The 214,608-nt window shown below is 40.3% G+C and overlaps 2 protein-coding genes and 1 pseudogene across 2 annotated transcripts; all 3 read left to right on the plus strand.

The window, feature by feature from the left end:
* Positions 1-1,735: 1,735 nt before the first annotated feature.
* On the plus strand, positions 1,736-23,838 carry LOC134810101 (myosin regulatory light chain 10-like). The gene is made up of 5 exons (XM_063811480.1): positions 1,736-1,956; positions 9,077-9,141; positions 15,826-15,943; positions 22,177-22,235; positions 23,611-23,838. The coding sequence occupies exons 1-5, from the start codon at positions 1,806-1,808 to the stop codon at positions 23,644-23,646; spliced, it is 429 nt and encodes a 142-aa protein (XP_063667550.1). The 5' UTR covers positions 1,736-1,805; the 3' UTR covers positions 23,647-23,838.
* Positions 23,839-29,371: 5,533 nt separating this feature from the next.
* On the plus strand, positions 29,372-134,663 carry PRDM6 (PR/SET domain 6). Its single transcript, XM_003310792.5, has 8 exons — positions 29,372-29,650; positions 30,130-30,733; positions 39,863-40,170; positions 96,219-96,346; positions 99,865-99,989; positions 111,126-111,468; positions 120,541-120,717; positions 127,484-134,663. Exons 2-8 carry the CDS (start codon positions 30,145-30,147, stop codon positions 127,596-127,598), a joined length of 1,785 nt encoding a protein of 594 aa, XP_003310840.1. The 5' UTR covers positions 29,372-29,650; positions 30,130-30,144; the 3' UTR covers positions 127,599-134,663.
* A 41,280-nt stretch (positions 134,664-175,943) lies between these two features.
* LOC112209190 (small ubiquitin-related modifier 1-like) lies at positions 175,944-176,392 on the plus strand (annotated as a pseudogene).
* The last annotated feature ends 38,216 nt before the right edge of the window (positions 176,393-214,608 follow it).

A 214,608-nucleotide genomic window follows, 5' to 3' on the forward strand; every position in this document is an offset into this window, starting at 1 on the left:
CAAAACAAGAGATAAGAACAACATTTTGTAAATTAGAAAGCAGACGGACAGGAGGCAAATGCAAGAAACCAAAATCTAAGCCTGTGGTGGAAAAAGCTGAGAACCAACCTGATTTTGAAGCACAGTCCTCAAAAGCCTTGAGCAGTGGCAGCACCATTTGGTTTGAGCACAAAGGCTTGGTTTGAGGAGGAGGAGGGCTGGACCAGAAGGAAGAAGTTGGGTGGTGAAGAGCAAAACACGGAGGCTCAAATGACAGCTGTTGAGGGAGTGAGCAGGCCCTTCTGCTGGCTGCCCACTCCACCCTGGGAACTGGTCCTTCAGCCTAGGAGCTTTATTTCCTGCAGAGGGTGAACTGATTATATCTGGACTGGGAAATGCCAGGCAGGGCTTTTGGGGGCTACCATATTAAAACAAGGAAGTTAGGCAAATGTTTGTGCGCTAGATGCTGAATCCTTTCTCTTTTTTCTCCCACTTTACTCTCAGAATACAGAAAGTTATTTTTTTCCTTCTATGGAGGAAGAGAGAAAAGTATCCTAGCTGGAAATTGACCAGCCCTAGAAAAAAGACCTAAAGATACTGACTGATGCCAAAAGTTGTCCCAAAATAACCCAGCCAGATAATTCTTCAATTAAGTTCATCATGGATAAACTCAAAGCAAACGTCTCAAAACTTCCAATCAGCTTTCCAGTTCCCCATATTAAACATAAGTAGACAGCCAAAGATTGCCAGGCGTGTAGGGGTGTCACTAACCCAGAAGATAGAGGTGAAAAGGAACCTACAGAAAGAAAAGCAATTTGGAGAAATCAGAAGCAATGCAGAAAGAAGAAAACTAAATGAAACAAAACCCCAAAAAGGTCATTAATGTGTACAGAATGTTAAGAGAAGATACTACATTTAGGTAACAAGTGTTTTTAACCAAAAAACAAAACAAAAACTTAACTTTCAAAGAACAAAAATTAATTTTTAGAAATTGAAAGTATAATAGCAAAAATGTGGTTGGAATGTAAAATAACTGAAAAAGAAAGTTGAATAAATCTTTCAGAAAATAGAGAAAAAAGGCAAATGGAAACTACAAGATAAAAGATAATAAAATTGTATAACTAGTACAGAAGTTCCAATAATAGCAGTTTTTCTTTCTTTTTTTTACAAAGTGAACATAGAAAAAGGAGTGGAAGAAAGTATAAGAAAGTACTTCTTTAAAAAAATCCCAGACGTGAAGAACATGACTTAATTGGCCCATGAGGTGTCAAGCATCATGAATTAAAGTGACCCACACCAAAACATATCAATTTAAAATTTTGAAATAAGAAGATTCTGTAAGTTACAAAAAAGGATAAACAAAACAGGTTACATACAAAGGATCAAGGGTCAGAATGGTTTCAGACTCCTCAACTGCATCACTAGAAGCTAAGAGACAGTGGTGGAATGACTGCAAATTCTGAAGGAATTATTCCCAGCCTACAATTCATTACCAGTCATGATATTTATCTAGCATAGAAAAAAAGAGGCATTTTTCAGACTTAAAAGCTCTAAAAACTATTACCTCCCCTGCACCTTTTCTTAGGAAGCTTCTGGAGGCTGTACCTTGCCAAAGCAAGGGAGTAAATAAACCAAGAAAGACTAAGACACAGTATATGGTACCAGGAAGCTTAAACATGGGAGTATGGTAACAGGAATCCTTGGGATAATTGGGAACAGGATGTCAGGGTAGTTACACAGCAGGAGAGGAGGGAAACCAGTCCTGACTGGAGCAGTGTGACTCAAGAGATAGACTAGTGCTATTGTGCTGCCCTTTCCACCTCATAATGCTGTTAGAGGCTGTGTCCCACCAACACAAGAGAGTGCACCAAGCAAGAAGAAGATGTGAGACCCACGAGACAGAGAATCTAAACCCAGAGATGGGCAAAGGCAGTTCAGGGATGACAGCCAAAGGAGGTCTCAAGATGGCAGCTGCCAGTAAGCCTGGTAGTAATAAGCTTAGACGGAAGGATAGAAGGAGAGTGGAGTCCTCTAGAAGGGCATCTTTTTAAAACAATTATGTATATCTATACATATAAAAATATATCTGATAGATTAGCTGGATGAGATTGGTCTGTGAGTGAAATGTTTTAAAAGGTTTTTGGAAGATATAAGAACAATTGAGAAGAAGCTAGCAAAGAAAGTAAGCAAATGAAAAATCAAGGCAATTATTAACTTCAGGAAAAACAAAGGGTGTACGATGTTGAATATATTTAATCTAAAATTGTACTATATACTGGGAGGATGAAGGAGGTGAAGCAGATGGATGGTGGTGGAAGAAAATGAAATCCTCAGGCCAGGCACTGTGGCTTACGTCTGTAATTCCAGCACTTTGGGAGGCTGAGGCCGGCGGATCACCTGAGGTCAGGAGTTTGAGACCAGCCTGGCCAACATGGTGAAGCTTATGTCTCTAAGCTGTCTCTACTAAAATAAAAAATTAGCTGGGCGTGGTGGCACACACCTGTAATCTCAGCTACTAGAGAGGCTGAAGCAGGACAATCTCTTGAACCCAGGAGGTGGAGGTTGCAGTGAGCCGAGATCATGCCACTGCACTCCAGCCTGGGCAACAGAGCAAAACTGTCTCAAAAAGAAAAAGAAAATGAAATCCTCAACTCCCATAATAGAAAGTCAAGTGATATTGTCTAAAACAGAGGACACAAAGACAGCACAATTTTATATTTAGTATTACTGTATAGTGTTTAGGAGTGAAGTATGATGTTTGCAGCTTACTTTTAAAGGATATACCAAATGCATGGGTGTATATGGTTGTCTATGTATATATATAAGTTAAAAATTTTTTTATAATGAAGGTTATGGATAACAACATATGACTTGGAAAAATTAACATGTGTAAATGCTACAAACAATACCTCAAAAGTGTTACTCGCTGAAGACAGAGACCAGGAGTGTAGTGAAAGGTGAGTCAGGGATTGGTGTTTTTGTGAGAAGCCTTGTAGCTGTTACTATTTTACTTTCTAAACTATGAATGTGCCTCACTTAGATTGAAAACAAAATTTTATTTAAAGATGTAAAGAAAGGGGAAAAAAGGACTCATGGTCCAGTTATATTCTACCGGTAACTAGTTACATGACCCTGGGCAAACCCTTAACCATAGAGGATAACAGGGTTCTGGACTGTTGTATGAAAAAAGTTCAATTATTTCAAGTTAAAAATCATTGATTCTCTGATCAGACACGGGCTTATTTATTTTTTCAAACTTTGTCTTTCTTCATTACTTTAAATTTATGTGTCTAAAAGTCCAAAACTATTTCCAGATTATCAAATTGCACTGACTAGAAAGGTAATTTTCAATGAGGATAACTTTAGCTGTTTATTTCACAAAAATTTGCACGTGTACTCAGATTTATCTTCCTCACCATCCAACAAGAAAACCTGGTCTTCTAGATTCCTAGTCTCTAACATGGAAAAAAATATGGAGCACGTGGAACAAAAATAGCTCGAATGTAGGATCACTTGGGGAATAACTTGGACTTACACAGTTACACGAAAAATCTCCAAAGTCATATTCGCCAGAATTACATCCAAGAACAACGTTTTATTTAGCAACTAACTGAGATGAATAGCAGCTTCAGTAGCTCTAAGCAAAGGCTCTATTCATCAAATTTAAGGACACAGGCAAAGGAAATTGATTCATTTCTGGACCTGATTGAGTTTCCACAGTTAGATGCATTGGAGGGAGACACGACCTGAATGCTCCAATTCTGTGGTTATTGCCTGCATGTAATCTGGTCTGGAGCACCCCACCCTTGTGTCCTCAAGTCCAGCCAGGCTCACCACATGGAAGACACTCTTATCGCCATGCTACTTTTGGGATAACCAATGAAATCTTTAGCAAAACGTGTGATCTTTCAGCGAAAATACAACTTTCCCTAAGAGACGCCTGTATATATGAAATAGGAGATGCATGAAATATTGGAATATCTTATGAAGAGCAGGGCTCAGCTTGGTACCTTGCACTTTGTTGGTGCCCTGTCATGCTTGTTGACTCAAAGGCGTCTTGTTAAATGTATTGTTTGCCACTGTTACAGGATTTATTTTCACCTTCCTCCCCATAATCTTGAAAATCTAGTTGAGAGCCAGAAGTTTCTTCTCCCGTGGCATGTTCTCACCACCACTTCTATAGGTCTTTAGAGCCACTTGATCACTGGTTCAATGTCTTAACCAAACTGTTAGAGTCTAAGCTCTGTGAAGGCAGGGGACAAGTCTGTCTCATTCACACTCCATAATGCAAGGCCAATAGCAGTTGCTTAGAAAATACTTGTTAGAGGAGCATTCATCCACCCTGCAATCCAGGCTTGGTTCTGGTTTTCTATTCTCAACATCCAGGAGACTTGCTTGATGTTGGGATGCTAGGTTCCTTAGTTAAGTCATTAATTCGGGTGTTTAAGCCTTGTCCTTAAATTCAAAGGGCACTGGGTTTGAGCCACAATTTGACCAATTAGCAATGGGACCTCAGACAATTTACTTAAACTCTGTGAGCCTTAGTATCTTCATCTCTAAAAAGGAGGTGATAATAACACCTTCCTCACAAGATTTTGGTGATAATTAAATAAGATTTTTATATTTATATATGTGCCAGAACCATATACATAGTGTCTAGGACAGAATCTAGCATATCATAAGTACTCAATAATGTGAGATCTTTTCTGTTTACTACCCAAGTTACTGATGCATATAATTCCTTGGACATAGTAATAAAGGGCTGAAAACTATTTTTAATAGTCCAAAAAGACTAATAGAATTATTATATTTACTTACAATAATATTAACTAAAATGTTAAGTTATTTTGGGAAATGTATTAACATATCCCATGCTTGCAAGCAGTCTTTCTTGGTGCATACACATCTTAGATTAATTAAAAATAGGAAAATGAACTATTTATATATGTAACTTGGTATATAAAAACCCAGATGTGGAGTTCATGAGGTGTCCTTGGTTACTTAGGATTCCAAGAAGTCCGTTTTTAAATTTTTTATTTAGATTCAGGGGTACATGTGCATGTTTGTTACATGGATGTGTTACATACTGGTGGTGATTGGGCTTCTGGGGTGCCCATTACCCAAATAGTGAACATTCTGCCCAACAGATAATTCAACCCTCACCCTCCTTGGTTATTTCCAACCACCTGTTTTGACCCTGGCTTCCAACTCCAGAATCGTGATGGATTTACAGAATTTTGGGGACTGACGTGTTTGCTACTGGACAATTGTAGTGTGTTTAGTAATAAAACAGAACCAGTATCATAACAATAACATTACATATTCTGAATGGACTGAACTATTATAATTTTGCCTGAAACTCATGACAACTGCATATATTTAGTCTGTGTTCGAGAATTTTATTGCTAATTACCAAATAGTACAAAATGAATAATTGTTACCAAAAAAAAAATTTGCCAGGTGCAGTAAGGCTTTGGTTATTAGATGGCAAGAATGTTACAGTGGCATGAAATGACTGTGACATTATCAAGAAAAATGGATTTATATTTGAATAGTCTAGACTACTTGTAAAATCCTATAAAACCCTCAACTCTCTTGTATTTTACCCTAAAAAATATTTTAAGAAATTATCAGCTAGCATACTTTGGAGAGATAGTATAGAGATATAAAGTCAGAGAAGAGTAACTACTTACCAGTCTCATAAATATGCTATAAAACTGTAATTATTTCATCGGACTTTACTTCTTTATAACCAAATTTCTTTGAGACTGCTTATGTTATTCAAGAAACAAAGAGAGAAAGAGAAACTTGATCTTTTGTTAGTATTTCCTAACTAAACATTAAGCCATTGCAACCATGGAGTAAGTCCTATTTATGTTTTCTTAAACTAAAGATGTTTTAATATCCCCCCATATTTTTATCATTACTTTGTTGAAAATATTGTGAAAACCTGCTGTATTAGTCCATTTTCACACTGCTGATAAAGACATACCTGAGACTGGGCAATTTACAAAAGAAAGAGGTTTATGGGACTTACAGTTTCACATGGCTGGGGAGGCCTCACAATCATGGTGGAAGGCAAGAAGGAGCAAGTCAAATCTTCCATGGATGGCAGCAGGCAAAGAGAGCTTGTGCAGAGGAACTCCTCTTTTTAAAACCATCAGATCTCACGAGACCCACTCACCATCACAAGAACAGCATGAGAAAGACCCACCCCCATAATTCAATCACCTCCCACTGGGTCCCTCCCAGAATACATGGGAATTGTGGGAGTTAAATTCAGGATGAGATTTGGGTGGGGACACAGCCAAACCATATCACCTGCTTCAAGAGAACTTATACACCACAAATACTCATGTGTCACTTGTGCCTGTTGGGCATAGAAAATGACTCACATTTCTGTCACTCGTATGTGAAGAATTTATGATGTATGTTTTAATCTTCCTTGCCTAAGATCACTTCTACAGTGAGACTTGACATTATAGATTAAATTTTTTAAATGCTGCCTTCTTGTCTGAATAAAAGTGATCTATTGCAATCCTTTGATTACAATATATAAATTAAAAATAGAAAGTTGTGGCTGGGTGTTGTGGCTCACGCCTGTAATCCCAGCACTTTGGGAGTCTGAGGCAGGAGGATTGCTTGAGTTTGGAAGTTCAAAACCAGCCTGGGCAACATAGCAAGACCCTGTTTCTACAAATATATATAAAACTAGCCAGGTGTGGTGGTGCTAGTTTTATATATCTGTAGTCCCACCCACTTGGGAGGCTGAGGCAGGAAGATCGCTTGAGCTCAGGAGTTCGAGGCTGCAGTAAGCCATGATTGGGCCACTGCACTCCAGCCTGGGTGACAGAGTGAGATCATGTCTCAAGAGAAAATGAACAAAATAGACAGTTGTGAGTACACTTATCACAACTTGGATTTTGTAAAAGTATGAAAGGGAGCTTTCAGTTTTCTTACTGAGTATACATTTTAATGACTATTAGCTCAATAATGATAATATCTAGCATTTTATATCACTTTTACATAACATAATTATACCAAACAATATCTCATCTTGTTCCTACAATAATCGTATGAAGCAAGTGGTACAAATATTATTAGTCTTGCTTTGCGATGAGGAAATTGAGACTTGGAATTTAAATTGCTTGCCTATAGTGAAGTGGCTAATAAGCACTAAAGTCAGGACTCAATGTCTGGTTCTCTTACTCCTAGTTCTGTAATTTTCCCCTTTTTTAAAAAGACTGAGATGAAATTCACATAACATAAAATTAACCATTGTAAAATGTACAATCCAGTGACATTTAGTATATTCACAATATTGTGCATTCATGACCTCTATCTAGCTCCAAAACATTTTCATCATCCCTAAAGAAAACTCCATACCCATTAAATAGTCATCTCCCCATCCCCTTTCTCTGGCCCCTGGTAATCACAAATCTGCTTTCTGTTTCTATGGTTTTGCCTTTTCTGGATATTTCATAAAAATGGAATTATATAATATGTGACCTTTTGCATCCGGATTCCTTTACTTAGCAGAAGGTTTTCAAGGCTCATCTACATGGTAGCATGTATCAGTACTTCATTTCTTTTTATGAGTGAGTAATATTCTATTTTATACATGTGTACATATCACACTTTCTTTGTCCAGTGATGAACATCTGGATTGTTTCTAGTTTTTGGTTATTGTCAACAGTGCTGCTATATACAAGTATTTGAGTGCCTGTTTTTTGTTCTTCTGGGTAGAGTCCTGGGGTAGAGTTTCTGAGTCATTTGGTAATTCTATCTTTAACTTTTTGAGGGACCACCAGCCTATATTCCATAGTAGCTACACCATTTTACATTCCCACCAGAAATGGATGAGGGTTCCAATTTCTCTAAGGCTCACCAACTTGTTACTTTGCATTTTGTATGTTTAAAAAATTATAGCCATCCTAGTGCTTGTGAAGTTCTATCTCATTGCATTGTAGTTTTGATTTGCATTTCCCTGTTGACTAATGTTGATTATCTTCTCATGTGCTTGTTGACCATGTGTGTATCTTCTTTAGGGAAAATGTCTATTTAAGCCCTTTGCTCATTTTTTATTGGGTTGCTGTATTTCTTTTTTTTTTTTTTTTAAGAAATTATATTTTCTCCTCCTAAAATTCCACAGTGTGCCTTTGGAAAATTTACCTTCTTGCTCCATAACTGTATAGTTATGCAAGAAAAATGTAGTTATCACATTCTTGAGATTCTTTGATATTGTAGAGCTCTGTGTGTGTGTGTGTGTGTGTGTGTGTGTGTGTGTGTGTGTGTGTGGTGTGGTGCGGAGTTATCTTTATCTATGAGTAGATATAGAAATTACCACAGGAGGTGAGTTCCATGGGCGGAATGGATAACCTAAGATGCAAAGGGTGAGATTATCCATTTGTCCATCATGGTGGTGCTGTCCTTAGGCTGGGGAAGTCGCTCAGATGACAAGCCAGGCTGAACGGCAGGGACAATGGCAGGTGTGAGAATGTGGGCTCTATTTAACTTGGGCCAGGAGGAAGAGGAGTTGTCTGATGTGCTGCCCTGTGTCAGAGAATAACGTGGCACCTGCTTTGGAGTAAAAGGTAAGATGCTGGTGTCAGTGGGAGTGAGAGTAAGGGAGAAAGCCAGACACCCTACTAGCTGGAACAGCCTCCTTGGCCAAAGAGTATGATCTTGGGCCAGACAATTCTCTAAGGAAGTCTTAATAATTTTTATGGTGTTTGTATTTTGAGTAACAATTTCCTTTTTGTCTGTCTTGGCACTGAGTACTGCTCTTTGTGAAAACACCAGTCTGTCTCAGGTATGCTAGGGAGAATACAGAAAAGGGTTCTGGGCAATATTTGGTCGTGGGGAGGCAGGATGCTCCCAGAGCCAAGTGAGGGGGTGGCTACAGTGGAAATAAGGATGAGAAGACACCAGAGGAAGGAAGAGATTTCCTCTGGGACCCTCCCTGACATCCTTTATGTTTGGCCCTCAGATGGTTGGATGTTCTTTTGCAAATGTGACTGGACAATACTTTGAGACGGTAATTTACAGACTTTTCTCTTCCCATATTTCCCCTCTTTGCCTCCTTCCTTTCAATCAGATAGTTGGCAGTCATCCATAATCTCAGGAGAAGACAGCAAACTGGCCAAAAAGCAAAAGCAGATGGTAAGTTACTTGTTTTGTGCTCTAAATGCCTAAATCTTTAGGGACACAATAGATTCTGGGTTTGAACAGAATGTTTGGGAGAGGGAGGAGCTTTCCTCTAAACGTGAAAAAGATTTTCCTGGGTCACGGTGGGGTAGAATTAAGGAGGTACATGGGTGTGAATGCAGACAGAAGTGGAGGTCCAAAAGGGGCCTTCACCATGCTTTCCAGTAGATCCTGGATGCAGTGAGGCCCCAGGGAGTAAACGGGTGTGTGGGAGGTGCAAGGACAAATGGTCCTCCCAAAACGTTCACGTTCTAATTCTCAGAACTATGTTACCTTATGTGGCAAAAAGAGACTTTACAGATGTGATTACGTGAAAGATCTTGAGGTGGGGAAGTATCCTGGAATACCCAGATGGACCTGATGTGATTCCAACGCCCCTTATAGGAGGGAGACTGGAGAGCAGAATCAGTGAAGGAGTCGTGATGATGCTGCGCTGCTGGCTTGAGTGGTTCCAGCCAAGGAGTGCAGGTGGCCTCTAGAGGGTGGGAAAAGCAAGTTAAACGGATTCTCCTCTAGAGCTTCCAGAAGGAACCAGCTCTGCTGACACCTTAATTTTAGCCCATAGGACCCATAAAGGAAGTAATCGTTCTTGCACACTGGGCTTGGGGGCTGAAATTCCTACTCTCTACACACCAATGTTTTCACTTCTGCTTCAGGGGAGGGCATCCACTGTGGGCCACATGCTTTATACATGCTTGTTCTAGTTCATCTTCACAACCCAATGAGGTCATATCCCCATTATCAATTTAATTTATTCCTGAAAATGTGCCAGATAGAGCATTATTGGAATGGGCTTATTCAAAAATAAATTGCAATCAATTTGGTCCAATTATCACCAAACGTCTCTTTTTTCTTTTTTTTTTTTTGATGGAGTCTCACTCTGTTGCCCAGGCTGGAGTGCAGTGGCATCATCTTGGCTCACTGCAGCCTCCGCCTCCTGGGTTCAAGTGATTCTCCTGTCTCAGCCTCCCGAGTAGCTGGGATTACAGGTGCTCACCACCATGCCTGGCTAATTTTTTTGTATTTTAGTAGAGACGGGGTTTCACCATGTTCGTCAGGCTGGTCTTAACTCCTGACCTCAAATGATCCGCCCGCCTCAGCCTCCCAAAGTGCTGGGATTACAGGCGTGAGCTATCGTGCCCAGCCACCACCAAACATCTTAAACATCTATGTAACAATCCACCAAGGATTTCCACATCATATTAAAGTATTCAGAACACCCATCATCTAATTATTAAATACATCAGTGAGTATTTTGTGGGTATTGTACTATATAGTATTAATACCAATTAAATTTTTCTTCTACACTGTAGAGAATTGTAATGCAGACTAACAACATGCATGTATGTTAAAGATACACAACAAATGCAAATAACACAAACAAAATGCAGTTCTCTAGGGAGAATGGCTGAGCTACAACTATGATGTTTTCTACTTCCTCTAGCTTAGGCTCCTGTGTGAAACATAAACTTTTTCTCTGTTGTGCCCATGAGAATTCCTTCAAACTTGGGTGACCATATAATTCACGGTCAAGTTGGCACAGTTTTTGTGAGTGAAAGGAGAGCTGTTAGTAATTACATTGCGGCCGAGTACAGTGGCTCACCTCTGTAATCCTAGCACTTGGGAGGCTGAGGTGAGAGGATAGGATAGCTTGAGGCCAGAAGTTTGAGACCAGCCTGAGCAACATAGCAAGACTCTTGTCTCTACAAGAAAGAAACAAAAGAAAACAAAAAAACTCACCGGGTGTGGTAGTGTGTGCCTGTAGTCCCAGCTACTCGGGAGGCTGAGGTGGGAGGATCGCTTGAGTCCAGGAGTTCTGGGCTATAGTGCGCTTTGTTGATCGGGTATCCACACTAAGTTCGGCAACAATATGGTGACCTCCAAGGAGCAGGGGACTCCCAAGTTGTCTAAGGAGGGGAGAAGCAGCCCAGTTGGGAAACAGAACAGGCCAAAACTCCCGCGCTGATCAGTAGTGGGATTGTGCCTGTGAATAACCATTTCACTCCAGCCTGGGCACCATAGCAAGACTGCATCTCTAAAATATAAAAAAAATAAAAATACTTAGCCAGATGTGGTGACATATGCTTGTTGTCCTAGCTACTGGGGAGGCTGAGGTGTGAGGATGGCTTGAGCCCACGTTATGAGGTTATGGTGCGCTATGGTCATGCCACTGTATTCTAGCCTGGGCGACAGAATGAGACCCTGTCTCTAAAAATTAATAATTATTGATTAATTAATAATTACCTTGGTATAATAGCTGAAACTGGAATTGTCTAGGGCAAAGTGGGATGTTAAGGAATTTGGAAGATTAATATGTCTTTATGCATTTTGCTCTCACCTTGTTTTTGCCAGATCCTAAACTGTGAAGTCTTCTCTTTCCTTTTCCCTAACTTTAAAAAATTTTACATTTTCTAAAATGCAATATATTCTTGTCATTTAAAAAAGCCATGTTTTGTTTTCACCACACACAAGAAAGGTTACTTGTGAGACAATGAAAGTGTTAATTAGCTTGATTGTGGTAATCACTTGACGAGGTATACATATATCTGATCATCACATTGTACACCTTAAATATATACAAGTTTTATTTGTCAATTATACCTCAATAAAACTAGGGGGGAAACCCCACATCTAGCATGAGCCAGATACCTTGTACATTACTTAATTTTCCTGACTTGGTGAAGGACCCGTCCAGATACTGTTGTGCAGTCTACCCTTGATAGTCACTAGACTGTGCATACCTTTGAGCAAGTGCTGCTCCTATTCATCTTGGTGCCCCTGTATCTCAGAGTGCCAGGCACAGAGATGGTACTCAACCACATGTTTGTTGAATGAGGGAACACCATATGTGAGAAAGAGACAAATTTCACCTCCTTTACTAATTGGATGTGCTAATCTACTTTAGAATGTTTCCTTTTTCTCTCTAGATTGCCACATGGAATTACATATTTTTTCCTATTATTGCCTTGGTAACCTCTGCTGGTACCTGTTCTAATATGTTAGCATGTGGCTCATCCTTCTATCTAAAGCTGTGGCTACTCTGTGGACCTTATAACAAAGAGAGTGTGAACTTCACATTAAATGTGATTCGAAGCTTCTAGATTCCATGTACATATTCAGCTATAGAAGCACCTCCTAAACATGGATGGAAATGCCTTAACACATGTCAGATGAGATTACAGCTCAGATTCCATGCAGGATCGACACACTGCCCTGCTATCTGGTGAAACTGTGCTAGTTTTTATAGTAAGAAAATAGTCTAATGAAGCTCTTGATCCGTGAAGAGTATAAGTGTGCTCTACGAAGAGAAATTGTGAGTAATTCATGACCCAAGTCTAGGATAAAATATGGATCATTAAAACCAGCATGTCTCAATCTGAGCTTTCAATACTTAGAACTTTGGAATCACAAATATTGGATCGTTATCATTTTTGAGCAAGCAAGCTTTAAGCATTCCTAATCCTAGTTTTTCAGGGGAATTGTTTATAGAAAACTCCCTCTTAACTTTGCTAGGTAATTGGATGTGCTAACCTACTTTAGAATGCTTCCCTCTTCTCTCTAGGCTACCATATGGAATTCTAAAGACACACATTCTCCTTTCTCAAATCTCTCTCATTTTGCCCACCATTAATTTAATTTTGATGGTAGAGGTCTACCCTGAATATTATATAATATGTATTGCATTTCAATTCAGACAAAGAGGTGAGGATGAAGAATTTCAGCTCATTTTTTTAAAATCTGAGGCTAAAATAAAAACAAGAAAATGTCAGAAGGACCATTAAAGACTTTCTTTCTGTCAAGCTCATAGATGCTTGAATAGCCTCTATCCGTCTCAAAGACCCTAGATGGGGAACAGTTATGTAGCATGTTTGTTGGTACTTCAGATGGAAAAGAAGGACACTCATTTAGGATGCCTTAAACAGCCCTGCCCCACCGAGGCTAAAATGTCTTTTAAGAAACAACTCTAGAGAATGGGACACCTTATTGTTTCTTCAAGAGCTGGCATCTTTCTATTCCTCACTTTTCTACTGTGCTACTATGAGGTGCGTCAACTTCTTGCTTTCTTCTTCCAAAGAACCTGCTCTTATGGACCCAGAGACTCTATCCCCAAATCACATTACCCAAGAGAAAAAATCTGATTGGTCAGTCAATCCCCGCCAGCACAGGGTTTGCCTCTAGGCAGAGATCTTAGACAAGGTCACCTAGTCATGTGTAGATAGTTGTGATTGGGTTAACCTCCCATTCTTGGTCAACTTAGCTGTGGCCAGTGTACTGGTTTTAAATGATACACTTATATGTTACACCTGCTGGTAACAAACTCCTCACAAGGGAGGCCATGGGAATGGTAGGCACACTGAAGTTTCCCAGCCCCTGGCATTCTGTTCCTTTGGATAAGTGAGAGGAGTTCTTTGATTTTTGTCACCACCCATTTCTTTCTTCATTAAACTTCCATCTGCCCTGGTCTACCATATTCCCCACTCCACTCCAATCCCATAACATCCAGTGGTGAAGCTTTCCCTTCTGAGTGTGTATATTTGTTCATGTTTGACTCAGAAATCTGGAAATTGAGTGTATTAAATAAATAAAAGTTTCCTCCATTCTTCCAGGAGCTGATGTAGCTTACGTTATTTCCAAACTCTGTATTCCATGTAGAATTCATGAAAGCCATGTAGTTCAAAATTAATTTGATTACTCTCTCAGGTTATCTGGGGCTTTGCTAGGACCAGCCAAGTTCCCATTTCTTTCATTTGTGTCGATCAGATCACATAATGTTTTATACTTTCATTTCTTGGCCCCATGATTACACACCATGGAGCTCATTTAGAATGCCCTGGCGTTGCTCCTGTGTGACATATGAGTGCATTCTGCGAGTCCACAGACGTGTGCTGGCATTTCTTATTAAAGAGAAAATGGACCACACACTTCTGGCTTGTGTTTACAAGGTCTGAATGGAAATTATTAGACCATAGGGAAGACTTGCAAGAGATAATGGTAATGTAGTAATTTTATCAGTTCATTCCATCTGAGAGGAAGAATCTCTTAATTTTCCTTCCTTCATTGGAAGAACTGTTTATGAACGTATAGTTCAACGACTCCAAAGAGCTGTGTGAGGGCTCCATGGGGGTCTCACGGGCAGAAACCCTTAGCTTCAGAAAGGACTTAGGAGTATAAACAGACACTAATGCAGAAATAATTCAATGTGTAGCTATTTATGACTGGCATCATGAAAGACAGTGAGCCCTGTATACATAGGCAGGGTGCAAGAATGCACTCTCTTAAAACACAGAGGGCAGGTGGACTCAAACTCTCTAGGTTGCCAGCTCCACCCTCTAGCCCTGTCATAGTCTCTGAACTACAAGCCTCCTGTTGGCTTTGACTCTCTGGGTTTTGTCTGTGACAAACCTCCATGTGGTAGGAATTTGGGGTAAATGCATTCATTCATTTGTTCATTTATTTATGTGTACCCTTGTTCATTCATTCATTCACTAATGCACTCAATCATTCATTTATTGATGATTTAACAAGTATTTGATGAGAGCCTCCATGTGCTAGTGGCATGTCAGGAACTGAGTGGTGTATGAGGGGTATATGAAAATAAGGGTAAGTCACAATTCCTGTATCCCTGTTCTCCAGAACTTTATGGGTTTTTGTTTTTGTTTTTGAGACAGAGTCTCGCTGTGTTGCCCAGGCTGGAGTGCAGTGGCACCATCTTGGCTCACTGCAACCTCCACCTCCCGTGTAGCCTCAGCCTCCCAAGTAGCTAGTATTACAGGCGTGCACCACCATGCCCAGCTAATTTTTGTATTTTTAGTAGAGACGGGGTTTTGCCATGTTGGCTAGGCTGGTCTCAAACTCCTGACCTCAAGTGATTTGCCCACCTCAGCCTCCCAAAGTGCTGGGATTACAGGTGTGAACCACTGCACCTGGCCCTTTATGGTTTTATTTAAGAGACAAACCTAGCGCATATTTTAGAGTTTAGTATAATACACGACAGTTCAGAATGTCAGTGCCAAAAAAGTGACCCAGATAGTATGAACTATGGGAATTCCCAGGAAGGTGAACATAAGCAGAGGAGGTTACCAGGAGAAAATGGGACTTGAGCAGGATTCTGAAAGATAGGGGCTTTTAGCAGGAATGGAACAGAGAGAAGGGACCTTGAAACAAACAAAAAAAAAACACAGAATAAGCAAAGGCAGAAAGTCATACATGATAATACCGTTTATAGAAGAGAGTGAGGAGATTATTCTGGCAAGAGGAAAGGTACCATATTTGGAGTAATAAGGGATAAATGTCAAATTAGATGAGGGCCAGATAGTGAAGGAATTTGAATGAGAGAAACAACGTGTTTTGACTTTATTTGATATAGGTTTTGAGAACCTTTAGCACATGTCTTGAGTACAAATGTGATGCTGTTGCAAAGAGCTTACAGTAGCTCAGGGGTTCCACCATTACCCAAATAATCAGATGGTGTTCCTGGAAGTACAGTAGGGAGGGGAGCTTTGACACAGGCAACCCCCTAGTAAGTAGTGAGAAGAGGAAGGGGAAATGGATCAAAAGGGAGGATAATGTGATTTTTCTAACCCTATGTGAAATGTTAAAGGGCTTTCTTTTTCTTTTTTCTTTTTTTTTTTGAGACAGAGTCTCATCCTGTTGCCCAGGCTGCAGTGCAGTGGCACCACCTCAGCTCACTGCAACCTCCACCTTCCGGGTTCAAGGGATTCTCGTGCCTCAGTCTCCCAAGTAGCTGGGATTACAGGTGTGTACCACCACATTCGGCTGTTTTTGTTTCTTTCTTTGTTTGTTTGTTTTTAGTAGAGACAGGGTTTTGCCATATTGAGCAGGCTGGTCTTCAGCTTCTGGCCTTAAGTGACCTACCCATCTTGGCCTCCCAGAGTGCTGGGATTAATTACAGGTGTGAGCCACTGTGCCCGGCCAAGTTTCTGACATAGGTTTGCATGTGTAAATTTGAATCAAACAGGAATTGCCAGTGAGAGAGATCCTTTTGTGCAGTGGCTTATTTAAAAAGGGGAATGTATTGGCTCACATAGCTCAGGGCAAGAGGGAGGATTTAATGCACAACTTCAGTAATTTCATATAAAGTTGACGACAATCACTTTTTCTTGTTCTTTGACTAAGGTTCACATAACTCACATATTTAACATATTACATAATCCTTAAATATTTAGCACCACTTACATGTCCAAATTCCCATAGATGATTTTAGAAAAGAACAAACTACAATAGATATAATAATGCAATAATAACATTTACATAGTACTATATGCTGGGCACTCTCATAAGCACATTATGTTATTCATATAATCCTCACAATAACCTTATCAGATAGGTACTAGTATTCACAATTTTTAAAAATGAGAAAAAGGCCCAGAATGTCTTAATACATTTTGTGTTGCAATAAGGGAATACTGAGGCTGGGCAATTTATGAAGAAAATAGGTTTATTTGGCTCTCAGTTCTGCAGGCTGTACAAGAAGCATGGTGGCAACATTTGCTCAGCTATTGGTAGAGGCCTCAAGCTGTTTCCACTCAGGGCAGAAGGTGAAGGGGAGCTGGCTGTGTAGAGATCACATGGCCAGAGAGGAGGCAAAGGGGTGGGAGGGAGATGCCAGGCTCTTTTTAACAACCAGCTCTCTCAGGAACACCTGCCCTCCAGAGAGGGCATTAATCTATCCATGAGCAGTCTACCTCCATGACCCAAACACCTCCTGTTAGGCCCTACCTCCAACATTGGGGATCAGATTTCAACACAAGGTTTTTGAGGACAAACATCCAAACTGTAGGAGGGAGAATTTTATACATCTAATAAGTTGTACAACTTGGATTCAAACCCAGTCATTCAGACTCCAGAGTTCATCCTCTTAACCACTATACTTCTACTGATAGTAAAACTTGACAGATGTCTCAAGAAAATTACAAATTAACATCCCTCAAGAGTATAGATGAAAAAATTTCTCAAAATACTTCAAACCAAATTCAGGATGAATTATTTGATAAATAATTCAGGGCTATTCATCAAGACCAAATGGATTTATCCTGGGAATGCAAGGGTGGCTTAACATTTGAGACTTGAGCAACACAACACAATGTATTACAGAATAAAGGACAAAATCACATGATCATTCCAATAGACCAGAATATACATTTGACAAAATCCAACATCCTTTCATGGTAAACAAAATAAAATAAAATAAAATAAAATAACTGGGAAAAAAACAAAACTGCACCAAACTGATAAAAGCTATGTTTGAAAAATTCACAGCTAACCGTGTAGAAGACTGATTGCGTTTTTCCCTAAGGTTAAGAAGAAGGACAAGAATGTCTCCTCTTGCTACTTCTCTTCAATATTGTACTGGCTCTAGCCAGGGAAATTAGGCAATAAAAAGAAACAAAAGACGTCCAGATCAGCAAACAAAAAGTAAAATTACTTTTATTCACAAATGACATGATCTTTTATGGAAAATGCTAATGAATCCACAAAATAACAAATTTTAAATGATAAAGTTCAGCAAGGTTGCAGGATACAAGATCAACACACAAAAATCAATTGTATTTACATATACAACAGTGAACAATGCAAAAATGAAATTAAGAAAACAACTTCATATATAATAGTATCAAAATAATACAATACTTAGGAATAAATTTAACAAAAAATGCAAGACTCGTAACTGAAAACTACAAAACGTTGTCAAAAGAAATTAAAGAAGACAAATAAATGAAAACACATCTCATGTTAATGCATCAGATGACTTAATATTGCTAAGAATATAATACTCCTTGAATCGATCTACAGATTCAACACATCCCTATAAAAATCTCAGCTAGCTTTTTTTGCAGAATTTGACAAGCTGTTCCTAAAACTCATATGGAAAGTAAAGAAGTTCAGAATAGCAAAGAAAAAAATATTGAAAAAGAAGAGCAAAACTGGAGAACTCCCACTTCATGATTTCAAAACTAACTACACAGTTGCAATAATCAAGGCGGTGTGGTGCTAGTACAAGAAGAGATATATGTCAGTGGAATAAAATTGAGAGTGCAGAAATAAGCCCTTACATTTATAGTTAATTGATTTTTCAAAAGGATACCAAAACTACTTAATGGTGAAATAATAGTCATCTCAAGAAATGGTACCATGACAACTGAATATGCAAAAGGGTGAAGTTGGACCCCCAACCTCATATTATCTACAAAAATTAACTCAAACTGCATCATAGACCTTACTATAAGAGTTAAAGCTATAAAACTCTTAGAATAAAATACAGGAGTAAATCTTAATGACCTTAGTCATAATATGACCCTGAAAGACCAGTGGGGAAAGAAAAAATAGGTAAATTGGACTGCATGAAAATTTAAAACTTTTGTGCTTCAAAGAACACCATCAAGGAAATGAAAAGACAACGCACAGTTTGGGAGAAAATATTTGCACATTATATATCTGAGAGGAAACATATCCAGAATACACAAAGAATTCTTAGAACAACAAAAACACAAATAACCTAATTTAAACATGGGGAAAGGAATTGAATAGACATTTCTCCAAAGAAAATTTACAAGTGCCCATGAGACACAAAAAGGGCCAGGCACGCTGATCCACACCTGTAATCCCAGCATTTTGGGAGGTCAAGGCGGGAGGGTCCCTTTAGCCCAGGTGTTCAAGATCAGCCTAGGCAACACAGGGAGACCCTGTCCCTACTGACAAAAAATTTTAAAAATTAGCCAGATGTGGTGATGTGCACCCGTGGTCCTAGCTACTGGGGAGGCTGAGGCAGGAGGATCACTTGAGCCCAGGAGGTCAAGGCTGCAGTGAGCTGTGTTCATGCCACTGCACTCCAGCCTGGGTGACAGAGCAAAACCCTGTCTCAAAAACAAAAACAAAAAGAAAAGAAAAAGAAAAAAGGACACACAAAAAGATGCTTAACATAATTAGCTATCAGAGAAATACAAATAAAAATCACAATGAGAAACCCGTATCAAAAAGAATGGGTTTCTTTTTGAGGTGATGAAAATCTTCTGTAACTGGATAGTGCTAATTGTTGCATTACTCTGCAAATATACTACAAATCATTGAATTGCACACAGTTAAAAGGAAAATTTTATAATATGTAACTTATATTTCAATAAAGCTGTTATTTTTAAAAAGCATGAGAGAAAATATTGATAAAGGTAGTTATAACAAATTTAAATAGCAAACAAAATTCTGGAGAGAAAAAAAATGGGCTACTCATAACCCAGAACCCAAAGAAGGCTAACTGTCTTAACATAAAAGGAGCTTTTACAAAACAAAAACAAAAAACAAAACCACACACAATCTAAAGGGAAAAATAGGCAAAGGATATAAATTGAGTTTTTTAATAAAAAGAAAACTCAACATATAAAAAGTTGCTAATTTCCAATAATAAGTGACATAAGTATTACAACCTCACAGAGAAACCAATTTCAACCATCAGATTAGCACAAATCAACAATTTTGATAACACTGTGCTGGTGAGGATTCAGGAAAAACTTTATAAAAGTTTTTGCCTATAATTTTTTTTCTCCAGAATTTTGTTTTCTATTTAAATTTGTTATGGCTTTTGCAATGCAGATTATTCAAAGCTTTTTATGTAACTAAATAAAATAAATGAGGGGCAATTTGGAGATATATATATATATATAAACATTGCACATTCACATACCCTTTGACCCAGCAATTCTACTACTGGGAAGGTATTCAGTGGGAACTGTAAATACTTAACAATCAATTCTCCCCACAAAAAAGGGTAATGGAAGCCTTTTATTTGTAGACTTTGCCAATTTTAGTGGTGTAAGTAGTTCTACCGCACCAATTTCAAGCTACTGTCCTAACATCAACTAATATCAGAATTCCTGAACTTTTCACAAATGGCTGTCACAAACCCATCTTAGCACACCATTGAATATTCATCAGGAAATGCAAAAGGATATATGTGCCAAATTGCAAAATTATGTGTAATAGTAAGAGATTTGAAACAATCTAAATGGCTATCAATGAAGAACTGCTTATTAAAATACAGATGGCAGAGAAACAAAGTAGACAACTGCTGAAATTAATTGGAGCATAACATTATAAAAACAAATTGAAAATCATCTTTATTTACAAGTATATAACAATCTCTAAGCTATATTTTTAAATGGAAACAACTAAGATGCAGAGCAGTGTATCATACAACATTTGAGGAAAAGGTATAACTATATATGTACAGAATATCTCTGGAAGGATATTTAAGGTACTAGAATCATTTATTTCCTCAGGAGAGGAGAAACGGGTGACTCATCCACATACCTGATCAGCATGCTGCTGAACACTCTCCAGGACTCTGCGACTATCTGGACTATCCTCTTGAGTCCTCTGTTCTGCACTCTAGCCACCTTGGCCTCCCCAGAATCTTGGCTCCATCTCCTAGACTCAAGAAGTTGCTGGTCTCCACCTGGTTTCCTCCTCCTTGTGCCATGTCCTGAAGGCTGTTTCAATCTGTGTGGCTTGGTTAGGGCTCAGGTCCAGACCTGGCCAGTCAATGTACTCTATTTCCTTGGCTGTAATGGCTAGTTCAGGGATAACAGGGTGACTATATTAGTCTAAGACTCAATTCCAGAATTTCTGTTGGAAGTTTTTCTTCTGGGATTGCTATCTTATTCTAGAAGAATAAGGTGGAGGCAACCACATGAAAGATTCTGCCTGACATTAAATTCAGAACAGAGGAAGGCAGAATGAAGAGACTAAGAGACTGAGACTTCATGATGTTGTTTGAACCTCTGAATGCATCTATACCTGAAACCCATAACCTGTTTTTTTTTTTTAAATATTTGAGCCATCGAATCCTTTTTTTCCCAGTCGAGATCAGTTCAATTTAATTTCTGCCACCTGCAGTTGAACGAGTCCTCAGTAATATAGCTGAACTACATCAGCCCTGCTTCTTTTTAACACCCTTCTCAAACTTTGGGGATAAATCACAGTGGTCCTCTGTCTTCACGCACGTGCGCGCACACACACACACAGTCACTCACAGACTCACACCAACTTGATCCTCTCCTTTTTCATCAAGGAGAAGGGAGCGGAGGACTCATACCACCCATTCTGTATCTGGCAATGAAAAGACAAAGAGTGCCAATAATCATGTCACAAGTAAAATGGCATCTACACAAATGAAATGCAACATTGCTAAATGTGAATATACTTCCAATTCATTTTTACCAAGAAAAAAGTCATTTAAGAAATGCTTGCACTCATCTTAAAAAATCATTTTTTGGGGGACTAGCCCTGTAAAGCAACTCATGGAAATCTGTAAGAGAATGAGACCAACAGAAGATCTTGAAGGTGACAGAATAGTAGTGACAGTCCTAAGCGAGGAGCTTACTGGAATGTTTGACCTTCTCTACTGGCTCCAAGACAAACATTTGTTTTGAGGAAACAATTGTGAAAAATGCTTCTGTTTGAAAACATTAGCTTACGGAGCAAACAGTTGATTTAAAAATCTATACTTAAACTATTAGGTTTCTGCCAAATAAAACACTTGTCCACCCAAACATATGTTTCAATGAAAAATGCTTGCCATTGTAGACAGAGCAGAAGGAAATGCCCAAAATATGGTCAAACTTAGCAATATTTTAAAAATCAAGTTGTTAACCACTGAATTGTCAAGATGGTAATTTTCCAATCAATGTTCCAGTATCACTTGTCAATTATTGTATTATAAAAATAGACTAAGAATGTATTTTATGATTATTCATCTTTTAAAACATTCTATTTAAGAATCTGGCAGTCTTATCAATGCAAAAATAGTTTTTTTTCTTTGAGAGTCAGGAATCCTAAGTTGCTTTTTTGCAATTTCTTCTTCTTCTTCTTCTTTTTTGAAGGGAGGTTAACTATATAACTTGGAGTCTTCCCAAAGATCCTTTCCTTACAGATTAACCTTACAGATTGGCACTCTTTGTCTTTGTTGTTTCATTCCAGAATACAGAGTAGGAGCCCCTCCACTCCCTTCTCCCTTACAGAAAGAAGACCAAGTTGGTGTAAGTCTGTGAGGGACTGTGTATGCATGTGCATCTGTGTGTATGTGAGGTTAGTAGACCGTGGTCATTTGTCCCCAAAGTCTGAGAGAGAGGCATGTTAAAAAGAAGCAGGGCTGATGCAGTCTAGCTATATAACTACGGTTAATCTGTAAGGATCTTTGGGAAGTGTATTTGTTTATTCTAAAACATTTTCCTACATGGTCTTTACCTCAGATGTATCTGGATCACTAGTCTTTTAAACTTCATTTCATTCCTTTTTTTTGTTGTAGTTCTTTATAGTTTAAAAAGAGCAGGTCAGAAAATCATAGTTTTTGTGCCATCCAGAGCTGGGAAATGGCATTGCCAAGCTCACCAAATCACAGTCCAGGAGAATATGTGCTGTACTGATGGCTTTATCCTGGAGCCCTCAACTGTTTTTCAGTTTCCCTAATTGTGAGTTGATTCTCAGACTTAAGCCTGAGCATATTTTAGGTCACAACATTCTCATAAAAGCATCTTTCAGAATCTATGGAATATGACTTCAGGACCCCCAGGGAGATGAGGTCCTGGTTCTTAAGGAGGGCAGCCAGCCATCCAATTTTTCTCGTGAATGGAGGAAGAAAAGTCACCTGGGCCTCTCAGACTGTGTAGGGACCAGTCTTTGGGTTTTTGCTCAGGCAGCCCCCGTCCTGGAACACTTTTCCTCAGTTCCTCCCTACCCACCTGAATGCACACAATCTTTATGGCCCATCTCGTTTGTGAAGCTTTGCTTGATTGTCTCCTAAAGGGATGGCTTTCTCTTCTGAACTCTTATGCCACTTGTCGGCTCTTGAACCCGAGCATTAGAGAGAGAAACTAGGTCTCTGAAAGATTTCCACAGTATAAGATTATGGAAGGCAGGGGTACCACAATTTACACACTTTTGGTTTTCCTCACAGTGACCTGCACAGTGTCTTTATTTTGGTTTAAAGACAAGTTTTCCAGTTTCAAAAGGAAACTGAGAATAGGTTATTTTTTTCTTTGAGAGGCTGTTACATAGAGAACATAGACTCACCGGAAACAATCCAATAAAAACAAGCCTTAGTGTCACCCTCTGACACCCCAGCTCAGAGGAGGGTAAAGGCATGCAGCCAGACAGGAAAGTGTATGATGAGGGAGGCAGACAGGCTTCCTCAGGTTCCTCTAGGTATATGTAAGAGCCGCTGTGAGAATATGCATTCTCTTTCCTCAACCCGCCCTGGGAAGGGGGAAGGCTCAGGAACCCCCTCATTTAGAGGGTAGCTGGAAGCTGCTCCTAGAGACTGTTGCTGGGCACTCAGGGGAACCTACCATGCACTAGGAACTGCCAACCCTCAGAAGGTGAATCAACCATAGCATATGTTTCTAATTCGAACAGATGTACTGTAACATGCTTACCTCATCCTGGTTATGACTGAAGTCCTATAAGCTTCAACTAATTTAAGCAACAATCTGGTGACCAACAGAAGACTGTGTCTGAACCAGGTAGCATTTGCTAGAAGAGCTTCAAAGAAGATTGTCCCAGAGATCCCTACCAATAGTCTCGTGCACACAGTATGTGTTCATTAGATATTCTGTACAGCTGTTAAATTGTAGGTAACTATAATTGGGTTTGTCTATTCTTACAGATACTTGGAAAAATATAAGATTAAATTCCTGGGGAGAGGGTGGGATGGGAAGGAGATAGTGAAGGGAATTTGTGAATTTCTGAAGGGATAGCTATTCTTGTCTAATCATTTCTCTTTTCCTTGACTTGTCAAGACAAAAAAAAAAAAAAAAAAAAAAAAGAGTTGTTTTTCACCCAGTGGCTATTCATTAAATCTTTAAGGGACTGAACTGCCACCAATATGTTTTAAACTCACGAGACCTTTGCAAATTATAATAGCTGATTTCCCTGCAAACGGAAAGGATATATTTAGAGGCTTTCCTGGGAGAATGAACTGGCCCCAGGGATTCATAATGGACTGTAGAGCCTTTCACCTCAAGGTCAGTAGGTCAAATCCAAATCAGGCCTGAGGTGGCTGAGAGGCATCGTTTGACTGGCAGCTGTTGGGTGACCAGGGTGAAAGGAGCTGGAGGCTTCGGCTGCATTTCAAGTAACGTGAATAGGTGCTGTCTGCCAGGGTCCTGGCGGAGGATGAAAGAGAGTGGTCACAAATCTCCTGGGCTTGGTCTCCCGGACCCAGAGGCCATTTTTGACCTGGCAAAGTGAGGAGCTGAACTTCCAAGTACTTTTGTGAGAGGAGGAAAGCTGAGGGAAGGACATGTCTAAATTGCCAAGGCCTCAGAAGAGGAGGGTATGTCAGATGAATGGCGAGGCACCTGCTGCATCACCTGAGGCCAGAGCTGGCTTCGGTGTGCTAAGCATTTCACTGCCGTCTACCTCCTCTGCCTCACTCCTCGCACCCTTTCTTTCCAATGGTGGCTGGCGCTGTCTTCTGTCACTAAGTAAGGATGAACAAGTGAAGATGCAAAGGGATCAACGGGCAGACTGCAGTGATTAAAATTTAATGGTGAGGGTTTTCTAGTTTTTAGTTGGGCAATACATTTTACACCCTGCTCATCTTAGACTCACAGCATGCAGGAGTGGGGTATAAAATATGTAATAGGGTGGGGGGGTCAGAATTCGGTAGCTGCTTCATAAAAGCTTAGGACAGAACACTGCATTTGTCCTGCCTCTTCTTTGGACTGTTGAAGAAATTGAGGTCCAGATAGTTGGAGGTCGGTCACCGTGTCAGGGTCTAAGTTACCAGCAAGTTAGGCGACTCCAATTGATGAGAACAGTCAATGGAGGTACTGAAAGAATATCGAGTAGTACACAGCAGCTTAAGGGAAGCAAGTGTGGCCAGTAGCGAGGAGGCAAATCCTTGACAGTTCTTCAGGAGAGGCCCCTTTTACTGCTTTAGCCACTGGCTATAGGTTAGGGCAGGGAATATCCCGCTCTGGACAGAAAACTGGCATCTTCTTGCTTCAAGTCTCTATTTAAATTTCACTTTCTAACAGAAGCTTTCCCTGGCCACTATATGTAAAACAGTAACTCCTTCCACCTACATGCACTCCCTTTCCCTCTATCCTTAATTGCTTTCCATAGCACTTATTTCCATCTAACCATTACTAATTTATTACTTACTATTTACTTTCAGTCTCCGCCTCCAACCCCCTTCTCCATGATCCCATTTCTGAGGGGTGGAGTGTCCTCCAAAAGTTGCCTGTGCCCTCAGGAGAGGAGGTTCCCTTAGATTCCAAGTCTGGGCAAGTTTCAAAGCTCCTCCCTTGGGAACCTCATAGGGATGGGGGTGGGGTCCTGTTTTTTTCTCAGAGCTTTCCCTTTTGCCTGCAATCCAAGATCCTCAGTGAGAAGGCTCCTCCCTGGTCCCAAACCATGGAGGAAAGGAGCTTTCTAAACAAGCGAATGAACAGGTATGGAAGGAAAAAGGGAAACCGCAGGCCAGAGTCTCTGTGCTGTTTAGATACCACATTTTCAACCAAGTTTTTGCTGGCAGGCTCAAGGGACCTGTCTGCTAATATGGCTCAGCAAAGATTCCTCCTAGCTATAGCCAGCCTTTCTTTCTCCTCCCGCCCCCCTCCTTTCACCTGCAGCCCACCCCCCACCCCCATCCATTTCCTAGGAAAATAAATCTCTGGGAGGAGGCAGGAAGAGTGGATCTCAGCGAACCCTTCTGAATAAATGTCTATATTAATGAATTATTAACTCAGCCACCCGTGACCTTAAACCTAGAAGCAGGAGCACCCAGGGCAGAGCGGAGAGCTGCTGAATCCTTTATTGGAGTCCTGTCAAAGGCAACCGACCATTTGTTCCACTCCCCCATCAAAAAAAAATAATATGAAAGGCAAACTTTTGAATTGTATGTCAAACGGAATCAGATAGAGGGTCTCCTGGACAGAACCCCCTTCTCTCCTCCTACCCCTTCTGCTGCTCCCTCCCTACCCTGGCCTCCAGCTCCATCCTTCCCCTCCCAGCTCAGGGTACAATGGGCTTCCCAAGGATAATTTTCGGGGCGAAAATGCTCGAGAAAATGATGAATTTGGGTAATTTATCGATCCTGGCTCCTCTTCCCACTTGTTTTATTTTAGAGGTCATTAATCAATGAAGAAAAACACCACCGTGTCCCCCCGTTTGCATTTAATACACTCAAGGCTCCTTATTTATTCCTCTGGAACAAATTCCCAGCAAATATTCACCCATCGATTTGGGAGCGATGGATTTTTATAAAGGTTTGATCGCTTTCTAAGTGGTCGAAGTGATTTGTTTCCGTGGTCTTCTCAGTATTGAAGGGGGTGGGGGAAGCGGATTTGAGGGGGTGCATGTCCTTGCCGTCGGTGGGCTCACTTTCTAAAAACTACGGAGATGCGCCAGGGTGGCCGTGACCAAGCGGGCCCAGGGTCAACTGTGTGAGGGGGAAGCGCCCCTCAGAGCGCGCGCAGCGTCGGGGGTCCAGCTTAGGCCGCTGCGCGCCCTTGTGCGCACCGGGTGAGGATGACGCCGACCCCGCCTCAGCCGAGCTCTGCGGGCATCCCGGAAGCCGCGGTGGAGGCAGGGGCCCCGCCCGGCGCAGTGGGCCTGCTGGGGAGGTGCAGGGGAAGTCCTGACTCCTGGTCTATTCCCTTCCAGACTTTTTCGTTCGCTCCCGGACCTTCAGGGCTCTCCCTCAAACTTTCTCCTGCCCCCTTCACGGGAGGTTCCTGTAGCCTCTGGGCCTTAGGGTCCCGTAAGCCTCGGGATCGACTTGTGCCCGGGGTGGGTGTGGCGGAAGCTTGAATCGGATTACCCAGGTACGCCACCTGTAGACTTAGTGGGCGAGGGGGACTTTGCTACCTTCTCAGCTTCTTCCCTGGCCCCCGCAGCGAGGGGAACCAAATCTCTCCCATGATAGCCCCTCTGGCGTCAGTCTGGACCGAGTGGCTACAGGTTGGACTAGGGTAGGCAGAAGATGCACTTGGCACCTTACCGAACGGTATTTGAATCCGTCTCCATTACTCATTAATGGCGTGACCTTAGGCAACCCATCTAAACTTTCCGAACCTCAGCGGTCCCCATCTACAATATGGGGGTTAATGATAATGCCTTCTCCGCATGTAGGTGGATTAAATGGACATAAAGCGCCTACCCCCGCCCGGCACGTCCAAAACTCTCATTAACAGGTCAGCTAATCTTATTACGAGAGGAACCCTCCCTCCTCCGCTTCCCAGAGTGTGGGCGGCATGAGGCCACGGAAGCAGCTGCCGCAACTAGCATTTCAAAATCCAGAGACTTTCTAATGGTGGCAGGGGGTGAAGGGGTAGGGGGGAGGCGGGGTTGGGACAGGTAGAGGTAGGTTATTTGGGACTTCCAGTCTTGGGGACCAAGCGCTTGGAACTAGCTGGGTTTGGGCAGAAACAAGAAGGCAAATGACGGGACCGCCGCCGGAGTCCGGACTTCCATCCCTGGAGTTCACTGTCTCTCCCAGGCAACAGAGGAGTGTCCTGGTTTCTCAGCAATGAACCAGGAGAATGTGAGAAAGAGCATTTGTTTCTTCTCCCGTGGCCCGACAAGCCACTCTTCGGCAGTTCTGCGAGCAGATTAATTGAAACGGGCCTGGAACTTCATCCTCTCCTCCCGATGGAGTTGCTGGAGGTCTGCGGACACTGCCTGGTTAGCCTCCGGGACCACAGCGCCGTGGGCTTTCCCTCGTGGTGTCTGCCTTAAACTTGGGTGCTATCAATCTATCCAACAATGACGGATGACCTTGTCATAACGACGCCAGTCAAAACATTTTCGGTCTAACTCTCTTCCAACCAACATCGAAGCATCCTGAATGAGACCCGGATGAAGTCTGAACAGCACGTTTCCCAGGTTCAGAAAACTTGAGTGGTGGGAAGAGAAAAAGAAACAAGCAGAAATCAGGAAAGAATGGCTATTAATTGCTCAGACTGGCAAGTGCTAAATAAGTTAGGTTGTTTGGAAAAAGATAAATGCCGTTTCTTCTCTTTGCGGTATGGCCAGAACCCCGGCGATGGGAAAGTACCTCCTGAGTCGGTCAATTTCACACACCCTGCCTGTGCCCTCTACCATCTACTACCGAAAATGCCAGGAAGAGCTGGGGGGCAAGTGCCTCATTCGTGGGTGCGAGACTGCATCGAAGGGCTGCCCTGGCACAAAGTCTGGGGAGAGGACATGGTGGAGGTGGGGCTGCACTCCCACCCTGCCCCTCTAACACCAGGTTTTGGGTAGAGAAACCTATGCGTGACCTCCTGGGGCAGCCGCAGGCAGCTGACTGCAAACAGCCTCGCCCGTGTCCCGGAACAGTTGTGCCACCAGACGTAACACTGGATACTTGTCTCCGGGCCCCAAGAAGGAGAGGGAAAGAGCCCTCCAGAAGACAACCCGAGAGGGGGTCAGCAGAGCGCTGGGTGGAGTGCAGACTCCATTGCAGCCGCCTCCCAGCCCCACGGCCAAGCTTGAGTCCCTCCAGGACCAGCTGCTCTCGGTCCCAGGACCCTCGGTCCTACGCCTCCCTGCACCGACAAGCCTCCCTCCTGGGATGCAGACAGAGGGTTTCACTGCAGCGCGCAACCCGTCCCGCTCCGCCCCCAACTTTTCTCCCCGGAGGATTTATGTTAGAGGTTGCGTGGCGGGCGAGTGGACTCTGGCACCCAGAAGCACTTCAGGAAAAACTGAGCCGGGCAAAAGCGCAAACCCGGTCCTGGCGGCGCGGGCTTGCTCCAGCGCGGACACCACAGCGTGTGCGGAGATGCATTCCGGTTGCCGCATTTCCACTGCTTTCAAGATCAGGGCACTGAGCTGGGACCCAGAAAAGACATATCATGGGCAGAAAGAGACAACAGGCTAGCGGCAGACGTCACGCCAAAAAAACAGGGGATGGGAGGGCGGAGGAGTTTGTGCGGGAAAGGCACTCTGGCGGTGTGGGTCGGGCCGAATTAGAACTTCCTTCTTCCCTCTCCCCTCCCCTTCTTCTGGCCTGCCTCCCCTCCCCCCTCCGTTCTCTCTCTCTCTCTCTCTCTCTCTCTCTCTCTCTCTCTCTCTCTCTCCCCCTCTCTCTCTCTCTCTCACACACACACACACACTCACTCACTCTATTTTGTGCTGTCGTAAAACCCACGTGTCCAGCCGGGAGGCTGCCAGAGCGTGGAACCAAGGAGCCAGGACGCGGCAGCGGCCAAGCGCAGCAGCCCACGGCGGTTGAGTCGGGCGCCCAGGTCCGTCCGCACTCTCGCGCCCTCCGCGGGCCTCCCAATTTTCTCGCTTGCAGGTCGGGAGGTTTCCGGGCGGCACAATCTCTAGGACTCTCCTCCCGCGCTGCTTAGGGGCATGTAGCGCACCCAGGGCGCACACTCTCGCGCACCCGCACGCTCACCGAGACACCCGCACGCACCCACCGGCAGCACCGAGTTTTCAGGTAAGGTGAGGCTCGTCTGGGACTTAGAGTCTAGGGCTTGGTAGATAGGAAGGTTGGTGGTCCTAGGTTGGGGGCGGGCGGCGAGACTGTTCTGCCTCCTGGCGCCTGAGGCCAACGCGGCTCGGGCGCTGCGCCACGCCGGCTCGGGTCGGCTCCGGGCGCTGGCTGAGGGCGGGGGCTGCGTCCTGCAGCCGAGTTCTACCGGGCAGCGCCCTCCTGTCGGGCCCCAGCATTGCTGGATGGGAGCTGGACGCTGCGATCGGGGAGGCAGAGCAGGGTGCACACAGCTCCCTCCGTGCGGCGCCGCAGCTTCGGAGTAAACTTTACGCCCAAGCGGAGTTGGGAAGAGGGAGCCGCGGAACCGGGCGGCCGCCGGCTGAACCACCGGCTCGGGCACCTTCTCCAGGGTCCCAGTGGCCCTCTTCCCGGCCCCTTTCGTCCAGCTCACGCGCCCCCTCTTCCCTGCCCTCTGCCCCCAGTTCGAGGCGCCGGACATGCTGAAGCCCGGAGACCCCGGCGGTTCGGCCTTCCTCAAAGTGGACCCAGCCTACCTGCAGCACTGGCAGCAACTCTTCCCTCACGGCGGCGCAGGCCCGCTCAAGGGCAGCGGCGCCGCGGGTCCCCTGAGCGCGCCGCAGCCTCTTCAGCCGCCGCCGCCGCCGCCGCCGCCCCCGGAGCGGGCTGAGCCTCCGCCGGACAGCCTGCGCCCGCGGCCCGCCTCTCTCTCCTCCGCCTCGTCCACCCCGGCTTCCTCTTCCACCTCCGCCTCCTCCGCCTCCTCCTGCGCTGCTGCAGCCGCTGCCGCCGCGCTGGCTGGTCTCTCGGCCCTGCCGGTGTCGCAGCTGCCGGTGTTCGCGCCTCTAGCCGCCGCTGCCGTCGCCGCCGAGCCGCTGCCCCCCAAGGAACTGTGCCTCGGCGCCACCTCCGGCCCCGGGCCCGTCAAGTGCGGTGGCGGCGGCGGCGGGGAGGGTCGCGGCGCCCCGCGCTTCCGCTGCAGCGCAGAGGAGCTGGACTATTACCTGTATGGTCAGCAGCGCATGGAGATCATCCCGCTCAACCAGCACACCAGCGACCCCAACAACCGTACGTAGCCGCAGCCCGCGCGCTCTCTCCCGGGGCGCCGGCGCCGGCGGGCGAGGGTGCCTGTCAGGGAGGCGGGTCGGATAGGAGTGACACGGGGCCGGGTGGGTGGGGAGCAGCTGGTCCTGGCCGCTGGCCCGCGCCTCCCCGATCTCTGTGACAAAAGTTTTCTGGCGTTGGAGAAGGAAAGAGAACGGATGGGACGGCCGGTGGCACTTTGGGGTTCCCTCTCCCTCCCTCTCCTCACCTGCTTCACAGTCCCAAGTGTTTGGGGCCGGAGTCTACCGTGGACCCGGCCTAACAGACCTCTGCCCTCCCGCCGGACAGTGCCCGGGGCCAGGCGGGTACTGGCAGCGTGTGACAGGGGGTGTCTGGGTCAGGCCCTGCCTGGCCTTAGCCGGGACGAGGGAGGGACCCTCAGCGTCTCTGGGGAGCACGCAGACCAGGGCTTGTTTTTGCTACTCTCCACCCCACCTCTGGAGGGGTCATTTTCGGGCCGCGGGGTTGTGGGGGAACCGGCGGGAGCTGTTCGCTGGCCAGGCCTCACTGGAGTAGGAATTTTAGATGAAACTGAGTCCGTTTCTCCTTGAAGGCAGGCAGTATTCTTAGATCTACTATTCATTTAAAAAGAAGGAAAAGAAAAAAAAATGACCGCTACTTACTGAGAAGAAAATTTCTGTTCTCCTCCGATTCCGCTGATCCCGCTTTATCCGCGCACCTTTGACCCCGCAAACATTCATAACCCATGTTGGTTTATGTATTTATTTTTAGAAATTAGGGTGACTGTAATTTAGTAAAAGACGCTTACTCCCCTCTTCCTCCAAGTTAATAGCAAATGCCTAACTAAACATCAGAATTCCTGTAGCTTCGGTTTCTATATTCACAATTTGAAACGCTTATCACAAGTACAGTTCCATTTGGCGGTTTTGAAGCAAAACTCTAAATGAAGATCAAGCAATATGTACTGCTTTATACCTGCTTCTTTTTGATAATTTCAGAAGTTATACTGTGTTTACACCTATACTGTGTTGGGAGTGTTAAACGTACTCCCAGAGACTTCTGGAGATAACATTAAAGTGTGTTAAGAGCATCAGATTGAAAGCAATACAGGATTTGAAAGATCAGCATTCATTCAGCTATTTTCTTCATCTCATTCCTTCGTCTGGCTTCTGTATGAGTAAAGTTAATTTAAAACATTTATTTTTATTCAATTTTGAATAAGTTGCTTCTTGCAAAATGTCTACCACTCTGTGAACTTCTTAATTCGTTGTAAAAGCAAAATAAGTTCAGTTATAGCTCTTTAAAGGATTCCCTAAGTCGTTGATTTGATGAAAAAAAAAACACTGGGCAACTGCCTCGTGGTTGAGGTCTATGAATATTTTCATTATGTTGGACATAGCTGTGATGGAGATAATAATTACCAACAGAAAGAGCAATCATATTTACTTTTTTCTTTATAAAGTTGGAGAGTAAAGCACTGGCTTAAAATAGTGGTTTCAACTCTAATTTTGCTGTGCAGTTGAGAAGACTTGTATTTCAGAGTTTCAGAAAGTTTTACAACATTATACTCTCCCAACAGATTTCAAAAAATATTTATCTCCTACTGAATTTCTTGAATGTGTGTTTTTGAAGCAAGTATTTTAAATTATGAAATAAAAAGATTTTTAAACTGCCTTGGAAAAGGTATGTCTTACTGCTAAGTGAAATATAGCCATTGCAGGCTGAGAATGCTTCATCAATCTTGCAATTTCACTTCTGAATTAAATATATGCTAGAGAAGTCACCAGCAGTACACCCCAAATCCCTGGCTGTGTGCTGAGCTCCTGTACTGTTTACAATGCAGTCTGGAAAATTAATACGTTTTCACCAGAGAAAACAGACTAATTCGAGAAAGAATTAGGATAGATTCCTAATTAATATATGGGTATTGAACCAGTTTATTGCCTGGGTAACTTTTTTCTCTGGTTGGAGAAAATAAATTACAATTTTATTTAAATAATTTATATTGTGTTAATCTTCTGGTATCTCCTTTTGAGCCAACTGGATTGTTTCAGTGTTTGAAGTGCAGGGGAAAAGACAGAAGGGAAAGAAAATTAGATTGTCCTATTAGAGTTACACCCCACGTTGCTCACTAATTAAAGGGCAATTGAGAAAGAAAATAGAAAGCTGAGATAGCGCTGTGTAATGCTGGGAGACGAGATCTCCCATTCTTCCAGGAACTTCTCTGGACAAGCAAGCTTAGGCACTCATTTGAAGCCATGGGATGTACTTTTACAAAGATGAAACGTGATTGAGTTTAATCTAAGTAGGGGCTTAAAACAAGTCAGAAATGCAAATAGTGGGAAACTCGTTTCCTTTGGCAGGGGAAGTTGGCATAATGGTTATTGAAAGGCTGTGAAAAACAGAAGCTTCTCCTCATTCTCGAGTTGTATGTGAGTGGAGGTGGAGTGAAAGGAAGGGTGGAGGCAGAGGGAAGCTCCTATTAATTTATCATGTATAGATTTCCCTAGTTTTTCTTTTAGTTTTTTTACCATCTCCCTCTAAAAGAATTCTGTGAAGTGACCACTTAGCATTGCTTCATTTTGTCACTTCGTACTTAAAAGGATAGGTATTGAGTTGTTTTCTCTTTTTCTCACAAGGCGAAATAAAAAGGGCGGGATGCGGGGGTGCCTCCTTACTTCTCCCTTCCCTTTAGCAAAGTAACTTTTTGCCTAGGATCAGCAATACATATCATTGCTCTGTAAGAAAAGAACTTAGGAACACTAGTTTCACCTTGAAACTTTATTGGCATCTATGGCAAATGTCACAGTGATGGGGCTTGTAGCTCTCTTTCGTTCTAAAAGATTTTAAAACAGCAGAAACTGCAAGCTACCCGGGTGAGCTTTTCCAGTATGTTCCTAACTCCGTATCAGTTTACCCTGTGACTGAAGTACAGTTTCCACCGAAGCTCTGAATGCTCTGCTGTTGCTGCTGCTGCCGCCTTCTCTTAAAAATCAAGTGGTGCCTCCTGCGATATAAATGGGGGATGGGGCCCTTCCTTCCCCGTCTAATATTACTGCCCTCATTTGCTGCTGGGCTGCCTGAAGCCATTGATTTAGTCAGGCTCCATCGGAGTGGCCTCTTCCCGGGTTCTGGGAGCTGGTGCGTTGCCTGCTCTTGAAAAGTGGAGAGAGACAGTCACAGGGCGCGCCTGGCGTTTCTGAGTAGCATCCCGGCTGTACTCTCAGCACAGCCCATTAGTTTTTCAGGCCTTTTTTGTAAAGATGTGCTTCCCTAGGACCTGGGAGGGAGGCGGGAACTGACCCACTTTGGGTGTCTCGGGGGAGAGTTGGACCACTTTGCAAATTCCCTAGTTGGGGGAGGGGTCTCTGTCCCCTCCCGATTTACTGGAACCCTCCTGCGCAGGGAACAGGCTGGAAACAGCGCCGGTGTGTGCATGGGTGTGGGAGCGGGGCTTGAGGCTTCCTTGTTGGGAACACCAGGCTTTCCAAGGGTTTAGGGAGAGGGGCTGGGGAGAGAAAAGGGAGTCTGGGCCTAACACTGGTTTGTCCGGTTGCTTGCTAAGGGGTCAAGGAAAGAGATAAAGGAGGGCAAGTGTTTTCTGACCTTCCCTAATCCCTTCCCACCCAGGTGGAAAACGCAGGTCCTGTTTGGGCAACTTCGAGCCCAGTGGCACACCAGCAGGCTTTTTGTGCAACCGAGGAACATCCACTGCGCCCCTTCTGCCCTGCGCCTCCTCTGTCAAAGACCATCGAGCGCCTTAGATTGCAGACCTGGTCCGGGTGGGAGGGAGCTTTGGCTTCAGTGCGTGGGCTTTTGTGTTTCTCTCTCTCTCTCTCTCGCGTGTGTGCAAGCCCAGCCTCATCCCGTAACACACATGATTTAGCTATTTTACATCTTTCGTTATCTAGCGCCCTGAAACCGAACATACAGCCATATATTAGATTGAGGTTAGAAGAGGTGGCGACTGTTTATTCAAGGTGATAAAATGGTCCATCAGCAGTAATCTCCATCGATATGTGCCACTAGGAGATGAAGGATGAGGGGACAAGCCACAATTAATTGCCCTATAGTTTTGTAGGAGAGAGTGAAGCCAGCCCAGACCCGCTTCGATCTCCTCTCGCGGCTCCTATTCATCATCTCCGCATTGGTATATGGCAGCCTCGCAGGGGCAGGGGCCGGCGAGGTTTATCTCTGCGCAATATTCTCTCACCCTCACAAACTGGCGCTCCCAATTTAATTTATTAATACAGTCATCGGAAGACAAATAAGACCCACATTTTCTCCCTCCCACCTTCTTGCTCTCTTCTTTTTGTCTCTCCCTCTTGGTCCCAGGGTCAAGCCCGCAGCCAGGCAGGGCAGAGAACGCCCAGAGCTTTTGCGATTCGCGGGGAGCTTTAAACTCGCGTAGAGGGAGAGTTCCTGAGAGAATTCCCAGGAGCTGGGCCGCCCCGCAGGGTCGAGACTGAAATCAATTGGCTCCCCTTCCGGCGGCCAGGCAAACCTGCCTCGCCTCTGGATCTGCTTCTAGACCCGCTCCCGGGGCTTGGAAGACCCCTGCCGGGTAGAGGAGGAGGGCCGGGTGGGTGGCGGAGTGCAGTGGGGATGTCGGATCGTGGGTGGTGTCGGCGGCCACGCCTCATGTCAGAAGAGAGCCTTTCGTGGGCAGGAGCGGGGTGGGACCTTCAAAACTCAGGCATCGGCGCTGAGGCCTGGGCGCCCCACCCCGCCCATCGCTCCCTTTCAGCCATCCCATCTAGCCTATAGCTCGAAAAGGCAGTGGGGGGACCGCAGGCTGGAGCCCCGGGGGCGTGAACCCCACGCGAGAAATTCGGGCCCGGATGCTCTGCCTGCCCGCCCTCTGCCCGGCTCCCCAGCCCCCACGCCCCTCCCCGCCTAGGGCGCACGCGGCACTGCCAGCAGGCGGCACTCCCGGGTCCTAGTCGCCGGGCTGGGATCGATGGGCGCCGGCCCCTCAGGTCTCGGCCTGCGAGACTGAGGGCCGCGACCTTGGCGGCGGTAGGGGAGGATTTACAGCCGGGGTGGGTAGTGGCGCCCAGGCGGGGAAGCAGGCTTTTCACTTACTCCTTGCTTTCCTATATACTGGGCGGGTGAGAGCCAACGAAGGCGTCGGGCAGGTACTGGGGAGTGAAGATGTGGTGTAGCTGTCACTCCCCACGCGCCTACACATGACTGTTGGCCTCTCCACACACCAAAAGCCCGGAAGCGTTTTATATTTCACCTTTCCTAGAACGAGAAATGAAATTCCAGAAAAGAAAACCATGGCCTGCTTTGCCGCCTTTACCTTAAAATAGATATATTGTAAAGATCTATTGCACTTTAAAGACATTGAAACAACACAGAAGGATAGGAAATGAAGAGTGAAAGTCTCCTCTTAACTGCACTTGGCCTGGCCTTCTGATGCCAGGAGGCGAACAAGTCTGTAACCTAATGACAGCACCTTCCTTTACTCAGAGACGCTTAGACAGGAGCATTGACAGATTTACTCAAGATAGAAGAGGAACCATGGTCTCTTATATTACCTAATGCTAAAATGGCATTTCAAAGTGTGTTGCTTAGAGCATATGAAAGTATCTCCCACAAACGTAAAAAATTATTTATGAATAACAATTATGAACTTGTACAAAAACTCTTCCCCTGATTTTAAGAGAAAGTATGAACATTTACCTGCTTCCTTGTTAGGAACCTAAGTAGTTGTATTATGTATTGCTTGGCTTGGAATGCTCTGTGTGTGTATATATAATATAATGACATATATTATATACATTTATACATAGTTTGGCCGTCTCATATAGCCTGCTTCTCTTTCAAACCTTTTCATGTAGGTGTTTATACTCTGCTAGAATGTTTGTCTTCTTAAGCATATTTGTCAATCCCAAGAAATGTTACTTGTTTTTAATATCCTCAAGCTACCCTGAGACTCAGACATAAGTTAGAACCCAAATGTTTCAGCCGGGGGATTTTGTGTATTAAAAAATAACATTGGAATATAACATGTATCTTGATGGCAGTTGGTCAACTTTTCTGGCAGAATATTTTGATATAGCATGGAGTGGTTCACAAATTAAGAAGACCCCTGTTGGGTGGACTAATTAAAGTTGATTGACTTTGTCTAGCCTGCTGTGGACCTAACACACAGATAGTCTTCTAGATATTGGGAGAGCCTCAGTTTTTCACTTTTAATAGTAGCATAATGCTACTATTAAGTTTTTCAACTCTTTATGGAGACAAATGAAACAATAAGTTGAAGACGGCTTTAGAGGACTTCTTGGAGAAAGGCCTTAGCCACAGTTTTATTATCATGCATTACAAATATTAGAAGTGTGCTTTTTGTCTATGGAGGTAGTGGCTGGAGTTGGTACCTATGCTGATGTCGTTGATGGGATGACACGTGTGGAGAAGCATGTTGGAAGTTGACTGTCTCTGGCACAGGCTGCTAGGGAATGAAAACTAAACACTCTTCTCACCATTTGCATCATTGAGTCAAGCAGAAAAAAAAAATCAGTTAAGCAACTCCCTGGAGTGACTTATTTCTATTTCCATGGGCATATTGCCTTTGCTTATTGTCATTTGCTTTTAGCTATTTTTGCAAAGGTGCTGAAAGGCTGTCTCTGAAGTCAGACAGTAACATTCAAAATTATAGACATTATCTATATATTTTCCTATCCAATCTCTTACTTTAATGTCCGAAAACACAAGAGTGTGGGAAAGAGAGAAACCTCCATAACTCAATCATGCTACAGCAATTTTCATGGCCCACAAAGTTACTTCAGTGAAATATTTCAGTTCAATTGAGTCATGAGTTTGAATGTTAAATTCCCCCAGCTTTCATTAGTCTTTTAAAAATCTCTGGGTTTAGAGGCCTTGCAGTCAGGCAGCCTTGACTGTGAATCCTTTCTCTGCCACTTTCTAGCTTCTGGTTCTTGGTGGAGTAGTAGTGCTTGGGAATTGCTTTATCTGCAGAATGGGAATCATGATAGTTAGATAATATGCTGGTTGTTGGTTCTAGACAGGTGTCTGACACGTGGTATGCACTGTAATTGTGTTTATTGTCTTTCATGTAATTCCCAAAATGTCTTGAAGTTTTTATTTTCACAATCAATAAGCTTGAGAGGGTGTGTGAAGTGTGTGTGTTTCAGAGGAGTTGACATATGGATAAGTGTGAGAATACTCCCATCCAGGCCCTGGGGTCAAAAGCAGAGTCTGGAAGAATTTTAACAATAGTTTGTGTTGCTGGCAGAGGAGGGACAGAAGAGGGCCTTTGTGCAAGGGAGGCCCAGCGGCATGGACACTTCTCTGCTTTCCGAAACAAGTTGTTGCTTTTCACTTCAGAGGTCTGGGGACATTTCTGAGAAGCTTGCAGCCCTCATTCTTCCAGCTCTCTTGGGAGGAGTAGAGGAGTAGCTGCTGACTGAGGCGAAGGTTTGGCTGGCTAGAGCCCCCTCCAGTGAGACAGGAGGCTTACATAGTCAGCCCTCCTTTGCTGTGAAGCAAATGGCAAATCGAGGGCTCCCTTACCATGCTGGGTTGCGATTAGCTGTTCCTGACACAAACGTTTCATACAGACTCATAAGTTTCTTGGGCATTTCGGTCATTTCAGCGCAGATAGGGCACATCCAGGGTGATCCACCAGGCCTGGCTGCAGCCAAGGCTGGCGGCAGGTACCCGGGTGCCCCGAGGGCCACCCGCCGCCCCGCTCTGGCGCATCCATCGGTGGCCAGCTTTCACCGTGTCTGCCAGGCGGGACTCGCCAGGTGTCAGGCTCAGTGCCATAAGCCTGACACTTGCGCGGGGTCGCCGTGGCTCCTCAGGGAAGCTGGGCCAAGGAGGCTGGGTCGCGCCGGCGGGCGCCGAGGCCACCTTCTCGGGGCAGGCCATCCGCGCTGAGGCGCAGACACGGCGGCTCCTCCAGGCCCATTAATAACCCGGAGGGCGCTGCGATCCGACAGCGCAGTCGCCACAGGCTGTATTTCCCGTGGCCGCCTGCCTCCTTCCAGCCCAGTTCGAGTGGAGGGATACTGGGCGCCCACTACCGCCCGGCCCGGAGGGTGGGGGTCCCTCTCGCGCAGGCTGCTTTGGAGAGTGTCGGAGAGAGACAGCTTTATCTACAGCTTCACCCATTGTATAGCACAACAGAATCGCATTTAGCCTGGAGAACAGCCGTCGGGGCAGGAGTTGGTGCCTTCTCTAACAATTACGCTGATCGTTAAATTTGCTATTCATTTCTTTCCGGCGTCTAGGGAGAGCGTGCACACCAAACCCTCCAGAACAGCACCCCCGTCCCCCACCCCGCCCCACCTGTCCCCGCCCTGCTTCAGTGCCTGGAGGGAGAACTGACTGGTCGCTTGAGGGACCCCATTTCGGGCGCGCCCTTGGAGTCCTGGGGCTGCGGCTCCTGCTCTACCGGGCTGCAGGCTTGCTCTGCCCTGTCCCGTGGCGTTTGGGAGGCAGTCGAGGAAGCCTCCGAGTCTCTGGGTCGAAGGAAGTGCGAATGGCACCCGCGATAGACTGGTCGTCTCCCCCACCCCGCCCCGTCTGGTGATTTTAAATCGTCTCCTGTGTAATTGTAAAATGAGGAAAGCTGAATACCCAGACGACCAGTATAGAATCTCTTCGAGATAGCAGATTGGGCAAGAGACGGGCTTTTTTTTCGCAATACAAGGATAAACACATCCTGAAACTCCAGATAGAAACCTCAGGAATGGGCGAGAGGGTCAGAAGGAACGAGAGACAGTAGGGAAGAGAGAGAGAGAGACAGAGACAGAGGGAGAGATGCAGAGAGACTGAAACGGGAGGAAGAAGCCTGGAACTGTCGCTTCCGTGGAGAGCGGACATGCTATCTGCGCCCAGATCCGAAGGCTTTTTGGGGAGCCTGGAGTCCTGGCCCGGTACCAGGCAGATCTGGGTGCGGCGAATTCCAAGGGAGCGGCGCGGGTTCTCTTCTCCTCCTCCTCTGAGTTGCTTCGGTGCCCCCAAGGCATCACCTTCCTCGAAGGTGGCTTACCCAGGCGGGCGGTGATGCTGTTGTCTCGGGAGTTTACTCAAAGATGGGCCGCTCGGGGCGGCCGGATTAACCCGCTCCCTTCCCTTCCTCCTTCTTGTCTCCCGCAGGTTGCGACATGTGCGCGGACAACCGCAACGGCGAGTGCCCTATGCATGGGCCACTGCACTCGCTGCGCCGGCTTGTGGGCACCAGCAGCGCTGCGGCCGCCGCGCCCCCGCCGGAGCTGCCGGAGTGGCTGCGGGACCTGCCTCGCGAGGTGTGCCTCTGCACCAGTACTGTGCCCGGCCTGGCCTACGGCATCTGCGCGGCGCAGAGGATCCAGCAAGGCACCTGGATTGGACCTTTCCAAGGCGTGCTTCTGCCCCCAGAGAAGGTGCAGGCAGGCGCCGTGAGGAACACGCAGCATCTCTGGGAGGTAAGTGGCCGGCTGCACAGCGCCTCCCCACCGAGCAGGAGCCTTGGCCAGCAGGGAGCCTTGGCCGGCAGGGAGCCTGGCCTTTGGCGGTGGCAACTGCGAAGAGAGCCTCCCTTGGCCCCCAGAGGGTAGTGGAGAATAGATTTCTCTGGTCCTGTAGATGCCTGGTGTCTGAAGCACCTGCAGTAAGGAGGCTGACAGATCTGGGACTGACACAATAGCAACCCAGCCAGGGAAACAGCCTACAGGTGTCTGAAGACAGAGTCACCTTAACCTGCCTCCATTCCAGCTGGAATGGATTTGACCGTTGGTCTCTGTGAATTTTGAGAAAAAGAGAAAACAGCTGAGGAGATGGAGCAGCGGAGGGTGGGCATTAGAATGTTTGAGCTGGGTGACCTTTATGTCCCATTCCAAGCACTTCCAGTGTGTTTCTGTGTAGTGAGCAGAAAGGAACAGAAGCATAGAGGGGAGGAAGGAGAGGCTGGCCCCTTTTCTCAGATAAAAACAATTTTGTCAATGTTGAACGTGAGAGATCACATGTTTCACAACTTTCAAAGGGCCCAAAGTAAGCAAATTATATTGGGAATCAAAGGGCCCAAAATAAGCAAATTATATTGGGAATCAGAAATCGCAAATTCTGCTGCTTCTCTGACGAACGGAAATTATGTAATCTTCATCAATATGGAAAATCAAAACATGGGAACACTGTGAGCACTTTGGTGTAACCCAATTGAGAATAATACTTTAATGGCACAATCTTACCTGAAGCAATTATTTAAAAATAACCTATTTGAAAAATGTCAGCCTGAGGTTTCTCCCAAAACATCATGGTGGATTATTGAGGTTCACTTCTGCAGAGATAGATGCCTATCATTAGGTCATCCCCCTACCAATCTTAGCCACCTCCATCCATGGAAAGTTGCTTATGTAATACAAGATGCCAGAAGTCATACCCTTAAACAATATGTAAATCTGACTAACTGGGCAAGTGGTATAATAAAGTAGGAATAGCTAGAAAATAAAGTTTCTTAAATGCCAGGGGTCAAGTTGACATGAACCCCTGGGCTCCATTAATGCATCGTTTCTGCAAGAGATTGCCTCTCATACTTGGCTTGCTGGCCTGTCAAAATGATCTTTTTCACTGTGAGCTGCCTTATATTCACTAAATAAAGCTCATGGGACTCATTAATCCACTCAAATTTTTGATGAGTGCGCCCTCTGGCCAGCACTATGTTAGGCCATGGAGATACAGTATGAAAAACAGACCTGGTATCCGGAACCCTCCCGTGACTGTTGGGGATGGGGTCCTGAGGCCTGTGTCTGCAAAGCGTCTTTTGATGGAGGAGGAGCTGAGTGTATGAGTCTACAGCCCAGCAGCCCAAAATGAGGACGTGGAAGCCAATGAACTACCTACCCTATAGTTATCTGCTGGAGTGCCCCGGCTCAAAGCATCTGGTTTGGAAACATTTTGGTTTTTGTTTCTGACTAATTGATTGTAACCTCCAATGTGGTTTAAAGTTTATAAAACACTTTTAGGTACTTCTCATGTTCCAGTGGTGTTATTAGGAACTCTAATATCATATAGTTAAAGGTCTGCCAATATTTTTCTAAGAAAATCGTACAGCAATTGTTCAATAGTACAAATTTACTCTACCTGAAGATGTTAAAACTGAACACTATTATATTGCCCTTTGATGCCTATCTATTTTTAGAGTGCCAGGGGACAAAGACATAAACATGAACAAAAATCTCATAGTTCATTGTGGGTTTTTTCCCCCCCAGAAGGCTTTGAATGATTGGGATGTTGGCAGGAGGCCACTACACATATAGACTATAACAATGCATATTAACACTGAAAACTATGAAACCTTTCTTTTCTACCTTTACTTGTACTTGATGAAGTTAAAATTTTGTTGTAGTAAAGAGACTGGGGAATTTAGTCAGTGTTTTTCTTTTTCTTGATACTTCAGTAGATACAAAGTGAATTTTATCTATTGTTCAGGGCATGTGAGTTGAGTGTGCTGGGATGGTTCTTAGAGTTGGTTCTCTGTTAGAAAAAAGACTTGCTGGGTGTATGCTTGGATGATCTACAGGATCCAACTCCTAAATTCAGGACATAATCTATTTTTTTTATTATCTGTAACAACAGTTAGAATAAGGTACATTTGGGAATTGAAGGGATTTTAAAACTTTAGCCATACAAAATGTGTCAGTCTCCTGGGAGATCACGTGAAATGCGACTAACTGGGGCCAGGTAACTTAGTGCCAATATCCATTTGTAAAATAAAATACTTACTTTATAAAATAGGTTTCAGATTTTTATTAGCATAATGATTTTTAAGATACAGAATATGAGTTTAAAATTTTTAAGCATTATGATTTATTTTTATGAAATGACTGTTTGAATTGTTACATTTATAATACAATATTCCAAATGTTAGATTGTTCCTTAAATTTTAGTTCTTTCTTTCAAAGCTAAATTTTCTTCTGAAATTTAAAAAATCACCATATTATTCACATTAGAATCAGTAAGTAGAATACATTGTAGGTCTATCGGAAATGTTTGGCAATAATTGTTTAATGACTCGTGTAATAATTATCCATTTCAAAAACTTATTCTTTTAGGTGTCTTCCAGAATAGCAAGTCAACAAAATGTATTAAAAAAATTAAAAGCAGTTGAATCATGATTATTTTATTTTAAAAGGCAACTGTAATCATTTCTCTTCCTCACATTTTTTCAAGTCATTTGCTGATGAAGAAATGTCTTTTTATTTCAAGTTCAATACTCAGGTCCTGATGGAGCTTACCAGGGTTACTTATCTTTATTTCAGTACAATAAATGGATTGCTAATCTTTTCCCGTCACTATTTCCAAGTAGATGATGGATTTTTGTTTCAGTTTACAGTTCATTGTTTTTAGTATGGTTGTACTTTATTATACACATGAAGGCTTATTACAGAAACAATCAGGTTCACCTTAGTTACTCCTTTTATTTAATCATTAGAAGCTCTATTTTCTTTGTAGAAAAATGACTTTTTGTTATTTAACATACATCAGTCATGGAGAGCTTGTTTGGTTTGTAAGCAGGCAATCATTGTTTTAGTTAATATTTTCTTTGTGTATAATCATAGTTCTTCAAAATACAGCAATTTAAAGGAAGTTAAATATCATTTCATTATATTCAGTACATTTTGACTCTTCTGGGTATTTATGGGAAATTCCAAGAGAGTTGTTTTTTCTTTTTTTGCAATAAGCCAAGGTAATTTTTTATTTTTTATAGTTTAAGAAGATTACAAGCTAAAAGCCAAATAATTAGTCATTTATTTTTGCCAGTTTCTTTTAGAATCAGAATTTTAATGTGTTTTTTAAACAATAATAAATTCAGATACTTTAAAACAAAACATTACAGGGTGCATCAGACAATGACTTGCCTTGGTTATATATATTTATTCCAAGACTTGGATGCATGATACATTTCTAGCTATTTGGACATCATATGAAATAAAATCTTTCTCAATGTTTTCCAAAGAAAACAATCTTTCTCAGCAATTAGGTCTTATTGATGAGAATGAGATAATTTTATCCTAATGTGTTTTCCAATAAAGAAGTGAAAAGGCACATTTGATTCCAACATTTATGAAAACATTATCTCAATTATTAATGTGCCCCCTTTCTCTTGAGATAAATTAATCTAGTTGCACACGGTTTCCTCTTTCTGCTTAACATCAGAATTTAATATGACTGGACCTGAGGAATGTACCCAGTGTATACTTAAAATTCTACTGGAATAAAATACGGAAGTTTAAAATAAGGTTACAGTTTAAGATAGGCTAGAATTACTCAGGCCTTTCAACTCAGTGTCTGACTTGACAAGAAATTTTAGCAAGAATGACAAAATAAATTGCACTTATTTTCACCCTAGAAAAATTATCCTGCTAATTGAAATAATGTAGTGACTTGTTAGTAATACAGTTAAGATACTAGAAAGGGCTTTAATTTTACAGAACCTGTCTTCTCTTTGCCTGAGTAAATTTGAGTGTCTCGTTTTCATTTGCACTATGTGGAAACCTTCATTATTTTTCTTCAGAAAATCAAGGGGGATAACATAATGTGAGCCTTTTTGTGATTTGGTTTTGTGCCATAATATTTTAGATTTAATAAGAGTTTTGCTGTTAAGCAAATGGTCTATTTTTCATCATTACTGCTTAGCTTAAGTCAAACTATATTAATGAAAACCAATATTAAAAATATATTACACATTGCTAAATGTTTATATTTCAAAACCATCATAGGTAATTGGTTCTAGAAGAAAATGAATTGATTTCATATTTTAAATATATTATGTATGTTTCTATAAATGACTCAATTTCATATATACAGTACTATACCCACTTATATGTATTTAGATGTTGAAAAAATTATTTTAAATTAATCATTTTCAATTAAATTAGAATAACTTAAAAGTTGTCGCAGTGATAGTACTGTAATTATATATTCCATGTTCTGCTTTATAGACTTTGGCTCATTTTGGCGTGATTCACCAAGACACTAGGGGATAGAATTATGTAGCTGTCGCAGTTATATTGAAGTAAAAATCATGTTTTTCAGCAATTTATCATTTAATATAATAGTCTGCCTGTCAGTTTGGTTTTGAATATGTCAAATTTGTGAAATTCAAATAATTTCTCCTTAAAAATAAACCATAGTAATGCTACTATTATGTTTTAAATTATGCAGAGTAACAGCTGGTGTATCTCTCTGGCTTTGCCTCATTTGATTTGAAGATGTCTTTTATAGTGGTGCCTATTTGATAGAGTGTGAGCATTTTGTAGTTTTACATAAACTGTAAAACCATCTGCCACCACTTGGAATGGTTTCCAGCATTGTGTTAAAAGTCAAAACTTAGTACTTTAAGTTGCTTTGAAAATGTCCATTTAAAGTTCTGGTCCTTTTGGTTTATGTATCATGCTGCACAGTGCCACCCTTGGTTTTCTAAGTCCGAGAATAATTCTGCTTTAAAAAAAATTATAACAGCCATTTGGACATTCTCACATCAGTGAGGTTTAATCCCAACATGCATGTGACACTACAGTGCTTTAGCTGCAAATACTTTATAAAGACTGATGAGTTCTGTATCCACTGGATTATTTTTCTCATTAGTTCAGTTTATCTATTTTTACAAATTGCTTCTTTTATCAATAGCATTTTCTCAATATGAAGAAAATAATTCACAAATATTTACTGGTCCATAACTGCATATTTTCTTACACCATGTAATTTTTTTTCTTTTCCCACACTGACTTAAAAGTAAGGTATAAAAAGAGAAATCAGTATCTCAGAGGTTAGTGGGTAAATGAAACCTGCCCTCCCCAGTCACTGCCTGGCAGCAAGTGATCTGATGGAAATGTCATACCGTAACACTGGTCCCAAGAAGCCTGCAGGGGAATCTTCTTATTTCACTGTGTAAATTAAAGCAGTTTTAATTTGAGAATATCTATTGTGTTACCCAGAAATCACTTACAGTTGTAGTATAATATGGATTAAAAATTGTTGTGATTGAATATGAAAAACTACACGTTACTCAGCTGGGGAATATGCCTACAATATCAAAGTCCTCTTGTCTCAGAAGATGGATTTAATACACTGGTAGTATGGGAAAAACCATTTGCTATTCTAAAGAACCCTATATGTAGAACAACTATGAGCCTGCCTCCTTCGTTCTTTTTCTTTCATTCTTTTTTAGGATCGTATATACCCCAAGATTTCATTAGTTCAGACATTCCTTGTATATTTACACAAGAAATACAGACTTCGGTATAAGTACTTAGCATAAAAGTCAGAGAAGCCAGAGCAGAATATACTTTTCCTTGTAAGCATTTGCCACCTCACTCAAATAAGTTACAGAATTCCATTATCCAAATTGTTACACATGTGTGACAGAGGTTGACCTTTCGTCATGTCAATCCTTTTTGTGTAGGCCCCAGGCTCCAGCCTAATGGCTCAAACCCTGATTTACTCACTGTAATAAGGGCAGGAGGTCGAGCAATTGTCAGGCTGCCTGTTCGTACTCTTCTTGGAGCCTGGTTGAAGGCTGTTAACACAAAGCTTTTCAAAGTGAATTTACAACCAGCACCACTGACAGAGGCCAATCAGTGCACCATAAATGTCAGGTTAGTGAGATTGAGCAGTAAGTAAAGTACTGACAGCACACTATTGGCTGGAATCAATTGGCCAAGGTTTAACTGAGAAGAGCAATCTATGTGTGGCGGGCTTAGGGAAAGAGCATAGTGTGCAGCCTGGGTTTCCAGGTAGACTCCATAGATTTACTGGTTAGTGGGAGCATAAGGGTTGGGACATCACACACATTTGCTTCAGCGCATCCAGCATCATCCATGTTGATGTGATGCACAATCCGGGAGTTCAGTGTGGCCGGGCCTCCTGACTCTGAGGCTTGGTGGTAAAAAAATGGCGCAGCATTAGACAAAAAAGAGAGAGAGAGGAAAACTATTACAGTACGAGGCTGTCAGAACTGGGGGACACATCCAGTGCATTACAGTTCAATGACAGGTAATTTGTTCAAATTCCAAAACTGTAACAGGGATTTCCACAAAGATACAGACACAAATAAGCTTGCTCTTTTGCTCTTCCAAAGGCTCAGCAGTGTGAAACTTTCATGGAAGTCACTAATGAGTGATTATGGGTTGAGGGTCTGAATATCCATGAGATGTGGTTTCCCCACCAGACGGAATGTTTTTATCATTTTGTGTAATGACAGCCTGGACAACAATTCATTTAGCTTTGAAGGCATCAGCATGAAAACAGAGGAATCCATTAAAATGCTGTATGCAAGGATTTATAAATTAGGCAATTTCCTTGATTATTGCAATCATTTACAAAATTGATCATTCCAGTGTGGTATAGACAGATTTCAGCAATGATCATTGACAACAAGCACATTCCCTGATATCTATAGCTGCTGGTCACTAAACCAGGTTACTCTTCCCCCCACCCTGCTGTTCTTGGTCTCAAGGTCAGGTGGACTTTTCAAGGAATCTTACAATTATGAAATTTCATTTGTCTTCAGAGGAGACCCACCTAGGCTGTGAGAGCAGGTGCAGATTGTTTTAAAGTTTACATCATTGTTTTTGGAGTTGAATTGTACTTTTGGGGGAGGGTTTTGATCATACGTATATGCTTCAAATCAGTAGCACAGATTTTGATATGATGCCAATTTAAAAGGAAATAATTTTTGCAAATTTCACCTGTAAATATTTGTTTGATTGCAGATCTAAAATTCAATAATGTATTTTATTTGTTGGTATTTAGAATTCTAATTATCCAACAGATATATTGTGGAATCACTGGATTTTAGGTCAATTAATTTTAGAAGGCCTAATACATTGTTTCAAGTGTGAAATGCGCAAAATGCTGCAGGTTTTCCTATACAAGAACATACACACATCAAGTTCACTTGGTGCTTTATCACTAGCCACAAACCACAGAGTTGCTTTTATTCCTGAAATATCAGAAATGGGCATGCCACATGAATCTGCAGGGCTCTTTCCAATGAAAGCTAGCCATGTGGTTTATGCTTAGTACAAAATAACTGACTTTGAGACATTTGTTTTTAATCATCCTTTTGTTTTCAGTCATCCTTTTCTCCCTTTAAAACTTTAACACAAACTGGGACTTGTAAAATAATAACACTTTAGAAAATTGTTTAACACAGTGTTGGGAATACAAACAATTTTTGTTCTGATTTTTGTCCTGTTTGTGAATACATAGTAATTTGATCTCAAGGTAGTTCTTTGTTTAAAAGGGGAAATGTTGTGTTTCAGGAAGTCCAGTGGTTTGGTGGCACCTTGCCTTTATTTGCTAATGTTGCCTAAGTCAGAAGTTCATTTTCGTTTTTAGTTAGTTGTAAAACTGACTACTTAGAAATTTAGTAAAAACGTAATGTTTTCAGTCAGTGTCTTGATACTATCTCCTCATTTTTAATTAATTTTTTTTCACAGCATTTCTGGTTTCTGTTAAGACTTAAAAGCTGCGTGGTTAGCTCTGACTTGGGTGAACTGTGATGAGGCACTCAGTATAACACATGCTTTTCCCAGTGCCTCTGTACATTTATTTAATAAACCAAAATCTACAGCATGCAATTGTGAAATAATGATATGGGATTTGGCCCATTTTATTAAAATGAGCAGTGTTTTTCACTCTCTGTGGTCATTTTAAATTAAAGCTGCCTCAGATAATGAAGTGTCTTCTATAGAAACATCCAGTGTAATCTAATTCAGTAGAAACGTCTTAAGTGCTTTTTAATTGGAATCAAATTAAATGTAGTCAAGTCATGTTTTCAATGTCTTGTAAAGCACCAAGAGCTAAATATTGTTAGCACACCTGGAAATATTAATGTTTATCACGAAAGAACAGCATTAAATTATGAGATATCCATGTATACTTCAAAATGGTAGATAGCTCCTAAACAAATTCAAGGTTAGAATACAATGCTTTTGGAACCTGTTGTGTTTGTCCCAAACTAATATTAAAATTTATTTATGATATTAAAATACACAAATAGTTTCTGGGGGTAAGAGTCCTGAAAAATATTGGGCTACTAAGGAAAGCACTTAATTTCAATTTGTTGCAATTAATTGCAGAGTAAAATTTGACCCAGATAATCCACAAAGTGGAAAATCTCAAAATTAAGCTTAAAAAGTGGAAATTAATTTTTATATTACAAATAATGTGCTCATTGGAAATTCGAACTATGTAAGGGTATAAAGCAGTGGTAACCATTGTTGATGGTTTTCATAATGGGTTTTTGAGACATGATTATATAATATAATATAGATTTATTTCATTGAGTCACAGTTTTGGTAAAAGATATTTGCACTATCTCTTTGATACTGCAAAACATCTTGGAAATTGCAACCAATGGCACTGTTTTCACAGGGTTCCAGTAAATGTTTAAATTTGGCTCACCCATGAATAGATTTTCATTTTGTCTAGTCTTATCCTCTCCACTCTGTATTCTCCTGGTGGAAAATTTTATTAACAGCCTGCAGACCCTTCTGATATTATAAAAACACTTCTACCAATATCTTCATATATTTTATAGCACGTGTCTTTAATAAAAACAAAGCATTTCTGGGGTCTATGAGGAGATTATAATGGTCCCCAGGAAAGGAAGGAGAAAATTTCTGTTTCCTTTATGTACATGAAAGTGTTAACAAAAAAAGGATCAAGTATCTTTGAAATGCTTTTTAAAGTAGGGAGACATTAATTTATCCAGTTGTGGTGAGACATTAGTGAAACAACTTAATTTCTTTATACTTCTTTTTTCCCCACATGTGAAGGAGAGTAATATTGATGGCTATGTAAATTACAGAGAAAATATTGATGACTTTTGTGTAGTAATTGAGATTTTCCCCCATTTTCAGTTCAATTTTAATGGTAAATTTTGTCTCTAGTGGACTCTGCACATAGATATAAAGAGTATCATTATTTGATAAAACAAAAGATTGTATGTATTAATGGTAGACCATGATACATCGTTTGGATTTAATTACTTACTAAAAAATCAAGTTTAAGTAATATTTCAATGTAAATTTACTTAGCAATGCTTACAAATAAAAAACAATTATGTACTAAAGGGATACCATGCAACATGGATGTTAAAAAAAACCCCACTGGATGGCTCTCATTTTTAAAACTGTATTTTTATTGGAGGGCAACACGGATGACTACAAATGTTGGCACATTTATATTTCCTAAATGTACCTGATTTCAGTAAGCAAAATGCTAGCTGAAAATCCTCACAACAAAGAACCGACTTGCAAGATGAAAATGCGAGAATTACTTAGTAACATCCAGAAAAATCATAAGGAAGCCCTAACATGTGAAGGCTTTTTGACCACAGACCTCAAATCAGGAGCAATTCATTAGGTAGGTTTGACACTGGATATTGAATTCTGAATAGAAGATCATCTCAGTGTCCAGCGTATTGTGACCTGTCCATAAATATTAAATGACAACAAATCAACATAGTGGCATATTTGGCACTGTCTGTAAAAATGTGTGTGCAGCCATATGTGTACTTGTGAATACAGACATAACAGTATATCATGCAAATTCTGAATATATGTCACTGTTGACCCTGTGAAAAGCAAGAATTCCAAGTGACACTCTGCAGTTAGAAATTTTAGATGAAAAGATAAACATAATTGCCAAAACATGTCATAAAGAACAAAAATTTTGACTAAAATTAATATTTTTCCTGATATATATTTATTTCATATTAATCATTTCCTTTTTTTTTTTTTTTTTTTTTTTGAGATGGAGTCTTGCTGGAGTGCAGTGGCACAATCCCGGCTCACTGCAACGTCCGCCTCCCAGGTTCAAGTGATTCTCCTTCCTCAGCCTCCCGAGTAGCTGGGATTACAGGCATCTGCCACCACGCCTGGTTAATTTTTGTATATTTAGTAGAGATGGGGTTTCACCATGTGGGCCAGGCGGCCTTTAGTGATCCACGAGCCTCCCAAAGTGTGGGATTACAGGCGTGAGCCACTGCACCCGGCCTACTTTTTTTTTTTTTTTTTTTTTTTTTGAGATGGAGTTTCACTCTTGTTGCCCAGGCTAGAGTGTAATGGCACAGTCTTGGCTCACCACAACCTCCGCCTCCCGGGTTCAAGCTATTCTCCTGCCTCAGCTCCTGAGTAGGTGGGATTACAGGCATGCGCTACTAGGCCCAGTTTATTCTGTATTTTTAGTAGAGACGGGGTTTCTCCATGTTGGTCAGGCTGGTCTCGAACTCCCGACCTCAGTGATCTGCCTGCCTCGGCTTCCCAAAGTGCTGGGATTTCAGGCGTGAGCCACCACGTCCGGCAGTTTTTACTTTTATGGCAACCTAAGCAGGGGTGATACTCAAACTATGTCACGACCAATCCAGGTTAGTCCCTGAGCCTCACATAATCCTAGATTCCCACAGTAATATCTGTGCCCCATGATCTGCATATCAGCTCTGAATCTAGGATAGCTGGCTGAACTTCAGCAAAGCTATTCAACAAATTAACAGTAATAATAATAATATATATTATGTGTAGGGTTTCAGATATGCAAGATGAAAACATTCTGGAGATTGGTTGCATAACAATGTGAATAGACTTAACAGTACTAAACTGTACATTTAAAAATAGTTACAATGGTAAGTTTTGTGTTAGGTATATTTATTTTGCCATAATTTAAAAAAATCTATGTTTTCAATGACTTTCCTGCAGCTCAGTAGGTCTCAACCTCTAGCAGGGAGTCAAGCATAGTGCAGTCTGGGGACCTGCCCCTAAATGATTTGGACTCAGTGGTCCTGGATTGGGGGTCAGGAATCTACTTTGTTAACAAATGTCCCAGGCAGTCCTGAAACTATCCTTAAGAAACAAAACGCCGGCCGGGCGCGGTGGCTCACGCCTGTAATCCCAGCACTTTGGGAGGCCGAGGCGGGCGGATCACGAGGTCAGGAGATCGAGACCATCCTAGCTAACACGGTGAAACCCCGTCTTTACTAAAAATACAAAAAATTATCCGGGTGTGGTGGCGGGCGCCTGTAGTCCCAGCTACTCGGGAGCCTGAGGCAGGAGAATGGCGTGAACCCGGGGGGCGGAGCTTGCAGTGAGTCAAGATTGCACCGCTGCGCTCCAGCAGGGGCGACAGAGCGAGACTCCCTCTCAAAAAAAAAAAACAAAAAACAAAAACAAAATGCCAATCTCGTCCTTTCTCTTCCTTGCTCCTTGTGGTTGTTTGCCCCCCTTCCTGCCTCTTCCCTTGTTTTTGTTACTCTTGAGCTCACCTGGCCTCTCTTCTGCTTCAGGTCCACAGTTGGTTTAGTTCTGTTAATAATCCTGTGTTAATTCCAGTCTCTACCTTGCCTTCGCCCCTGCTACATCTTGGCTAATCTGTGGACATTTCCAATCTCCTCCCTTATCACCTCTCCCACCTCCCCAGATATAGATAGATGATAGATGTACATATTAAAGAATTACTAACAGACAGCAAAATGAACTCCCATGACTTCCATCTTTCTGTATTTCAGAACTCCGCCTGGCTAAGCATAAGGAGGCAGCCAAAAGGGCAGAAAACACTGCGTGTAAACTGCTGTGTGTAATTACCTCCTAAGTAATCAGGGTGTACTTCCAGAGGAAGTGGCCCACTGGAAGGTGTTTGGCAGGGTACAAAGGGCGGGGGTTCTAGCTCTCACTGGGAGTGAGCTATGTGACCACCTGCAGCACACCTTAAGTCCCTAAGCTCTTAGCAGTGCTGCATCCAGCGACACTGGCCTTTCCACTTCTCCTGCCAGCCCCTTCAGTGCAGTCCTATATCATATGGAGAACCCATATGTTCCTTGCATGACATTTGTGATTTGCAGTCTGTTAATTTTACATATGCCAGCTTTATCTGCTAATTTGCTGATCTTTTTCCCTCCTCGGCTTCCCATTGCTGCTGTTGATGGAAGTCATCTGAGCATGTAGCCTGTTTTCTGTTCTTTCTCACACCCGGAGAGCTCACCTGTTCTTCTTGTTTCGATTGCTCCCCAAAAGCGATGCTCTCAGATTCAGTATCCCGCACTGATCTGTCTTAAATCTTATATCCTTAGTTGTGAACATCTCCATCTGAAAGTCCTGACATTGTTTCAAACTGAGTTCACTAACTGCTGGCACTCACATCTCCCCTAATCTTTATCCTTATCTTTAATTTATGGTGCTCTCTTAGTCCTTTTTAACCTGTGAACCCAACATTTTAGAGTTACTCTAATGGCTCTTTTTTTTTTTTTTTTTTTTTTTTTTTGCTATGCTGCATTCTTCTTTTATTTCATGTGTGCAAATTTAAATTTATGAAGTCAATCATTAGTGCCACAACTATAGCCTGACAATTTAAAATTTGGTTCACTTTTATAGTAAACAACATCTCAATCTAATGTTTAGACATTTAGCTGATTGTTAAACATTAGCTAAAATGGATCTTTTCCTGAAACAGTGTTGCCAGGTTTTAAAATATTAATAGACATTATGTTGTACACTTTTGAATTAACATAAAAATTGAAGGACGTTAGTGCAGAAAGTTCTCATATCCCTTCCCCACTAGTTTTTTTTCTTTTAATCACATCTTCCATTGGTGTGGTACATTTGTTACAATGACTGAACCAATGCTGATGCATTGCTATGAAGTAAAGTTCAGCGTTTACATTATGGTTCACCCTGGTGTTGTACAGTCTATGGATTTTGACAAACTCATAATGTCATTTATCACCATGTAAAAGCTTTTTTTAAATGTTTATATTCCCAGCAGCTAAGAATGCCTAGCATACATAGAGCATTTAAAAATTCTGTTTATCTGATTGCAATAATGAGAGCTAACATACTTAAGCTGAGACTATCTGCCAGGCACTCTGCTAAGAGCTTTGCAGGGGTTATTTTAATTTATTCTCACAATGACACAATAAGGTAAAGACTACTATACTCATTTTTCAGATGAAGAGCCTTTTTAGATGTAGGCACTGAGAGCCTTTTTTAGATGAAGGCAGGTAAGTAACTTGCCCAAGGCCGTATGTAGTAAAGGCAGGATTTCCATGTAGGTGTTGTGGACTGTAGAGTTCTTGCTCTTCACCGGTCTGCTCTTTGCTTTCTGCCCCTTCTCACTATCTGGCCTGTACTCCCATTAAATTACAGGGCCTCAGTCTCTGCCACAGGCCTCTTTATTCAGCTGACCCTGGCCTCTGGACCTGGAGGTGAGCTTTCTTTTCTAGGTGGACACTGCACTGGTTTTTCAGACAGAGCAGTTATAGCTTCACAGAGACCCCATGGCTCAGGCCCTTGACATGGTTAGCCTACCTTGTGTTCCAGGGCCATGGGCTTCATATTTATTATCCTAGAAAGTTTAAACTCAGCATTCAGAGAAACACATTTATGGAGAACCTACCATGCATGAGGCATTGTACAGGTCACAAGGATGGAAAATACCAACTCTGGCTTTCAAAGATAGTAAAGTAGTAGAGGATCATGAGTAACTCCAGTTGGGAGCAGTGTGCAAAAAGTGCTTTTGAGGTGCACAGAAGAGGCAGAGGTGACTTCCCGCCAGAAAGATTAGGGAAGGAGGGAGAGTTTGACCTGGAGAACATAGATGGCTAATTCATGGAGTCAAGGATCTGAAGGAAAGATGCCCCTGGGAGAGGGTCAGCCTTTCATTGGTGGGGCTCCACTGTCTTTCCAAGCCCAGGTCTGCTTCCTCTGTCAGCTCCTTCATGCAAACTAATAGAAGCACTTCTGTTTCTTTACCAATGTCTCGCTAATTTTCACTCCTGTGATTTTGCCTGTGCTATTTATTTACCCAGAAGACTCTCTTCTTATTCTGGTCAACCCATCTCTTTTACTATTTTAGAGTCACATCTCCCAAGAATTCCTTCCAGGCTAATCCCAGGTCTTCATCACCTTTCCACACTCACTTTCCTTCCAGCATCCCCTTGAGACTTGTTGAGGTTTTGCTTTCTCTCCCGATATTACTTGTAGCCTCAGTCAGTTTGGTAAGCTTATTTGGGAAATAGTTCTGCTAAAAAATTAATTTTTTTAAATGTAGAATTCAACATTGACTGGAGGTCCTTCATTTTTGTATGCTAAATTTGATCATTCAGGTTTAAGATTAAGGTGACAGTTGAGGACAGACACCTGATAGAAAAATGAATGACTCTTGTGACTGGGGAGGCCAGGGTGCTGAAAGCCTGGTGTTTTCAGAGGAGCATGGTGGGAAATAAGGTTATGGTAGTTGGGGTCAGATAAATTAGACTGTGGGAAAGACTTCATTTTATTCCAAGTGAAATAGATTTTGAGTGGCAGTAGTAGCATGAGCTGACTTATGTTTTCAAAGGACCACTCTGGATGCTTGGTGGAGAACAGTCTGTAGTGGAACAGGGGTGGATGTTGTTAGGAGACACTCAGAGGACAGGACGTGGCTGGAGAAATAAATTAGGAGTTGTAAGTGCATAGCTGTTGTTTACATCCAGAAGACTGCTTGAGGTCTGCTTGGGTGAGGGTATGCAGAGCTTTGACTAGAGGAGGTCTAAGACATCTGTAGTTCTGTAAACCTGTGTGAATCAGATCTGCAAGTCAAATGTGGGCTAATTACCATGTAGCAGGTGTAGTTGTGGATGCCTCATCTCATTCCCCTCCCCTGACAATAAAGGGAAGAGCCTTACGTTTGCCTTCATGGTTGCTGTGACTCAGTAGTGTAGTGACGTTGGAATGATGCTGCCACTCCTAAATGTGTTGCATCTGTGAACCGTGGGGCCTTTATACTTCCCAACTGAGGCCATACCAGAATCCTTCTCCAAGGAAAGGGATGCCTAATCTTACATACCTAAATGTTGTACTGAAAATCTCTTTTACCTCCTCTACTCATAGTGAGCCATGCTAGCCACACATGGGTGCAGATACACATGGGCACACGTTCACACGCACACACTGGTATCAAAATTTTTGCAGTATTTTTCCTCACTTTAATTATGTTTTATCATTACAAGGGCTGAAAATATTTATAAAATGGAATTTTGAAAGTGTAGAAAAATATTTTAAAAAGAAAAAAACAAGAAAAACAAATTTGGTGTAATTCTTATTGCAGTTAGTATTTTCTTTAAATTCATAGATGAAAGCATGCTGCTTGTCCTCATCATAAAACCATGATAAGATTTCCCCATATTGAAAATCTTTGTGAACATAATTTCTATTGACTCCATACTCTTAATATGATTGAATCCAATTGCTCAACATTTGTGTTGGTTCTTTCCTCCTCCCTCTTCTCTTCCCTTTCTCCCTTTCTTTCTTCTCTCCTCCTTTCCCTGATCCCTCTCTCCTCATTTTGAAAATATTACTAATCATTTGTTATCCTGAGCATATTGGATCATGCTTGCCAAAATACCTGCAGGAAAAGACACAGAGGAACTCCCTCTATACTAACAACAATAATAGTGGGAATAACAGTGATCATTTTTGTTGATCACTTTTTAATTTACAAGAGATTTCATCACAACTGGCTGACTGTTTTGTTGCTGTGCCCTCTCAAATGCAGGGAGTGCTCCGTGCTGCCTGGTGTGAGTGAGATAGGGAAGCTGTGGATCCCGGAGGCTGCTTGCTCAGTTCCTCTGAAGGTCGGGTGGAGCTGGCTCTTTTGACCCACATGCTCCAGGGGAGCTTTCCATCTGTCCAAATGTTAGCCTGGAACTAAACGCCTCCACACAGTGATGAAACCCCTAACAAATGTAGTGACAACACTGAACATAAGGCCTTAATTTTTTTCAAATTGCTTGCATTTACAGTTAATTCAATTTGAATTATAAGTCACCTCCATGTGAATGACTCATGCACTCATTATTAGGAGCTTTGCATTCTAAAATGTACAAAACAGAGAGGAGCTAGTTTGCAAACTCGGCATCACCAAGGTAATATTAAACTAGTTTCAAACTAAGAAAGTGGTTTCCTGTCATTGCACATCTTGTATTCCAGATCCAGAGTTATCAAAGAAAACCGTCATATCTTTTAAGAACACCTTTGGATCACTGTATACAGTAGTTATTGGAGGGGATATGTATGGAAATCAAACTCAATTATGTAGCATAAGTGAAAAAAAAAATTTTTTTTTCTGTTACAAGACATTTTGCTTTAGGCCAGTTGAAAACCTTTTCCAAGTCCAGACCTGTTGGGACCTAGAGGGATGGTCAGGCTAGGCTTTGTAAGTTGTGATGGAAGTGAAAAAATGACTTCAAAAGCAAATAATTTTAACACTGTATAATAGACTGGGGAGAAATAGTAAGGAAATGCCCAGAAAACAACCATATAAATAGATAATTGCTGAAATATTTGGATAATTTCAAGAAAAAGTGCAGGCTAAATTTTTGGACAGTGAAATCAGCTTTCCATAATAACTCTGCCTCCCAGCCAGTAATTTCCTTGTTCTCCCTAATTTACTTCACTTCTCTGTAGCTGGAAAATTCCTGTGTTTTGTACCCTAATAAGCTGGCTCTGCAGCCACTAAGTTCTATTGTGAGATTTTGTCTTGCCTCCTGCTTTTATGCACATAACTGGTCCCTGCCAGGGAGCTCTGGAGCCCCCAAATAGCTTTAAGCTTTCTGATGACTTTTCCCAGGGGTCCTCCAGGACTGCCCGGCAACCCAACAGTTCATTTAAATTTGGACCCAAGTCCAGAGTAACTCTAGGGTTATGTAATTTTAACAGTTTTAGAGCTCCTAGTAAGGGGGTAGGGGTGGGGCCTGGGGAAAAAGGCAATAAACATACCCATACCCAGGTTATCTCTACTAGGGAGCTTATGGCTAAAGTAGTCACAACTCGGATTGTCCTGCCCTAGAAGGCAGTGGGTCATTTGAGGTACCTTTGGTTTTTGGCACTTTTTTTCCTCTGGCCAAGGCAGTGGCTTCTACTTCTGAAAACTCTGTTTAGTGGCCTGGCATGATGGAAATTTTCATAATCTTGACTCGATCACAGCAAGTTTGTGTCTGAAAAGTTTAAAAATGGGGACACATGAGAAAGGACTAGATAACCAGCAGGAAGGAAGATGGGTTTCTTTTTGGTGTCCCCATCACCTTTCCTGTTTGGTTAGAGTCACTGATGGATTTTCCTCAGATTCGTCCTGCTGGTGTAAGAACTCTAAAGCTAAAGTTCTGTTTAATCTTGCCGAAGTTGCCAGAGCAAAGAGCAACCATGGAGTGTGTCACATTGGGATGAATGTGAAGGCCTGAACAGCATTTGCTCATTTGCTTTGCATGTGCAGTGACTATCATACCAAGAGCTGGACCAGAAATTGTGGATTATGTAAAGTGCTAATGGGCGCAGTTCCGATTTTGGAGGAGCTTACAATGTGATAGGGGTGAGCCATTCATTCAATTATTCAACATATATTTGATAAGCTTCTCAATGTGCCAGGCACTTTAGAGGGTTGTCTGGAGATAGCATTGTCTTAGAAAGACACAGTCCATGACTAGATGGAGCTTACAGTCTATGAGGGAGACATTGGATACCTGAGGAAGACGTTTAAGTGAACCTGGGCACCTGATTTTGAAAATCCAGAGGGATAACTGAGGAGATGAATGAAGAGCCAGTTGGGGAGGTGAGTCAACTCAAGCCTCCTCTGGATGTTAGTTTGCAATCAGGTTTTTCAGGATTAGTGTATGTGGAATAGTAATCATGAAGAGAGATGGAATTCAAGATGGGACAAATGGCAAATGCAAAAGCCCAGAGGAGGAATAAGCAAGTTGTTTTGTTTAGAAGGTTGACTTGGAGTGTGGCTGTCTCTCAATAGGCTGATATTAAGAAATAAGGCTGATAAATTGCAGTCGCATCAGTGAACTTCTTGAAAACTAGGTAGAGAGTTGAGGTTTGAGATGCAAATAGGAAACTACAACATAATCTTTAGGAGGAAAACTTGAGGAGGGCAGGTTGCAGATGAAGAGAACATGGGTTTGACTCAACAAGTAAGGTGAAACTAGGTTTTGCAAGTTTCACCACCATCCAAGCTCTCCCCTTCATTTGGGCTGATAAAGATTACGATAAATCTGGGGACATCCCTGAACCCTTGTGAATTTCAGTGACCAAAGCCCAGACTGTCTTACACATGAGCTGTCAGTCAGGGTGCACAGCACTTTTAGGGCACTTGAGTGTTGTAATGTCTTACATTTGGTAGCATTCTAAGTAGAAGGACAAGAAGTAGAGAGCAAACAAGTATGGGTAGAATGGTGCTGGAATGGGGAAGAGGAGTCTAAGGCAGCAATTTTCTGCCCTAGAATTTTTTTTCTTTTCTTTCCTTTTCTGATGGTGATTGTGGTAACATCACGCACAGGCACAGGTATATGACCTTCTGTTGGAACAAAAGTGGAGTGTCTTAGGTTTTGAGACAAATGAATGCATCTTGCTAGATTCGGGAGCTAAGTGTCTTGGCTCTTATGCATCCTTCCACAAATGGCACTGAGTTGTGCTCAAAAATGGAGGAAACAAACAAAAAACAAAGAAGACCCCACCTGTGTAGGGGCTTGGAGTTCAAAGATAGGGGTGATGGTGCTCATATGATAGTAGCAGAAAAAGTTGAATAATGCACTGGAGTGACTGATGTGTAGTAGGTAGCATTAACTGTTACTATCTCCTACCCACAAATAAACAAACAAGAAAAAAACCAGCCTAAACCGACATCCAAACTAATAAGAAAACTAAGGAATGCAAATGTTTAAATGAGTAGAGATTAGAGTAGGGAAAAAACAAGATGAGAGATTTAAAAAAATGAAACAAGAACAAAATGAGTGATAAGGGTTAGGACTTGAGAAGAGGACGTGGGCAAAATGATGACAGTTTCTGAGAAGGTGAGGAAAGAAGTGAAGGGAGAGACAGGTCCTGAAAGCCGCTGGTGCTCAGGCGCCCATTGCAGGAAGGGCTTACAGTCCTGCCACCTTCAGGGCGGCTCTGTGGCTTCCTCAGCTGCAACATCTACACTCCTGCTACAGTGACCAGAAACTTCTGCCGGTGATGCCTGGCCCTGCCCCCTCTTGGAATTAGAGGAATGCATCTGTTTGTGGGCTGGAGATTACAGCCCAGGGTCGGGGACTATGAGGAAAGCTGTCTTTTTGGGTGGCCTCACAAGACATGCTTCAGACCCTAAGCTGATACATCTAAACTTCCTTCTCTGATAATCTATAATTTTCTGTTTTTAGAACTACATTGTCAGCGGTGTCAGAGAGACCCTTCTCAGATGATTCAGCCATTTAAAACCAGCAGTAATATCTTTTGTTTGGAAATTAAGCAACAGAAAGGAATTCAAACAGTCAAGCTAAGTAGACACATTTTTTAAATGAAAATACATGCGTGGTTATACTACCAAGTTAAGTCAAGTCAGTTTTATTCCAGAGCTTTAAACAAGGTTAAAAAATTATATTTTAATTTATTTGCATTTTTTAACTTAAAATTTTTTCATTCCATTAAAAAAAGTTTAAGGTTTTTCCCTCATCCTCTCTCCTAGAATGCTTAATATACATTAGGTATCTTACAAAGAGTTATTGGTTGATTTTGAATATTTTTTATTCTGTTAAGGGTATTTATTTTTCCTCAGTTAACTTCTTTCCAAAAAGATTTAAAGTGGGTCTTAGAAAGCTGAAGTTTAGAGATGGATAAATGTTTTGAGAAGATGAATATGGAAAATTTTAAAGAGGAACAAATGTGCATAATTTAAAAATATTCTAGATGCTGTTTTGAAGCCGTCCTGTGTTATGTCCAAACAGTGTTGTTTTGATGCAGTTACCTGGTATCATTCTCCTCTAGGAATTCTGCTGTTTGGTTGTTGAGTGGAAATGATGTGATCATGATGTGATGTTTGTCCTATCCTCTGGAGGCAGCGTCACACAGTGGACAGGGTGAGAGGTGTGGAGTTGAGCAGTTCAGTGGGGTGGTGGGGGTAGCTGGGATTTTATTTTTTGATATAAAATTAAGGGCTTTTCCTTTATTAAACAAGTAAATGATGTTCATTACCAAAAATTCAAAAATTACAGGAAAAAATTTTAAATTCTCACAGCTCACCATCCAGAGGCAAACTCTAAAATTTTAAATGTATTTTTCCTTAGAAATTTTTACATATGCCTATGGGCATGTAGTATGCTGAATAGACTTTTAACTTTAAATTATTATCTAAACATGCCCTAGTGTAATTTGTATTCTTTGTTACCATTATATTTAAAATATTGTCCATTAAATGGACAAGTCAGAATTTGCTTAACTGTTTCCTTACTGTTAAACCCTTAGCATCTAGGTTAATAGATTTTCATTATTTTAGTGGGCATATTTGGACATGTTAGTTAATCTTTTGGAGCCGTAGATTTGGCTTCTGTATATTGGGAATTATCTCTCTTACAGAGTTATTGGCAGAAATGAATAAGGTAATAAATGATAAATAGTGGGTACTTATTAAATGTGGGACCTTTTTCCTTATGTTTGGTCTTAATATTGTTGTTTTAAAGATCTGTGAGTTGATGTTTATAAATGTTAACTCACTGATGTTTTTAAAATGAAAATTACAAAAATGTAAAATTTCTTACTTTGTGCAAAAGAGCAGGGTCCTGAAAAGTTGCTTTAGGTCTAGTTTTGCAGACTTAAAACAGAGTATCTTTAAACCACTTGGCTCCCAAGCCACCAAGAAGCTTTTTTTACCTATGTTTTTATAGAAATTTCAAACATGCCCCAAAGTACAGAGAAATAAATAGTGAATAAGTCCTCTTGCACCAGCAACTTATTTTAAATATTTTTTTCTTTCTATTCTTGTTTTCTCTGTTTGCTCCAACTTTTCTTTTTTTGCTTCATTTTTTGTGTTGTTTTTTCTTTTTGTTTTGTTTTGCTTTTTTGAGACAGGGTCTCACTCCGTCACCCAGACAGGAGTGCAGTGGTGCAATCATAGCTCACTGCAGCCTCAAACTCCTGGGCTCAAGTGATCCTCCCACCTTGGCCTCCCCAAATGTTGGGATTACAGGTGTGAGCCACACACCAAGCCTGTTGGACTATGTTAATGTAAATCCCAGTCACCTTAACATTTCACCTATAAATATTTTAATATCTGTCTTTAAAAGACACAGATTAAAAAACCACCACATAACCACAATCCCATCCTCACACCTGATAATATTAACAATAACTTCTTAATGTTGTCTAAGTTCCATGTCTCTTCCTTCCCCCCCAAATATTTTTTATAGTTAGTTTGTTTCAATAACAATAAAAACAAAGTCTTCACATTGTTGAAAAATCTCTTGCATCTCTTTTAATATGTAACAGTTTAGTTGGGGAGTTTTTTAGTTTTTTTGTTTTTTTTTTAAGAATTCCTGAGGCTGGGTGCGGTGGCTCATGCCTATAATCCTAGCACTATGGGAGGCCAAGGCTGGCGGATCACGAGGTCAGGAGTTCGAGACCAGCCTGGCCAACACAGGGAAACCCCGTCTCTACTAAAAATAGAAAACATTAGCTGGGCGTGGTGGCGGGCGCCTGTAATCCCAGCTACTCGGGAGGCTGAGGCAGAAGAATCGTGTGAACCTGGGAGGCAGAGTTTGCAGTGAGCCGAGATCCCACCATTGCACTCCAGCCTGGGCGACAGTGCGAGACTCCATCTCACAAAAAAAAAAAAAAAAAAAAATTCCTGAGTCTCACCTGTAACCTACTGAATCAGAATCATCAGGGGTGTAGTCTGATGGCAGACATTTTATAAATGTTCTAGTGGGGATTCTGATAGACAAACAGCCTTGAGAACCTCAGTACAAAGGAGTAAATTTAAGACACCTTTAAAATGAGTGTTTTAGTAAAGTAGTCAACCTTTTGAAATATAATTACCATCTAGTTCCCTAGTTTATTTATCTTGTGAATGTAAACATTTTATTTATTGGATTTCTCTGAAGCGGGACTAACTTCTTCTATGGGTGATGACTGAGATGATTTATGGCTTCTTTCTCTGATTGCTTCTTTTGTTCCTGGTGATCATTTCTCGTTATAGGTGTTTTTCTGCTTTCTCTTGAGTACTCTCTACTTAAATCCCTCAATGTGTTTGCATCATATTTGTAGTTATCGATCTTTTCATTGCAATTTTTTTATTACATAGGATAATTGCTATAGAAAACTGGGAAGAGGTTAAGCAGTAAGAAGAAAATAAAAATTACCTATAATGTCTCTAGTTGGAGGTAATAACTTGGTATTTTCCCTGTATTTAATTCTAGTTTTTTTCTTGTGGCAATCAACCTTTTAAAAAAAGTTTAAAATCCGACTACAAGAATTTTGGTAATGTTTAAAACATAGTATATTGTAAAATGTTTTAAATTATGAAACATTCTTTACTACGAGTTTAATGATTGCCTAGTATCCCAGCATATGGATATGGCCTAATTTTGGATATTTGACTTGCTTATATTTTTCCCCTGGAATGGAAATCCTTATTTGAATCCTTATAGATTCTTATAGATTGTTTTGGCATATCTATGACTATTTTATTGGTATAAATTTTTTATGTTTCTGAGTTAAAATACTTATATATTTTAAAAGCTTTTAATTTTGCCTAATTTACCCTCAGAAAGGTTGTATCAGTTTACACTCCCCTGATAGGGTGAGAGTATTTGCTTCTCTGATTCCTTGTCTATATTCGGTACTTTTTCTATTATAAACCATTTATATATCTTTTCCTCTTTCATATTAGTGGCTTTTAACAGATGACCTGATTATATGCTTTCCAGGCACATCACACCTAAGGATCCAGTATTTGGCCCTTTTGACTCTTGAGTGTTTGGAAAACACCTTTTGGAGGTCTGGGAAGCCACCTGTAGTCAGTTCAAAGCTTTTGGCTCTCATTCCAGAGATTAAGGATGTGTAGAACCATGTGGCTGGCTATTGAGATTTTTCATTTAGTCGGTTACTTTTACATACTGCATTGCCACAGAGATCATGAAATGCCCTGGTTCTGGAAGTGGCTGCATTTCATTGGTAGGCTTTAAAATAAATCCAAAACAAATAAACTTTCTCAATTGTCTTTGGGATCCTTGGAATCCACGTTTGCAGAAAAAATATTTTACAATTGGTTGTTTTATTTTCATTTCTATTGCCTTTCGTTCTCTTCCCACATTTATACTGATGCTTTAAATAGGCATGATTTCTCGTTCCTCCCATGCAAACTCTTAATGCCACTCTGATAACATTGGAAACTTTAGGCCCATTTGATACAAACCTTAGATGTACTTCTGATTTCTTATCTGGCTTTTCTGGCTGCCTCAGTCCTGTCTCTTGTATCAGATGAAGAGTTCTATGGGCTCTCGTTAGAGGGCAACTGAAAGAGAAATAACATGGAGAAGAAAAGGAGAAAGCTGAGGTATGGGTGGAGAAAGGGAGAGCTGGGGTATTTGAATATTCTGAAAAACTGGAGAATCCATGGTTTAGAGTAGGTGACATTCCTTAAACGATACTCATTAGAGTGACATGAGCAAGGGCAGGGAAGACAGGGTTCCTGCCAAACTTTGACCTGGTCCAGGTCAGGCCAACCTTAGAGACTGACTTGCTAGATTGAATGGCTGCTCCTTCTGTGTTGAAGGCAAGTTGGGTTGGGCATCCTTATTTTGTGCTGCCGTTGTCCTGCATCACAGCAATCATACCATAATTCTCTGCATATATGACTGTTTATGTAGCACAACAGGAAGAGCCAATCTGGTGGTATTCTAAATATTTATTTCATTGTAGATGTCCAGCAGGATAATTCAGACGCCCTAAGTCCACTTTAGCCACTTGCATTGGTAGAATGAATGTTGCCAAATTTCAGTTTACTTTTGTGCTGATCAGACACACTTCATACAGTGCTTTAAAAGACCTCGAAGTGTTTTTATGGAACAGACAGACACGGGAAGTTTGGTTCTAAAGGGCTAAGACAAAAATATTATTGCTCCATTGGTAAATGTATTTACCCAAATCTGTTATTTCAGACAATAGCCCAACTTAGCACTGGCATTAAATGGAATAATTCTGTTCTTTTACTGATACGGTGTCTAATTTAGAAACTTTGCTGTTTTTGGCAATCACACTGCCTTGATTTAGGTGGGACAGGGATCAGGGATTAAAGTGGCTCTTCCCAAGAGGAAAGTAGACAAGTTTGACAGCACTGAAAACCCAAGACATTGCTGCATCCGGAAAATTTATGGTTAAGACTGGAGAAGTCTGGGAAGTTGGACAGCTCTGTCATTTATTAATTTATTGGCCTATGTAAGATGTTTTTATTTTAGAAGACTGATCTACGACCTCTGAAAGGATATGTTTTCAAACTCTGTATTTTTTTCTACGTGTAAAATAAAGATATTCTACATACAATTTTCTAAAAGAAAAAGTAAAACAAAGTGGGAAAAAAGGTCCATGATATTGCATCCAGATCTGTGAAAAACTTTTCCTTTTTCTCTATTCACGTTTTGTGTATTCTGAAGGTTCGATGCCAGAATTTCATCATTACCCTGGAGACTGACCGCAGGCAACTTACAACATTTTTTTTTTGGAATCTTGTGTTGCATTTTTCTGAAAACCCTCCTAGTACCTTGCTCAATTTGTATAATTACATACCGCACCCGCCCCCCCCGCCCCGCCACACACACACATGAGTGGCAAAAAAGCCACAGTGCATAGATCCCAGGGACTTCAGCTGTGGGTTCCCTTTGTGTTCCTAACTCAGCTGGGCTTATAGTACATTTTAAGTCTTGGTGACTCATAGTCTGTTTGTTGTGTTGCCTCATTTAAATTGTGGCATCGTAAATCATTTCATTTTTTAATCATTTGAGTAGCAAACACCCCAAAGCATTGAAGTTAAACAATGTTAATGGAGGTTTACTTTGGATCCCATTGTTTTAATATGACAAATGGCCATGCATCAAGCTGCGTAGCACAGTTTATTTATGCAGACATAATTAGCCCTTTGAAATTAAATATACAGTGAACCATTTGCCAGAAATTCAAAGTCTACTCAACATGGCCCATCCTCCAATCTTACTCCTCCTATGTGCTTGATAGGTTCAAGGCAGAATGTAAGCAAGGATACTCTTGGCTGGGGGAAATTGGAATTAGGATTAAGGAAGAAGTTACCTTGTATTCAGAATGGAACACTTTCTTCTCCATTTCTTTGACTTTTTGGGGGACTTCCAATAGGAGAGACTTGAAAAGTTGGAAAAGAAATTATTTTTGGTTCTAAATATCTGAAGAAGGGGTAGTTCTCCAAAAGAGTCTCATTGAAGACAGGGAGTTTCATGCACTGGAAGACACTGTCCTCTAACATGCAGGTTCTGGGGAGAAACTGTAGAATATTCTTTCTCAGAGATCTTGGAGAACAACATATGTATGCTAATTTTCAGGATCTTATCAAAACTTTATAGGGTCTTTTTCCCTGTATGTGTTTACTTTGTTGTGCTTATATGTGTGTGTGGGTGGGTTGGGGGGAGGGGAGCAGGAATAGAAGATGTAGTAGTTCATTCATGGATGAACAGTTACTGCTTTAAGAACTCAATTACTTACATTTTAATAGCTAGTGCATAGGGACCACGTTGGCATAACAGACAAGTTCTGGGAATGATGAGTCATCCCTCACAAATTCATTTCAGCTTCCCACTTTTGTACATGCATAAGTAGGCCCAATCTTCCTCATTAATCTGAGGGGTAGTATCAATGAGGGCAGAAAGAGGGGACAGAGGCTGCCTCCAGGGTTCCATAAGTTATGTCACACTGATGGCAATCACTATATCTCTTTTGCTTAGCATGAAATGTCAAAGGAGGTGAGTGACCGCTTAAAAGTCTGGGCTCTGATGCACCAAGTGTTTTTTTTTTTTTTCTGTTGAAATTAATATAGCATCTCCTTAATAACAGAGGGCCAGGACTCCAGCAGTGAGCAGTGGATCAGTACTATTTGGGATGAGTCTTTTCTCTGGGCTCAGCTAATTAGTTATGGAATTGGCCTCATGCCAGCCACCACCATACATACCTGGGTTCTGACATGCTCTCAGAACCAGCCTGGTGCTTTTTAAGATGCCAATAGATTCTTGGATTCCATGTTGACCAAATTTTGTCTGTTTAAGCAAGATATATCTGCTGGACAAGAGATGACACATATTTCTACATTTTCTTAGAATGTAGGAAATAGGATTTAATTTTAGAGAGGCTATTCCTAGCCAATAACAAGAATTTCCAGAAGTTTTACACCTGTTTCTACCTTCGTTTCCAAGAAAAGCCTTCTAGCTATTCACCTAATCCTAGCCCCCCAGGAGTTACTATCATAATCTCTGTCTATATAGTTATTAATAAACCTTTTATGTTTTATAATGTGACACAAAGTAGTCTTCTTTTGGGGTGAGGACTGTTCAATGAATGTTGATTGTTGTTGCCCTGGTGCAAATGACCTACCAGTAAATTTCCGGGAAAACCCTGGCTCCCAGAACTTAGACTGACCCTACCCCACTCCCAACACTTAACTTTTTTTTTTTTTGAGATGGAGTCTTGCTCTGTTGCCCAGGCTGGAGTGCAGTGGTGTGATCTTTGCTCTCTGCAACCTCCACCTCTTAGGTTCAAGTGATTCTCCTGCCTCAGCCTCCAGAGCAGCTGGGATTACAGGCACACACCACCATGCCTGGCTAATTTTTGTATGTTTAGTAGAGACAGGTTTTCAACATGTTGGCCAGGCTGGTGTCGAACTCTTGACCTCAGGTGATCCACCCACCATGGCCTCCCAAAGTGCTGGGATTACAGGCATGAGCCACCGTGCCTGGCCCCAACACTTACTTTGTTTTACTCCTATTTACTGGAAGCATTGGGAAAATATAACAGTTGGGGAGGAAGGAAAACACAACAAGAGGTTGGGAAGTTCTCATTTCTAATCTCTGGAACTGTAAATTCAGTCTCTGTGTGTAGCATCGTTGAGAGAAGTAAGTGGAGAATTGACTACTTTTTTGGGGTTGAAAAAATTTAAGCATTGTTAGTTGTGAGACTTAATCCCATTCAAGTTTTATTAACTTTTAAATCTATGCCTGGAACATCTATGGATGAAATAAAGCAAAGGCTTTTGATCCGAAAACAGTGCTTTTAGAGAAATGCTATTCTAAGGGATTTCTTCTTTCTTTCTTTCTTTTCTTTCTTTCTTTCTTTCTTTCTTTCTTTCTTTCTTTCTTTCTTTCTTTCATTCTTTCCTTCTTTCCTTTCTTTCCTTTCTTTCCTTTCTTTCTTTCTTTGTTTCTTATTGTACTTTAAGTTCTAGGGTACATGTGCATAACGTGCAGGTTTGATACATAGGTATACATGTGCCATGTTGGTTTGCTGGACCCATCAACTCATCATTTACATTGGGTATTTCTCCTAATGCTATCCTTCCCCCAGCCCCCGACCCCCTGACAGACCCTGGTGTGTGATGTTCCCCACCCCGTGTTCAAGTGTTCTCATTGTTCAATTCCCACCTATGAGTGAGAACATGCGGTGTTTGGTTTTCCGTCCTCGTGATAGTTTGCTGAGAATGATGGTTCCCAGCTTCATCCATGTCCCTGCAAAGGACATGAACTCATCCTTTTTAATGGCTGCACAGTATTCCATGGTGTATACATGCCACATTTTCTTAATCCAGTCTATCATTGATGGACATTTGGGTTGGTTCCAAGTCTTTGCTAATGTGAATAGTGCCACAGTAAACATACGTGTGCATGTGTCTTTATAGTAGCATGATTTATAATCCTTTGGGTATATACCCAGTAATGGGATGGCTGGGTCAAATGGTATTTCTAGTTCTAGATCCTTGAGGACTCGCCTCACTGTCTTCCACAATGGTTGAACTAATTTACACTCCCACCAACAGTGTAAAAGCGTTCCTATTTCTCCACATCCTCTCCAGCACCTGTTGTTTCCTGACTTTTTAATGATCACCATTGTAACTGGCGTGAGATGGTATCTCATTATGGTTTTGATTTGCATTTCTCTGATGACCAGTGATGATGAACATTTTTTCATGTGTCTTTTGGCTGCATAAATGTCTTCTTTTGAGAAGTGTCTGTTCATATCCTTTGCCCACTTGTTGATGGGATTGTTTGTTTTTTTCTTATAAATTTGTTTGAGTTCTTTGTAGTTTCTGGATATTAGCCCTTTGTCAGATAAGTAGATTGCAAAAATTTTCTCCCATTCTGTAGATTTCCTGTTCATTCTGTTAGTTTCTTTTGCTGTGCAGAAGCTCTTTAGTTTAATTAGATCCCATTTGTCTATTTTGGCTTTTGTTGCCATTGCTTTTGGTGTTTTAGTCATGAAGTCCTTGCCCATGCCTATGATGCCTATGTCCTGAATGGTATTGACTAGGTTTTCTTGTAGGGTTTTTATGGTTTTAGGTCTAACATGTAAGTCTTTAATCCATCTTGAATTAATTTTTGTATAAGGTGTAAGGAAGCGATCCAGTTTCAGCTTTCTACATAAGGCTAGCCAGTTTTCTCAGCACCATTTATTAAATAGGGAATCGTTTCCCCATTTCTTATTTTTGTCAGGTTTGTCAAAGATCAGATGGTTGTAGATGTGTAGTGTTATTTCTGAGGGCTCTGTTCTGTTCCGTTGGTCTATGTCTCTGTTTTGGTACCAGTACCATGCTGATTTGGTTACTGTAGCCTTGTAGTATAGTTTGAAGTCAGGTAGCATCATGCCTCCAGCTTTGTTCTTTTGGCTTAGGATTGTCTTGGCAATGTGGGCTCTTTTTTGCTTCCATATGAACTTTAAAGTAGTTTTCCAATTCTGTGAAGAAAGTCATTGGTAGCCTGATGGGGATAGCATTGAATCTATAAATTACCTTGGGCAGTATGGCCATTTTCACAATATTGATTCTTCCTATCCATGAGCATGGAATGTTCTTCCATTTGTTTGCATCATCTTGTATTTTGTTGAGCAGTGATTTGTAGTTCTCCTTTACATCCTCTGAGGGATTTCTTATAGAGCAGGGTAAGAAGAAAAGGAAGGAGTGATATTTTACCATGAAACCATATAAAACATACCAAATTCAGGACTTGGTATATCATTATCATCAACTATAATTATCATTAACAAATAACATCTTCAAATTCTAAGTATGGCAAAAATCTCCTGGGGTATTTATTAAACCTGTAGGTCTATCCTAAATTCACTGAATTTAGGTGTGTGAGAAACACCTTGTGTTGTAAACAAGCACAAAATTTGAGGACATTAAATAAAGGTATACTGCTTATCATATCATCATGTGTCTATAAATATTTCCTTTCCTTTATTTCATTTAAAAATATCTGGAGTATTAAGATCTGTTCCACTTAGGATCTAAGACAGGGAGAATCAGAAAATTTAATATTTCAAACCTAAGCAATTCCTGTTTATAAAAATAGCATCTGCACTGATTGGCAGCTTGCCTGCCTGCCTGTCCACCTTCCTTCCTCCTTCCCTCCCTTCCCCTTCCCCTTTACTTTCCCTTCCCATTTCCCTTTCCTTTTCCCTTTCCCTTCCCTTCCCTTCCCTGTCCTTTCCTTCCCTTCTCTTTCCTTTCCTTCCCTTCCTTTCCTTTCTATTCCCTCCCCTCCCCTCCTCTCCCCTCCTCTCACCTTCCCCTTCCCTCCCCTTCCCTCCCCTCTCCTTCCTCTCCCCTTCCCTCCCTTCCCCTTCCTCTCCCCTTCCCCTTCCCTTCCCTCCACTCCCCTTTCTCTCCCCTTTCCCTTCCCTTCCCTCCCCTCCCCTCCTCTCCCCTTCCCTTCTCTTCCCTTCCCTTCCCTTCCTCTCCCCTTCCCTTTTCCCTTTCCTTCCTCTCCCCTCCCCTTCCCTTCCTCTCCCCTTCCCTTCCCTCCCCTTCCTTTCCTCTCCCCTTCCCTTCCCTCCCATCCCCTTCCCTTCCTTCTCTCCCTCCCTCCTTCCCTTTTTCTCTCCCTCCTTTTTTTCTTCTCTCCTCCTTTTTTCTCTCTTTATCTCTTTCTCAACAGCAGTTAGCCCTGCAAGGTTATCTTAAAGAATTAAGAAATTTTCAAGCATGAGGAATAACTATTTTCTTAATGCATTTAGCAGTACACATATGTTTTTTGGTTAGAATCAGGCACACAGAATCTTTTTGTAGTGACTTTATTTAAATTCTGTCATTTATTTAGGATTTTTTTTTTTTTTTTGAGACAGAGTTTCTTTCTTGTTTCTCAGGCTGGAGTGCAATGGTGCAATCTTGGCTCACTGCAACCTCCGCCTCCTGGGTTCAAATGATTCTTCTGCCTCAGCCTCCTCAGTAGCTAAGATTACAGGCATGCATCACCATGCCCGGCTAATTGTTTTGTATTTTTAATAGAGACAGGGTTTCTCCATGTTTGTCAGGCTGGTCTCGAACTCCTGACCTCAGGTGATCCGCCTGCCTCGGCCTCCCAAAGTGCTGGGATTACAGGCGTGAGCCACCACGTCCAGCCTAGGAATATTTTTAAAATGATAAAGCCCATGTGTTCCATTAAAGTGTTTATGGCATTAAGTGATTAAAAATTGCTTTTGAGCCAAATGATAGCCAATAAACAGTTACTAGTTCTCTCAAGAGATGGTCTGGGAATTCAGTGCCACTGCAATCCTGCTTACATTTCTTTATTCTTAATAGCACACAGTATTGTCTGCTACTTTTTTCATTATATTAAAAATTATGGTGATGCACGTGTTCTCACTCATATGTGGGAGCTAAAAAATTGATCTAATGGAAGCAGTGAATAAGATGGTGGTTACTAGAAGCTAGGAAGGCTAGTAGGGAGGGGAGATAAGAAGGGTTTGGTAAATGGACACAAAAATACTGTTAGGAGGAATAAGATCTAGTGGTCACTAGCACAATAGGGCAGCCATAGTTAACGAGAATTTATTGTGTATTTCAAAATAGCCAGAAGAGTAGGTTTGGAATGTTTCCCACACAAAGAAATAATAAATATTTGAGGTGATGGCTAGCTCAGTTACCCATGTTTGATTATTATCTGTTGTATGCTTGCATCAAAATTTCATATATATTCTATAAATATGTAGCAGTATTATATAAAAAAGAAAAGTTAAAGAAACTATTATTAATGTTGACAGCATTTACCATATGCCTGGCATTGTTCTGTGCACTTTGCACATACTATCCACCTTAATCCTTGAATCATCCTTTTGAGGGTGGTGTAATTATTTCCATTTACTATGTCAGAAACCGAAGCCTCGAGTGGCTGTGTCTATCACAACACCATGGTGCATCGGAGTCATAAATTTTAATATCTATCTTTCTCAGCAGATTGGATAAAAGTAACTTGAGGCCAAAGGTCATGTCTGACTCAAATGTATATTCTCAAGTTTTGATTCATATTTTCTGAATGAACAATGATGATAAGAGTTACTTATTGATATTGAATGCTTATTATATGTCTGGTACAGTGCCAAATGTTTTGTTTCTAGGACTACCTAGGATTGCATATCAGCTCTGTTCCTTACTAGAAGTGAGTTCTTGGGTTAGTTGTTTAGCCTTTCTGTACCCCGGGTGCCTCAAAGACAAAATGGAAATAGTAATAGTATCTGTTCCATAAAGCAGTTTGAGAATGACGTGAGTTAACATATAAAGCACTTAGAACAGTGCCTGGCACAGAGCAGGCAGCTTGTGCATATTAACTATCATTATTATTTCCAGCCTAGACATATCCCCTTCTGACGTATGTGCCCTTTTCATAACACCTATCCTACTTTGTCATACTTAAAAATTTTTATTTAGAGAGTTCCAAACTTCCTTTGTCTATTACTTGAGCCAAACTTCTATATTGTAGTATTTTCAGTGCTAAGAATCCCATGCATTACCACGTGGGGTGTATAAATGTAGAGAAACATCTTAGGCCTTTCAAAATTAGAATTATTCCTAGTTGTAATTAAAGTTATCAATTTTCACATAAGTAGGATAAACAAATTCCTCTGTTGAAGTAACAGCAAGTTATGTGGGTGGTTGTGTGTGTGTGTGTGTTTCCTCTTTCTAACTTATCAAAGAGAAGTTTTGAAATCTTGGATTTTCTATAAGCGCTTTCTAATGGGTTTCCTTGTTTAGTTTTTCACAAGAGCAGGTATATCATCCCCATATCTCTGGTGAAGCACTCTCCAAGTGTGTTGACATTTCAGGAAGTCTTGAATGTTGCTAAATGCATCTGTGTTTTCTGCTGAGTGGTTGGCGCAGACTCAAAAAAGTGTGCCTACACAAGATAATTTCCAAGTATGATTTCTAACATGATAGAATTGTAGTTGTACACACATATGTGTATATGCAGGTCAATATCGCTTAGAGGCCCCTTCCTTTTTTATTAACATCATTGTTTTGGAAGTTTTTAGTTCATTTAAATTAAAAATTATTGTTTTAATTATTTAAAAAATTATGTCCCAGATATATTAGCTTTTTGATGTTTTTTTCCTATTTTGCCAGGATGTAGAAATTATATCTTTACAGTTGTTGAAATTTGATTAACTCTTACATGTTATCTTTAACAAATATTATCATGAAGACTATTCTCTGACAAAAAGTATATTTTGTCCATTTAATTCTCCTAGCTTGCAAAATGTACAGTATTCTAATAGTTATCTCCCTAGTAAAGGCTATGTCAGGAGAGAGGGCACCTTGATATTGATAACACATTTTGTTTTGGAAAGAAGATATAAAGTCAGTGACATACAGTGTGAGAGGCCTGTGAATATGAAAGTAAAAAGGAAATAATTACTTGATTGCAGAAATACTGTTAGTTATCTCTGTCATAATCTCCTTTTCCATTTAAAAGAAAGTATTCTTACTATTATAGGTAATGCATTTTGCCAAGCAAAGGGGATAGAAGCAGGAATCTTATATAAATCCTTCCTATGCAAACACGTGTGTTTCTCCTACAACTGAAAGAAATAACTACCTTTGATAGTACTAGTAATCTTTTCCTTTTGAAATTGAGTTAGTGAAAGCTTCCATCATAGGAAGGAAGAAAACTTCTAGTAGCTTATTACACATTCCTGAAAAAAAAAGACAAAAGAGCAAAACACAACCTAAATATCCTTTTTTATTAAAAGTCAGAATTAGCATTGCAAATACAATCCAGAACTTCAGAGCTGTCACTTAGCATGAACCTTTTGATAAATTGGATCCTGATATTTACAAAATCTATTAAAATACAACCAATAGTGTGTTTGTTTATATGTTGACAAGATGATATACACCCTGAAGGTCAAGGGTGATGTGAACTGTTATGGTGTTCTTGTCAAAGTAGCTAAAAAAAGTGGGGTGGTGGCTATTTAAAGAGTTTTGATGGAATAATGGCTTTACCACAAGTGTGACAGCAAATGCAAGGATCATCTTGAAAAAGTTCAGTTGATTTGAAACAAAAATCTGTGATGTTTATCAATCAAAAAAAAAAAAAAGGAAAGTCTCTTCTTCCTTCTGTAGCATGTTAGAAAGTTGGCAGCTCAAATGGAAAAACAAATAGTGAAGTTAAACAGAAAGAAAAGCATTGATTTAACTTCTTGGGTGGTTTATCAAATGCCACACGAACTTTTCATTCTGTCTTGTCATTTATTAATTACCCTCTTTTAATCAAGCCAGTTAAAGATCAGTTTACAAACTTTTGGGTTACTTCTGTGTAAATAGTTCCAACAACTCAAAGTCACTTTGTCCTTTTACTAAATAATCTTCTCTAATTGTTAGCCAAGTTGTACTTCTTTTTCTCTCATAAAAACTCGAAATTTATCTGAAAAATAAATGTGGGATTTAAATAATACTTTTCCCAGCATGATTTTATTACTACATTTGAGTTCCTTGTTCTCTTTTTCTTAACAATGGTAACGGCCTTAGTTATTAGAGATGTTAGCTCAAAAATGTAACACCGAAAAGAATGTGAAGTCTTTAAGTCTGTTAAATTTTTCAGTATAGATCCTTATTTTAGTGTTTCAAACTAGCATCTAGAAAAAAACTGAGTAAAAACTGTATATGTTAATTTCAAAGTAATAAATTAAGTTTATTTTAATGAAAGGAATTGGTACAGTATGTTAACCAAATATGAATTGATATAAGAAGATAGATTTGGATGTTAGATCCCTCCATCTATTTAGAAAACATTTAAATTTTTATGTGTTTTAAATTTTAGCACACACAGAAAGCTAATTTTATGGGCATTTTTGAATTTAATGTTAAAAGGAACTGAGCTTTTTAATATGTCTGTCATAAAATGGTTTAATTAAATGAAATTAAGCCAGAATAACTGTAAACAGACATAAAAATTATTAATCTCATATCTCTACCAATCATTTTCAATATAGGATTTCTGCTAAACAGTATGTGGTTTAGCTCCCAGGAATTAATTCTTTGAGTACATTTAAATAAATTGGATCATCTCAAGTTACTGCTCCGAAGGCAGAGATCTGCAATAGAATGTTACCTAAGACATCAGTGTTTTAAGAAGCTAATCACATCGCAATGCAGGGACATTTAACCTGCAGTGGTTGACACATTCAGCCTCCACAGGCAATAAGGACAACCAGATCTTATCAAAATAATGCATTAAAAAGAGCAAAAGTATTCTTAAAAAAAAAAAAACCCAAGTCACTGATCCCTGTATGCCTTAAATAATTAAAAACTTTTGCTGAAAGCAAATTATCTCTGTGGTTTTCTTGACTTACAGGTTCATGATCACCTCAGAATTAGCAATTATTAGATGGTTTACATAGGCCGGAAACTGTGGTGAGGTAAACATATATCAAAGTATTATGAAAACAATTAAGTGCTACACAAGTGGGAAGTGTTATCATATTAACATGAATGAAGCTACCTTTGCCTGTGTGCATTTAAAACATTTTATTTATTCTATCAGATGAAGGTTTAGAAGTCAGCAACTCAGACACAAGTAGTGGAAAATCTTTAAGGCAACATTAAGACTTCTGAAATTCACCATGCTGAAAAAGCTGAGGTTGTTGCCCAAAACAAAAATAAAACAGAACAGAAAGCCATCATTAACTGTAAGAGTGAATGCAGACATTTCTCCACTCAGGTGGCTTGTGCATGTCCAAGGGCTGAGCTCAGCTTTGTATTAAAGACCTGTGGATTTAATAAAACTTTAGGGTGAACCAATTTATGGTTGCTATAGATGGGAAGTTAGTAACACAACATTACAACAACCACCCTCCCTCCACCCCCTGCAACTCCCTAGCCTAGAGCCCTCTAAGCCATTAAACTATTACTAAAGCTGATTAATCAACCCTGACTGCTTCTAAATAAAACAAATGATTTAAGAATTAAAGTTTCTGTATCCTATTATCAAACTCATTAAGTCATCTCAAACTGCTGAATTTTGGATGAATTTCTAAATTCCTAAGAATGTATTCATACACATTTATTCTCCCCTCCCCATATTTATCCATGATACACAAATATTAAAATAATCAGACCAATCCACTTGGACAGTGGAGATCAACATAATTACTTTAAAGTTTTGTTAGATTGTTTTGTTAACTGACATACTGCCTTGGGATATTTTAAAATAATTTTTTATTACTTTTTCACTCGCACTAAAGTAAAGGAAATTAAAGTATGAAAATTTTATTTGCAGACGGTCTAAGATCTTACGGTAGAAATGAAACTTGTTGGGCCAACTCTCACTGTTCTGCTAGACGTGCATGGGTTTTGCAGAGGCCTCTTTGAATTGAGAGTGACCAGATTTCTTGTGAGTTTCAGGGAAGATTTCAATTACAAGGTTATATTTCAACCCCATCCGTCTCTGAAGTCAGACCTTTATCTCCTTTTGGAAATCATTCCATTTACGAGTTTTAAGACTATGATCATATGACTACAATTTGAATATATTCTTTGGCATGTTACATGGTGACCCTCCACTTCTATTTTATTTCTGTCCTGGTCGTTTTAATATGTTTATAGGGTTCATGTTGGCCGAGAACTGCTGTGAGATATGGGACGTTATTCACGGAACAGAGTAGACTGTTTTGCAAAGTAGACACCCGAGAGGCTAAAGTGTTTTTCACTGTTATTATTTTCTTTTATTTTGTAGAAAGAATGAAAATATAAAAAGAAAAAATAACTTAATTAGAAACTAAGTAGCCAGTACATCTAAGAGATTACACATATATTTTAGCACATTTGACTCTATTTTGGAGCCTTTTGACCAAATTTTTCTTCTGAATTTTAATTCTCTTATTTGAGAATAAGGGGCTGGAGATGTTATTTGAATTGCTTTTTTAATTTGCCGATGGTGGTAGAAAAAGGTTTAATAGAGGTGATTTTATGTGTGCTGAATTTAGGCAAAAGACTACATGTTTCAGTGTATTTCCTCTCCATTTCTTTCTCATTTTCCGTCTTTACTTTCCATATTACTTTCAGCGTTCTCTCTCTGTCTCACCCACTGCTCTCCTCACTTCCCAGAGTCTGGCTGGCAATGTGTGCATGGGAACCTTAGCAGCTGAGGGGCACCCCAAGTTTGCATTGTGGTTTGGTGGCAACAACCCACACTCTGCAACCAAGCTCTTGGGGCTTTAATTCCCAGCTACATCTCTTTCTAACTGTATAATCTTGTGCAAGACACTTCTTCTCTTCATGCCTCAGTTTCCTATATGTGAAATAGGTTAATGGATGGTTGTGAGGATGAAGTGAGATAATATATCGTGCATCCTCCAAACTGTCCCTGACATGAGGTAAGCACCAGATATGTGTTTGCTGTCATTTCACAATATACCCATTTCTAAGTTACTTGCACATATGTGTGGACAGTGGGATGTGGAAGAGTAAACTGGAACATGAAATTGGGAGTTGAGAATTCCAAGACCTGAATCTGATTCTGCTGTGAGTCAGTGTGCAAGGTGACTGCAAATCACTATTGGTGTCTTGGGATCATCAAATTTTAGGATTTAAAAATTTTCATATTACCCTGGCATTTTACTTATGGATGAGCAAGTCAGGAAGTCCTTAGAGCTTAAAATTACTCACCCTCTAGCACACATTGCTAGGGCAGAGCCGGCCTTGGAAGCCAGTGCAGTGTCTTGCTTCTTAAGCCAGTGTTTCCCAAAGTGTGGTATGTTGTTGTATTTAAAACCATCCTTCTGAGCAAACTAACACAAGAACAGAAAACCAACACTGCATGTTCTCACTCGTAAGTGGGAGTTGAACAATGAGAACACATGGACACAGGGAGGGGAACATCACACACCCGGGCCTGTCAGGGGGTGGGGGGCTAAGGGAAGGATAGCATTAGGAGAAATACCTGATGTAGATGATGGGTTGATGGGTGCAGCAAACCCGCATGGCATGTGTATACCTATGTAACAGACCTGCACGTTCTGCACATGTATCTCAGAATTTAAAGTATAATAAAAAATAGAAAAAAATAATTTTAGGTGATATACAGAAAAGTGTTCTTAATATGCCTGGCACATCAAACCCACAGTTTTACAAATAATATTGCTTATGATGAGGCTAAGTACGAGGAACAAACTGATTTCAAGTCATTTTAAGAATATTAAGTATGTGATGGTATGGGTGGTATAAAGATACAGCAAAAACCACGAATGCTGATGCTGAAGTATGGGAAATCCTGCCTACTCTGGGTTCACCCCACCACCTTTCAAATACTGATATAGGCCAGGATTATATGACAGCCCACATGGTTTTCCATGATGTAAGAATTTTTCTGTTTCACTCATGATTTCTTGCCCAAAGAAAAGAAACTTAGGCCTGGGGAGTTTTCCCTGTTCTAATGACTTTAAAAAACAAGCACATGAGTGAATATTGGTAAATAATATGACTTATGATACCAAAACATAGGAATCCATGTTCTGGAATCCTAAATGCAAAAGGAAGCAGTAGTTGTTGGCAATTGTACCAAGGTAAGAGAAGTGTGAAACATACTTTAGAGGGAAAAGACAGATATGAAAACCAAAATGTCAGGAATGGTTCTGATAGCAGGTTATCTTATCACATGCATATGAGCATTTACTCATTTGCTTTCAGCAGACATTATTAAGCACCTATATAATCTCTGCTCTTTATCAGTGTGTACACAAAGGTAAAACCTATTTCACACAGCAACTATATTTTTGAAACATTATAATTTGAATTTGCTTTATTCAAGTCATACTTTAGGGATTTGGGAAAGTTGAATGTTTTCAGGAAAACTAGTAAAGTTTTTTGTCAAACAAAATTATTCCTTTATCTCTTTGGTAAATTTGGATTTTTATATATCACATCTGTAAAAAGCAAAGCAAACATAATCATAGAATTTTCAATATTTGGACACATTAGATGACAAGTGTTTGGTTTTGTTTCAGTTGTTTGCTATTTCTTTTTGAAGGCATGGAAAGAAGCTATTGGAAATGTCAGCTGGTCTAAGGAGAGAAGCAGCAGGGCCCTTCCTTAGCCTTGTTAAGCACCATGCTTCCTGCGCCTTCCGTTTAAAGTACATGATATGGTTTGGCTCTGTGTCCTCGCCCAAATCTCATCTTGAACTGTAATCCTCACGTGTCGAGGGAGTGAGATGATTGAATCATGGGGGGTGGTTCCCCCATGCTGTTCTCCTGATAGTGAGTTCTCATGAGATCTAATGGTTTTATAAGCGTCTGGCATTTCCCCTGCTGGCACTTTTCTCTCCTGCCTCCTTGTGAAAAAAGTACTTGCTTCCCCTTTGCCTTCTGCCATGATTCTAAGTTTCCTGAGGCTTCTCCTACCATGCGGAACTGTGAGTCAATCAAACCTCTTTCCTTTATAAATTACCCAGTCTTTCCTATTTCTTTATAGCAGTGTGAAAACAGACTAATATAGTACACTAGTTCAATTTTTAAATGAATGAAAATTCTAATATTAAATTAGCAGTTCTTTGACAAGAAAAAGAATTTATTATTTCTTAAAGTAGAGGTCTAAACTGGCTGAAGTGAGCTTTAAAGTATACTATAGAATCTCTTGGTGGATTCCGTATTAGGCATATGTTCTTGTTTAGGTAGTCTGTGAAATGATCTTCTCATGGAAACATTCAGAAGAGATGCACCTAATAGTTTATAGATGATATTCAGTGAAAATTAGATTTTGCATCTATTTTTTTGGGAGGTGTGTGTGTGTGTGTGTGTGTGTGTGTGTGTGTGTGTTTTAGCATATGGATGGTGTGGTCCATAGATTCTTTGTTGTTCTTGAAAGGGTCTTTAGAGAATCATTACTGGTATATGCTGAACCAGTCCTCAGGGATACAGGTGTCACTCACTGTGTGTGGCCTGTGCTGGACCCTGGTGACTTTCTTTCTATAGGGTCACTGCATCTACTGTTTTGATTCCTTTGACTTATCCAACCAATTTTTAAAATGTGAAGATTTGGGGACCTTGGGTTTATTACAGGTACAGAATTGAATTGAAAGATATCAGAGATTCTGGAACCAAGATGTGGTTGGAGAGGAGCATGAGGGATGGGGTGGGTGATGTGGGAGTACGACCTGGAAGGAGGAAGGATGGGTGGTAAAAAGGATGCTGCAGGAAGGGCTTCTGTTTGATATAAATGTTTTTATGATTTGTTTGTAGAAAAGATGCTGACACACTTGTAACCCTTATTTCAAAGGGCAGCAAATCTTGCACTTGATTTTTCTGTGTAAATGAACTGTGTAATTGGTAATAGTTTATATCAAACCATTGAAAAATTTTCTAAGCACTATTGCAAGCTTGTAGACTTCCCAAGTGATATCATAATAATATCATAATTACTGCGGCTTATGAAAAAAATGGGTTAAGTTCTAAGATGTAGTAACATCTTTAATCTGAAATTATCTGCGCTTGGCCAAATCAGCTTTCCTGTATTTTCTTTCACAAAACATTTGGTCCCAATTGTAGTTTTCTTTCTTTCAGAAAAAAAAAAAGGTCAGAAAAAGTTCAAAATGACATGATGGAATATATATTTGTTTGGAAAAATGATCTGGTTATTGCCATGGCAGCTATATTAAATTTTTAGGGTTATGTGATATAGTTTTTATATTAATACCATCTTTGAAATTTATTTACATGATGTAACAGCTCTGATGGTTACATTACATCTTTGAAAGCAAAAATGTACAAACTAGCCAAGATTTATGCAGCTTCTCAGCAGGGCAAAATTATTCACTTTAAAGGGAAAAAAAGATATTTGTTGGATTTTAATTATACCATTTAGATGTTGACATGTATTAAATTTATTGCAAAAGAAATGCAAAGATGACTTACAGAAAAAAAAATTCTTACCTAATAAAAAATGGCACATATCTTGATAGGCTATGAATTTTTGCTTTCCGATGAAATTGTTACAAAGTAAATGTCTGAAAAACAGGTTTCATGAATAAGACAGAATCTTTACATTCAGTCTTTCTTCTGGTGCATAGGATTGTTTTATGTGTTTACTCTTGCTGAGACTTAGGCTTGTAAATGGCTTACTAATAAACAGAAGGCAAGTTGTTAATTCTTAAATTTTAATTATAGGTATTATTATTTTTAAAGTTGTTTACAGGCTATTCTTTCATCAGGTGTGTCCCCCTTTTAAATTGAACCTCAGATTCTAAGTTAAAATTTTTTATATAAAGTCAATTATTTTTTAGAGTTAATTCTGATCATTTTTACAAGGGTGATTATAGAAATTAAATAGAGAAAAAATATAAACCATGTGCAATTTATCATGATTATACTTCCTTGGTTTTATAAACCCAGTTTTGAGAAATTATATCCCAACTCAACATTATTTTATAAAATAAATATATCAAATTCTGATTGTTTTGAGTATATGGGAGTAATATTATTTCCTCCCTTTAAAATATTATTTTAACTTAAAAAGAAATATGATGTGATGCAATGAGATAGATCTGAAATGATTTAGAAAGTTTGAAGAAAATTTTCAAGTTTGAATTTGCCTGAATTAACATATTAAACATTATTTAATACCTTGGCATTTATGTAATTAATTCATTATATAATTAAAGCAATTGTATAGGAATTTTTCAGAATTTTTTATGATTTGTGAAAGGGGATCACTGAGCTACAGAAAAAAAAGATTTTTATTTTTCTAGAAATTCCCTTTTGTAATTGTATGTCAGGCACTATTTGCAGCCCTTGATATGTCATATTTCTCTTAATCCTTGCTTACTCTATAGAGTTATTATTCTCTTCTTACACACAAGAATGAGCTTGGAGAAATTAAGTAACTTATCTGAAGTCACCCAGCTGAGACTTGATTCCTGCTCTGCCCAGTTCCACTTAATACACAATACCCAAGGGCCCAAAATTCTGTCATTTCTTCTGTATTTAGCTATGCCTAGTTTTTCAGAAATATTGAAGTAGAAGGAAATTTGTTTTGGAAAGGGAAATTAAAACCAACCAATAGAAAATAATGATAATGGTACTGTTTGAGCACTTAGTGTGTGTCAGGCTCTTCACATGGACAATCTCATTTTATCCTCACAGAAACTCTGTAATATGTCATCTTACAAATGACTTAAGTGTTTTGCTGAATCTCAGATTCAGAACCAGGCTGATTCACTCCATGACCATGCCTCCTTTTCATTTAAATCTAAATGCACAGCTTAAACATTTGTATAACTGAATTCACTTTTAATTATGTGGACTTTTAGAAAATACGTCTTTTTAACAGTTTATTCTTGACTCAACGGCTCGGAAGGCATAAACTATGATTAAATTTGCCTAGGTCTAATAAAAGATTGCGACTTAGGTTATCCCATCTCCCTCTTACTGGGTATTGAAATTTTTTTATATACTTGAAATGGTTGCATTATGACTCTTATCCTTCTGGGTTCCAACAGTCAAGTACTTATATTAAGACATATTTACAGTCATCAATTCATAGGGTCATGGAAATGGGCTGGAGAATCCCAAAGATCATCTTATTTAAAGCCCATGCTTCACAATGGAGCACATGGAGATTCAAGTTCAGTGACTTAGTAGGTCATACAGTTAATACTGCCAGAGTAAGAAGTAGAACACAGGATTCTTCATCTGTAGCTCATCTAGCAACTAATTAACTAGGGAATATGAGGGGGTAAGCCAGAGGAAGATTAACAATGCCTAATTTATACAAAATTTACAGCTCACAAAGGAAATGATTCTATTGAATGAGCTAATTTAATGTGATTGTATGTTTTCTTTTTAAAAAGTAGGAAAAATGGTGGCATCATAGGATTTGATCAAAGCTGACAGGGAATGCTTTGGTGTCTTAATGACCATTGACTCACTAAATCCAGCAATAGGCAGTGCTAAATGTTCACAAAGCTGAAATATTGAGCAGCCCAGTGTAATCTGGCCCACACACATGATTTCTAACCTAAAAATATCTGTCTTATGAAATAAACCAACCAAAGGATTCTATTTCAGTTTGCTTTTCTAGCGGTCCTGAAAATGTGGTCAGGGATTTAGGTAAAACCAGTATATCACAACACAATTGCAATCAAATTCAAAATGAAAGCACAGTGAAGACCAAAAAAAAGAAAAAAACAAAAACAAACCAAAGCAAAACAAAACAAAAAAAACTCAGGATTTCTAGCTCAGGAAAGGAGGAAATGAGAGTGAGATCAAGTACTTCAGAGACCGAAGAAACCCATCAACCTTTGAAGAGAACCTCCTCGAAAGTACATTAAACATCCCAAGGACTCTAACTCAGTCACGGATGTTCTCATTTCCATTTCTCCAGTCAGTACTATCCTTTTATCTGAAAGTATGGGATTTGGCAGTAGTTTTAAAAGTGTGTGTGTGTGTGTGTGTGTGTGTGTGTGTGTATGTGGGTGTGTGTATACACACCTCCTTTGAGAATCTAATAAAAACTATGAACCTTCTTCCCAGAAGGTTACTCATATGCACACACACCATTTTCTTGTGGTTTCAAGGTGTTTGTAGCCCTGCCTGAAGCTTCTCTATAGACCCCGACGTAAGAGATTTCATCCATTATTTCCTTTCAGCCCACAGATGCTTCCTGTGGAAAGAAGGGAATCAATCCCACGTCCTGTCTAGAATTTAGGAAGCCTACAGGTTATAACAACGTGTAACTAGGTGCCTTCTTTTCTTTGGGGTCTGATGTGAGCCATAACCTCTGCAAAACAAAGGATCGGCAAACCTTGTGTCCCAGACATTCAGGTTGACGGGATCTCTTGGTTAGATTTCCTGGGAACCAAACCTTACGACGCAAATGCCCATCCAGAAACACAGGGCGTCTCTCTGGGAGACAGCATGGTGTCCCAGTGCTGGCTGCACACTTGCCAGCCTCCCACCCAGCTGTGTGAAAGGAGCTTTATTAGCCAGCCCAAACCAGGCCTGTTTGGAGTCCTGGGCCACTTCCATTTTCTGAGGCTCTTGATATATTGAAAAATGAAAAAAATGCCAAAACAGGGTTACAAAAACAGTGGTATACTTTAAATGTTTACCTTTAACAACTTAATGCTTTTAATACCAGAAACATAGAACTGTGCTATTCATAAGTTAATTACAGGATTTATAAAAATGTTAATTTATGGTTTGCTACAGGCAGTGTGGTCCAGTCAGGGGATCCAATTTAGAGTTGTGCAAAGAAGGCCTCCTTCTTCCAATCCTGTCAGTCTATCTCTGTGATTGTATGCATAACCTCATCTGGAAATGGCTTCAAAGGTCTAAATTTGAGGCTCTTTATGAAAGTGGAGCTGAGTGGCCCTGCTAGCACCCCCTGGAGAGGACTTGCAGAAAGCTCTTCTGAGGAGGAGCTGGGGTTGCCCTTGTCACCAGAATCCCTTGCCTTCTCCTTTGAGTCTCACCCTCCTCAGGGAGCCTGTGCTCCTGTACTAGGACTGCAGCAGCATGATGGGCAGCTTCCCCTAGAGCTCTATGAGGACTAACACAGCCTTCTATGCAATGGGAAGGATCCTGGGAATGGCCATCTGCTCTCCCCCATAGTGGATGACTTCAGCCCTTACTACACATTTTCAAATTCCTTTAAAAGGTCATTGCCTCCTTTCAAACTTCACTTAAGGATAAAGCTCAAAGTGCAAATATTCTTTTCAAGAGTAGCTCCTTGACCCACCTTCACAACTAGGTATAAATTACAGCTACCAGGATCCTTATGAGAGGAGAACTGGGGCCTGAAGAGAAGCACTGAGGCATGAATGGGGTGGGGGGATGGTTTGAGGAGTCTGTGAAAGGGAAGACTAGGGATGGTAACAGTAGTCCTCCGCGTGGGACAGTTTTAGGGATTGGAATGGGAGGAGAACCAACACTTGGAGAGAGAGAGGTACATGCTAGGCCTCTCCATTGGGTGAAGTCTTTATCCTGCTGCTTTGTAGCAGCCTCAACTCTGCAGACACTTTTGGACATTTTTAAAGGAAATGTTCGTTTTAACCATTGAGGCAAGGCATACTTTTGAAAGCAACATTGTATCCCATAAAATTCTCCCAGGGCATACTCAACTCTGCCTTAGCTGTTTTGGCTCACTCACAGAGCAGAGAGACATGGCCCAGCCCTTAATGCTTGGGTACCTGGCAGGCATCGTATCCTTTTATCTATATCCACCTGACTGTCCATCTCTTCATCCAGCTACCCATCCAAGCAGCCATCCATCCAAACAACCAACCAACTGACAGACATTCCCAACACAAGGCACTATATGCCAAGCACTATGCTAATGCCTAGGGATACCATGGCAAACAAGACAGATTTTATCCTTGCCCTCATTGAGGTTATATCCTTGCATGCTTGTTTAATGCTGCCTTTTAAATCCAGCATTGGTTTAAATGATTAGCTTTGCCTCTCTTTAAGTCCTGAGGTCCTTTTTGCAAAATTGTAATGGATTACCTTTTCCACGCGTAGGAATCCCATTCTAGACAACAAATATCCAAAGGTTGGATGGGAAAATCTACAGATTTGGTACCAGATAAGATGTCTTATGATTTGTTTTACATGTCTCTCACCTATGGCACTGTAAATTACTTGAGGGCAGGGAGTGGGTCTTAGGTTTTTAATGCTCTGCACCAAGCACAGTGGCTGGCACACAGTAGCTGCTTACTAAATTTTTGTTGAAAGAATGCTGTCTGGGAAGTCAGAGGTCTAAATTCAAGACTCATCATTACTGTCATCACCCTCTATCCTTGGTGCCTCATCTCTTGGATCTTGATGGGGAGGAAACCTATGGCAAGTAAATGTCTTTGATGTAGGCCAGTAGTGGCTCTTACATGCTCCCTTTCTTGAGCACCCTGAGTCTGACGGGTGGCTTCATCTCTTCCATAGTTGTCTGATCCAGGGCAGGACAGTGTAAACCGGGAACTGAGTGCATGCTCAGCACTGTCCCAATGTGACATAAGGAATGTCTTCTCAATTATTTAAGATCTAAAAATATGTTTTCTGTCCTTGACAGATGGCCACTTTTCCCTTAATAAAGCATGTCTGACAATCACACTTTGTTGGTGTGGTTAGGAAAAGAATGTCGTAGACTTAGGAAAACATAATAATTTAAAGAGTGACACATTTCAGCAAAGAAATAAAGCTGTTGCCTGCTCTGAAAAGAAGTAAAACCATAGGAAACCATTACTTCATTGGGACAAACATTCTGTGTCTTTAGAAAGTTCTCACTAAAAAAAAGCGGGTGAGCTCTAGGGCATAGTGTGTGTCTGCGCATATATAGAAGTAGTCTGTCTATTTTTTAGAGATGTTCCCTTTACAAACATTTCCCACTTAATACTTTGTAAGTATTTAATACGATTGCTGTCTAACATAGCAGTTTGCACCTAGGCTTTGGTCCAAGCTGCTTCTTGGAAATCATATTTTTCAGTAGCTACTAGGCTGAGGTGTAGTCAGTAACTGAGGTATAGTCAGGTTTCAGCAAGGTCTATTCGGTATTGTACCCACTAGACTATATAAACCAAAATTTCCGCTACAATAAAGAGTTAAATAGTACTCCATAAGACGTGTTGCACGAGGCATATGGAGATTTCAAGTGTGCATCGCAGTGTGAGCATTAACTTAAATGTGTCATTTTATAGTTCTCTAGTGCAGAACTATTTGGTGCACGATTGTATGTAACGTGCAAATCCCATCAGTTCACACTACTATTATTTGTAGGATTATTTTAACAAAATAATAGTTCCATTTCCTGTTTGGTATAAAACTAAGGCTTTATTTTTAAAAGTGGAGGAAGATGTTAATACAAATTTCTCTGTGGTTTATTTTCCAAAATTGATACTTTCTCATATGTAGCATGTTGTTGTTGTTGTTGTTTCCAAAATCCATCTTTCACTGACACGACAAGGGATGCTGAGTAGCTCTTCACATCTGCTAGCCACAGTCTGAGATTATTTGCAAGGCAGGATTCTCTGATGCCAAGGGCTGAGGTCTAGTTTACTGATCCCCTTCCATCTCAGCAAAAGTGTATATGAGAGAGAAGAGAGAGAAAAGCCAGAATAGGAGGGAAGCTGGAAACTGTGGTGCTTACTCATTCATCTCAGGATATGGAGACAAACGTGGTAATAATGAAAGCTGCCCTTTGTTTACAATACACACAGTTTGTGGCAGCAATCTTTATAAGCCCCCAAATGGCGCTTAATAAATAAAAGAAGATACAGGTTTTCTTGATTAGTTAGATATAAATGTTTACTCAAGCTTTCATGAGAGTTTTCTTTATTTTTACAGAGCTCTCTCTGCTCAAATGAACGCGTGAACGGATGTCTGTTTTTTTAATGTGAACTCACTATATACAAAATAAGTTTTCGCAGGATCCAAATTCATTTCATTTGTAAATTATTTAATAGATGTCAAGAATTCTTGTTGACTGCTTTAATTAAAGATAGATTTTTAAAGACTGGATTTAAGCAATTTTTAAATGGGTAGATTGTGTCAAAGAATTTTGCAGTCTGTGAAATACATTAACACTGATACTAAAAAGAGAGAGAGAGAGAGAAAAAAAAAACGAACAAGAAACTGCTCCATGCAAATATTTCCAAGGTTGTTCTTAGCAATGTAGGGTTACCATTTTTTTCCTTTTTAGTGTTGATGTTGTGTGGACACTGGAGACAGTTGTGCACTGTGGATATTATTGCTGCAACGGAGAAGAGGGAAAAAGATAGGTTTGTAGCAGGGCCTGTGGATGGCACCAAGCCAGTGCCGTGAAAAATGGCAAACATGTCACAGCTAACAGCTGGATGCAGAAATATTTCTCTTTAATTTGGATGGATAAAATTTTTTTCACAGCAGGGCACTCTCAAAAGAGTACAACATCAAAGAGGGCGGGTCTCACCAGTCAGACATCAGCTGGCTCCAGGATGGAGCAAAATGAATGAACTGTCAGGACTTTTCCAGCATATATGCTTTTGCCAAGTGAAAAGTTAAAGGTTCAGTGGCTTGTTCAGATCACAGACAAAATCCTGATAATGGAAGCCTGATTCCCCAAAGTCTTCCTCTGATCAACAGACAGAGGATGCCTGAAGAAGACTCCAGATTGATGGATGGCAGGCTTCATATCGACGGCTGCCGCCGTCTTCAGAGATAAGTGGAATTCACCAAATGCTCAACAGTTCTCAGGAGTGCCTGAGTCCCCATGTCATAATCCTCAGAGTCACCGACTCTCCTCTGCTAACTTGACACTTAGCAGTAGCTGACCCACAGTGTGACCAAAATACCCATTTCCATTTCTTCACATGGCCGGCTCTCTGATGAAGGCTTTGCAAACACCACCATGGGTGTTTTACAGTTTATTGACACTTCTCAACTGTTTTTCTGATTACCATATTTCAGTCTTGACTTATATGTTAGTATTATCTGCACACTCAACATAAACCTCTAATGATTTTCTAATATTTCTGGAACTTGATGAATGTGAATTGACAAAGTACAGTATATAGCTTTATATCAGCATTACTGAAAATACAGCAATGGTGTATATAACCATTACTCGCTTATTTTATGGGGTATTTATTACTTGACCTTTGAAGCCACATTTTAGAATCTTGGCATTCGAGACATTCCAAAATATTCCAAACCAAAGTGAAAGGAAAGGATTTCCTTATTAGAAACAACAACAAAGTAAGTTAATTATAATGGGTGGAGGAGCGAGAAACTATTAAAATGAAAAAATGTATAATATATATTTGAGAAAAAATAAAAAGCTGAACACACATAATATGGGCACACTAGTCGGTGTTTAATGAAGAAGCTTTATTGTAAAATATGCATATTCACGGTCTTATGCATTGTCTTTTTTTTTTTTTTTAATGTTGCTGGTCATTATGACACATTGCGATAAGCAGAAATGGGGATTTGTGTCTTTATCCATTGCATGATTGCTAGTTGTTTACATTTTAATAACATTAATTCTCACTAAATTGACATTTGTTCTAAAAATAGAAATTTGATTGATAAAGAACTTTATTAATCATTATGAATGTTTTTATGACCCTCATTTGGAGAATTTCAGTTAGTTTTAAAGGAAGAGCTCTACATTTCTCTCTGATAGGGCAAATAGGATGTGATGAAAAAAGCAATAACATGGTGGCCTATGATTCACATTTCCCAGCTATATAACTGCGAGCAAATCATTTCATCTTTCTCAGCCCAAGGCTTATTACCTGTAAAACAGAATAATATTCTCAGCTTCTCTTGCAGGTCAGTTATACAGATAAATAAGTCTGTAAAAGTATTTTATAAACTCAAATGCCACACGAATATGTATGACTTGGTCATTAACTGATGTTCTTTGCTTGTGTGAAGGTGGAGGCAGATGCTTTCACTTATTTTGAAAGTTTCATTTTGTGATCTTTCTTCTCAAGCCTTGATTTAGCTTTATTTGAAAGTTTAAAACCAGAAAGGTTAGTAGGCCACACTGTTGTGGTATTTGCTGTTTTCCTCTCTAGACTGGGGAGCAGTGCTGGATCTCTGTGGATCTGAGGCTCCAGGCTGAAATCCACAAATGTCCCGGGCTTTGCATCCAGGTACATGTGACTGTACAGACAGCTCACCTACCTTGAACATATTGAGTGTTCATGCAGGAATATGGCACTGTAAGTTGGGGCTCCCTCTGGTCAAAAATGTCAGTGACTTCAGAGGTCAAGCAATCCTATATGGTAGGTGATGTTCAGTGAGAGATATTGGGATATTGGGGATCTGAAGCCACAGCTAATTAAAACATTTGTAGTAAATACTTGTTAATTTCAAGCATGCTCCAGAAATGTTCTCAAAGGTGTAGTGGGTGCCTATGTCTTTTGCATGACAAGCGACACTGCAATGAACTAAAAACTGATTAACTTTAGGAAAGTGTGGAGTTGAAGAAATGCTTCCTTACCGTTTTCTGAACAGTATTTACATTCATATACCATTTCTTATTTTGACATAGTTTGCTTTATTTTAAAAATAGATTCATCTGGGAGATAAAATATAAACTATTAACACGTCAACTGTTTTACTCCTGTATTCCCTTGATGTCATTCCAAATCTTTTTCTTCTTTCTCTTTTCTTTTTCAACAAAAGTTGATTTCCTGGTGTGTACAAAACCCTGTGTAAGGTACCTATCAGTAAATTACAAAATGATTAAAATGCACTCCTGCCCTCAATGAGTTTATGCTCTGGTAACCTTAGAAATAGTTTATTTGCATATGCTGCGCATAATATATTGTGGCCAGTGTCCGTGAGCAAGTTAGTAGATTATGTCTAGGCTGACATTTCTCATCTAATAATAGTGTTGGTCTAAGGCTGGCTATGTTCTTTGAGCTCTTACTAGATGTACAGCATTGTTTTCAGTCCTTTACATATACTCACTTGTTTGGTTTTTATATCAGCTCTTTGAGGTAGGGATTATTATTAGCACCATTTTTTTTTCTCAGAAAAAGAAAGTCTCAGTTTCCTTAAGAGGTTAAATAACTGACCAAAATCACATCACCACAATTGTAACTCACATGCATTGAAACTGACACCCACATGCAAGCTCTTAACCTCTGTACTCTACACCCTACGGTCGCCCTTAACCATAGTGGTTTATATCGTGTGTTTTCACTGAGAATACTTAAGAAGGTCTCCTTTAACAACCACCGTTCACCTTTTAAAAATCTTTTATTTAGCAATAAAAGTATTCTGGTTACTAATTTTTCATAGTCAAAACAGCAAAGAATCATTTTTTTGAGTAAATGGTTGTAGAGCTGTCTTATGGACTACAAAATACTGGGCCTCTACCTCCTGACACACAGAGGAATTGTGTAGTAAAACATATTTATCTATGTTGGCAAACAGTATGCTTTCTTAAATTTCTAATACACTTGACTATTGGAACCCCAATTTTCTGAATTTTACAGAAAGATGGGGCTGTGTAAAGGCACTGTGTAAATAGGTAGAGGATATCTGAGAAACGGTGTCTTTTTATCTGGTCTTCCCAGGATACTCCGTGAGCTGTGAAAGGATTTTAAACAGCGCTGGGTTCACAGGTCTAAACTGGAAATCTCCAACGACCTTTTCTGGGCCCTTTCTGTGGTAATTGTTTATTCCATTTTAAATCATCATATGAAATTCACCTTTGTATTTCATAGAGTTGAAAGAGATTGGCTTCAAAAAGAATGTAATATTTTTTAATCCTAGTTGTTAATACTTAGAATCAAGGTTTAATTGCGTTTAGTGGTAATTTCTTCTTAAGCTTTGAGTAAAATCCAAGATCTTTAAGAAGATACAGAATTATTGTGAGAATTCAATTACTTCGGCATGCATTGGGTTCCTTCTATGTGCTGGGCCCTGTGTTAGATGTATGGGCATGAAATATGCTTCCTCACCTCAGCTGCTTGGCGAAAACTGAAGGAGGCTGGCACTTCAACACACAACCAAATGCCAGTATCTGGAGCCTTGGCACAGGGATATGCCAGGGTTGGGAACATGGGAGAGGGCGTCTGAAATGTCTCCTCACTCCCTGAAAACTGGCTAATCCCTTTTATATGAAACCTTCGGATCCCACTTCCCCCTCCCCATGCTGAAATCCAGGGAACCCGTTCGGGGAGGAGCAGATTCATGATTAAGTGGTAATTCAAGTTCCTTTTGTCTGAGGTCATTAGCTCTCTTCAGGATATTTACAGGACTGAATGAGGTGAGGAAGGCCTCAGCACACTCCCAGATGGGGAGGCAGAGAAGTGGAGAGAAGGTGAGAATGCCTGGTGATGAGGTCTGGTTCTGTCATGGACTAGTTGTCTCACTTTGCTTAGACTACTAACTTTTGTAGATGCCATTTCCTTCTGTATAAATGGATGGGGTTGGAACAGATGGTCTCTGAGGTCCCTTCCAAATCTGATTTTCCTGGGCTCTAAATTTAGCCACAGTGCTCGGCATTCTAGCAGAAGAGTTGGTGACTGAGTTCTTCATGGAGGCCTTATCTACTGGAGGAAATGTGCTGCCTGTGCTTTTTCACACAGGGTCCCCCAGCTCACCTTGGGCCCCTAGAGGTGTCCTGGGAACTGTCTCGGAGAGTCATGGTGGGGTTAGTTGTGCTGGTAAGGTGCTCCCATCAACCCCTCATTTTTTAACCAGGGCAACTTTCATCTGTTTTTATAGTGGAATTACATTTAAGACTTCCTTGAATTAAAGGGGATCCTTCACTTAAAAAGATCTTTGAAAGCCTGTGCTGGTAAAAATGAAGGGAAATTAAAAACAAAAACAAAAAACACAATACTCTGCACTCCCCTTCACTGGAAAACTACAGGACAGAAAGCTTGGATCTTGGGTCAGATGATGGCATCTGGGAAGCACAGGAGTGATGAATGTTTGCAGTGTTTCTAGGCTGTCACTTCAAACAGTTTTCTTTGAAAGTGCCCCCAGCTGTAATGGACTGATTTTCAGTGGTGGCAGGAATTCCCTTACAGCTGGGCTTGCAAATGTAAATGTCTAATGAGGCCAAGCAGGTAAGTAAATTAGTGAAGTAAGTAGCATGTAAGACAGTAGAGAGGTAGAGACAGCAGAACTGGAAAAGCTCAAGCCCAGTCTAAAGGGAGCCATCTTTTCTTATCTTAAGGGGATCACTGCCAGAGATCGAGGACCCATCTTTTGATTTTTCAGAAGTTAGAAATCTCAAGTAGATAAAATTTAAAAAAATTTTAAACATTGTGCAGGAAAAACAAGGTTGGTCTATTGCTTGAATTTAGCCTGAGAGCCACTAGTTTGCAAAGGAGAAACACTTTGCTCAGAGCCACCAATACACACAATTCCTATCATTTGGAAGATGGTATTATGCTTATGTTAAAACGAGCTTAGATCAGTCACTGGCTTACACCATTTCTATGATTATTGTTGTTATCGTAAGCTGGCAGCCTTGGTAAATGACAAAGCAGTGGACAAGCCACTCACAGACAGTTGTTGTAACGTGAAACCCTGGTGCATATTTTACTCCTGTTGCTCTCATTTAAAGCTAGATTTTGTGCAAGGAAAATAAGAGCATGGGAGAGAGTGGCACTTCCTAATATCCAGGATCACAATACAACTCCTTTCTTGTGGTAGCTTTCGGTTAATGCCATGCATGATTTGTAATGAGTGAGAAATTGTGTGATCATTATTTCAACCATATGTGTGATGTCCCAATAAATAGAATTAGATTCAATACTGTTAAAATCCGCTTAGAAAGGTAAGAATTAGGTCTCCCTTTTTCTTATGTTTCTACTCCTATTGATAAAAGAGAAAGAACAGACCAAAAGCAATGGTTTGAAAATAGCAGCAAGAACAATCACAAAAGAAATCAGAGGCTGATAGTATAGTGATATGTATTACAAATATTTTCCCAAGAGGATAACAGAGAGTTTTTAACGTTAGGTAACATAGCTTCTCTGTTTTAACAATGCATGCAAAAACTGAACTACAAAAAAAAAAAAAAAAAAAGGGCTAGGTTTTCTTTTCATTTATTTTTTTCTCTGATGTTTTTTGAAATCAGTTAAGAGGCTCTTGCTATACTATAGGTGAGAAAAAACATCTTATTTAGGCTAAAATGGTTAACAGTGGAGAGAATGACATAAATGCACTTGAAAAGTACGTAGAAGACAAATTCAACTGGATTTGATGACGGCTAGGCTCTGGGGGCTGAGGGAGAAAGCAGTATCAAGGTTGAATGAGTTTGTTCAACTCTGGGTATGTAGTCATGGGGTTTAAGTAGGTGCATGGGATTTGCGTCACAGTTTCATGTGAAATATTATAATGTTAGTATTAGCTAAAGCCAGGAAAGCCAAACCTCATGCCATGTGCTACATTGTGTGATATTTGGGAAAAGCCTGACAAATAGCCTTTTACTTTTCCTCAAGGCAAGTAGCAGTTTATATCAGGCAGGCAAAAATTGTAGATTTCCTTGTAGTCACAATATACTTAGTTAAGATTACTGCTGAAACAAGAGTGTAGGGGGAAACACTTTTCATACTAATTTTCAAGGTGGACTGGTTAGTGGCTGGTGATCAAATGAGCCAACAGTTAAGACAGCCCCCACTAGTTAGACATGTTAGAGGATTTTACTTGCTGTTGAAGATAGTGGCTTGATGCACAAAGGAGGATTGTTGTGTGCACTTCTCAAAATGCTTCATAATAATTTTCACCAGCAGTCCCTATGGAAGGTTTATTCTTGAGGGAAGGGAGGGTAGGGGGCTGGGTCATCAACATTTCTTACTCCATCAAAGATTAACAGTGGCATTAAGGGAACCAAATGGCTTTGGTCAATGTTGCAATTTTGAAGAAACTGGTTAAGATTAAAAATTTCAACTCTGAGGCTGTCAACAACAGTTTCAGAGTTGAAATTTTGAATCTTAACTAGTTTTTTTAGAAAAACAGAAACAGAAACAAAACCCCACAACAACAAAAACAGAAACAACTACAGTGTAATCAATCCTAAATATGTTGTCTATCATTAGATTGTTCATGTAGCAGATGTAGCCACCCCATGCAATGTTTCCATTTTTTGCCATTATCCAAAACCTAGAAATTTAAAGAAGTCATTAGCCTTAAATAAATATAATCCAAGAATCTCTTCACTCTGCTCAAGCTAAATTGATTATCAGCTGTGATCACTCTGGTGTGTTTACCCAGTCATAACTTCTCAATTGTTTTTAACAGATTAATGTTTGAATTTCATTGTGGGGTTAGTGGAAAGGTTGGGGTTGGAGAGGAATGAGTTCAAGAAAAGCAAAAAATAAAATAAAATAAAATAAATAAAGTAAAAAAAAACTCAGCTGTTTTTAAATGACTAGTAAAAAGAAACTGTCATCACTAAGCCCGTTTGCACCCCCTCCCCCGGAATAGAACTGCTGAGCTAAACTAATATGAATGACCATACTAATTTTGGAGCCTAAATGTAACCAGTGAGGCTCTCTCTAACACTTATTTTCCATGCTTATTTGAAAAGGAAAAGTGGAAGGGCCGACTAGCAAGAGTGAGAGACACGATTTGTCAGGATGCTCTGAGAAGTAGCTACCAGAAGAAGGATCCCACTGCTGATTTTATCTGAAAAGATGCAGTGTATGATGGTCCTTCTGAGAACCATACCCTTAGGAAATTCTTTAATTGTCCCTGCTTCCTGGATGGCCCCAGGACTGGGAGTGACTTTCTAGAATTGCTGTGGATACATGACCGCCTCATCTCCCACTCCTCTAGATACCATGTCTCCCTAAGTGCCCTGAATCTGAAGTCGTTTCTGGAAAGGCAAGCTGTTGCCTCTGCTGTTGGCGCTGACTCTGTGTTTGCTTGGCTCCCTAGTTGCTTTCACAAGACTTTTTGTCCCATGCTTATTGAGTGGTTTGAAGCAGATTTCGTTTTCTCAAATGCTATCTTGAAAGGAAATCTGCTTGAATTGATGTGAGGCAGTAACAATTAGACAACTCAGTTAAGAAATGTAGGATTCATAGGAGACAGCCATTTTTTTTCTTTCCTTTTTTGAGGGTCTCTCTTTTTTTTTTTTTTTTTTTTTAATGACTCCTCTCCTACTAGTTTCAGGTCCTGAAAACTGAAGCCCTACATCTTCTTTGAGGTGAGAGTCCATTTATTTCACCCAAATCAGAGTCTGTTTTGCCAGTTCTTTACGGCTCCATAACTCTCCAACTGCCTTCTGCTGGGTGTCGCCCAGCCTGTTGAACAGACAGTTACTGCCTCCCGAATGCCTCTGGGCAGTTGTGTGTTTGAGACTGGGGGGCCTCGAATGTGGATGTTCCAACAATGTCAGTGCGGCCTCTCCTTTCAGCTTGCTTTGTTTATCCAGCAGCTCATTACTTAAGACTAGCCTGTCAAAATCAGTTAAATATTCTTTGGGAAATATGGTCACATCTGTGAGATACCACAAATATGTTTAATACAGAGAAGATTGGCTTGATAAGAAAAACATGATCGACTTGCATCATCAAAACATATTTTCCTGTTATTCCGGTTGAGTGTCCACAAGCATCAATAAGCACTAGCAAACCTAAGGGCAATAAATTTCTGCAGCTGACACATAAAGACACCAAGGGAAGTAGGGAAAATGATTGCTGATGATTCGTTCTAACTACTTGACCTTCTGACCTCTTCTCCAGATATATGACCAGGATGGGACACTACAGCACTTTATTGATGGTGGGGAACCTAGTAAGTCGAGCTGGATGAGGTATATCCGATGTGCAAGGCACTGCGGAGAACAGAATCTAACAGTAGTTCAGTACAGGTAAAGTATATCTTGATTTACCACCTACAGAGCTGAAGCCATTTGGCTTGCATATACAAATTCAGGCTTGCCGCTGGTGGGTAAAAAAAATCCTACAGAACTCTGCAAGGACTGGCAGACATTTTTTTTTTTTTTTTTTTTTTTGCTAGGTTTCTGAAACCTCCTTAGTTCCTATGACAGTAAGAGCATTCATGAACATTTAGGATTAAAAGTGTTCGTAGATGGCCTCCTTCACTCCGTGCACATGGTGAAGTTACTCCCACATCATTAGAACTTCCAGAATGGTCTGAATGAGCCCAGCAAACCCACTGACTTCGGGTGCTTTTCCCAAGCAGACGTATTCACACAGATAAGTAGAAGGTCAGAGATTCAGCCTCAGGTCTCTTGCTTTCAGTCTCCTTCATGCTGTCTCCTTTGAGGAATAGCTTTATTTGCACAACAGCATGGGAAACCAAGAACTCGCTACCTTCCCAAGGATACCTTTCCAAAACCGTTAGACTTAGTGGCAGTGACAGAGCCAGGGTAACTCTCCTGCTCCATCTAAAGGTGGCAGTGGGTTTGGCCCTTTGATGATTCAGGATTTGTTTCAGTTGATGAGGCAGTTTCCGGGCATAGAGAAGCCCCTGGTTTCCTGTAAGGTATGGGCAAAACACAGAGGATAACAAAGGCAGGGTGGAGCCATCCCCATTTCCCGTAGGGGGTCCACATAGGGAGGCCTCTGGGGAGCTGAGAAGCAGGGTGGATTCCCCGGACACTCAGCCAGTTCTTCTCAGTGCACCTGCTGGTGAAGCCTTTCCACTTAGTGCTAAGGAAGGCTGGAGTGGAGATGAGAGGGCAAAAACAAATCAAATAGGAAAAAAGCCCCACCACTAAGCCTTCTTCTCTCAAAATCCCTCGAAAACGTGTGCTATATAAATATATGACCTCAGTTATAAACAGCCGTGTTCCCTTTAGAATCAGAAGCAACTGTTTAGCTTTATTAGGCACCACAGACACATCAAAGCAGAGGGCTCTGTGCTCAGCAACTTGGAGTCCTGCCTATGGCTATTTATTTTCCTTTCCTTTTTTTTTTTTCTTTTAAACGAAGCTTAAGTTTTTTCTTTTTAACTTTCTTCCCCTTGTTGGTTAAAGGCTGCACAAATTTGGCTTGCTCTCTGAGGTCTTCAATTAAAAAAAATTTGGGCAGTATGTGACTCACCGCCTTGGTTTTCAGTGCAGTTTTATTTCATTAAATAACAGTTTAAATGAAGTAGCACAAGACAGTATTTCATTACACTGCTGTATGTGGGCTTTATTCACCTTTATTACAGCTGCATTTCTGTTGTGAGGTTTTTTATAAAACTCTGAGCTAGAAAATTAGTGAAGATTGTACTTGTCCACTTAGTAAGAGATAGTTTGGTTCTGTAATGGGTACCCAGGGAGCTATTGAGGCAAATTCTGAATTTGGGAAAACAAGAACCCCCTAAGAGGAAGGTGGGCACGGGTAAGTCATTGCCTATCTGTCAATATTAAGTGGGTTTTTTACAACTCCCCCTTTCATGACGGCGCTTACACTATGAGCTCTCTCTGCCGATCTGTTTTCGATTACTTCAGATCTTTACAAAATGAAATACAAAAACACAATTTTAAAAACTGGCATTCATCACCAGTGACCACGTCCAAGAGTAAGAAAATAGAAAAGTTGGACCCTGAAGAGCCAGGCTAATTTTTATTGTACGTGAATGTCCTCTTCACAAAAAGTCAGCTGGTTTAAATTCATTCTGTTATGATTTGTAATATCTAAATGGAATTTTCTTCAAAGCGCCCTTGATTGATTGACCCTTAGCTGAACGTTTTGTTTTTATTTTGAGGCTGACAATAATGTTTGTTGGCATGTGTTCCACTTCAACTGCGTTGGGACGCCATGAAGCTATCTTTATGAGTCATCCAACCACAATACTAAATACATGTCAGCAAAGGAAATATTATCTGAAAAGGGAAAAATCCCTTTGATGTGCTTCAACATGCAGAGATTTCTGCGAGTTTTGGAAGCTCTGCCCACTTGTAAGGAATGGTGTACGCTTACACATTTTTTTCCCCCTTTCGGCCTATTCGGTGCCTCAGAAGACCACCCATTGCTCGAAAACAGTTCTGCTCTTTCAGCAGCAAAGTGTGTCATTTGGTTTTAGCACATTCATTTGCTGGGCGCAGTGTTTATATTAAGGGAAGCCAAACCGAGAGATGAAATGTTGCAAGGGTGAAGTACAAAGTAGACTCAATTTTTCTCAAGTTAGAAGATGCCAGTGATTTATAGCTCAGCTCCAATTTTGATTTTTTTATGTAGCAGTGGAAAGAATTAATAAAATGCAGAGCTCTTGGAGATGCAGAGGGAGGAAGGGTAGCAAGAACTAGGCAACTGGCTGGAGTTTTTGTCAGATATTCATAGAATGTTGGGAAAAACATTCTGCTTAGCTAGCAGTGCCCTCATGAGACAGAATGGCAGCAAGTAAGGAAAATAACAAGATAAATGAAATTTTTGCAGCTGCAAGTAAAATATTGAGAATCTGCACTTTTTTATTGATCTTTATGATCCTATTGCCAAGAGCCACTTTGTGGTGACAAAATATGTTGACAAGTGCATATCTCACTGCCATGAAAAATGTGGAGAAGCATTCGCCTTATGTCTGCAGTATTATACAAGGAACAAATTGCCCTGCTACAGCCAATTCCTTACAGAAAGGAGAAATTTAAGGCCCACCAACCCTACACACTTTTATCTTGAACTTGAGGTTCATATTTGTAATAGCAATTCTTCATTGAGAAAACCAGTCTCAGTCTCCTCATTTTTTTAATCTGTAGGTTTTTTTTTTTTTACAGTACCAAAGCTATTATAAAAAATGTTCATTTTTCGGTACCTTCACTGTATCGTTTCAGAGTGTAATCTTTCAGCCAGAGTAAAGTGCTCCTCTTGTATTTATTGAATTTCCATCCATTTCACATCAGAGGGTTTTTCTCTTCTCCTGTATCAAACTTTAGAAGAGCAGTGGAGAAGATTTTTATTTCCCTGAGTCCTTATATCACAAAGCTGCTTAATTTTATTACAAATTTTGGAATTCCCAATGCCAAGTTGCAATAATACATTTAATGCTTTTCCTTCAAATAAGAAGTCAATAGTATTTATATATGAGGTTGGGGCACCAGTGTCTTTGCAATTTTCCAGGAGGGAATTTTCTCATTAGTGTGAGATGAAATTTTTTAAAAATTAATTCTTCCTTTCTGATGTCTCCTGGGCTAAATATCTGTCTCTTCAGCCAGTTCATTCTAGGGAGGGTCATTGTGGAAATAAATTGAATGCTGTTTATCACACTGAGTTACAGACTCTAATTGGTTGCTGGGGACAATCAGTTGGATGTAAATTTATTACAAACAGAAACTGTTTAGATGGAGCTGCGTAGAACTTTTTCAGGGCAATAAAAATATGGATGGGGGCACATGAGTCCTATGTATTACTAAGCTGGGTTTTCTTTTGTTTTGAATAGGTCGAATATATTCTACCGAGCCTGTATAGATATCCCTAGGGGCACCGAGCTTCTGGTGTGGTACAATGACAGCTATACGTCTTTCTTTGGGATCCCCTTACAATGCATTGCCCAGGATGAAAACTGTAAGAATTTATTTTAGCTCTGAATTCACATTTAAATATACCTATTTCAAAGCTAACTTTTTAAGAGCTTTTTTTGAAACTCATGAAACGTGGTTCACTATAATAAGTAACACAAACATATACAAGTCTATTCCATCGTTTTCTTTTCCCTGCATGTCATCTGCTTTCTCTAGGGCATCTTAACCTGTATGGGCCAGTCCTTCACTTATTAACAACTTCAAAGCCTTTGCCAGAATTTTAAATAATAGTTGAAGCAAGTTAAGTCAGCTGGTATTCACTGAGTACCTACTATGTGTCTGGTTCTATGCTTGCCACCTTAGGGATTACAAGAGCAGTGTAAGATTCACCTTCTGCTCTGAAGGGATGTACAGTCCTGTGGGAGCCACACTGTATGCAAAAATGAAGTAATAAGAAAGCAATGACATTTAATCAGGGGTAACACCCCTTTAGTTGATTGGGTGTGCTTCCTCCTACATAGTCATTTGCATGAGAAATAATATTTAAAATGGTAGATATGTGACTGAGGAATTTGTGTCTTTCTAAATTTTTTGTCTAAAACCATGTCTGGAAACATGTAATTTTCGCCTATCTTTATTACCGTGCCAACCATTATCTTTAAAAGAATTAACATCTAGGCAAATGTGAACTTGCAGCAACTTTCATGTAAACTTTATATTTCTGCTCTATCAGTTATTTGAAAAGTATTTTAAAGTGATTTCGTATTTGGAACAGAATTAGGTTATTCTGATATGCTTCAGTGAGAAACACTGGTTTCAGTGATATTGTGTTTTCTTGTCACCAAATTGACTAATTTGTGAGCTGATAGTTTGATGTTATGCTACAAAAAGAAACAAAGATAACAGATATCTTCTGATAATGGATAAGAAGCTTCATTTTGAAAAAAGTGGGTTTTTAAAATTTTCTTCTCCACTTTCTAACACATGCACTCACATACACAAAAACTGCAATTTAAAAACGCTCATATTATGACTGATCAAAATGCTGATCGTCAGATATTTCTTTCCCATTTTGTCTTTAATTTCTTTGTAAAAAGAAAAATCGTCAAAAAGCCTATTACTATCAACTTTCCTTTTCTATTTTACCCTAACCCCAAAACCAATCTCAAATCAAAAAATAAATCTTTGGACATATAGTACATTCCTCTGATTTTGCAAGCTTCCACTGGAAAGTTTCTTTTCTGCAGCCATATTCCTGTTTGAGGGAGTTCCTGTTTTCATAGGAGAAAATCTCAGTGTTGGCCATGAGTATGCAGTGAGAGGCAAATGTAGACATAGAAGCCACTGTGCTCTGCCTCAAACAGAATGGCTCCATGCCCCATGCCCCCAAAACTAGATCTTTATCTATGCACAGAAAGGCGTCAGCATCAGCCAGCCTCCCCATCTACTAACATGTACTTGTCTGTAGGTTGGAACCTTGATGTAACCATCTAGAGTGTTTGATCCAAAAGGATTCTAGAAATCTCACGAGATCCTCTGTTTCTTCTTTTACTACAACCTGCTACAGACTCTGAAGCTGTTGTTGTGGTGTGTGTGTTGAGGGATGTCTAGAGTAAACAACATATCAAGGCCAAACATTTATTCATTCATTGTTCAGATGTGTAAGGAACACCTACCATGAGCCAGTGTCTTTGCTGGGTGATATAAATACAGCAGTGAACAAAATGGAAAGAATCCCTGCCCTCATGGAGCTTACATTTTAATGGGGGGAGACAGATTATCAACAGATATATAAGTGAATAAATAGTTGGTCAGATGATGATAAGTGTTGTGGGCTAATAAAGCAGAAAAGGGGTAAAGAGGTGCCAGGAGTTGGGAGTTACAGTTTCAGAGAGTGAACGGGGTAAGCTTCACTGGGAAGGTGGCCTTTGGGCAAAGACTTAAGATGGTGAAGGAACAAGCCATGTGTTAGTAGGTAGAAGAGCATTCCTGGCAGCCAGACAGTTATAAGTCCCAAGATGGGAATGTTCCTGGCATGTTGGAAGAGCATCACAGAGGTCAGCATGGGTGCGGCTGAGTGAGTGAGGTGAAGAGGGGTTAACTTAGATGTGGGTGCATGCTAGGGCAGGGAAGACCTTGTAGGGCCCTGGAGGCCATTGTCAGGACCCTGGCTCTAACTCTGTGTGAGCTGGGCAAAGGGAGCTGTTGTAGGGTTTTGAGAAAAAGAACTATTTGACTGAATTTTTTTCAGGAATAATCCCTGAGTGGAGACTGGACAGTAGACTGGACAGGGGGAAGAGCAGGGAATCCAGCTAGAGGCTCTTGCAGGAATCCAGGGGAGAGATGATGGTGGTTTGGACTAGTATGGAAGTGGTGGAGGTGGTGAGAAGTAGTTGGATTCTGGATATGTTTTAAAAGTAAATCCAACAGCATTTTCTGACACATTAGATGCTGAGTGAGAAAGAGGAGTCAGGGATAACTTTGAGGCCTTTGGCCTGAGGAGCTGGAAGGATGGCATGACCACTTACTAAGCTCTGAGCCAGAAATGGAAACTGTGGAGTGACCACTTAGGAAATGCATTTCTTACCCTCGATCTGGATCTCTGGAGTTCGAGACTCATATCCACATGGTGCTTCCACCTGACAATGCTGTCACACGGACAGGAGGGATTGAGGGGTTGGAGTAGAGCATTTTTGGGTCTGTGTGCCATTCACAGCCACCTGACAATGGGTGTCTAAGAGCATACCACTGGCCTTCAGATTTGGTGCCACCGTGCCAAAAATGTACTTTCTGGAAAAAACATACCAGTTTGCTTTTCAGTTCTTCTTTCTGCTAGTGTCTAACCTGAGTGAAGCATTCTTGAGATTGATGATTAGAGTATCGAATAAACTCTACCAGGATATATGATATATCATTTAGCACCTGAAGTCCTTGAAAGAAAATTTGCAAAGCTACAACAGCTTGAAGTATTGTAGACCCAGTAGGAAAACTAAGTAGTTCTTTTGGGTTCCGTTCAGAGCTCTAAGTAAGGGTTGAGGGAAGTTTAAAAGGAATTAAGCCATTGACTAAAGTGCTCAACAGTGACAATCCCCTTTCCCCCAAGGGTATTATAGGAATTTTATTTCAGTTCCTGTCTCAGAGTCATATATCTGTCATGTGATTGGCCACCCAAGAAACCAGCAGAAGGCTTCATCAGATAGTGTGGGGGAGATATATGACTTTGACTGCCTCTAAGATGAATTCTCATTCCATGTGATTCACTGGGAGACCTGGAAACACCTAAATGAGGATTCCTTCTTCTGTGCTAAGAAAATACTCTGTGATTTAAAAGCACAAATGTGTAAAAGGGCATGGGCAGATAATTTAACAGATAGCCTTCCACAGCCCTGAGTAATTTAAATCATCTCCACTGGATTAGCAATTCCAAGACATTTTTATCCCACTGAGCTAGCCACAAAATAAATTAGGTACCTAAAAAGAAGCTTCTTGAGATCAAAGACTTTTTCAATAAAATACCTCCACAGAGCCTCTTTATAGGGCTCTGCGCACAGTGAACAGTGAAGAAATGTGCACTGAATAAATACTGAGGATTTCTATTACCATTATTAGAAGGGATTAAATATTTCAGGCAGATTTTTTGTTGTTGTTAATGAAATTGATACCTGGACCAAGGCATTCAAGGAAAATATGATTTTACTTAGTGAGTAATATTAAGCACTTTCACTTATAAAAATATAACTTTTTTCCCATGGTTCTTTCAACATTGAAAGTACACATTTCCTATCGAGAGTGTGCAGTGGGTTTGGGTTCAGGACGTGCCCCCTCCACTGGCGGCCCCAAAGCAGGGCGGCCGTGGGTACACTCACTGCCTGGACAGCTCATTGAAAGCTGCCTTGACTCAGAGAAGACAGCAGTTCACACAGGCATTTGGGTTCTGGAAGCAATTCCTATGTTATTTTCTTTTTAAAAAAGTCGTATTATAAATGTAATAGAGCTCCAAAGAGAGTGCCTTTCCATCCACTGTGGGCCTTTCAAAAGAGCCTGAAGGAACGCCTGTGTCGACAGATCGCATCCGCAAGAAGGAATGAGGTTCCCCAAAGCTTCCAGTGGGGGATTAGCTCCTGCAGAGTGTAAAGACCTTAGTGTATTCATATTCGTTTCAGAGGAAATTAAAAAAAATCCTGGGAATAAATGTTAAACAAGTCTTCCTGCTGCTTTTTCTGTCTCAGCATATGAAGCTGAGGTGGCAGAATGTGAACCTTGATGGCAACAGGGGAGTTGCTGCACTGGAGTAAACCCTGCCTGGAGGAGCCCTGCCTTTTTCTTTTGATTTTAAAGGGCAGAAAATAAAAAGTGAGACCTCTGCACGGTGCCCCTCACCCCCACCATTCCACCAACAGCGAGAAACTAGGTCAGAGTCAGGAAGGCCCTACTCAAGCCCTTAGTGGTGACCTTTAGAAGATAATGTATAGTTCAGTCCACAAGACCATCTGTGCAGGGCCCCAGGGGAAGCATTGTGATGGGTGCAAAAACCCAGGCCCTGTCCTGGAGGAGCTCAGTCTACAAGAGAACACATAAGCACATAACCACAATATCAAACACTATGCAGATGCTGTGTGAGGTGGCCACAGCAGAGAGCTTGAGCTCGGGGCTGTCAGGCTGTCTAAGTCATTCAGCTGGGAGGAGTCAAGGTTCCAGGCCTCTTGTGTACAGTGCAAAGCTGGGGTTGGCTTAGAACCAGGAACCAAAAGATACTTTCCTGTCCCTGAATGGGGAATAGAAAAATGCTGCCCTCAAGCCAGTAAGCTAAGGAACTGTCCATCTTGGGGCACTGGTGAAAACAAAGTCACACTCTAAAACCTAGCCCTAGTCGTAGGATGTTATGAGGCTTGATTTTGCACTACTTGCCAGCTATGGAAACCCTGAGCCAAGAAACTAATATAAAAATTGGTCTAGAGCTGTTGAAACCTGTAGGTTCCTAGAAGAAGAAAGAAGTCACTCCCCAGGGATGCTTCTGACTCTTCTGCAAGACTCCAACAAGAAGGCAGCACCCACTAAAAAAGGTGTTGACAGAGACAAATGACAAAGGTCTCAGGGAAAGTCACTGTTATGAGAGATTTGACTTTTTGCGTGCTGTAGGCTATTGTGGTGTGCTGCCTCAAGCCCAGCTTTGCTACTGGATGGAGGCGCTCATTCCGACTGTTTGTGGGAGTGTAGGGGGCTGACATCTCGGATGAGTTGTTTCCAGGAATTACCTTTAGCCCACTTGAACCACCTCGCCCTTGGTCATACTTCCTCCCACAGTAGCCCATGTCCAATGACTGGTCAATGTGGGGTGTATAAAGGACTGTTCCCTTGCCTCAAACCAGGACAACCCTAAAGGACATTCATTCCATCCAGCTCCAGAGCTGTTAAACTCCTCCCTCAGCTCAGTGCTGCTTGCCTCACTTCCCAACAGGTGTTGATCCTGAGAGCAATTCCCAAACCCCAAATCCCCATTTCAGAATCTGTTTCTTGGGCGACCTAATTTGAGACAGGTACTCCCAGATTTCCATTTTCAATCCAGACCTCCTTACTGAGCGCCAGACTCCTCTCCAGCTGTCTTGGCAACATCTTCACTTCCATGTCTCACATGCATCTCCAACTAAACCTGCGTAAAACTAAAACCACTCTATTCACTCCCACTAACTGCCTCTCCCATCTTTCAGCAGCTCTCACTCCCAATCATCCAATTGCTGTGTCGAGAAACCTTGACACCTCACTCTTGCTCACCCTTCTATCCAATCAGCCACCAAGTCCTGTTGATTGCATATTCTTAATGCATTTCTTCACTTCATTTCTGCTGCCACCTGACTAGTGTCACCATCCACTCTGGCTTGGACCCCTGCAGTAGCCTTCTGCATGACTTCACACTTTCTTTCTTTAGTTCATGGTGGCCAGAGTGAAGTTTCAACCACTTGCTTATTTTATTGTTTCAGTTTATTCACTTGTTTTGTTAATAGGTAGCTCTGTCCCATAGATCAAAATGCAGAAAGTACTGTGGACATATAAGTCTAGTCTCCTTCCAAGATGCCATCAGTAATGTTGGCAGATTCTCAGGTATTCTTTCAGAGATAATTTTTGCCTATTCAAGCATCTAATCATATTCCCCCTTTTATTCTCTGGCTGTCATTCTCCCACATGTATATGTAGCACACTGTATACACTGTTCTGTACTTTGTTTCTTTATTTACCGATACAGAGTGATGATGCCTTTAAAGCGTAAATCTGATCATCTCACACCCAAGCCTAAAATCTTTTTTGGCTTGCCATTACTCTTTGCTAAATCCCCAGTTCCTTAATATGGTAGCCTATGGGTCACATAGAGTCTCCAGAAACATTTTCTATGGCCCATATAGCATTTTACAAGATTAGATTCCAAACATCTCTAGACTGGCCGTGCCCTGTTCAGAATGTGACCGCCCCCACCATCCTCTGTTGTGTTAACATGCCTCCCATCACCCCATCAGATATTTCCGTGGCCTGTCCATCTCCCACAGGCATTGGCAATTGTGCTGCCTTCCTCTCAAGCCTCGGCTGCAGCCCGTCTCCTCTTCTCTCTCTGGCCACATTGCCTTTTTTTCCATTCCTTTAGTGCCCTGAGCTCCTTCCTACCTCAGCATGGCACAAGACTCTATGGCAAAGCTGCCGATATTCCATCTTTTTGCATTGCCTTTTCCTCCCTTTGCACTTGTATGATGCCCGTGTACCCCTCAGGAACTCAGATTCTCTGATTTATCATTTCCTGATATCCTTTCTTTTCTCTAACAGCACTTACCACACTTGTCTTAACTGTATTTTGTCAATTCTAAAATTTATGGTTTTTTTTTTTTTTTACATTTTAATCTTTCTGAAACTGGCAAGTGTCTTGCAATTAATGGTGACTTACGATTATAATGGTGAAATTAATGGAATGTTACATTTTATGAAACTGAGTAAATATTTATCTGTAAAAACATCAGCTTAATAACTGTCTTTCCCACTAGAGTTTATGTGCCAGAGGGCAGTGACTTTGGTTTTCCTGATCCCCCTATATCCATGGTGCCTAGCACAGGGTCAGGCATGTAATAGATGCTCAGCAACTATTTGTGGACTGAATGAATGAACGAGGAAGGGGTAAACTGAACTTTGTTTTATAGATCCTGAATTTGCCTCTCTCAATATTTTAACTGTCCAAATTTCATGCGTTCATGTTCCTCCTTGACTGTATCCTTTAAGGCTTTGAGAGTTTGCCCTCTTCCCCTTAATCTTTGCGTTTCCAGACTGAAGAGATTGACTAGCTCAATATCGCTTCTTGCAGAAACCACTTCATCTTTTTGGTCATTTTAATAACCCATCTCTGTACCTTTTGCCGTTGTCTATGTTGTCTTTCTTGTGTTGGGATGAAATTTCCTGTCCTTTTCCTGAAAATTTCTTGTGTTTAGTTTATACCTTTAATGGACATAGTCAGTGAGGCTGATATTTAGGAAGAATAATCTTGTGTGTCTCCTAAAAGTCCTGCTTTAAATTTTTTTTAGGAGATAGAGTCTTACTCTGTCACCCAGGCTGGAGTGCAGTGGCATGATCATATACAATAGAGCATTGTAAACTATCGTCACCCTACTGATCTATCAAACACTAGATCTTATTTCTTCTACCAAACTGTAAATTTCTACCCATTAATCAATCTCTCTTCATCCCTACTCCCCTGTCACCCACACATTCTTTTGTTTTAATATAAAAGGTTATGTGACCTTAACAATTTTTTAGAATTAATCAATTAGGTTACTTTTTTTTTTTTGAGACGGAGTTTCAATCTTGTTACCCAGGCTGGAGTGCAATGGCACGGTCTCGGCTCACCGCAACCTCTGCCTCCCAGGTTCAAGTGATTCTTCCGCCCCAGCCTCCCAAGTAGCTGGGATTACAGGCATGTGCCACCACGCCTGGCTAATTTTGTATTTTTAGTAGAGACAGGGTTTCTCCATGTTGGTCAGGCTGGTCTTGAACTCCCGACCTCAGGTGATCTGCTCGCGTCAGCCTCCCAAAGTGCTGGGATTACAGGCGTGAGCCACCACATCCGGCTCAGTTAGGTTACTTTCTAGGAGTGTAAGTCAGAGCTCAGAATCTATCATCTACACTTAGAGTATTATTTGTATTATTTACCCCCAGAAGCATTTTATTCCTTTTCCTACAGTGAGGCAGCTGGCCAGTGTTTCCCACTCTCTTGCATGTTGATGACATCTTCATTCTATGGTTTTTCTCACCATGCATTACTTCCTGTTAGTCTGAAATTGCCTGACCTGTAAAAGCTTAATGTTGCCTAAAACCTCGTGGGCTTCCCTGTGCTTTGCCTCTCCTGGATTAGTAATGAAAGGGCCAAACAAGGTGGTTCTACCCCAATCTCTGACAATGCTGCTGTTTTTATGTTTTATTTAAAAAAATGCCAGAGCATGGCAAAACATTCCTTCTTGTCGTTAAGTGCCTATTTAAAAAGTAACAATCTGTGTGCCATAAAATATTTTTTAAGTGTAAAAACTGTCCACAAATTCTATATTGATTATATTCTTTTGCCCCAGAATTGAAATATACATAAATATTTGTATATAGAATAAAGACATACATACAAACATACGTACGTAGGTGTATATAAGTATATGTATAACGTAAGTATATATAACATGTATATTTATGTATATAATACACACAAAACAATGTACTAGCTGTAAAAACATCCTTTAAATTTCGAAACACAGCTATTGAGCAGAGATGCTATGAATGTATGGTCAGAAAAAAAAAAATTCTGTCTTATAAGTCTGAAAGCTAAAACTTGCCACCTAGATATGTCCTTAAGTGAATGTGTGACCCAGGGTAAGTTACTGGACCTTCTTGGGACTCAGCTTTTGTCATTTGTAACAGGAGAAGGTAGGATTAGATCAGTGATTCTCAGCCCCGATTTCACTTTAGAAGCAGTTGGGAAACTTTAAAAAATGTAGATGCCCAGGCCCTATGGAGAGATTATAATGTAGTTTTTAAAGATTCTCCTGTGTGAGTCTAATGTGCAGTACCCAAGGTTAAGAACTGCCAACTAGACAAACGCTAGGCTCTTTCTAGGTCTGCAAGTCTCTTGCTTTACTTTTCTTTCCTAAGACAGTATGGGCTATGCCGACAAAGCCCTGCAGACAGAGCTAGTCCTCTGGTTGGATTTGCTTAACACATGTGATGCTGCAGAATGTTCTCAGTTGAAGAGTGCTTAGGCAGCACACCTACCCCTTTCTGTGCCCACACATGGCATCTCCCTGTCCACTTGAGCACAGAGCTTCGTGGCAGTCATGGTCCCCCACCGTTGAGGATGCCTGCATCTTCGTGCCATGTAGCATTCTCAGCGATGATCTGTGGCACAGCATGAGGAGTGCTCCCAGGTCATGTGTTTCCTGCCACGCGGCCTTGAACTGGTGGCCAGTGGCCATAGTCTGCATTATTTTGTTACTTGCTATCACAGTCTTTTTGCCAATATCCTTTTCAAAATTTTTGGTCTCTAATTTCATTCTCTTGACCACCTGGTAACTTTAATCTCTCAGCCTTGAAATGACCCATAGATATAGTAGTTAAAATAAAAAAAGAAGAATTTTTAAGCCTATTAGGTTCTAATCACTTCTGGACCTATGAAATGACCAGCAAATAGTTTATAAATATTATTAACTCACTAATGTCTTAATAAAAAGAACAGCAAATTCTAGATATATTATTAGATTTATCTCCTCGGAAGTATTTCTTCTAGTTCTCTCCCCACTTCCACTGCCACCACCCCAGTTTAGGGCCATCTCCCTCACACCCGTCGCTTCTCCTTCTATAATAAAAATGGTAGTTGCTGTTCATGATAGGCCCTGTAATAAGTACTTTCATTGGTGTATTTAAACCTTGTAAAAGGGGACTTTAAAGATGAGGATGCTAAGGCTCATAGGGCCGAACATCTATTTAGTGTCAACCATAGGTCAAGCTCTTTACTAAATGCTGTCTCTATGTTATGTCATTCAGTCCTGAGAGTGACTATTTTACATTATACCAGGGACCAAATCACGGATTTAGATGTTCCATACTTGCCCAAGGCTAGTAAATAGTGGAGTTAAAACCTCAGCCATCTCAGCCACCACACCATGCTGCTATTATTTTTAGAAGCATTAGTACCACTGTCCTCATTTTATAGATGGAATAACTGCGGCCCAGAGCTATTGAATACTTTGCCTAAGACCACTTAGCTAATAAGAGGAAGAGGCAGGATTTGAACCTAGGTCTTTCAGATTCCAAAGCCCGAGTCACAAGCACCACACTTGGTTGCCTCCTACTCTTTCCTTATCCACTTGCATCCCATCTATAAATCAGGTCTCTCTCAAGCCCTTCCTGAACACTGGTTCTATTTTTCTTGCTATCCCTCTGCTCAGGAATGGTCTGTGTCTACTTCCTAGGTCTGAAATATCTTATTTATTTATTTGGACTTTTAAGGCCCTCTGAGGTCTCCTTCTGACCCCCAATCCTTATTCCTAGAGTGACCAGATCCCATGCCCTGCTCAGTCAGCCCGTCTCCCTTACTGCATGCGACACTCCTCCTGCCTCCTCCCACCTGCATGCTAGACTTCTCCTGCCTCCAGGTGTCTTTCATCTTGTTCCCTTCATCTCTTCAAATAGTTTTTCCTGGATACCTATCCTGTGCTGCCAAGATCTGGAGGAAAGCCTGAAATTCTCCATCAGTCAAGCTGAATCCGTTTTCTCTGCACTGCTCAGGGCTACCCTCTCTGGGCAACATCCCCTGCTCACTCCCTCTCTCTTGCTGTGCCTCCCATCTAAACTCCCTCCAGGCATAGGTGCAGTGTGGTGCTCACTATGGACTCCTGTATGTCTGAAGTCATAAGTGAACTCCATGAGGGCAAAGACCATGTAAAACAATCCTGAGCATATAGTTGCTTAATAAATAGGCATCAGATGAGTTATTAATCTGTGATAATAGTTTTTTCCCCTCAAATCAGATGGTTTGTTATGTTAATTCTGAGTCCAGAAACACAAATTCTTAAAATGTTGATTTATTTGATTTTTTAAAAGTATGTGTTATTGTGCTTATTTTAAAGGCTAATAAAACTGTTCTTCTAAACTGTTGCTATTCTCCTAGTAAATGTCCCTTCAACGGTAATGGAAGCCATGTGCAGACAAGACGCCCTGCAGCCCTTCAACAAAAGCAGCAAACTCGCCCCTACTACCCAGCAGCGCTCCGTGGTTTTCCCCCAGACTCCGTGCAGCAGGAACTTCTCTCTTCTGGATAAGTCTGGGCCCATTGAATCAGGATTTAATCAAATCAACGTGAAAAACCAGCGAGTCCTGGCGAGCCCAACTTCCACAAGCCAGCTCCACTCGGAGTTCAGTGACTGGCATCTTTGGAAATGTGGGCAGTGCTTTAAGACTTTCACCCAGCGGATCCTCTTACAGATGCACGTGTGCACGCAGAACCCCGACAGGTAACCCTGACTCTCACTGCGGACAGTGTGTTTGCTTAGTGAGACCCACTGCTTGCCTTCCCGCCAACTTCTGAGCACCTCCACAGGGGAAGCCCTGTGATAAGTGGTGTCTGCATTCTGGAAGGTCAGAGAGAAATGCGAGACCACTGCTTGACTTTCTTGCATATAAGGTTGGTGGCTGCAGAGAGGAATCTGCACTTGCCTTCCAAACAGTTCTGCCCAAGCCTAAAAGGGAGAGAAATAGAAGGAACGTTTATGAATATCATAGGTGGAAAAATGAGGTCAGGATAATTAGAATCTTCACTGTCTTCCAAAGATAATATAGCTGGCTGCTCTGCTGCTGTCACAGTCATTTCAGGGTTCACCTCCAGTGTGCCGTGGGTATGAACTTAATTAAGTACTAAGAGGTAATGAATTGGAATTTTTTGCTTAGTACTATTTTTCTTCAGAGCATGCAAACCCATAAATCCTGCAAAGCTGTCAAAAGGAAATACCTACTCTGCTAGTGATGTGGAGGAAAACAGATGCCACTTATTCAATAAACTAATATCCACACAGAAGAAAAATGTTGACTAGATACCTCAGAGTCAAAGTTGGTTTGAAAGTTTGTCAATAAAGAATTTTATGGCCATGAACTGAGGATGAAATTTAGCTGAACAAGTGAATTAAAATTTCAGGTGTACTCTGACGAGTGGCACAGTAGATATAATGGAACTATTATTTATGAATCAAAACCGGTTCATTTGACAGTTTTGATAGCTGGGAGCGCAAAAGACAAAAATCAAATTAATTCAATAAGAAAGGATTGCTTGTGTTTTTATCTCTCCTCCATGTTCTATGAAAACTTGATGAAAACCCAAGTATCTAAGAATAGCATTCAAAATGCACTTTGAATATAAAAGCAGAAGATAATTTTTGAAGCTGGGGTAGGAGACTTGGAAGCAGGGCTCTTGGGTTATTTTCTTAATTTTGCCACTAATTTAAGCAAGCCACTTGGCTCTCCTCGCCTAATAATGTACACCCAGCTCTTCCCTCCCAGCTCTGGAGGGTACACAGTGTGCCTAGAAAACCCAAGCAGAGGCAGGGAGGATGGAGGTGGCGGGGAGAGGGAGTGGATATTTTGTAAAATAATAATAATCAATTACAGGATACATGTGCACATTACACATGCATACATTTTTATTTGTGCTGTTGGAAAAACTACTTGCTTAGCATCAACATTGCTGTACCTAATTAATGTTGAAACATTAATTAGGGTTGTTAAGGCAGCTATGTCTTCACAATCTTTTATTTTCAATAGGCGAGCCCCCTGGTGAGAGTATCAACAGACTTCTGCACATCTTAGTACTATTGGTGTAGAGGTGATACAAAAGTTAAAAATGTTTTCCTCATTCAGAAAAGATACTTTTCAAAATTTGCCTTCCTTGCAAGTATACGTAGAACCTCAAGATATGTCTCTTTTAAGTTTGCAAAGCATTTTAGTAGTCTTTAAAATACAAAAGATGCATTAAAATCTGATTATAAACTTGCTTTTTAAATAGAGTGAATTCAGATAGTTGGATCTATTATTTGCAAAGGTTCATTATAGTCATAATAACTAATTATACCAGGTAAAATAAAATAATAGTTGAAAAATTTCTGGATAGTAGAACTTTCAAAGTTTAGCTTTGAAGATGAGATGAGATGAGTTTATGCTGAATGCCATATAAAGCAATGAAACTATTTCATGGTAAGTAGATACTGAAACAGACTGTTTTGTCTGATCTCAGTTACGCTTAGAAAATCATATGTGTGGGGCCGGGCGCAGTGGCTCACGCCTGTAAACCCAGCACTTTGGGAGGCCGAGGCAGGCGGATCACGAGGTCAGGAGATCCAGACCATCCTGGCTAACACGGTGAAACCCTGTCTCTACTAAAAACACAAAAAATTAGCCAGGCATGGTGGCGGGCGCCTGTAGTCCCAGCTACTTGGGACGCTGAGGCAGGAGAATGGTGTGAACCCAGAAGGCGGAGCTTGCAGTGAGCCGAGATCGCGCCACTGCACTCCAGCCTGGGCGACAGAGTGAGACTCCATCTCAAAAAAAAAAAAAAAAAAAAATCATATGTATGTGTTATGATGTCTGTCCTGTAAAATAATAATGTCATAATTCGTAATATACTTATGTATATTATCAGAAAAAATACCTGAAAAACTAGAAAGCTTACGTATTCAAAATACATTTCAGTGGGAGATTGTTAGGTCTATACTGATTCCAAGCTAATTTAGAGTTACTGGCAAAAATCTAGGCGGCATGAGACTTCTGTCTTATCATGGACCCTGATGGGCTTATTTGATTCAGATGTCCAAGTGTGGAATCGCCAGCCTTTCCAGATGAGGTGAAGTAATGGGCTTGTTATCTGGGAAGGTGCCAGAGTGGGATTAAATTACTGAAGCAGTGGGTTCCTTCCCTGCAGTTTGTTGGTAAAGACTTGAGAGGTGTTCACCATCATTCTTGAATAAGTTAAAATAAAAAATTACTTCAAAAGATCAGTTCCTTTATAAGCAAAGTAATAAAATACAATGTTTCTTAGTAATGATGAGGAAATGCTTGACTTACATCATCACATCTGAGTTGATTGTTGAAGATAAGGGGAAATAGAGGGAGATATCCAGTCACTTGAACCCCCTAATTTCATTCTAGTTACATAATTTGCTTTTAGTATAAAGGGCTGGAATGGCTCATTTCTGTTCCGGAACCCAGTATGCTCTGTTTGTACCAGAAAGTTTGGAGGTAAGAGATACTCTCCGTAATTTCTTAACCACATGGGTGAATTGCTAAATGGAAAAAATGTACAGAACTATAATGGAACATCAAATTTGTTCATGACAGTAGCTACGTTTGGAACCTTTTCATGGTTATTATCCACGTGGATTACAACTGCTGAATACAGGTTGAGTATCCCTTGTCCAAAATTCTTGGGACCAGAAGAGTTTTTGATTTTGGGTTGTTTTGGATTTGGGATGTTTGCATTATACTCACTGGGTTAGCATGCCAAATCTGAAAATCTGAAATCTGAAATGCACCAATGAGCATTTCCTTTGAGCATCATGTTGCTGTTCATAAAATTTTGGATTTTGGAGCATTTTGGATTTTCATATTTGGGATGCTCAACATGTATACATATATTCTTTAGTGATTGATTCCATAGATCAGCTGGCCTTTAGTCTTTAGCAATATATGCCCATTCAGCCACTTACAGTGAAAAGGCTGGATAGTTAGAATGCATTTCCCTTGCTCAAAAAACTCAAAAGCTTTTATTTTGATAGGAAAATCTTGCTAGAACCAGGTACAAGAAAGGCAAGAAAGGGGGACACAGGAGAGAAAGTCAGAAGGTAAAACAGATTAGAGTTTCAAACAAGTCCAAATTTGAAACAGGCCCTTGAATCTGAGGTCCAAATGATTTTTTATTCAATGGACTGAATATTTGGCCATGAAACCCCAGATATTTGAACCTCCATCCAAGAGACTTTGTGTCTGTATTCATGAGCTTTTTCATGTGAGGTACCATCAAAAGTCTATGCCTTGATATAAAGGAAAGAAATCCGTAGATCCTCAGGGATCCCAGCCTCACTGTTTTTTTTTTTTTTTTTTTTTACCACTGTGTTATTCACATTTAACACAGAAAAAAAAAATCTGTCTGACCTGGCAAAGTAGAAATCAGCACTAAAGACAAAAAACACACCCATGAGGGTCCAGGAACCATGGAATTATTATTTCTTGATTTTGTTCTGTTAAGCAAAATCAAAAATCTCTTCCTCCTTTTTCCCAGGCTACTGACTTTTTCTTTTCCTGAAGAAATTCGAAGAGAAGAAGCTGTTGGAATCTAAATCAACCAACATTTTGTTCAGGGACTTTATAAACATTTGGGGTTTTGCATAAGCTTATTGCCTAGGCCAAAGTAGCTTTTCTTGCTTTTGCTCGAACCAAAAGTTAGAAATCCCTTTTCTCTTCTGCTTTTTCTGCTGCAGAAACTCTCAGCACTCCCATTGGGGGCAGTATGGTGGTGGGGGGTATGCTCCAGAAAGGGGTAAGCAAAGCCTTCAATCACAATGGATTGTTTTCTGACAAGTATGTTCTCTTTTATTTCCTGCAGAAAGTGTCTTTATAATGCTTATTTTTATTTTGCATCCCTTTTCTTTTCCTTTCTCCTTTTTGGCTCTTTGTGCCACATGGGGCAAGTCTGCCTTCAGCCTCCTGGGCACACCATCACCTATTCACATTTGTGTTTTAAGTATCATTGTTTGTAAGAGATGTGGTGGGATCAGAGGGTAAAATGACATTAGAAGGGGCTCTCTGATAGGAGGGCCTGGAGAGAATTCATCATCATCATAGTTTCTTAGAATGTATCAGTATTCTTGTGTCCCACTTCTTCCCTATCCCCCAAGTGTGAAGGTTATCTTCTTTCTAGCTTTGATGTTCTTCAGGCTGTTTGGTCTTGCACTTCTGTCACTGTCCTGAAATATTTTTCTCCTTACGTAGAACTGAGTTCTTTTCTCACTCCACCCAGCCAGCAGTGACCTAAGTCATCTCCCTTTGAAGTCTTGAGAGATTTGCACTTGGGCTGGCTGATGTTGAGCAAGGAGAGATTGTGGCCCCAACTGAACAAGTTTTGTCCTGGAGGCCATGGAAGAAAAAATCAAAGCAGGATTAATATTTTTAAGCCAAACCATACTTAATTTTGTTAAATGTTTCATCCTTTTCCCATGTATACACCAAACCAATTACAGATTAAAAGCAAATGAATTGCACATTTTACCGGAGTTATCTTTGGCAAAGGAGGTGCCAGTGACCAGGAGTGCCAGGAGATGTGCAAGATTGTCTCTCTGCCTTCTTTCTGCTTAAACATTTACCAGCATTGATATATACCAACTAAATCTACCCAGGTGTTTTCTGTTCTTCAGTTCTGTCTTTCTTAAGGAGCACCTTTCTGTTTTTTCATCAAGCTGGGTATTTCTATGTCAGAACTAGCCACACAAAGCTATTTACATTTAAATTAATCCAAATTAAGTAAAATAGTACTTCAGTTTCTCAGGCGCACTAGCCACACATGAAGTGTGCAGCAGTTGCATGTGGCTCGTGGCTCCAGTATTGGCTAGCTCAGATACAGAACAGCTCCGTCATTAGACAACACTACTAAAGATCTCAAATGGTAAAAAAAAAAAAAAAAAAAAAAAAAAACATAAGTTACTTGTGGTTGTGAGATACTGTCCTTTTGTGAGGCATACTGTTTGCCTTTGCTTTGAGAAGAGTGAAGTGCTGTATGTCTATGATGATTTAGAGAGAATAAAGTGCTTTAAAAAGGAGATTTTGGGACTGGGCACAGTGGCTCCCACCTGTAATCCCAGCACTTTGGAAGGCCAAGTCAGGCAGATCACTTGAGCCCAGGAGTTTGAGACCAGCCTGGGCAACCTGGTGAAACCCCATCTCTACAAAAAATATAAAAATTAGCTGGGCATGGTGGCACGTGCCTGTAGTCCCAGCTACTCAGGAGGCTGAGAGGTGGAAGGATCACTTGAGCACAGGAGTTTGAGGCTGCAGTGAGCCACGATCACGCCACTGTACTCCAGCCTGGGCAACAGAGCGAGACCCTGTCTCAAAAAATTAAAAAAATTAAAGAAGATTTCCATTTAGTTGTGCAATGTCATGAGATCCTGGAAAGAGTAAAGCTAAACTCAGCACTCAAGAATGTCAGTTCTTAAGAGTGTCTCCGAGTATGACACATCAAGGGAGGCAGAACTTCAGAATTGATTATATCCAAAAGTTTAATAAGTCTTACCTTTTGGTCAGACCTTGGAAAATTAATGGGAATGTTGGTTGTCAGAATAAAAAGCTGAGTAATGACAATTAATTGTGCGCTCCAAAGGCCCTTTGGCTGTATATTGAAAGACATGGAGTTAGGATGTGCTAATTGAAATGGGCAAACATAGTCTTAACTCCTGTGGCCAGTTGTCCCAAAAGAAGTTGTGATGCCTGAGATTCCAAAGTGATGATAATGTTTCCTAAGCTCTGCTGTTGGGCCTGAAGATTTAATTTTTGAACGTATTCCTGTTTCCCTGGATGAAACCCTAGGCACATAATCAATTTTAAAATTACTTTTTGATCATTTTCTTTTATTCATATTTTAAGGAAATATTGAAAATACAAGAAAAGGGGGTTTAAAGGAATCTTGTCTACTTACAGTGTAACTTCTGTACTTTCTAAGGGCTAACTTTCTATAAATTTCTAGGCTGAAAGAGACACTGTTATTTTAGTGGCAGGTGAGGTACATCCTTCAGTTCTAAATTCTATACAGAATCAGCCTCTGCAAAGGTGTATGTGACCAAGTATTCTAAAATATTATTTTTCAATGTACCTAAGAATGAAGGAATACTGCTTTGCTTTTAGAGATTAACTAAAACAGTTTTGGTCCTATATTTTGGTACTAGATTTTCTTACTCTGAATTCTCAACTTTTTACCAATGCATTTAAATTTTCCATATTCCAATGAGCATGTACACACACACACAACCATAGAAAGCTCCATGTATAGGGAGCTGACTTGTAGACATGATGGAGAATAGAGATCATATTGGTGATGCTGTATCTTGGGAGGCAGTGTATTGTACAGATTTCCTGGGTCATGCACATTTGTCAATTACCTGAAAACAAGAACAAGCATGAGATGCAAGAGATAGATCATCACCTTCAGTCCATTCCCCTTACCAGGCAGATGAGAAAACAGGTCAGGGAAGTTGAGTGGCTTGTCCAAATGCCACAGCTGATCAGAGTCAGGGGTCCTATCTCTCCCGTTCTAGCGCCTTCCATTCAGTCAACCTGAGTTCTGCGAAGTTTTAAAAACTGTGCCATAGGTCACTGCTTCCCTAGCATATGCCTCTCAAGCCAGTGCCAGGCAAAGGTGATGTTTTAGAATCCAATTTGCCTTCCATTGGCGTTACTTTGATATAAGAATTCAACATAAGCCTCTCTGTGGTCATTTCTGCTCTCCTGTGTGTAAACCTTTACCACCGTGAACTATTAACATAAAAAGGATGGATTGACTTCTGACTGTGAGAAATAAATCACCCCAACTTTTGACAGCAGAGTTAGAAAAAAAAGAAAAGATTAATTGGTTTTATTTAGTGGCTTATTGTTTATTGTGATAGCCATTAAAAATAGATAACCAGAGGCTAATAAATGTTAATGGTCCCTTCACTGTTAGAAAAATCAATTGTCAGTGAATATAGCATATATTAATATATTATTTTGTTTATAATCTTCAATAACAGTTTAGAAAATTCAACCCTGAGAGAATTATTTTTTCAGGAACCCTTTTAAGTTTAATGTTTACCACAAAGAACAGATTCGGCAGGAGGACATTTTCCTCTACATATAATTTTAATGGTTTTCAAAGGATTATTTTATAATTATAATAAAATGCATGTGTAATTTGGCAAGATTGATAAACTCCTTACCAAAGACTTTTTATATATTTCTTTGAAACTTGTTTGAGAGCAGTTAGATAGATTTCTAAATGTAAGTAATTAAAATTGTATAGTATTGAGTTATTGACCAATCCTTGGCTATTAATCAAGCTAAAAAATTCTACAATCAGGGCTCAGTGTGCTGAAGCCTGGTAAAATAATAGTATTTGTGTTCAGTGAGGCAAGTAGCCACAATTAAGCAGTTCACTTGACAAATGAGAGGGTACACTTTATTTTGCACTTAATTGAATTGTTGTACATGCTCAGTCACCATTGTCTCCTGGCCCTTCATTTTGGTTTCTGGTCATTGGAGCTTATGCATTTGTTAAAAGTTGAGCAATTAAGTCTGCTTTCACCATTGGTTTCTGAGTGCAGCCAGAAACGTCTGGCTCATAAGCCAGGGCTTAGTGAATGCTGTTAATATCCCTCACGACAGATTATTAATTATCTGAACAAAAATTTTGATAAACAAATTAGAATCCTGTCAAGGAATGATATGAAATAGCTTTGAATAGGGAAAACTCCCTGGGTTTTATATCACTCACCAGATTCTGCTTAAGTAAGCAGAAGAACTTCTGTAGAGAAGACAGAATTTTAATCTATTTTATGAAAACCAAAAATTGATTTACTTCTCGTGAGCTGGGAAGAATGTGCTCTGATAATCTTGCTAATTATCAGGTATTTGTCACCACTTCCTTCCATTTGCTTTTGCATCAGAATCATCCTTCTGCAAGCACAATGACATCCTATCATTTCTGTGCTGCTATAAATCATGCCTTGCTGCCAGATTCAACTGGGGAGGTGATGTTCAAGAGAAAGATCTAATGGATAAATATTTGGAGGAGGGAATAGTAGGTAGAAGTCAGGATATCTTTGACAAAGAGACACATCTGGGTGTACATCTGTGTTCATCTGTGCAATACCAGTGATTATGCTATAAGTCCACCACAGTTTAATATCCGTTAAAACACACATGTAACTTGCTGACTTGCCTGTGTGTTTACCTGGTACTTAGGATGAGGTCCAAACATCCTAGAACGGCCTTAGTATCAAGAGCTTGTGTCCCGGGAGGACAGTTTATCCTCAGTTTTCTGAATTAACAGAGATAATAGCAACTGCCTTCTCTGTCCCAGGGGATTATCATAAAGATTAAACTGGATAACTGATTTTAAAGCACTTTAAAAAGATGAAAGTGCTATGGAAGCATAAGAGACAATTATATATTTTCTCTTGTAACAGTCTGCTTAATGAAGTCTATACTTTCCCTACTTACAAAAGTACCCTAACATTTGCCTGGGGAAAGATAAAAATAAGAAAGTAGGGGTTTCCAAAATGGTATGATTAGTACTGGAAAGGGGTATTCATTCGGGAATTGATGTGTCTCAGCAGCTCTGTGAATTTTGTTCCTGTGGCAACAAGTAAAGTAGTGGGAATCCAGTGGCCAAAGCTCTATGCCCTGTCTTAGAAACTGAGAAAATGTCATCAATAAGTTTTGGCCCCTTGTCATATGATTCTGACTTCCACTGATCAACACAGAAAACAATGACCAGACAGTCTGTTTATTTGTTTCAGACCCTACCAATGCGGCCACTGCTCCCAGTCCTTTTCCCAACCTTCAGAACTGAGGAACCACGTGGTCACTCACTCTAGTGACCGGCCTTTCAAGTGCGGCTACTGTGGTCGTGCCTTTGCCGGGGCCACCACCCTCAACAACCACATCCGAACCCACACTGGAGAAAAGCCCTTCAAGTAAGTAGTGGCTAGCCCTCCACCCTCTCTTTCTCTTAGCCTTTCCCAAGAGCCAGCTGATGCATCAGCACAGTGCTGCCTGGCTTAGCCAGCTGGCACAGGCTACTTGGAAGGCCAGTGTCCAGGCTGCAAACGAATCTCTTCTTGTTTAGTGGCTGACATTTGAAAAATGAAGTCAGGAAACCTATGCACTGGTCCTAGCTCAAGTTGCCAACCTTGGTCGTGAGACAAATCTTCTGGGTCTGTTTTCTCATCATTAAAATAAAGAGGTAGGAGTAAATAATTTTAATATTTTTTTCAGTCCTTGATGATCTGTGCTTCTGGAATTTTATCTAGGAGCCACACAGAGCTCCTGTGGCCATCAGCAAGCCTTATGATCATCAGAAAGGTGACCACAAGTTTAGAACATCCCAATAATCCCCTTTTGGAGAACTTGAACCCTTCAGGATTCTGATGAAATATATCCTCCTCTTTCCTATGTGTTAAAGAGTTTGAACCTATTATAGCAGCCAACTTGTGACTTTTCAGTGTATACTTTGGACTTTAGAATTACCATGTTGGTGAAAAAAGAAAAACAAAACCAAACCCAGAGTACATTGACTTTTTGAGGATTCAGGGAATGTGGAAAGAGATGGAATTGAATTCTAAGGGCTTTGGCAAGATAATGGCATCTGAGCAAGAGAGTGTGTTTCTACACATGGCACACTTATCCAAATGGTGGACATCTGAATCTGTGCAAGATGGTCTATTCATTCACTTATTCACTCATTCATTCATTTACTCATTCAGTTATGTATGTGTTCATTCATTCAGCTGGTATTTACCAAGTATGTACTTTTTTGCTAGGCACCCTGGTAGGTACAAGAGATACAAAGGTGAATGACATTTAGCTGTTCCTCCTTTTCTCCATCTTTGAAAACCTCATAGTCTAAGGGGAAGCCCAATTAGTAAATGTATTACAGGGTGAAAAGTACAACAGTAAGACATGTATGTATGATGTTTCACAGTAGCACAGAAATGGAGTAATCAATGCTATCTGGTGGAAATGATGTTTCAGATATGTTTTGAAGGATGAGTAGGAGATTTCTAGACATACGGGGCATAGGGGAAGGTATTTCTGGCCATCCAAACAGCAGGTGGAAAGGCCTGAGAGTGTGAGTCAGCATGCATGGTTGATTGGTGTTCTCAGAGCAGTTTTTATGGTCTGTGTGATGAACTCTTTTCAGTTCAACCCTCTCACAGCTCTCTTCACTCATTTGCTCTACTGGCTTTTTCTGTTTGAGAAGGAGAATTAAAAGAGCATAGAGTTACCCCCTTATGTACCTTCTGTAGGACATGATCAAGCAAGAGAGGAAATGATTCAGGCAGTAGGAGACTAATCCCCCTGCTCAGTCTCAGCCAAGAAGTCTTCCCAGAGCCTCATTACCCAGGATTTTCCATCCAGACCTGCTGTCGTGGCGCACTTTGTGCTCAGCCTGAGGCCAGGCTCAGCTTGGGAAACAGAGTCCTGTGGTCTGGGTCCTGCCTTCCTCTCTGTCTGCCAGTGAAGGGAGAAGTTCATAAAAGATGGTCATTGTCCCTGTTCTCCTCAATAATTAGTTACTTTATTCAGCATTCTTAACTTTTCTCCAACATAGTTTAATTTATGGTGTTAATAATCAAAATAGTGATAATTTTTGTTGCGGTACATAGGTGCAGCTTGTTCACTGCATAAGAGCATCTGGCTAAGGGGGCAGGATGGGGCCTAAAATCAAGTCTGCACTATGCCACCCATGCTGTGCCGCCTGAGGCTGCAATAGCCCAAAGAGGGCATCTTTTTCTAATCCACCCTAAGGAGCTGCAATGGGCTACCACAGTCCTAGGAGTTCCCTATCACCAGTGCTTGTATCCTGCCTAGTGGACTTTGTCATTGCCCTCAGGCCTGAGCCCCGTAGGGTTCCTAGGTTCTGGCTTCACTGCTCTGGAGGAGGGCGTTGACAATGAGTGGCACGTTGCCTGTGCCTTTGAGCAAGAGAGCTTTTCAAAAGCAGAGATACAGGAGGGTTCAGGATCCTTCTGGCCCCTTATATTAGAAAGGGCAGCCAGACCAATACAGTGCCAGGAGTCAGATTGATTTTTATCTTGTTGCTGTGTAAATAGATTTTAGTAATTAATTGAAGCGGTTTCAGGGTCAAAATGGGAAGTAGATTTCTATTAATGTTAAGGTGTTACTTATGTGTAACCTTGTTGACTCCACTCAATTTTTTTCCTTTAACATCTGTTTTTGTCATGTTTCCAATAGAGTTGCCATTTTAACTTAATTTCAATTCATCAGATTAATATTTGAAGGGCTTTGCTGATTGTATTTTTCCTTTTCCAAAAATATATGTTTTGATCATACCTACTTTCATCTGGAAAAAAAAGGAAACAACTAAGGTTGTTGGCTTAAATTCTGTGTATATGTTTTAGTTCTTTCTGTTCCTACTTTTATCTAGACAGCCACATGCTGTAGTTTTTTTTTTTTTTTTCAATTTATCAAATAGATATTCCCAGGGGAGAGCTGAGTGTATGCTTATTTTGAAAGTGCAAGATTTAAACATCTTCTAGGAAATGGAAAGTTAAATCCTTTAGTGTATACAACCAGGTCTTTCAGAATTGATCTATCCCAAGGGAATTTTGGGAATCTTCCAACCATAGCTCATGGATATTCATCCCATGGACATTTGTAAATATTATGAAGATATCCTTTTACAAGCTTATAAAACAAACATTTTTAAAAACCTTTTTTTTTGCAGATTAGTCAATAAAATGGGTTTCTCTACAACAGTTAATTTTACTACTTCAACTAATGGGTATTGGCTTACACAATGTTACAAAGAAGGAGAAGAGTCTTGTAAAGGCACATAACCGTCAACTGTATGTCTTAGGGAGTTTCCAAATAGATGCCCCAGATGGCTCAGTCCCCAAGTTGTCCCACCCACCCAGGGCTCAGGAGGCCTTTACAGAATTCTCAGGGTTGAGCTGAGATTAAGCTTGCCATGTCAGAGAAAGCCCTTTCGAACTTCTAAAATCTTCTGCTGAGAAGTGGTTTTTGAAGGCATATCAAGATTACTGCCATCCAAAGAAGGCTGCAGAAGATTTGGCATGAAGAGGTCAGAGTTTCAATCCAGGCTTTGCCTCATATCTGATTGGCTGAAATTCCACTGAAAGAATCCATCTCCCATGTTCTAGGTAGATGATGGGCCTGTCAGCAGCTACCCTAGGCCGTAGACTTAGGATTTCTAAGATAAAGGAGCATGTACGAAAAATAAAAATTGGAGGATCACATTGAAGGTCTCGGCTTTCAATTTGCTCTATGATACTGGAAGTCATGGAAAACAAGGAGCAAACGCAAGATATCATTTAACAGCAATGGCCAAGCATTTTATTGCAGGCAGGCAGGAAGGAAGGAAATAAGGAAGTTAGTTGGCAGTCTAAAAATTATTCTATGCAGCAAGGACTCCTTCCTCCTTCTTACTAAACAGTGTCTTGATATTTCAGTGGGCTGCCCTGCTCTGCCTGAGAGGATCTGTGTGAGCTGCCCGAAGCCTGGCTTTCTGAACCTGGGAAACTGAGAACAGGCTAGAATTTTCCTTAGGAGGGGTTCTTCATTATTGTTAGAAGCAAGGAGAATCATTCATCGCTATGTTCTTGCATCAAGAAAATGGAGTTTGGCTCATGATGAAAAAAATCAAAGGAAATTCCAAAGGACATCTAATATTTGAACAAGATCTAGGCAAAATTAAAGCAAATCCAAGAAGCAAATCAGTAAATATGCATTAAACACATCATACATACAAAGCCCTGTGCAATTTGGTTCAATTCAAAAAGTTTTTTGTGGCATATCATAGAGGCACAGAAAGCTTGTTGCAGGTTTTCTGTGGTAACAGAACTTGACATCGCTTTGTTAAGCTCCTCGTACATATAATCCAGTCAACCATCATAGTAAGTAAAGAATGATCTCAAAATTTAGAGGTAATTAAGTCTAATTAAGATGCTCACAATGGTATAATAGAAAGAAACTCCTCACAATGAGGAGTTTCTTTTTGCTGAAATACTTAGTAGACTTTCCACTTCATTGTTCCTGAGATACTCCCGTCAAGGCTGTGGCATCAGCACCTATGCTAAGGGAAGGCACAACGAAGCCCCTGAGTGCAAGGGTGCTTTTCCCTCCTGACACATTACCTGCATCTTTTCTTCCTTCTTACTCTGTTACACTGCACGAAGTCCAGGCTTAGAGATGCCCCTGCCAGTCAGTCATCAGGGACTGTAATTCAGGGTTAGTTTAGATGCCCACCAAGTGAAGTCTGGCTCTGACTTCTGTTGAGTCGGTTCTGTTGAGATGAGTTTCATTAAAGTATGAAAATATTTTGTGGAAGAGATTTCTCTAAAATGTAAGATAATGAACATAAAACTGAAGTCCTTATTTTTAAAAAATATTTTTATATCTAGCTCTTACTTCCTCAAATATATAAATTGCATTCTTGTCATTCCCAAACAACACAGATATTATTTCTAGTAGCCTTCTTTCCTCAAGAAGGAGAACTCCCTGAGAAAAGATTCTAAATTAAGGTAATTTCTACACGTCTGCTTGTATTTTTACTCACACTTGGTGTGCAGATGGCTCTAGAAATGATTTTCCTGGAATACTCTTCTTATGCACCCTATATATTGGACAAATTTTCTGACTATTACAGCAAATTGTTCCATTTGTGTAAATATCTGCAGTGCATTTAGGCAAACACTTGAGAAAAATGTGTTTTTCTCTTAATGTCTCCATCCAATCTGGATGTTAAAATATTACATATAGACATACACTTTTGCCTTATATGAAGCACTAAACTGCCAACTCGTGTATTCCTCATATTCTAATACACAAGATTAAAAATGCAAAACCATGACCCAGGCACATTTTCATTCCTCACAATTGTTCAAGCTATTCTACTCTCTTCAAAATTGATTCTAGAGCTTCAAGATAAAAAAAAGGAATATAATAATTTGAAAGTTTGTCAAGCAGTGAAAGGTAGTATATTTTGACACACTAATCCAGTAACTAATCAGTTTTCTAATAAACAATCAGCAGTTCGCTAACGTGTCATCAGCACTCCAGGAGCTCTGGAGAGGGGATGAGCTGCCCACGGACGTTAATGAATACACCAAAAATCATTAGGTGATCAATACTTCTGAGTTATTTTCATTGAGCTGATAGGTCTGATACATTAAAGCTGACATTATACATTTGTCAAGATCACAGTGCAGTTTTTAACAGTGGAACAGGCTGCTAAAAATATTCCCCGAAAGACAATCAAAGAAACACAAGTTCTTCCCCCTGACACACTCCGCTGGTGCAGGAGCCCTGAAAAATCCAAATGCGAAGTGAAGCTCCTGCCTGCCAATGTTCAAAAACATGCAAGAATTCCCAGAGTGGATGGATGTGTTCTATTTTATAGGTACTTATGTCCAAGACAGGGTACTTAATATAATTTACTGAAGAGGAGAAAGAGTGGAATGCCTAACAGATAACAGGGCTTGTGGCTTTCTTGTCTGTGATAAGGCAGGGAGACTATGTCATGGTGGCTTTTGCCACAGCTTTCATAGTGCAGGGGCTCACAAACTGGAGGTTGCATTATTTAAAAGTGGGACAATTGTCTGTAGCTCTTCTTGAATATCTTTTTCTTCAAAGGTTTGAGGAAAGGGCATTAGGGGTGGCTGAGGTGGCCTCTGAGCTGTATTAGATGCTGGGCCAGTGCTCTAGGCAGCCCAGGTAAGTAAGGTGGTGATGGAGAAGTCGCTGTCTGTGCCCAGCCAGCTGCCACAGTTCATCTGTGGGTGTGTGTATTTACACACACAGTCACAATCAGCCAGGGACAACATCCACAGAAAAACAACAGGCTCCCACTAGATTTTGAGTGTGTGTTCTGCTTTTTGTAGATTGAGTAGCCACCAAGCTAGTAAGTGAAGGTTGTTTGGAAGATATGGACATGGGAGATAGGGAGGAACTCAGAGTCTCTAGATTACAGTCTTTTGTTGTTGTTGTTTCTCATTTAAGTTAAAAAGAAGAGATAAATCTTGAAGTGTGACATTTTCTCCTCATCAGACACACTGCCCTTAATTCTAGCCCATATGTACATCCTTTCCACTGTGCCACTGCAAATTCTAGTTTTATAAATTATTTTAACCCTAAGTTTGGTTAGGCTGTGACACTGTAACCAGCTTTTGCAAAAAAGCAGCGACCATGCCTACTGCCCCTCACAGTCACTGCAGTCTAACGTATTGCTTCCTCTAGTTTCCAAATTCCAGATGTACACTCTTTGGCTGCTGTTCTGAAGGGAGTAGAATTCCCAATTGTAAATTAGCAGTAGGTGAAATTCTATTTGTCATCAATTTCTCTTTGGGGTTACAGAGTAGAAAACTGCAGGCAAGCTGCTTCTTTGATGGCTCACTCCTAAAAATCTCTTTTTGTTCTTTATCTATTTGAACTGACAGTGATCAGAGCTGCAGCAGGACAGGGCTCTCTGGAGAAATCACCTTCCCCCTGCCTATTGACAGATCCCTCTGTTCTGCATCAGACGGGCTTTGTCCCATCACAGGCATCCAGGCCTTGGAAGGAGCCACCCATTAAACCTCTTGAGCTGGTAAAATCTGAAGCCACTTTGGAGTGTCTGTTCTGATTAGGCAGGATGAGAGGAAGCCCATCACCCTGCAGGCCCCGCTCCCTGGTCTCAATTTTCTCTCTTGCCTCCACCAGGTGCGAGAGGTGTGAGAGGAGCTTCACGCAGGCCACCCAGCTGAGCCGACACCAGCGGATGCCCAATGAGTGCAAGCCAATAACTGAGAGCCCAGAATCAATCGAAGTGGATTAACTGATTGACTGGTTGGAATTAAACTGCAAGGAAAGTCATGATTAAATGTCACGGACACTTAAGCAAAACCAAAGATTTCCTCTGAGCAACTTTCAATCAGTCCCAGAAAACCAAAAGCAGTAATAAAATAAGTAAGATGTTAAGAGATATTGATCCTGGCATGGAAGTCAGACCAGGAAAGAGATTATTTATTTATGACTTAGGGATGAGACTTATTTCAGTGGACAACTAACCTGGGATGGTTAACATTTCCAGTCCCACCGTGTATTTTGCTTTGTTTCTAAAAAGCTTTTTAAAAACTGTTATTTAATACCAAAGGGAGGAATCGTATGGGTTCTTCTGCCCACCGTTGTGACTAAGAATGCACAGGGACTTGGTTCTCGTTGCATCTTTTTTTAGTAACATGTTTCATGGGGACCCATTGTACAGCCCTTCATTCTGCTGTGTCGGTTTGGCCTGGCCTGACACTGGCTGCCCCAGCGGGGACCACAGAAGCAGAGCGAGAGCCTTCGCTGAGTCAATGCTACCTTCAGCCCCAGACGCATCCCATTTCCATGTCTTCCATGCTCACTGCTCATGCACTTTCTACACGGTTTCTTCCAAACAGCCTGGTCTTGATGCAGGAGAGTCTGGAAAAGGAAGAAAATGGTTTCAGTTTCAAAATTCAAAGGAAAAAGTTGAGGACTTATTTTGTCCTGTCAAGATTGCAAGAACATGTAAAATGTACGGAGCTTCATAATACGTTATATTGTTCCGAAGCAGCTCGTTGAGAAACGTTTGTTTTCAATAACATTTTAGCTTAAAAAACAAAAAGAAAATGAAAATAAAGTTCTTTGGTCTAAGGCTGGAGATAAGGTGTTAGGCTTCATTGTAATTTTTTTAGTTGTTTCTGTGAAAGTGTTGAACATGTGAACAAAAATAGTGCCAAACCCCATCGTCAAGGCCCTTTTAGCAATTTTATCTTTCTTCCTCTTGCAGATGAACCCCAGGAGCCCCCTTTCCTCTCTCCTGAGTGTGGGAGGAGCATGTCTACAAACACAAGTGAAAATAGCCCAGACAAGGAGACTTTGAGAGGAGGAACCATGGAGAAGGTTGTGGTTAGAACAGATAGCCCAGGAGCAGCTAATTTTATCAATAGAATTACTTTTTCTTTTCTCGAGATTGATTAATTGAAAGAGAAGGAATTCTCCACACAATTTCACTATTCTTTGAGTGCTTAGAATGTGAGTTTAATTTCAGCTAGCCTGTTGGTGGTTCAACAGTGGTGCTCAATGAAATTGGGTCACATTTAATGAAATGATCTAGTTTTGGGAAGAACTGATAGCTCCCAGCAGCATCTCAGCGACTGTCTACCTCGATGGCCAGTTTAGATAAAAACTGTTCAGTTTTATCTAGAGTGTTTAATAACAACAGTTTCTGTTTGTAAATTTCATCATCACCTGATATCAGGACACAGTCTTTTAAGGAACTCCTTGTCTTTGAGCTTTCCCATTGTCTTCCCTCAATAAAAATGAGACACATAACTGAACTCACTACTAAAAGGCAAGGATACTGTGTGGTTTAGTTTAATCTATTATTATGTATCTGGCTCTCAGAAAATCTCTCTTCCCTTTTAATTTTGCTTCTCTATTCCTTAGCACCCCAGCTACCACATTTTAAATGGAATTCAACAGGATCTAATTAATAAGTGTTTATAGTTATTATTTATATATGTATATATACATATATACACATAATAATAATCTCTAGAACCCTGGGCCATAATGAAAAATATGGCTAATTCTGACCTCTGTTGCCCAATCTCAAGCCATTCACCTAGAATTTTCCTCCAGTTCTTACTGTCTCCTGGTCATGAAAGTAGTAAGGAATCTATGCTGCTGTATAACAGTAGCTGATTGAAACTATTCTCTCTGGTAGTTAGGAATGTGTTCTGATTTTACAATTCCCTGCCCTAAGTGATGGATACGTTTGCAAACAATGTGCATCACTGGGAAGGGTGAATGAAATGTAGCCATATTAACCTGAAACCTGCAAGAAAAGGACAGATCAGCTTCACAGATGAGTAAGCTGTTCCATTTGTTAAGGTTGAAAGATTTACTCAAACTTTTTGAAAACAGCAGTAGGGAATCACCTGTATGTTTCTAATTTTTTTTTTTTTCATTTGAAAAATCAGCTCAGCCATTTGCCACATTTCACAGTGGAACACCGTGTACTACTTACTCAGTTCTCATGAGCTTCAGAATGTGGGAGAATGAGAAGGCTTCCCTCCTCCCTTGATGTCTGGCATGGGAAGGTTTTCCTTAACAATGATCTCTCTGCCACCCTGATGGCTTTGCTAGCTGATCCCAAACTTCCACTGAATGTGGCAGTAACCTGTACTCCAAAACACTCTTCTAGTGTTCTGCTCCATTTAAATCTATTTTTATCCTCTATTATTAAGAGAAATTGTTGGCATATATATTCCACCAAATTTGGTCAGAAAATATTTTCTGCCTAATAGAAAATTGGATACTCTAATTTTCCAGGCATGTGGGCACATTCACAATTTTTACATTGCTGTCCTATTGCCAGCTTCTAGCAGACCAGCCTAGGCTGTCTGTCCACAAAGGCAGGCTTACACCTGGACATTGACTTGGAACCCTGAAGCAGGTACTGAGATCATTTGGGTCCAAAATGATTTTAATCTAAGTGTATGCTGGGGAGGAGGTTTCTCTTTGAAACTTCCTAACAATTGCTTTAGCCTTTTCTATTTAAAGTGGACACACAGTCCCCTGGGATACAGCAAATGGGTGGTAGAAATTGCAGTCGTAAAATTTGCCAGTTTTTCTTATTAGTAACTTCCTAATTAGTAGTGCTATAAAGAGAGTAAATGCTCTGAATCACTGGGGAAAGGATATTTAAGATAAGAAAGGTAGTCTGTCAGAGCTGAATCAGGGTTTGGCTCTTGAAGCAATCCTTCTTTACTCTTTTCTTTCAATGGGGACAGAATAATAATAATTTTTTCAGAATAAGACTTTTCATCCTAGCGTATGTTCCTTTATTTAGCAAAGAGTCTAAGACGAAAGGTAATGCCAGGGAAAAGTCAGGGTGCAATAGGATGAGAGATGGAGCTGCATACCTTTGCATTTCTGGAAAAATCTCAATATCCCAAGGCAAAGTTGTATTTTCCCCAGGATATGTGCATACATTTTTCATAGATAAGCTTTTCATTTTTGTTTTGTTTTTATCTTTAAAAATGACTTTTTTGGAGGAGATATACTTCTAAAAAGTTATTGTGTGGCTAAAGCTATGAAACTTAATCTCGTATAATTTATATAATTTGATTCAGTTGATACATTTTTTATTGTGTTCATTTAAATGTAGCCTTCTTGGGAAACTATGTATAACAGGAAAAGATCATGACATCATTGTGTCCTCATAGGGCTCATAATTGAATTTTACCTTGTAAAAATTTCATTCTGGTTCGGGTATGCAAAGATTTATACGAACATTTAGCAGTTCATCAATTTTTAAATCAAATGTTCATTGTTTCATTCATTTATTCAACAAGTATTTATTGAACTCTTATTTTATATAAAGACCCCATTTTATGTGTTCACCATAAGCAGCATTATTTAAGTGACTATTCATGATAAAATAATATTCTCCTCCTAAGTGGCTGCTAGTAAAATGGGTATTTTAGTCCTTTAGACCATTGTCTCAGTGAAGTTAAAGATTTTGTTCCAACTGGGAAAATCTGAGAGAGGTAAATTCATCTGGGGACCAGAAAATAGCATATTGCAAAACAAGTTAAGATGCACAACTTGGTTGTCTTTGCTTAACTCACTGGGCTATTGGTTGTTAGCAGCAGTATCAAGAGACCAGGATTAGGGCCTGGGTCTTGGGTTTTTATGACCCCCCTTTCAATGATAAGGCAACAAGTGGGGTACAAGGCTGGAGTTGCTCAGGGAAGGAGATCTGCGACCCTGAATGGGTCAGAGTTGCCTCATTAGTGATAAGCGTTGGCAGTGTAGTCCCTTTCCCCGGTGTGCAGAAGTAACATTATTTGTTTTGCACTAATTTAAAATATAAAATGCAAGTATCTATTGAGTTGTTTAAAATGGGAATCATGGCACGTCTCACAAAGAGGGCATTTCCAGAACAGCAGGGTTAACGGGTCCCTCTGAGTGTACCCAGCAGCCTGCGTTTAGGAGCAAATTCATTGCTCTCATATTAAGGCTATGCATGCCTACAGAAACCAGGCCAGGAATAAGAAATAAATAATCACATTTCCTGAAATGTTTATCTGTTTCTTCCCTGACATGAATTTAATTTTTATTTCCCAGAGCCTTTACTAGATCCTGACATCAGATTTTAAAAGATACTGAGATATATGCTTCTTTAAATGATAACTGTAAGTTCCAGAAATGTTATTCGCTTGTCAGGATCCTTTTAAGGTGAAGAGCTTTGGAAAATTTTATGCGCTAACTAGATACCTGGGTGATCATCAACCCAAAGTTTAAAGTTCTCCCCTCACTAGCATTTATCTGAACTACCACAAAACAACAACACAGGTTACTAGGAAGGCACCTATTTCAGCCCTCCCCAAGATTGCATTCTACAAACCCAAAGATCAGCTGTCAGGTACAACTGGCCAGACAGAGCCAAACTGAAAAGAATATTGCTTTATCTGTGGAAACCTTGCCACAGATGTTTAACCTGTAGTCCCTGGCTGTGTTTGACTTTTAAAATATTTATTTAGTTTCTTCCTTTAAATAATAAATGCCAGATGTTTCATCAGATCAATATGTATAACGATAACAAAAAATATGTCAGAAACAGGTCCAAGTCATGAAACATTTGAATTGTCTTTCCTATAGACTGAATATGCCACCACTGCACTTAGAAAATCTATGGAGGAAATTTTAATGGAAAAATAAGGACATTCTGCGCTTATTCCCACAGATGTTGATGGGAATGATGATGATTATAAATTATATTGTGCAATTACTGCCATGCCTTGTTCTAATGCTTAATGTGGATTATCTCTTTTAATCCTTAGTAACTCTATAACAAAGATACTATCATTATCCCCTTCTCATATATGCTTAACAGTTTTAGCTTTGTAGCTTCTTTAGTTTTTTTCCTCCTTCAAAGCCATAAACAGGCAATTGTTAAAAGAGGAAAATACTTCTCTATGTAAAGCTTTTTTTTGAGAACAAGAGCTTTTAAAAATTAATAAACACAAGTATAATTTATTTATAAAATGTGTTTGTGGAAACAATACTGAAATGCTATTAAAACACGTATCATTATAGATGCTGATTTTGTCATGCCCAAATCTCATTGCTGGACAGAATTTCAACTATTCCATTGCTGTCAGGCATTGTTTTTGTTTTTCTAAGCAGGAAACTAAAATTCCACATTGAAAGAAAAAAAAAATAACCCTCTCAAGTGTGATATACATTAGGACAAATGGCAACAGGCAGGAAGGGCAGGTTGTGTTGGAGAGTGGCCAGAAGAGAATAAGGTTCGAACACTATCGACAGGTAAAAACACATCCTCAACGGGGCTAAGTGAAATCTCGTTTTCTTTCTTTGTTCTGACTGAATGCTAAGTGAGTTACTTTTCAGGCATCAATGGAGTCATTATGCAGTTGTGTGCATTAAGAATATGGGCTTATGTGGTTAGCCTGTTGGTTTAAAGCAGTGAAGTAGAAAGACTGGAGTCATTATAGGTTTGGTTTGTCAAAGGCACAGATAGTGTAGTTACATGCATGAGGTACTCAAGGAACCAGTTCAAGTTCTGGGGCACAATCTAGATGAAACTGTGAGGTTTGTTCAAAAAGTAAGTGTACAAAATTTCATCATGAACTGGCTTTATTACAAGGCAACTCTTTACCGTGGTTTATTGAAACCACAATGTATACTACTTTCCTCCAGATTCTGATTCTAATGGGCACATTTGTTTGTTGAAATGATAAATATATTTTCCTTGTCAAACATGGTGGGTCCTGGTTGATATTTCCTGTTTCCTGCCTTGAAAAACATCCTTGTTGGTGTCTTTCTCCCACTTTGGCACATCACTCCCAACTGAAAACAGTCTAGATATAAACTTTAACAAGTTGGAGATCTATTTCTACAGCACAACTCTTTCATGTTTAAAAGCAATTATGCCATATCAGGTGATTGCCACATGTTGGGGAAAGCAGCCATCTTAGAGCAAAAGTCTGCCAACCCACAGTCCCTGTTGATCCACATGTGGGCATTGTCTAATGTTAACAAAATCAGCACTTGTAGACTTACTTTCTCTGAACAATCTAGTACACTTCTCTAGTTTCTCCCAACCTGGAGAAAATGTATAGCAAAAGCCAGAGGCAAAATTATTCTCCTTAGCAGTTGTAAGTATTTCATGAAAAAGCCTTCCCCCAGTTTAAATGCAGAGGCTAAGGTGATGACTAACGAATTAAGGAAAACTTTGGCTCAGATCAGCAAAATTATTTTGGAAACTTAATGTCCCAAGTTAATTATTTTTTTTATATCAAGGGGAAGACATCCAGTTCCGTAGGATGCTAAAAGAAGTGTGATATTTAGATGCTATTAGGACATTGTATAAATTTCTTTAATGTGGTTATTTTAAGTTTAGGACTGTAAATGTTCCCTACTGGAATAGAAATATGTCTCTCTCCAACTTTCCACCAAATAAAATGGTTAGAGTGAATGCCCAGTTTCACATCTGCCTTTTGGAGTTTGGAAAGCTTAAACAAGTCAGTTAAGAGAACGAGAAGAATCTCACTGTGGGTCATAAGGAGTGTGTAGTTTGCTGTAAGGGCCACTGATATGACAAGAATGATTATCCCACAGTAAGAATGGGTAAAACTTAATAAAGTTTTCTAACTTTATTAAACTCACATTATTTAATGAAAAAATAGCTGCAAAGGACCAATGAGATCATGCATGCTGCTGTATTCTTGTGATAGAATCTACCAGGATTAAGTTGTATTTAAATGAAAAAACAGGTACACATTTAGAGAACATTGACCAAGAAATGTAAATATATTTGATTAATAAAACATTTTTATGATGACTCGATCTTCCCTTGGATTCTGTCTTTTCCAGTCCCACAGTCATTTTTCAAGCACCATCTGTTTGATTCTAGTGTGCAGCTTAGGCAGTAGGCAGTCAACAAACTCTTGTTGGGGAAGTATAAGCTAGAAAATACACCTAGCAAGCAGGAAGGTTGTTAAAATTCAGCCCTGAGGTTTATTCGGATGCATTTGAGATTACTGTTTTCCTTATTCATGTGCTCACATGCTCATTTGCCCGACCAAGTCAGGTGCACAGCTTCTTAAGGAAACTGTGCGCAGAGACCCAGCCACAAATCTGTGGCAGGCTGGACTTGATATTTGACCTCTAACCCCATAAGCCTTGGAGCACAGCAGAAAGCACTTGCCCGGAGAGTGGCCTGGGGCTGTGACTCTTCTGAATGTATGTGATTAGGGGGCTCTCAGAAAGAAAGCCAAAGTCAGCTGTTTGTCTCTTGTTCTGTTGGAAAATAAAATTTCACTTAGAAAAAATATGTGAGCATCTAGGAATAGCAAGAAGGACACTGATGCTGGAGTGGATTGAAAGAGGTGGAAATTGCAGGAGGTAAGGTCAAAGAGTCAAAGTGGGCTGGACCATATAGAGCCTTGAATACTATTGTGAGAACTTGGCATTTCCTCTGCGTGAGGTGGGAAAATCTCATTTTGAGCGGAGGCAGGATGTTATCTGACCCAAAGTGATAATTTTTGCTTCTCTGTTGAGAATAGATTGTGGGAGAACACAGACTGAAGACAGGAGATGGTTAAGAGATTTCAACGCAGCTGAGAGATAGATGATGGTACCTTCCTCTAGTGCAGTAATGGTGAAGGTGGCAGGAAGTAGTTAAATTCTGGATATAATTTGAAAATTGAACAGTATTTGCTGATGGGTTGGATGCTGGATATTAGATAAAGAGAGAAATCAAGGATCACTCTAAGACTTTTTGGTCTAAGCAACTGAAAAGGTGGAGTTTTTAGATTTGGGAGTTTACACTCCATTTTGCATTACTCATCCTTTTCCATAAGTACCAGGACTATTCCAGTATAATAAATGTGCAAATGATAGTGCATACCAGGCAGCTATCTTACAAAACTGTTGACTGTCCCAGAGTAGCCAAGCTTAGCACCCAGCCCCACCTGGAGCAAAAAGTTGAATTTCATCTTGCTGTTTCTGCTGTAGCACAGGGTTATTCCATTGCCCAAGAATGGCATGCCTGTGTTTTCTTGAGAAAAAATATTACATCAGAAGTGAAGATATACTTTTGAAATAGTGGCACTCTCCATCCATGGGGCACCTGAGCCTCATTCTGGAAATTTTTTAAGGACAGGGTACTCTGGGAATATACATGGACTCTTTACCGTGTCTAACTTATTTCTTTGCTTACGCTGTAGGCTCAGTGTGGAAGGCAGTGCCAATCACAGGGGTGACTGGTGGTTTTCAGCCTCTTGGATGGGACGATTCTGATCACCTTTAATGAGACATCTTGTCTATACACAACTAATGTTTGCCATTCATCCATCCATTCATACATCCTCTTGACAAAGAGTTTCAAAAATCTATGTGCTAAAGTGCTTATATACAAAAATGAATAGGACTTGGTGGGTTACAAAATCTGGATGGGAGAGAAAGACATGTAATCAAGTAAACTATAGAGGTTGTAAGTAGCTATACAGGAACCAGTGGGGACAGAATTGAGTGAGTAGTCAGTTCTCCCTGGAGGGAGGAGGTCTGGTAAATCCAAGGAGTTGCTTTCTGAGATGAGAGTTGAAATGAGCAGAGACAAGTGTTTGAATCCCCTACTAAACAGCAACCATAAGGTACGGTTCATGTGGGCTCATTTGGAAGATCTGCCAACTATGTTGATGTCTATCCAGTGTGCCCTTCCCTGGGACATTTGTCTCACATGTGAATCAAAGGTTTTTCTGTTATTGTATATACATACACACACACACACACATATATATAATTGTTGTTATTCCTGTGTGAATAATACTATTGCACATGGAAACTAAAGAATCTTCCAAAGGTCAACAGCAAACATGGTTCATGGCATTGAGCCAACTTGTGGATATTCTTACCTTTTTGAGGTAATGGACTTCTTCGGGAATGTGATTTTAAAATAGACTGCTCCACAGAAAAGTTTCAGAAACACGCCAAACTTTATATTGAATTTCAAGGGGGGGTGGCTGCACTCCAAGACCCCTAAATCTAAGATCTTGTATTCGGAATGGTGCTTTTCAATAGCCAATTATAGCTTCAAAAGACTGAGCAGAGTTGAAAATAAAAGACCCCTAGTAGATAGTAAAAACAGATGTATTTCTTGATGACTCTAAATAACAAGGAAGAACAGAGAGTTGATTGGCTCACTCTCAAAGCTAGGGAGGCAAGGGACTTAGGAAGCAGAAGCTTCTCTCCCTGTTTATGGTTTAGTATGAGTCCCATAGACACCCAGAAAGAAAACCAGCCTAATCAACCTATTAGCGAGATCACCTTGTTATCATTTATAAGGGTAGCTCATGGCCAGGCAGAGATTTTCCCCGCTTGTTATCATCCGAGATTATTCCCTTTTCCTATCCTCAAGTTAAAAACAAATGTGTATATAGAAATTATGCATGACATGTGCCCAATTGTAAGGAGATACTAATTATTTGGAATCCCAGTTATAACCAAAATTAGTTATTTGACAAATATCAGGTAAAACAAAACATTTAATCCCAAACTTGTCATGCAATAAAGAGTAATCTTACAGGGTCTTTCTTCCAGTTTTCCCTGCTCTCAGGTAGCACACACACACACACACACACACACACACACACACAACACACACACACATACAAGAAATATTAATAATAATCTGTTTTATTTTTAACATCTGTAATAAGAGAATTTCAAGCTTCCATTACTTATACGCTCTTGTGAGTTTTTACCATCTTTGCCATTTGCAGTGGGTTGAATGGTGCCCTATGCCCACAAGATAATTCACAGAACTGTGAATTTGACCTTATTTTGAAAAAGGGTTCTTGCAGATGTAATTAAATTAAGGATTTTGAACTCATCTTGGATTATCCAAGTGGGTCCTAAATCCAATGACAGCGGGTCTTTAGAAGACACAGAAGAAGAGAAGGCATACCAAGGGGAAGTCCACGGATGGAGGCAGAGATTGGAGCTATGTATCCACAAGCCAAGGAATGTCTGGAGCCACCAGAAACTGAAAGGGAAGAAAAGATTATTCCCTAGACCCTTTGGAGGGAGGATTGCCTTGCTGACGCCTTGATTTCAGAACCCTGAAGCCTCCTGAACTGTGAGATAATAAATTTCTGTCATTTCGGTTATTTGTCATGACAGCCCTAGAAAACTAACACACCATTATAGTTCATAACCCAACATCTTGCAAATAAGAAATGGGTAATAGTTAAATTTTGATCAAATTCACTTTCAGGAAATTCTCTTCATCAGGATAATTTCATTTCCTCTTACTCTTATTGGTCAATAAGGCTTGCCATGTTGCTTTTGCAACACAGAATGATAACACTCTCTAATGACAACTGTTCTTAAATATGACTGCAAGTACTTGGATTTTATGGAATCTGTGTACCACTGACCTCAGGGCAAAGCTCTTTTTGCAAACTGATTTTCATTCACTTGATAACTTTTATTTTATTTTATTTTATTTTATTTTATTTTATTTTATTTTATTTTTGCGACAGTGTCTCACTCTGTTGCCCAGGCGGGAAGCGCAGTGGCAGATCTCAGCTCACTGTAACCTCTACCTCCCAGGTTCAAGTGATTTTCCTGCCTCAGCCTCCAGAGTACCTGGGATTACAGGCATGGGCCATGATGTCCAGCAAATTTTTGTATTTTTAGTAGAGATGGAGTTTCGCCATGTTGGCCAGGCTGGTCTCAAACTCCTGACCTCAAGTGATCCACCCACCTCAGCCTCCCAAAGTGCTGGGATTACAGGCGTGAGCCATGGCGGCTGGCCATTCATTACTTTTTTAATCAGTTCAGGCTGCTATAACAAAATGTCATGGACTATGTGGCTTAAACAGTGGACATTTATGTCTCACAGTTCTGGAGGCTGGAAAGTCCAAGATCAAGGTGTTGGCAGTCGGTTCCTGGTGAGAGCATGCTTTCTAAGTTGCAGATGACCACTTTCTCACCCCACCTGTAAACTGGGGCTTCAACATACAAATTTTGGGGGCACAAAACATTCAGTCCATAACACTGACGATTACTTGATTTTTAAAGTTTTACTCTTTGCAGAGCATACATGTAGCACACCGATTTTAGACATATATTTGAAAGAGTTATACATTTTAAAATAAAAAACATTTAAAAATTAGTCATAATTTTTTTCATGTAAACTATAGGAATGATAGTGTCTGTAAACTTTCCCCAAATTATCTTCCTGAAAAGGCATTTGGTCATCCGGCTTCATGATAGATAGCTTGAGCTGTAGTTCTGTTTCTTCATCTTGTCAGTTTCTTTTCTTTTTCTTTATTTCCTTTCATTCAAAACCCTTAATCCCCAATTGTAAGTTATTGGCAATGGCAGCAGCTATTAATCGCTCTGTGAGAGTTGTTGACGTTCAGGTTAAACACGAACCCAAGAATTGAGAATTTTTGCACTGAAAATTACTGTCAGCACTCTGTTGGACTCTAACCTGAAGAACTCTCATTTCAATTTGAGAGTTAAAAGCAAGTGATTTCCTAATCTACTCTAGTTGTATATGGCTACAGAAGGTACTTCTTCCTATTCTGTTGTAGCATTTGTTTATTGTTTTAACATGTGTCCAATAATACAGCATTGTGTCTTTTCCCCTCCAACAAACGATAAAAATGATCAAGTACCAGAAAAGTTTGGCAGTTAGACATTTGCATTCCAGTTTGGGCTTATTAAGGAATTATGGTTTCAACTTAAAAATTACAATATCTTAGCATTGATTATAGAATCAGAGTGTTCTCAACTGTTTGACAACCACAGAGCTCATTGTGAGCAGTCCATATAAATACAGCCCACTAATGTTAGGTACACTTAAAAAAATGCATCACTGGGATATTAAATCTTGGGATGAGGGTGCAATGTTTTGAATCATGGACATGTCCTTCTATTTTGTCCCTCTTTGTAGTCAATTCCCTTTGCCATGTAAGCTTGTAGTTTGGGTCACTAAAGAGGTGGAGTCTATTTTCCCACACCTCAAATATGGGCCAATTTTGGCTTGTTTGGCCAATAGAATGTGGTGGCAGTGACAATGTGCTGGTTTTGAGCCTAGGCCTTGAGGTTTTGCATGTTTCTGCTTGCTCTTTTGCACCTCTTTCATTGCCATGAGAACATGCCTTGGGTAGTCAGCTGGAGGAGGAGAGACACTTGGTACTGAGCCAAGTTGCCCCAGTAGCCCCAGCTGATCACCAGCCAACGCCTAAATGTATATGAGCCCAGCCAAATTCAACAGTGCTACCAAACTAATCCCCAAATGATTCCAGCTACATGAGCGATATGTAAATTGTGCTTGCCACAGAGTTTTTGTGATCCTTTGTTGCCTGGAATAACTATGGCAATAGATCATCAATACCATAGCCAACAGAGCTTGGCGTGGAGAACCAGCATGCTTGTATTCGCCATTGCCTTTTTATACGGCTCATGCAAAAGACAGTCAGTGGCTGTGAGTTGATTATGTTTACAGTTTTCATTGTTTCCTTCAGCATTTAATTAAGTTTTGGAGGCATATTTTTGGCCACCTACTGTTCTTTGTGAATGAAGCTAGATATGGATTGATACTTAAGGACAATTATCTTACTCTTATTCTTGCTGCATGCGTAGCTAGTGCCCCTTCAATACTCAAACTAACTCATCTTTCCATCTATATCATAGCTCATAAAATGATTATTAACAAAATCTCTTCTGTAGTATGTTCTCTCACTGTGTTTGTTTGTTTGTTTGTTTGTTTGTTTTTGAGACTGAATCTTGCTCCGTTGTCCAGGCTGGAGTGCAGTGGCACAATCTCGGCTCACTGCAACCTCTGCCTCCCAGGTTCAAGCAATTCTTTTGCTTCAGCCTCCTGAGTAGCTGGGATTACAGGTGGGTGCCACCATGCCTGGCTAATTTTTGGATTTTAGTGGAGACCGGATTTCGCCATGTTGACCAGGCTGGTCTCAAACTCCTGACCTCAAGTGATCCACCCGCCTTGGCCTCCCAAAGTGCTGGGATTACAGGCATGAGCCACTGTGCCTGGCCTGCTCTCACTATTGATTAGAAGAAAAAGTCATCACATTTCTCCCCAATCTGTATTACATATATGTTGAATTTGTATACTGTAGAGCAGTGGTTTTGTCCGACTGCAAGGTGAAATATCTTCACACATGTTTTGTTTACTTACTTGACAAACATTTATATAGCCGGTACCTTGTGCCAGACCCTGTCCTAAGTGCTTTACAGTATCGATTTACTTAGTCCTCTTAGCAGCTCTAGGTAGGTACTATTATTATCCCTATTTTACACATGGGGAAACTGAGGCATAGAGACATTAAGTATCTTGCCCAAGTTCATATTGCCAGCAAGTGGTAGAGTTGGGATGTGGATTTAGGCACTCTGAAGTCCACTCCACAGTCCGTGTTTTCCATCACTACACGCGATAGTAATTGCTCCTCCACACTTCATGTCGTTGTTATGACGTGAAACCCATGATACCATTTGAAAAGGGAGCTTCTCCAGTAGCTTGTTCTGCTTTCTTGCCAAACACAATATCCATCAGTAAGTATTTAGCTGGCTCTAGAGGCTTATTGGCAATGATGTGACTTGTTTTGCTGTAGAGAAGGACACTTTAAATGACAGCTCTGCACTTTTGGTCTCACCTATGCCTTGGCAGCACAATTTGTAAACTTTTTACTGGAAAGTATTATTTTGCACTTGTTTCAGAAAAACTCTGTTGGTTTATCAGGAAGGTTGTTATGCTGTGTTTAAAAATAAGGGGAAAGCTTGAGTTACTTCATGACCCTATATGACAAAGTTTCATAACAGAAAATGCACTGGAGACAAGGGGTGAATGCATGAATAATCTTATAAAATCTATTGGATTTACTTGTCCCAGTCTGTCTGTCTGTCTGTCTATCATCTATCTATCTATCTATCTATCTATCTATCTATCTATCTACCTATCTCTCATCTATCTAAATATATATAGAGAGAGGTAAAATATTTATACTTGAGTTTTGGTGATCATTTGCATTTACATTACCCTGAGTGGTATGTTTTTACTACTATTTTATTACTTTTTTGCGTTTCAGTATACTCCCTTGGGGTGTGTGTGTGTGTGTGTGTGTGTGTGTGTGTGTGTGTGTTTGAATTGGGAATAAAATAACACAAAATTGAGAGGCAGCAGAGAGTTAAAGTTTATGGATTTAAGCCAGATTGCCTGGAGTCAAATTCCAAATTCAGCAGTTGATCTCTCCCTGACACAGTTTTCTCATCTATAAAATGGAGATAATAATAATAATAATACCTACCTAATGAGAGGTAGGTATTGATTTTGAAAATTAAATGTATTCACTTGAAACAAGTATATCTGGTGTATATGTATGTGGCATATAGTAAGTGCTTTGTAAATACTTGCCATCTAACAAATGAAACATGTATGGATAACAAAAATGAAAATGTAACAGTTGTAAATAATAATACGTAAATATAATGAAGAACTGTACCCTGTTGACTGAAAGTTAGCCGTGACAAAATGACAACATGGAATCCTAATAGTGTTTGTATAACTTTTAGGAACATAATAGTTATTGAGGACAGAATGAGATTTTTTTTTTTTTGAGATGGAGTCTCGCTCTGTTGCCCAGGCTGGAGTGCAGTGGTGCAATCTCAGCTCACTGCAACCTCCGCCTCCCAGGTTCAAGTGATTTTGCTGCCCCAGCCTCCCAAGTAGCTGGAATTACAGATGCATGCCACCACATCTGGCTATTTTTTGTATTTTTAGTAGAGATGTGGTTTCGCCATGTTGGCCAGGCTGGTCTTGAACTCCTGACCTCAGGTGATCCGCCTGCCTTGGCCTCCCAGAGTGCTGGGATCATAGGCCTGAGCCACCACGCCTGGCCAGAATGAGATTTTTAAAAAACCTATAACTAACCTTACATTGCAAATTTGTGACCTGTATATAAACAAAATTGCCTCTTACCTTTTCCTCTACTACTGGCAGACCACATTCAGTTTACTGTTGCTGCATAACCAATTCCCCTAAATTTTAGCAGCTTAAAACAATCTTTATATTTTGCCTACAATCTTGTGGATAAGGAATTTGAGAAGGGTTCTGCTGGGCAGTTCTTGTTTGGAATCGTCAAGCAATGGCAACCAGCATTTGGATGGTGCTGGATCATCTGAAGGTTTGACTGGGCTGGATGTCCAAGATATTCTAGTGTGGCTTGCAGTTGATGCTGGATATCAGCTGGGAGATTAGCTGGGACTACTGAACAAAGTGCTTAGACATGGCCTTGCTAGCGTGGCAGTCTTAGGGGAGTTTGACATGTCACATAGTGGCTGGCTCCCCCAGGGTAAGGATCCCAGGAGGACCAGCCTTGGAAGTCACATAACATCACTTCTGCCATATTCTATTGGTTGAAGCCTGCCCAGATTCAAGGGAGGGACCATTGACCCCACCTCTTAGTGGGAGAAATGTCAAAGAATTCTGGGGCCATGTTTTTAAATTGTCACAGAACACTTAATAGAATTCCAGTAACTACTACAGATCTGTAGAAACATTCCTCTGGGATGTGTATATCTAGGCTATTCAATTCTAGTTTCTTTAAATTTGTCGTAAAGGTCTAATGTTTTACCATGTGAGCCATTCACAGAGGTTTATTCTGAGTCTTTTATAATAGAAATATCCCAGGGCCAGGGCAAGGAAAACTCAGAAATCAGGTAAAACTTCGAAAGAGTGAGGAGAATCCAGTGAAATTTATTGAAAGCCATCGGTAGTAAAAAGTTCATCTCCTTGATGCTTGGAAGTCTCACTAGTCCTGCAACCACAAGTCATTTAAACAGCTCCCCTTAGGGACTGCCTCAGACCAACTCAGCCTTTCCTTAGACTTGGGAAATGAATCGCTGTTTCTTGGGCCTGTTACTTCTCCAAGTAAATCTTGTACATAACTCTGGAAAAAAAAATACCTCTTCATACCATATTCTGTTTTAGTTCTCCTGCACGCACTGCCCATTCCTCAGTTTCCCTGACTTTGAGTCTTCAAGTACCTCTTGACTGGACCCCCCTTTCTTAGGAGCAGTAAGAGATCTGATCCATTGAGTCCTCAATATGAGGGCACCGCCTACATAGAACAGGCCAAAGCAAGTGCTCTAATATAAATTGTTCTTCAATGAATCCACGTGGAAATAGGCCAATATCCACAGCTGGATGAGATCTGTTTTCAGGTTTGGAAATAGTTTGCTTTCTAAAAGTTGACATTGTCCATGGGACAAATATATTTGATATCTCCCATTGCTACTGACTGGGGGCAACTTTGATGAATATGCGTTGGACCAAATAAAAAAAGAGGGCCACTAGTACCCCCAGATGAAGCAAATAAGCTGGATTCGTTGTGGAAATTCTTTGAGTCTCACAAAGTCAGGTTAGAAGAACCATGAATAGATTTGGCTCATCTTTTAAAACACCATCTCCTACAGTTAAGAGCATCCTCCTGCATCCTGCTCTTCTTCCTACTTTCCAGCTTCCTTTTCCATGTAAGATGGCTTTCCTGGAATGCCTTGTTTTCATGTGTGCCCTGAGCACCAGCCTGCTAAGGCAACACTGCTCTTCGGCAGGCTGCGTCTTCATGAACATGGCAGCCACGAGGCAAGACCTGGATCCCAGCCTGCTCTCCTGCTTTGGACAGGAGAAGCCTTAAGGAGTTAGAATTCACCTAAGCTCACCGGTACCCAGAGTTCTGTAGCTGTCATTCTGCAGCATTTCCTTGCAGCCCTTTTCCTCTGGGTCAGGTTTTGAAAGTACTCAAACTCCACAGGCCTGTGTTTTGGATGTGAATTTGAGTCTTACTGCTTTGTGGTCTTCTGGCCAATCATGAAGCCCCTTTGATTAAAAACAAAGGAGTCAAGAAGAGGCTAAGGTTTTCTTGACATCAACAAGCTCTTCAAAGCAACATTTCAAAAAGTGCTAATGACTCAGACCAGATGGAGTCTATTTCCATGAAAAAGCTGAGTGTCTAAAGAAGCAGGAAGTAAAGCTCATGCAGACCACTGTCTTTTGGTTTTCCGAACTCCAGCCTCACTCCAAACACCACCAAGCTGCATCCTGCCTTCTCTCTTCTGTCTGCTTGAACTGCCATTGCCCTTCAGCTTTTCAAAGAAACCGGACTTAGCCCATATGGAAAATAACCTCAGACTTCAAACCTGGACTGGGATTCTTAGACTTCTTTGGTTACCAAAATGCTTTCAGTTCAAAGTAATCTCTTATTTAACTTTGATTTTTTTTAGTTGTGGAAAATATGCATAACATAAAACTTACCACTTTAACCATTTTTAAGTGCACAGTTCAGTGGTATTAAATACATTCACATTGTTGTTCAACCATCACCACCATCCATCTTTAGAGCTATTTTGTCTTCTCCAACTACAAGTCTGTACCCATTAAACAGTAACTCACCATTCCCCCTCCTGCTAACCCTTGGCATCCACCATTCTACTTTCTGTCTCTATGATTTTACTGTTCTCAGTGCCTCATTAAATGCAGTCATCCAATATTTTTCCATTTGTGACTGGCTTATTTCACTTAGTGTAATGTCTTCAGATTTCATCCATGTTGTAGCATGTGTGAGAATTTCCTTTCTCTTTGGCTTATAATATTCCACTCTATGTATGCACTATATTTTGTTTCTCTATTCATCCATCAGTGCAAAGGTGTGTCTGCCTCCTGGGTTCAAGTGATTCTCCTGCCTCAGCCTCCCCAGTAGCTGGGATTACAGGTGCCCACCACCACAGCGACTAATTTTTTGTATTTTTAGTAGAGATTCAAGCTTGCCATGTTGGCCAGGCTGGTCTTGAACTCCTGACCTCAGGTGATCCGCCCACCTTGGCCTCCCAAAGTGCTGGGATCACAGGCATGAGCCACCGCGCTCAGCCCAGTTCTTTCTGTATAAAAGAATTATACTATGTTGTCTGAGCAAATGAGTAACACAGCTCTGAAAATGCTAGTGGGCTGATGTAGGAGGGAGCGTAATGAACAAGCCATTGTGTACGTGATGAGTGTGAGAAAGCGGGAAAAATGGGTGTCTTTGAGGTATATAACAGCCTGGAGTTTAAGGAAACTTTCTCGACCAAATGAAGTCCATTCTGAAAGCTCAAGGATCAACAGGAGTTAGTTTGGTGAAGAGTTGGAGGAATGAGTTTCATGCAAGGGAACAGTGTATATTGAGTCTTCTCTGGTCCTCTGAATATGCTTTGACAATATTAAGAGCCACATAGAATTAAAATTGTATGTTTCCTTATACGTCTCCCTCCTTAGATTTGAAGTTTCTTAAGGACAGGATTGTGTGGTATTCACCTTTGTATCTTCAGGGGCTAGCACTGAAGTGCTTGCCCAGAGTGAGAGTTCGGAAAATGCTTATTTTATCAGACCAACAAACACTGAGCATTCATCTTTGGTTTCTGACAGCTTCTAAGCCAGACATCACCATCAAATGAAACTTTTTTTTTATGTAGAGTCTCTGATTTTCTCTTCCTAGCTACCCTGTGAGATAGGCATTGTGATCTAGTTTAGAGATTTTTTAAAAAGCCAAGGTTCATAGTTCAAGGTTACACAGCTAGTAAGTGGAAAAGTCAGGATTGAACCCAGGTCTAATTGACATAAAAAGTTATGATCTTGTCATTATTTTATGCTGCTTAATTTTGCATATTCACAGATAATTCATAATCAGGAGTGGGGAAATTAGCTTTCATTGAGGGCCTAGATATTGTCCCAGGGGCTTATGTTATAATAGCTTACTTTGAGCACTTACCAGATTGTTTTAAGCACTTTGCATGTTTTTTCTCATTGAATTCTCGTAACAACCCTATAAGGTGGGGACTATAATTATTTCTCCTTTACAGATGAGAAAAACTAAGGCACAAAGAGCCAGGGTCTGACGGAGGCAGACAGACTAGTGAGACCGCATCACAGCATGCTGGGCTGCTGCCCTGAGCCCCTCGGAACCTCTGGGAGGCAATTAGTATTACCTCTATCTTAAAGAGGAGGGAACTGGGTCAGAGGAGTGATATTTACTGTCTTTGCTCTTGGTTTTAAATCCTTTGTATTATTTGGAAAGAACTCTTCTTTCTTCTGTTAGGCCCTCAATTGCCTCCACATAATCAGAAAAATCACTTTCAGTGGGGCAGAATCTAAGAAATTCTTTCTCCCAAGCAGAAGTTGAGGCATTTAAACCCCCAGTCCTTCTCTGAGGTTTTGACTATTTGATGTTCTTTCTGCCTTGGGAGGGTTGATTAAGAGCCCTACAAAGAGAGAAGCTTTAGACCTTCTGAGCTCTGAAAGGGTTCCTTGACCCCGGGCACCCCAGCAGCTGGGTCAGACATGGTGATCATGATTTATAGATCAATAAACAGATCCTTTCCAAACCACTTTACCCCTCCTTGCTAGGGAGTGGGCAATCAACTTTCTTAGTGTAAAACCTACTTTTCATAAAATATTTTTGTTTGTTATTGAGGAAAGCCTCAGCATTTGGGGTAGGGGCGAGGGTAGTGAGAGTGACAGCCAGGAATAACATGCAGAAATTAAACAACAAAGGGAGACTTAAAATACTTAAGGGCACAAACACCTAAAACATTCTGATTTAGAAGGTTGTACCCAGTCAAATGCTATCTATTCATGTCTGTTTTTTTCCCCTACAAACTGCATTTGCAGACGGTGACTGTTGGCTCATGTATTCCCCTAAGGAGAAAAAATTACACATGGTGGGAAATGAGATTCTCCTCCCCTTCCTCCTTCCTCCCCACCCCCGCCCACCCCTACACCCTCAAAACACCCAAACATTTTTTGAGCTACATGATGCAATATGATTTTTTTTTCTGCATAGAGGAGCAGCAATTTTTTTTTTCTCAACTAATTTTTATTCCAAGACCTCACAAAGCGTGAGGAGAATAACTTCCTGAGTAGAGAAAGCATTCGAGTGTCTGCATCTAAAGATACACAAATCCCAGAATTTAATGGGAGTAGGGTGGAGACTAGAGGGAATGAAAACAGAAGAAAGTCATTCCTGCTACAGGGATATTAAAAACCAACACCCTCACTCGTTTGCCTTCACTTTCTCTCTTTCTTTGTCTTTCTGTTTCTTTCTTTCTCTTTCTGTTTTTCATCGTTCCCTATGTCTATAAAGAACCCTATAGACTTTAAATAAATTCAACTTTTTTCAGCTTGAAAAAATACTATGGCACTTTTTCCTTTTTCTTTTAAAGAGCCAAGTCACTGATTATTGGGATATCAAAGGTTCTTAGGAGATGTTATTCCAATAAGTTCTACTCTGACCTATTGGGTTGTTAAATTATAAATTCTATTAAGGCATATTTTTCTCCAGTTTCAACTCCAGCAAGTTTTCCTTGTATAAAATACTCAGATTACACACAAGTGAGCACTAAAGTGGAGACGGCGGGAGGAGGATAGATAAGCGTTAGGCGTCACATCTAGAAAATTCCTGTAGCCACAAACGTAGGGGCACACAATTAGCAGCCCTCTCAGGAAGGTTATACATCATGTCCAGGACTTTACATTAAAATGACTTTTTACTTGAGTCATTTGTTAGTCCATTACCAGTTCACAGATCAGATTGCATTTCATCTTGTATTAAATCAAGGTAATCTGGCATGTAAAAATAGCTCCCTCAATTCACTTCCAGCTCTCAGCAAGACTGGAGATTCCCGCAGCATTTTGCCTCACACTCCTCCACAAGGTCTGCAGAATCACGACCTTTTGCTGAAAGTATTCATCATTGATTGAATATCAGATTCTCCCACAGAAACATGCAATTGACAGATGAAGGCCTAATCATGTGCTAAATGCTGGTTTTTCTCTTTAGGGTTCAACTCCTTCTCCTCCAACTACAGTCCTAAGAGGACCCGAGACTGTGTGATCCCTGTTGCTAATCCTGCAATCATTACAGGCAGAAAAAGCAGAAGAGAGACCCAGAACTAATTACAAAGGAGCAGAGGAAACCTGCATAAAGAAGCTACATTTGTAGACTTTGAGGCCAACTGGATCCTCCTTATATGATGACTAGCTCCATTTCCAAGCAGTGTGTCCTTTTATGGGGGAGTGGGGCTATGACCGAGTGCTGGGTAATGACCAAGACTTCACTGGGAGGAAAACTGAGCCTCCATATAATTCCCTCTATTTATTGCATGAAGGTACTTTTAGGTTATTGTGCCACTATGATGCAAATGTCTAGTTTTAGAGTGAAATCCTGCCCACCACAGGCCCAAACCACATGTGTCACATCCATTATGTCCCTAATGCTCTTCCCTGTTACCCCTGTGTTTCTAAATGCTTAATGCTCCTATGAGTAAATGATTTCTTTCCACTACTACTTAAAGTGCCAGAAGGCAAGAGGAATTTAAACAGACCTAAGATCAACATTGTGAGTTTACTTGGCCTCCCCGTCTAGCAACACTGCCATAAATTTCTTCGGCTTCTTAGTTGGGAATTTAAAAGGCCTATAGTCTTGGCAAGGTTTATATAACAATGTTTCTTCTATATGGATTATAAACTTGCAAAATCCTAAGCAGTGGTGGGTATCATATTTGGTCAGTGGGTCAACCTGAGAAGCCAACAGAAAAACTCAACACCATGTCCAGCCAAAGACTTTTTCTGGATTTGGCCTGGTGGGTGGAAACAGCTTGATCAGCTCCATCTCTGACAAGGTCAGAAGCCTGGGTCTTGGGGAGTGTTATGGGCTTTTAAAAAGTTTTCCTTTGGGGCTTTGCTATATTAGAGTCCAGTCTTTTGTGGCCCTTGCAGAGCCAAGGACCCTAAGCAATGTTATAGCTGGCAGAGCCTTCATGGAATCTCCGTTGGGACATTACTAGCTCCAGTTTCATGACGCTGTCTCAGACAGCCACTCCTCAGAGTGCAGGAAAGCTCAGAGAGTAGGAATCAGCACTGGTTTCTGCTGAGTTTGGCCCTGGGAGGCCTGGGGTTCATCAGCCAGGCAAGCGTGCTTGATTCCATCAAAGCAGCCTTTGTGATAAGAAGGTGCCCCTCCTTTCCTGCCTGCACATTTTCCTCTTCAGGATGACCTGCTGCTGAAGTTATTACCTATGCCTCTTTTCCCAGGTGCATGGTAGTTGGCATGGACACTCTTGCACAGGACTAGTAGGTAGATCTTTTAAGTGACTTGGCTTCAAGGGGATTCCAAATGTCCCTCACTAAAGACAAAGAACATTTCTTTAATGAGAGCTGGTGTCCCCTGTATGAAGCTCTCCCCTCAAAACAAGTGTCAAGCTTTCTGTCTCTTATGGGATGACTCAGCAGAACAAGGAGGCTTAACATTGAACATGACTCATTATGTGCAGAGAGCTATGTGTTAGGAACTAAAGGCCGAAAGTGGTGTGAAAACTGGCCAGCCATTGGTTGGCTCCAATCTCCAAGAATCAGAGTGATGTATGCACAGACCTATCTTTCCCTGCTGCCAGGAAAAGCGCACAACTATGGGACTTTGCTCTGACTTTGGAGAGACATTTGAGTTTTACTCTCTGCAAGACAAATTGTGAAGATTGTTCTCATAGCTCTAATTCATCTTCCAGGATGGGCTGAAAATGAAGTTTCCAACCATCAAGACTGATCAGCAAGAAAAAGAAGTCTACAAGGTTCCTGGGTTGATGGGAACAAAGAGGTCAAGTTTTCATTTTACCAAGGCTTTTCTTATTATTAGAAGGAAACTAAAGTATAAAGATATGAAAATAATAAAGAAGACCAATTAGAAGACAACAGTTTATAGTATTTAGCCAATAAGATGTGTCAGGGAGAAATAACAGACATTTAAGTAATGCACAGTCACACAGATGTTTCTGATTTGTTCTCTTATAATTCAAGGCCCAGACAGTATTCAATTAAATCCAAAGGCTTCCACTGAAAATCGATTCAAGGATATACTCTTTAAGTCTATGAATCATTAACCTATAATACTCATTGCCTGGGAGTAGTATTTAGGTCCAAGATAAGAAGAAAAACATTAATGATTGGAAGTACAGGTTAGGTCAACAATTTTTCAACTTTTTAAAATAAGTGGAACTTTTAAAAAATGAAGAATGAAATCACGGTATGTGAAACAGATAAAAGTGGAAATGTATTTGGGGGGGAACTACTAACCTCCTCTTTTCCACTTGAAGCACTTTTGGCTTCATAAAACAGTGATGAAATGTGTGTTATAGGTAATTATTTTAAAAACTAGTCACTGTGGAAGCATTAGACCAGGTATTTTCAATAATCCTTTTCCCAAGGAGCCATAGCTGATGAACGTTATAGCCTCAGCATTTCCAGAGATGAAGTTTCTAGGCTTGATTTGCCGTGAATGATGATGTTAGAAACATCATGCTACTGGCTCCTATCACTTTCCAATCGCCTTGTAACATGGCAGTTACTTTATGTACCAACATCCCAAAGGTGTGATTGAATGTGGATTATCAATTCACACAGGGTCTCTCTGGTGCTGGGATACCTGTTATAATCACTCTCTAATTCCTAGATTTGCTGGTGTTTAGAAATCTGAAAGGTATCAGAAAAACAGATTTTATCACAATTTTTGGCTATTGAAAATGTCAGTAACATATTTTTTTAATCACTGCACCTGTAGAATTATTCTCACAAAAAATTCATTTGGGTCTCCAGAAACTGTTAGCAAAAGCTAAAGAGGGCATTTATTTTCTGACTTCCTTCTTACCCCTTCCTGAGGATTGAATATCTATCTTAATAATTTGGGATGTGCTTATAAATGAATTGATATTCAAATCAGATACCTCTGCCCCATGTCAGGCTTTGGTTGCGCAAGTAATGGGTGACTCACCTTACCTTCTGTTCCACATGTGAAGCCAACACCTCTTGAAGCCAAATTTCTATAGCTTTTGAAAATACAGTATTACTCTTGGTATTGGGTTAACTGTAAATGAAATAAACAGGTTAGCAAAAAAGGTACAAATCTTATCTAAACCTCTGTACATCAAGTATGGATATTCACTTCTAAATCAATTCAGAATCAAATTGATTTTTGGTGTCAATGCCCAAAGGTAGGTAAATATAGATGAGATGGCTCTACCTTAGAGAGTTGAATGATTCCTCCATATTTAAAACTCTGTTCAACTTAGTGAGAAGAGATTATTAAGATATGTAATGAAGTCCTATTTTGTATGGAGATTTGATTCCAATGTCAGTATTTAAGGCAAAAAATGTACGTAGTCCAATCATCCTTGACAAACCCTTATAATGCATATAAAGTATAGTCATATGTATGTATAAAAGTTTAATTATATAGTAAAACACAGTATGTAATAAAGATTACATATGCAATTAATAATTGTAATATTTTTAAATGCACAAAAGCCAAGTAGACTCTGTCTGATTTTATGCGGCTGAGCTGTTTTAAGTTAAATGTATGCATGTACGGCCTCTTCTCGCAGACATGTGTCTGTGTGGGCCACACAGGCGCTGGGGCCAAGGCTAAATAATTCCTCTGTATTCACATGCCTTCACTCCCAGAGTTTGTTTATCTGTCATCCAGTTCTGTTTTTATGGTCCCATTTCTTTGCAGTATCTTGTAGTTTCTTGGCCTCTGATTTACTTTCCTTGAGATGATACTTAAGAGGATTGACATTTTAAAATTTAGATGAGTTGTCATCTATTCAATACACTCTTCTGGTATGAAGAACTAGTTTTATAATGAGTCAGAAATCAGCCTTGTAAAATAAAGGGGAACACACTGGGCCAAATGCAAATAGGCTAATACCAATTTCTAATTGTTTCCTTCCCAACATTTTGGTTGAAGATGGGGTGAGGTGTGTCTTCCCTTCCACACTTACTGGATTTACATGTGACTAAAATCATAGTGCTAAAAGATACACTAGCAACTGTTACACTAATATTTCAGTTAAGAAGAATTACAGTAGAACTCCTTTATCCGAGGTTTTGCTTTCCAAGGCCTCAGTTACCTCTGGTCAACCAGTCTAAAAAAAAATAAATGAAATATTCCATAAATAAACAATTCACAAGTTTTTAGTTGTTTTCCAGGGGTGTGGTGACAAAAGGAATTCTGTGGGGGTTGGTCATCTCTCAGTACCCATGATGGAAAACAGGCCCATTTCTCTACATCTGATTACTAGCCCCCTTCCTGGGCAAGGCATCTACCCCCATCTCAGGGCCACCCATGGCTGTCTCAGCAATCTCTTCCCCTTGCCAGCTCTAAGGATCGCTATTGTGGGTGGAGGTGAGAAATGGAACTCCAGAGAGACTGATTCAGTTTGATTCTCACCACTTCTCTGTCATACTCCAGGATAAGGGGCTTTTGGATTTAAAAATGCATAATGTGTCCCTTTGTTCACCCATCCCCTCAGAAATTGGCCTTCAGTGGAGGCCATATGTCCAACAGTCCTAATGGGAGAGTCTCACAGAGTCGCAAGGCTTAAAAAACTGCAAAAGAAAAAACCCCACATAACTAATATATCAAATTATTATCCCACCACACTAAGAAGTATGTAGAGATTTGATACATGACTATTAAATAGAAAACATATACGATCATATAACTGTAGCTCCCTTCTCTAAAAGCCAAAGACAAATGGTCCATCAAAAAGTCTATAAAGTTACAGCTGAAACAGTCCTGCAAATCATATGTGCCCAAGGAACCATTAAAACATGCATCATTTTAAAGAGAAGTAGAACTGGAACCCTCCAAAGTGAAATTCACATTTGGTGAAACCTCAATGTTATAAGTTGAAAAGCGGGTAACTTCATATGTTTAAACTTCAGTGGTAATCATTTTTGCAATAGCCTGGTTTAGAAATTGTTAGTGTCTTGTTAACCTTACAGTGGACTTTTAATGTTGTTTTTCCCAACACTTAGAGGTGAAATTTATAATATATAGATCACTAAATAAAAATGCAGAATGTCATCTTTGAAGCATACTGATTGATGCAAAATTGACTTAAATAAATGCAGTTTGTGGCTATCTTCCAGCAAGTGCTTTCGATGCTAAAGAGTTCCATACAATAGATTTCCATTTTCAAAATCACATCAATTTTTACTTAGAGCATTTCTGAAAACAGGTGCCGCCACTTCCAATCAGCTGCCTGGCTATAATTTAAGATTCTCTTTCCATTAAGTTTCCATTACGTTGTAGAAACTTGACCAATGTATGGCAAGATCTCATTGCTTTGGTGTCTTGATCTGGAAATCACTGTTTCCAGTGCTGCCAAGGATTGTGCCATCAGTTGCTGTGGGATGAAGAAAAAAAAAATTACCCAGAACTTTTCTTGGAGTTTGGAGTCACATCATTTGGAAGAGGGAAATGGGTCTTGGGCCAAGCTCTCTTCCATGACTACATGTTTGGAACAGGAAGCTTCTCTGTGACTGGAGAATTGATTGATTGCTTGATATTTATTGAGCACCCATGGTGGGTTTGGTTCTCAATATATACGAACACATCAATAGTTTTCTTTCCCAACCAGAGATATGATGCCTCAGCATGCTGCCTTAAGTACTTTCCAAAACATTTCTACCTGGAGTCATTCCTATATCCTTTCAGAATGGTTATAAACAACAACAACAACAACAAATAAGTAAATGTGGTTTGATCAGAAGTTTCTTGTCTTTTCCCAATGGTCCTCAACTACTTCTCAGTATTGAGCCCAATCTATAAGTAGAATTAGAATTAGCGATGTCTGTGGGAGCCAAGCCCTCTCTGACCTCCACAGCAACAATTGTTGTATTTCAGAGCAAAGGTCATCTGGAATTGGGAGGAATCCTCTAATTTCTATCACTAGCAGGAACAAAAGCCCCAGGCTTGGCAAACCTAATGGACAGCCTATGTTTCCAAAGTGACTACCCAGGAGGATTGCTCTCCTCTGGGCTAGACGATTTCATTAATTGGTTTCTAACTCATAAGTCTGAGTTATTTATTGTAAAACCAAATAAGGACCATATGACTTTGAAGATCTGATCAGACCAGGCTGTGTGGGCCAGATACTGAGCAGATCAAGCCTCCCAGCATTAATCTGTCACAGTCCATTTTTCACTTGCTACATCATCTTTATGCAAATCTTCCCCTAGAGGGGCGCACCTACTCAAGAACCCCTCTCCTTCACCTCCCACAGCTGTGGATATTTTTGAGCTATAGGCACATAAACTTAAGTCTTTAGATGTGCACTTAGAATTTTAGAGCAGGAAGAGATATTAGCAGTCATCTTGTATAAACCCTGATTTAACGTAAGGCAAAAGTGAGATGAAATGACTTGTCCAAGATCACAGAGCCAAAATGACGACAAGAAGAGAAAATTGTTATTATATAAGTTATGCATAAGTAGGACTAGAAAGAGCCCACTGGCTCATTCAGCCATTGGAAAGCATTCCTCATTACTAGAAGCTTGTCATATTTCCCCTTCTACCTCACCTTATTTTATAGGTTATAAAAGCAAAACATAATGTAAACAAGCACATCAGTAAGCAAAAGCAATATATATTTTGGAAGCTCTCGACTATTCTACTCATAACTGCTGTTAATTTTTGATGCATATACTTTCACTCTTTTTAACTTAGGCATAAAGGGCATATGATTTCTGGTTGTTGTTGTATGTGTGTTTTTCTTTTTTTAGACAGAGTCTCATTCTGTTGCCCAGGCTGGAGTACAGTGGCTGCAGGCTCGACCTGCCTAGGCTCAGATGATCCTTCCACCTCAGCCTTCTAAGTAGCTGGGACTATAGGCACGTGCCACCACGCCTGGCTAGTTTTTGTATTTTTTGTAGAGGCAGAGTTTTGCCTTATTGTCCAGGCTGGTCTCAAACTCCTGGGCCTAAGCAATCTGCCCACCTCAGCCTCCCAAAGTGCAAGGATTATAGGCATGAGCCCCTGCGCACGACAAGCATATGACATTTTATAAAACTTCCGATTGCATTAAAATCAGTAAGAGTAGAATTAGTTGCGAGGCTTTTTTACTTCATTCTACAAACAGACTAAAATGTTGTACTGGTTATAGGGAACTGCAGAGCTGTTTAAGACATAGCCTTTCTCTGATATATGTAAACATAGAGCTCTTATTTGGATTCTGATTTGTTTATGGGAAGCCCAGGTCTCTGGATTCAGGAATGATACCTTTCTGACACAAATTTTGTCCTGTAGATGTCTACTATCCTGCTGCAATGACTTCTGACACCAACAATCTAGAATTAGGCTTCACAGATTGAGAGCACAGTCCTCCACAAGACTGCCCTCACTTTAGACACAAGCTGCAAGTTCAGGGTCACCAGACCACCTGCACTTATGACCAGCTGGCTACAAATCTGAGAGTTCCCATTACCTTCTCAGATTAGAAAATTTGCTAGAATGACTTGAAGAACTCAGCAAAGTGCTATACTTAGGATTACAGTTTTATATAGCAAAGGATACAAATCAGAACCAGCCAAAAGCCAAAAGAAGACCTGCCCAAGGAGAGGTCTGAGAGGGTCCCAAATGCAAAGTTTTGTGTCCTCAAGGATATGTCATTCTCCTAGCACATCAATGTGTGACAATAGGCAGCATAATGCCATCAGGGAAGCATGCCCAAGCTTTAATGTCCAGAGTTTTGTTTGTTTGTTAGTTTCATTGTGTAGGCATGATTGCTTGAGTCATTGTCCACACGGCTAGTGTTTGGATAACCAAGCTCCCAATTCCCAAGATTGCCTGGAATATCTAAAGCTTTGGTGTTGATCTCATCTAAGATCCGTAGTTTTCTGTCCCTCACTGATGACCCTGATCATTTAATTTCCTAAATAGACCACTAGGCAAACCCTTAGTCTGCACATATAGTGGAGAGAAAATTCCCTTAGCTTCATTTGTGAACTGCTGATATTTTTCTTACTCTAGTTCAGCTGAGAATCTCTCCTCCTTCCAAAATACTAAGAGGGAAAAAGTGTATGTTTTCAGGGAAGTGGTGCAGAATGGGTCATGGTGTGGGGTGGAAGCATTGGAAGCACCAAGAAATACAAACATCTATCTCTGGAGTCAGACTTCCTATTTGTTTGTTTGTTTGTTTGTTTAGCACTCCCTCTAGTGACACCAGAATTCCCTCAGGTTACAATTGGAACACAAAGTAGCACATGATAAGCATCTTTGAAGAAGTTTAAGGCACTACGTGGTTAGAGAGAGGAGGCATTGTTTCCATTTGGAAGTAGCAGATGACCTAAGACTTGGAAGATGATTGTAGCCTGGAAATGTGAAAATAGAAAGAGAAACAAACACACTAGCTAAGACCTGGAAGGAAAGAGAATCAGGCAAACAAACAGTTGACCAATGTGATTGAGATTTGAGCTCATAAGGAGGAATCTTGGGAGATATGTAGGAAAAGGTTCTAAATTTCAGGATCCATGAAGGGCCAGGCCAGGCATGATGGAGCCAGCGATCTAGGTTCTATTGATTCCGAAACATTTTGCTTTGTTCTTCTACTTCTGAGGCTCTTGGGTCCAATCCTATTCCTTCCCCATCCACTGAGCAGGCACATATGCAAACTTTCACAGGCAGATGGGTGTTTACCCAGTGATCTCAAAGCTCCTTAGGGAAGAAAGTACCATCTGATCATGTGCTGCCTGTGAGTCCATGCTTTGGGTCTGTATCTGGGCCTTCTTCATTTGTGAGAAAAAGTTGTAAAAAATAGGGCACTGATAACATTTGGCCATTCCCAAATACTGACTTAAATATGAAAAACAAGGTTTCACAGACTTTACTCAAAATGCTTCTCATGTCTCTGCAGAGAAAAAGTGGCCAACTTAATTCTGTTTTGATTTTCCCTGATGTGTGAGCTGATCTGTGGGCTAGATTTCCAGAGTCACAGTTGTGCCAAACCCCATTACTGTTTAAGGCATACTCATGCCCAAATATGGATTGCTCATGTTTTGTGTTGACCATGCGCCTGAGTCCAACTGTCCAATCCAGGGCAGACTCCTCGCCAGGGCTCTAACAGACACAACATAGACTAGCATTATGTGATGTATAAACAATTTTGCCTAAAATGACAGCATGTGAATAGCTCAGCTGGTAGATTTGTGAGCAGGAAATATGATGTAGCACGAATGGCTGCTCCTAAAATCACAATCTAATTGTTTCCTGCCAGCTCTAATCCCAGCCTCTAAAGCAAGGACAAGGAGGTGCTTAACTCTTCTTTGGAGCTTCTAAGTTCCGCTGTCTTCTAGAGAGAGACCTATAAAGAATGATGAGATAGAAAAGAGAATAGAGACTAAAGAAAAGGAAGGAAGGAAGGAAGGAAAGAAGGAAGGAAGAAGAGGGAGGGAGAAAGGGAGGAGGGGAGGGATGGAAAGAAGGAAGGCAGGAAGGAAAGAATGGAGGGATGGAGGGATGGAAACAGTTAATGGGAGATAGAGACTCAGAAGGAAATACAATGGTAGAAAGAGGCAGGAGGAAGAGACTGGAAGGTGAACGGGAAAGGACACAGGTGGGAGCAACAATGGGGAAAGCTCCTAAGGATAAGGGCCACCACTCAAGAAGGTCAAATGAGGCTCACCATCTGGTTTACACGGCATCCATTATCTAATGTCTGTTTCAGAGGAAACTTCGGGGAGCCCACATTTTCTGTGGCATTGAGAAAGTTTGGGTAGATTGTCTGCCTACCTATCACCTAGTGTGGTTATGCTTAAATCATTCCAATCCCGTGAACTATCTGCTAATGTTGATTTAAGAGGGTCAACACCTGACACTGTGCTAAAGTCTGGGTGTTTGTATTGGGCTTAAATGCAGAGATTCTAGAACTGTAATCTGCACATCTACTCTATGATTCTGCTGGCCTGGATATAGTTCAGCTCCACAACACTCAAGAAACTCGGTTACGGAATGTCAATATCTATGTCTTGTTTGTGTGTGTGTGTGTGTGTGTGTGTGCGTGCGCGCGCACATGCACATGTGTTTTATTTGTATTATTTCTCCTTTCCCTTTGTGTTCCTCCTTCTGCAAGAAGCCACAGTCCCCAAAACCTGTGTCCTATGTATTAGCTGCCTGATAAATCCTTGTTATATGAATGAAGTTTTATCTCATGTAGAGTTTTTTATCTACTCACTGAGGTCTACATACATTTATTTATTCATTTTAACAAACACTACCGAGCACTTTCTTTGTGCCAGACAGTGTTCATAGAGGGTGGAAAAGATCTGTCTCCACAGACTCACAGTCTAGTGAGTTTGGGCTCAAGATATCTCATTGGTTGCTTCTCTCTGCTTTCATTATTTATTTATATAGACTCATTTACTATATAGAGACACTCTCAGAATAATTCTATTTCCATGTTTAAAATCTTTAAAAAAATATCTCTCAGTGTCCTTCTGAGGATGGATGATCGTGAGGATTAAGTGTGGTAGAGTGAGTAAAGCACCTTACATACCATGTGTGCTCAGCAAATGCTAGTTCTCTTCCACTTTAAGAGGAAAAAATAGTACTATTGTATTAGGACAAAAATCGCGGTCCTCCAGCAGTTAGGGCTGAGGATGGGCTCCACTTACAAGTCATGTGATCTTAACCTTTGTAGTTTCCTCATCTGTAAAGGTGGGATGAGGTAAGCATGTAAAGTTCTTACCACAGTCACAGGTGGTAGCAAGAATTCAGATACTACTCTTCATACTGGGATAATTCAGTCCCAGTGTGGGATAGTCCCAGACTTGGATTGTCATCTGGATGATCTAAGCAAAGATATTGACAGGCTAGAATGCTAGGCTGAAATTATTAAGAAGAAATTAAACAGGATTGCTTGTAAAAATCTACACACAGATTTAAAATAATTACTCATTCTAATGGGGAGTGGGGGCTTGGAAGTGGTGAGAAGGTCTAGGAGTTGTTGATTGATTAAAGTCAATAGTTGATTGATTAGAGATTTGGCCTCTAATATAATGAGATCTCCTGGACTGCATTCACAGACGATGATTCCAGAAAAGAGAAATAATTTATGTCACATATTCCCCAAATTACAACATAAATTATTGTGTTCAGTTCTGAAAAAAAAATGTGGACAGACTAAGAACATCCAGAAGAGGGAGACCCAAGGGCTACAACATCTGGACGCCTGCTCTTCTGTGAAACAGTATCGCACGTTTTAAAAGCATGGCTTCAGAGCCAGGTAGACTTGGGTTCTAGCATTGGATGCGCCTCTAATTAAATAAGTCATCCTGAACAAATCATCTAACTTCTCCAATTCTTTCATCTATTAAATGGATGTTAAATAAGATAATGCATTGTATTTATTAAAGTAGAAGTAACTGCCGTAACAGATAAAACTTCTCACTGACCCAATGCAATTAAAGTTTATTTCTTGCCCATATCACAGTCCAATGTGGGTGTTCCTGTTAGATGGCCTTCCATGAGGTCATTCAGGGACCCAGGATCCTTCTATCTTATGAACTGCAGATGAAGAGAGTTCACCTTCTTTTTAACCTCTTCAGCAGGAAAGTGACATAGCCCATTTCCACTTACATTCTATTGACAAGAATTCAGCCCTGTGGGAACACTGAAATGCGGGGATTCTGGAAACTATACTCTGTGTGCCTAGGAGGAAAGAAAATGAGTTTTAGTGAGCACGTAGAAATCTGTATCACAGTCCAGCATTCTGGTTACTGGCTACCCATTTCCTTCTTCCTCCACACTCACCTCTTTCCCGAAGGAGACAATGCCAAGTTCCATCCAGTAACTGCATCTGGCTCGAAGTCCAGGATCTCTAGGTAAACCCGAATTCTTTCCATCAGGTATAGAAGATGGAAACAATGGCCTTGCTCGTGATGAGAAACTCTGCCTATGGTTCTCCATGGCTACTGGCACCACCCTCTGGGGAATCGTCCTGGTCTATTCGTTAGCCTCCACGAATACACCTGACTTGGGAGTTGAGTATGCCTCCTTTACAGGCTGTTCAGCTTCTTAATGGTGTAAGTCTGGGGGCCTGAAAGTTGTTTTAAGGTTTAAATAGTCAGAGGGGTTTGGGGTTTTGTTTTTTGGTCCAGGTTCAGAGTTTCTTTGACAATAGAATGTTATCTTAAACTTAGGAGGCTTCTCATTTGTTTGCTTCAGTCAGTTCCTTGTGCTCACAACCACACACAAGGTTTTTCTTAGATATTATTCTCAAGCCTTCATATTCCTTTGCCTTGTTGTCTCCATACCTCCCTATTAATTAAATGGCAGCTTAGTTGAGGTCACAGAATGTGACCTTTAATCTGGTTTTTACTCTAGAGCAGCATCACTTTGTTTAACTGACAAATCTTACTGGGCCATTATCACCAAAGCATTCTTTGCACTCTTGGATTACAAAGCATCTCTTACTCTTTGGAGGCCCAGAAAAAATTGACCCTTTCAAGTTTGTAAGATTCGTTCTTTATTCCTGCCCAACCTTGCTTGAAAATTGGCCAATTCTTTTCTGAGCTCATCTCTTTCTTGTAATACTGTGCTAAAGCCAGCCAGTAGCTAATACGCAACATCACTCTGACCCTTTCTACTAATTCCAGAGCTTCTGGGACTAGCTGCCAAGCCATTGCCACACATTTCAGGTTTTTGTAATGGCAGCATCTGACTTCCACTACCAATTTCTGTATTAGTTAAGGCAACACCAGTTGGTGTACAGAAACTTTAAATTCTCAGTGGTTTAACATGGGAATTTTATTTCTTACTCACATGAGAGTCTAATGCAGATGTCTAAGTGGGGTGGCCTTCTATGTAAAGGGGCCCAGGCTCCCCCTATCTTTTTTGTCTCCACCCACCTCTTGATCCTCAGCTGGCAGGTGGCAAAGCCATGCTGCTACCTGAGGAAGACAATTCTACTTCCTCACTGCTTCCACTTGCTTTCTGTTGGCGAGAATGCAGTCATGAGGTATAGTCTAATTGTGTGCCCAGGAAGGAAAGGAAATGGGTTTTGATGAACTCATAGCAGCCCCAGCCACATGTGTAACACACTTTGCTCACAACACTCAATAAATACACTTGGTGTTCTTGTTACTGAACGTCCATTGGAAATAATAGATGAAGGAAGTGATGTATAGTTCTAGGCTGCAATAAAGAGGACTTAGCAAAAACGTGACAGAAACTTCTAAATGTAATGTAAAAGAGGAATTGGACTTATTCTGTGCAGCTCCAGAGGACAAGACTGGGAAGAGCCAGTGAATGAGGCAGTTTTCCATTGAACTTTTTTATAATTAGGAACGAATCCCACATACAGTGTTGCTTTAAAGATAGGAAGTGCTGGGTCACTGGGAGCACAAAGGCAGAGGCTGCCATCACATATCTTAGAAGGAAGATTCCTGCCTGAGAGAACACCATAGGATTACTTAGGTCTCTTTGAATATTAATATTTCATTTTCCGTATGAAATGGTGGAGAGAAACGACCCTTTGACTGGTGATAATCTGCAGCAATGTGTTGACCTCTGAGACTATCTCCCCTCAGTTAATAACTACAGTTTTCGCCTTTGGGAGTATTTACTAACTCTATGTTCATATGCTACCCCAGTAAAATCTCCAAGTGAGCTTCCTTAAACCCCACTGTGAAGTTAGTTACTGCAGGAAATGGACTCATCTATTATACTACTGCCCACCCAATTGTTCCGTCTTGAAACCTGGGAGGTATCCTTGAATCCTCTGACTTATTCACTGTCACATCTGACCAATCACAAAGTACTTGCTCTTCTATTTTCTAAATATTCTCCAAATCCATCCCCTTCTTTTCATTCTCACTTCTATCACCCCGGTAGAGGCTACTGTGATTTTTCATCGGCATCATCTCATGCTTCTCTCTCATCCATTTTTCACACGGGAGCCAGAATAAGCCTTTCAATCTGCATACATGATATGAATTATAGTCACAATGTCCGCAGTGCAGGAAATATCCCAGCTCTTTATTTTTCATGTATCACTTTTCTCTAGATTTTGAAGCCTCATTTCTCCAGGCTGATGGAAACTTGATCATCAGATATTCTTAGGGTTTTCCTGGCTCCCTGGAATTGTGGCTTCCAAGGTCTCGTGTGGTCAGGCTTGGGGGTCAGCTGGGGAGTCCTCTGGACATCCATTGCCCTGTGTGCATTTCTATTTTAGGAGTGATGCAGAGTCTCAGGGTGCTCCCTTCTCAGGCTGCTGCTGAGAGGTAGTCCCGTAGACCCCCATTCTAGGACCCACAGACCACTCCCCCATCTTCTGTCACTCTAGAGGAACTTATTTTTCTGATCTGGAGGGGAGCCCCTGTCTCTGCCCTTCTTCCCACAATTCTTTCTAATTCCTTTGCAAATCTCCAAGTTCACTCTTAAGTGCTTAGGCTTTTGAAAATAAAAACCAGAAACTCTTACATGGTATATCTTACTGCTCTCCCACATACCTCTCCTAAAGTAATGGAAAGTGCAGTCAAATATCTATTTGGAAGGGAAAAAGATAAAGAAAATGCGGGAAAGAAGAAAAAACCACTTAAACTGTTCCAAAAGCCTGTCAGGCCCCAGGTGTAAATCTGCCGTCACTCACCACTTCCTTGCTTCCTATTGCCCTTGGCATCTCTCATGGTCTTTGGGCCACTGCATGATGTTATCCCTGCCCACCTCTGCAGCTCCTCTGCCCACCCCCCTCTGCTCCTTGCACACTGAACCACATTGGGTTCTTCAAATACCTTGTTTCTAGGCCTGGATTGCTCTTCCCTCACCCACTCCTTGCCCAACTGCTATCTAAGTTCCAGGAATGATTTCAATATGGCCCCAACAAGGTCTGATCTCCTGTTCTGTGACCTCACACAGCACCTGTACTTCTCCTTCCCTGGACTTCATGCTACAAACTACTTGCTGTGAGCTATTCAGTGTCTGCAGGTTCTGTACGGTGGTGATGGCGTCTGTCTTATTACTGCTCTATTCCAGCCATTAGTGTGGGGTCTAGGCTGCTCCAGGAGCACTGTCTCGGTGCATCTTACTATTGGGCAATTTGGTGCACAGAAGGGCTGGAGTGGGCACGTGTGTGTGTGTGTGTGTGTGTGTGTGTGTGTTTCTATTCTAGCTTATCTGTGCCCTTATTTTCCTCCTATGGAGCTGGGTTTAAATTTGCATTTAAACCAAGCTCATCTATGAAACATTCTATAGATACCATTATCATCATCCTTACTACAGATTTGCTTTTCATTCAGAATATTCTCGTATTTATTCTTGGACTTCTTCCTGCAAATGTCTGCACATCCTAGTTTCTGTGGGAGCCAAAGGGAAGAGGGACAGGGGTGAGAAACCACATTTTTGAGAAACCTGATTCACAGCAGAAATGGGCCCTGGCAGCGCAGGGCTCTGGGAGCAAGGACATCGCAGCTATACTACTTTTAGGGGATGTATATTTGTTTTTAGCACATTGGAAGATTGCTTTAGAACCCCACCTCCCCAACATATGAAAAAAAGAAAAGAAATGAAAGAAAAGAAACAGGAAATGAAAAATCAGCAGAAAGAAGGTCAGACAAAGTTTCAAAGAGTCCAACATCAATATTTTTTTAAAGGAGGAAAAAAAGCCAACTTTTTTTAAATGAAAAGAAAACGCTGTTTTATTAACTGATGATAGCTTTATGACAGTTGTATGATCTGGTCTATAATTTCTAAGTCATTCTTGAACTTGTCCCGCTGGAATCTCCCTTACAGTTGCTCAGGAACTAAAGCTGAACGTCATGATTTCTATGCTAAAAACTAACATCCAGGGCTCCTGGCACAGTTATGTTCACATGGACAAGCAGATGTGAAATGTGTGCACAAGGACATTCCCATACCCTGGTGTCACACTCTTCCCGGGAAATATATAACATAATGGTGCAAAAACAAAATAAAATTACTCTGGTCCCACTGCATAAATAATGCTTTAGTACTGCCAAGAGATGTTGTCTCTCTCTCTTTTTTTCCCCTTCAGATCTTTAATGAGTTCCTTTTCTACACTAAACACTGGGTCAAGCCCTAGATATTTTCAAAACTGAACATGGAAATGCTGAATTTGAAAAAGAACAGTGCAATCATGTTATGATGTGATTTCCCTAAAAACGGGGACACTGGGAGAGGGAATCCTCTGAAAATTATAAAATTATACATTGCAGCCTTGAGATCATTTCTTCTCATATGGCAGATTCATGAGTGCTCACTATGGTAGGGACAAAAATTCTACTTAAATAAAATAATTATGGACTTTAAATAGTCTTGTAAATAAATATGAAAAATGCACCAGCATTTTACTCTCACTTCTGAGAATTTATATAATAAAAATTAATTCTAAAGAAGGAAAAAGCTCCCCATAATCCCAGAATTTTGGAGGACGAGGCGAGTGGATCACTTGAGGTCAGGAGTTTGAGACTAGCCTGGCCAACATGGTGAATCCCCGTCTCCACTAAAAATACAAAAATTAGCCAGGCATGGTGGTGCGCCCCTGTAATTCCAGCTACTCGGGAGGCTGAGGCAGGAGAATGTTTTGAACCCGGGAGGCGGAGGTTGCAGTAAGCCAAGATCGTGCCACTGCACTCCAGCTTGGGCAATAGAGTGAGACTCCGTCTCAGAAAAAAATAAAAAAAGAAGGAAATAGCTTTATGCACAGAGTCCAATATAATTAACTTTAAAAGACCAAACAATCTGATGCCTTTAAGTAAATCATTTGCTTAATGCAATATTATGCAGCCATTTAAAATAAGGTTTACAAAGAATTAATAAAGGCTTGGAGAGTTGTCATGTTGTAATGTTAAATTAAAATGTAAAGTTTTAAATACAGTGTGATCAGAAACATTCATAAACCAATAACCATGAATACAGAAAAGAGCAGAGACAAATTGGCCAACATTGAAACTGTGTTGCTTTGGGGATGTTTGAATTATGCATAATTTTTGCCTCTACTTTCCTATACATTATAATGTATAGTAAATATTACAAATGTATACATTTTTAATGTTTACAGTGAAGGGGAAAATCTTTATTTTTTAACAGAGAATGGTCTTTAACCTAATCTTTTCTTCACTCATCTATTGGAGATACTTGACTGTTAGATTAATGATTTTGACCACTCATCTGCCAAAAATTGTTATTTCAAAAGTTAAAGAGCAAAAAATTAACAATATAAAAATAATAAAATATTTATTTCTTCTATTCATGCTACCCTGCTTAAATAATAGCCATTTATTTTTCAAAAGAAAAGAAATCTTAGTGGTAGCTTCAATCTGGAGTGCTGGACCTGAATTGTACATTTACTGATGGAGAACTTTCTATCTGTTTTACTTGACTTTTATCTGTCTTACAGATAAAAGAAACAAGTTCAGCCAGCATGATTATAATAAAGACTTAAAGATCACAACAACAACATCAAAAAACCCCAAATTCTACTTGTTATTTGCCAGATAATTTTCAAATAATTTCTATACAACTGCTCACTTAATACCATCAAGTCTATAGGATTGTTTCCATTTTATAGGTGGAAAGATGGCATCACAGTGTACAAGTCGTCAGGCTTCCAGAGGAACTCCATTTATAATAACACTATCCAATTTTTTCTAAATAGCATGCAAACATGTGTTGTTACTACATTATAGAAGCAGAACATACTTGGTTTTAGTAAGTGACCACATTAAAAAAAAAGTTGTGAGTTGGACTGATTAAGATGTAGAGACACATGGAAAGGCTGCAAGCTTCCAGCAAAGTCAGGAAGAATTTCAAGAATTTCCACACAAAGAAGGAGTCCTTTCCAAACTTGGCTCTACACATGTTAAAGGTCTCATTTTATGTAGCTGAAATGTTTTCATTAAAACTTGGCTGGTTTTGCACGTGAAGATGTGAAATCCTTTGAACTAAGGCATCATTTGACTTTGGCTTTAGAAAAAAAAAAAAGAGAGGTAAGAATGGCTTACTTTTGATAGAAAGACTTATGTATGATTGTGTGCTGTCATTTGAGATCACCATGTACAGAGGAAGTTGTAGGATGAAACTACATGGGAATTGGGGCAAAGCAGAGGATTCTTGTCCCAAGAGGGTGACACTTGGTTAAGACCCCCCTTTTCCATGATAACTATGGCAAAGTGGAGTGGAAGAACAGGCAGGTGCATCTTGAATGCGTGGCCTCAAATCAACATGAAAAGTAAAGGGGTTGCATGGGGTATAGGGAGGCTCAAGAGAGAGCAGCATCGAGTATCAGGCTAGACACCCCAATTTCTAAACTGCGTCTTCTTGAGACACTCTGTAAGTAAGGCACAACTATCCCAGCTTCATGGCTTGTGTGCTCTCCAGACTAAAGGCAAGGGCTGGACTAAAGGGCTCACTGAGGTCCGCTTGACCTCTAAACATTACGAGCCTTCTTTTCCTGTCAATGCCACTGCCAAACACCTGGCAGACAAAACGTCCCTAGAGGTCTCTTTGTTAACTCCCAGGATGTGGAGAAAATGATCACATCTGTTTAACAGCGTATGAGAATGCCTTGTTTTCAGTCATCTGGCTGTAACCTAGAATGGCGGGGAGGGCTGGATTATTTTATATTTCTGAATGATCCCAAAAGTTGTTGTTCATCTGGCACAGCTGAAGTCTGGGCTACAGCCATTCCTTTACCTTTCATTCTGTGCTCCTGGGTGGAGCATTCTCCTCGATGAGACAGAGGGAGTGAGCAGTAGCAGCAGGGAAAGGAGTTGGCTTCTAGCCCCAAGTGGAGTATGTCCCAATTCTGCTTCCAACCTATAGATCCAAGAATTTTGGAAATAGATGAAATAGGCCCCATGTGAGAGGAACTATTTGAAAGCCAGTTAGATAAATTCATCATTTCCCCCAACTCTTCCAGGACCCATGCAAAAGTTTGGAATGCTTGGCCATGGTCTTTGCCCATTGAAGTCTCACCTAACTTCAAGAGCTAATTCAGGTGCTCTCTTCTCCTTGCAGCCTTTTCTGATCCCCACAAGTCAGAATGAGCAGTTTTCTTTTTCATGTGCTCATTCACATGTTCTGCACTGTGTAGGACATGTGTTATCGAGGCTGTGTTATACCTACTGGCCTCTCCCATAATCCAGGGTAACTGAGCATTCCCCACTCCCACTGGGTCCCCAGTCAGCTTCTGGATAGAAGAAACAATGTGACATTTACCTCTGTAACCTGCACGTGGGGCTCAATGGATCTTGTGGAAAGGAAATGCTAGGTTTGTGGAAGTTCTGGTATAAGGGCTATTTTAGCACAGAGATTTTCAGTGAATTCTCCTAATAATGGACCTTTTAAGTGAACTGACCTACAGGCTAGAGCCTGGGAAGGCAGACAGAGTGAACCGCAGGCTGAGAGAAAAGCCCAGCCCTCTGGTGTGAATGAACTCTTTCAGTGCCGTACCTCACCGGGGTATCTTCAGGCTCTAAAAAATGTCCTGTTTGATATTGTAAGCTCCCAAAGGGTGTGGACTGCGACTGCTCTCCTTACTTAAATAGCCCAGTGCCACATGCATGGGGCTATTTAATAAATATTGTTTAATGATGATTGCTCTCCCAGCATGGGAGTGTGGGGCTCTCAGCGTGCCCCTGGGAGCCATGTGCCGGGCCTGGCCCACCAGACGCAGCACACAGACTGCTCACAGTAAATAATATTTGCTGAACTCTCCTTTTGGGCAGTGAGATCCTGCACCAACTTTTGTGGGAAGTAATAAGAACATAGAACTCACGATTATTCTCCCTCAAAGCTGCTTACGATCTAATATAAATCTTAGACCCAGAGTTTGCAGAAAATGAGGGCAGAGCTGAACAAACAGATCTAGGCAGAAATGACTTTAATAAAAATTATGAAAATCCACACAATCGGTCACTGCCTTCAAAGTACTCATATTTTGCTGCTTCATTCTGACGCAGGAAAGCATGTGAAGAACTGACAATGGAAAGTGAGTGTGTGGTGAAGATTCTTGGTAGGAAGAAAAGCATCACTTTCTAATGTGTGTGTGATTAAGCTTCTCTGTAGGAAGAAAAGCATCTGGAAGGAAGTATCTTTTTCTGTGAATCAATTCTTTCACCTAAAAAGCAATGATAAGACTTTCTATGTTTCTGCTAAAAGTATCTCCATAAAACTCTTCAAAGTCCTGTTTTAAAAAGAAAACTCACAGGAATAAAGGAGGGTTTACTTGTTTATTTCTTGTGCTCAGAAAAGCCACACGCAGTAAAGCTGACGATCTGGGAGTAGTGGAAACAAGACTGCTCTCTGTTGGCTCAGTCACAGGTGAGTCCACTCCAAAAACAAGTCACACACATTTTTTTTTTTTCCATCTTCCCTAACCTTCAACATTGTTCAAGGTCCTTCATGTTTCCCATGTGAATTTAGGAGTCAGAATCTCTGGAAACATCGATTAGGTTGGCAGATAGGAACATTAGGAGAGCTTTTTAACATATCCACCCCAGTTCCTGGTCAGAACATGCTCTGTTGTTCTTCCAAAACTGCTCTTCTGTCCTCTGTATTGAAAGTCTCCCCGCTGAGCCCTGAAACCCTACACTGTGCTACGTGCTTCACATTCACCAGGTCATTTTATCCTCCCAGGAATCCTTGAGACAGGTGTAGTGGGTATTCTCTGTGGCCAACCAGCATCCGAACTCCCTTTCTCTTGGAGAGCTACCCAGGCTTAGGTCTCAGTGGAGGCAGGGAGTCTCTGCAGGAGGAGGCTTATTCCCACAGAAAAGTGGGAAACTTACTTTCTCAGCCTCCCCTACAGCTAGGATTTGGACAAGTGACAGGCTCCATCAGTCAGACCTGGATCAGAGAGCCAATGACACAAAAAGCAGAGACGGCCTGGAGCCTGCTCTGGCCCACAGAGACACAGCCAGTTTCCAATAGCAGAAATGATTCTAGTGTCAGCAGCCAGTGAACACTGGAGTCAACATGGCATCTTCATGGGGCCAATCTGAGACATGACTTTGGACCTAGTACCCAGCTGTGAAGCCTGGGGAACCCATGACTACTCAGTATTCTTAACACAGCTTCTTTCTGCTGCTGAAGGATAGCCAGAGTTGGTGTCTGTTGCTGCAACTAAGAATCTTGACCAAGACACAGGAAATATTTTTTAAATTTTTTATTTTAAGTTCTGGGGTGCATGTGCAGCATGTTGCTACATAGGTAAACATGTGCCATGGTGGTTTGCTGCACCTGTCAACCCGTCACCTAGGTATTAAGCTCCACATGCATTAGCTATTTTTACTGATGCTCTCCCTCCCCCTACACCCCCCAACAGGCTCCAGTGTGTGTTGTTCCCCTCCCTGTGTCCATGTGTTCTCATCGTTCAGCTCTCACTTAGAAGTGAGAACATGTGGTGTTTGGTTTTCTGTTCCTGCGTTAGTTTGCTGAGGATAATGGCTTCCAGATCTATCCATGTCCCTGCAAAGGACATCTTGTTCCTTTTTTATGGCTGCATCGTATTCCATGGTGTATATGTGCCACATTTTCTTTATCCAGTCTATCGCTGATGAGCATTTGGGTTGATTCCATGTCTTTGCTATTGTGAACAATGCTGCAATAAACATGTGTGTATGTATCTTTATAATAAAATGATTTCTATTCCTTTGGGTATATACCCAGTGGTGGGATTGCTGGGTCAAATGCTATTTCTGGTTCTAGTCTTTGAGGAATCACCAAACTGTCTTCCACAGTGGTTGAACTAACTTACATTCCCACCATCAGCACAGGAACTATTTTCAACTCTGCTTACAGATGTAAATACTGAGGCGAGAGGTGTTAAGTAACTTGCCTAAGGTCTAAGAGCTGGCGAAAGACAGACCTTGGATTCAAAGCCAAGTCTGCCTAATTTCAGAGCCCTTGCCCTTCTTGTCCACCTCAGAGCACCCCTGCGATATTCCATATCACTACAGAACCCCTCAGGCCTTGCAGTGTTGCAGGAGGATGCAGGGCACTAGGACAAATGCCCCCAATACACTCTGGACCTTCCAATTTAGGGAAAGTGAATTAATATTTTCTAAGCCCTTGATGCATTTAATCTATTTAAATTCCTATGAGTGCCTTGAAAGGTAGTCATCATTATCACTGTTTTACAGCTGAGAAAACCAAGACTAAACAAATGAGGTTATTTCTTGCCCAAGGTCACACCCAACTCCAGATAATTCCAAGCCTAAGCACTTTTGTCTCCTGTTGCCTGTCCACAAATCCTAGGTCCCTATGAGGAGCTATAAGTTGTGGCCATTTTGTCTGTCTGCTGATGTCACACAATAATGTGGGAAAGAATAATGTAATCATTGAAGGTTTGGGGCTAGAGCGAGTATCTTTTGCCTCGTTTAATATTCTTGACTCATGATTTAAGCAGGTTCATAGGACTGTTACATTTTCCAAGTAGAAAGATTTTCTTCCATTCAACAAAAAATTCATCTTCTGGCTGGGCATGGTGGCTCACGCCTGTAATCCCAGCACTTTGGGAGGCTGAGGCAGGCAGATTGCTTGAGGCCAGCTCAAGACCAGCCTGGCCAACATGGCAAAACCCCATCTCTACTAAAAATACAAATATTAGCCGGCGTGGTGGCACGCACCTGTGATCCCAGCTACTTGGGAGGCTGAGGCAGGAGAACCGCTTGAACCCAGCAGGCAGAAGCTGCAGTGAGTCAAGACTGAGCCACTGCACTCCAGGCTGGGCAACAGACCAAGACTCTGCCTCCAAAAAAAAATAATAATAATTTTCTGTGTATGGTGTGAGACAAGATTCCAATCATATATGTTTTTCCCATGTGAAAAGCACCATTTAATGAATAACCCATTTTTTCCCTAACTTTAAATGCTGCCTCAGTCGTATACCAAGTTCCCATATGAGTCATACACCTGTCTCTAGATATTTACATTTTGTCCCCCACATTTTGTCTTCTAGGTTTTTATTGTTGTTCAGTTATAAATATTTCATAATTTTCATTTGATTTCCTCTTTGTCCTTGAATTATTTTGAAGGAAGTTTTTAAATTTTCCAAATGTCTAGATTTACAATTTGTTTAAATTTATTATTGAAATTTCCAAGCATCAGAATTCATTATTGTTTAAACTATCATTTGATTTCTAGGTATTACACTGAGGTGGGAGAGTGTGGTCTGTAAGACACAGTGCTGCTCTGTCCATTATAATAGTCATTAGCAACATGTGGCTAGTGAGCACGTCACATGGGGCTATCCAAACTGAGATGTGCTGTATCTCTAAGACTTAATATGAAAAAGCAGTAATATCTGGATATATTGGTAAAATAAAGTATATTATTAATAAAAATAATGTCCGGTAATATAATCACCATATTATTAAAATAATCAATACAATAATTTATAATAAAGTTAATTTTACCTGCTTTCTAAAATATTTTTAATGTGGATTCTAGAAACTCTAAAATTATATATATGACTCACATTATATGTCCATTGGACAGCAATGATATCGATTATTTTGTATTTTTAACACTTGCTTTCGCCTCACTGTGTAGTCAATGTTTGTAAATATTCTTGTGTACTTGCAAAGAAATTCAGACCGCATTGGTGGGTAAAGAGCTGTATACATGTTCATTAGATTAAGCCTGTTAATTGGATTACTCATCTATCCTATGGCCTTACTAATTTTTTTGCCTTCTTCGTCTATCAGATTCTAAGAGAGGTATGTTAAAAAAACTTCCTACTAGAAGTGTGATACATGCACACTTCCTACTAGAAGTGTACTTTTATTAATTTCTTCTTGCAATTCTATTTTGGCTTTCTATATTTTGAGGCTATGTTGTTAGGTGCATGTGCTATGTTTTGAGTCTGAGGGTTGCTGTGTTCTTTAAGTGCTATTTTTTCTTTTGGAGGTTATTCAGATGTTAACATTGACCTCTGCAGTTTATCAACCTTGCTCCCTTCCCTCCACGCCGCATAAGAAACGCGGAGTGCTGTGACTCCTATCACTACCGTGCCTCCTCCTCATCTTCCATATTATTGCCTTCCAGTATTTTTACACCAGTTTGTTTTAATATAATGCATATATTTATTTTATTTTATTTTTGCATCTTCCTTCTCAATCCTTCCTTCTGCATTCAATTTTCTTCTTACTGCAGAAAAGCCCTTAGTGATTCTTTCAGCAATGGTCTGTAACTGTCAAACTGTCTTTGTCCGAAATATTGGTTTACCTTCACTCTGTGAATGGTTTACTTTAGCTGGATACAGAGTTTTAGAATGACTATTATTCAAAAGTGACAGTGAAACAACTACTCTAGAAGACAAAATAGTGCCCCTCCCGCCCGCCAAAAGATGTCTACATCCACATCCTAATCCCTGGAACCTGTGAATATCACATTATATAGCAAAGGATCTTTGCAGATGTATCAAATTAAGGATATTGAGAGGGGGAGGGTAGCCTGGATTATCCAGGTGTGCTGAATGTAATCGCAAGGGTCCTTATAAGAAGAAGGCAGGGAAGTCAGAGGTAGGGGAGTAGATGTGATGGGGGAAGGAGAGTTATGCGCATGTGAGGGAGAGAAAAGGAAGGAAGAGAAGTACAGATGGAGAGTGAAAGGGGGGCAGGGAGAGAGAGAGAGAGAGAGATTGAAAGATTCTACACTGCTGGCTTTGAAGATGGAGGAAGGGGCCCTGAGCCAAGGAATACAGGAAGCCTTTAAATGCTGGAAAAGGCAAGAAAACAGATTTACCTCTAGAACCTCTGTAGGAGACAGCCTACAGAAATGACTCCTTGATTTTAGCTGAGTGAGACTGGTTTTGGACTTCTGACCTCCAGAAAGGTAAGGTAATAATTTGTGTTGTATTAAGCCACTATTGTGTGATAATTTGTTACAGCAGCACTAGAAAATTATTACAACCAGTAAGGACTGTATATTAGTAAAAAGGAAACTAGGCAGATTGAGTTCAATGTAACCAGATCACAGAGGCTACAATTAGTAAGTTAATTATCACAAGGTTATTTCAATTTAAAGATATTATTCTCTCAACTTCTGACCTTTTCCTTTTTTTCCCCTTGTTTTTCCTTCCTTCTTCCCTCCCTCCCTCTTTTCTTCCTTCTTGCCTCCATCCCTCTTTCCTTCCTTCTTTCTCTTTATTTTTCTTTCTTTCTTTTCTATTTTTCTTCCTTCCTTTACTCCCTTTCTCTCCTTTCCCCCTTTCTCTTTCCCCTTCCCCTTTCCCGTTTACGGATTTACCCAAGCTACCTAGAATAGTGTCTGGCATAAAGTAGGGGTTTGAGAAATATTTGGGGACCATGTAGAATGCATGAATAAATGAATAATAAGTTTTATGCCACTGTAATTGTTGCTCCTTGGTAGGTAATTGGATTTTTCATCCTGGTCATTTTGAAGGCTTTCTTTGTATCCTGGGTGTTTTACTATGTCCTATGGTACATCTAGGTGTGCATTAATTCTTATTTCTGCTGCTGGACTCATTTGCTTCCTAACATAAGGATTCGTGTCTTTCGTCAATTGTAGAATATTCTCCAGCTTTTCACTCATGTCAGTTGTGGAAGAATAAGATATTTTTCCTATAACTAAAAAATGTCTTTAAAATAACTGAATCTTTTTTATTTTAGTTGGAAAATGTGTTGTTTTCTTAATAAGAAAATGGGAAATATCAAAATCACAAGCTGTAGTCACAATTTGAAGTAAACAAATATGATTCTCTGCAATAACAAACAATGTACCACATGCAGTTCCCTAAAACAAATATTCATGGTTTCAAGTTCATAAGTCAGCAGTCCTTGGAAACATGAAAAGAAGAAACTATTGTGTATTACAGAAAAGTTTTTCACTCTTGTTAGTAAACTAAAAGATGAATGGCTAACCTAGTACTCTGTATCCTTGAAAGCTCTACTGGAGCTGTCTTCTCATTCTTCTGATGATTTTCATTAACTGTTCATGAAACACATGTCCTGCACTTTTCAACGACAATTGTAACAAGTGTCCATGAAAATTATTCAGGGATTATGATAATTTAGTTCCACACCACCATTCTTCCTATTCTCTATTTCTGGAAATTGTCTGCATGCTGGACTTTTGCTTTCTATTCTGTGTGCTGCTTAAACTCTTGTGTGTTCCATCTTTATTTTCTGAATCTCTCTCTGCCATTATCTAGATAATTTCCCCAAATCCATCTCCTAATTAATTCTCTCTTTAGGAGTGGCTGGTTTGATTTTAATGCAGCCATTGAGTTTTTAATTCAGTGCCTACATTTTTATTCGTAGAAGTTTTATTTGGTTCTGTTCAAAATGTTTTAGTTAATTTCATTGTATTCTATTACTTCATTACGGTTTCTACTTTTTTCTTTGTTTTTTTAACCATGTTAAAGTGGGCTTATTTTATAGTTCTTTTAACATTATTGAACTCCGATTATCCTATTAGTTAAGTCTGATGACTCTCGGTTATTGTGGATTTTTTCCTTATTGCTTTATGGTTTTCTTAGAAGGTACTCATTATTAGTAGGGATTTTTTTTTAAAAAAGCAGTTCAGTACATCCTAGATTATGGGAGTATTCTCCCATACAGTTTGCTTCTGTTGGGTACCCTTAGAAGTTCATAGGCCCAAGACCAGTGTTTAAATTTTCAGAATGAGACTCCCACAACACATGGTGATATAAATTCAGATTCAACATTTGCAAGTGATCTAGGCTTCAGGTTTCTGGATTTTTTCTTAGAAGACATTGGAGTTTTCTTACTGATTCATTTTGCTCTGGGAAAGAGCTTTTGTTTTAAATGGAGGACCAGTCCTTTATGAAAAGTTCTCACTAACTACTCTTCAACTGATGCAGGTCCCATGTATGGTCTTTAAAAGCTCATCCTAATAGATAGGGTCTACAGCCAGATACCATCGTGACCTGGAGAAATACTGTATCAGCTTAAGCACAACAGGCTAGTACCTACCTGGCATGAAAGGACATCCCCTTATGAAGTAGGAGATGAAAGTAGATGCCATCCATTCGATGTTTCTACTAAGTCTTAGTTTTTTATCTGATGATTAGAACTATTTATGGATCCTACATTAAATTGTTGAAACCCATAAGATAAACGACAGTGAATAATGCATTCCATAGTTGAGCTTTTTATTTGAACTTAAGGACACATAGGAAAAGAATTCATTTATGGCTGCTGTGGTGTTGTGCCATGGGGAAGGAAGATGGATTTGTCAACCCCGGAGCAAGGTTCTGCCTATCAGAGGCTGCTGCCATGTGGAGATCCCCTGGGTGAAACCATTGTCGCCATTGACCAGGAGGCAAAACCTTCAACTGAGGACCTGGGGAATAAGAAGGAAACAAAATACATTAAACTCAAAGTCATTAGATGGGATAACAGTGAGATTCACTTCAAAGAGAAAATGACAACACATATCAAGAAACTCAAAGAATTATACTGTCAAAGAGCGGTCCAATGAATTTACTCGGGTTTCTCTTTGAAAGTCACAGAAGTGCTGATAATCATATTTCAAAAGAAATGGGAATGGAGGAAGAATACGTGATTGAAATTTATCAGGAACCAATGGGGTCATTCAACAGTTTAGATATTCTTTTTATTATTTTTCTTCTCCCCTCAATCTTTAAAAATGTTTTTGTAATGTGTTCAAAATGAAATTGAAGACTGGAAACCCATCTTTTTTTTTTTTTTTTTTTTTAATGAAGGCAAGTTTATTAGAGAAGTGGAGAAACAAAAGAATGGCAACCCTGTAGGCAGAGCAGCCCTGAGGGCTGCTAGTTAGCTATTTTCATGGTTATTTCTTTTTTTGTTTTTTTTTTTGTTTTTTATCTTTTTTTTTTTTTATTATACTTTAAGTTTTAGGGTACATGTGCACATTGTGCAGGTTAGTTACATATGTATACATGTGCCACGCTGGTGCAATGCACCCAGTAACTCGTCATCTAGCATTAGGTATATCTCTCAATGCTATCCCTCCCCCCTCCCCCCACCCCACAACAGTCCCCAGAGTGTGATATTCCCCTTCCTGTGTCCATGTGATCTCATTGTTCAATTCCCACCTATGAGTGAGAATATGCGGTGTTTGGTTTTTTGTTCTTGTGATAGTTTACTGAGAATGATGTTTTCCATTTTCATCCATGTCCCTACAAAGGACATGAACTCATCATTTTTTATGGCTGCATAGTATTCCATGGTGTATATGTGCCACATTTTCTTAATCCAGTCTATCATTGTTGGACATTTGGGTTGGTTCCAAATCTTTGCTATTGTGAATAATGCCGCAATAAACATCCGTGTGCATGTGTCTTTATAGCAGCATGATTTATAGTCCTTTGGGTATATACCCAGTAATGGGATGGCTGGGTCAAATGGTATTTGTAGTTCTAGATCCCTGAGGAATCGCCACACTGACTTCCACAATGGTTGAACTAGTTGACAGTCCCACCAACAGTGTAAAAGTGTTCCTATTTCTCCACATCCTCTCCAGCACCTGTTTTTTCCTGACTTTTTAATGATCGCCATTCTAACTGGTGTGAGATGGTATCTCATTGTGGTTTTGATTTGCATTTCTCTGATGGCCAGTGATGATGAGTATTTTTTCATGTGTTTTTTGGCTGCATAAATGTCTTCTTTTGAGAAGTGTCTGTTCATGTCCTTCGCCCAATTTTGATGGGGTTGTTTGTTTTTTTCTTGTAAATTTGTTTGAGTTCATTGTAGATTCTGGATATTAGCCCTTTGTCAGATGAGTAGGTTGCGAAAATTTTCTCCCATGTTGTAGGTTGCCTGTTCACTCTGATGGTAGTTTCTTTTGCTGTGCAGAAGCTCTTTAGTTTAATTAGATCCCATTTGTCAATTTTGTCTTTTGTTGCCATTGTTTTTGGTGTTTTAGACATGAAGTCCTTGCCCATGCCTATGTCCTGAATGGTAATGCCTAGGTTTTCTTGTAGGGTTTTTATGGTTTTAGGTCTAACGTTTAAGTCTTTAATCCATCTTGAATTGATTTTTGTGTAAGGTGTAAGGAAGGGATCCAGTTTCAGCTTTCTACATATGGCTAGCCAGTTTTCCCAGCACCATTTATTAAATAGGGAATCCTTTCCCCATTGCTTGTTTTTCTCAGGTTTGTCAAAGATCAGATAGCTGTAGATATGCGGCGTTATTTCTGAGGGCTCTGTTCTGTTCCATTGATCTATATATCTGTTTTGGTACCAGTACCATGCTGTTTTGGTTACTGTAGCCTTGTAGTATAGTTTGAAGTCAGGTAGTGTGATGCCTCCAGCTTTGTTCTTTTGGCTTAGGATTGACTTGGCGATGCAGGCTCTTTTTTGGTTCCATATGAACTTTAAAGTAGTTTTTTCCAATTCTGTGAAGAAAGGCATTGGTAGCTTGATGGGGATGGCGTTGAATCTGTAAATTACCTTGGGCAGTATGGCCATTTTCACGATATTGATTCTTCCTACCCATGAGCATGGAATGTTCTTCCATTTGTTTGTATCCTCTTTTATTTCCTTGAGCAGTGGTTTGTAGTTCTCCTTGAAGAGGTCCTTCACATCCCTTGTAAGTTGGATTCCTAGGTATTTTATTCTCTTTGAAGCAATTGTGAATGGGAGTTCACTCATGATTTGGCTCTCTGTTTGTCTGTTGCTGGTGTATAAGAATGCTTGTGATTTTTGTACATTGATTTTGTATCCTGAGACTTTGCTGAAGTTGCTTATCAGCTTAAGGAGATTTGGGGCTGAGACAATGGGGTTTTCTAGATATACAATCATGTCATCTGCAAACAGGGACAATTTGAATTCCTCTTTTCCTAATTGAATACCCTTTATTTCCTTCTCCTGCCTAATTGCCCTGGCCAGAACTTCCAACACTATGTTGAATAGGAGTGGTGAGAGAGGGCATCCTTGTCTTGTGCCAGTTTTGAAAGGGAATGCTTCCAGTTTTTGCCCATTCAGTATGATATTGGCTGTGGGTTTGTCATAGATAGCTCTTATTATTTTGAGATACGTCCCATCAATACCTAATTTATTGAGAGTTTTTAGCATGAAGGGTTGTTGAATTTTGTCAAAGGCTTTTTCTGCATCTATTGAGATAATCATGTGGTTTTTGTCTTTGGCTCTGTTTATATGCTGGATTACATTTATGGGTTTGTGTATATTGAACCAGCCTTGCATCCCAGGGATGAAGCCCACTTGATCATGGCGGATAAGCTTTTTGATGTGCTGCTGGATTCGGTCTGCCAGTATTTTATTGAGGATTTTTGCATCAATGTTCATCAAGGATATTGGTCTAAAATTCTATTTTTTGGTTGTGTCTCTGCCTGGCTTTGGTGTCAGAATGATGCTGGCCTCATAAAATGAGTTAGGGAGGATTCCCTCTTTTTCTATTGATTGGAATAGTTTCAGAAGGAATGGTACCAGTTCCTCCTTGTACCTCTGGTAGAATTCAGCTGTGAATCCATCTGGTCCTGGACTCTTTTTGGTTGGTAACCTATTGATTATTGCCACAATTTCAGCTCCTGTTATCGGTCTATTCAGAGATTCAACTTCTTCCTGGTTTAGTCTTGGGAGGGTGTCCAGGAATTTATCCATTTCTTCTAGATTTTCTAGTTTATTTGCGTTGAGATGTTTGTAGTATTCTCTGATGGTAGTTTGTATTTCTGTGGGATCGGTGGTGATATCCCCTTTATCATTTTTTATTGCATCTATTAGATTCTTCTCTCTTTTTTTCTTTATTAGTCTTGCTAGCGGTCTATCAATTTTGTTGATCCTTTCAAAAAAACCAGCTCCTGGATTCATTAATTTTTTGAAGGGTTTTTTGTGTCTCTATTTCCTTCAGTTCTGCTCTGATTTTAGTCATTTCTTGCCTTCTGCTAGCTTTTGAATGTGTTTGCTCTTGCTTTTCTAGTTCTTTTAATTGTGATGTTAGGGTGTCAATTTTGGATCTTTCCTACTTTCTCTTGTGGGCATTTAGTGCTATAAATTTCCCTCTACACACTGCTTTGAATGTGTCCCCGAGATTCTGGTATGTTGTGTCTTTGTTCTTGTTGGTTTCAAAGAACATCTTTATTTCTGCCTTCATTTCATTATGTACCCAGTAGTCATTCAGGAGCAGGTTGTTCAGTTTCCATGTAGTTGAGCGGTTTTGAGTGAGATTCTTAATCCTGAGTTCTAGTTTGATTGCACTGTGGTCTGAGAGATAGTTTGTTATAATTTCTGTTCTTTTTCATTTGCTGAGGAGAGCTTTACTTCCAAGTATGTAGTCAATTTTGGAATAGATGTGGTGTGGTGCTGAAAAAAATGTATATTCTGTTGATTTGGGGTGGAGAGTTCTGTAGATGTCTATCAGGTCCGCTTGGTGCAGAGCTGAGTTCAATTCCTGGGTATCCTTGTTGACTTTCTGTCTCGTTGATCTGTCTAATGTTGACAGTGGGGTATTAAAGTCTCCCATTATTAATGTGTGGGTGTCTAAGTCTCTTTGTAGGTCACTCAGGACTTGCTTTATGAATCTTGGTGCTCCTGTATTGGGTGCATATATATTTAGGATAGTTAGCTCTTCTTGTTGAATTGAGCCCTTTACCATTATGTAATGGCCTTCTTTGTCTCTTTTGATCTTTGTTGGTTTAAAGTCTGTTTTATCAGAGACTAGGATTGTAACCCCTGCCTTTTTTTGTTTTCCATTTGCTTGGTAGATCTTCCTCCATCCCTTTATTTTGAGCCTATATTTGTCTCTGCACGTGAGATGGGTTTCCTGAATACAGCACACTGATGGGTCTTGACTCTTTATCCAATTTGCCAGTCTGTGTCTTTCAATTGGAGCATTTAGTCCATTTACATTTAAAGTTAATATTGTTATGTGTGAATTTAATCCTGTCATTATGATGTTAGCTGGTTATTTTGCTCATTAGTTGATGCAGTTTCTTCCTAGTCTTGATGGTCTTTACATTTTGGCATGATTTTGCAGCGGCTGGTACCGGTTGTTCCTTTCCATGTTTAGCGCTTCCTTCAGGAGCTCTTTTAGGGCAGGCCTGGTGATGACAAAATCTCTCAGCATTTGCTTTTCTGTAAAGTATTTTATTTCTCCTTCACTTATGAAGCTTAGTTTGGCTGGATATGAAATTCTGGGTTGAAAATTCTTTTCTTTAAGAATGTTGAATATTAGCCCCCACTCTCTTCTGGCTTGTAGGGTTTCTGCTGAGAGATCTGCTGTTAGTCCGATGGGCTTTCCTTTGAGGGTGACCCGACCTTTCTCTCTGGCTGCCCTTAACATTTTTTCCTTCATTTCAACTTTGGTGAATCTGACAATTATGTGTCTTGGGGTTGCTCTTCTCGAGGAGTATCTTTGTGGCGTTCTCTGTATTTCCGGAATCTGAACGTTGGCCTGCCTTGCTAGATTGGGGAAGTTCTCCTGGATAATATCCTGCAGAGTGTTTTCCAACTTGGTTCCATTCTCCCCATCACTTTCAGGTACACCAATCAGACGTAGATTTGGTCTTTTCACATAGTCCCATATTTCTTGAAGGCTTTGCTCATTTCTTTTTATTCTTTTTTCTCTAAACTTCCCTTCTTGCTTCATTTCATTCATTTCATCTTCCATTGCTGATACCCTTTCTTCCAGTTGATCGCACCGGCTCCTGAGGCTTCTGCATTCTTCACGTAGTTCTCGAGCCTCGGTTTTCAGCTCCATCAGCTCCTTTAAGCACTTCTCTGTATTGGTTATTCTAGTTATACGTTCGTCTAAATTTTTTTCAAAGTTTTCAACTTCTTTGCCTTTGGTTTGAATGTCCTCCCGTAGCTCAGAGTAATTTGATTGTCTGAAGCCTTCTTCTCTCAGCTCGTCAAAGTCATTCTCCATCCAGCTTTGTTCCGTTGCTGGTGAGGAACTGCATTCCTTTGGAGGAGGAGAGGCGCTCTGCGTTTTAGAGTTTCCAGTTTTTCTGTTCTGTTTTTTCCCCATCTTTGTGGTTTTATCTACTTCTGGTCTTTGATGTTGGTGATGTACAAATGGGTTTTTGGTGTGGATGTCCTTTCTGTTTGTTAGTTTTCCTTCTAACAGACAGGACCCTCAGCTGCAGGTCTGTTGGAATACCCTGTCGTGTGAGGTGTCAGTGTGCCCCTGCTGGGGAGGTGCCTCCCAGTTAGGCTGCTCAGGGGTCAGGGGTCAGGGACCCACTAGAGGAGGCAGTCTGCCCGTTCTCAGATCTCCAGCTGCGTGCTGGGAGAACCACTGCTCTCTTCAAAGCTGTCAGACAGGGACATTTAAGTCTGCAGAGGTTACTGCTATCTTTTTGTTTGTCTGTGCCCTGCCCCCAGAGGTGGAGCCTACAGAGGCAGGCAGGCCTCCTTGAGCTGTGGTGGGCTCCGCCCAGTTGGAGCTTCCCGGCTGCTTTGTTTACCTAAGCAAGCCTGGGAAATGGCGGGCGCCCCTCCCCCAGCCTCGCTGCTGCCTTGCAGTTTGATCTCAGACTGCTGTGCTAACAATCAGCGAGACTCCGTGGGCGTAGGACCCTCCAAGCCAGGTGCGGGATATAATCTCGTGGTGCGCCGTTTTTTAAGCCTGTTGGAAAAGTGCAGTATTCAGGTGGGTGTGGCCCGATTTTCCAGGTGCCGTCCGTCACCCCTTTCTTTGATTAGGAAAGGGAACTCCCTGACCCCTTGCACTTCCCGAGTGAGGCAATGCCTCGCCCTGCTTCGGCTCGCGCACGGTGCGCGCACCCACTGACCTGCGCCCACTGTCTGGCACACCCTAGTGAGATGAACCCAGTACCTCAGATGGAAATGCAGAAATCACCGTCTTCTGCGTCGCTCACGCTGGCAGCTGTAGACCGGAGCTGTTCCTATTCGGCCATCTTGGCTCCTGGAAACCCATCTTTTTAAAACAGCTGCTAATTTGAATTCTAGTGCTCATTATCCATTATTGTTTGTTTTCATTGTGCTGACTTTTGGTGATCAAGCCCCATCCCCTTTGTATTGCCCCCTCTTTTAAAATAGTACACATGTGCACAGAGAGACCAGCTTTCTCAGAACCATGCGTTTTTGGGCTTTTGGTGATAAATGAGATTGACCAATCCAAGGGTTCATAAGGACTTTCCAGTTGGCCCTGAAGTTCTAGCATGTGATGGCTTCACTCCTGGATTATGACTTTCAGTGGGAGGTAGAAATTTTTCAGAGAACTGGACTGAGGAAAAATGATCTTTTCTTAACTTGAAGCTACTTCAAAAATTTGAGGGTCTGGACCAAAAGAAGAGGAATATCAGGTTGAAGTCAAGATGACAGATAAAGTGAGAGTAATGTCTAACTCCTAAGATGGCTTCATTGAAGAAAAGGCATTTTAAGATTTTTAAAAAAATCTTGTTAGGGCCGGGCACGGTGGTTCATGCCTGTAGTCTCAGCATTTTGAGAGGTCGAGGCAGGTGGATTGCTCAGGCTCAGGAGTTCGAGACAAACCTGGCCAACATGGCAAAACCCCATCTCTACTAAAAATACAAAAAAAAAATTATCTGGGTGTGGTGGTGCACACCTGTAGTCTCAGCTACTTTGGAGGCTGAGGCAGGAGAATCGCTTGAACCTGGGAGGCAACGTTTGCAGTGAGCCAAGATCATGCCACTGCATTCCAGCCTGGGTGACAGAACAAGACCCCATCTCAAAAAATCTTGTCAGAAGATCTCAGAAAAGTTCTAATTCTCATTAGCAATTTAAAAAGTTTTCATGTAGAAATGAATACAACAGAATACTGTTCTTTATTTTATTTGTAATTTTTGGCCTGGGCTATGGGTTTTAAATGGACGTTGTCTGTACCTGCTTTATTAAACAATATTTGTAAAAATTGTAAAAAAAGAAAAATAATCCATTTATCTTGTGGCTGGGTTAAAGAGTTTTCTTGGTGTCCTAAGGGTATATGACCAACAGCCTGTGACTATGGAGAAATCTCAGTGTATGCAAAGATCTAACATTAAACTGTAATCTTCACCTAAGACTCAGAAAAGAACCACTTCATTCAAAGTCCCAAAGTTAGGTTGCTCCCATCCTCTGTTGGGAACTTGAAGACTCTTTCAAATTCCCATACCATTTTTTCTAGCTTATACATTGACCAACATTGTGAGTGGGTTACATGAAGCTAAGTCTTTTTTAAATTTTTCTTTTCTTTTCCTTCTTTCTATTTTTGGTTTCTTATTAAAGGATTGTGACTTTCTGGATTCACCATTTATAAGATCATTTTTTTCTTTCTTTTTTTGTATTTCCTCTCCCTTCCTTTCTACCCTTGTTTTTTCCTTCTTTCCTGTTCCACTGAAGTCTTGAATCTATTGTCTGGGAAATTGGGAAAGAAGAAATCATTGGAAGTTCCTCCCAACAGCCATTGGACACACCTTTCTCTTGTATATATAGATTTAGTATTATATAATGAGGTTTTTCTTACTGACCATTTTTATGTTACCATCTATGTCCACATTACCTATTCTCAGCAAATGAAAGGAAACATGATTACTCCACTGAGCAGTGTCTCTAGGACTGTTATTTGTTTCAAAGGTTAACAGTTTAATAAAACAGCAATGCAAGAAACTAAGTCCATTAACTTTCACTTTTCTTAGCTGCATGTAAGTTACTAATTATAACAGAAGGGTCATTCCTAAGGAATTACTAACCTTCAAATGATATGAGATAATTATTCTCAAGAGAATCAAACAAATTTGTAAGACAAATACACTTGAAATTTCAGACATCATTCTCTTTTTTTTTTTAACCACAGCCTGGGAACAAGGGAACTATGAAATATAATTTTACCCCAAGGTCCAACAAATGACTACATGAAAATAATTTCTCTCCTGCCAAAAAGAAAAAAGAAAAGAAAAAAAGAAACCCTTTATTTTGGTACATTGCCTAATACTTGTGCAGGCTGTTGTTTTGTTTAAATAATAAAAATTCCCTGAAGGAGAAAAAGTAATCTCTATCAAATGTTGAGTTTTAAAAATACATTCGCTGTAAATTTTAGGAACCATTTGCTCTGTGTTAGTCAACAATTCAGACTTAGTGTTAAGTTAGTTGAGTGTGTAACTGATGGAATATGAGACCAGGTTTCTCATTTAGGTCAGCATTTGACCAGTTTATTCTCTCCCGACTTCCCACTGAAACACACACAAAGACATTGAAAGAAACGAAAATGCGCATCATCATCAGAAACGGGAACTCAGTCAACCCACAGACCAAATCTGAGAGGAATTTCATTTAGATTTAAGATCAATTATCCTAGATTTTAAAACCATTAGTCCACCTCTTTGAACAGTGCTTATAGAAAGAGGAAAAAGAAGTCACCTTCGGTACCAAAATCTTGGAGGCAATCCCTTTTGGCAGAGTTTCCCAAACCAGTATATCCAGGAGCTTAATTATGAAGAGTTGTTTCTTCTAGAAAAGCTCACATAGCCAAAATGTGGGCCCTTATGCAAAATATATCTCCTTTTAGAGAATCAGAAAAAAAATTACCAATATTAAAGTTTCTGGATGTTCTTACAGAGTTAAAAAATGTATTTAATTGTGTTTAACTTAGAATTTCTAAACGTGTTTAATCACACAACCCCTTATTTTTTCTGCAAAATACAACCTGTTAACATCCTACAGCACCAGTTCCAAGGGGCATACTTGGGAATGCTACCTGGTGCATAGCTGCATAGATGCTGCTTTCTAAATGCCAGAATGTTGTTTCTCTTTTTCTCCCTCTTTTTTAATGTCAAATTTGAGAGCAAATTTTTAAGAAATAACTACGTATCTGAGCTGGGAGCCACTATGGTAGAAAAAAGCCCCTATAATAGAGTAGACTAAGATAAAAATAAAGGCGTATATAATGAAAATGAAGAGCAATAAGTTATAAGAGCACTGTAAAGGCTCATATATTCAGATATTCCACAAATGCAACTTAAAGGCAAATATTAAAAGTATTTTAATTAAGCAAGTTATTCTAAAGTTCATGTGGAAAATGGACCACAAAAATAGCCAGAAAAATCCTGAAAAAGAAGAGTAATCAAGAGAATTAGCTACACCAGTTTGGCCTCTTTGTATAAAGAACATGTAAAACAAGGTAGTTTGGCTACTTAAATAGATTGCTGTCAATGGAAGAAAACAGAACATCTGGAAGCAGACCAAAATACATAAGGGAATTCAGTATATGACAAAAGTAGCTTCTGAAATCATTGAGAAGAAATTGCATTAACCCTTATCTAGGCCTTCACTCTGTGCCAGGCTGTGTCTAAGCACTTCACATACATTAAATCGTTTCATTCTTACAACTGTCTGCAGAAGGCAATATTATTAACTTCCATTTATAGATGAGGAGCCCAAGGCTAGTAAATGAGCTAACTTTGGATTCAAATCCAAGCTATAGATCCTGTACTTTAAACTTTTACACTCATCAAACCATTAAATAAAAATGTGCACCAAATCATCAAATAATTACTGTTAAGTTAAAAAAAAAAAGCAGGATATGACCCTGAAAGATATAGAGATGACTTCAAATTGTATGTATGTATTTACATAATTATATATTTATATCTATATCTGTATATTACAATACTTAGAAGGAAAAGCACCAACAATGGTTAGTAGTTTGGGAATTATATTATAGAAAAGCTTAATTTAATTTTTGTTTGTTTGTTTGAGACAGAGTCTCACTCTGTCGCCCAGGCTGGAGTGCAATGGCACGATCTCGGCTCACTGCAACCTCCACCTCCCGGGTTCAAGTGATTCTCCTGCCTCAGCATCCCAAGTAGCTGCGATTACAGGCATGCGCCACGACACCCAGCTAATTTTTGTATTTTTAGTAGAGATGGGGTTTCACCATGTTGGCCAGGCTGGTCTCGAACTCTTGACCTCAGGTGATCTGCCCACCTCAGCCTCCCAAAGTGCTGGGATTACAGGCATGAGCCACCATGCCCAGCCAGAAACACTTAATTTTAAATTTGTAATTTGATATAGTTTTCTAATTTCCTACAATGACATAGCTTTTATGACTGAAAAAAAAAAGTACTAAGAAATAAAACCAGATTTGGAGAGAAAATAATCTTATATTGTTAAATAGTATAAGATGTAAAATAATAGGATATTTACATAAGTATGTGTAGCTTACGGCTTAGGCTACAAAATCCACAGTAATCTTGAAACTTCAAAAAATATTGTGCTTGTGGATGGTCCCAAGCTCCGCCCAGGCCCCGTAAGGATACCTGGCTCCTGTTGGCTGCCGTTAGTGACACTTCCAAGAAAGAAATTGAGAAACACTGGGGTAAGTCTTGAAATGGTGGAATGAGATATCAGGTGTGTTAAAAATAATCATTCCATGACTCTTTCTGGCTAATTATCAAGTTATTAAGATACCTAATGAAAGAATGGCCATAGACTCCATTTTCTGAAACCTGTTTGAGAGAATCTAGATTTTTCCCTGCCAAACAAATTGTGGTTGAAGTTTTACGATGAGTTGCTTGATTCTTCATATCCTTTAAGCCCAACCCTAATAGAGTTACAACGTGAAGAAATTATTCGAAAGGGCCTTAGCCATTGTTCCTGTTGTATATAGCAAGCCATCATAAGGCATTTGAGACAGATATAAATTCACATTTTTTTAAAAAGACATATAGAGAAAAAAAGGATGATTATATCGACCACAAGTTTGTTTTGGGCCATAGTGATGTTGAAATGCTACCACCTGTGGGGCATTTTGTGGTCCCTCTGTCCCCTGCAAGCTGAGTCTTCTTCCTTTAGTCTCGTCATTCATAACATTTAGGATACTGTGTTGTTAACATTGGTTTCTTGTGTGTGTCTACTCCAGGATTGCAAACTCTTTGAGAACACATACCGCATGTTTTTCTCTATGTCCCACCTTTTGGCCCAGAGCAACTGCTTAGTATTTATTTAGAGAATAAATCAAGGAATTAATGCCTTTTCATTCCACATGAAAATGGTCAGTAGAAAATTCAGGAGTATATCTTAGGAGACTGGTCAGGGCTAGAGACAAACTCGGAAGTCATAAAATGATACCAAATCACTCTAAAATTATATAATTAAAATACTATTTTCATTTTCATATATATTATGCCTATTAAGCCTATGAGGTAAACAAGTATTAATATAAGTATTTTCTTAGGTAAGAACCTTGAGGTTCAGAGAGGTAAAGTGGTGTGTCCAATGGCATCCAGCAAGAAGTAAAAATAATGTTACTGACACTTAACGGGGCACTAATTATGTGCTAAGCACTGCTCCAAGCAGGTTATTTGTATAAACTCCTTCAATCCACTCAAAACTCAGTGAGGCTTAATCCACATTTAAACAGATGAGGAAAGGGAAGGTAAGAATGATTGAGTAACTTGCCAAAGATCAGAGAACTGGGAGGTGAAGATGGGCTTCAAGGGCAAGCAGGCTGCCTCTAGGTTTCCTTTAGGTTACCTGTAAGCCATACTACCTGTGCACCTGCACTTTTAATCAGACTCTGAGCCCAGAGATGTTTCAATTAAAGGACATCATTTGTTTTATCTATCACTTCTATGCCATCCTATGTATATCTCACAGGTGTTGAGAGGAATAAGTTAGATAAATGCATGTAAAGCACTAAGCAGAATAACTTGCACATAGTAAACACTCAAAAAATGTTAGCTGTTGTTATTGGAATGTTAGTCATAGGAGTAGATGAACTCTGCAAGGAGTTTGTCTATTGAGAAGAAAGTGAAGAATCTCTTTAGTGCCCTTATGGTAAACTTAACAGTCATCATAAGCCCCCTTCTTCCCATGATGGGTTGCTGGATGGATCAAACAAAATAATGATTTAGAAAACGGAGTCCCATATGTAAATGTAAGATATTTTCCAATTATATCTTACATGAAACCCAAAGTTTCATACTGTGACTTTAGCTCATTTCCTCATGCTCACTTTTCAGTAAACACTGACTGATGATTTGCTCTGCCCAGTGTTGGAGATCCTGCCTACCATGTTTACATGGTTTCCGATGAGCTAGAAGGCTGGGCCAAATCAAGGTTGCTTCCCTCTAGCTAGTCAGTGTTTTGGCTGTTTTCAAAGCACAGAAAAGAAATTTCAGCAGATCAAGTGATATAGAGGAACTAGACAAAGGGTTTTACCAGCTTTATTCTATATTAAATACAATGTCCAATTAACGGTTATTACCCATATTGTTTTTAGTCCCCTGACAAAAAAAATGATACACTTCCCTAGGGCCTGATTCCATGTTTGGATGAAGACAGGAGAAGGGAGCTGCCAGATGAATCTATGCCCTGAAGTTCTTATCACAGGTCCAGCTACTGATGGAGGGGAGAGGGCCCTGGCCACTTTCTAAAACCACTCTAGAGCATTAGAGGGCAGAAGTTGCAGTTTTATGATGAAATTGATTTACTACCCCCAAGGACTCAATCCCATTAGACAGTTAATCAGGTCTTCCCCCTAGGAGATATTATTTGACCTTAAACTAAACGACATGTCTCTCCATATACAGATAAAGAAATAAACATTCTCTCATGCAAGCCAGAAGAGCTCTAAAAACAGCCTGCAATTTCATGTTACTAGTCTTCCAAAGTGTAGACCTGCAGATACTGTACGTGCAGAAGTGATGTGCTTATGCCACATCTCACTTAAGAACAATTGCTGCAACATGATGTTGTCTATTTCAATAAGGAAAATTGGCATTACATGCCTGGCACCAGGGGAACTTCAGGTCTCCAGGGGGGATTTTCCCGAAAATCTCCTATATTAGCCTTCCTTTTAAAATAACATTTCTCTGTGGGAATTGTAGGTTCAGTCCTATGTCAGTAAATGGTCTCCTAATAGCCCTCTATGGCAAAGTTATGACTTATCCCTAAAGAAAAATGCTGCCTCTTGAGCATGTTTTATTGAGGCTAAGAGTCAAGCCATAAAACATCAGCTCTCACATCTGAGTGCCTGTTCGCTAAAACACTATTTATTTGTACATAAATATTTGTCTTTTCTTTGCAGGGATGTATTTGCTTGCATATTCAAGTAGACCATATGTGTAAATTTTAAAAGTCCAAAGTGTTATAATGGGAATGTAGATAAGGAGCTGATTATTTTGGCTTCCAGTTTTAAAAAATACATTAAACTGCTTCTTGCTTTATCTAAAGAATGCATACAAATACAATTTTCATATTAAAGATTTAAAAATCATGTAAAGCTGTACGTACAATCATGTGCTACGTAGCGGTATTTCAGTCAACAATGGATCACATGTATGACGGTGGTCCCATAAGATTATAGTAGAACATATATAGAAACCTGATATGTCACAGTTGATATTGGCATTGCAGAACAAGTAGGGGAAATTGATATTCAGCAATGGTCCTGAGACATTTGGTTTTCCATATTAAAAATATATAAATAAAAATATCTATTCCATCTAGGTCGGTGTAAGCACACTCTATGATAAGTGGCATGACTGAGTCATGTGCTACATAACAATGTTTTGGTCCATGATGAACCACATCTGTGATGGTGATACTATGAGATTATAATGGAACTGCTATTGCCCCTGAAGACTTTCCAATGGGACAAGATGTAGAGGTGGATGACAGTGATATTGATGATCCTGACCCTGTGTAGGCCTAGGCTAATGGTGTGTTTTAGTTTTAAACAAAAATTTTAAAAAGTAAAACAAAAAAAATTAGAAGAAAAAGTTTATCGAATAAGGACATAAAGAAAAAAACTTTTTTTTTACAGCTGTACAATGTATTTGTATTTTTAAAATAACTTTATAGTAAGTATTGTAAGAGTCAAAACGTTTTTTTGAATTATTATACTTTAAGTTCTGGGGTACACATGCACAATGTGCAGGTTTGTTACATATGTATACATGTGCCATGTTGGTGTGCTGCACTCATTAACTCGTCATTTACATTAGGTATTTCTCCCAATGCTATCCCTCCTCCAGCCCCCTACCCCCTGACAGGCCCCAGTGTGTGATGTTCCCGTCCTTGTGTCCATGTGTTCTCATTGTTCAGCTCCCACTTATGAGTGAGAACATGCAGTGTTTGGTTTTTTCTCTTCTTGTGTTACTTTGCTGAGAATGATGGTTTCCAGATACATCCATGTCCCTCCAAAGGACATTAACTCATTAACTCATTCTTTCTTATGGCTGCATAGTATTCCATGGTGTATATGTGCCACATTTTCTTTTTTTTATTTTTTTGTGTGTTACACTTTAAGTTCTAGGGTACATGTGCACAACGTGCAGGTTTGTTACATATGTATACATGTGCCATGTTGGTGTGCTGCACTCATTAACTCGTCATTTACATTACGTATGTCTCCTAATACTATCCCTCCCCTCTCCCCCCACCCCATGACAGGCCCCAGTGTGTGATGTTCCCCTTCTTGTGTCCAAGTGTTATCATTGTTCAATTTCCACGTATGAGTGAGAACATGCGGTGATTGGTTTTTTGTCCTTGCGATAGTTTGCTGAGAATGATGGTTTCCAGCTTCATCCATGTCGCTACAAAGGATATGAACTCATCCTTTTTTATGGCTGCATAGTATTCCATGGTGTATATGTGCCACATTTTCTTAATCCAGTCTATCATTGATGTACATTTGGGTTGGTTCCAAGTCTTTGCTATTGTGAATAGTGCCGCAATAAACATACGTGTGCATGTGTCTTTAAGGCAGCATGATTTATATTCCTTTGGGTATATACCCAGTAATGGGATGGCTGGGTCAAATGGTATTTCTTGTTCTAGATCCCTGAGGAATCGCCACACTGTCTTCCACAATGGTTGAACTAGTTAACAGTCCCACCAACAGTGTAAAAGTGTTCCTATTTCTCCATATCCTCTCCAGCACCTGTTGTTTCCTGACTATTTAATGATCGCCATTCTAACTGGTGTGAGATAGTATCTCACTGTGGTTTTGATTTGCATTTCTCTGATGGCCAGTGATGATGAGCATTTTTTTCATGTGTCTTTTGGCTGCATAAATGTCTTCTTTTGAGAAGTGTCTGTCCATATCCTTCGCCCAATTGTTGATGAGGTCGTTTGTTTTTTTCTTGTAAATTTGTTTGAGTTTTTTGTAGATTCTGGATATTAGCCCTTTGTCAGATGAGTAGATTGCAAAAATTTTCTCCCATTCTGTAGGTTGCCTGTTCACTCTGATGGTAGTTTCTTTTGCTGTGCAGAAGCTCTTTAGTTTAATTAGATCCCATTTGTCAATTTTGGCTTTTGTTGCCATTGCTTTTGGTGTTTTAGACATGAAGTCTTTGCCCATGCCTATGTCCTGAATGGTATTGCCTAGGTTTTCTTCTAGGGTTCTTATGGTTTTAGGTCTAATGTTTAAGTCTTTAATCCATCTTGAATTAATTTTTGTATAAGGTGTAAAGAAGGGATCCAGTTTCAGCTTTCTACATATGGCTAGCCAGTTTTCCCAGCACTATTTGTTAAATAGGGAATCCTTTCCCCATTTCTTGGTTTTGTCAGGTTTGTCAAAGATCAGATGGTTGTAGATGTGTGGTATTATTTCTGAGGGCTCTGTTCTGTTCCATTGGTCTACATCTCTGGTACCAGTACCATGCTGTTTTGGTTACTGTAGCCATGTAGTATAGTTTGAAGTTAGGTAGCATGATGTCTCTAGCTTTGTTCTTTTGGCTTAGGATTGTCTTGGCAATGTGGGCTCTTTTTTGGTTCCATATGAATCTCAAAGTAGTTTTTTCCAATTCTGTGAAGAAAGTCATTGGTAGCTTGATGGGGATGGCATTGAATCTATAAATTACCTTGGGCAGTATGGCCATTTTCACGATATTGATTCTTCCTATCCATGAGCATGGAATGTTTTTCCATTTGTTTGTGTCCTCTTTTATTTCTTTGAGCAGTGGTTTGTAGTTCTCCTTGAAGAGGTCCTTCACATCCCTTGTAAGTTGGATTCCTAGGTATTTTATTCTCTTTGAAGCAATTGTGAATGGGACTTCACTCATGATTTGGCTCTCTGTTTGTCTGTTTTTGGTGTATAAGAATGCTTGTGAGTTTAGCACATTGATTTTGTATCCTGAGACTTTGCTGAAGTTGCTTATCAGCTTAAGGAGATTTTGGTCTGAGACGATGGGGTTTTCTAAATATACAATCATATCATCTGCACACAGGGACAATTTGACTTCCTCTTTTTCTAATTGAATACCCTTTATTTCCTTCTCCTGCCTCATTGCCCTGGCCAGAACTTCCAACACTATGTTGAATAGGAGTGGTGAGAGAGGGCATCTTTATCTTGTGCCAGTTTTCAAAGGGAATGCTTCCAGTTTTTGCCCATTCAGTATGATATTGGCTGTGGGTTTGTCATAAACAGCTCTTATTATTTTGAGATACATCCCATCAATACCTAATTTATTGAGAGGTTTTAGCATGAAGGGCTGTTGAATTTTGTCAAAGGCCTTTTCTGCATCTATTGAGATAATCATGTGGTTTTTGTCTTTGGTTCTATTTATATGCTGGATTACGTTTATTGATTTGCATGTGTTGAACCAGTCTTGCATCGCAGGGATGAAGCCCACTTGATCATGGTGGATAAGCTTTTTGATGTGCTGCTGGATTCGGTTTGCCAGTATTTTATTGAGGATTTTTGCATCAATGTTCATCAGGGATATTGGTCTAAAATTCTCTTTTTTTGTTGTGTCTCTGTCAGGCTTTGGTATCAGGATGATGCTGGCCTCATAAAATGAGTTAGGGAGGATTTCCTCTTTTTCTATTGATTGGAATAGTTTCAGAAGGAATGGTACCAGCTCCTCCTTATACCTCTGGTAGAATTTGGCAGTGAATCCGTCTGTTCCTGGACTTTTTTTGGTTGGTAGGCTATTAATTATTGCCTCAATTTCAGAGCCTGTTATTGGTCTATTCAGGGATTCAGCTTCTTCCTGGTTTAGTCTTGGGAGGGTGTATGTGTCCAGGAATTTATCCATTTCTTCTAGATTTTCTAGTTTATTTGCATAGAGGTGTTTATAGTATTCTCTGATGGTAGTTTGTATTTCTGTGGGATCGGTGGTGATATCCCCTTTATCATTTTTTATTGCATCTAGTTGATTCTTCTCTCTTTTCTTCTTTATTAGTCTTGGTAGTGGTCTATCAATTTTGTTGATCTTTTAAAAAAACCAGCTCCTGGATTCATTGATTTTTTGAAGGGTATTTTGTGTCTCTATCTCCTTCAGTTCTGCTCTGATCTTAGTTATTTCTTGTCTTCTAGCTTTTGAATGTGTTTGCTCTTGCTTCTCTAGTTCTTTTAATCGTGATGTTAGGGTGTTAATTTTAGATCTTTCCTGCTTTCTCTTGTGGGCATTTAGTGCTATAAATTTCCCTCTACACACTGCTTTAAATATGTCCCAGAGATTCTGGTATGTTGTGTCTTTGTTCTTGTTGGTTTCAAAGAACATCTTTATTTCTGTCTTCATTTCATTATGTACCCAGTAGTCATTCAGGAGCAGGGTGTTCAGTTTCCATTAGTTGAGTGGTTTTGAGTGAGTTTCTTAATCCTGAGTTCTAGTTTGATTGCACTGTGGTCTGAGAGACAGTTTGTTATAATTTCTGTTCTTTAGCATATGCTGAAGAATGCTTTACTTCCAACTATGTGGTCAGTTTTGGAATAAGTGTGATGTGGTGCTGAGAAGAATGTATATTCTGTTGATTTGGGGTGGAGAGTTCTGTAGATGTCCATTAGGTCCACTTGGTGCAGAGCTAAGTTCAATTCCTGGATATCATTTTTAACTTTCTGTCTCGTTGATCTGTCTAATGTTGACAGCGGGGTGTTAAAGTCTCCCATTATTATTGTGTGGGAGTCTAAGTCTCCTTGTAAGTCTCTAACGACTTGCTTTATGAATCTGGGTGCTCCTGTATTGGGTGCATATAATATTTAGGATAGTTAGCTCTTCTTGTTGAGTTGATCCCTTTACCATTATGTAATGGCCTTCTTTGTCTCTTTTGATCTTTGTTGGTTTAAAGTCTGTTTTATCAGAGACTAGGATTGCAATTCCTGCCTTTTTTTGTTTTCCATTTGCTTGGTAGATCTTCTTCCATCCCTTTGTTTTGAGCCTATGTGTGTCTCTGCACGTGATATGGGTTTTCTGAATACAGCACACTGACAGGTCTTGACTCTTTATCCAATTTGCCAGTCTGTGTCTTTTGATTGGAGCATTTAGCCCATTTACATTTAAGGTTAATATTGTTATGTGTGAATTTAATCCTGTCATTATGATGTTAGCTGTTTATTTTGCTCATTAGTTGATGCAGTTTCTTCCTAGCCTCGATGGTCTTTACAATTTGGCATGTTTTTGCAGTGGCTGGTACCAGTTGTTCCTTTCCATGTTTAGTGCTTCCTTCAGGAGTTCTTTTAGGGCAGGCCTGGTGGTGATAAAATCACTCAGCATTTGCTTTTCTGTAAAGTATTTTATTTCTCCTTCACTTATGAAGCTTAGTTTGGCTGGATATGAAATTCTGGGTTGAAAATTCTTTCCTTTAAGAATGTCGAATATTGGCCCCCGCTCTCTTCTGGCTTGTAGAGTCTCTGCCGAGAGATCAGCTGTTAGTCTGATGGGCTTCCCTTTGTGGGTAACCCGACCTTTCTCTCTGGCTGTCCTTAACATTTTTTTCCTTCATTTCAGCTTTGGTGAATCTGTCAATTATGTGTCTTGGAGTTGCTCTTCTCGAGGAGTATCTTTGTGGCATTGTTCTCTGCATTTCCTGAATTTGAATGTTGGCCTGCCTTGCTAGATTGGGGAAGTTCTCCTGGATAATATCCTGCAGAGTGTTTTCCAACTTGGATCCATTCTCCCCGTCACTTTCAGGTACACCAATCAGACATAGATTTGGTCTTTTCACATAGTCCCATATTTCTTGGAGGCTTTGTTCATTTCTTTTTATTCTTTTTTCTCTAAACTTCTCTTCTCACTTCATTTCATTCATTTGATCTTCCATCACTGATACCTGTTCTTCCAGTTGATTGAATTGGCTACTGAGGCTTGTGCATTTGTCACGTAGTTCTCGTGCCATGGTTTTCAGCTCCATAAGGTCTTTTAAAGACTTCTCTGCATTGGTTACTCTAGTTAGTCATTTATCTAATTTTTTTCAAGGTTTTTAACTTCTTTGCTATGGGTTTGAACTTCCTCCTTAACTCGGAGTAGTTTGATCATCTGAAGCCTTCTTCTCTCAACTTGTCAAAGTCATTCTCCGTCCAGCTTTGTTCCATTGCTGGTGAGAATCTGAGTTCCCTTGGAGACGGACAGGTGTTCTGATTTTTAGAGTTTCCAGTTTTTCTGCTCTGTTTTTCCCCCATCTTTGTGGTTTTATCTACCTTTGGTCTTTGATGATGGTGACGTACAGATGGGGTTTTGGTGTGGATGTCCTTTCTTTTTGTTAGTTTTCCTTCTAACAGTCAGGACCCTCAGCTGCAGGTCTGTTGGAGTTTGCTGGAGGTCCACTCCAGACCATTTGCCTGGGTATCAGCAGCGGAGGCTGCAGAACAGCAGATATTGGTGAACAGCAAATGTTGCTGCCTAATCAGTCCTCTGGAAGTTTTGTCTCAGAGGAGTACCGGCCATGTGAGGTGTCAGTCTGCCCCTACTGGGGAATGCCTCCCAGTTAGGCTCCTCAGGGGTCAGGGACCCACTTGAGGAGGCAGTCTGTCCATCCTCAGATCTCCAGCTGCATGCTGGGGGAACCACTACTCTCTTCAAAGCTGTCAGCCAGGGACATTTAAGTCTGCAGAGGTTTCTGCTGCCTTTTGTTTGACTATGCCCTGCCCCCAGAGGAGGAGTCTACAGAGAGCAGCCAGGCCTCTTTGAGCTGCAGTGGGCTCCACCCAGTTTGAGCTTCCTGGCCACTTTGTTTACCTACTCAAGCCTTGGCAATGGTGGGCACCCCTCCCCCAGCCTTGCTGCCACCTTGCAGTTTGATCTCAGACTGCTGTGCTAGAATGAGCAAGGCTCTGTGGGCGTAGGACCCTCTGAGCCAGGCGCAGGATATAATCTCCTGGTGTGCTGTTTGCTAAGACCGTTGGAAAAGTGCAGTGTTATGTTGGCAGTGACCCGATTTTCCAGGTGCCGTCTGTCACCCCTTTCTTTGACTAGGAAAGAGAATTCCCTGACCCCTTGCGCTTCCCAGGTGAGGCAATGCCTCGCCCTGCTTCAGCTCATGCTCGGTGTGCTGCACCCACTGTCTTGCACCCACTGTCTGACACTCCCCAGTGAGATGAACCCAGTACCTCAGTTGGAAATGCAGAAATCACCTATCTTCTGTGTCGCTCACACTGGGAGCTGTAGACAGGAGCGGTTCCTATTCGGCCATCTTGGCTCCTCTGGTCTTGACTCTTCATCGAATTTGCCAGTCTGTGTCTTTTAATTGGAGCAGTTAGCCCATTTACATTTAAGATTCATACTGTTATGTGTGAATTTTATTCTGCCATTATAATGCTAGCTGGTTATTTTGCTCATTAGTTGATGCAGTTTCTTCATAGCATGGATGGTCTTTACAATTTGGCATGTTTTTGCAGTGGCTGGTACTGATCGTTCCTTTCCGTATTTACTGCTTCCTTCAGGAGCTCTTGTAAGGCAGGCCTGGTGGTCACATAATCTGTCAGCATTTGCTTGTCTGTAAAGGACTTTATTACTCTTTCACTTATGAAGCTTAGTTTGGCTGGATATGAAATTCTGGGTTGAAAATTCTTCCTTTAAGAATGTTGAGTATTGGCCCCTACTCTCTTCTGGCTTGTAGGGTTTCTGCAGAAAGATCCGCTGTTAGTCTGATGGGCTTCCCTTTGTTGGTAACCTGACCTTTCTCTCTGTCTACCCTTAACATTTTTCCCTTCGTTTCAACCTTGGTGAATCTGACAATTAATGTGTCTTGGAGTTGCTCTTTTTGAGGAATATCTTTGTGGTGTTCTCTGTATTTTCTGAATTTGACTGTTGGCCTGCCTTGCTAGATTGGGGAAGTTCTCCTGGATAATATCCTGAAGAGTGTTTTCCAACTTGGTTCCATTCTCCTTGTCACTTTCAGGTATATCAATCAAATGTAGATTTGGTCTTTTCACATAGTCCCATATTTCTTGGAGGCTTTGTTCATTTCTTTTCACTCTTTTTTCTTTAATCTTGATGTCACACTTTATTTCATTGAGTTGCTCTTCAATCTCTGATATCCTTTCTTCCGCTTGATCGATTTGGCTATTGAAACTTGTGTATGCTTCTCGAAGTTCTGGTGCTGTGTTTTTCAGCTCCATCAGGTCGTTTATGTTCTTCTCTACACTGGTTATTATAGTTAGTAATTCGTCTAATTTTTTGTCAAGGTTCTTAGCTTCCTTGAATTGGGTTAGAACATGCTCCTTTAGCTCGGAGTTGTTTGTTATTACCCACCTTCTGAAGCGTACTTCTGTCAATTTGTCAAACTCATTCTTCATCCAGTTTTGTTCCCTTGCTGGAGAGGAGTTGTTATCCTTTGGAGGAGAAAAGGCATTCTGGTTTTTGGAATTTTCATCCTTTCTGTGCTGGTTTCTCCCCATTTTTGTGGTTTTATCTACCTTTGGTCTTTGATGTTGGTGACCTACAGATGGGGTTTTTTTGCGGACGTCCTTTCTGTTGATGTTGATGCTATTCCTTTCTGTTGGTTAGTTTTCCTTCTAACAGTCAGACCTCTCTGCTGCAGTTCTGTTGGAGTTTGCTGGAGGTCCCCTCCAGACCCTGTTTGCCTAGGTATCACTAGCAGAGGCTGCAGAACAACAAATATTGCTGCCTGATCCTTCCTCTGGAAGCTTTGTCCCAGAGGGGCACCCACCAGATGCCAGCCAGAGCTCTCCTGTATGAGGTGTCTGTTGGCCCCTACTGGGAGGTATCTCCCAGTCAGGCTACACGGGGGTCAGGGACCCACTTGAGGAGGCAGTCTGTTCATTATCCGAGCTCTTAACGCTGTGCTGGGAGAACGACTGCTCTCTTCAGAGCTATCAGGCAGGGGCATTTAAGTCTACTGAAGTTGTGCCCACAGCCACCCCTTCCCCCAGGTGATCTGTCCCAGGGAGATGGGAATTTTATCTGTAAGTCCCTGACTGGGGCTGATGCCTTCTGTTCAGAGATGCCCTGTCCACAGAGGTGGAATCTAGACAGGGAGTTAGCCTTGCTGAGCTATGGTGGGCTCCACCCAGTTCAGACTTCCCCAGAAGCTTTGTTTACACTGTGAGCATAAAACCATCTACTGAAGCCTCAGCAATGGTTGACACCCCTCCCCCAACCAAGCTTGAGTGTCCCAGGTTGATCTCAGACTGCTGCGCCAGCAGTGAGAATTTCAAGCCAATGGATCTTAGCTTGCTGGGCTCCATGGGCATGGGACCCACCGAGCCAGGCAGCGGAGGGAATCTCCTGGTTTGCCAGTTGTGAAGACCATGGGAAAAGCACAGTATCTGGGCAGGAGTGTATCGTTCCTCCCAGAACAGTCTCTCACAGCTTCCCTTGGCTAGGAAAGGGAAATCCCCCAACCCCTTGCACTTCCCAGGTGAGGCGACTCCCTGCCCTGCTTCAGCTCACCCTCCATGGGCTGCACCCACTGTCCAACCAGCCCCAGTGAGATGAACCAGGTACCTCAGTTGGAAATGCAGAGATCACCTGCCTTCTGTGTGGATCTCGCGGGCAGTTGCAGACTAGAGCTGTTCCTATTCGGCCATCTTGCCTGACCACTCCAAAAAGTTTTAAAAAATTAAAAAGTTTATGAAGTAAAAAATGTTACAGTAAGATAAGGTTAATTTAATGAAGAAAGAAGGTTTTAAAAATAAATTTAGTGTAGACTACGTGTAGAGTGTTCATAAAGTCCACGGTAGCAGTATTATCCTAGGCCTTCACATTCACTCACCACTCATTCACTGACTCACCCAGAGCAACTTCCAGTCCTGTAAGCTCCATTAAGTGCCCTATACAGGTGTACCATTTTGTATCTTTTAACAATATGTTTGCTGAGCAAAAACTTACCTTAGATATACAAATAGTTACCATTGTGTTACAGTCGCTTATGGTATTCAGTGCAGTCACATGCTGTACTGGTTTGTAGCCTAGAAACAATGTGCTATACGTCTAGCCTAGGTGTGTAGTAGGTTGTATCTTCTAGGTTTGTGTAAATACACTCTATGATGTTTGCACAGTGACAACAGTAACGCATTTCTTAGAACGTATCTCTATCGTTAAACAATGCATTACTATTAAATTAAAACATGACAGACCACACAGCTGTTCACTGGGTTTTTCTTTTTTGCATTTTATGCTATAAAATTAATTTTTGTGCGTATGTGTTAGATTTGTTCCTTATAGAAAAGATGAGTTTCTGTTCATTTGATATCATAAAAACATTATGGTAAATTAAAACTATCATGTGATATGTACATTAAGCACTTTAAAATAATGTGTGCTAAAATGATGAAAGTCCTTACAAAGTCATTTGTCTGTCTGTTTGTATGCTACCTCTTATGATTTCTGAATTTCTGGACTGTTTGGGGCTTTTTTAGTTCCTAAAGCATGATGTAAAACTGTCTTTTCTAAATTACTAAAGAAAATAATCATGCTTGCTTCCTGACTTCCATTGATAGAGCATATGTATTTCCCAAACAGAAATGTGTCTTCTAATTGCTTCTGGCAAAAACTCAAAGTTACTTCTAAGGGAGCACAAAGGTGGAGTGATTCTTTCCACTCCTCATTTCTATTTTTTTCCCTCCACAGCATTTGTAGAATGAAGTCAGTTTTCTCAGAAATCCCTAGAATGGTTTAGACACCTAGGCAGGTTATGAAAACGATATGCATAAAAAGCAGACAGAAACGATCTATATTGCGCTTTCATAAGAGAAGATATAAGTGGTCTTGTCAAGAGGGAGGTTGAATATATTCATTCATGATGCTTTTTTTTCTGTCAGGTGTTGATAACAATCTCATTACACTTAAGTTCGGGCTTAAACTTGGAACATAGCATTTGAAAAGGAGGTGCTGAAAGCAATCTTAAAACTTTTTTATGTCTCTTAAAAATAATTAAATGGAACAAAGGAATAAAAGAAATGCTGTCACCTTTGTGTCAGATCAGCTTACTGGGGGCTCTGACACAAAATGGAAACTGGAAAGGAGGTGCTGGTTAACCTTTGAGGGTGAAATAAATTTTGCCTTTAGTTCATTCTGCACCCTTCCCAGGGATGTTGACAGAAATTACATGTGAGAATCTAATGGCTAAATGCGAGCTGCAATTAGCTCTCTATGGGAGATCCATGTGAAATCCACTTACACAAAAGATAAGTGAATTAAATGCAAATATCAGAAGATACGGATTTGATATTTTGGGCCTGAATGATCAAGTGTGTGCTTTATGATAAGAAGCCAAATGACTTTTACTCTCAATGATGGGTTTGGAAAATTTAGAGTGATAGTGTGCTTACCGAATCCTCTCATAATTAGAATACAGGAAATTGAAGTCACCTGAAAATAAAAAGTAGAGGAATTGACTGTACATTTTTTTTAATTCTGGGAAAAGCAAACTATATGAGCAGAGACAGTTCAGTGGTTGCCAATAGTCAAGGTGAGAGAGGGAGTTGAGTACAAAAGGTGATGGAGCCATCTTGTAACTTGATCGTGGTGGCTACAGACTGCATTCACCAAAATGCATTGAACTGAACATCAAAAAGAGTGAATTTTATTGCATGGAAATTAATTTTTAAAAAGTGTTAAAAATCATATCCAAAAGTAGTTTTAAATTAAGGTGCAAAAGTTAATGAGTACTTGTTTCATCTCTTGACATGATTTCTGATTGAAGGCAAGTGGAGGCAAGAAAGACAAGTCAAAGGGAAACTGCTCTGTGCCTCCAGGTCTGTTTACCCTGAGTTATCAGCAGAGCTTTCATTGCTATTATTTTGAAAAAAAAAAAAAAGTCACAATATTAAAAAGGAGGGAAGATGAATATAACAAACAGGAGACTAGTCACTGCCCAGGACTAACAAATATTAATATTGTATCATTTTGCATCATATTTTTATATGTAAATAATGTAGAATGTTGTAGGTAAAGGGAAACCTCCTGTCTTCTCTTCTCTTGGTACATTCTACTACCTCCAAAAATGGCTTTGAAAAAGAATAGAGTAGGCCAAGAATTCTGGGAAAATGATGACTGCTCTTTTCAGTAAATGAAGTGAGTTAGTCATGTTGATCACGTCATCACTGGGTATGGATGTCTGCAGTAGGTGTCTGTGGGAAGGCTGGATTAACACACACATGTTAAGATCTAAAAGACACCTAAACACATGGTGACTAGCTGGTTACACAGAGCTCAGTGCACTTCTGGGGATTTGCACATTTGGTTTAATGACTAAGGTGAATAAGGTTATTAAAACCTGAGTGCCCCTTACCAGCATCCAGGTTTTCCCAAGTTTCTCAACCACTTCCACCAAGAACTCTTGGAATAGAGTCCAGTTTAGAGAGGAATAACAAGACACAACGAGTCTGTGCTTAACAGAGTTAATAAAGTTTTGAGCTCTACCGAGTATCAAACCAAAAAAAAAAAAACAAAACAAAAAAGACCACAAGAGAAAAGAAAGTTGATGCTAATGCCAAATCTGCCACATTAAAAGAAAATAACTGCAGATGGCTTTTGAAGTTGCAAAAACTGCCTGAGCTGTCCAAATTTCCCCACTCCCTTTACTGCATGCCTGTCTCTGACAAGAAAATTGCTAGTCTTAATCCGAAATAAAGCAATTACCAAAGAGAGATTTGTCATATTTATAGTCTGCCCTCAGTTACAGGAATAACTTGTTTGCCACATGGAGAAAGTCACTCAAAATTGCTCGCTTAAATGTTTTGTGGAATTATCAGAGCCCCAGAGTAGCATATTAGCCTAAGTTGTTTTATACGACTCTGTTTGTGTAAGGACCGGGTGGTGTTACTACATGAGGCTGATGTCATCTTGCCATGAGTTAGTTTCCCCCAAGACTGTCAAGAACAAGAATTGTTCCTTCAAGTCCAAACTTCTTAAAGTGGCATTTGAGTCTCTTTACAACTGAACTCCAGACTTGCTCTCCTGTTTTTCACTACTGTCAAAAAGAACCTTTGGACGCAGCCAAATTTGCTTGCTTAAAATGCAGCATCAATGTTCCACTCCTTCATCTTCTTTCTCCACACTCACTCTCTTGGTCACTTCAGCCAATCTAATGACTTTAAGTGTCATCTTGATATCTGTAACTCCCCAGATTGTATCTTCACCTTTCTGCTGAATTCCACATGCATATTTCTGGCTACCTTCCTGATACTCCCACTTGAATGTTGAATGCCTTGTTACTTAAAGTGTGATCCTCAGATCAGCGTCGTATTGCCTGACAGCTTGTTATAATAGAAATGCAGAACCTTGGGCTCTATCTTACACCGGCTGAATCAGAATCTGCATTATAACAAGATCCCCAGATTCATATGCACATTAAAGTTTGAGAAGCACTGGTCTATGTCACAATTGGGGATTTAACACATTCTATCCTTATGATGTTTATTTTAGGCAACTATTCTATCAAATTATAAACCCTGCATGGTCACACATCATGGCTCATTTTGTTTTATACTTCTAGCACCTAGCAGAGGAAATGCTAACAGAGTAGCTATACTCAATGTGTTCAATTACACTGAAATGCAAATGGGCAATTTTGCATGAAAGCCTATTGCATTGGGGGCTGGGGTGGGGGAAAGATGACTAACTCAAGTTGCCAACCATTCACTGGCAAAGGTATCATTGCATATCACTGTGGCTTTTTAACCATGCAAGTGGCCTTTGGTGACTGATTCTAGGAGAAGCCATATTGTTTTAGGATGTCAGTTAAGTAATACTTTTGCAAGAAGTTACCGCTATATGATGCCACGATCTCACCCTTTCCCTGGCTTATTCAAAATTTGAATTTGTCCAAGGAGCCAATTAGAGTCACTGCCCCATTTGTCGTGCTCTAACCTGGACATCTGTACAATAATTGGGGCATATCTGAGGCTTTTCCTTAAAATATGTGTTTACCAACATCAGCCTGGGCTTATGCCAGATCACACTGGGCCTATGTTTTTCAGCAGAACAGATGAACATTCGCCTTTCACTCTGAACTATGGCATTTCCTATTCAATTTCTCAGTTTTGTTCCTGTATCTCATACTCATTTAAGAGGATTTCACTGGACCCACAGGATTTGTGAAAATCAATGGGCGTAAATTTACCTCTCAGACAACCTCAGAATGGCCCTCATTTACATCAGAAATTGAAACAAGGAGATGGAAGTAGTAGAAATGGGATTACTATAGTCCAGCACCCTGAGAAGGTGGGGCTTCAGGCCTCTGTGCACTGAGTCAGAGTCAAAATCACTTAGTGATATGCTACTATGGAGAGGAAGGCTGGCCCTAAAACAGAGCTTCTACTTGAATACTGGCATTAGCTTAATCTTTATGTGTGCTTTAGGTACGAATGCTTATTGTCCATACAAATATGGCTCCAGGTGAAGTATCATTCTTGATTTTCCAAAGTATCTTCTGTCAATAATATTTTACTTTAGAGCAGAGTTTCTCAAATGTGCCTGATGATAAGAACTACTTGGGAGCTTGTTAAACACTGGCATTCCTGAGACCCTCCCCAGACCTAATTAGGATTTCTAATTTCTGGAGGATACACATTTAAAATCCAGGTGATTCTTAACCACCTACTACTACGTGTTTATTTCTGCAAGTATTTTTATGAGGCAAATTAGAAAAGCTTCTCTGTTCTTGTTCATTCATCCAGTCAATAAGTTTTTGAGTAATTCCTGCATTCCAGGCCCTGTGCTAAGTGGGGAGATTAGAATAAGACCTCGTCACTGCCTTCAAGCAGATCAAATCCCAAGGGAGATGACAGAGTAAAATATGCAGAACACAATGTGATGAGGCCATGAAGGAACGAGACACAAATCAAACTCTACAGTTTTATCTGTTTGAAAGAAATAATAGTTCTACAAATCTAAAAATACACCCAAGACAAAGTTTCCATGGAATTAGCATGTTTATATTGGACATTGGAATGCTACATGGAAATAAGAGTCCATATTAAAATGATATTCTTTTTTGCTTTTCAGTTAGAGCCAAAAGAAGTTTGAAGTTTGCACAGTACCTGGCAAAAAAAAATGGCACTGAATAAATATTTATCAAAAAGATTACTGAATAGGAATGCCCACAAAATCATGTAATAAAAGCAGACCAAAGGGATTTTTCCAATGCAGCCACCAGTGAACAGGACTGCTAGGGCCACAGAGTGCTTGTTCCAAGTGTCATGAGAGAGTTTCAGACTCCTCACTTTCTCTCCCTTATGGTCCATCACTGTCTAATACATTGGCTGCCATGGGATAAAATATGCCATCTCCATGAGCTAGTTTGTTGTGTTACCATTAGCATGCCAGCAAAATGTTGCCCTTACTTATTTCTGCTTTTTTGTTAGTTTTATGCTATCCCTCTTCCCCCAACAAATGCAAACTATTTAATATGAATGTTATTTTTTCCAAGCAGGGCATAATGTCTAATACTGGGCTTTCTACCAGGGGAATTCACCTTGCTAAATAGAGCTTAGTGCCATATATTTTTTTAAGCCCAGATTTAATTTTCCTGGAAAGAGTTTCTAATCTGCTCTGGGTTGAAAGCCTTCTTGACACAAACAAATACATAAATAATAAAATGAGTAAGCCTAATCTAGTTTCTCTGCTATCTACATTCCCATAGAACCCCAGTTGAACCAGAAATGAACACAAGAGTAATAGTTGTGTCCTGTCACATTCTTCCTGTTTTTCTAAATAATTATATTCTAAGTGTCATAATTATAGATGGAAAACAATTAAAAGGAACACATACAACTCCACTGTCAGCTTTCTAGAAGCCGAGGTATAGGTAGGGCTGTTCTCTCCTTAAAGGCCTCTTCCTACCTCTGAAGGAATCTGGTTTCATTACTCATGAGCTCCATGAGCCAGTATTTCTTAAGCAGGAATATTTATGTAACAATTGTGGCTTGGCTCTCTAGGAACCCATGATAAAACTGCTATGAGTAGTGTCTCAGAGCTCTGGTGATCACTATGTGGTAGCTGTATTGCAACCAAGCTACCTGGCCAACTTACGTCTGCTGTCTCAGGGTGTTCCTAAAGAAGTTTGACCTTTTAGCAAGAAGCCTAACAACCCATAATAAAAGTATTTTCCCAGGCTGTGCAGCCACCATAATTACTCCCATTATTTTTGAATAGTAAAGAAAACCATAATAAATCTTCAGAGGATACAATGATATTAATAATTATGATGATAGCAGCTGGCATTCATGCACAATGGCCTTACACTGTGCTAAGTGCTATCCATTCATTATATCATGACATCTCATAGATATGACTGTGCAGAAGAAGCAAGACACAACAGAGTATGGTTCTACTTGCACAAAGTTCTGCAACAGGCAAAACTAACCTAGGGAGATGAAAGTCAGATCATTGGTTGTCTGGGCGGGGGATGAGGCAGAACTGTAATGGGGTTTGTGGGAACTTTCTAGGGAGGAAAATGTTCCATATCTTGGTTGGGGTGCGTGGTTACATGGGTGGATACATTGGGAGACCTAACCATCTGGTGGCCATCTGGTGAACTTTCTGCACTAAGAAGACTGCAGGCTTATGGGTCATGCCTCTTACAAGAGTGGTGCTCAGCCTTTATTTTTGCATGCAACTCACCTGGAATGTTTACTTAAAATTCAGATGTCTGTGTTCTTCTCAACATGACTAAAAAAGATTCTCTAGGAATAGACCCTGAAGTCTGCACTTTAAGCCATCATTTCTGTGCTTGCTTCAGCAGCACGTATACTAAGCCATCATTGCTGCATCATTTCTGAAGCAGAAATCCAAGGTCTGCGCTACCTTGCTATCAGTTTGACTTCTTGCCTGTGGCTGGGTGTGTTGTGGACCAGGTGAGTCTATAGATGGTTCTGCAAAAACCCATTGCTGTTCCTAAAAACCTCATTCAGAGCACCTGAGAATAGTGACTGTTTTTTGTGTTTGAATGAAAGGGTTTTATGTAAACAAAACAAAAAGAAAAGTGACATACACCAAGATGACCAGTAATCACTAGGCCTTTTTCTCAGCAGTGCCTCCTGCCACTTCATTTCCTTATTACTACTCTTCTCATGCCCCAAAGATGTGTTTTGTTCACCTGGGCAACTGGTTTTTAATTGATTTTTTAATAAAGTTATTTCTTGCTGTCTTTCACTCTGATTAAGAAGCATAGCATGATCTCATCAGGCCTGGACAAGTATTGATGGGCTGGGGTATCATGGGGCTAATAAAGAGGGTTATACAGTATTTTTTAGTGACACATAAAAACCCCCTCATGAAAGATACGGAGGCAGAGCGTAATATATATGTCATTCTAGGAACAGTGGTATTAGGGTGTCTATTGCTGGACATTAGTGATTTCATTAATGCACTAAGACAGGCCTCTGTTAGGGATAAGTGGTGGGGAGTGGGCACTGGTGGGTCAGAAGGAATGCAAAGGGGAGGCCCTCACAGAACAAAGGGCCCTGTAGGTTTCTAGGTCTTTCTAGATATGCAGTAATCTAATAAAATACTTCAGATGACTAGGAAAAGAATAATTTAATTCAACACTTTATTTAGCCATCTTCAACTTTGCTTTTCCCCAAAACACTATTTAAAATATTTCAGAAGGGATGAGGTGTTGAAAGGCAGAAGTGCTTTTGAATTTTTCTTTTTTTACTCATTATACCTTTAAGTTCAATCTGATCCACTCTACTCCTTGGATTACTGGGAGGAAGAAGAATTGAGGTTTCGTGAGAGAAATGATTTGGGACATTCCCAGCTACTGCTTTGGGCTCCTATTTCAATTCAGTATTAATTGTAATAAGTATTTAGTGCAGAAAAAAAGAAAACGGCCAGTATGAGCACAAAGAGCCCAGCCTTGCCATGAAGGGACCATCTGGCTTTTGGAGATTCCAGGTAACCTCACTAGGTCAAAGGGCAGGAGAGATTTTGAAGCATGAAGCTTTTTTTTTTTTTTTTGCCAGCTTTAAAATGTGGTTTTAACTGGGAATAGTGGCGTCTGCCTGTGGTCCCAGCTACTAGGGAGGCCAAGGTAGGAGGATTGATTGAACCCAGGAGGCTGAGGCTGCAGTGAGCCATGATCACACCACTGCACTCCAGACTGAGTGAGAGAGGAAGACCCTGCCTCAAGAAAAAAAAAAAAAAGTGATTATTCTGGGATATCATTTGCCCAGCATCGCCTTAGGGCCGTGGGAGATAGAACACATTTAAGACCATCCATCCTTTTCCAGGAAGAGACTGCCTGAAGTACACAAACTATAGGAAAGGAAATACATGCACGTCCAAATTCATGCAACCCTCATATTTCAAAGAAACAAATATGTAATCGTCCTTCCAAAGAGTACATTTTGAAATACATTTTTAAAATTTGATATGTTAGAAAACAACTGAGAAAATCATTTTAAAGATAGCAGACTATAATTCTCTATTTAGTCTCTACTTTCTCATTATCCATTGACTTCATTGCTTTCAGGGGATTTGTGTTAAGCAGGTAGGGACAAATGCCAGTGGAATTTGAATTATTACCTTTAATGTAACTCTGTGTGTACCTACAGGCCTGAAGAAACTCAGGGTGTGTGTGTATCTGCAAGATTGGAGTCACACTGTGATTCATATTAAGGAGCATGGATATTACCCCATGTGCAATCAGTTTCCATGCCATGGAGATTTTGAGTGAATCTCACTAATTCTTGCATTCATCTAACAAATGATAATTATTTTGTTTTTGAGACAAAGTCTCACTCTGTCACCCAGGCTAGAGTGCAGTGGTGCAATCTCCGCTCACTGCAACCTCTGCCTCCCGGGTTCAAGCGATTCTCCTGCCTCAGCCTCCCGAGTAGCTGGGACTACAAGCACCTGCCACCATGCCCAGATAATTTTTTTCTTTTCTTTCTTTTTTTTTTTTTTTCAGTAGAGTTGGGTTTTCACTGTGTTAGCCAGGATGGTCTCGATCTCCTGACCTTGTGATCTGCCCGCCTCGGCCTCCTAAAGTGCTGGGATTACAGGCGTGAGCCACCGCGCCTGGCCATTTAACGAATAATTATTGTCGTGTTCCCTCTCCACATGTTTCAGTTTCCCACTGACACTTGACTCCTTCAATTTTTGCATTGTTTTGTTTTGCAACTAAAAGCCCAGAAGCAGTTGTAGGAATAACTTCCAAATGAAAAGTTACAAAATGAGAATGATTCAGGGTCCCAGATGATGAGTAATCTATAAGTATAATAAAGCTATTGACAAAAATTTGATTTATTTTCTCCAATTCCTCTGATGTTAGCATTAAAAAAAATCCTTGTTTTCACAAAGTGTTTGCTGAGCAAATTTAGAAAGCATAAATAAGCAAATAAGAAATAAAAAAGAAAATATAGGCCACAGATTGCCCCATCATCTCCTCCCAGAGGTAATTGCTGCTAACATTCTTTTTTGTGCCTCCTTACCTATATACATAGAATTGGGTTTCATATTGAATTTTTCAAAAATGAGATCAGGCTGTATGAACAGTTTTGGACTGTGCTTATCTATTTGTTATGTCCTGAATACCATTTTTTTTTTACACGATTTGGATACAGATGACAGCTGAGGAACTATCTTTCTTCCGTGTAAGTGACCGTAAGCCTTGGTTGGGCTTGCTGTAGTCCCTCGTCTTTTCTGGGCATGCTTTTCCTGTGTCAGAAGATAATACTAGTTATAGATAACATTCATCAAACACTTAGTATATGTTAACCACCTTAATAGAGTTCTCTTGTAATTTTCAAAACAACCCTATGAAGCCCATTTTACAGAAGAGGAAATTGAGGCACTAAGAGGTCAAAAGCATACAGCTAATATATGGTAAAGCCAACACTGGACTCTAGGCAGTCTGACTCCATGATCCTAAGCCCTATTCCCACTTCCTGAAAACGTGTTTAGATATATTGGATTTGGACAGGATTTAAAAGCTTCAAGCCCAATCATAAAGCCAGTAGACAGCTTGTACATCACCTGGTCCAATACTCTTGATTTCTTTCAAGGAACTTAAGTCCAGGCTCCCAAGTCACCTTCTGCTGTTCTTTCTACTCTACCACACTGCCCCCATGACATCCCACTTTATTTTTCCCTTTCAAAATGCTGTGACTTGAGTGTTTGGGGACATGAAAGATTAATAACCTCGGTCTGGACAGGGCTGACCGTGGGCAGGCCTTGTGAGAACTTTTCCCACACTTCAGTGCCAACAGGTCTCAGGCCTGGACGGCACACCCCTGTTATTCTTTCTAGCTGTGGGCCTCCCAGAGCCAACCAGACCCACCGTACAAACTGAGCCTAGGTTCTGAGGGAGAGACCCCTGGGACGCTGCTCCCCAACATGTCAAAAAGCCTGCTCTGGACGTCTTTACCTTCACTCTAAAACTAGTGTCAAACCCGAGACATGCTGGAACTTTACCAAGCTGACACTTTAATCTCTGTAACTAAATCCATCAGGAAAATACTAATGCTGCCTACGTTATTTTTTCTTTCCTAGTCAGTTATTAGCAGCCAGAAACAGTTTGTCTCAAAGAATTTACTTCCCCGAGGACCTTTTTCAAGTGCCACAGAGTTCTATGAGAAAAATGGGAGGGTCTGTCTCTGGATCCAGAAGCAGGATCTGCCAGTGAGCAGCTCAGTGACCTTGGACAGATGACTTCTCCTTTCTGGATCCATCATTTATCAATAAATGAGTGGCTTAGCTTAAAGGGATTCCAGATCACTTCCAACTTTAAAAGTTTCTATTGTCATTGTCAGCCTCGGTCAAACACACTCTAAGCTTGCCCAATTTTCATTAACTTAGGCATTTGTTCATTTATTTAAGAATGCTTTTAAAGAATCTGGGCTGTGCCCAGTCTTAGGGATAGAGTGGCTGGCAAACAGACATGTTATATCAAGTCATTTCTATTGTGAGAAGAGCCACGAAGGAAAAACAGAGGGACATATGAGAGTATGTGATAGGGCCTGACCTCAACTGGGAGGCCAGGGATGGGCTTTGGGACAAAGTGGCATTTCAGCTGAGACCCAAAAGATGTGTTGGCACCAAATGGATGACAGAAGAAAAAATGGGGTTCCAGAGAGAACACTATGTTTGGATGACTGTGGGTCAGGAAAGATATTGAACCATTTAAAGAAATGAAAGAGCCACAGTGGGACAGAGTATGATCAGTGAAGGAGATGTGGTTTTCCATTGTCCTTAGAATAAAATCCCAACTCTTCCCTGCTCATGGCTAGGAGACCTTGCCTAAATTCCCACCTCACTTTTCTCCATCCACAATGGGCTTCTATCTTTTTCTCTATACTGTCACCTATTTTAGCTTTCTGAATTTGCAGGTGCTGAAACACTTCCCTCTGTCCTCACAATGCCTGATACCTCCTCATACTTCTGGGATGAACTTAACTGTTGTCTCTTCCCAAGGCCTTTTCTAATCACCCCATCTCAAAGAGGTCAGCTCTTCTCACCCTGATAGTCTCTAGCTCAGAGCCTGTTCGTAGCACTTGTCATGATCATAGTTATTTTGTTTACTTATTTATTCTCCTAGGCCAGGTCCCATATTAGTCTGGGTTTCTTCATTAAATATTTGGGATATGAGGACGCTAGAGTAGAGGCAGATTATGGAATGCCTTACAGAGCCAGCTAAGGAGCTTGGGTCTCATTCTGTGAGCAAAGGCATGCATTTGAAGGGGCTCAAGGAGGATGTGATTGTATCTCCATGTTACACATGTAGAACCACTGTGTGGAGACCAGATGAGAAAGAGGACTGAGAAAACACGGGAAGACCAAGTAGAGACAATTACAATAGTCTCCTTGAGACATGACGGGGCTTGGACCAGGATAATGGAGTAAAGATGCGCAAAGTGGTTGGACTTATGAAATATCTAGGAGTCCGTAAGATTTGATGATGGTTAGATATAGAAGTGAGAGAGAAGGAAGTGTCAAGGAAGCCCAGCTTTCTGGCATGAACAGATCTATTTACCACGATGGAAAGCACTAGAGAGGGAGAAGTAGGTTTGCGGAAAGAAGATGAAGGATCACATTTAAGATATTTTGTGCATGTTTTTTAAACTCAATAGGCATTTCTTCCATTTAGGTGCCTATGAGATCTGCCAGTAGCAGATCTGTTAAGGGAGCTGTAGGATATGTGGATCTGGAGCTCAGAAGAGAAGACTGGGTTGGAAGACAAATATATATGGGAGTTTTGGTGGTTTGGAAGTGGCAGCGTCAGGAGAGAAACAAGTAGGCCTGTCTCCAAGTTCTGATGAGTGGGACCTGAGAAAATAAGTAGCCTCCTTGTGAGAACCCTGATGAATATGTCTGGCAAAGAAGCGAGAGAAGATTTTGAAGACAGAGTGTTGGAGGTCAAAATGGGACAGTTGTAGATGGCACATGGAAAGAGATTTGTGGGATACTGAGAAAGGTAGGAACTGATTTAAGGGCAAGAGAGAATTACAATAGGACTATGGGAAATAAATGGGGCTATGGTTTATGGGGCTAACCTGAGAAATTGCCGAGGACACCATGGATTTGAGACAAGGAAAAGTTAGATAATTTTCAGAATTCTCAAGATAAAAATGCTGGTTTCTTTGGATGTTCAATTGAGACCACTCAGTGAGTCTGGATGGCCTGGATGCAAGAATCCTCTGAGAACCTTTTCTTGATTTCAGGATGGTTCTGGATGCAGAGTTTGGTTTCTTGGTTACCTGTGGGCTTCCTCTCATTCTGATATGCTCTTCACTGACCCATTGCTAGGTGCACATGTGAGTTTTTGAAATTAAAGTCAATCGAGAAACTGTGTATGCTTTATTTTGTTTCAATTATTTTGAAATAGTAAAAGTCATGAAAACAGGTTGCCAAAAATTTAGGTAATAGAGAAAAAAACTTTCCCAATAATTCAACTACCGGATCATAAGCTATTATAATTTGGGAGTGTTCTATTCCTTTTAATTGTCATGTGAATTTTTACTATTAATACATTGCAAATTCAGTTTTGTCTCCTGTTTATCACTTAGCATTCTGAGTATTTCCCATGATCCTCTAAAAATTCTTTTTAACTGTCACTTTGAGTTTTTGTATTATAAAAGTGCTACATACTTGCCTGAATCTATCAGGGCATAAAATTATAGAAAGGAAAAGGTTATCTCCATCTGACTCTCCTCCACCACATTTCATTTCCCAGACAGCCAATGCCTGCAGCCCAGCGTGCATCTTTTCACATACTGCTGAGCATTTGCAGGGACAGATGAACACACACACACACACATATATATATATGTTTATGTGTTTTATATATATATATTTATGTGTTATAAATATATATATATATATACTTACTGCCCCACAGAATTTATGCCAGTAAACACAAAGCTCTCTCATTTCCATTAACAGCTGCATAGCATTCCACTATGTAGACATGGCATAATTTGTCCAACCATACCCCAATGATTGCTATTTACATAAAAATGCTGTGGTAATAATGCACACACACATGTCATTATGCACCATAAAGAGGTTTCTCTGGAATTACTAGCAGTGGAACCTCTAAGAGAAAGGGAATGTGCATTTAAAAATTGATAGATATTGTCAAACTCTGCTCCATAAAGGGTCACACCCATTTAGGCTTCTACCAAAAATTCCTCTTTCTTCAAACCATTTCCTCGATCATCAGATTTTTGCCACCAGGTGGGTGAGACAGAATATCTCATTGTAATTGCAATAGGGATTTCTTCAATTTTTAGTTGAGTGCATTTGACATTGTTTCATATGATTGGCTGTTTATATTTCATTTTCTGTAAATTGCTCATCCTCATTGTTTCTTTCTTTATTGAGTTACCAGTGTTTTACTGTTATTGTTGATTTGTAAGAGTTTGCTGTAAATTAAGAAAGTTAATTCTTTGTGTGTCACAAAAATTTTGTACAGATTTGTCTGTATTGTGACTTTGTTTATCCTTTCCCTCTTTTCCAGAATTTAAAATATTTATTTAAATAAATATTTCATGGACTTTTCTTAATAGGATTCTCCCTTAAGGGTCATAGAATTTTCTAGCAATTAGATGTGCTATAGTTAAACTATTTTAACATTAAACATGTATCTGTGCTTCCAATTTTCAGGTAATATAAATACTACTGTGATGAACAACTGTGTACATGTAATTTTCCCCCATATTTTGGGTAAGAATGTATTTTCGAAATGGGACTACTGGATTATGGTTCTTGAAACAGTGTCAGAATAATTTCTCGAAAAGAAAATTCACCAGCAAATTGTGAGAATACCAAGAAAACTGCCTTTCTGTGTTTCTGAAAGACTGACACCCAGAGGTCTGACATCATTCTCATTATAAAATTTATCCAGAGTCCTTGGTTTACTTTGTAAGATGGCGAGGGGAAAAAACATTGGGAGGAAAAAGGAGAGTGAGTGGTGTGGTTAAAGGAGTCTATTAAAGTTTACTTAAGAAAAACAGGTGCTAAACAGGTATACCCAATCTGCTTTAACCAGTCGGCCCCATACCCCTACATACCCAGTCTCAGTGGGGACAGCTTAGCTGCCCTCCTCTTAGATATAAGTGCTTTCCAAGGTTGGAGTGATCTTTTCACATCATGAAATTCATAATCCTCCCACAGTGAGTTTTTAGGGTTTGAGGTCTGTGTGCTTATCAAATAACTGAACCAAATAAATCAGCTTATTTCAGTTGTGATCAGTGGCTTTTTTATTCTGTCTGGGAGGAGAGCAGGGAAGAAGAGATCATGAGATCTCTGATCACCTGACATTGTTGTGTGTATTAGCAAACAAGCTGCCCAT

This window comes from Pan troglodytes, chromosome 4, assembly GCF_028858775.2.
Source record: "Pan troglodytes isolate AG18354 chromosome 4, NHGRI_mPanTro3-v2.0_pri, whole genome shotgun sequence".
NCBI lineage: Eukaryota > Metazoa > Chordata > Mammalia > Primates > Hominidae > Pan > Pan troglodytes.

What these genes read in the sequence shown, in the direction of transcription:
- LOC134810101 (XM_063811480.1), top strand. Translation starts at nt 1,806, where the DNA reads ATGCTGTTAGAGGCTGTGTCCCACCAACACAAGAGAGTGCACCAAGCA. An exon ending in CCAAAAAGCAAAAGCAGATG is followed by an intron (nt 9,142 to 15,825) that starts GTAAGTTACTTG and finishes TTTTTGAGACAG; the next exon opens with AGTCTCATCCTGTTGCCCAG. An exon ending in AGAAAGAAGACCAAGTTGGT is followed by an intron (nt 22,236 to 23,610) that starts GTAAGTCTGTGA and finishes TAATTCGAACAG; the next exon opens with ATGTACTGTAACATGCTTAC.
- PRDM6 (XM_003310792.5), top strand. Translation starts at nt 30,145, where the DNA reads ATGCTGAAGCCCGGAGACCCCGGCGGTTCGGCCTTCCTCAAAGTGGAC. An exon ending in CACCAGCGACCCCAACAACC is followed by an intron (nt 30,734 to 39,862) that starts GTACGTAGCCGC and finishes TGTCTCCCGCAG; the next exon opens with GTTGCGACATGTGCGCGGAC. An exon ending in TGCACGCAGAACCCCGACAG is followed by an intron (nt 111,469 to 120,540) that starts GTAACCCTGACT and finishes TATTTGTTTCAG; the next exon opens with ACCCTACCAATGCGGCCACT.